Source organism: Schistocerca serialis, chromosome 6 (assembly GCF_023864345.2).
Source record: "Schistocerca serialis cubense isolate TAMUIC-IGC-003099 chromosome 6, iqSchSeri2.2, whole genome shotgun sequence".
NCBI classification, from domain to species: Eukaryota; Metazoa; Arthropoda; class Insecta; order Orthoptera; family Acrididae; genus Schistocerca; species Schistocerca serialis.
Genome location: NC_064643.1, coordinates 547,958,988 through 548,247,345, shown reverse-complemented (window position 1 = coordinate 548,247,345; position 288,358 = coordinate 547,958,988). Strand labels below are relative to the sequence as shown.

At 43.0% G+C, this 288,358-nt stretch overlaps 1 protein-coding gene and 1 non-coding gene across 2 annotated transcripts; one reads left to right on the top strand and one right to left on the bottom strand.

Annotated features, from left to right (window-relative positions):
- Positions 1-60,808: 60,808 nt before the first annotated feature.
- Positions 60,809-225,386, bottom strand: LOC126484975 (aminopeptidase N-like). Its single transcript, XM_050108579.1, has 16 exons — positions 225,204-225,386; positions 216,714-217,054; positions 205,187-205,342; positions 185,635-185,821; positions 182,645-182,763; positions 173,768-173,951; positions 161,507-161,672; positions 152,388-152,469; positions 142,211-142,394; positions 128,977-129,160; positions 120,044-120,318; positions 107,673-107,863; positions 87,487-87,654; positions 78,809-78,943; positions 72,462-72,525; positions 60,809-61,054 (listed from the first exon to the last, which is right to left on the bottom strand). The coding sequence occupies exons 1-16, from the start codon at positions 225,384-225,386 to the stop codon at positions 60,809-60,811; spliced, it is 2,865 nt and encodes a 954-aa protein (XP_049964536.1).
- Trnat-ugu (transfer RNA threonine (anticodon UGU)) lies at positions 141,226-141,299 on the top strand. The gene has a single exon. It is a non-coding gene; the product is annotated as a tRNA-Thr (tRNA).
- Positions 225,387-288,358: the final 62,972 nt, after the last annotated feature.

Genomic DNA, 288,358 nt, shown 5'->3' with positions numbered 1-288,358 from the left:
AACCTAACTAACCTAAGGGCATCACACACATCTATGCCCTAGGCAAGATTCGAAATTACGGCCGTAGCGGTCTCTCGGTTCCAGACTGAAGCGCCTAGAACCGCTAGGCCACACCGACCGGCTATAATTTTGCATGTTCATTCAATAGTGCGCGTGGATATTGCTTGTAAAATGTGTTGTGAATAAAGTTGGTGGTAAAAAAGAAGTAATAAATTAAAATCTCATGCCTGGTGCTGAAATTTTACTGCATGGACAATGAAAATGTACAATGATAAACTTTTTGCTTTCATCTTTCTTCAAGAGCGGGGAGGGGGGCGAGGAGGGCGAGGGGTCGTCAGTGGTTTGAAATTATGTCCAAAGTTTGTTAGAAGTCACTAAGTGATCTCATTCTCTGACACTGCTTGTACGATAAATATTCCTGCCATCTCTTGCAAAATATATCCACGCCGGCAGCGAGAAATATTATGAGTCTGAAATGTGGTGGTACTAGACAGATTCCAGATCTAAAAAAACTGAAATATCTGCTTGCCATGTCTGGTAATACTAGAGAAATTTCAGACAGCAAGTTTGCATGCCTCATAGTGTGCGAATTACCCGTTCTATACACAGGGTGAGTCACTCACTATTGCCACCAAGAATAAATCCTCAAGTGTGATAAGAGCTGAAACGTTTGTGGGGCAAAAGTTGCATGGGACAACGGGGGCCGTAATTTGACGTTGGTTTTTTGTTGCTAGGTGGAGTTGCATCAGAGATATGAAGGTAATTTCTTTTATGGGATGCTATAGCGTGGTATTTATTTTCTGATAGCGGCTATTGAGATAAATCCAGTCATGTGTAGCGGTAAGGTCTTTGAAGGTCTCAGAGGTGGCATGAACGTCCGGTTACAGAAGGAGTCCGAAGTGATAACCATTGGTATCAATGTAGTGCTGCTATCTTCTTCTCATGGATTGAATGGTATTCCTTATCACATCAGCACTTATCGAAGCACATGCTCTGACAATTCTCTCTCGCATTCAGGTGTAGTTTGAACGTCTTTATAAAAGATGTCTTTGATGTGTCCCCATAAGTAAAAATCCAGAGGCGTCAAGTCTGGCGAACGAGCCGGCCACGACACATCTCCGCGTCCAATCCAACTATTTGGGAATTGTCTCTGCAACTGATTTCCACCAATCAGTGTAAAATGTGCCGGAGACCCATCTCGTGTTGATACCACATTCTGTTCCTTGTTCCAAAAGGTATTTCTTCCAATAACAGATCTAATGTCCTTATAACAGACCTAATGTTTCTAGCAGGAATGTGGTGTACTTCCTCGCATTAAGATTTCCTTTGATGAAATAGGGCCTATAATTCGGTCCTCCAGAATCCCACGCCATACATTCACCGACCATGATTTTTGGTGCGCAACTTGCAACAGCTAACATGGATTTTCAGTTGCCCAATAATGCATGTTACGCAAATTAACATTTCCATGGTTCGTGATTGTAGCCTCGTCTGTAAATAAAATCAAATTAATAAATGTGTCATCCCTCTGAATCTGAAGTTGAGCCCATCGGCAGAACTGAATGCGACTCATACAATCCTTACCAGTTAATTCTTGGTAGAGACTGATATGGTAAGGATGATATTTGTGGCGATGCAGAACACGAACAACACTACTTTCGCTCATGCCAGATTCCCTTGCGATTTGAGGCGAATTAACACAAGGATCTCGAACCACAGTGGTAAGAGTACCAATTTCCGTTTCCTCGTTAGTAACTTTCCTTTGCCGGATATGTTTCCTACGCGTTAAAGATCCAATTGTTCTCAATTTATCACACACATATTTAAATGTACGACTTGTAGGGTGAGTACGTTGAGGATATCTTTCAGCGTATAAGTCTCTAGCTCTCACTGAATTTCGTTGGCATTCTCCGTAAATGAGAAGCATATCGACTTGTTCTTTGAAGGAAAACATAATTCACATTCGCTTGATTCGACGATACAAGTCTTACCCTGTTGCATTGCGAAACCGTCGAATGGTGTTTACATGTCGATGGCAGGTTAGATGGATACGCCATATTCGGCGAAAATTTACTATTTGCACGATATACGAGAGAGAACTGTCAGGGCATGTGGTTCGAAAAGGTGACAAAGTGATGAAGAATACCACTGAATCCATGACAAGAAGATTGCAATACTGCATTGATACAATGGTCATCACTTCGAACGCCTTCTGTGAACGGGCTTTGGTGCCACCTTCACTACCTTTGCTGACCTTCAAAGACCTTACTGTTACACATCATAGGATTCGTCTCGATAGCTGCTATCAGAAAATGAGTATCAAACCATAGCATCCCACTTAAAAAAACAAAGTTGACCTTCATATCTCTTTAGCGACATCACATTATGCCCCCCATTCTCCCATACAACTTTTGTCCCCTCATACTTTTCAGCTCCTATTATTCCTTTGAAGTTATTCCTGATGGCAATAGTTAGTGACGCACCCTGTATATACAACCTGTTACTGTATGTATACTCAGCAACTGACACTGTGCACTATGTGTCATGGAGCATACACTCAGTTAGCCACATGGTAATATATGTATAAATATCTTGTGAGTAATCCAAGAAGGATTTCAGTAAGGGAACAAAGCAGTTTCTGGCACAGTCTGCATTGTTGCCAGATCTCTCCCCTCCTTCCTCCCTCTTCCCTCCACTTCACTTCTAGGACAGTTGCCTTATGTATAAGTGCCTTATGTATGGGAAATTCAGTACGAGAGCTGATTAGGGGTACTGAGCCAGCTTGCATGGTTGCCAGTTTTCCTGTGGTTATTATCATCATGATTTATTACTCAAGATGTCCACTGCTATACTGATGATAGCTTTACCTTATCAGTATTATCCAATTAGCTTACCCTAGGTTCCTTATCACTATAATTTATTTTTCAATATGGCCACCAGATGTAACTCCATGATAGCCATATTTTAATTATTATAATTTGTGAATCAGTATGCCACCACAACCAAAACATGGTTGCCTGACATGTAAAAAAACACACTAATTGCTTCACGAGCACTATGCTAAGTGTAAAATGGCACGAAGGGCAAGGTACTTAAGAACGGCTGTCATATTACAACTTTTAGTACATGCATCAGCAAATTAAAAAAAAAAACGTAGTCACTTTAATGAGCTTGTGCATGCATTATCAGTACTACTTGCCTGCTTTATTTAATGTTTTAAAACATTAAGCAAACATCAGGTACTTCACACCACAGAGAGCTGGCATGGAACGCCAGGTGGTCCACAGGTGTTCGACACAGCCAATAGACACAGTGTGCCACAAGTGGCCTGCTGTCTTATGTGGCCCCCATTTTACAGTGTGTTGCACACTGCTGTTCACCCTACAAGTACATGAAGGGAATACGAACTACACCAGGCATATAGACACCCACTGCATTTTTCTGTCAGTTATTGCTTCCCTCTAACACATAACATGTGCACTTACCAAATGAAGCCAAGGTGTGCAGCAACCTGGCAGTGAATTCATTACACATCTCCTATGAATCCATGCTATTCAGAGAAATCTCATTCTCCATGCTGGCTGCCAGACAGCGGTGTGCATCTGATCTTATCTTAAATTACGTGCATAAGTATTTGGCTATGCATTATAAATACCCAATGCAGCAATTTCAGCCTGAACAATAACACATGGTAGTGAAATAAAGCACTTTCAGTTTGCTGCTTCAGTATACAGAGAGACCCCCTCAAATTAGTGTGCACCTGGATAAATACACAGTACAACGCCGCCAAACGGAGGGCGCATTCTGTATATTAATAGTGCCCTGGCAGACACACTGAAGACATTGGTAAATTTATAATATCTGAAGGCACATTTGACAGAGCATGTGAACACTGTAGAATGCTTCCAGACAGTTATCACATTCAGCACACTAAGAAACCGTTTTACAATCTGCTGGCAGTCATATTGAAAATGTAGGTAAATTTATAATGCCTGTTGCCACACACTACATGTTATGAGGACAGTACCTGTATGTATATGAACCACTTTATGTGTGTGTGTGTGTGTGTGTGTGTGTGTGAGAGTGTGTGTGTGTGTGTGAATAACGAATTCTTTATATTATACATGACAGCATGTTCTCACCACTTATGGGGAACAATATTTTAAACCTATATATAAATTTACTATGGTTATGTGAGATTTTGTTTTTTTCCCCAGGATTGTAGAATGACGACAGTCACTTAGAGAGACTTAGCCCATTATGGCCAATCCCAGACCACCGACTTGTGGCGGTTCCACATGCTTTTATTTATCGTCATTTGTTGATTGTTGTCCACACTGTCATCGTACTGCATCACTACACTGGCTGAAAATAGGTTGTGGATTCTGACACAGACTACTGTAAATCATGTAGCCAACAGGTGCACAGTTATATTTCATAGTACTTTAATTTTCACTTTGCAGAAGCCCCAATGTTACGCAGTTATACGACCAGTGCACTATTATGTAACCTTCGATAAGCCTCATTAATCATTGGCAGGCGAAACTCCACATTCTGCTACAATAGTTTCTTGTTGAACATTTATGAGCAGGAAAACCTAACCACATTGTTCACAGTTCTTGAAGAATAATCAGGAACGTATGGAGCAGACATTATCACTGTTTTTTCACACGACCTAATGGTTTAACACTTATTTCACAGTTAAATTGAAGCATTATTGTTGTTCTAACCAGCAAGGTTACTAGTCTGAAACTCGTCCGTGAACTGACTGTCTCATGACCAAAAATCGGCCCTCATATACCCGCACAATAATCGGTACTAATACTACACACTGTTGGAAGTTAAATTTACAGAAATTACAATTAAAACTCAACTCATTAAACTAACTGAATACATAAAAAATTGGTTCTTTTTAATAGTTTCTTCTACTACAGGGGTAAAGCCAAATTATTTGTTTAAATCATGTAATTGACAAATATAGTTAAACAAACAATACTTTTGACAAAACTGTTAATTACTTTGGAATTAATAAGGGCTGTCTTTGCTAACATATTTTTGAACAGATCTAAATACATACTTGTTTCGTCTCCCAAATGTTTATAATTAGTACAGAATTAAATTTGTCTATATGTCAACAATAGAATTTAAGTTATGGAACAATTACTGATTTCGCCCTATAATGAAAGATACTAACTACGAATAACGAAATAAAATTAGAAAATCAATGACATACATAAAATTAAGCATAAAATCAGACCTGGTGTTATGTTATTTAAAACGAAGGTCCAATCTTTCTCTTTTATGAAAATGCAGATTATATTCACGTATGCCAATGGTAAATAGTTAAAAGTAACAAAACGAATTTAAGGAGGCAGATGGCAAAACAAGAGGGGAATTAAAATTATCCCAGATTGCTTTGCCACATCACCCCTCCTTGGATTGACCAGATAGATATTGCTAACAGCTAAATGGGCAAGTCATTGAACACAAGTGATGCCAGAAATTGGGTTTAAACACACAAAAATATACCATAAGAAATACTATCAAAACTACAGTACATATGTCTTTTCAAATTCATACTTATATACACTGGCCATACGAAAATCTCCATACTAAATATTTACATACAGGTCACACAATATCTACAAGTTATACTTTTAACAAAATTTATGCATCTTCATCATAAGAGATGTCCTTTTTGTGTTAAACAAGGATTGCATTTTAGAACACATTCCACTTTGTACAAGTCCTGTCCTGCTGAACAAAATAAATCCTCATGGGTTGAAAAAAACTTAAATTGCACTGTGCATTGCAGTTCATGTACAGACAAAAATTTTCATTTGCTCAGTGTTTAGTATTTTTACCAATCATTTTCACTTTTTCAACAAGCTTTAACATATTTTCTCACCCAGCTGTCCACACCTTCAACAGGTCCAAGTGGCAGTTAGTTAGGAAAGGCACTCCAATCAGTCCCCTTGGAGGTACATGAACAAACGAGATAAAATGCCATACTTTAGTACACTTATACTTCTAACTTAAGTCTAAGAGTATGTTTCACTAATGGCAAATGATAGTCCTTACTTCATAAATACATATATTATACAGTTCTTATAACATTAGAATAATTAGCGCTAAAATTGACTGTAATACAAAAAGTGTGCACCAATAAAAATTTAAAATCAAGTGCACATTACACTACAAAACAATACTCTTAAGTCATAACTGTCTGAATCTGTTTAAACTGGAAACACTTTTCTTTCTTTCCCACTTGCAAAATATCACCTAAAATATGTACATTACCACTAGTAAAAACTCAAGGTCTGCAGTAGCATAGATTTACTAATCATTGTCACAAAAAAATTGTCAACATTAAAAACGTAATTACTATTCAAATCAAAATTAAGGGGATGGAAGTAGTATGAAATCATCGCCATATTTCTTTACTCTGAGTACACTCGCATTCAAGCAGAAAATTAAATCCTCCCAAAGTCACAGAATGTTACCAAATAGTTGAGTTGTCAGAAATATTTACACCACTCTAGCACCATATTTATCAGTTAATCAGCAAAATTACTGCTCTTCGTTCCAGTATTACGATTTTAAGCTTATAATCGAAGTTTTCACATAGCCTATAGGTCCAATGATGCAGCATTATTTTACTTCTAAATATTGCTCAAGAGGATGTCGTTATCAGGAGAAAGAAAACTGGTGTTCTACGGATCGTAGCGTGGAATGTCAGATCCCCTAATCGGGCAGGTAGGTTAGAAAATTTAAAAAGGGAAATGGATAGGTTAAATTTAGATATAGTGGGAATTAGTGAAGTTCGGTGGCAGGAGGAACAAGACTTCTGGTCAGGTGACAACAGGGTTATAAACACCAAATCAAATAGGGGTAATGCAGGAGTAGGTTTAATAATGAATAGGAAAATAGGAATGTGGGTAAGCTACTACAAACAGCATAGTAAACGCATTATTGTGGCCAAGATAGATACGAAGCCCACACCTACTACAGTAGTACAAGTTTATATGCCAACTAGCTCTGCAGATGACGAAGAAATTGAAGAAATGTATGATGAAATAAAAGAAATTATTCAGATAGTGAAGGGAGACGAAAATTTAATAGTCATGGGTGACTTGAATTCGAGTGTAGGAAAGGGGAGAGAAGGAAACGTAGTAGGTGAATATGGATTGGGGCTAAGAAATGAAAGAGGAAACCGCCTGGTAGAATTTTGCACAGAGCACAACTTAATCATAGCTAACACTTGGTTTAAGAATCATGAAAGAAGGTTGTATACATGGAAGAACCCTGGAGATACTAAAAGGTATCAGATAGATTATGTAATGGTAAGACAGAGATTTAGGAACCAGGTTTTAAATTGTAAGACATTTCCAGGGGCAGATGTGGACTCTGACCACAATCTATTGGTTATGACCTGTAGATTAAAACTGAAGAAACTGCAAAGGGTGCAAATTTAAGGAGATGGGACCTGGATAAACTGAAAGAACCAGAGGTTGTACAGAATTTCAGGGAGAGCATAAGGGAACAATTGACAGGAATGGGGGAAAGAAATACAGTAGAAGAAGAATGGGTAGCTTTGAGGGATGAAGTAGTAAAGGCAGCAGAGGATCAAGTAGGTAAAAAGACGAGGGCTAGTAGAAATCCGTGGGTAACAGAAGAAATATTGACTTTAATTGATGAAAGGAGAAAATATAAAAACACAGTAAATGAAGCAGGCAAAAAGGAATACAAACGTCTCAAAAATGAGATCGACAGGAAGTGCAAAATGGCTAAGCAGGGATGGCTAGAGGACAAATGTAAGGATGTAGAGGCTTATCTCACTAGGGGTAAGATAGATACTGCCTACAGAAAAATTAAAGAGACCTTTGGAGATAAGAGAACGACTTGTATGAATATCAAGAGCTCAGATGGAAACCCAGTTCTAAGCAAAGAAGGGAAAACAGAAAGGTGAAAGGCGTATATAGAGGGTCTATACAAGGGCGATGTACTTGAGGACAATATTATGGAAATGGAAGAGGATGTAGATGAAGAGGAAATGGGAGATACGATACTGCGTGAAAAGTTTGACAGAGCACTGAAAGACCTGAGTCGAAACAAGGCCCCCGGAGTAGACAACATTCCATTGGAACTACTGACGGCCTTGGGAGAGCCAGTCCTGACAAAACTCTACCATCTGGTGAGCAAGATGTATGAAACAGGCGAAATACCCTCAGACTAAAGCAGGTGTTGACAGATGTGAAAATTACCGAACAATCAGTTTCATAAGCCACAGCTGCAAAATACTAACACGAAATCTTTACAGACGAATTCAAAAACTAGTAGAAGCCGACCTCGGGGAAGATCAGTTTGGATTCTGTAGAAACACTGGAACACGTGAGGCAATACTGACCTTACGACTTATCTTAGAAGAAAGATTAAGGAAAGGCAAACCTACGTTTCTAGCATTTGTAGACTTAGAGAAAGCTTTTGACAATGTTGACTGGAATACTCTCTTTCAAATTCTAAAGGTGGCAGGGCTAAAATATAGGGAGCGAAAGGCTATTTATAATTTGTACAGAAACCAGATGGCAGTTATAAGAGTCGAGGGACATGAAAGGGAAGCAGTGGCTGGGAAGGGAGTAAGACAGGGTTGTAGCCTCTCCCCGATATTATTCAATCTGTATATTGAGCAAGCAGTAAAGGAAACAAAAGAAAAATTCGGAGTAGGTATTAAAATCCATGGAGAAGAAATAAAAACCTTAAGGTTCGCCGATGACATTGTAATTCTGTCAGAGACAGCAAAGGACTTGGAAGAGCTGTTGAATGGAATGGACAGTGTCTTGAAAGGAGGATATAAGATGAACATGAACAAAAGCAAAACGAGGATAATGGAATGTAGTCGAATTAAGTCGGGTGATGCTGAGGGAATTAGATTAGGAAATGAGACACTTAAAGTAGTAAAGGAGTTTTGCTATTTGGGGAGCAAAATAACTGATGATGGTCGAAGTAGAGAGGATATAAAATGTAGACTGGCAATGGCAAGGAAAGCGTTTCTGAGGAAGAGAAATTTGTTAACATCGAGTATAGATGTAAGTGTCAGGAAGTCATTTATGAAAGTATTTGTAGGGAGTGTAGCCATGTATGGAAGTGGAACGTGGACGATAAATAGTTTAGACAAGAAGAGAATAGAAGCTTTCGAAATGTGGTGCTACAGAAGAATGCTGAAGATTTGATCGGTAGATCACATAACTAATGAGGAAGTATTGAATAGGATTGGGGAGAAGAGAATTTTGTGGCACAACTTGACCAGAAGAAGGGATCGGTTGGTAGGACATGTTCTGAGGCATCAAGGGATCACCAATTTAGTATTGGAGGGCAGCGTGGAGGGTAAAAACCGTAGAGGGAGACATAGAGATGAACACTAAGCAGATTCAGAAGGATGTAGGTTGCAGCAGGTACTGGGAGATGAAGAGGTTTGCACAGGATAGAGTAGCATGGAGAGCTGCATCAAACCAGTGTCAGGACTGAAGACCTACAACAACAACAACACAAATATTGCTCTTTTTGTTAATCTCTCACTCCAGCTGCAGTGTCATGAATTGCATAATATAAACTGTATTGAATGTTGCCTAGCTCATAATTTTTTCTCCCAATACCGTTACACCACATTTGCTTGTACACAGTTATCTTTTTCATTAATCATGTCTGTCAGCTCCATTATTTTACTTATACATCTTACCTTGTTAGCAAATGGCGTGCATTCTAATAAAAAGTATCCCTACTACAGAGACAGGCTCCCTAACCATTAAGACCCTAACATTGTTGCTTGTTTTATTATTTCATTATTGTTTCATTATCCAATAAATAAACACCTGCTCTGCTTAACTAATGCAAAATTGACTCTAATGGAAATCACTCCACTGTAACAGATCCTTATGTTACGGTAGACTTAACTCTCTGTACTGATCATACCAACTATTATTTCACTGTATTCCATCAAATTGCTTAATATTTTAGCCTGAAGGGCGATATGCATACAAATCTTGCTAATACATTCCACGCACATTACTGTAGGCAATTATGTTTAAAGTTATAGTTCCTTAACGTTAGAAAAGGCTGTACTGTGATGCAGAAATAAAGTTATCTTCATACAGTGATTGCGCTGAACACAAAAATTTCTGTTATACTCCAATTAATATTAATACTTGGTATCCAAGAGGAGTTATAATGCGTATTTTCTCTGCTGCTTTACCAAATTATACTAATTTCACACACGACTCATTACTTCAGAAGTTCATTATCCTCTACATTTGCTGAAACCTTTCATTTTCAGTTTACCTTAACCTCTTTTATTTACAAATATTATTTAATCCTCTTACTATTCTATTACTTATAGCTAACTCAAAATAATCTATATATACACATGGATAACACTAGAGAAACCTTTTCTACCATATTTATATACTAAAGTGCCCTACTGTACAAAATTACATGAAAGTCGAATATAGTGTTCCTGATTTACTTATAACCTACAGGTAAGGTAGGAGAAGAACTTGACTGTCGCAGGAAACATGAAAAATGAGACAGACAGCTGGGGTAAGCGTTACTGCCACATAATGAATTTAACACAGAATGTTGAACCCCTACTTGCTAACTGCACAAGAAATCAGTCCTGAATGTTACATCACTACTGAGATTTTGAATTACCAAGGGACTGCACTCGAACAGCTGTTCTGCTAGTTTCAAAGTTAATATTACCACTTGTTTCTCACTCTTTAATAACTTACCAGCAGCACCAACTATTTTTATTCCCAAAACATACATCACTTCTACACCTTCTGTGAATTTAATAGACTCAAAAAATGCCTGGGGAATACCATTCAGATCACTACCACAGTCCAGTAAGCACTTAATATGCATACCTTGTACAATTACTGTTATTACAGGGTAGAACACTTCCTTTTTACTTAGCATATGATCTTGTTCATACAACAAATCCTCATTAATCCTTTCCCTGGAAAAACTATCATCTTGTTTACCAAAATGATTATCAGACACAGTCAAATAAAAAGATAGCAGGGTCCTCTTCCTCATTACCCCTCTCAAACTCTAACTCTTGCTTAGGCCTAATATTATCCTCCTTTAGTCCCTCTTTACTTAAAGCATTGCCATCATATCACTACTGAATTGGTCGTTGCTACGAACGTTACATCTACAATCACTCTCAGACACACTTTAACTTTTGCTATGCTCTAAATTTGGTACCTCTTCCACTTTTTTCTCTATTTCAATCAATTTTGAATCTACATTTTCATTTAATTTTTCCAGTTTTACCTCTACCACTACTGCACACTTGGTATCTACCTCCGTTTCTGAATCATTTTAAAGTGATCTATTCGGTTCTCAAGTTTAAACCTGTTTTCATCCTGTTTTTCAGAAGCCTCCACCTTCCTACTATTGTCATCACAACGTTTATCTCTCTCTCTTCTAACATTTACTCCTTGAAGTTAATTTCTCATTTGTACTAGGTACTAATTTCTTTGTACTATTTTGAATCTTCCTAATGATTTCTTTCCAACTATCTTCAAACCTATTCATGTCTTGTTTCAAACTATTAATGGCTTCTTCCATACTCATTTTACTCCACATACTCATAATTTTCACTAACATTGATCCAAAATTTTCGTTTGCACTATTGTCCTGCGACTCGGTCCCCATTAAGTCTTTCTGTTTATTTAGAAACTTAACCTCTACTACTTTGTCCTCAGTCACACTGGCTTGTTCGTTGAGGTCACTCATTATGTATCACTTAATACAAAACAGCGATAGCAAAGAATAACCTTGTTTTTAATCACTCGTCTGCTGCTGCTGTTCTGTTGCTGTGGTTGTACTGGTCTGACCAGAGGTCCTGTTTTTCGTGCCACGACACTTCACTGCTTGCCACTATATCTTACTTCAGCCTATTCATTTCCATTTTTAAATTCTCTGACCCACCTACGTGGTTAAGAGACAGAACATTCCACATTCTTACCCACAAAATATCAGTTTTTTCCCTCCTTTCTATTACATCCTCCTTAGTAATCCTCATATGGATATCCAAATTGGGGAATATTTACCTCTAGAACATTTAATCCAAGAATACGGCATCAACAACAATTAATACAGTATATCTGCCCTTGGAAAGTATAATGTCTATCGTTCTCTCTTGTTTTCAGCTATTCACAGTAAGACCATGTTGGCTAAAGTAATAAAGTGAGATTAGTCAGTTACTGACTGTTGCCTCTGAAAAGGCTGTGAGCTAATGCCAGTTTGTTGAGCTTTCAGCAGGTATGTTCTGTGATGTGTGGGGTGATCTGGCTGGTGGCAGGGCAGACACTGAGCTGGTGAGTGTGCCAGAAGCTACATGTCTGTTGGATTTCTTCGAGTACTGGTGTAGGGTGTTAGATGGTTGGAGAGACGCCAAAGGGTGAGTGCTTCGAAAGTCGCTGATTTCACAATATGCCACATAATGACAAGAACAGAATACTTTGCAGTTACTTTATCAATCGTAGAAACCTCACATCAGAACTCCAAGTACACGATGGTGATTACAGCAGTGAGGCTCATGCATTGCACTTTAATGATAATTATATTGTTAAAGTTATGTTTGCTCTGTATATACACAATATCATTTAAACCCTTGAAAATTAATAACTCATAAACACTTTGGTGATTATAATGACAGATAAGAGATGAAGATGTCAGCTATAATCGCTGTCACTGAATGTCATACATCACTGATTTTTATACATCTTGAATTGTATCATATTTTAATTATTGTAAATTACGTAAATATGTTAGAAAGACAATTCATGCATACATACACTCATGATTGCAGCAAGTTGTACCTAGAATGACACCCTATTTTTCAGTTTATTACATGTGTAGGTTTTCGATTGATTTATTGCTTAAAATATATATTTATTTTGCTGTTAATGTAGTAAGACATATGAAAGTGATACTACTTGTGTAAATTCTAATACCACCACTAAATAGACCTTGAAAAGACACTTCTTATGAATAGTCCGTACTTATAATTGTCTATTTGGGAGAGTTTCTTTGTTATAAATGTTAAGCACTTTTAGCATAATTTATGTTAAATAAGCTCTGAGGAAATTATTATACTTAAAACATAATGTATAATCTAAGAAGGACTGGCAGAGAAAGGCACTCCTCCAAACATGTAAATATTATTTGATTTGAATATATTTAGACTGGTAGTCCGATTATTTGTGTAATTTGACGAACTTTAAAAAAACGACGAAAGAGGTCGCTGGGCCAAGCTGTTGCTCAATCTCTTCTGAGCCAGGGAGGAGGTAACTTGTGCATGAGTATCTGTTTGGGTTGATTAGAGGTAGTGAACTGATAGAAACTGGTCGGTAAGGGGCAGCTTGGTAGTTCATCTTTTGCGGGGACGTAGAATTTGGCAGCCAGTCCAACCGCTAACATATGTCTGTGATAATATGGAGTAAAAAACTTTAAATTATCATTTGTGCTGTTTTTGAGTACTGATTAGCCGGAACGACCATATAAATGTTTGCAGGAATTTAAAGGTACTTAACATACTACTGAACTCTAAAGGTGTGTGTGGGTTAGCTTTTTATTGATTTATGAACAGCTAATGCACAATGGAACTTTATAATATTCGCATTTGAGATGATTAGTTGACTTGAGTGCATATACTTGTACTTGTATTGAATTAATGCAAACTTAAATGTACATTTTCTGCCATTTTTTTATTTTCTGTACTATTTGCAAACTTTTGTAGTGCCACCATTCCATTTTATCTTATGTTTATTGGATAACTAAATTCTAAATTCCTCAAAACTTAAATCTTTGGTGTAACCCACTAGTATTCATCCTATTCATCATTTATTTAAGAACAATCCTGTCTTATTTATGTTTAATTCACAAGTCTTGCCCATCTAAGAATAATTTCGACTGCAGGATCGCTTGTGAAATCAATTTATTTCATCGAGTTTAGAGCTGGGCTTAGTTTGATGGTATGCATCCCGTTCCTACAACATGTAACGGGCTACTCTTAGAAACGAGTCTTGTATTTGCTATCCCTCTGCATGTTGGAATTCAGTCCCTTTATCGTCCATAGGGTCGAGGTAAAGCATTAGCTGATATGTACGTCTACGTGACTACTCAACAGTTAAGAGCCTGGATGAGCACAGTTTTACACAATTTCTCTACTGTTCCAGTCTCTAACAGCGCATGGGAGAAATGAACACTTAAATCTTTATGTACGAGCTCTGATTTATCTTTATTTTATTAAGATGGTCAATTCTCCCTATGTAGGTGTGTGACAATAAAATATTTTCATATTCAGAGGAGAAGTTTGATGACCGAAAATTCGTGAAAAGATCTCACCGAAACGAAAAACGCTTTTGTTTTAATGATTATCACTCCAATTCTTGTATCATATTCGTGACACTGTCTCCCCTATTTCGCGATACTACGAAATGAGCAGCTCTTCTTTGGACTTTTTCGATGTCCTCTGTCTATCCTATCTGATAAAGATTGTGTCTTGTCGCTGGTGTACTTTATATTCCACCAGGATCTCTTTGAATTTTCTGTCAGATTTCGAGAAATAGTTTCGTTGTGGAAGCTAAGTTCGCGCTAACTTCCTAGCCTCAGTAAAACATTACCGATCTTGGAGATTTTGTGTTCTCGTTAAGTCGGCACGCTTTTTTCGTTGCTGCTGTAACAATGTAGTGACATTTTTTGTGTACCATAGCGATCAGTACCATCTTTTATTAATTTATTCAGTGTACATCTCTCAATTCCTTCAGAAACTATTTCTTTGAATCGAAGCCACATCTAGTCTACACTCACGTAGTTAACTGAGAAGGGGTAGAGATTGTCTCTTAGGAAGGTGTCAGCCGGGTTTTTATTTCCTTTTTTTTAAATAGATATATTTTTGGGCTTATTTTTGGTGGGTCTGGACGGTTTGGTCGTCAGTCTCTCTATAACGACCTTTTGGTCACTAATCCCTGTATCCGTCATGCTGGAAAAAATTTGGAGATTTGTGGTAAGGTCTTACGGGACCAAACTGTTAAGGTCAACGGCCCCTAAACTTACGCACCACTTAACCTAACTTAAAATAAACTACGCTAAGGACGACACTCACACCCATGCCCGAGAGAGGAGGGAGGACTCGAACCCCCGACGGGGGGAGCCCCGCGGACTGTGAGAAGACCCCTAGGCCGCGCGGCTACCCCGCGCGACTTCGTCATGCTGAACGTGCTTGCCTTGGCACAGGGTACGCTCACAAGGATAATGCCCTTCTTCACAAACAACATGTTTTTCTGGCCTCTCCTCTTACATCCCTCCGCTGCGATTGCACGAACTATACGTCTGCCTGTGTCATAGAAGTAGGCAACCCCATCCACCTCAGTAACGTCCACGGTTCGCAGAGTTAGTTATAGACCATAAGATAGCAACTAGAAGAAGAATTCTTACATTCCAGAAAACACAAGCCATAACTTTCCCTGCAAATGATATCAAATTTGTTTTATTTGGCTCTGAAGCACCATGTTTTCATGTCAAGTGGTGGGCTCACATCCCATTGGCAATAACAATTCAGCACCTACCTACAGGATTCGTTTTAAATCTGCCCAATTACAGGCTGCCGGAGTGGCCGAACGGTTCTAGGCGCTACAGTCTGCAACCGCGTGACCGCTACGGTCGCAGGTTCGAATCCTGCCTCGGGCATGAATGTGTGTGATGTCCTTAGGTTAGTTAGGCTTAAGTAGTTCTAAGTTCTAGGCGTTCTAGGGGACTGACGACCTCAGCAGTTAACTCCCACAGTGCTCAGAGCCATTTGAACCATTTGAACAATCACACACACCCATGCCCGAGGGAGAGCTCGAACCTCCGCCGGGACCAGCCACACAGTCCATGACTAGCCTCTTATAAACAGTGTGTAAAAATCTCAGTTTCTTACAACATTTTCAGGAAGTGTCCGTTAGGTTCATCATGCATTACTTCCAAATGAGTATCAGTGCTTTCAACAGTGTTCGCAACTGTTAGACCGCCAAAACGTTCTGCCTGTTTGACCTTACGTAAATTTTCGGGCAGTTTCTTCACTTTATTTTATATACACCCGCTGCCGTGAGTTTTGAGGCTTTTTTTTCCCACAGTGCCTCAGTCTGAAGCGAATGATGTCACTAGCTTTTAAACCCTACACGCGTATTGGTACTGCGAAATTGTCAAGCAAATATTTTTGAAACTCGTCCTTTGGAAATCAGGAGCACGTACACGATTTCTTGTATTCCTGTTCACGTCTTAGCATACTGTCATGGACTTTATGTTGTCTTTGACTTTCAGTTTTCTGCAATAGTTTTGTTACTGTTGAAACGGCTCACTGAAACTTGTTTAATGATAACAATTTCTTTGTTCCTCTCTTGCTAGATTAATAGCAGTTTTACTAATCTATTAAGCACAGATCAGAAATACGTCATCATTATTTTAACAGGGTGCCAAGACTTTGAAGTAATAATGTAAGCACAGTTAGGTTTTCTTTACAGTCTTTGCCCCCCTCTTTTGTAACCGTAACATCGAGATAATTCATGGCTCCATTATTTTCGTGCTCAACTGCAAACCTAATTTTTGGATGAAAGCACTCATTCTCTCCGCTGTATCATTAACATCGCTTTGATCTCGTACAACTAACGAAATGGCATCACCGACGTAGCGGTAATAGTAGAGAACTCAACTGGCTGCTGCAGCGCTGTTAGTAAAAAACCGGAATTCCAAATGATTGAGGAAAATCTCAGCCACAATGCCAGTCAGAGAATTTATCGTGGCTGCCCTTCAGGTTGGTGGGATATCTTTCCGGTAACGTTGAAATATTATAGCATAAGGTCACTTCCACAAGTTACATTAATTCAATTACATATTTCTCCCTTAGCCATTTTTTATGTTTTATAAAGTTTTTCTCAATAATTTCTAAAGCCTCATGGACAGGGAATTTATTGCACAAATTTACCGCATCTAAGGATGCAAAGATAGAATGAACTGGTACAACAGTATTCCTGTCTTTGTCTGGAAAGTCATAGTATTTTTTAAACTATACTACTCGTGAAAAGTGTATAGAGTTTCTAACCTTCCTGCTAGTATAGTATTTATCGGAGCGTTAGTCTCAAGCTTTACCCGTATGCACGGGTCTGGCATTTGTAGACCCAGAGAGATCGAGACACGTTGCGTATTAAAAAATTTGCAACTGAGAGTGAAAAATAAACGATAATTGTATTAATAAATACATTGGAAGCAATAAATTTATAGGTTAATCAGCTTTTTATGAATACCTTTTTAAGGTGAATAATATTTTATTTAGCCATGGGTTCCAAAACCACTAATCAGTGACGCAAATGCACGTAACAAGAAAACGCAGTGATGAGGTAGTTAAACCTGGACAGTGAAGCAATGGAAGGAAGTCGTTTGGTCGGATGAGTCTTGTTTCACACTGTTTCCAGCTTCTGGCCGATGTTACGTCCCAGGCGTGAAACGTGGCCCAAGAGTGAAACATAACTGGGGGTGCGCCCAAGAGTGAAACATGACGGGTATGCTCATGAATATGCTCATGAATATTAGGGATTTCTACGTCACTCCTTTGGAACTGTTCAACTTCTGGATTCTGCGATAGTGCAGTTTCGGCGTTGTCAGTTGTACACAGTTTAACAAACAGGAGATAACACCATTCACTTGAGTATTCAGACAAGTGTTGCCGATAGCATCATGTGCCTCATACTGTCTTATCGCACGAGCGTGGCCTCGTGTGTCGTAAACACTTATTGCTCAGTGCTTTACAAGTATCAATTGAGATACCCACACAGTGCTTATGTCTAAATATGTGGTGAATATTTTCTTTCTTTACGCTGAAATCATTTCTATATTAACCTTTCTCTGTTCCCTCCGTCTACGGTTCGTTCTTATTACACACGTGTGCAAAACATCAACGTATTCATCTGGATTCGTATTTTTCTTCTGACAAAGGAAACGGCTGAACAGATACCTCTTAGCGAATGATGCTGTAGTGTCTAGGAAGCCTGCATACTCGGTTCGCTAGACAAACAATCAAACAATTCGTATTAATGAGTTTTTGTAATAAGAAAATTACGGTACTCAACTTTGGCAACTACACAGATTTGTCGCAAGCAAACGGTGGCATACGAAATAATCAGTGTTCTTCAGAATAAACAACCCCAAGTCTGTGCTGCATACAGAGGACAGGCAAAGTGACTAGCGTTGGCGCTGCTATCGATTTCGCTAATCTTGAAGCTGCTATTGAGCTGGGCCGTCACATAGGGGCCCCTGCTGTCGCGTTGTCGTCCTGGAAGGGAGGTCCAGCCAGCGTGCCATTGGCTGACCTCTTTTCACAGCCTTCTCTTCCCTGTCGTTCCCGACTGGCGTGCCGACGCTTGACTTTACGCCGTAACAGATGCAATATTTTTTTCATTTACAGTGGAATTTATTCTGCAAATGACAGTCTCATTCTTAAAGAGTTCTACTGACCACGAAGTACTGACCAGATGGTGTTTCAAATATTCTGCCCATAGGTTTCTCCACATGTTAAGTGTATGGACTGATCTTCAAACTTCCTTGGCATAAAGTATAAGGTACTGCAAAACATTCATCGCGATTCACAACACTATACCTCCTACAATTATGAAGATGTAAACTAGAGGTAAAATTTTTACACACGTGTCGACTTTCACCGTTTACCTTGGCGCTTAATGAAATTACTTACAATACTTTAGTTCGTACAGTCTTACTGTTCGTCTGTATGGGACACTTACCAGTTGGGTCTGATTCAAGAGACTGAGAAGGTCCAAAGAAGAGCGGCAATATTCGTAACTGGTACATTTAGCCATCGCGAGAGCGATACAAATCTCATAGAAAGTTTGAAGTGGGACACACTTGGAGATAGACGATGCGCTAAACGGAAGGGGCTGCTCACTAAATTCCAAAATCCGATGTTCGCCGAGAATGTAGTGCATCTATTATTACCACCAACTTTCATATCGCACAATGATCACCATTCAAAGATAAGGGAAATTAGAGCGCGTACTGAGGCTCAGACAGTCGTTTTCCCTCTCGCGATCCGCGAATGGAACGTTGGCGGGGGGGGGGGGGGGGTTTATGACTTTGGCGCGAATAGTGCCCTTCGCCGCACACCGCTTGGTGGCTAGCGGAGTATATATGTAGATCTAGATGTGTGTCTGGCGTATTTTGCGGCGACGTTTGCGTTTCAGACCCTACAGATTCAGCTGCTGCAAGCCCTCATAATAACGATAAACAGCAAGGTCTAGGGTTTTTTATTATTGCGTAGGCTTCCTCAGCCAGAGTCAGAAAAGTTTTCTTGGTATGGTGCCAGGTCATACCGATAAGAATCAACACTGGTGAAACCATCATTTTGGCCACTGTTACAATGGCCTTCTTCTGAGTCTTCCGGTGCTTTTTTTTATCCAGAGTCCATCACATCTTTCCAAGACTGGTGTACTCAGCATGACATTACGTCACAAATTTAACGGTGAACTTGTGAGGTACTTACACTGGGACATAGATTGTGAGACGAGGTCTAACAGACTAGTTTGCGGTATTTTTTCCTCAGATTTGTAGAAACCTCAAATCTTGTATTCTCACTGTGCAGAATAGTGTTTAGTGACTAACTACAGCTAATAAAACAAACGTTTACGAGACTCTGTATGTATGCTTTATACAACTAGGTTTAATTCAACTTAAAAAATTAAGAGAAATTTACTCATGTTGATTCCAACCTCTGCATTAAGTGTATTAGTAAAAATATTTAGTAACTAATTACGTAGACTATTTAGAAATGGATGGGTGCAACTGAACCATTAAAAATTGGGTATATGATAAGGTATTCTGTTTTTTTTTCTTTTTCCATTTTTGTAATATTGCTAAACATCAATGTTTTGTAAAGGAGTGTACGTGCTCGACCCCTTACACCTAGCAGTTGAAGAGCAACATTGTGTTTTTGCGACCTGCCTCTTGTGATTAAGTGTTCACTAGCCCACTTGAACCATACTATTAATAAAACTTTATTATGAATAAACCTTACAATGAATATTGCTTACTGCAGCGTCTTCCCTTTCATCGCAAGAAATTTCAGCATCTGAATTATCATCACGCTCATAAAAATCACTTGCGTCATTTAGACATGATTGTATTGCAGAACAGAAGTCTGATATCACCTGGACGAACGCCGCTACACGTGGGCTTACTTCCACCCGACATAACGTAGCTTGTGAGGTGCGTCGCTCAGACTGCACGTGCAATAATAACGCTGTAGTTCTCCCTCGGTAACAGCGGGGGATACACTGAAACCTCAACAATGTTCAAAGGCGTTAGTGCACATGTTAGACAGAAGCGGGGTGCAGCAAACGCAAAACAAGGTACCAACACAAGACTTTACAACTATCGATCGGAATGGAAGACTGCACCTCAGAAGTTAAGCACTAAAAACATTGATGTTATTAGTATCCTCTGGCGGAAGGAGAGAGAAACTTTGTTGTAATTGGTTTCTCGTAATGGGAATCTATTGTCTCTTACAATGTGTGCCGTGAACGGGTAGTCGCTGGGGAATGGCGTATGATCCTTGCTTCCCTCATGCTGGGTGAAGACCTCACGGTGGCAGTTACTATTGTTCGGTGAATTTATTTCTGTTCACGTTTAGTGTTCACCGACGAAGCCGCGTACCATTTAGGTGGAAAATGAACTGCCTCAATATAAAAATGTGGAGAACCACATGCAATAGTCGAGCACGAGATATGCGATGTCATCTCACTCTTATATTTTAGCATAATCTTATTTGTCAGCTTGAGGTTACATCATTTATTCGACTCATGTACTATGTAATTTGATGTATGTTTAAGTTAGAATGTTTCTCTTTCTACACGTCCCTCTACGAACTTCTAGGACTTGTAGAGTGGAGTGAGTAGATAATGTTTTGAATTGGAACCCATGTCCGAAAACGTACCGTTTCCGTATTACAACCATTTGAAAACATGTTGGTAACGCGACCACTTGTACAAGTAACTGATTACGCATCACTCAGTACATCACTAGTTTTGCAGTTCCGCTCGTTAATAGTATAACATCCACGATATACAATAATTTTTTACTTATAATGTGACGAGTGGAATATGAACGTGTGGAAAATTACATAACTCAATAATATTCATTCAATTATGTAATAATTTCTTAAAAAGATGATAATTATGTAAAACAAAGACAATATTTGTCTCACATTCTTTGTTAATCTATGTCATTCTTTTCTTTTGTTTTGTACCCTTTTGTCGTCTTCTTCTGATGTACGTCGCCGACGCAAGACGCGAATCGATTTGAGCTGCAAGAAGCGCAGCCACTGTCAGTTGCGATTATATAGCAACCTCGTCTGTACTTCTGGTCGAAATATCAAGTGTATGTGTTAAACTGATTTGCAAAACAGTAGTAATATTTTTTTTGGTGGCATCAATTTAAATGATTAATTATTTATTGAGCAAAGGAAAATCTAAATTAAAAAAGAAATCCTCTAGCTTTTGTTTGGGCCTCCATCTTAATTTTTATCTCAGCGGCAAATTTAAATTACTTGAAACTGCAAACAGTATTCCGATGTGTAAGAAATAAATGTGCATCGGTGGTACTGAACTCTATTTATATATTAAAAAAAATTAATCGAATCAGACTGCATTTTCTAAGAAGAGTACTGATGGTATTTATTGGTGAACAAGATTTCATTGCTGATGTATGAGGCCAAAATTAAACTACGCACGAAACTCGGAGAAAAATATTTCTGGTAGCATACGTCAGTGTTGTGTGCGGGTGGTATTCTGTGGTTCCTTTTCATGATCAATTTGCTAAGAATAACTAAGTTCATCGAAGACAAAAATTATAAATCTCTGATGTACGATCTGTAATCTTAGTGATATCAACACAACTTATCGTCAACATTATTACACTACGTCACGTGGAATTCTTGTGCAATTTGAACAAAATAATTATCTGGGAGAAGTTGTAGTATGAATATTGCATTATACATCTGTATAATATTGTCAGTATCATTTACAAAATGAAATAAATGCAACTGCTAAATATCAGAGTGAATTCAAACCGCAGAATACCATATAGTACCATATCATCCATATTCATTGCATTTGTCCATGTTGATGATACAAAAAACCGCCACAATAGCCAAACAAATTGCTCGTTGACGGGTTCTATTCAACGTGATGCAGTACTGTCTCTTCCAATTCGGCTCTGTGTCATCGCGTTGTAGCACCACAGTCACACTTGCCGACGCCAGAGGCACCCTTTCTCGAAGGCGTTGCACAACTGTGCGAAAAAAGGTATACAGGGAAGTCGGACATTGATAAAGGCGAGGAGCAGTTCTTCCATTACCATCAGCTTCTCCGTACAGAACGATCATATAGGTGTATTCTGCAAACGTGTACTCAAACATATTGCTCTAACACCCACAGACACGTGAATGAGGCTCGAACCATGTCAGAGAGGTAGGACAGATGTCAAATGACATAAGCCAATCAGACATAACCACCCCTCACCATGACTACCCTGTAGCACACTTACCTAGAAAATTTGTTTTCAAACTGCTGTAACATGGAAAGAGTATGTTCCTATTCAAAATATTATGTTACGTTGTAAGATGGCGAGAACTATGCCCATTACATAAAGTCATTAAAGATCACCGAACTCACGTTGAGCGAACAGCAGAGCTGAACAAAAATGACTGACAAGGCACAATGCATCTTGTAGACGTTATAGTATGGACGTATTGGAATAATTAATGTTGGGTAATGGTTTTAAAGTAATTCACGCGACATGAAAACTTTGTGGAAATGCGTCGATTTACTGGAGGCTAGTTTATCCCAGGGAAGTATTCAGAGTTGACCGCGGGAGCATGCGGCTGGGGAGTGGCGAAGGGAAGTGACAATAGGCAGCTTAGGGCAGCTCAAACTCTGAGAAAGCGGTAACGGGGCGCGGCCTCCAGTGATGGGTGGGGTGTTACAATGTACTCACTTCCCTCTACAAGTACTAGAAGTTTTAACGGGAATTTCCAAACACCCTGTATATAGTACTTCCTCTAAAGCGAGAACTGTAAACGATTCTCCCACATGGTTGTAGACAATGAATTGTATAATCGTTACATCATGCAGGGTTTGTATGGTGACTGAAACATATATTCACCGGTCTGTACATCCTGCTGCTGTGTCAAGTCATTACTGGTCGGCCCTTTCCGATATGCTTCAATTGGATGTGAATGGTGTACTATTCTCATGTCACAAAGCATTTATTAACAGACGATACCGAACTGCACAGTACGGGCCTAAATGTCTTATCAGTAATACTCTGTAAGGAATAAAATAGTGCTTCTCAGCCCTGTGGAAAACTGGTTACATTAACAAGTGGTAGTATTACGGAGACTTTTGTCTGACGCTTCTACGTTTAGACACTCAAATCGTGATTGTTTTATATCGGCCAATTTGTTTGAAGGAAGCATTAAGTTCATGACGTACTAATATAAAGAGACGACCTAGGTACTATCTGTCTCGATGTAGAACGTTTAGAATGTTGATGTGCGCTGCCTTACTTTAACAAGATAAAATAAAAAATATAAAAGTCGCATAATACAGGTTTTTTTGCTTACTCCATCATAGAGCCTGAGAGTGTATATCTCAAATGCAATGTGAACTATCCAGAATTTGGAAAACATCTACTTATCGTCTATGTCTGTAATAGACTCTCTGTTTGCAGTGGGCTTAAGACAGAGAGAAGCTAAAAAAACAAAAGAGGATCACCAAGCTGAGTGAAGGGCAGACCTAATCCTCATTTACTTCTTAATAGTTTCAAACTAGCGACTTCTTTAGACTATTAGAAAATTCGTATGAGAATTATAAAATTGTAATTATTAGAACACTTTACTACTTCAAGTAGCACTCCATTACGAGTTAAGTGTGACCCGAAAAGCGCCTGCCTTGTGTATATTGTCAAGTGTTGGGCCAGTTTGCAATCAGTGCTGAATGAAAACATGCACAAAGCCCTTAACTGTTATCGGGAATAGCTGTTCTTAACTGCATGTTCCCCTTTCAATAAACAATAAAATAACATAGGGCTGATTCTGCTAAATACTCAGTGTCAGCAATTCCTTAAACAAGAATATGTGAGTGTTAGCTGCACATGAATGGAAACGGGGTGTTAGGCAGAAGCATGGAGAGCACCACGCTTTTTATGACCTTTCTGACAGGGCCTACGACAACAAACTGGTGTCGATAAATTCCGCAGAATTCTAAAATGTTTAGGTTATGAAAACCGATGGCCAGCTGGTGCAGGATTTGGATACCAAAAGGAATGTATAGCATTTAGAGACTGACTCAGGCATTTTTATTTCTGCTAGAATGGCTCTGAGCACTATGCGACTTAACCTCTGAGGTCATCAGCCGCCTAGAACTTAGAACTAATTAAACCTAACTAACCTAAGGACATCACACACATCCATGCCTGAGGCAGGATTCGAACCTGCGACCGTAGCGGTCGCTCGGTACCAGACTGCAGCGCCTAGAACCGCACAGCCACTTTTCTGCTAGAGCAGCTGAAACTGTCAACACCACAGAATATGTTTGACAAATCTGCAAGTTTCATCTTACTTCCTCTAGTGGCACAGAATCAACCTGTTAATTTCACATGATATTTTCTTATCATTTCAGTGAAATATTCTGAAACATCTTTACATAAGATGTGACAAAGAGTTAAAAGTTCTAATTTTTTTGTGCAACAATATAATTTTGCATGTAAATTACAATCACCCTTACCGCTCACTATGTGAGCTATCTTTGTTTCTTTTTGACTTAACTGCTACAGTAATGAAAGCGTGTCCGCCTCAACGCTGTCTCGCTAGACATGTGCCATGTCACTCGTTTCGTGAAGTTAACGCAGTACAGATGCAGGTTCGAAAATCACTGAAGCGCTGGTGCACTTCATGACACCAGTTTGCTTCCTTCTCTAATTCAACTGAAAACGTCCACAACGAAATTCAATAACAAAATCTTAATACTCTCTGAGTTCGTGCTGCATCTGATGTAGAACAAACAAGTAGCATATGATAATAATCAGCCCTCTGATGGAATGGCACAACTTCCAATAATTATTACTATATCTGTATTATTCATTTGAGCCTCTCTGTCACTCATGGTGAAAGTAGAACAACGGGAGCATTGAATGTTCGCCACACAGAATATTTGACGAGACGAGCTTCTTCTTACTCGTCTTCGCATAGACCACAGCATGGTTTTTTGCTTCCAATGTGTGCTGCATGTGGTATCCAGAACACTGTGCTCTACATTTTATTAAATAGTGCTTTATTTTGACACCAGAGGGTAGGGGCAGTATTGCCTGTTTTATGTGACTTTCCAACGAATGTGTCATAGTTTTAATTTTGTGAATTGCTCAACATTTTTCTCTAGATTTTAGGGAGATGGTCCAAGTGTGGTGCCAGGTTGACTGGCTTGCCCATGTCTCTTGTAGGTGGCCAGCTGGTCACACTTGTCTGTGACGTCGTTTTAGCTCACCCTTTCTCCCTTATCTTCAGGTGTGTGAGATAGAGTGACTGTTTGAGTGAATGCGAGGGAGGAGGGAGTTAATGCATGAGCCTTGTTTTGTAGGTATCATCCTCACTATATGCAACAATTTTTACAATTTTATCCACATTCGTTCCTTTTAAAATGAATCAGGGTGCTGATAATCTCGCTATTTAGCGCTTGTAAAGTCGAAACACACACACACACACACACACACACACACACACACACACACGCACACACACACGCGCGCGCGCACGCATGCACAGAATACAGACATCTGGGGTTCGCAAATACTACAAGAACTCCATTTTCTGTGCGTGAATGTGGAGTTATATCAGCAGTTTTCTACCTAGTGATGCGAGTTTTGTTTTGTAATTAGGCATAAATCAGCATGATTTTACGATGGCATCTACTGATATCAATAGCTGATCAGTACCTGTGGTTCGCAAAGGAGACTGCCGACATTTGGAAGAAGATGGTGCTAATATTCGAAGACAAAGTGGTCGAGAAAACAGGTAGTGTTGCAAGGTATTGCTCAAATAAGTGGACTTGGCGAGACTTGTTAAAGTGAGATCAAACCATATTGCTTCTACGAAAACTGGCATGTTTCATTTCCTGTGATTTGTGTACTACTCTTTTCACTCTTTTTCGCAGTCTTTCTAACCTATATCTTTGCTGAAATATCTGATGAAACTCCAGGGTACTAGCTGGGGGTCATGTGGTGACTAGCAGCGCTACATGGTTCTGTTTCAATAGCACGAACTCAGAACTTATCTGAAGGCAATCCGTCTGCTACACAGTAGATGTCACTATAGAACTGACGGCTTATTTATGCTCGCCCCGTAGGTCAAGGCAAGACTGGGAGCCTTATCTAAACTATTTCGTTAATACCAGAGCGAAAGTGTCTATTAATAACTATTCCCAAAATGGCATAATTGAGTCGCATAGTGACATCTGATGTCGCATCATCTCGGGATTGTGGTGAAGGTAGTAACGGATGGTCAACATTCACACCAAAATTTTGAATTGCCGAAGTAAGTGTCTGAAACTAGTCAAAATGAACTTTAATGCCACGTGTTTGACGTTTATTCGCCGTATAGTGGTGATTTCAACACGAAGAGACTTACGGATCCAATGGATTAGATTTGACCGTGAAGTATTTGACATTCAGAAACTAAACTACGAGCAATATGTCCCAACTGCGATGAACTGCACAGAAATTTTGTACCAAGCTCACCTCTATGAACTACTTACTGTTACCTTGGTTTCCCCGTGTCTCTAGCGTTCTGGAAACTTGAATGTTTTTTCATCAGGCACTTTTCGCTTTTTGTTGACGGAGCATCACCAGTAGCTATATTGATATCATTACGAATACATTATACTTTTCTTATTTATGGTTTTTATGGACTCAGTGACAGTTTTGTTTAAGCATATCATAATCGAGGCATTGCTGCCAGTGTTTTGTGTTCCTTTTCCCACATTCTGACCAAAAGTGCTTCTCCTTTTATGTTATCAGAAGCTGGAATGGAACCTGCGCTGTGCTCATTCACTTGTTTAGTTTTCTTCGCGGCTTTTTGTGTCCGATTTAAAGACTGCTGCATAAGATGGTATTGCTCAGTTTACCTTGTTCTGTTCTAGATTTTGTGTTATTCCCACTTTATGAAATTTCTTTATGGATGTTTACGTTCTGCTGTCAGTGTTGTACTGTCTTTTCATTTGTGTCATTATGTCTAAGAGGTGGGCCAATGCAAGCATATATAAAGAAACCTGCTTCAAGAGTACATTATTTTTTTAAAAAATTATTGACTCGCAATGTTAGTAGCGTTTCGTGACATTAAAAAGTGAATGAGGTTCTTAACCTGCAGCACGCTTAAAACAGAGAAACAAAAACTGCTACGACAGATACCGAAGAGGAGGTCAGCTCAAATAATTATTTATTTACGATTCTCAGATTCTAATCGGTGCATCTGGATATTATTCGCAACAACGCTTTGGATGGAATTCATAGTTACAGAAATGGGGACAAAACGCGTTGGCCTACACTGTAGGTACTCGTATTTTAGCCCCCAGGCAATGCGGTGGCAACCAGCACTGCTACATCATCAAAGCGTCCGAATAACATCAAGAAACACATCGGCTGTGGAAAGATGTTCTTCCTGAAACGTCTAATGAAGAATTGCCAACACTGTAGATCATGTTTGGCAACTACGTGGCCGTCGTTTTATGTCCTGGAGTGGTTCACAATGATCTTTCAAAATTAACTTGATATTTCGTCTTCTTCTTCTGCCAATCCAGGATTAGCCTTATGACCTGTCCCTGTCCATCTCCTCCTCGCCCTTCCCACACTCCTTCTTTCGATAGGATTGTGCTGCATTGCTTATCGAGGGGTTCTCTGAGATGACATACGCAATACTTGCTTTTTCCAATCCTGCTTTCGCTGGATTACTTTTTCAGTTAATGGGTGCACTCTTAGTTTCCTTATCGTCTCATTCTTTCTTATCTTCCGTAGCTGATCTAAGGAACTTCATTTCTGATTTTTCAAGTTGTCTTAGGTCTTTTTATCTGAATGTCCAACTTTCTGCTCCCTAGTATACTGTGGGTACAGCCATGACTTAACAAAATTTCATTTGGGTTGCTCTTCTGCTTTTACCCTTCAATGGTCTCCTTATTTTGCCACATATGTGTTGATAGGGGCTGATTTTCTTATTTACGTCTTCCTCGCATTCAAAAGTTATGTCACATGCTATGTACAGGAAATGGGAAACCTGCTCTATTATTATATTACTGATGACTATCTTAGTCCTTACGGAGTATTTTCCTGAAAACCTCGTGGTTTTGTTGTTGTTGTTGACATCTTTAGACTGTAACTTTTTGTATTGTTTAATCTATGTACGGCCACTTAAAATTTATTTTCACTGTTTTGTATGGTTATCTGCTCATCGACAAAAAGCATTCTGTTTATAAATTTGTTTGGTCCAATTGTGTCCATCATCCGTTCCCTGACGAGGATGTCGATGAAGATGTTGAACAGTGTTGGTGACATACTACAGCCTTGCCTCAGTCCTTGTTTTGTCTACACTTCTTGTATCAGCTCATTCCCAGTGTCTATTCATATTCTGGTGTTTTTATATAAATCTTAACATAATATTACCAGAGTTCTGGGGAACCCTCTTATCTCCATTATCGACAAGAGTTTCTTTCTGTGGCTATGGTCAAATGCCTTCTCAAAGTTGATAGACGATGGATGTGTCTCCAAACTGAATTCTTGTCTTTTTTGCATATTTCATTTCGGAGTGAAAACATTGTCGGCAGATCTTCCTAATACGGAAGCCTGCTTGCTGTCCTAATAAAAATGAATCAGAGATGTATCTTAGCCTTTTATTAATTATTTTGCTGCAGATTTTATAAGAATCGTTCAAAAGACTGATTCACCTGTAATTAGCTGTGTTACTACGTTTCCTTTTTTAAACAGTGAAATAACTTTTCGCGCTTCCACTAGTCTGGTATTTCATCTACCTCTAAGAATTCCCTGTACGCTTTATTTTTATTCTCTGTGGCTTCTATCTCTTCGGTACAAATCTTACGTCATGTTTTTCCATTTTTTCTGGTTTTTCGCCTAGTATTTCTTTACCGTACTGTATTACAGTATTTTTTATATTTGACCTGTCTTCAGTTACATGTTCGTCTGAAAGCATTTTTGGAGTAGCTTAATTAGCTTTCATTGATATAGATTCCTTAAACTCTAACTTGAAGCAGGGGTACGTTAAAAGTTTTCTTTTAGTTTTCCTCTTGTTCAGTTTCTTCCATCTTTCCCACAGCTGAATGTTTGATTTAATAAGATTGTGGTTGGTTGGTTGGGTTGTTTGTGGGAGGAGACCAAACAGCGAGGTCATCGGTCTCGGGAAGGATGGGAAAGGAAGTCGGCCGTGCCCTTTCGAAGGAACCAACCCGGCATTTGTCTGGAGCGATTTAGGGAACTCACGGAAAACCTAAATCAGGATGGCCGGACGCGGGATTGAACCGTCGTCCTCCCGAATGCGAGTCCAGTGTGCTAACCACTGCGCCACCTCACTCGGTAATAAGATTGTGGTCCGTACTCGTGTTTCTCCCCCTACATACTTGTACAATATGCGATCATAAGTATCCGGACAGTCTTCAGAAACATAGGTTTTTCATATTAGGTGCATTGTGCTACCACCTTCTGCCAGGTACTTCATATCAGCGATCTCAGTAGTCATTAGAAGTCGTGAGAGAACAGAATGGGGCACTTCGCGGAACTCACGGACTTTGAACACAGTCAGGTTACTGGGTGTCACTTGTGTCATACGTCTGTACGCTAGATTCCCACACTCCTAAACATCCCTAGTTCCACTGTTTCCGACGTAATAGTTAAGTGGAAGCATGAACGATCACGTACAGCATTAAAGCGTACAGGCCGACCTCGTCTGTTGACTGACAGAGACCACCAACAGTTGAAGAGGCTCGTAATGTGTAATAGGCAGACATCTATCCAGACCATCACCCAGGAATTTCAAACGGCATCTGGATCCACTGCAAGTATTATGACAGTTAGGCCCGAGGTTAGAAAACTTGGATTTCATGGTCGAGCGGCTGCTCATAAGCCACACATCACGCCGGTGAATACCAAACGACGCCCCGCTTGGGGTAAGGAGCATAAACATTGGACGATTGAACAGTGTAAAAACGTTGTGTAGAGTCACGAATCACAGTACACAACGTGGCAATCCGATGGCAGGGTGTGGGTACGGCGAATGCCGGGTGAACGTCATCTGCCATAGTGTGCAGTAAAATTCGGAGGCGGTGGTGTTATGGTGTGGTCGTGTTTTTCATAAAGGGGGCTTACACCCCTTGTTGTTTTGCGTGGCACTATCACAGCACAGGCCTACACTGACGTTTTAAACACCCTCTTGCTTCCCGCTGTTAAAGAGCAATTTGGGGAGGGTGATTGTATCTTTCATCACTGCCGGCCGGTGTGGCCGTGCGGTTCTAAGCGCTTCAGTTTGGAACCGCGTGACCGCTACGGCCGCAGGTTCGAATCCTGCCTCGGGCATGGATGTGTGTGATGTCCTTAGGTTAGTTAGGTTTAAGTAGTTCTAAGTTCTAGGGGACTGATGACCTCAGAAGTTAAGTCCCATAGTGCTCAGAGCCATTTGAACCTTTCATCACTATCGAGCAACAGTTCATAGTGCACGGCCTGTGGCAGGGTGGTTACACGACAATAACATCCCTGTAATGGACTGGCCTGCACAGAGTTCTGACCTGAATGCTATAGAACGCCTTTGGCATGTTTTGGAACGCCGAATTCGTGCCAGACCTCAGCGACCGACATCGATACCTCTCCTCAGTGCAGCATTCTTTGCAGTATGGGTTGCCCAAGAAACCTGACTGAACGTATGCCTGCGGGCGAGGAAGCTGTCATCAAGGCTAAGGGTGGGCCAACACCATATTAAATTCCAGTATTACCGATGGACGGCTCCACGAACTTGTAAGTCATTTTCAGTCAGGTGTCCGGATACTTTTGATCGCATAGTGTATGTCTGTCACCCTACAGGCTAGATTTTTATTTAATATTGTGTGATAGAAAAGAGATCTATGCCGTCATACAGACCGTGTGCATTTATATATGTCTCTCGTCTTAAAAAAAAAATTGTTGTTTACTTTCAGTTCATTAAAGGCGGCAAACTGTCTCAATTCTATTCCTTTGTTATTATGGTATCTGCTCCATTGTTGTCTTTCATTTGGTGAATGGGTTGTTTATCTGATCTTGTATTTAGTCTTCCGCCAAGATGACATGGTCAGTGTTTATTTCATTTAGGTGTTTCTGTAATCTTCGTAGTACAGATCCGTGTATTCTACCTTTCCTTCCGCTGGTGCATAGGTTCCTATAACTGTTAGATGTCCTATATCAAATTTCACACTAAGTGTGGTAATAGATGCATTTATTAGTGCCTACTGCCGTATATCATCTTCCCACATTCTGTCTATCAGTACTGGCGTTCCACTACATGCCCTTTGCTCACTGCTATTCTACCGTATAAGATAAGGTAATCTTCTAAATACTTGCTACATTTAACTTCTTTTTCGTTTCTATAATGACTGCTACACTGATATTATAATCTTCGAGTAGTTTACTAAGCTCGGTCTCAAGTGTGCCCAGACTCTATATGTCCCATGTGGCAACATTGAGCAATTCTTTTATTCCATAATCCTTGACCTTTTCCTTGCCTGTTCGTCATCCATGATTTCCGGTTTTTATCCGAGGTTTACTTGGAGCCTTGTGAGCGTGGAAATTTTTACAGGGATAGGTTACCAGCCTTACAGTATAACATGTAACTTGGAGGAGCAGGGTTTGCCTTAAGGGTTTGTTCCCCTAGGAAAGCGGGCTTCACCAAGCCTGTGGAGGCCTTCCTTCACCGTGTATGATGAGATTAGACAATGAAAATGAAGGGCGTCTTCGGGCCTCACAGCCTAATACCGTAGGGGTCGAAAAAAAAAAAAAAAGAACAAGAACTGGCCAAGAGAGGTCGACAAAAAAAAAGACAGAAGTCTGACACAATTAAGTAGAAGCCAAGTCAGACTTATCTAACGGGCCATGCTGTTCCCGGCTAAATATTCCCAAGAATGGCATCACCTAGGTCCACTACACTTTGTCTGATGTTTCTTCTAATTTCTATTAATTACAATGAATGATTCTCACTTATAGTGTAACTTTGTGTTACCAAATTTATAATTTGATTCCAACACAGAAATTGCAACTAAACTAATATTTTACGTTGCGAATCAACTGCTTTAACAGTCACTACGGCAATGAGAGTGTACCTTAAGGCAGCACTAGACTGCTAGCGATGTTGTGACATGGCCACATTGTCAATTGGAAGATGCATTGACTCTTTGTTCCAATCTCACTGGAGATCTAGACTCTTTGGTAGCTTTGTGCCACTTCTCCTACCTAGCTGCAAGCTTCCAGATCGAAAATAGATAAGTAAATCTCAACTTCGTCATCTTAAGTCGCCTCGCAACCTTGAATTAGTGCCCCATTGATCTAACGCTGTAAAAACTAAGAAATTTCGACATTTCGTCCTTGTGAAAACTGTTATTTTCTTCTCACACCGATTGAAGATATGTGGTATTAAATAATGTGTTAAATGGGTTTCTTTTAGAGTTTACTCTCACTGTAAAATTTATATACTTTCGCGATAGTCCTCGAATACTTATAGGGTATGAAGCAGGAATTCGCACGGCCATAGATCAATGTCGAAAAAGCGCAGTATCTTACTAAAGAGTGAAGTTGGGCAGGCTCGTATAATGGATACTTCTGTTTCAGTGTAAGGTTATCATGGCAAGTGGTAATTCATTTGTAACAGAACAGTGTACGTGTCTATAGCTTTGTCACTGGTTTATCGAATAACACAGGAAAACATGAGATAAATCGTCAAAAATCTTGTCTGTCACACTTTACACACACTGACAAAGCTCAGGAAATTGTTGGATTTCACAGAAGTCTGTAGGTTGGCGGTAAACACGCATTCACTTCAAGATGAAGCGCATTTTCGTCTAGAAAGAAACTTTCTTCATTGTCATCCGAGCAGGGGTGAAAAAGGTAAGTTTTTTTTAGAGCGCAATGCCAAAATGAAAGGTGTAGTGACGAGTTTTCTCCAAACCAAACTGCTGGAGAGTTATTTTTATCATGTCAGCAGTGCAGCGCATAATGCTTTTCTCTTGGTCAATTTTCTTACCTAAAGCTTTCTAGGATGTTGGCAAAAGTACCGGTGTAAAACATTATCTTTTGTTTTCGCACACTACCCTTTGCTTTAGGAGATGTTTGGCATTAGGACTCACCCATTAATATCTTTGTATGTATTTGACATAAAGGCACCCATCACGTCAGCTATGGCTGTACTGGATAGGAATCCTTGGTGAACAACTAAGGACATTGAAGCAAATATGTAGACCTGGCCATCCCCTTTAATTTTTGTTCCTTTGAATTACAGCATGTAGTATTCATACGCCCAACTTCCTGGCCACCCCTTTCATTTCCTTGCTTTAAATTAAGAGTATATAGTATCCCCACATCCAAATTTCAAACCTTGTTCGTTGAATGAAAATTCTGCATAATAGTTAAATGTTCATAGTCCACATATTTCGGGATTATCGATTTCTCTGACGTAGATCATGGTACTAACTACAAGCACATTCTTTATTAAAGCCCAAAGCCCTTCGTCTTCCTAAACGTCGAATACTTCACGTCAAAATGATCCTATCTCAAACGAGAAAACCATTTGGTGAGATGATTTCGCCGATGGCGCTTGCTCCATACACGGAACAAATGTTCCGAGCTGTTCCACTGCCTTCTCGTACGCTACAGATTGTAGGTGCAAAATTCGATGCATTGTAGGCGCCCGGCCTGCCCCTGGCCAATGTCAGGAGTTCCGGTGTGCGCTACCACGCATCTGCCGCGCCGGTCTGAAATTGACCTGCTTTGACCATGAGATCTTTCACGGAAATCTTTTTGGCTGTTTTGCTATTATTGGCGGGCTACAACGTGAAATGAATTTCCTTTGAGCTTCCATCAGAGTGATAGTTTTAGTAGACGGAAGAAATGCGGTTTAAAAGATGGAGGAATTAGTGATATCGAACTGTCATCCCTGCATTTACATTGTACGATGTATACCATTAGACCTTAACAAGTGCATCACCGGAACAGCTCAGATGGATGGCAACACTTCCTGTAGAAATTTCCACATCCTATAGCGTTGCTAATTTGTGTAGATGGCCGTTTTGTGAATTTATTTCTGTGTTTCATAATCAAGTCGAAAGTGCGCACTGGGTAGCCGAAGTAGCTGGTGAATTGCAATGTGGTCGAACAAGGAAATTAATGCATTGAACAGGTTGTAATCCACGTCTACGTACTCCGAATTTTCATTCAGTGTAGCTCATCTCCTTTTACAACAAAATCATGGTTTAGCAATTTATTGGAGGTAGGTGATATGCTGGAATGATTCTACCTTAGGATGCTTAACCCCAGCAATACCAACGCGTTTTCTAGGACGTGCGGTTGACTCATATAACAACATATTTTTAAAGAGGTACTGATGCGTAAATAGGTGCCAGAACCTGAAAATAACATTTAGCATACGCTTAGCAGTATTAGAGCACTTTCAAAGCGTGTGCTACCAACTGTACTATGTCCATCATAACAAAATTTTAAAACGAGAATTCCGTTGTTATGTGTAACTTTTACTCAAAATATACATTTTAAAGAAATACTGATGTGTACGTAATGTCCTGAAACTGAACATTTCTGGAATCTGGTAGAAAAAATCATTAAAAACAATAAACATTGTTTTCAAAATTTGAAAATGTAAAGAAACTAGCACTTAGCAGCGATCTTACGCCGATATACGTCCTCGTAAAAGTAGGAAACCTTCAGCGTCCATGGACCACGGTTGCGGTATGTGAGCTGTCCGGGGAGTGTGACCGAGCAGACATATGCTAAATGGTCGGTGAAAGCTGTGGGCCACAGTTCCGCGTCACCTGTCGCGGTGCAGAGTCCGCGGGAGACGTATATCCGGTCGAGGCGACTGGCAGAGTGGTCGGCGAAATATGTGTAGCCACGGCGGTCCCCGTGTAGGAGACGCCACGTGTCATGTAGCGCCAGATCTCGCACGAGTGCCCGTAGTGTCGGGTATGTGGTGTAGTGCGGTGTCTGGTCTGCTGGATCCAAGACGCTATTAAAATCGCCGCCTACGATGTAGTGTTCCGTATTCCCATTCATGAGTGGAGCAATTTCGTCGGACTAAAAGGTGACCCTTTCACTGCGACCAGATGACCCGGAGGGCGCGTAAACATTGACAATGCGGACTGCTCACACCTTGATGGCAGATACGTGACTTCCGATGCCTCGATGACGTCGGGTAATAGGATGGCGGTTGAGCCACCACCGTCGCTTGATGGGATGCTGTGGACCGTGTATCCATAAATGTTCAACTGCAGGTCTGGATGGCTTCTTGGAGGAGGATGATATCCAGCTCTGCAGCTCGAAGCATATCATGGGACATGCGCGTTTTTGTGAGAAATCGTCTGCCATTAACGTTGACTGTGCTCACACAGTAGGATTGAGACATCTTAATGCGGAGTGTGTAGATGCAAATGGCGGTGATAAAGGGGCTGCTTGGCTACTGTGACGTCCCCCCCTCTGCCGCGTGCTGGTGTTGTCGACGCCGTGGAGCTGTTACTGCTACAGCTCGGTCGGTGGAGTCGAGACGCGATGCGCGATGATGGATGTCTCCGTCCGTTAACGAGAGACAAGATCTGAAAAAGGTCTTAAGAAATCGTTCCTCGCGTAATGATTAAAGTCTGATTGCGATTCCGCACAGTTTCCTTATTAATGCGAACTGCGCACTCTGATTGTCTCTTACGGTTTGAAGTTGAACTATTATATGCCCGGTTAGCACTTTAGTGCAGTAATTGATGAATCTTCCCTCATGTGCATCGTCCACATCAGCGAAAGCCAGGAAAAAGTTCAATTGCAGATCGTATTGGTCGTTGTTTATTCGTTGCTAAATAAAATGGTTCGCTCTATATGACGCGCGATCCACAGATACCCCTTAACAATGTCTCAATTATCTTGCGTCGCAATATTATGTATGTCCAAACCTTCCTTGTCAGAACTAACAGTCCACGAATTTACTTCCAAGTTAAATAGTCACTGTTCATTAACTTTTGATGAGCAATTACCAAATATTCATAGAATAATGGAGGCGACACGTTTAGTTTCCACTTTTGATGAACAATTTTATTGATGTTTTGATCTTCTGATGACTTTATTAGTCGATAGACGACAGCGTCATCTGCAAACAACCGAAGACGGCTGCCCAGATTGTCTCCCAAATCTTTTATAGAGATAAGAAACAGCAAAGGGCCTATAACACTACCTTGGAGAACACCAGAGATCAGTTCTGTTTTACTCGATGACTTTCCGTCAATTATTACGAACTGTGACCTCTCTGACAGGAAATCACAAATCCAGTCACATAACTGAGACGATATTCCATAAGCACGCAATTTCACTACAAGCCGCTTGTGTGGTACAGTGTCAAAAGCCTTCCGTAAATCCAGAAATACGGAATCGATCTGAAATCCCTTGTCAATAGCTTTCAACACTTCATGTAAATAAAGAGGTAATTGTGTTTCACAGGAACGATATTTTCTAAACCCATGTTGAGTATGTGTTTTCTTCGAGGAAATTCATAAGGTTTGAACACAATATGTGTTCCAAAATACTGCTGCATATCGGCGTTGACTGACGGAACTAATTACACAGCCGCCATCACGTGAGCGGCAGACAGCAGTTAATCGTCTCAAAGCTCGCCTACTCCGTCCCACCGCGGAACAGCTTGACGGGCGTGTCCAGGCGAGGGTGGAGGATACCATCCCCACCGAAATGGCATCAGTATATCACGTTATTAGAGAGAGACACCACCGCAAGCCCCACCTTGTAATATCAGTAGAGACAGCAGGGGATGGAATCGTCGACTCGCCGTGTGCTATCGCTGCGGCATTCGTCCAGCATTTTTTTCTTTTTGGTCATCAGTCTACTGACTGGTTTGATGCGGCCCGCCACGAATTCCTTTCCTGTGCTAACCTCTTCATCTCAGAGTAGCACTTGCAACCTACGTCCTCAATTATCTGCTTGACGTATTCCAATCTCTGTCTTCCTCTATAGTTTTTGACCTCTACAGCTCCCTCTAGTACCATGGAAGTCACTCCCTCATGTCTTAGCAGATGTCTTATCATCCTGTCCCTTCTTCTTATCAGTGTTTTCCACATATTCCTTTCCTCTCCGATTCTGCGTAGAACCTCCTCATTCCTTACCTTATCAGTCCACCTAATTTTCAACATTCGTCTATACTCAAATGCTTCGATTCTCTTCTGTTCCGGTTTTCCCACAGTCCATGTTTCACTACCATACAATGCTGTACTCCAGACGTACACCCTCAGAAATTTCTTCCTCAAATTAAGGCCGATATTTGATATTAGTAGACTTCTCTTGGCCAGAAATGCCTTTTTTGCCATAGCGAGTCTGCTTTTGATGTCCTCCTTGCTCCGTCCGTCATTGGTTATTTTACTGCCTAGGTAGCAGAATTCCTTAACTTCATTGACTTCGTGACCATCAATCTTGATGTTCAAAAATGGTTCAAATGGCTCTGAGCACTATGGGACTTAACATCTATGGTCATCAGTCCCCTAGAACTTAGAACTACTTAAACCTAACTAACCTAAGGACGTCAGACAACACCCAGTCATCACGAGGCAGAGAAAATCCCTGACCCCGCCGGGAATCGAACCCGGGAACCCGGGCGTGGGAAGCTAGAACGCTACCGCACGACCACGAGCTGCGGAAGAATCCTGTTGTTAAGTTTCTCGCTGTTCTCATTTCTACTACTTCTCATTACCTTCGTCTTTCTCCGATTTACTCTCAAACCATACTGTGTACTCATTAGACTGTTCATTCCGTTCAGCAGATCATTTAATTCTTCTTCACTTTCACTCAGGATAGCAATGTCATCAGCGAATCGTATCATTGGTACCCTTTCACCTTCTATTTTAATTCCACTCCTGAACCTTTCTTTTATTTCCATCATTGCTTCCTCGATGTACAGATTGAAGAGTAGGGGCGAAAGGCTACAGCCTTGTCTTACACCCTTCTTAATACGAGCACTTCGTTCTTGATCGTCCACTCTTATTATTCCCTCTTGGTTGTTGTACATATTGTATATGACCCGTCTCTCCCTATAGCTTACCCCTACTTTTTTCAGAATCTCGATCAGCTTGCACTATTTTATATTGTCGAAAGCTTTTTCCAGGTCGACAAATCCTATGAAAGTGTCTTGATTTTTCTTTAGCCTTGCTTCCATTATTAGCCGTAACGTCAGAATTGCCTCTCTCGTCCCTTTACTTTCCATAAAGCTATACTGATCGTCTCCTAGCGCATTCTCAATTTTCTTTTCCATTCTTCTGTATATTATTCTTGTAAGCAGCTTCGATGCATGAGCTGTTAAGCTGATTGTGCGATAATTCTCGCACTTGTCAGCTCTTGCCGTCTTCGGAATTGTGTGGATGATGCTTTTCCGAAAGTCAGATGGTATATCGCCAGACTCATATATTCTACACACCAACGTGAATAGTCGTTTTGTTGCCACTTCCCCAACCATTTTAGAAATTGTGATGGAACGTTATCTATCCCTTCTGCCTTATTTGACCGTAAGTCCTCCAAAGCTCTTTTAAATTCCGATTCTAATACTGGATCCCCTATCTCTTCTAAATCGACTCCTGTTTCTTCTTCTATCACATCAGACAAATCTTCACCCTCATAGAGGCTTTCAATTTATTCTTTCCACCTACCTGCTCTCTCCTCTGCATTTAACAGTGGAATTCCCGTTGCACTCTTAATGTTACCTCCGTTGCTTTTAATGTCACCAAAGGCTGTTTTGTCTTTTCTGTATGCTGAGTCTGTCCTTCCGACAATCATATCTTTTTCGATGTCTTCACATTTTTCCTGCAGCCATTTCATCTTAGCTTCCCTGCACTTCCTATTTATTTCATTCCTCAGCGACTTGTATTTCTGTATTCCTGATTTTCCCGGAACATGTTTGTACTTCCTCCTTTCATCAATCAACTGAAGTATATCTTCTGTTACCCATGGTTTCTTCGCAGCTACCTTCTTTGTACCTATGTTTTCCTTCCCAACTTCTGTGATGGCCCTTTTTAGAGATGTCCATTCCTCTTCAACTGTACTGCCTACTGCGCTATTCCTTATTGCTGTATCTATAGCGTTAGAGAACTTCAAACGTATCTCGTCATTCCTTAGTACTTCCGTATCCCACTTCTTTGCGTATTGATTCTTCCTGACTAATGTCTTGAACTTCAGCCTACTCTTCATCACTACTGTATTGTGATCTGAGTCTATATCTGCTCCTGGGTACGCCTTACAATCCAGTATCTGATTTCGGAATCTCTGTCTGACCATTATGTAATCCAATTGAAATCTTCCCGTATCTCCCGGCCTTTTCCAAGTATACCTCCTCCTCTTGTGTTTCTTGAACAGGGTATTCGCTATTACTAGCTGAAACTTGTTACAGAACTCAATTAGTCTTTCTCCTCTTTCATTCCTCGTCCCAAGCCCATATTCTCCTGTAACCTTTTCTTCTACTCCTTCCCCTACAACTGCGTTCCAGTCGCCCATGACTATTAGATTTTCGTCCCTCTTTACATACTGCATTACCCTTTCAATATCCTCATACACTTTCTCTATCTGTTCATCTTCAGTTTGCGACGTCGGCATGTATACCTGAACTATCGTTGTCGGTGTTGGTCTGCTGTCGATTCTGATTAGAACAACCCGGTCACTGAACTGTTCACAGAAAGACACCCTCTGCCCTACCTTCCTATTCATAACGAATCTTACACCTGTTATACCATTTTCTGCTGCTGTAGATATTACCCGATACTCATCTGACCAGAAATCCTTGTCTTCCTTCCACTTCACTTCACTGACCCCTACTATATCTAGATTGAGCCTTTGCATTTCCCTTTTCAGATTTTCTATTTTCCCTACCACGTTCAAGCTTCTGACATTCCACGCCCCGATTCGTAGAAAGTTATCCTTTCGTTGATTATTCAATCTTTTTCTCATGGTAACCTCCCCCTTGGCAGCCCCCTCCCGGAGATCCGAATGGGGGACTATTCCGGAATCTTTTGCCAATGGAGAGATTATCATGACACTTCTTTCATTACAGGCCACATGTCCTGTGGATACACGTTACGTGTCTTTAATGCAGTGGTTTCCATTGCCTTCTGCATCCTCATGTCGTTGATTATTGCTGATTCTTCCACCTTTAGGGGCAATTTCCCACCCCTAGGACAAGAGAGTGCCCTGAACCTCTATCCGCTTCTCCGCCCTCTTTGACAAGGCCGTTGGCAGAATGAGGCTGACTTCTTATGCCGGAAATCTTCGGCCGCCAATGCTGATGATTTATCAAAATTTAGGCAGTGGCGGGGATCGAACCCGGGACCGAAGACGTTTTGATTATGAATCAAAGACGCTACCCCTAGACCACGGGTAAACCAGCATTAGAGGACGTTTTATACCGAGGGCCCACAGACTGTGCTAAGACATCCCGTGCAATCTGCCCGACCCCAGACTACTGGCCAAAGAAGACGCCTTGCTGGCTCCCATAACTGCAAAAGACTTAACAGCGGCCTTGGCAAGCGGTGCCCTGAACAAGTCACCGGGCCCAGACAGCTTATCGAAAGAATTCTACCACCCGTTCTACCTCCTGATAGGCGCTGAGTGGATTCAGGTGTTTCAAGACCTCCTCCATGACGATGTTACCGCTCCCACAGATTTACTCGTTCGCAACCGAGCGGTTCTCACCGTTGTCCCGTCTATCGTCCTCTTACGCTCCTGAACGCGGATTATAAACTTTTCGCCCATTTCCTCCACAGACGTCTTCAGACGGACACATGGTTTTCCCTAGACAGACATGTTTAGGCGGTGACAACATCTACAGGGCTCTTCACGCCTACCGCTAGCAGCGGCATGCCGCCTCTGAGGCGCCCTTGTCACCGTCGATTTTGAGTATGCCATTGATCGTATCGACCACAGTTTCCTTCGCGCCGTGCTCGAACGCATGGGCCTCTCACAGGCATCAGCAAGTGTGATCCTACATTTAAACCAAGGAGCGCGCTCCCGGATTATGGTCAACGGCTGCCAGACTAAACACGTCACTCTCGGATGGGCAGTGCGACAGGGATGTCCTTTATCAAGGAGTCTTATTCGCGGCGACCCTCGAACCGGCGCGGCACGGCCTTCGCCAGCGACTGGAAGGCATTTGCATTCGAGACGTGACCTTCCGATGTGGTGCCTTTGCTGACGATGTGGTGCTCTTGGCGCGCTCGGGCGACGAACTCCAAACGACGCTTCAGTGGTTGTGTCGCTACGGCGCGGTATAGGGCAGTGTCGTCAGCATGGGCAAGACGATGTACATGGATGTTGGGAGAGGCCTTCTCCACCTGACAGCGATCCCCTTCCAATAGGTTCCCTCACTGAACGCATTAGGGGTACATTTCTCCAGTACAGTTTGCCGAACTGCGACAGCCATATAGCGCCAGCTACGACAAAAGACACAGACTCTGCTCTGTGACAGCACATTCCGCAATATGGATATGATTCTCCGTACGCGTTACTTCAACACTTACCTAGCGCCCAAACTTAATTATTTTGCGCACATTCTCGTGCTAACAGTCACCATGGCTCACAGTTTCCAGGCGGCGTACGGACAATTTGTGAGTGCTGATCACATATTCAAAGTTCGCTACACTACTTTAACGAGGCCTCCACTAGCAGGGGGCCTGAGGTTGACTAACGTCCACAAGCGCGCGAGCATTATATCTATGCGGATCGCATGGACTGCGGCCAACACTAGCTTGACGGGGACGCTGCTACAGATCGTCGCCCCGCGAGATCTTCGTCCACCGGTCGCCGTGGGCCACACAGTCCGGTCTTTTGTCCACATCCATGATTTCCTGGTCGAACTGAGCTACATGACCGAGGATCTACCGGCGACGAGGGCGCCGAGCACGAGATATTACTGCCATATCTATCAGGCACGACAACCTCGTAACAACATCGAACAACAACACCCAACCATCCGCTGGACCAGGGTGTGGCGAGCCGTCCACACCCCATGCCTGCCCACGTACGCTCGTTCCTTGTGGTATGTGCTGGTGAACAGCAAATTAGCCACACGCCAGCGACTCCATTCCATCCATCTCTCTGACGACCCTTCGTGCCCCCACTGCACAGTCGTCGATTCGGACGCGCAACGCTTGACATGTGCTGTGATGGGCAGCTGCTGGGATCTTGTACAACGTATGCTGGCGCTCCTGTAACGGCGACAGCCAGAGTCTATCACGCCGGACGAACTCCTACACCCAGATACCGTTTACTTTCTCCCTACCAGAACGAACGCCGTTAATTAGCTGAAGGGCACTGTGCTGTATTACGTTTTACAACCCGCGCCCCAAATCGCTTTGGACTTGTGGGTCCACGTGACGACGACTCATGAGGTGTTCCGCCACCATGCATTGTACCGAACTCCAACTATCGAACTATTTAGGTGCATTATTCGAGGATCATCCTGCTCATTGGGGTGTTCCGAGTACTAGAAGGCACACTTGAAAATGATTCACGGCGCACGATTGATCCTCTGAGAAAACGGTTTAGAGGGAGTTCCCCTTACATTTATTACGCGAAGACAGTTCGGAAGCTTCTGGTGGCGGTTGTAGGATTTAGGGCACTCTGGGATGGCTGGAGTGGGACACCGAGGCCAGGCCTCGGAAGACGACCCCTGCCCTCTTTACGCCCTACCCTTCTCTCGGCACCCATACAGCGGGCTCGGATTCGATTCCCGTCTGGGTTGGAGATTTAATCCGCTTGTGGACTGGGTGTTGTGTTGTCCTCATCATAATTTCATCCTCATCACCAGCACACAAGTCGTAGACTTAAATAAGACTTGCGCTCTGCGACCGAACTTCCCTGGATGGGGCCTCCCGGCCAACAGTGCCATGCGAATATTTCGTTTTCTTATATTACGTTGTCAGTGCACCAAAAATAATTACATAATAATGAAAAATGTGTTATGTTTGTGACCAATGTTGTTGAGAAATGCGAAAAGAGCAACTGCACTGCCATTTACATGCGGCGCATTTGCAGTTTTCCTTACTTCTCCCTATTCGCGCTCAGACAACATGCAGTGGCGGTAGGGGAAATATGAGGCGAGGCAAAACGCTTTGGCACTCACACCCAAGCATGTCCCACGAGCGGCAATCTTGGATGCCCCTGTCTTACAGTAACCATTTTATACATGGTGAAAAGCATTTAAACCGACAAACTCTGATGTCATTTTTTCCTATTAGAATTATTTAAACCGGTGGAGCCCGTATTACGCTCTTCAGTTGTTGTTGTTGTTGTTGTTGTTGTTGTGGTCTTCAGTCCTGAGACTGGTTTGATGCAGCTCTCCATGCTACTCTATCCTGTGCAAGCTTCGTCATCTCCCAATACGTACTGCAGCCTACATCCTTCTGAATCCGTTTAGTGTATTCATCTCTTGGTCTCCCTCTACGATTTTTACCCTCCACGCTGCCCTCCAATACTAAATTTCTGCCGCGCGACTACTACGATCGCAGGTTCGAATCCTGCCTCGGGCATGGATGTGTGTGATGTCCTTAGGTTAGTTAGGTTTAAGTAGTTCTAAGTTCTAGGGGACTGATGACCACAGATGTTAAGTCCCATAATGCTCAGCGCCATTTGAACTAAATTTCTGATCCCTTGACGCCTCAGAACATGTCCTACCAACCGATCCCTTCTTCTTGTCAAGTTGTGCCACAAACTCCTCTTCTCCCCAATCCTATTCAATACCTCATTAGTTACATGATCTACCCATCTAATCTTCAGCGTTCTTCTGTAGCACCACATTTCGAAAGCTTCTATTCTTCTCTTGTCCAAACTATTTATCGTCCATGTTTCACTTCCATACATGGCTACACTCCATACAAATACTTTCAGAATCGACTTCCTGACATTTAAATCTATACTCGATGTTAACAAATTTCTCTTCTTCAGAAACGCTTTCCTTGCCATTGCGAGTCTACATTTTATATCCTCTCTACTTCGACCACCATCAGTTACTTTGCTCCCCAAATAGCAAAACTCCTTTACTACTTTAAGTGTCTCATTTCCTAATCTAATTCCCTCAGCATCGCCCTACTTAATTCGACTACATTCCATTATCCTGGTTTTGCGTTTGTTGATGTTCATCTTATATCCTCCCTTCAAGACACTGTCCATTCCGTTCAACTGCTCTTCCAAGTCCTTTGCTGTCTCTGACAGAATTACAATGTCATCGGCGATCCTCGAAGTTTTTATTTCTTCTCCATGGATTTTAATACCCACACCGAATTTTTCTTTTGTTTCCTTTACTGCTTGCTCAATATACGGATTGAATAACATCGGGGAGAGACTACAACCCTGTCTCACTCCCTTCCCAACCACTGCTTCCCTTTCATACCCACCGACTCTTATAACTTCCATCTGCTTTCTGTACAAATTGTAAATAGCTTTTCGCTCCCTGTATTTTACCCCTGCCACCTTCAGAATTTGAAAGAGATTATTCCAGTCAACATTGTCAAAAGCTTTCTCCAAGTCTACAAATGGTAGAAACGTAGGTTTGCCTTTTCTTAATCTAGTTTGTAAGGTAAGTCGTAGAGTCAATATTGCCTCACGTGTTCCCATATTTCTACGGAATCCAAACTGATCTTCCCCGAGGTCGGCTTCTACCAGTTTTTCCATTCGTCTGTACAGAATTCGGGTTAGTATTTTGCAGCCGTGACTTATTAAACTGATAGTTCGGTAATTTTCACATCTGTCAACGCCTGCTTTCTTTGGGATTGGAATTGTGATATTCTTCTTGAAGTCTGAGGGTATTTCGCCTGTCTCATACATTTTGCTCACCAGATGGTAGAGTTTTGTCAGGATTGGCTCTCCCAAGGCTGTCAGTAGTTCTAATGGAATGTTGTCTACTCCCGGGTCCTTGTTTCGACTCAGGTCTTTCAGTGCTCTATCAAATTCTTCACGCAGTATCATATCTCCCATTTCATCTTCATCTACATCCTCTTCCATTTCCATAATATTGTCCTCAAGTACATCGCCCTTGTATAGTCCCTCTATATACTCTTTCCACCTTTCTGCTTTCCCTTCTTTGCTTGGAACTGGGTTTCCATCAAAGCCCTTGATACTCATGCAAGTGGTTCTCTTTTCTCCAAAGGTCTCTTTAATTTTCCTGTAGGCAGTATCTATCTTACCCCTAGTGAGAGAAGCCTCTACATCCTTACATTTGTCCTCTAGCCATGCCTGCTTAGCCATTTTGCACTTCCTGTCGATCTCATTTTTGAGACGTTTGAGTTCCTTTTTGCCTGCTTCATTTACTGCATTTTTATATTTTCTCCTTTCATCAATTAAATTCAGTATTTCTTCTGTCACCCAAGGATTTCTACTAGCCCTCGTCTTTTTAGCTACTTGATCCTCTGCTTCCTTCATTACTTCATCCCTCAGAGTTATCCATTCTTGTTCTAATGTATTTCTTCCCCCCTTCCGTGACAACTGTTCCCTTATGCTCTCCCTGAAACTCTGTACAACCACTGGTTTAGTCAGTTTATCCAGGTCCCATCTCCTTAAATTTCCATAACATATAGAGACCAGAATATACCACGTTCCATCGTTGCTGCTCTAGAGGTAAGACAATTTAATTTATTTTTTATGTGCACAGGGACCAAACTTATAAGTTTTGAACAGGGCCTTAGAATTCAGTCCATTGTACTCCTTGTTTGTGTTTTTCTGTTCCCACATGGAGCTGAACGTTAAATGACATCTGCGTAGTTACTGTTAAGTCGTACAGTTTCCAGTATAGTTTTTACCGTCAGTCGAAAGTACTTGCTCATCATATTGAGACACGAACTGCTGTAATTTTATTTGCATGCTTTGCTCCATTTCTGTCAGTTTTTCTGAACTATATTGCACACTCTTCTGGCTTCGACAAGCTTGGGTAACACAAGGACACGCTTTTCTACAGTCCAAGGTCCAGAATGGCTTAATTTGCTACCTAACTACTGAGTCACAATAGGCTACAAGGGTGACGTCTATATTGTAAATACAAACGGAACAGGGGAGGAAGAGAGATAGTTGCCATTTTCATGAAACAAAGTGAGAGGCGTAATGCTGAGAAATGTAACACGAAAGAAAGAAACTGCGTGAGAACAGTTTTTTCTTATTGAAAGAGCCAGAATACAGCGTGTATTGCCATTTACTCACAACACTGAAGAGCCAAAGAAACTGGTACACCTCCCTAATATCGTGTAGAGCCCCCAAGAGCACGCAAAAGTGCCGCAACACGACGTGGCACGGACTCGACTAACGTCTGAAGTAGTGCTGGAGAGACGAGAAATCTTGCAGCGCTGTCCATAAATCCGTAAGAGTACGAAGGAGTGGAGATCTCTTCTGAACAACACGTTGCAAGGCATCCGAGATGTGCTCAATAATGTTCATGTCTAGGGAGTTTGGTGGCCAGAGGAAGTGTTTAAACTCAGAAGAGTGCTCCTGGAGCACTCTGTAGCAATTCTGGACCTGGCGTATCGCATTGTCCTGCTGGAATTGCCCAAGCGTTGGAATGCACATGGATGCAGGTGATGAGACAGGATGCTCACGTACGTGTCACCTGTCAGAGTCGTATCTAGACGTATCAGGGGTCCCGTATCACTCCAACTGCACACGGCCGGACCCTTACAGATCCTCCACTAGCTTGAACAGTCCCCTGCTGACATGCAGGGTCCATGGATTCGTGAAATTGTCTCCATACCCGTTTACCTCCATCCGCCCGATACAATTTGAAACGAGTTTCGTCCGACAGGGCAACATGTTTCTAGTCATCAACAGTGCAATGTTGGTGTTGAAGGGCCGAGGCAGGCTTAAAGTTTTGTGTCGTGCAGTCATCGAGGGTACACAAGTGGACCTTCGGCTCCGAAGGCCTGAATCGATGATGTTTCGTTAAATGGTTCGCACGCTGACACTTTTTGATGGCTCCGCATTCAAATCTGCAGCAACCTGCGGAAGGGTTGCACTTCCGTCACGCTGAAAGATTCTCTTCAGTCGTCGTTGGTCCCGTTCTTGCAGGATCTTTTTCCGGCCGAGGCGATTTCGTAGGTTTGATGTTTTACGGGATTCCTGATGAAACTTCCTGTCGGGTGAAAACTGTTTGCCGGACCGAGACTCGACCTCGCGACCATCGCCTTTCGCGGGCAAGTGCTCTACTAACTGAGCTACCCAAGCAGGACTCAAGCCCTGTCCTCACAGCTTAACTTCTGCCAGTACTTCTTCTCCTATCTTTCAAACTTTACAGAAGGTCTCCTGCGAACCTTGCAGAACTAGCACTCTTGTTAGAAAGGATATTGCGGGGACATGGCTTAGCCACAGCCTGGGGGATGTTTCCAGATTACTGATTTTCACGGAACACTCGTAAAATGGTCGTACAGGAATATCCCCACTTCAGCGCTGCCTCGGAGATGCTGTGTCCCATCGCTCGTGCGCCAACTATAATACCCGACTCTTGTTGTCTTATAGAGGCATCGCCGATCGCAGCACCGTATTCTGCATATTTACGTATCTCTGTATTTGAATACGCATGTCTGTACCAGTTCCCTAGGCGCTTCAGTGTAAAATGTACTCTTTCAGAGAGAAATTGCTATATATGCATAAATAAAGCTTAAAAAATTACAGTGCTTCACTTATTTTCTCGTAACAAGCGTTTATATGTATTTAATGAATATGGATGTCTTACCGAAAAGTAGTCCTACTAATAAACGTAAGTTTATGCGTTGTGTAGCGATTGTACACTTGTATCATAATATCACTACGGCGATTATTACGTACCAGTTGCCAAAATGTGTGATATATTGAATACAACATGTTTTTGGACTACACTGCCTCACAATACATTTGTATAAAAGAAGGAAAATCATGTTATTACAACGCATTACTTCACATATGAACGTACACTATCTAATCAAAAGTATTCAGACACCTATCAGTAGACACTAGTATGGTGTGTGTGTCCACCATTTACCTCCAGGCGGCTTCAACTCCGCTTAGGAAGCTGCCAATAGGATGGCTGAAAGTCTGTGTAGGCACAGCAGCTTATTCTTCCTCAAGAGCCGAAAGCAGATAAGTTATTGATGTTGGACACTAGGTTTGGAGCGAAGTCGACGTTCTGACTCATCGGAAAAGTGTTCTATTGGGTCGACAAACCATTGCCCCACAGATGAGATTTTCGGACAGGGCGCTTTGTCATGATCATAGAAACACCGACTCCGAACTGTTCCTCTGGCATATGCAGTACACAATTCTGCAAAATTTGTTCATAGTACTCCTCATTTAGCGTTTTATTAAGCGCAATACGGGGTTCACACCTTAACCAAGAAAAACACCCCCATATCGCAACACCACGTCCTCCGTTCTTCATTGTTGGCGCTACGCATTATGGCAGGTAACGTTCATTACATATCTGCCAAACCCAAACCCTTCCGTAGATTTACCAGAGGATACAATGTGACTCATCACCCCAAATCGGTCTTCTCCAATAGTCCATTGTTCAGCTGTATCGCTCTAAGCACCACCCCAAGAGCTTCTGAGCACTGGCTAAAGAAATGTGTGCCTGATGAGAAGCTACTAGGACACTGTACTCCAGTCAATGTGCTAGATGGAGAGCCGGCAGCACTTTGGTACTTGATTCCCTTAGCTGATTTCATGCGATTTTTTACAACCACCCTCCTCAATAAACTTCCTGGCAGATTAAAACTGTGTGCCGCACCGAGACTCAAACTCGGGACTTTGCCTTTCGCGGGCAAGTACTCTACCAACTGAGCTACCCAAGCACGACTCACGCGTCCCGTCCTCACAGCTTTACTTCTGCCAGTGCCTCGTCTCCTACCTTCCAAACTTTACAGAAGCTCTCCTGCGAACCCAGCAGAACTAGCACTCCTGAAAGAAAGGATGTTGCGGAGACATGGCTTAGCCACAGCCTAGGGGATGTTTCCACAATGTGGACGGGGTTTGAGTCGTGCTTGGGTAGCTCACTTGCTAGAGAAGCTCTCCTGCGAACCCAGCAGAACTAGCACTCCTGAAAGAAAGGATGTTGCGGAGACATGGCTTAGCCACAGCCTAGGGGATGTTTCCACAATGTGGACGGGGTTTGAGTCGTGCTTGGGTAGCTCACTTGCTAGAGCACTTGCCCGCGAAAGGCAGAGGTCCCGAGTTAGAGTCTCGGTCCGGCACACAGTTTTAATTTGCCAGGAAGTTTCATATCAGCGCACACTCCGCAACAAAGTGAAAATCTCATTCCACCGTCCTCAATGTTCGACAGTCCCTCTCCATTAGTACATGAGGTCTGCCTGGTCTGGGTAGAGTTGTGATTATTTTTTCGCGTGTCCGCTTCACAGTCACTTCACTGGCAGTCACCTTGGAAGGGTTGAAATATCCTGATGTATTTGTTACAGAGGTGACATCCAATGAGAAGGCCACGTTCGATGTCATCTCTCCTGACCGATCCATTTGGCTGTTACTGCTTCTCTACTGACACTACGATACTCTCGGCCTGCTTTCCTTTTATACTGGTGTGTTTGTCTCTTGTGATATCTTCCGCATTACGTAGGGTATCTGGATACTTCTGATCGGACGGCTTAATGCAAGTCTTTCTATATTGCATTTTAGTATATCTACCTCTACATCTATACCTACATCTAAATCTACATGGATACTCTGCAAATCACATTTATGTGCCTGGAAGAGGGTTCATCGAACCACCTTCACAATTCTCTATTATTCCAATCTTGTACAGCGCGCGGGAAGAATGAACACCTATATCTTTCCGTATGAGCTCTGATTCCCCTTATTTTATCTTTGTGATAAAATGTAAGTCGGTGTCAACAAAATATTTTCGCATTCGTAGGAGAAAGTTGGTGATTGGAATTTCGGGAGAAGATGCCGTCGCAACGAAAAACGCTTTTCTTTTAATGATGTCCATCCCAAATTCTGTATCATTTCTGTGATACTCTCTCCCACATTGCGCGATAATACAAAACGTGCTGCCTTTCTTTAAACTTTTTCGATGTACTCAGTCAGTCCTGTCTGGTAAGGATCCCACACCGCGCAACAGTATTCTAAAAGAGGACGGACAAGCATAGTGTAAGCAGACTCCTTAGTGGGTCTGTTACATTTTCTAACTGTCCTGCCATTGAAAAGCAGTCTTTGGTTAGCCTTCCCCACAACATTTTCTATGTGTTCCTTCCAATTTAAGTTGTTCGTAATTGTAATACTTAGGTATTTAGTTGAATTTACGGCTTTTAGATTAGACTGATTTATCGTGTAATCGAAGTTTAACGCGTTCCTTTTAGCACTCATGTGGATGACCTCACAATTTTCCTTATTTAGGGTCAACTGCCGCTTTTCGCACCATTCCGATATTTCTTCTAAATCGTTTTGCAGTTGGTTTTGATCTTCTGATGACATTTTTAGTCGATAAACGACAGCGTCATCTGCAAATAATCTAAGACGGCTGGTCAAATTGTCTCCCAAATCGTTTATATAGATAAGGAACAGCAAAGGGCCTATAACACTACCTTGGGGAACACCAGAAATCACTTCTGTTTTACTCGATGACTTTCCGTCAGTTACAACGAACTGTGACCTCTCTGACAGGAATTCACAGATCCAGTCACATAACTGAGACGATATTCCATAAGCACGCAATTTCACTACGAGCCGCTTGTGAGGTACAGTGTCAAAAGCCTTCCGGAAATCCAGAAATACGGAATCGATCTGAAATCCCTTGTCAATAGCACTCAGCACTTCATGTGAATAAAGAGCTAGTTGAGTTTCACAAGAACGATGTTTTCTAAATCTATGTTGACTGTGTGTCAATAGACCGTTTTCTTCGAGGTAATTCATTGCGTTCGAACACAATATATGTTCTAAAATCCTGCTGCATATCGACGTTAACGATATGGGCCCATAATTTAGAGGATTACTCCTACTATCTTTCTAGAAAATTGGTGTGACCTGTGCAACTTTTCAGTCTTTGGCTACGGATCTTTCGTCGAGAGAACGGTTGTATACGATTGTTAAGTATGGAGATAATGCATCAGCATACTCCGAAAGGAACCTAACTGGTATACAGTCTGGACCAGAAGACTTACTTTTATTAAGTGATTTAAGTTGCTTCACTACTCCGAGGATATTTACTTCTACGTCAGTTACCTTAAAATTAATATGCCGTTAGAGGTAGTAAAAATATTAAACAAGGCTCAAACGTACATTTTCGAGCGTATACGACTGTTCCTTATGCATAATATGATACAACAGTCTTAATTACCGGCGCCGAATAACGGTCTCACAGAGCTCTGTTTACTAATGAAAAACAACTGCCAATCACATATCAAACATAGTACTATCCCGCTTCTTTCAGAGCCACCAACGCTGCTCCTGTTGGTACTAAAATCTTTGAACATTTAGATGTCATGGCAGCAGCAAAAGTCACGGATGCAAAATACAACCGCGAATTCTTTACAGTCGGATGGAAAAACTGGTAGAAGCCGACCTCGGGGAAGATAAGTTTGGATTCCGTAGAAATATTGGAACACGTGAGGCAATACTGACCCTACGACTTATCTTAGAAGAAAGATTAAGGAAAGGCAAACCTACGTTTCTAGCATTTCTAGACTTAGAGAAAGCTTTTGGCAATGTTGACTGGAATACTCTCAAATTCTAAAGGTGGCAGGGGTAAAATACAGGGAGCGAAAGGCTATTTACAATTTGTACAGAAACCAGATGGCAGTTATTAGAGTCGAGGGACATGAAAGGAAAGCAGTGGTTGGGAAGGGAGTGAGACAGGGTTGTAGTCTCTCCCCGATGTTATTCAATCTGTATATTGAGCAAGCAGTGAAGGAAACAAAAGAAAAATTCGGAGTAGGTATTAAAATCCATGGAGAAGAAATAAAACTTCGAGGTTCGCCGATGACATTGTAATTCTGTCAGAGACAGCAAAGGACTTGGAAGAGCAGTTGAACGGAATGGACAGTGTCTTGAAAGAAGGATATAAGATGAACATCAACAAAAGCAAAACGAGGTTAATGGAATGTAGTCTACTGAAGTCGGGTGATGCTGAGGGAATTAGATTAGGAAATGAGACACTTAAAGTAGTAATGGAGTTTTGCTGTTTGGGGAGTAAAATAACTGATGATGGTCGAAGTAGAGAGGATGTAAAATGTAGACTGGCAATGGCAAGGAAAGCGTTTCTGAAGAAGAGAAATTTGTTAACATCGAGTATAGATTTAAGTGTCAGGAAGTCGTTTCTGAAAGTATTTTTATGAAGTGTAGCTATGCATGGAAGTGAAACGTGGACGATAAATAGTTTAGACAAGAAGAGAATAGAAGCTTTTGAATGTGGTGCTACAGGAGAATGCTGAAATTAGATAGGTAGATCACGTAACTAATGAGGAAGTATTGAATAGAATTGGGGAGAAGATGAGTTTGTCGCACAACTTGACTAGAAGAAGGGATCGGTTGGTAGGACATGTTCTGAGGCATCAAGGGATCACCAGTTTAGTATTGGAGGGCAGCGTGGAGGTTAAAAATCGTAGAGGGAGACCAAGAGATGAATGCACTAAACAGATACAGAAGGATGTACGTTGCAGTAGGTACTGGGAGATGAAGAAGCTTGCACAGGATAGAGTAGCATGGAGAGCTGCATCAAACCAGTCTCAGGACTGAAGACCACAACAACAACAACAATTATGGCAGATCCTAAAACCTATATTCAGTGTTACAATGTTTCCGTCTACTGAGAATCGAGAGAATATGATATTCACTTATATACGAGTACCTTCCGAAAAATGCACCTATTAGGAACCAAATGAAACTCACCACTAACCCTTGATCGACATTCGAAAATATCCTCGCCACGCTCATTAAAAATTACAAACAGGAAACATTAAAACTTCATGTCTACTAAACAGACTAGGTTTATATTTGCTTTTCACCTGAACTTAGCTAAAATAGGCACTGAAATGCTCCAGATCCACTTCTGTCGTTGAGGATGGTCTTCACTAGTTGCCCGACTTTATGTACCTTTATCCTATTTTTCATGCATGGAGGTTCTATGAGGTTTTCTATTTCTTTTTGAGTAAATAAAAATTGAAGTTCTTTTAATTTTTTTCTTTTAGCTTGAAGAGATGAAAGTGCCAAAATGTTAAACGAAAAGACAGAAACTTCCATTGGGCATTTAAGGGCACACTGTAGCTCTGTTGTTGTGAAAAGCGGCTACCAACCTAATCTTCTTAGTAGTCACTAATTTGTAATATTTCCTGTTTGTAACTTATAATGTATTTATTGAGTATGTTTTGAAATGTGAATCAAGAAATAATCATGAGATTCATTTGGTTGCCAAGAGTTGCAAACGTGAGAATATTTAGTGGTGAATATTTTGATTTCCTTCTTTGCACATAGTAAGTGATATGTTCCTAGTTTTGTTGAAGTAGATCTAGGAGTTTTGGAAGAGATGTGGACCTTTCATACAATCAACGACTTTTTTAGTAATGCAGAGGATAGTAAATTGCTTTATTTTTTTCTCTACTACTGATCTTCATATTTCACATTTTTTATTTGTTGGTTTGTTTAGTATTTATGCATAGCACAATGCATAGAAAAGACATTCAAGTTGGCATACATATGGTACAGATATCGCATAATGGCGAATTTTTGATGGGCGCTTTGTATCAATCTGAACTAACTTTTACATTTTTTAATCCGGTTTCACAAAATGATCAAACGGAGTCATACTACAGTTGTCGTTTAAAATGTCGCTTCTAAGCGTATTTGCGATTATAGGCAGTTCACTGAGAAGACGGTGGTCTACATATGTACTGACTCATTGTTGGACAATTCGAAATATATCGGAATGTCGCGAAATACCTTCACGCTTTTCGTTGTAATGAATCCAACTTCCTTAAATGCTAGTGCGATCTTTAGTGAAGGAAACAATTGTTAATATAAGAGTGCACAATTAAATAGGGTTTTTCTCACTTATGTAAGTAACTCCTGCAGCAAACTCCATTTCAAAACTTCAGGGTCTGGGGTAATCTACGTGCAAACATAAAGGTCACAGTACAACCAGTTTGACCTGCAATACAACGATCGCAATAAGCTGCTGAGCGGAATTTAACAGACGTAACATCGCTGCAGCTCATCTAGTATAATATGAAGCTCAGAGTTCGTAATTCATCCGAAGCACCCACCACGTATCACCACCAACCAACAGTGAAAAAGGTAAAGACCATGGCGGAAGCCTGTTGCCGGAATTCGACCTGGCTGCAGGTGCGATTCAACCCTTTTTTCCACTACGGCACTAGGAGCACATTTTGTTCATCGGCTAAGCAAAATTCATACTGGCTGTCCTGACAAAGGCCATATCGCTAATTTTGCACACTGCTGCTAACTTGAAAGACAGGAAGATCATCAACGGTCGGTCAAAAATGGTAATCGGATGCTTTAGCAGATCGCCTGGACCAGGAGCTATAGTGGTAGAACGCTTCAGAGAGAACTTCTAGAGCATCATTAACAATTTTCGTGATCGTATTGTTGTACTGGGGGGCGGGGGATGATTTCAACTTTCCAGGTATACACAGTCAGAGTAAAGCTGTTAATACTGGTGCCAGAGACAAACAATCGTGTGACATTGTTCTGAATATATTGTCCGAAAAATACTTGAGCCAGATAGAGTACCAACTCGTGAAGGTACCGACTTACTCCCCCTAGCAACAAACAGACCGGAACTTATCGAACAAAAGACGTAGATGAGGGTATCAGTAATCACATTACTGTGATAGCATCTATGAATGCAGATATCACAAGGTATGCCTAGAAAGTTACGAAAATATTTCTGCTTACGAAGAGTGACAGGATACAAATCCCATTGTATCTGAGTAGTGAACATCAGATATTCAGCACCGGGTGAAGATGTGAACAGAAATGGATAAAATACAAAAGAATGGTACAGTATGCTTTAGACAAATATGTTTCGAGGATGGTTTCAGGGGTAGGAAAGACCACCACGGTTTAATAGCCGTGTTAGAAAACTGCCCCGTAAAGAAAGAGACCTTCCTAACAGATTCAAAACAAGTCAAAATCTAGGCGACAAATAAAAGTTTAACAAAGCGAGAATGAGCGCAAGGAGTACAATGACACAAGCATTCAATTACTCTGAAAGTAAAATTTTTTCTATCGATCTGAGTAAAAACCCTAAGAGGCTTTCCGTCTTACGTTAAATCAGTAAGCGGTTCGAAAAACTCTATTCACTCACTCAGAAAAAAATCAATAAAGAGCTCAATACTGGGCACCGAATTAAGATTAAAATACCTGAGTCGCAATGCCTTACTAAATACTAGCAGGTAGATTAAATTAATGTTCAGCTGGAATACGTAAAAGTTTTTGAAAGTCGCTTATATGCGGTAGCAAAAGCTGCGCCAATAATCGAATGCCAGAGGAATGAACAACTTATTATTCCGGTAACAACTCGTCATGAAAAGTTGGAAGAACAGTTACAACGGATCTATGGTGTTAAATACTTAACATTGATAGATGTGAGAGCTTGATGCTGATAGGTTCGGTTAGGTGAATACTGAAGAAAAATATATGGCTTTTATGTTTGCTGGCGGTAGTTACCAATGTAGGTAGTATTAATAGATCGCTTGCTAGGTCCAAACTTACAAAACAGAATCACATTGTATGTGGACGACTTGTTAATTGCCACCCAAACTTGGCAGGAACATGTTGAATTACTAAGAAAAGTTAAGACAAATTTCACCATTGTGGTGTGACTGTTAATTTACAAAAGTCTAAGTTCCAAGAGAGATAAGTAAATTCTTGGGACGTACTATTACAGCCCAAGGAATCTTACCTAATGAAAACAAGATACAAGCCATAAAACACTTTTCTGTGCAGTGAATGAAGAAAAAGCTGAAAGCGTTTCTGGTTTCATTATAATCTGTCGTCGTTTTGCGCCAGATCAGACTCTTAAATGTCGAACTACTTCTGAACTTGCTAGAAAGCAAGGAACATGGATTTGGTCAGTAGGGTGTCAGTCAGCGTTTTGAAAAAAAAATGAAGGATGCTCTGGTCAATTCACAATTATTGTATCATCTAGGCATATTACAAGACTTTTGCTTGCCTACGGTGAAGACTTATCCTTTTTCAGGCTAGAGAAATTGGTAAGAAACTTACTGTTTGTACTCTCAAAGGCTTTTTGATGAAAGCAAACAGATCTTTCAAGTGAGATGAGTCAGTTTAAACTAATTAAAGTAGAATGTATATTATTCTTGTTTTTATTCAATACTTATACATTACATCATATTAGCTATAAAAACTGTACATTAACAATTTACACAAATAAGTTTAAATAATATTATAACTAAATCAATACTGTTTAAGGTTTATAATATGCTTGTTATGTAATATGTGGCTCAGAAAACATCGTTTTATTTGAGGAGGAAGAAAGCAGTACAGAACAAAGCAGTTCTTACTTAATTCCAGAGCGCTATTAATGAAAAACTTGCTTTCTTGTGATATATACAATGTGTTGTCTAAACTCTGCTAAAATGTGAAAGACAGAGTTTTGAGTGTGGGTAGATGATGTGGGTAATTTTTCCTGAGCTACACTTCCAACTTTCTGAATGTACGTTTCTCCCCTGTGGCGATATTCAGTTCTACACCTCTTGTTTCTCCCGAGCATTACTTCTCCCCGCACGTATGACCAATTAAGAAAGTCTTTACAGTTTCAAAGTTCTCTCCATATTTTCAAGGAAGCTCGTACTTGATCTCCGGGTATGCATATGTAACATGACGCTGATGTAGTTTGTGCTCATAATTAACTGTTAGCCTTTAGTTGAAAATAAATTTAAGATTAATGCCACGTAGGTAGTGTCTCATAAGACGGCGCATATTTATTCTAGCGAAGCTCAAGATCACGACTGTACGACAGGAAACTACGTGTTACATCTCTTGATGATTCTGTGGATAGTGGGTGATACTTGGACTATATGTGCATGCGACCCTGTTACGAATACGAGAAGGTAACAAAAATGAAGCAATATTGTCGGAGAAGGTGACATGGGCCCTGCAGACCTCGACGAATAGGACGTTTACCAGACGATTATGTACACTCATGAGGAGGCGGTAGTTAATTACTGGAGTCAGCCCAAACAAGGTGTCAAAGAGGAGCTACAGCCAAAATTCGACGCTAAGACGCAAATAGTTGGGCTACGGCCTGAAGTACCTGTTATTGCATGTTTTCAAAATATTGATGGTTAAAGTTAGGGAATCTACAGATCGCATTATCATTTACGAGATACGAGTCATTCGATGTTTCTGAAGTTTCTCAGTCTTTTATCTAATTAATGTGTAAGCTGGCAAACACAGTTCTTGTGCAGTGGTTTTGGTTTACCGTTTGCAATGTCCCTCACTATTGCTATTGATATTTCCACAGCTGCAATTTTCTACCTGCGACATATCTTGGTTCCCTACATCTTACTCTTCCGTTCATTGCTGTATGACAGTGCGGAATGAGGACCAGCGTGCGTTCTGTTCATATTGGATTGTACTGCCATCTCGAGAAAGCATTTCTGTGAAGTAATGCTTGTTATCTCTCTGCTGATGTGATAGGGAAATTAATTTAAAAATACAACATGAACAACTTTGCAGCCATTAACAATATTCCTCATTTTTATGAAGTTATTCTCAGGAAACTCTACCTTTAGCAACATGCTCATCTGGTAAAGACCGAACCACTAATGGCGCCACAACAATGTGGTAATGGACAGTCCTTTTGTATGGAAATGTCGAAGTTATGGACGCAAAGAAAAAGACTTAATAATGCAATGAAGCAAATAATTATGGGAGCACACATTTCGTATCTGAAAATACAAAAAGAGGTAACACACATTGTAACTTCTAATTTTTAATATCGGGAGGTGGACAGTGTCGTTTTGTTACCCATATAAAGTTAATATTGTGTTCAAGTTTACAAAATTTAAGGAGTCGGACGTAACAGGCACTAGCTTTCGTTGATTAGTGCATGGGAACAGAGGTGGTTTGTCCATAGGCCAAGAGACACTTTGTCAGATGCGCCGCAGTCAACCTGCTATTCTTTTTCCAGGAAAGATTAACCTTTATCAGTCTTGAACAGAAAATATTAACGCTGTTTAGGAATATGTACACATGATTTTGCAATATTTCTAAAGCACTGTAAATAATAGACGCGTCCATGGTGATCTGGCAGATAAAACACTAGACACGAATCATGGAGGTCCTGTTTTTATCCTGGATAGGGGCAGGCATTTTTCGAATCCCTTCAGGACAGTTCCAGATCTACAGGGTCTCCTTTCAAGAAGTAAAATATGGCTGTGACGATGGGCCTACCATCCTTCCCTTCTTAGTAATGTAGTGAAGAAAGGCAGTGCTCTACCTGCAGTCACGCCTATAGCCCTATCACAGGCTCGCAACACAGACTTTCTTTGTTAGGAACAGATCACTGGCGTGAGACTGTGTCCTTTTCCGAATGTCTGATGAATGCACTTTAGGTAATTCTATTTTATTAAGCCATCAAAGCTCAGCTAACATGGTTTTTTTAATATATATACTCGTAAAAATCAACCTGGACCACTCAGCGAAATCGTCGCAAACCAGAATATTCCCAATCCGTGACTGCTGCTCATCTGAATTGAAGTTCTGATAATCTAGTTCATTTAGTACCGTTTTTGTCGTCTTGTTACATCTTCCTTTCACTTGTTTGAGTTCAGGTACAGTCTGTGTTAGCAGTATGTTTCTGATAAATTTTCGTGCATACTTTAATGAGTAAGATATTCTAATGCGCCCATGTGCCTTCAGAATCTCGTAGTATTAGGGTTCCAGCTTCCACTGCTAAGTAGGACTCCATTAGGCTTTCCCAACTGGTATGCTGTGACATTTAACTGTGTGAGGCACAGAAAAGTGGTGTGAGTCGTGGAATTTTATACCACATAGAGGTGTAAGCTTTGTGTTACCTGTTACAGACAGTATAAATGTGTGTACGTCCAGATTCTCCTCCAACATCCCTGTATTAATTTGAACCAAATTTGGCATAGAAACAACACGCCTCATGGGTGTCACTAGTATGCATTTAAAACATCCTAGATGCAACAGGGGTGGAGATATAGGCAAAAACGTGCTTTTTCCAGCCCCAGGGATAGTAAGTTGCCATGTAGGACAGACATTTTGTTTGGGAACGGTATCAGCCTGCCGAATCAGCGTGCTTTGCAGGGTAACCTACACATCAGGGGCAAGAAACAGTTTTACAGGCCCTGACACGCTGGCTGCCCTGTATGACAGGCATGTTTTGGGAATAGTGTTGGCATACTTCATTGAACTATTTTGCAGGGGCTACATGTGCCATTGAGTATAGCCGGGGACAGGCTGACATGAATAGAGGAGGAGATGAGTGACAGGGAGTAGGGTACAGACAGAGAGAGGGGATAAGGGGGAGGTGTATGAGGCAAATGGAAGATGTAGAAGAGTAGTGGGAAGGTGGAAAAGGAAGACTGCGAGGCAGACATAGAAGCGAAAGGGAGATATGGTCAAAGAAGAGAGGGAGGAGGAAGATATAGACAGATAGGGGGGGTGGGGCAAATTGAGGAAGAGACGGGAAGAGGAGATGAAGATGCAGAGAATGGGGAGCAGAAAATAGATAAAGATGGATGAGGTAGACAGACAGAGGGATGAGGAAGATGAAGCGTCTTATTCTTAACGCGAACTACAATAATATATAATCATTTTCGAGACTGTTTGCATAACTGAAAGGACGCAATGGCGGGTGACTGTCAGTTCTGCATGCCGATAATTCGAGCGATTGTAAAAACCTGTAGGAACACTCTGGTCATTTGCTCAGATTCTATGTTACAGGACCTGAGTACGTAATGGTCCAAAAGTTTTATTTCAGTTTCATGATGGAGAAACAACACTTCTCCTCGCTATGTGGACGGACCTAAGAAGAGTCAACTGCCATGGGTAACCCTAATGTAATGTTAACTGTATTGCCAAGACAGTGGTTCAAATACAAAGGTGCACAGCATGTGTTAAAGCTTAAATTAGGTGTCTAAAAGGTTATTGCATTTTAACTCGACGTATTACGTGGAAGTAAATTAGTACATTAAGAGCAAACGTATTCAAATCGGTGAACAGGTTCCCTGGACTTTATCAGTGCAGCATGGGCCCTGTGTGTGCTTGCGTGAGTCAAACATGCAGTCAGCTCTGAAGCGATCGGGAGGTAGGCCGAAGGGAGAGTAGTTGGAATGTCGTGAATTGTTGATGACGTAGCTGCAAAGACAGCTTGTGAACTGTGGTGATCGACCAGTTGACGGGCTGAAGAGGCCTAGGCGGCGAACAGGGACAACAGCAAGAGCGACAGCAGCAGCGCCGCGGCAGAACCCGTGGCAACTACTGGTGTGGCGCCACTGCCGGGGTCAGCGGTGGTGGTGGGCGTTTCCACGCGGGCCGCCAGCCACGCACCGACGACCGCCTCGTAGCGCTGGTTCCACTGCACGTGCTCTGCCGTCGACTGCTCCAGGCTCGCGATGGCTGATTCGCTGAGTTCCGCTGCCGTCGCCACCTCCACCAGCTGCGAACACCACAGGAACGTTCATCATACCATACAACGGCAAATGGAAGAGCATAAAACGTGTTTGCTTTTGTTATTGAGTCATTAGAATACAGCCTGACTTGAAGTGTTTATCATTCTTTTCCCGTTCCGAAGCAAATTCTTCTCCTATCCTGTCTCCTCTCTTGTCACGGCTTTATCAACGATATGGTTACATCTCAGGGTGTGCCTGATTAAGACTATTTAATATTTTACCTTAATCTGTGTTTTCCACAGACATTTAAAACTTACGCATTCTCGACTGAGAATGCTCTTTATACACTACTGGCCATTAAAATTGCTACACGAAGAAGAAATGCAGATGATAAACGGGTATTCATTGGACAAATATAAAATACTACAACTGACATGTGATTACATTTTCACGCAATTTGGGTGCATAGATCCTGAGAAACCAGTACCCAGAACAACCACCTCTGGCCGTAAATACCGGCCTTGATACGCTTGGGCACTGAGTTAAACAGAGCTTGGATGGCGGTGTCCAGGTACAGCTGCCCATGCAGCCTCAACACGATACCACAGTTACATCAAGAGTAGTGACTGGCGGATTGTGACACGCCAGTTGCTCGGCCACCATTGACCAGACGTTTTCAGTTGGTGAGAGATTTGGAGAATGTGCTGGTCAGGGCAGCAGTCGAACATTTTCTGTATCCTGAAAGGCCCGTACAGGACCTGCAATATGCGGTCGTGCATTATCCTGCTGAAACGTAGGGTTTCGCAGGGATCGAATGAAGGGTAGAGCCACGGGTCGTAACACATCTGAAATATAACGTCCACTGTTCAAAGTGCCGTCAATGCGAACAAGAGGTGACCGAGAGGTGTGAACAATGGCACCCCATACCGTCACGCCGGGTGATACGCCAGTACGGCGATGACGAATACACGCTTCCAATGTGCGTTCACCGCGATGTCGCCAAACACGGATGCGACCATCATGATGCTGTAAACAGAACCTGGATTCATCTGAAAAAATGATGTTTTGCCATTCGTGCACACAGGTTCGTCGTTGAGTACACCATCGCAGGAGCTCCTGTCTGTGATGCAGCGTCAAGGATAACCGCAGCCATGGTCTCCGAGCTTGCAGTCCATGCTGCTGCAGACTTAGTCGAACTGTTCGTGCAGATGGTTGTTGTCTTGCAAACGTCCCCATCTGTTGACTCAGGGATCGAGACATGGCTGCACGATCCGTTACAACCATGCGGATAAGATGCCTGTCATCTCGACTGCTAGTGATACGAGGCCGTTGGGATCCAGCTCGGCGTTCCGTATTACTCTCCTGAACCCACCGATTCTAAATTCTGCTAACAGTCATTGGATCTCGACCAACGCGAGCACAATGTCGCGATAAGATAAACCGCAATCGCTATAGGCTACAATCCGACCTTTATCAGAGTCGGAAACGTGATGGTACGCATTTCTCTTCCTTACACGAGGCATCACAACAACGTTTCACCAGGCAACGCCGGTTCGCTGCTGTTTGTGTATGAGAAATCGGTTGGAAACTTTCCTCATGCCAGCACGTTGTAGACGTCGCCACCGGCGCCAACCTTGTGTGAATGCTCTGAAAAGCTAATCATTTGCATATCACAGCATCTTCTTCCTGTCGGTTAAATTTCGCGTCTGTAGCACGTCATCTTCGTGGTGTAGCAATTATAATGACCAGTAGAGTACATTCCATCATCAAGGAGTACAAGCCTTAAATAATGATTTATCGCCAGTTCGTATTTCTGTGAATTTTCCGTCCTTTGATTGTGCAAATTATGTTATTCTCTTAGAAAAGCTTACGTTTTATGGAATTGATGGCTTTACAGGCAGCTGGTTTGAATTACACTTAACAAAAAGAATACATAAGGTTGTGCAGAATAATCAGATAACGTCGGGAAGGTAGAAAATTTCTGTGACTGGTGAAGGAAAAAAAAAAAAAGAAAAAAGAAAATCACGTACGGAGTCCAGAAGGGGTCCATTTTGGGTACACTCCTATTCCTTATGTACGTAAATTATCTTCTACTTAACACTGAACTAGCAAAACAGCTACTTTTTGCAGATGATACTAGTACTACAATAAATCCCATTAGAGAGAAATCAACAGAGAAGTTAGTCAATGATATTCTTCAAAGAATTAATAAGTGATTCTCTGAAGACAAACTCTCAATAAACTTTGGAGAAACACACTACGTTCATTTCTGTACAGCGAATTCAGTCATACTAGCAATTGATGTAGCATATGAGCAAAAGTCAGTGAATTTGGAAGAATGCTCCAAATTTTTGGGTGTACGTGTTGAAAACTTGAACAGGATGAAGCTATTCAGACAATTAAGTTCACCTAGTTTTGCTCTTCGTATAATTGCTAATCGTGGAACATAATCGTTTCATCCACCTAACCTTCTGACATATTTTGTTTGTTGTTGTTCTGGTCTTCAGTCCTGAGACTGGTTTGATGCATCTCTCCATTCTACTCTATCCTCTGCAAGCTTATTCATCTCCCAGTACCTACTGCAACTTACATCCTTCTGAATCTGCTTAGTGTATTCATCTCTTGGTCTCCCTCTACGATTTTTACCCTTCACGCTGCCTTCCAATACTAAATTGGTGATCCCTTGATGCCTCAGAACATGTTCTACCAACCGATTCCTTCTTCTAGTCAAGTTGTGCCACAAACTCCTCTTCTCCCCAATTCTATTCAATACCTCCTCATTAGTTATGTGATCTACCCATCTAATCTTCAGCATTCTTCTGTAGCACCACATTTAGAAAGCTTCTATTCTCTTCTTGTCCACACTATTTATCGTCCATGTTCCACTTCCATACATGGCTTCACTCCATACAAATTCTTTTAGAAACGACTTCCTGACACTTAAATCTGTACTCTATGTTAACAAATTTCTCTTCTTCAGAAACAATTTCCTTGCCATTGCCAGTCTACATTTTACATCCCCTCTACTTCGACCATCATCAGTTATTTGGCCCCTCCAAATAGCAAAACTCCTTTACTACTTTAAGTGTCTCATTTCCTAATCTAATAACCTCAGCGTCACCCGACTTATTTCGACTACATTCCATTATCCTGGTTTTGCTTTTTTTGATGTTCATCTTTTATCTTTCTTTCAAGAAACTGTCCATTCCGTTCAACTGCTCTTCCAAGTCCTTTGCTGTCTCTGACAGAATATTTTGCTTATTGCCACCGAATAATGTTTTACGGAATAATTTTATGGGGTATCAATCATTTAGCAAGAAAGTATTAATTGCATAAAATCGAGCAATAATAATAATATTTGGAGTTCACACACAGATGTCATTTAGGTACCGCTTCAAGAAGCTAGGCATTATAGTTACGCCATCACAATACATATGTTTGCTAACGAAATTCTTCATAAATAACTCATTAAAATTTGAGAAGAACTGTGATATCCATACCTACAACACTAGAGGGAAGAATGACCGTTATTACCCAATGTTAAGACTGTCAGTGCCTCAGAAATGAGTTCAATATGCAGCAACAAAAATTCTTGATCGTTTGTTCAATAACATAAAATGTCTGACAGGGAGCTAGGCACGTTTTAAGTCTAATGTAAAATAATTTCTCCTGGACAACTTCTTCTATTCCATGGACAAATTTCTGCTTGAAAATTGGTAGCCAGTGAAAAATAAGTGTAGCTGCATGAGTAGGACTAAAAACAATGATGTGTTTGCTAATTTTAACACTAATCATGCATACACATCCTGTAAAGTGACTCGTTCCATATCATTACGATAAAAGATTCTTTCAAATTATCTATGGAACATATAACTAAATAACTTTACCCCTCACTCGTGCCAACAGCCTTGTCTGTGGAAACATCCTACTGCCATTTCAGTAGGAAAACTTAAAAGCTGTTAACTCTATTGGTATCATTTCTTTTCCTACCTTCACTCAACAGCTTCAATAACTGGCGCCAGGTGAAAATGTCATTCTGTTTTTGTTCGTCCGATTAACACTGTTGACATGAAGATGAGCATGCACTTGCGGGAGTCCCGACTATTTTCTATAGTACACTTACGACACCGCCTTCCTTTCCCCTCCCTCTGACCAACTCAACGGTCCATCCGGATCCATTTCAAAGGGCTTAACTCCTAGGGCAACTTCTGATACCTCAAAACCAGTCTTGTGAAAAACCCAGGCAATAGTGTTAATATGTACTTCTTTCCCAAGGTTCCACCTCGCCATCCATCAGCTTGTCATCTGTCTAGTGAGCAAACAAAAATACACCGCCTGAGAGAAAAGTGAAGCACCCAGCTCACAGGATAAGGAACTGAAATGAAGCTTCACGATTTGAGAAGGCGTGTGAGTCAAATTCAGAAAGAACTTAGTAGTAAAACTCCATTTATCAGTATGTCGTTGCACCTATTCTGGTCTGCATGCATGTACTCATAGGTTCGGGAAAGTGCCATAAAGTCAGTATATGCTCGCCCGCCTGGCTAGCCGCGCGGTCTAACGCCCTGATTCCCGAGTGGGAAGGCGTGCCGGTCGCTGGCACGAATCCGCCCGGCGGATTAGTGTCGAGGTCCGGTGTGCCGGCCAGTCTGTGGATGGTTTTTAAGTCGGTTTTCCATCTGCCTCGGCGAATGCGGGCTTGTTCTCCTTACTCTCCCTCCGCTATACTATGTCGGCGATTGGTGCGCAAATACTGTCTCCATGTACTGGGTGATCAAAAAGTCAGTATAAATTTGAAAACTTAATAAACCACGGAATAATGTAGATAGAGAGGTAAAAATTGACACACATGCTTGGAATGACATGGGTTTTTATTAGAACAAAAAAAAAAACCAAGTTCACAAAATGTCCGACAGATTGCGCTGGACAGCAAAACTGCTACTGTGACGGGTGAGAGGTACGCCGATATGTTACAGAATCGCATCGTCCCCAGCCTGGCTGATAAACACCTGCTGGAACGTACGATGTTTATGCAGGATGGCGCTCCACCCCATATGGCTAGACGCATGAATGATCTCTTGCGCGCGTCGTTTGGTGATGATCTTGTGCTTAGCCGCCGCTTGCGTCATGCTTGGCCTCCCAGGTCCCCAGACCTCAGTCCGTGCAATTATTGGCTTTGGGGTTACCTGAAGTCGCAAGTGTATCGTGATCGACCGACATCTCTAGGGATGCTGAAAGACAACATCCGACGCCAATGCCTCACTCACCATAACTCCGGACATGCTTTACAGTGCTGTTCACAGCATTATTCCTCGACAACAGCTATTGTTGAGGAATGATGGAGGACATATTGAGCATTTCCTATAAAGAACATCATCTTTGCTTTGTCTTACTTTGTTATGCTAATTATTGCTATTGCTATTCTGATGAGATGAAGCGCTATCTGTCGGACATTTTTTGAACGACTTTTTGGTTCTAATAAAACCCCATGTCATTCCAAGCATGTGTGTCAATTTGTACCTCTCTATCTACATTATTCCGTTTTCAAATTTATACTGACCTTTTGATCACCCGGTACTTGTATACCATAATTACTCTACCACGCAAAAATTCAGGGTTACACCAGTCTGGTATGAGACGTTCCTGGGGGGGGGGGGGATCGAACCGCACAACAACCTTGGGTTCGGTGTGGTGTGACGATGGGGCAGGTGGACTGCTGTGGTCTGTTGTGGGGTTGTGAACCACTTGAGGGCTACGGCGGGACGAAGCCTCTTTGTCGTTTCAAGGCCCCCAGTTCAATACACAATACACACACTGTATGCTCTCCTGAGACAAAGCGGCTCACAAGTGGTCCTTCCTGTCATGGACACTGGCACTGTGATGGGGTTGACATCAGAGATGGTATCACACACTTTCTATCTGGGACTGATTTGGGATACTTCCTGGTCACGGTAGTACCTCAGCATCACGGAGACAGTTGATATACACGTTCCGTGTGTGTCTGAGCATTGTCCTGCCAAATGCCGGCCGGGGTGGCCGAGCGGTTCTAGGCGCTACAGTCTGGAACCGTGCGACCGCTACGGTCTCAGGTTCGAATCCTGCCTCGGGCATGGATGTGTGTGATGTCCTTAGGTTAGTTAGGTTTAAGTAGTTCTAAGTTCTGGGGGACTGATAGTGCTCAGAGCCATTTGAACCATTTTTTTTTGTCTTGCCAATAATGGTACCATGATAATGTAGCATGAGAGGTAATACATCGGGAAGACAGATGTCTGTCACGTGTCGTTCTGCCATGTCCCTACTACCCGTAACCTGAAGTCATACCCGATACCTCTAACCACCATGACGTCATGAGTAACACCGCTGTGCCTCTCCAAAACACTGAAAGGATGGGACCTCTTCCCAGATCACCGTCATACTCGGCGACTGTGGACATCAAGGGTAGTGCAGAAATGCGCTTCATCGCTGCACTTCATCAAAGCTGAGGAATTTACAGGTCTTAGTATTTTCAGCGGTGTTTCCTGCTTGGTTCAGCTTTCATTACGGCGTTAAGTATCAATTTTCATGTGTTTTCAAGTCAGTAATGGCATATATTTTCTTGGTTAAGTAGTATCAATGCCGTGTGAAGCTGTTACAGTAGATGCACTGATCAGCCAAAACGTGTATGTCCACTGCCCACCGCGACCTTGGATACCGCTTGGTGGCGCTGCGGGCACGTGACGCGGTAATAAAAGTATATAAGCGGAACAGACACGGACGGGGGATCAACCTAGCAAAGGCACGAGCCGCAAAAGGGGGAAATTCATTAAGACAGCGTTTTTGACGAAGGGTAAGTTATCGTTACGTAGAGCCTGTGAACGAGTATCTCTAAAACGGCAAAAGTGGTCGGACGTTGACGTGCATCTACGGAAAGAGGTAGAAGGATGGTGAAACTACCAAAAGGCGCTAAGTTGTTGGAGGTCCATGACTCTTCACAGAACGTGGCGTTAGCAGTCTTCTTTGCTCTGTAAAATAGGATAGAGCGTCACCTGTGGTATCTCTGCAGAAAGAACACAATGCTGGTGCATACACAAGCGTTTCGGAACACACCGTTCGTAGTACGGTGTTGAACATGGAGCTCCGCAGCAGACTACCCAACGTTGACCCAACGGCATCGTCAATTACGATTTCAGTGGGCACGGGACCACCGGGAGTATGCGTGCGGAACGATTTGAAGTGGAATGATCATATAAAATTAATTGTTGGTAAGGCGGGTACCAGGTTGAGATTCATTGGGAGAGTGCTTAGAAAATGTAGTCCATCAACAAAGGAGGTGGCTTACAAGACTCTCGTTCGACCTATACTTGAGTATTGCTCATCAGTGTGGGATCCGTACCAGATCGGTCTGACGGAGGAGATAGAGAAGATCCAAAGAAGAGCGGTGCGTTTCGTCACAGGGTTATTTGGTAACCGTGATAGCGTTACGGAGATGTTTAATAAACTCAATGGCAGACTTTGCAAGAGAGGCGCTCTGCATCGCGGTGTAGATTGCTCGCCAGGTTTCGAGAGGGTGCGTTTCTGGATGAGGTATCGAATATATTGCTTCCCCCTACTTATACCTCCCGAGGAGATCACGAATGTAAAATTAGAGAGATTAGAGCGCGCACGGAGGCTTTCAGACAGTCGTTCTTCCCGCGAACCATACGCGACTGGAACAGGAAAGGGAGGTAATGACAGTGGCACGTAAAGTGCCCTCCGCCACACACCGTTGGGTGGCGTGTGGAGTATAAATGTAGATGTAGATGTAGATTCGACCGTCGATCAATGGAAACTTGTCGGCAATTTTGGTGAAACCCATTTTTGCTCCACAAACATCGAGGTGAACGGCGGCTCTAAACGTGCTGCGCGCCACGGAAGCAAGCTGGTGGGAGCAGCATTATGATATGGGATAAATTCTCCTGCGTTTTCGTGGGACCTGTGACAGTAATCGAAGACATGCTGACAGCTGCGAACCACCTACATCACTTCACGCTTGATGTCTTCCTCGACCCCGATGTCATCTTTCAGCATTATAATTGTCCGTGTCTCTGAGCCAGAACCGTGCTACAGTGTTTGAGCAGCAATATAGTGAACTAACGTTGGTGTGTTGGCGAGCAAATTCGTCTGATGTAAACCCTATGGCACCCATCTGTGTCGCTATTGATCGCCATCACCGCGTACGTAAATCAGTGACCAGTTATTTGCGCGAGTTTCATGTCCTGTGCGTACACATCTAATGCCACATACCTCCACAAAGCTACCAACAAACTCTCGGATCCCTGATACGCAGAATCACTGATGTATTTCGTTCCAAAGGCAAATAAAAAAATATTAAGCAGGTGGTTATAATGTTTTGGCTCATAAGTGTATTTTTCCACTGTGTAGATGATCCAAGATCGCAAACAGTAGTGAATAAATGTAAGACAGCACAGTGTTTATCAAGCATTTCTCCAAGTATATCTATGAAGCCGACAGTTGGCTGAAACTTTTTTGAAAAGTCAGAGCGACATTTTAATGGAAAAGTTGAAGCATTTTACCTAGAAAGTAAAATTACGCAGGCTGGTTGAAGCAATGAGGATATTAGATATTAGCACACGTGAAGACGGCATTCTTCAATAGAGACAGAGGTACTGGTATCAGATATTGACATGAAACTGAGGAAGACGTGCTTAAAAGTGTAAGTCTGGAGCTCACCACTGTGAGGAAATGATATGTGAATCCTCGAAAGTTTGAGGGAACATCTGAATAGTGTTGCTGTTCAAGAATATTAAAAGTTAACTAGACAAGTAAGATATGAAATGAAGTACTGAAAGAATAGGCGAGGAAATGACTCTATGGAAGATGCTTATCAGAAAAAGGGTCAGACTAGTGAGACATCCGGTACGCTATCCGGGAATAGCTAATTCCATACTGCAATGAACAGTAGAAGGAAAGGTAGTAGGAACAACACAAGACTATAATAACCGAAAACAGGCGGAAAAAGGTGTTGGCTATAGATGCAGATTAGTTTCTATAACTAAAGATTGAGGACAGGCTCTAACCACTATTGTTGTGTCACCTGTTGTCAGCTTGTTGAGTGAGGACCTCACCAGATGGCCCCTAAGAGAGCCAATTAAAAATTTCTGGATTTCTTTCACGCCTCAAGGTGGCCATGTGACGTTTTCAAATAGAAAATGTCTTGCTAATGCTGACTGAAATTTGCAGAAATGTGGATTAACCGAAATGCAGAACCATTTGACGGGTGGACCTGTATCGATTCCCAGAAGACAGAAAGTGTTATATTTTTAAATGAAGGTGCTCTCCTTTTCTCTGACGACATTTCTACACGTCGATTGCTGTTTATTACCCTCACTTACGGAATCGGCAGTCGAAAAATACAAATCATCTGCAATCATTGAACTACTACAAGCTGCACAGGCTTTTCAATGTCCGTCTGCTGCCTGTGGTTAACGACGGCGCCCTTTGTGTATCAGAAGTCTTGGACTAGAGCCGCTATCTTAATTAACTCATTAAAGAACTGACCTCCTCAATATAAAGAGTTGAGCGCGCAAACATCAACGCACCACAACTTCATTGTTCGTCCACATGGCCTGTGTCATGTTCTATGTAGCCACTCTTCATGATTATACGATCTAGGTGCTGACGGGAGACGCCAGCGGATTTTTGTGAATGAATTAAAACGATACAAAAGGTCTATGTTCTGTGAGACATGAGCAAAAATTCATTTTCAGAATAATTGACTAAAGAGAAGAAGTATTGGTAAACATTTGTGACGTTATACCTGGCGGCACACTTTTTGATACTGTATCTGAAATCTGATTTCTGACGAGATGCGAATGTGATATATACACTCCTGGAAATGGAAAAAAGAACACATTGACACCGGTGTGTCAGACCCACCATACTTGCTCCGGACACTGCGAGAGGGCTGTACAAGCAATGATCACACGCACGGCACAGCGGACACACCAGGAACCGCGGTGTTGGCCGTCGAATGGCGCTACCTGCGCAGCATTTGTGCACCGCCGCCGTCAGTGTCAGCCAGTTTGCCGTGGCATACGGAGCTCCATCGCAGTATTTAACACTGGTAGCATGCCGCGACAGCGTGGACGTGAACCGTATGTGCAGTTGACGGACTTTGAGCGAGGGCGTATAGTGGGCATGCGGGAGGCCGGGTGGACGTACCGCCGAATTGCTCAACACGTGGGACGTGAGGTCTCCACAGTACATCGATGTTGTCGCCAGTGGTCGGCGGAAGGTGCACGTGCCCGTCTACCTGGGACCGGACCGCAGCGACGCACGGATGCACGCCAAGACCGTAGGATCCTACGCAGTGCCGTAGGGGACCGCACCGCCACTTCCCAGCAAATTAGGGACACTGTTGCTCCTGGGGTATCGGCGAGGACCATTCGCAACCGTCTCCATGAAGCTGGGCTACGGTCCCGCACACCGTTAGGCCGTCTTCCGCTCACGCCCCAACATCGTGCAGCCCGCCTCCAGTGGTGTCGCGACAGGCGTGAATGGAGGGACGAATGGAGACGTGTCGTCTTCAGCGATGAGAGTCGCTTCTGCGTTGGTGCCAATGATGGTCGTATGCGTGTTTGGCGCCGTGCAGGTGAGCGCCACAATCAGGACTGCATACGACCGAGGCACACAGGGCCAACACCCGGCATCATGGCGTGGGGAGCGATCTCCTACACTGGCCGTACACCACTGGTGATCGTCGAGGGGACACTGAATAGTGCACGGTACATCCAAACCGTCATCGAACCCATCGTTCTACCATTCCTAGACCGGCAAGGGAACTTGCTGTTCCAACAGGACAATGCACGTCCGCATGTATCCCGTGCCACCCAACGTGCTCTAGAAGGTGTAAGTCAACTACCCTGGCCAGCAAGATCTCCGGATCTGTCCCCCATTGAGCATGTTTGGGACTGGATGAAGCGTCGTCTCACGCGGTCTGCACGTCCAGCACGAACGCTGGTCCAACTGAGGCGCCAGGTGGAAATGGCATGGCAAGCCGTTCCACAGGACTACATCCAGCATCTCTACGATCGCCTCCATGGGAGAATAGCAGCCTGCATTGCTGCGAAAGGTGGATATACACTGTACTAGTGCCGACATTGTGCATGCTCTGTTGCCTGTGTCTATGTGCCTGTGGTTCTGTCAGTGTGATCATGTGATGTATCTGACCGCAGGAATGTGTCAATAAAGTTTCCCCTTCCTGGGACAATGAATTCACGGTGTTCTTATTTCAATTTCCAGGAGTGTAAATGCACATTTTTATCAAATATGATTGTGCAGTGGAACACTAGCACAGTGACAATACCTTACGAATAGCAGTTCGTTCTGTGCTTTTGACCAAAGTTTTTCTAATGATTTAATACAAAGAAAAATGATGTTGCAGTTGTGAATGAGCTGCACGCAGTACACACTACTTACCTTTTGCACGTGGTCTTGGGAAGTCACCTTTGACGCGAGCCCAGCCAGGATTGTAGACGCACCACTGAAAAATAGATTCTGACATCAACGCCATGAATGCATCATTATAGATTTACTTAAAATATCCTTGATATATCTTCCAATCGGTTTCATCTACTGTAGTCTTTGTTATTTCACATAGCTAGGAGGGATGGAATACCAAATGAACGATTTCTCAGAGAATACTTCGTTACAAGCGGAAACATGAAGAAATTTATTGATGAATCTGTAGAAAGGGGCCATCTCCGTGAGATGGGAGAAGGCAGATGCAGCTCGCTAAACAGTAACGCTATGCCAGTTTTCCACAAGGCAGGTGTAGGTGCAGGTCTGAAAGATTTAATTCAAGGTTTCTTGTTTTTCACGCAGACGCTGGTAGGTGGTCTAGGGGTAGCGCCCTTCATAATCAAAACATCTTAGGTTCTAGGTTAGAATCCGGGTCCTGCTTAAATTTTGAAATCAAAAATCATCATCAATGGTGGCCGAAAGTTATAGCATAAGAAGTCAGCCTCGCTCTGCCTTCTCAAAGAGGGAGGAGAAGCGGATAGCGGTTCAGGGCATTTTCTTTGCCCTTGGTGTGAAAAACTGCCCATAAAAAGGCGGAAGGATCAGGAAAGATCAAGCCCTAAGGATGCAGAAGGCAATGGAAACCACTACGTTAGAGACACATAATCTATATCCACAGGACATGCGGCCTGTATTTGAAGTGTGTCGTCATGAGCTTTCCATTGGCAAAATATTCCGGATTATTGATGAAGATTTCTCGGGTCTCCAGCCGGGTGACCACCCGGATGGAGACCCGAGAAATCTTCATCAATAGTTTACGCCCGGAAAGCCTACAGTCACATATATTCCGGATTAGTCCCCCATTGGGGTATCCGGGAGATAACTGCCAATGGGGAGGCGAATATGAAAAAATATTGGATGAACAAACGAAGGGATAACATTCTACGAGTCGGAGTATGCAATGTCAGAAGATTAAACGTAGTGGGAAAGCTAGGAAACCTGAAATCGGAAATGCAGAAACTCATTCATAGTGGGGGCTAATGAAGTGACATGGAAATAAGACACGGATTTCTGGTTAGACGCACATTCAGTAGAGTACTATCAACAGCAGCAACAAATTGTATAACAGGGGTAGGATTCGTTATGAATATGAAGGTAAGGCGTAGAGTGTGCTACTGTGAACAATTCAGTGATAGGCTTGTTCTTATCAGATTTGACATCACACCAACACTGACGGTAGTTTAGGAATACATACCGACTTCACAAGCCGAAGATGAAGAGATAGAGACAGTATATGAGGATACTGAACGAGTAATTAAGTATGTAAAGGGAGATGATAATCTTATAATGACGGAGGACTGGAATGCTGTTGTTGGGGAAGGAATAGAACAAATGGTTACGGAAGAATATGGGATAAGCCGTAGGAATGAGAGAGGAGACACAATGAGTTCTGCAATAAATATCAGATGGTGATAGGGAATTCTCTGTTCAAGAATCACAAGAGGAGGAGCTGTACCTGGAAAACAGTCGGAAAGATATGAATGTTCTACCTGCGTTACATCATGGTCAGACAGTGTTTCCGAAATCTGATATTGGATTGTAAGGCGTACCCAGGAGCGGGTATAAACTCAGATCATAATTTAGTGATGATGAAGAGGAGACTGAAGTTTAAGAGAATCGTACGGAAGAATCAGTGTGGCAGGAAGTGGCACACTGAAGTACTGAGGAAGGATGAAACACGTTTGAAATTCGCTAAGGATGTGGATACTGCGATAAGGAATATCACAGTAGGCAGTTCAGTTGAACAAGAGATGACATCAACAAGAAAGGGAATCACAAATGATGGGCAGTCAGACATAGGTACAAGGAATGTAACTCTGAAGAAACCTCGGGTACCAAGAAATACTTCAGTTGATCGACGAAAGGAAGAAGTACAAAACTTTTCAGGGGAAGACCAGAATACAGTGATATAAACCAATTAGGAATGAAATAAAGAGGAAGTGCAGGGCAGTCAAGGCAAAATAGGTGCAGCAAAATTTGAAGAAGTCGATAAAGAATGGATTTTGGGAAAGATTGACTCAGAATATAGAAAATTTAAGATAACCTTCGGTGAAATTGACCGGTAGTTTGCTAACAGTAAGAGTGCAATGGGAATTCCACTGTTACACGCAGAGGACAGAGCGGATACGTGGAAAGAGACACTGAAGGCCTCTATGACAGGGAAGACTTGTTTGATGATGTAATAGAAGAAGAAAGTGGAGTTGATATGAAGCTATTTCGGACTCAGTATTAGAGTCAGAATTTAAAAGAGCTCTGGAAGGCCTGAGGTCAAATAAAGCAGAATGGATGTATAGCAATACACTGGAATTTCTAAACTCATTGGAGGAAATGGGAACCAAGAGACTGTTCAAATTGATGTGTAAAATCTATGAGACTAACGTCGTACCATTAGACTTTAGAAAAAACATCATCCACACATTTCCGAGGATAGCAAGTGCAAAAAGGTCCGAAAACTTATCCACAATCAGCTTAACATGTAATGCATCCAGGGGGCTAACAAGGATAGTATACAGATGAACAGAAAAGAAAATTCAGGATGTATTATATGATGTTTAGTTTGGCTTTAGCAAAGTTAAAGGCACCATAGAGACAGTTCGGATTTTGCGATTGATAGTGGAAGCAAGAGTCAGAAAAAAATCAAGATACGCTCATAGGATTCGTCGATCTAGAAAAAGCGCTTCACAATGTGAAATGGTGCAGGATGTTCTAAGTTCTGCGAAAAATAGGAATAAGCTACAGAGAAAGACGGGCGATATACTATACGATTATAAAGGGTGTAAGACAGGGCGGCAGTCTTTTGCCCCTACTGTTCAATCTACACATCGAAGAAGCGATGACGGAAACAAAATTAAGATTCAAGAGAGAAATTAGAATTTGGGGTGGAAGGATATCAATGATACGATTTACCGATGATGTAGAAATCCTCAGTGGAATTGAAGAAGACCTACGGGATCTGTTGAATAGAATGAACATTCTAATGAGTACAGAATATGGATTGAGAATAAACTGGAAAAAGGATGAAAGTGATGAGCAGTATCAGAAACGAAAATGGCGACAAACTTAACATCAAAATTGTTGGTTAAGAAGTAGACGAAATTAAGGAATTCTGCTACGTTGGGAGCAAAATAACCCATGACGGCGAAGTAAGGACATCAAAAGAAGACTAGCGTATGCAAAGATAACATTTCTGGCCAAGAAAAGTCTACTGGTATCAAACATAGACCTTAATTTGAGGAAGAAATTTCTGAGAATGTTCGTTTGGAGCACAGCATTGTAAAGCAGTGAATCATGGACAGTAGAAGAACCTGTGCAAAAGAGAATGGAAGAATTTGAGATGTGGCGGTACAGAAGAATGTTGACAGTCAGGTGACATAACAGGGTAAGAAATGAGGAGACAAAAAAGAAAAAAATGTAGGAGATAATGCACTACAGAGGAGCCTAAGAACACAATGATTTAAGATATAACTGGACCCGGAGTTCTCTGGATATCAACAAACTATACATTATTGTTTATCCATCTTTGGACAGTACTACAGCACTGCTGCTCCGCAATGGTTTACTGATTTGAAGATTAACAGCTTCATTTGCTAATAAGTTTTTAACAACATGTGTGAGTTATATATTCTTAATTTTGTTGCAGGAGCGGTTTCGGATTTTATATCGAAGTCATTTTCTAGTGGAATGTGAAAAATCTGCTAGGCTGAAGCGAAGTCAGTATTCACTCGGAAACTGGCGGAGACGGACCTGCATTCACAGACAGCAGCAATTCTTGTCGGCTCTGTATTTATCTTTGGCAAAGCGTGACACTCGTCTCCAGTTCCAGCTAGTTAGGATATCTTCACGACTTCTGTTCTCAGGCATGTTGAAAGGCAGAGACATTCATATAGCTCCACTAGAATACGCTAAAAGTAAGGCACTGTGCGTCACAGTATAGTTTACTCTTAAAATTCCGAGAGTGTATGTTCTTAGATAAGTCAGTCTATATATTGCTGCCTCCAACAAATATCTCATGAAAAGCCCGCGAAAGTAAAAAACAGAGAAATTCGACCTCACATCGCAGCTTACCAACATCAGTTCTTCCCGCTCACTATTCACGACAGGAATATGAAGTGACAGAAGTACACGAGGTATCTTCCGTCACACACCTTGAAGTGGTTGCGGAATACAGACGTAGATATACACTCATGCTCATAAATTAAGGATAATGCTGATACATGGTGAAACAACACTCTGGTGGGCTGTTTGCGGGTTTAAATCACCTCGGGGTATGACCATGCGTTGCATTTGACCTGTGGCCGTCACACGGTGGTGCTGGCAGCAGTCCACATATGCAGAGGTGTGTTGATGCATGTCAGAGTACGGTGCAGCGAGTAAGTGCGCAGACGCTTTCAGACGTTCTAATGGTGAATGTGTGTTGAAAATGGCTCAAAGAACACATATTGATGACATTATGAAGAGTAGAATACTAGGCCGACTAGAGGCTGGTCAAACACAGCAGGTCGTAGTACGGGCCCTCCATGTGCCACAAAGTGTGATCTCAAGATTATGGCAACGATTCCAACAGACAGGAAACGTGTCCAGGCGCTACAGTACGGGACGTCCACAGTATAAAACACTACAAGAAGACCGATATCTCACCATCAGTGCCCGCAGACGGCCACGGAGTACTGCAGGTAGCCTTGCTCTGGACCTTACCGCAGCCACTGGAACAGTTGTCTCCAGACACACAGTCTACAGACGACTGAACGGACATGGTGTATTCGCCCGGAGACCTGCAAGGTGCATCCCACTGACCACTGGTCACAAGAGAGCCCGTAAAGCCTGGTGTCAAGAACACAGCACATGGTCATTGGAACATTGGTCCCAGGTTATGCTCACAGACGAGTCCAGGAATAGTATGAACAGTGACTGTCGCCGGGTTTTCATCTGGCGTGAACCAGGAACCAGATATCACCCCTGATGTCCTTGAAAGGGACCTGTATGGAGGTCGTGGTTTGCTGATGTGGGGTGGGATAATGATTGGTGCACGTACACCCCTACATGTCCTTGGCAGAGGAACTGTAACAGGTCAGGTGTATCGGGGCGTCATTTTGCACCAGTATGTCCGCCTTTTCAGGAGTGCGGTAGTTCGCACCTTCCTCCTGATGGATGATAACGCTTGCCCCCACCAAGCTGCCATTGTGGAGGAGTACCTTGAAACAGAAGACATCAGGCGAATGGAGTGGCCTGCCTGTTCTTCCGACCTAAACCCCATCGAGCATGTCTGGGATGCTCTCAGTCGACGTATCGCTGCACGTCGTCAAACCCCTAGGACACTTCAGGAGCTCCGACAGGCACTGGTGCAAGAATGGGTGGCTATACCCCAGCAGCTGCTCTACCACCTGATACAGAGTATGCTAACCCGTTGTACGGCGTTTGTACGTGTGCATGGTGATCATATCCCAGTCCGCAGCTCGTGGTCGTGCGGTAGCGTTCTCGATTCCCACGCCCGGGATCCCGGGTTCGATTCCCGGCGGGGTCAGGGATTTTCTCTGCCTCGTGATGACTGGGTGTTGTGTGATGTCCTTAGGTTAGTTAGGTTTAAGTAGTTCTAAGTTCTAGGGGACTGATGACCATAGATGTTAAGTCACATAGTGCTCAGAGCAATTTTGATCATATCCCATATTGATGTCAGGGTACATGCGCAGGAAACAGTGGCGTTTTGTAGCACATGTGATCTGGGACGGTTTTCTCGCTTATCACCAGTACCGTTGACATACAGATCTGTGTCGTGTGTGTTCCCTATGTGCCTATGCTATTAGCGCCAGTTTTACGTAGTGCCACGTTGTGTGGCACCACATTCTGCAGTTATCCTTAGTTTATGAGCATGAGTGTAGATGAAGATTGTCTGGCTCTGTTTATCCACCGTGTACATTGTTCAAATGGCTCTGAGCAGTATGAGACTTAACTTCTGAGGTCATCAGTCCCCTAGAACTTAGAACTACTTAAACCTAACTAACCTAAGGACATCACACACATCCATGCCCGAGGCAGGATTCGAACCTGCGACCGTAGCGGTGGCGCGGTTCCAGACTGTAGCGCCTAGAACCGCTCGGCCACATCGGTCGGGCCGTGTACATGGTATGGACAGCATGAAGGTTATTTCGAGTGTTGGAACAGATACGGGATTTCACATCTACAAACAAGTGAGATCGCAAGCTTTCTGTTAGCAAATGAAGAGTATAAAAGTTGATGTCTGTGCGCACCTGACTCCTTTGTTGTTGGTGACGTAGTTGATGGCGGCCTGGTAGCCGGTGGGGTTGCTGTACACGGCTGAGTACACCGCCGAGAAGTCTTGGCTCCTGATGTCCATGCTACCATCAGACGTCGTCGCCAGGTACCTGCAGAGTCAAATACCATGACACTGAAAGCTCTAATTAAAGTGTGTGTTAAAAGCTACATGTAATGTTTAATTTTTTTCGATATTGGTACTTCATTCACTCTCCCGCGTAGCAAATCATTTCATTTCGAGCAGCTACCCTGACGGAATATGATAGAAAACAACAGCGGAATTAAGACTTAATTTCTGATGATAACTGTCATCTCCGTATACAGTTTGTCTGTGAAATTCATTCTGATTGGTTTTTGTTAAAATACTAGAATACAGTGCTTTCTTTCTTTCTTGCTGAGCATCGCTACTAGATGACTGTGTTATTACTGTATCTTTAATCATGTTGTTAAATTATAATGCTATGTGAATCATTTCATCTATAATTTGTAGTCTAGGTCGTAACCCTGCCTTCCTGTAATAGTGAAGATTTTTCATACTTTTTTGGGCCATTTACTTAATTGGAAATAGGGAGTTTGGTGACGTGACAACCGCGCGCTCCAAGCCCTCTAACGTCGACTCATTTCTATATTTGTAAGTCGAATCTGCAATTTATGTTTTTAAACGAAGTCCGTTTATTATTATGCAAACGATTTATTTACATTCACAATTAACAACAACACGGTTTCTAGCCACTAGTCTCGGTGCATTCCAATGAAGACTTCCTGGCCTGCAGCTAATTGTTCCATGACAAGTCAAACACTCATAAAGTAAAATGTGATAACATATTTTCTTTTCTTGCTGGCATTGTAGTGGACCATTTCTTTCGATAACGTTTAACTATCACAAGTAAATTTAAAATAGCTTCCCATACTGCAGAGACAAACGGTACATGACATTGGCGATTGTGTCAGGACGATTTTATAAATATGCTATGGATGAAATTTTATTGTCATTATGTCATTACAAATTGTTTTTCTCCATTTCACGTACTGAACGGAAAGTGTAAAATACTGAAAACAATGGACTGAAGAAAAGCGAGCCATATCGAGGGAAGCAATACTAGGAAAAGGAATTTAAAGCCGCTAGTGAAACGAAGAGAAGAAACAGAATAACTTTTTTTGGAAATTAATATTAATGATTTCCACTATCAAGCAAAATGTAAGGTAAGGACAACATTACTTATTTACGTTGCCTACGGATATCATAATGTATCGGCCAAGGTGATCTTTCATGGCCCTACTTTCTTTCACTTACGCCATAGTCCCGCAGCGATCGCAGGGTCGGCGTGGTTACAACGGATTTGCCAGTGTTAGTGTTAGGGATGGCCGGATGCCCTTTCTGCCGCCACCCCGTACCCCCCAGGACGGAATCAGTGTACCCCAGCTGTCTGCGTCTAGTGTAAATCGTGAAATAGTGAGAACGTGTTTCAAATGTCTGCGACGCATGTAACTGAGGCGGAACGTAGGGACCAGCCCAGTATTCACCTAGCGGGATGTGGAAAACTGCCTAAAAATCATATCCAGGCTGGCCGGCACACCCGCCCTCGTCGTTAATCCGCCGGGCGGATTCGATCCAGCTCCGTCGCGCCTACCAAAGTCCACAAAGCAGCGCGTTAGTGCGCCCGGCTACCCTGGCGGGTCCGTTCATGGCCCTTCTATTATTCATAATCTGATAACTTAAATTTTTGGTGATTAATTGCAATAATCACGAACAAATTTAAAATAACCACCTATACTGGGGAGAAAATGAGCACGCTACTCTCGACCAGACAAGGAGTGGCTGGCAGAAATATATTGTCGCTCTGCAGCCGAGAGCATACATAAAGACAGGGTCTGAACAAATAAAAATATGTATGATTTTAAAATTATTGTTGATACCTTGAGGAATTTAAGAAAAACATGGCTGCATTTTTAAAAATACGGTCAACTGATGACAGTCTTTACAAAAACGGACTAAACTGGAACCTCGTTTGTCCAGAAGTAAGTAATCCGACAACAAAGACATCATGCCACCACCTACCACTAACATTGCCAGATCCAGATTAATATGTCGACCCTGTGGTAGCAGCATGCACCAGTATGTTAATTTGAACATTATCGGTGTTGCCTTTTCTTCTACATTTTCGTGAGGAATATCCAGTGGAAACTCTTGCCATCCAAGATGTTAACAGCCATGTTCACAGGGTTGCACCCATACATCGCTGGTTTCACAAACAGTTAGGCACCCTGTCGCATCTAGCCCAGTCTGCTAATTCACCCGATTTTAATCGCAAATAAAATGTCTGTCACTATTTGTATGGTATCACACATCGTTACCCTCCTACCAACATATCACAGTTGGCAACGGAGTTGCAAGTCTCCGTCCATTGCCGACAATAGTCGTGTGGGATCCGGCCGACCTACTGGAGCACTCCCGCTGCGGCCTCTAACGCCATGTCTGGCGGCAACGACATAGCCCACTCGCGCTTGGAACTACTTCGATACAGGACACGCTACATAGCAGCCACCTAGTCACTGCTCCGACTCGACTGCTGTTATTGTTGTGATAGCTGAACTCTGTTTCTTCCTACTTCATTGTAATAAGTCTTCCTACACTTGTGGTGTGTTAACTCGTTCACTTATCACTTCTGCTCCTGTCCATCTTTCCTACAACAACAGTTGCTGCTCTACCCTGTAGCCCACCACTCCTTACTGTTGTGTACGAAGTAGTACAGAACGGTCTGAAGCAACTGTTGAAACTTAACAATCGACATCTCCACAGTTAAGTACGTAGCTTATGGGATCTAACCACCAATGAGAGGCTTCAGCTGGATATGACATAACTGTAGAATATTGTGCAATGTCTAGTTCACCAGATTCGAGGTGAAAGGCTGTGCTGCATGGCATTAGAACGATTTCTGCTGGAGATGACCTTGAAAGGCCTCCACATGAGCCTCTTCATGTTTTGCTTCACATTTAACTTAAAGTCCCCACCTCTGGCACCTCAATTCTGAGCGAAAACTATAAATTATCTTAAAAAAAAAAAAGACTGAACAGCTGAGTGTGTCTGTAGAGGCCACAAAGTATGTTATTTTTATTTCACTTTCCACTAAGATTTTCGGTGATTATCGGAGCCCCAAATGTATATTCAGTACATTTATGGGCAGTGTATCTACATCTACATCTACATTTATACTCCGCAAGCCACCCAACGGTGTGTGGCGGAGGGCACTTTACGTGCCACTGTCATTACCTCCCTTTCCTGTTCCAGTCGCGTATGGTTCGGGGGAAGAACGACTGTCTGAAAGCCTCCGTGCGCGCTCTAATCTCTCTAATTTTACATTCGTGATCTCCTCGGGAGGTATAAGTAGGGGGAAGCAATATATTCGATACCTCATCCAGAAACGCACCCTCTCGAAACCTGGACAGCAAGCTACACCGCGATGCAGAGCGCCTCTCTTGCAGAGTCTGCCACTTGAGTTTATTAAACATCTCCGTAACGCTATCACGGTTACCAAATAACCCTGCGACGAAACGCGCCGCTCTTCTTTGGATCTTCTCTATCTCCTCCGTCAGACCGATCTGGTACGGATCCCACACTGATGAGCAACACTCAAGTATAGGTCGAACGAGCGTTTTGCAAGCCACCTCCTTTGTTGATGGACTACATTTTCCAAGCACTCTCCCAATGAATCTCAACGTGGTACCCGCCTTACCAACAACTAATCTTATATGATCATTCCACTTCAAATCGTTCCGCACGCATACTCCCAGATATTTTACAGAAGTAACTGCTACCAGTGTTTGTTCCGCTATCATATACTCATACAATAAAGGATCCTTCTTTCTATGTATTCGCAATACATTACATTTGTGTATGTTAAGGGTCAGTTGCCACTCCCTGCACCAAGTGCCTATCCGCTGCAGATCTTCCTGCATTTCGCTACAATTTTCTAATGCTGCAACTTCTCTGTATACTACAGCATCATCCGCGAAAAGCCGCATGGAACTTCCGACACTATCTACTAGGTCATTTATATATATTGTGAAAAGCAATGGTCCCATAACACTCCCCTGTGGCACGCCAGAGGTTACTTTAACGTCTGTAGACGTCTCTCCATTGATAACAACATGCTGTGTTCTGTTTGCTAAAAACTCTTCAATCCAGCCACACAGCTGGTCTGATATTCAACGTATGTACATCCTTTCCTCCTCTCACCTGATTAATGAAGAGCAGGGATGAGAGTGTACAAGATAAAATTCAGTACGTAGATCTGTGAGAGTAAAAGTAGCCTGCTATTGCGGCAGAATAGCCAACCCTATAAAGCACGCACCAAGTACCAAAGAGGTTTCTCTTCGCCTTACACGAAAATCTTGTATATTTGCACCACACAACAGAGAGCTCTCTAGACACTTCAGGAGGAACGGGACCCGTGGGTTCCACAAGAGTTCGCTCAGCAGAGTGACGGGCGACACCGACTAAGTGTGAGTGTGCCTTTTCATAGTCAATTCAATATCTTATTTTTGTAGATTTCAGCTCCAGTCAAAATTAACGTCTTGCTTTCATCGCTCATTCCTCGTTGAGCGGTATACGGAATTTTTCTTGCTAATTTCGGAACATTATAAACCGTTGCACTTAGCCACACATGCAAGCTATTGTTCTGTTCCACATTTGTTCAAATATGTGGACGCTTGATGTATCTTCTCAGTTCAATGTGATTTAGTTCATTGGTGATCTCACGAGTATAGTATAATTGAAAAGATTTCTGAAACTTCGCTAATTTCGATTTCAGTTCATAACCTAATTTCCACATATCTTTGTTATCTCAGCACATGCTAAGACGGATCTGAGAGCCTTAAGTTCGCAGATCGTACCTCATAGTAAAGTATTTTGTCCAATTTGTTTAGTTATTCTGAATTGAACCACTTATTTTATGCACAATTTTTGCTTGTCACGACCACGTGTTCGTGGATTGTGAGGATCCTTACATGTCACAGTTAGTGATTCTCGGGGTAGAACTTCCAAATTAGTTTTAGAGTTTCGTCTATGGTGCAATTATTAACGGTTTACTTTTATCGATGACTCGTTGTTCAGTTGCTCCGTATACTCAAGACAAGGGAACGGCCATTTGTTAACCACGTACATACTGGTGAACTTTTCCTTTATTCATTTATCTCTCCTGAATCCCTATAACATGTTTATATGTGCGTGAATGTCGCCACTGAAAGATTCCCCTGACCATTCCATGACTAATGATCAGTCCTGCTGCGGTCTCCAAGACGCAGATGTAAATGTAATTTTGTAACTCAGCCGAGAGTGTTACGAAGAATAACAACGATCAGCCATTTGTTAGTTGTTTAGTTTATTAGTTTGATCACTTATGTCTTGAATAAATATGATATTTTTACCGGAGCACGTGCTTGCGTATTCTCTCGCAAATTTGCATTTTTTACGTCCTACTGGTATCCGTTGTGCAACAGATGAATATGGCCAAGTTATTTATTTAATACGACGGTTGCCCAGAAAGTAATGCACTGCATTGTTTTCTTCAACAATTCTGTATTGAACATAAAGAGAATTACACGCACGAAAGAATCGTATTTAATCTACGAACCCTATTTTTCCACGTAATCTCCATCCCGTTATATGGCCTTCTTCCAGAGCGAAACAGGGGCTTGCACGCCCTGTCGGTACCTATCCTTGTCCTGGTGGCGGAGCCAGTGCATCACTGCTTGAATCACCTCCACATCGTTTTCAAAATGTCTTCCACGAATGACATCCTCTAATGGCCCGAACACACGGAAGTCCGAGGGGGGTAGGTCACGGCTGTAGGGTAGATGGGGTAACACTGTCCAACCGTGTTTTGCGATGTGTTCAGCAGTCCTCAGATTCGTGTAGGGCCGGTTTGCTGTGGCACCGATGTCGCCGGAAGCGCGTCGTGAGTTTTGTTAATGTGTTGACATATGCTTCTGAATTAATGGTACCGCCTCTTGGCATCACATCAATGAGAATCACACCCTCACGGTCCCAGAACATGGTGATCATGACCTTACCGGTGGAAGCAGTTGCTTTTGATTTTTTCTTCTTTGGGGAGTGGGAGTGGCGCCATTCCAACGGCTGTTCTTGTTTCGGGCTCAAAATAGTGAAACCACGTTTTATCACCTGTCAGAATCCGGGACAAGGCCTCCCCCTCATCTTCAAAACGTTGCGCAACAAATCAAGCCAAATTTTTTTCTGTGCGATTTGTGATCCACCCTTAGACACTGCGGGACCCATCTTTCACACACTTTTGAATATCCAAGAACGAGGATAATTGCAACCCCACTTCCTTCGCTTATTGACAGATCCAGCGCCAACTGCTGAGTCGCACTGCGTCTGTCCTCGCGAATGACAACATAAGCTCGCTGCGACATGTCATGTGTGACAGCCGTGGGTGATCTAGCCGACCGCTGCAAATCGTGGAGCTCCGCCGGACGCATTCTGATGACCTCACCCTCTGTGCTCAGCGACTAACTGTGCTTCTGTTGACAGCAGATGGTATATAAACTATGCACAAACATTTGTGAATATTTCCCACAGTTTCTTTCCCTGCAGTGAGAAATTAAATGACGGCACGTTGCTTGTAAGGTACATCATCTACAGACGCCATTTTGAAACTGTCCTGCAGATACGCTACCTATCGGAAGTGACGGAAACTTGGCGCGCTCGCTCAGCAGACGTAGCGTTTCGCACTCGTAATATTGAGCATTGTTTTCGGCTGAGGAAAAAAAAAATGCGCTGCATTACTTTCTGGGCAGCCCTCGTATGTACTCAACGATCATAAAATGTGCAGATCCAGCGACTCAGTTCATTTAAACATCAAAGGTTTTTCTTTCATGTATATGCACATGTCATCTTCCTACTTTCCATGTTAACAGATACAGCATTTTTCACCTTCACCACGAGCACTGATGCCTATCTTTTATCCCACTGCTGGCATCCTCCAGGGCTCTGTCCTCTCCCCTCTTCTTTATCTCTTTTATACGGCTGATATGCCGAAGCCACCCCCACCTGCCCACCTTCTCCAGTATGCTGATGACACCGCCTTCCTGGCTCTCTATCCTACTCTTCAATGATCCCAACACACCCTCCAAAGCCACCTTAACCAGTTCACCACTTGGTGTAACCAGTGGTTCCTCTGTCCCAACCCCTCCAAAACCCAGGCAATCGTCATAGGCCGCACCACCCACTCCTTCCGTCTCCATGATTTCTACCTCACTCTTTATGGTTGTCCCATCCAGCTCACACCCACCCTGAGATACCTTGACCTCACCCTCGACCGTCACCTCACCTGGACCCCTCACCTCCTGACCATCCAGCAGAAAGCCCATTCCCGCCTCCGCCACCTGAAACTCCTGTCTGGCCGGACATGGGGATTGCATCCTTCCACCATCCTCCACCCCTACAAATCCCTCATCCGTCCTATCCTCTGTTATGCCAGCCTTGCTTGGATCTCTGCCCCACCTGCTTTTATGAGGCCCTCCAAATCCTCGAACACCATGTGCTCCGCCTTGCCTTCCGTATCCGCCTTGCTTCCCCCACATGGCTCCTGTATGAACTCATCGCCTTCCCCCACTTCCTCTTGTTCCTCCAACATCTCCACATCCTTTATTGTCCGCAGGCTTGATCTCCCCCACCCCCTGGTTTCCTCCTTACTCTCCACCCCCCCGCCCATTGCCGCGCAACTATCGCTGTATCCCTCCCTCTCTCCACCTCCACACCCTCCATCTCCTTCATCAGGGCAATTTCCAGCGCCTCCCCCTCCCGGACGATGAACTTCGCCATGACATATACCCTTCCTTCCAAGTATAATCTGGCCTTGTTCCCCCCTCCCCAGGTTCCCCGTTTCCTCTCCCCTCCTTCTGCCAAAGCTGATTTTCCTCCTCCCCTCCCCCCCCCCCCGAGACCCTACACTCCATCCTCACCTCTTTCCCTCCCACGTCCCTCCCTTCCTGGCCCTCTTCGGCGCGCCCCCTGCCTATCTCCCCCCTTCTTCCCCTCTGTCCCTTCTTCCCTTCTCCCTCATCTCCTTCCGCCTGGCAGATCCTCCATTTTGATGATCGTCAGTATGCCACGTCAGTGTTGTGTTTAGTGCTGTTCTCCTGTGCATCGAGAGGTGTGATTTTAATTGTGTGTTGCCCTTGTACTTAGTGTTACTGTCAGTGATTGTTATGTCCTACGCCATCCGTCGATACCTTTATGCTCCAGACATATTGCGCCTTGTGTTCTTTTAATTTTCCCAGTGTGTGGTTTTTTGTGTCCGCTAATTTTTTGCAGTATTTATCTCCCTTTTACAGTCGCCCCTTTTTTGTCTATTGTCTTCCACGATGTTCCCCCTTTTTTTATATCTATGTACACCATGTTTTCTCCTTTATGTTATTGTTTGTTCTATGTCTTTCGGCTGAAGAGCAGCGCATATGCTGCTGCCAGCCCACCCCGATGGGCAACTGAAATATAATAAAGAAAGTAAAAAAAAAAAACACTGATGACCAACCGGATCCTTTACATATAGATACCCTTCAACACTTTTTATTGTGCGGTGTGCTCATCCGAGCAAGGCGAATCGCTGCCAATACTCTGCACTATGCTACTCACTCCTCGAGGACCGTGACGTTGCTGGAGCAGCCGAGTGCGGCGATGACTACGGTCTTCTCGGAGGCGACGTTGGTGGCGAGGTAGTGCTCCCACAGCCTCTGCCAGTCGTCTGCGCTGCCGCGCCGTACGCCGTTGCAGTAGACCACGCTGCGCACGTCGGCAGCGACGCTACAACATCGACAAGGAACGCTCCACTACACTACACTGCCAGTAGACTGTCAGGTGTGGCATTTACAAAAAAATGATTCAAATGGCTCTAAGCGCTGTTGGACTTAACATCTGAGGTCATCAGTCCCCTAGACTTAGAACTACTTAAACCTAACTAATCTAAGGACATCACACACGTCCATGCCCGAGGCAGGATTCGAACCTGCCACCGTAGCAGCAGCGCGGTGCCGAACTGAAACGTCTAGAACCGTTCGAACACAGCGGCCGGCGTGGCATTTACACTGAAGCGCCAAAGAAACTGGCATAGGCATCCGTATTCAAATACAGAGATATGTAAACAGAGAGAATACGGCACTGCGGTCGGCAACGCCTATATAAGACAACAAGTGTCTGGTGCAGTTGTTATATCAGTTAGTGCTGCTACAATGGCAGGTTATCATGATTTAAGTGAACGTGGTGTTACTGCTAGAAGGGGACCACTGACGACTGAAGAGAATCGTTGAACGTGACACAAATGCATCCCTTCCGAAAATTGCTGCAGATTTCAATGCTGGGCTATCAACAAGTGTCAGCGTGCGATCAATTTAACGAAACATCAACGATATGGGCTTTCGGAGCCGAAGGTCCACTCGTGTACCCTTGATGACTGTACGCCGGCCGGAGTGGCCGTGCGGTTCTAGGCGCTACAGTCTGGAGCCGAGCGAACGCTACGGTCGCAGGTTCGACTCCTGCCACGGGCATGGATGTGTCTGCTGTCCTAAGGTTAGTTAGGTTTAATTAGTTCTAAGTTCTAGGGGACTGGTGACCTCAGAAGTTAAGTCGCATACTGCTCAGAGCCATTTTTGATGACTGTACGAAACAAAGCTTTTCGACTGGCTTGGGCCCGTCAACACCGACATTGGATGCTTGATGACTGAAAAAATGTTGCCCGGACGGACGAGTCCCGTTTCAAATTGTATCAAGCGAATGGACGTGTACAGGTATGGAGACGACCTCATGAATCCATGGACCCTGCAGGTCACCAGGAGACTGTTCAAATTGATGGAGGCTCTGTAATGTTGTGAGGTGTTTGCAATTGGAGTAATGTGGGACACCTGATACGTCTAGATACGACTCTGACAGGTGACACGTATGTAAGCATCCTGTCTCATCACCTGCATCCATTTATGTCCATTGTGCGTCCCGACACTTGGGCAATTCCAGCAGGACAATGCGACACCCCACGTCCAGAACTGCTGCGGAGTGGCTCAAGGAACACTCTTCTGAGTTTAAACACTTCCGCTGCCCACCAATCTCCCCGGACATGAAGAATATTGAGCATATGTGGGATGCCTTGCAACGTGCTGTTCAGAAAGATCTCCATCGCCACATACTCTTACGGATTTATGGAAGCTCGGGAGGATTCATGCTGTAAATTCTCTCCATCACTACTTCAGATATTAGTCGAGTTCATGCCACGTCGTGTTGCGGCACTTCTGTGGGATCGCGGGAGCCCTACACGATATTAGGCAGGTGTACCGGTTTCTTTATCTCTTCAATGTAAAACACTTAGACAGAATGTGAAATTTACATATTCGTGAGGTAGGCCGTTTCATTGTTTTATCACCTCTGCGGCAAGGAAGGAACAACACAAGGCCTTAACCCCCAATCTACCATAAGGTCATTAGAGGTTGTAATGGAATTGAGCTGTAAAAATATCACATTTTTAAACGTGTCCGACAGAAGAAACCGTAAATAAATCTTCAATATATAAAGTATGCAGCCAACTGGTTGCATAAGTTCTTTGTGGAAAACTTGACCACGTTTCAATACCACCGAGGGTATCTTAGAAGAAGAGACACTCTCCCCATTTACAAGGGGCTTCCAAAACTGGATTTCGTAAACCGATTTTCCAATACCGCTTGTGACTGGTCATGTAAACACTTCAAAATCGATTCTGGAAATCCGCTTCTAGTTACTGTTTTACCAGTTCCGCAATCGATTTTCGCTCCCATGTAATTGCAGCCTGTTTTAACACGTGCTTGGGTGTTTAAAGATTTAATGCAAATATGGACGGAGTGGTTTCTTGTACACCGAAGGATAAGTAGAAATATTAGACTGAAGCTGTTTACACGTCGTCTACCTGAAGAGAAGCAGCGATTGTGCTGACTAAATCATGAACTGTAACACCTGTCTCTTTACCGTACCACCCTCGTATGGCGCGCGGGAAAAACGAGCACTTAAATTTTTCTGCGCCTGCCCTGATTTGTCTTATTTTATCGTGATGATCATTTCTCCCTATGTAGATGGATGCCAACAGAATGTTTTCGCAGTCGGAGAAGAAAATTGGTAATTAAAATTTCATGAGAAGATCCCGTCGCAACCAAAAACGTCTTTGTTTTAATGATTGCCACTCCAATTCACATATAATGTCTGTGGCACTATCTCCCCTGTTTCGCGATAATACAGAATTAGTTGTCCTTCTTCGAACTTTTTCGATGTCATCCGTCAGTTCCACTTGATGCGAATCCCACACCGCACAACATTAGTCCAGAATAGGGCGGACAAGCGTGGTGTAAGCAGTCTCTTTAATAGACCTGTTGCACCTTCTAACAAGGGAACCTCCCCATCGCACCCCCCTCAGATTTAGTTATAAGTTGGCACAGTGGATAGGCCTTGAAAAACTGAACACAGATCAATTGAGAAAACAGGAAGAAATTGTGTGGAGCTGTGAAAAAATAAGCAAAATATACAAACTGAATAGTTCATGGGCAGATAAGCAACATCAAGGACACTGGTTACAAAGGAGCGCCGTGGTCTCGTGGTAGCGTGAGCAGCTGCGGAGCAAAAGGGCATTGGTTCAAATCTTCCCTCGAGATAAAAGTTTAATTTTTTTATTTTCAGTTTATGTGACAAACTCTTATGTTTTCATCATTTTTTTGGGAGTGATTATCAGATCCACAAGAAAACCTAAATCGGGCAAGGTACAAGAATCTTTTTACCCATTCGCCAAGTGTACAAGGTAGGTGGGTCGACAACATGTTCATGTCATGTGACGCACATGCCGTCACCAGTGTCGTATAGAATATATCAGATGTGTTTTCCTGTGGAGGAATCGGTTGACCTATGACCTGGTGATCAAATGTTTTCGGTTCCCATTGGAGAGGCATGTCCTTTCGTCTACTAATCGCACGGTTTTGCGATGCGGTCGCAAAACACAGACACTAAACTTATACAGTGAACAGAGACGTCAATGAACGAACGCACAGATAATAACTACGCAAAAATAAAGAAAGTAAAATTTTCACTCGAGGGAAACTTTAACCAAGGACCTCTCGTTCGGCAGCTCCTCACGCTACCACGGGCCCACGGCGCCCCTTAGCTCACATTCTCCAAAATGTGGACTATGTACCATGGACTACTCAGTTTGTATATTTTGCTTATTTTTTCACAGTTCCACACAACTTCTTCCTGCTTTCTCAATTGATCTGTGTTCAGTTTATCAAGGCCTATCCACTGTGCCAATTTATAACTAAATCTGAGGTGGGTGCGATGGGGAGGTTCCCTTGTAAGTGTTCTGCCAATGAATCGCAGTCCTTGATTTGTTCTACGCACAGCATTATCTATGTGATAGTTCCAATTTAGGTTATTTGTAATTGTTATTACTAAGTATTTAGTTGAATTTACAGCCTTCAGATCTCTGTGGCTTATCGCGTAATCGAAATTTAGGGGATTTCTTTTACTACCCATGTGAATAACTTCGCACTTTTCTTAATTCATTGTCAATTGTCACTTTTTGCACCATGCAAATACCGTATCTAAATCGTTTTGCACCTCGTTTTGGTCAGCTGATGACTTTACAAGACGGTAAATATTAGCATCATCTGCAAACAATCTAAGAAAGCAGCTCAGATTGTCACCTGTGTCGTTAATATACAACAGGAACAACAGAAGGCCTATAACGCTTCCTTGGGGAACGCCACTCGACGACTTCCTGTCTATTACTACGAACTGTGACCTTTCTGACAGGAAATCACGATCCTGTCGCACAACTGAGGCGATATTCCATAGGCATGCAGTTTGGTTAGGAGGCGCTTGTGAAGAACGGTGTCGAAAGTCTTATGGAAATCTAAAAATATGGAATCAATTTTACATCCCCTGCCGATAGCATCCATAACTTCATGTGTATAAAGAGCTACTTGTGTTTCACAAGAACGATATTTTCTGAATCCGTGCTGACTATGTGCCAATAAATCGTTTTCGTTGAGGTAATTTATAATGTTCGAACGCAGTATATGTTCCAAAACCCTACTGCAAATCGACGTTAGTGATATGGGCCTGTAATTCAGCGGAATGCTCGTATTTCCCTTTTCGGGTACTGGTGTGACATGAGCAATATTCCAGTCCTTAGGTACTGATCTTCCTATGAGCAAGCGGTTGTATATAATTGCTAAATACGGAGCTATTGTATCAGCATACTCTGAGAGGAACATGACTGGTATACAATCTGGACAGGAGCCCTTGCCTTAGTTAAGTGATTTAAGCTCGTTGTGATACACTGAGGATATCTACTTCTATGGTTCTCATCTTGGCAATTGTTCTTGATTGGAATTCAGGAATATTTACTTCGTCTTCTTTGGTGAAGGAGTTTCAGAAAACCGTGTTACTTTAACTAACTTATGCTAAGAACAACATACACACAACCATGCCCAAAGGAGGACTCGAACTTCCGGCGGGAGGGGCCGCGCAGTCCGTGACGTGACGCCTCAATCCGCGCGGCCACTCCGCGCGACCGTGAAGGTATTGATTGCGTCTTGGCACTCATTGCTTTATGTATGACACGAATCACTTTGGGTTTTCTGCGAGATTCCGAGATAGTTTCGTTGTGTGGAATTATTAAAAAGGATCTCGCACTGAAGTACGCGCTATATTTCGAACTTCTGCAAAACTTTGCCAATCTTGGGGATTTTGCGTTTTTTTAAATTTGGCATGCTTGAAGGCATGTAGTTTGTAAATGTGTCCGCGATGATCACAATTACCGGTTCGGTTTAGTCGTAAACGGTAACTGTCAGTTGTAAAATTTGTGCGATGAGAACGGACCTTTACAAATAAAGGGAGCGGTCTAAGGCGCTGCAGTCATGGACTGTGCGGATGGTCCCGGCGGAGGTTCGAGTCCTCCCTCGGGCATGGGTGTGTTTGTTTGTCCTTAGGATAATTTAGGTTAAGTAGTGTGTAAGCTTAGAGACTTATGTCCTTAGCACTTAAGTCCCATACGATTTCACACAAATTTGAACATTTGTACAAATAAACCAACTATCTAAACTGAAATCACCAGAACTTGTGATACAAGTTTATTTGCAAATGGCGCTTTGTATTCAAGACGCGCTTGCTATTCTAAAATGATCAACCTTGGGCAACAATGTTTCCAGTCTAATTGAAATAACTTTACTGTTGTTGGCCGGCCGAAGTGGCTGTGCGGTTAAAGGTGCTGCAGTCTGGAATCGCAAGACCGTTACGGTCGCAGGTTCGAATCCTCCCTCGGGCATGGATGTTTGTGATGTCCTTAGGTTGGTTAGGTTTAACTAGTTCTAAGTTCTAGCGGACTAATGAGTCAGCAGTTGAGTCCCATAGTGCTCAGAGCCATTTTTTTTACTAATGTTGTTGTTGTTGTTGTTGTTGTGGTCTTCAGTCCTGAGACTGGATTGATGCAGCTCTCCATGCTACTCTATCCTGTGCAAGCTTCTTCATCTCCCAGTACCTACTGCAGCCTACATCCTTTTGAATCTGCTTAGTGTATTCATCTCTTGGTCTCCCTCTACGATTTTTACCCTCCACACTGCCCTCCAGTACCAAATTGGTGATCCCTTGATGCCTCAGAACATGTCCTACCAACAGATCCCTTCTTCTAGTCAAGTTCTGCCACAAACTCATCTTCTCCCCAATTCTATTCAATACCTCCTCATTAGTTATGTGACCCACCCATCTAATCTTCAGCATTCTTCCGTAGCACCACATTTCGAAAGCTTCTATTCTCTTCTTGTCTAAACTATTCATCGTCCACGTTTCACTTCCATACATGGCTACACTCCATACGAATACTTTCAGAAACGACTTCCTGACACTTAAATCAATACTTGATGTTAACAAATTTCTCTTCTTCAGAAACAATTTCCTTGCCATTGCCAGTCTACATTTTATATCCTCTCTACTTCGACAATCATCAGTTATTTTGCTCCTCAAATAGCAAAACTCCTTTACTACTTTAAGTGTCTCATTTCCTAATCTAATTCCCTCAGCATCACCCGATTTAATTCGAGTACATTCCATTATCCTCGTTTTGCTTTTGTTGATGTTCATCTTATACCCTCCTTTCAAGACACTGTCCTTTCCGTTCAACTGCTCTTCCAAGTCCTTTGCTGTCTCTGACAGAATTACAATGTCATCGGCAAACCTCAAAGTTTTTATTATCTCATCAAAAGAATCCGGTCATCTACTAGAACATTCAAATGTGGTGTGTCAACCCTTCGCCTTTATGAAGGTTTGAAATCTTCTGGGGACACTTTCAATGAGGTGCCTAAATGTGGAGGAATGGCAGCCCGTTCCTTCTCAAGACCCAAACCCAGAGAAGGTAGTGAAGTTGGACGCTGGGGTCTGGAACAAAGTCGACATTCTAACCCATCCCAAGGGGTTGCGTTTGGTTAGCTCTGCACCCTCGGCAGGAGAATCCACTTTAGAAATTTTATTGTCCACAATGCATTGCCTCTCAGATGCTGCTGTACGAAAGGTACATTGTCTTGTCTCCCAACTGCTCCTCTACTGTACGCAGACCACAGTACTATAAAATGTGTTCAGGTCCTCCAGGATTTAGCTTTTTGTCAAACACCATAACCAGGAAAAATACCCCCACATCGCAACACCTCTTCTTCTGTACTTAACTGTTAGCACTACACACGTATGTTCTCCAGGCATTCGACAAACCCAAATCCTTCCACCGGATGGTCACAGGCTATAGCGTGATACATCACTCCAAATCACTCGTTTCCAGTCATCCACAGTCCAACTGCGTGTTCTTTATAACACCTCAAGCGTAGTGATTACAGAAATGAGTGTCTTATGAAGAGATGTTCAGCCGTTGCACTCCATTATTTTTAACCCTCTATGCACAGTCATTGTGCTGGATGGACTGCTGGTAGCACTTTGGACCTCTCGTGGGATTCCTTACGCTTACTTAATGCTAGTTTTTATAACCACCATCCGGAATGCTCGACGATCTTCGTCTGTGCGTACGTTGGGTGTTTCTGGTCTTGGTTTATCTGCGGTTGTTACTTCTGTAACTGTCACGCCATTAACAGTCGAGCGGCTTTAGAAGGTTGAAATGTCTCTAAGGGATTTGTTACTCAGATGGCATCCAATCACTAGTCAGCAGATACAGGCTTCCAAGTAGATGCTATTTTTCTTGACTTCCGGATGGCGTTCGATACAGTTCCGCACTGTCGCCTGATAAACAAAGTAAGAACCTACGGAATATCAGACCAGCTGTGTGGCTGGATTGAAGAGTTTTTAGCAAACAGAACACATCATGTTGTTATCAATGGAGAGACGTCTACAGACGTTAAAGTAACCTCTGGCGTGCCACAGGGGAGTGTTATGGGACCATTGCTTTTCACAATATATATAAATGACCTAGTAGATAGTGTCGGAAGTTCCATGCGGCTTTTCGCGGATGATGCTGTAGTATACAGAGAAGTTGCAGCATTAGAAAATTGTAGCGAAATGCAGGAAGATCTGCAGCGGATAGGCACTTGGTGCAGGGAGTGGCAACTGACCCTTAACATACACAAATGTAATGTATTGCGAATACATAGAAACAAGGATCCTTTATTGTATGATTATATGATAGCGGAACAAACACTGGTAGCAGTTACTTCTGTAAAATATCTGGGAGTATGCGTGCGGAACGATTTGAAGTGGAATGATTATATAAAATTAATTGTTGGTAAGGCGGGTACCAGGTTAAGATTCATTGGGAGAGTCCTTAGAAATTGTAGTCCATCAACAAAGGAGGTGGCTTACAAAACACTCGTTCGACCTATACTTGAGTATTCTCATCAGTGTGGGATCCGTACCAGATCGGGTTGACGGAGGAGATAGAGAAGATCCAAAGAAGAGCGGCGCGTTTCGTCACAGGGTTATTTGGTAACCGTGATAGCGTTACGGAGATGTTTAACAAACTCAAGTGGCAGACTCTGCAAGAGATGCGCTCTGCATCGTGGTGTAGCTTGCTCGCCAGGTTTCGAGAGGGTGCGTTTCTGGATGAGGTATCGAATATATTGCTTCCCCCTACTTATACCTCCCGTGGAGATCACGAATATAAAATTAGAGAGATTCGAGCGCGCACGGAGGCTTTCAGACAGTCGTTCTTCCCGCGAACCATACGCGACTGGAACAGGAAAGGGAGGTAATGACAGTGGCACGTAAAGTGCCTTCCGCCACACACCGTTGGGTGGCTTGAGGAGTATAAATGTAGATGTAGATGTAGATGTAGCATTCGAAGTCACTAATGTCTCCTGACGGGTCTATTCTGCTGTTTCAGGTTCTCTACGGACAACGCAATACTCGACTTTTTGCTGGCGGATCTGTCTCTTTTGACATCCAGTGCTCGATTCCGCATTTCACAGGGTGTCCGGATACTTAGGCTCAGGTGGTGTAGGGTAAGTCAGGGTGATATGGTGAATCGGGTGGAATGGTGAATTGCTTTAGTTCTTTACTGGTTAAACAAATGTCTCTGTATGTCTGCATGCCAACAGTCTCTGATCATCTGTGCATTGTGCACATGTTGAAAACCGGCTCCGTTTTAAAAACCGTAAATACATTGTACAAATATGTTTTCCATGCTAAATAATTTTTATATGCTGCATGCATTTGTAGATTTTACTTCAAGTAGCGTAGTAAGCGGGGTATTTTTTGATATATTCTGCCTTCTTATACTGCTTATGTATTACATAACCGAGAAATCGTTGCGTCAAGTGTTTTGAACTTCTTGCCGCACTATTCACCGTTCCACCCATAGCAAATATGGGAGAAATGGTGAACGCGGGCAGGGGTGATACCGTGAAGGACTTTTCTTATGTGTAAAGTGTAAAGCTTTTATTTAGGTACATCCCAACCAGGGTTTTTTGCAAGTCATGAAATGTTAGCGTTTCCTATCCCATGCGAGAGTTATATTCTGTTTTATCCAACGTCTCAATACAACCGTTAATTTAAAAATTAGTTTTATATATATTTTTTTGCGAGTACAGTTTGGTTGGTCAGTGATTAAAAAAGTAAATGCTATAACTACCACCATTGTTCCAGGCAAAGATGCTTACATTTTACAATATACAAAAAGGATCCAGCCGTGCTGATTAGACAGAGGAGAAACTTAACGATGCCGTAAAAGCGGTGCAAAATGGAATGAGCCTGAATAAAGCCTCAAAGGAGTTTCACGTTCCATGGTCAATGCTGAAGAGACGATTAGCAAAAGGGTGCTTTACGAAAAAACCTTTGGGTGGGCCACCAGTACTAACACAAGAATGCGAGAAAAAGTTGGTGAAACATATCATAAAATTACAAAACTTCGAATTTGCACCGACAAAGACAGAAGTACGTACCATGGCGTATAAATTAGCTGAGAAATATAACCAACATCACAAATTTAACCTAGAAAAGGAAACTGCTGGAATGGACTGACTACATTTTTTTCTTAAAGAGAAATCCGGAACTCTCAATCCGCAAATCGGTAGGAGTTTCACAAGCACGGTCAAGGGGTTTAAATACGAAAAACCTTTCAGACTATTTTTCATTGCTGCAGAACATCTTGGCAGAGCATAACCTCCTTGATAAGCCGGGAAATACATTCAACGTAGATGAGTCCGGACTTCAGCTGAATAATAGACCAGGTTACGTGTTGGCAGCAAAAGGGTCTAAGAGCGTTACAGCAATAACATACTGTGAAAAGGTGAAACCATATCTGTAATCGCTTGCTGCAATGGATAGGGCGTGTTTTTACCCCCAGCTTGTGTTTTGAAGGGAAAAAAATGAAAAGGCCGAGTACAAGGACGGTACGCCGCCGGGTTCCACGATTTTCGTGTCACAAAAGGCGGCGTACGTAACAACTGATATTTTTCTTTTGTGGCTAAGGAACCATTTTGCACCGAGAAAGCCTGAGGGAACAGTCGTGCTTATTTTGGATGGACATAGCTCTCATTGCAGCAGCGTGGATACATTAGAATTTGCAGAAGAAAAAAAACATAATTTTGCTCTGTCTACCCAGCCACACAACACACTATCTGCAGCCGCTAGACAGAGCATTTTTAAAGCTCTGAAATCCTATTATTACAATGCTTCCAATTCGTACATTAAAATGAATCCAAATAGAAAAATTTCCAGACTAGTGTTCGGAGGACTGCTTACAATGGCATGGGTACAAACAGCTACGACAGAGAATGCAATATCGGGGTTCAGAAGCACAGGAATCATCCCATTTAATCCTGATGTCATCCTCGAATACGCGTTTTTAACATCAGCTTCAGATCAACATCAGGAAAACAACGAACGACATGAAAACAGACCTACTCCAGTTGTTCGCACTGGTAGGAGATACCTAATCCCTCGGAAGAAGCAACTGCAGACGTAGATAACGATCAGGAGCTTGAACACACACAAGCCTCACCTCAACGGGGCTGTTCGCAACGGGATGAAAATCCACAGGAAAACATGCAGTCTTCATCAGAAGCATCAGATATGACCTCGACATTGGCAACAGAAGAATCTCAAATAACCTATGGCACACTCTTGAACCATATTTCGCCGATCCCTATCCTAGATAAAGTTACATCTGCAAGGAAGAAGTCCAGAGCGTTAGTTGAGGTTTTGACTTCTCCAGAAAACATCGACAACCTGCGAAACAGAAAACGACAAATCAGTGAAGAGTAGAGCAAATGCTAAAAAGAGGACCAAAGGGGAAACCGTAACCAAAGGAAAACCGTAACCAAAGAGACTACCAAAGAAATTATCAAAAAGAAGCAGTCTAAGAAACGAAAAGTGTCTACCACTGACACCGAATCCGACTCGTCTCTGGATATCTAATTGCAAGACGATGATGACGCCGCGGATGATGAAGATTGTTGTTGTGTAGGGTGTGGTGAACTGTACGGTTGCAGTAAAAAGGATGTGGATTCGATCAAATGTATTTGCTGCCAACGTTGGCTGCATGAAGACTGTTCAAAATATGAAACTGTGTGTGATGTATGTGGCAAAAAGCAGGGGAAATAAGTTCACCATTTCACCCAAAGAGCATTCTCCATTTCACCCATATACATGGGAAATTGATAAAAATAGGTATTTTTTTAAAACTTTTGTAGTGCCTTAAAGAGGATGTGGTACTGTTAATGTGTTACTTATGTATTTCGTGAAAGGAGAGTGTTTTTATTTTGTTTGAACAAACAATTTCGTGTCTTCTACGAGGCCCAAATTTTTTGTTCACCGTATCACCCTGATTTACCCTATATACACTGACGCGCCAAAGATACTGGTATAGGCAAATACAGAGATATGTAAACAGGTACGGCGGGGTCAGGAATTTTCTCTACCTCGTGATGACTGGGTGTTATGTGATGTCCTTAGGTTAGTTAGGTTTAAGTAGTTCTAAGTTCTAGGGGACTGATGACCATAGATGTTAAGTCCCATAGTGCTCAGAGCCATTTGAACCATTTTTTTTGCAAACAGGTAGAATACCGCGCTGCGGTCTTCAACGCCTGTATTAGACAACAGTGTCTAGCGCAGTTGTTAGATCGGTTACTGCTGCTACAGTGGCTTGGTATCAAGACTGAGTTTGAACGTTGTGTTATAGTCAGCTCACGATCGATGAGACTCAGCATTTCCGAGGTAGCGATGAAATGCGGATTTTCCCCGTACGACCATTTCACGAGTGTACCGTGAATATCAGGGGTCTGGAGGAAAAAAAAAAAAAACTTCCTACATCGCTGCGTCCGGAAAAAGATCCTGCAAGAACGGGACCAACGACGGCCGAAGAGAATCGTTCCGTTCAACGTGACAGAAGTGCAACCCTTCCGCAAATTGCTGCAGTTTTCAATGCTGCGCTATCAAAAAGTGTCAGCGTGCGAACTATTCAACGAAACGTCGTCGATACGGGCGCCGAAGGCCCACTGGTGTACCCTTGATGACTGCACGACACAGAGCTTTACGCCTTGCCTTGGCCCGTCAACACGGACATTGGACTGTCGATGCCTGGTCAGACGAGTCTCGTTCCAAATTACGTATATCGAGCGGATGTACGTATATGAATATGGGGACAACCTCATGAATCCATGGACGCTGCATGTCAGCAGGGGACTGTTCAAGCTGGTGGAGGACCTGTAGTGGTGCGGGCGTTTGCGGTTGGAGTGATACGGGACCCCTGATACGTCTATATACGACTGTGACAGGTGACACGTACGTAAGCGTCCTGCCTTGTCACCTGTATCCATTCATGTTCGTTGTGCATTCCGTCGGACTTGGGCAATTGCAGCAGGTTAACGCGATACCTCACATGCCCAGAATTGCTATAGAGTGGCTCCAGGAACACTCCTCTGAGTTTAAACACTTCGGCTGGCCACCAAACTCCACAGACGTGATCAGTGTTGAGCATATCTGGAATGCCTTGCAACGTGCTGTGTCAGGTGAGATGTCCACCACATAGTTCTCTTACGGATTTATGGACAACTCTGCAGGATTCATGGTGTCAGTTCCCTGCAGCACTACTTCAGACATTAGTCGAGTTCATATCACGTCGCGCTGCGGCACCTCTGCGTGCTCGCGGGGATCCTACACTATATTAGGCAGGTTTACCAGTTTCTTTGGCTCTTCAGTACATAATTTAGAAATATAACTGAAACTTAAATCTGTTGGTGGTATGGAATAGAATTTCACAACATGATTAAGAGCACGATAATAGTTTTCGTCGTGAGATGACAGTTTGAATTTTATCTGCGAAGAGTGCTGTGGAACAGTGGACAGAAGACTTTGTGTACATCGAAAGCTTTCTCATGTCCCTATGCTCGACAGTGGCGACGGTCGCTGTTGCCCAACACAAAGAGTTCAGGTAGCTCATTGCTATGGTAACAAATCTGCGTTCCTAGAGCTGGGCGCGAATCCTGATGGAGGGCGCCTGCATTAGTGGCAGAAACATTGGTTTATCATTTCTCTGTGCGACGCGATCTGCAAGACAGAAGAATTTAATGGGAACTCACTAAGGCAGCGAAAGCCTACTGCATAAATATGTATGCTATATTCTCATTGATGTTGTCAATGACCTCTTTTATACAGTCGAATTTACGAAAGCTGCTGGTTCATTTATACACTGTCTGATCAGGAATATCTGGGCACAAGAGGTGGACCCATCATACTATCTGATAAGAAATATGTGGACAAAAGAGGCAGACCCAGAAATGTAGATGGAGGTGGGGAGTAAATTGCTGTCAGCAGAGATGCTGTAACAGCAGAATGGGTCTGTCAGGAGAACTTACTGACTTCCAATCTGGACAATAGTGCGATTAAAATTACTTGACAGGCGACGTCTGACACTGGCCGCTACGGTTTTGCCACATCGGCTGCCGGCTACCGCTCGGTTATAGGTTACCCACAAACAGGGCGAGTCACTTCACAAATGCTGTTAATGTCTAAAGCGCTGCAATGGAGTACCCGCTGCGAGGTATATTAGAAATGCGAGACGCTCTGTCGACGGTTGATTTCAAGTGACCAACGACTGAACTGCGGCAGACGACCCGTTTTATAGCCAGGATTTAAATTCACGTCCTAACCTAACCACAGCCTCACGAAGTGCAATTTATCCGATGAAACGGCTGTCAACAGTCTGCGACAGAAGTACTTTACTTGCCATTAAAATTGCTACACCAAGAAGAAATGTAGATGATAAACGGGTAGTCATTGGACAAATATATTATACTAGAACTGATATGTGATTACATTTTCACGCATTTTGGGTGCATAGATCCTGAGAAACCAGTACCCAGAACAACCACCTATGGCCGTAATAACTACCTTGATACGCCTGGGCATTGAGTCAAACAGAGCTACAGAGGTAAGCGTAGGCTTCCGCGGCCGTTGTCTTCTTCAATAAAATTCTTCAGGGTATCAGACCGCATCGTCAGGTGGAGAGGTCAATTTTATGAACAAACTGACGGTGTAGCTATGGGCTCACCCCTATCGCCTATCGCAGCAGAAATTTTCATGGAGGCATTTGAGGAAACAGCCCTCCAGTCCGCACCATTACGTCCAAATTGTTGGCTTCGCTATGTCGATGATACTTTCGTCATCTGGCCCCACGGAGAAGAGGAGTTACAGAACTTCCACAAGCACCTTAACCAACAGCATAGGAAAATCCAGTTTACAATGGAAACAGAGAAGAATGGGGTGCTGCCTTTTCTCGACGTGGAAGTTTATCGAAAACCTGATGGTAAACTTGGCCACAAAGTGTACAGGAAACCAACCAATACGGACAGGTACCTTCACGCCTCCTCCCACCATCACCCCACGCAGAAGAAGTCCGCCCTGCACACGCTAACGAAGAGAGCGTACAGGATAAGCGACGAAGAACATCTGAAGACAGAACTTGAACACCTCAGGTCCATCTTCGGAACTAATGGCTATGGGAAGCAGATGATAGACAGCACCATGTCGACAAGGGAGAAGACTAATAGGGAAGAGGAGAAGGAGGCACAGAGCATTGCTGTGTTACCATATGTACAAGGGGTCACCGAACGTATTGGCAAAATCCTACGAAAAGCCGACATCAAACCAATTTTCCGAAGCAGACACAAAATATCAGACATGCTCGGTTCTACCAAGGATGCAGTTGACAAACTACACACAGCTGGCGTGTATGAAATTGGTTGTGCGTGTGGATTAGTTTACATAGGTGAGACGGGACGTCCGATCAGCACTAGGCTCTCGGAACATGAAAGATATATCCGCCTGAAACAACACACTAAGTCAGCAGTGGCGGAACACCGAGACGAGTGCGGGAAACCAATATTTTTTCAAGAAGCCCGCGTCCTGGCGAAACAGCCTCTCACTTTCAAAAGAAAGATTAGAGAGGCGATAGAAATAGCCAAAAGACCCGCCAACATGAATAGAGAGGACGGGTACAAGCTTCCGAGGTCTTGGCTGCCTGCAATAGCAGGGCTACGGAGCGGCGGCAGAGCCGTGGCGGCCCATGCGGACACGCGGAGAGCCACAGTAGTGGTCGCGAGCACACAAAGCAATGGCACGCCGCAGCCGGCTTCTGGACAGCATGGAAACAGTGTGACGTCACAGCCATCACCTGTTCGCTATTCGTCCGTCTCCTCCAATGGGGTGGATTAATATAAAGACCAATAGAAAACAGCTATTTCAGCCAATGACAGATAATAAAGGAAACACCAATAAAGCATACCTTTCACCCCTCCTCCTCCTCCTAGTACACCCAATCAAGTAACGACACGGTTTTCTCGTGCAGCTATTTAAGGAATCCAAGTGTGTTCATTTAGCAGTTAACGTAAGGCCCTGATGAAGGCTAGCTGCAACGCTGGCCGAAACGTTGGCACATTTTAAAATTATGACGATGCGGTCTGATACCCTGAAGAATTTTATTGAAGAAGAGCTACAGAGGTACAGCTGCCCATGCAGCTTGAACACGATACCACAGTTCATCAAGAGTAGTGAATGGCGTACTGTGACGAGCCAGTTGCTCGGCCACCATTGACCAGACGTTTTCTGTTGGTGAGAGATCTGGAGAATGTGCTGGCCAGGGCAGCAGTAGAACATTTTCTGTATCCAGAAAGGCCCGTACAGGACCTGCAACATGCTGTCATGCATTATCCTGCTGAAATGTAGGGTTTCGCAGGGATCGAATGAAGGGTAGAGCTACGGATCGTAACACATCTGAAATGTAACGTCCACTGTTCAAAAAGCCGTCAATGCGAAAAAGAGGTGACCGAGACCTGAAACCAATGGCACCCCATAATATCACGCTGGGTGATACGCCAGTATGGCGATGACGAATACACGCTTCCAATGTGCGTTCACCGCGGTGTCGCCAAACACGGATGCGACCATGATGATGCTGTAAACAGAACCTGGATTCATCCGAAAAAATGACGTTTTGCCATTCGTGCACCCAGGTTCGTCGTTGAGTACACAATCGCAGGCGCTCCTGTCTGTGATGCACCGCCAAGGGTAACCGCAGCCATGGTCTCCGAGCTGATACCCCATGCTGCTGGAAACGTCGTCGAACTGTTCTTGCCGGCCGGTGTGGCCGTGCGGTTCTAAGCGCGTCAGTTTGGAATCGCGTGACCGCTACGGTCGCAGGTTCGAATACTGCCTCGGGCATGGATGTGTGTGATGTCCTTAGGTTAGTTAGGTTTAAGTAGTTCTAAGTTCTAGGGGACTGATGACCTCAGTAGTTAAGTCCCATAGTGCTCAGAGCCATATTTTGAACTGTTCGTGCAGATGGTTGTTGTCTTGCAAACGTCCCCATCTGTTAACTCAGGGATCGAGACGTTACAGCCATGCGGATAAGATGCCTGTCATCTCGAGTGCTAGTGATACGAGGCCGTTGGGATCCAGCACGGTGTTCCGTATTACTCTCCTGGACCCACCGTTTCCATATTCTGCTAACAGTCATTGGATCTCGACCAACGCGATCAGCAATGTCGCGATAGGCTACAACCCGACCTTTATCAAAGTCGGAAACGTGATGGTACGCATTTCTCCTCCTTACACGAGGCATCACAACATCGTTTCACCGGACAACGCTGGTTAACTGCTGTTTGTGTATGAGAAATCGGTTAGAAACTTTCCTCATGTCAGCATGTTGTAGGTGTCGCCACCGGCGCCAACCTTGTGTGAACGCTCTAAAAAGCTAATCATTTGCATATCACAGCATCTTCTTCCAGTCGGTTAAATTTCGCGTCTGTAGCACGTCATCTTCGTGGTGTAGCAATTTTAATGGCCAGTAGTGTAAAATCACGATCGCTTTGTTCACGGCGATTAATGTTAAGGTCAAAGAGCAAAGTGAAGACAGAAAAAATTCAATTTCAGCGCTAAAGGCGGACCGTAATTTCTCATTGGTTACTTGAAATTATCACTGAGCGAGGTCGCGCAGTCGTAAGCACACTGCACTCACATTCGAGAGGACGGCGGCCATGCAGCGTCCTGATTTAGGTTTTCCGTGATTTCTCTAAATCGCTTCAAGCAAATGCCAGGTTGTTTTCTCTGAAAGAGCGCGGCCGACTTCCTTCCCTGTCCTTCCCTAATTCGATGAGACCAACTAACCAACGTGAAATTATCTTCACATTGACTTCAGGAGCTGCAGTATTACCACCCGATGAGCTCTCCTGATTGACATTTGGTTGCAGATTATGGGTAACGGAGGCCGGTTCCGAACGCAAAAAGCATGACAGGAAAAAAAAGGGCAAATAAAAAAGCCAATACGATGGTTCAATGACGCGGTAAAGTATTAGAAATAAATTATTACGTTTGAGCCAATAAATGAATAATAGTAAAATTCAAAAGCTTTTAGAAATCAAGCTCTTTTGGAAATTAAAAATAAAATCGCACTGTATTTGCTGAGTTACGAACCTAACCCCTTTGCACTTCAGGTTTATAGATTGCTCATTGCGCTATGCTACAATGTTAGATTAAGCGCTTATGTTTATAACTGTGGTCCCAGTCACGACGGTGAATTACAGCCTTCAAAAATTCTGTTTCATCCAATATTGTGGGAAGTTAATCTAATGTAAGTCGATCTCTCTGATTACGATAACTGTATCTGTGACGCTGAACCGTATCTTGCGCGGAACTATCCGGTAGTGTCTGGTTAGTGCTGCGTATGAAGCGTGTTTATTGCATTGGCGTCGTTGTGTGTGTGTTCTTGTTTGTGTGTGTGTGTGTTTTGTTTGATGTGATTATCAAGTGTGTTGAAATACGAAAAAAAAACAGACCTGTGATTCGAGATACACACACCTCAGGAAAGAATGCTGATAAGGAACTGGAAGTGAAATGACCAATTGTTGTGCCAGTCTGGCAACTTGGTAACAGCGACCAGTTCGGGCGTGACACTGAGCGCTCTATTTTGAGGGAGGAAACCAGCTCCAACGCGCGAAGTGTCAACTATCAAGTAGTTTTAATCGGACCATAGTCACTGGATGTCACATGAGTGACAAATCTATCAGGTACATTTCAACCTTCTAAGGCTGCACAAGTGAAATGGAAACGCGAAGGAACAACGACAGCTAAATAAGTACCACGCAGGGATCGTCGAGCTTTGCAGAATGTGATTGTAAAAAGCCGCATGAAAAGGACTCACGTGGGAGTTCCGAAGTGCTGCGAGCAGTCCGGCTAGCATAATGACTATGCGTAGAGTGTTAAAAAGAATGTGTTTCAACGATCAAGCAGCTCCTCATACGGCGCATGTTTCTGTAGTCAGTGCTTGTGGACGCATGAGGTGGTCAAAACACGAGGCCATTCGACGGTGGACGACTACAAACGATTGAAACATCTGTACCCAGTGGCAATCCGGTGGAAGTGTTTGGGTTGGGCGAATGCCTGGGGAATGCTGCCTGCCATCATATGTAATGCCGACAGTTAAGTACAGAGTAGGTGGTGTTACTGTACTGGCATGTTCTACGTGGTTAGGATGCGGTTCCCTAGTTGTGGTTAAGAAAGGATGTGAACACATTCTGTAGTATCATGAACAGCAGAAGAACAGTTCAGTGAAGTTGGCTGTTTGTATCAGCATGACACGCCGTTATGGAACACCATCTTTGAGACATTGGTTTGTCGTTAACAACATTCCTGAAATGGATTTCCCGCCCAGAGTCCCAACCCGAACCCAACAGAACACCTTCGGCATGAGTTTACAACGTCGACTTGGCTGCTCACCCCAGCGTGTAACATCAATAGCTTGTCTGATTTCGTAACGAGGAAGAATGGGCTGCCATTTCTCAAAAGATGCTCATACCCTGTAAGTAGGCTGTTTAGGTTTTTATGTTGGTAACGTCACGTAGGGCTCTGTATGAAAATCACTGACTGTGCTGTGTGCAGTCTGTGGCTGGTTTGCATTGCTGGAATATTCTAGTGTTGGGCAGTTGGATGTGAACAGCGCGTAGCGTTGCGCAGTTGGAGGTGAGCCGCCAGCAGTGTTGGATGTGGGGAGAGAGATGGCGGAGTTTTGAGAGCGGATGATCTGGACGTGTGTCCATCAAAAAGAGTAAATTTGTAAGACTGGATGTCATGAACTGATATATACATATTGATTTTTGAACACTATTAACGTAAATACATTGTTTGTTCTCTATCAAAATCTTTCATTTGCTAAGTATGCCTATCAGTAGTTAGTGCCTTCAGCAGTTAGAATCTTTTATTTAGCTGGCAGTATTGGCGCTCGCTGTATTGCAGTAGTTAGAGTAACGAAGATTTTTGTGAGGTAAGTGATTCATGAAAGGTATAGGTTATTGTTAGTCAGGGCCATTCTTTTGTAGGGATTATTGAAAGTCAGATTGCGTTGCGCTAAAAATATTGTGTGTCAGTTTAGAGAATGTCTGAGTACGTTCAGTTTTGCTCAGCTGTTTGAAAATCAAATAACGTAGAGGTTTTCCAGCACTGTCATTTATAAAATTTTTCTAAGGGGGATGTTTCAACACCTCACAGTTAAGTAGAGAGTAGGTGGTGTTATGGTACTGGGATGTTCTTCATGGTTAGGAGTTCAAGCTCCACAAAGGCGACAGAGATAGGGCAAAGCCACTTAACTGCCACACGACAGCCAACAGAATAGCTATCACTTTATCTATCGTCTGAGAATATACCATCTTTCGCTTATGGATCACGCAGCAAATGTATGATTGCCTTATTCCTCAAGATAAAAAGTTGCATGCCACTTTTATATCGTGGGGAGCTACCCCGAGGAAAACTTCTGCGCATGTGACTTGAAATCAACTCACCTGCTGCTCCCGTCTCCTGTGATGTCGCCAAAGATCTCGGCAGCCTTTTCCTGGCATGAGGTGTCCCCTAGTTCGCAGACCCACGTAAGCACTTTCTCCATCAGCAGACGATCCGTGTGCGACAGTTCTGAGCTTACTTCGAAATTCTTGAACTTCTCGTACAGCGGGCTCAACAACTCCAACATGTAAGTCTGAAACAGTAAAAGCGTCAAGTAATCACAAATAACTTTATTTACTGTAGCTGCTGCTGGCCGATATTCCCACATCATGTAAGAGTAAGTTAACTCTGTAAGTGCCTCATTCATGTGCTACTATTAGCTTTTGTGACGTGAGGCGGCTGCACAATTACTGAGCTGACGAGTTAGTTCCGTATGAGGAGAAGTATCTTTGTTTTTGGAAAATTGTGTGTACAGATTCGTATTACTTCGATGTCTTAAACAGATCAAAGAATGGATTTTTATCAATCCAGAACCGGTCATAATTTTCTTAAAAAAGGGTTCTTAGGCTGTGACGTAAAAAACTTTTTGATCCGAGAGATTTTGTTGCACATAGTCTGTAAAGAAAAATTTGCTGCAGACGTTACGTTACGATTGAATACTTCTCAAATCTTTCAAAGCTTTTTTTCTGTACAATGCTAGCGTGGGCATTAATAAGGTTAAAGAATAGGATGATCAATCCAATTGTAACACCACAGCTCTTATGCTGTATGGATTTTTTTCTTTTTTTGCTTTTGCTTTATTTAATGTCACATTGTTGATCTTTTGTAAATATGTTTGAATCGATAACATAAAATTGTGTACTCTTTTCTTTGTCAAACCTTTGATGTCGTGATTTGATTCTATGCAAAGTAATGTATCTGTAATTTAAATTCTTTGTCCCATTTGGAGGGAACAAAACTTACTGTATATGATTGTAATTTTGTGTGAATAATTTTTGTAGAAGTGTCAATATGTGAAAATGTTCTGTATTATTTAATATATTTGTTTGCTGTTATGTAAATTGCTGATCCTCACTTAGGGCTCTTAGTTATTCTGTATGTAAAACGTGTAGTGGTTTCCCTCGGGAACGGAACTGGGTAGCGCGCCCAAATTGTGGTTGGCCTAGGTGGAAAAGGTGGAACTGATAGTCAGTCGGGGACGAGCCAGCAGTCGAATACGAGCTACGAGTCGGGGACTGTCAAGCAACCGATGCATATTATGATGGTTCCGAGGGAGGCTTTTCCTGCTACTTTCCAATGCCTCGGATGGATGGATAAATAGCTGGAACTATTCTGTAATTTGTATTTATCATCGCCACCAAGAAATGACAGAGTCCAGCAATTCTACCTGCAATTCCACCTACCAACATGCAGTTGCCACCACATTGCGCAATCATTGTATCGGAATACTACATTGATGTACAGTGAAGGATCAGCCTAATGGATGTGTTAGTGTGCTCAAATAGAAGGTAATTTATATCTGAATTTATGTACCAACCTTGATTTTTCTCCTCATCATAACACCTCTCAGGTTCCTTTCCGTTTGAACTAAAGTAATTACCGAGTGTCCCTATTGAAAGAACTTTTATGACCAATGTTATGCTAATTAATGTCTCTTGAATTTAGTAAAAAGAAAGTTAAAGTTAATGTGGCAAGGAAGTGGGTTAAAGTAAATGTTCGATGAAAATAATCTTCCTATTGATACTGCTTATTAAAGTGCTGTTGCCAACTGCAAAATTAAAAGTTCTTAAGACTGAGGTTTCTAAAGTTTTGCTTAGCTAATGATCACTTTGAAATCTGTAGTAAATTCTAAAAGGTGAGCCAGTTTCTTGCAATTTTGTTAGCATTGTGTTTCGATGTAGTAAAAGTGAGAAAGCTGCAGTGGTGAAACGTTATACACTCTTGTTTGCTAAGTGTTTGTCTCTCTTGTGTATTAGAAGGGCATATTAATAGTAATGTTACAAAGACCATTCACTTTGTGTAAGCCCTGAAAGTAAAAGTGTGTTTCGCTATCTCTTATAATTTTGCAAATAGTTGGTGCTGCTCTAACTGTTAGCTTCAATCTTAAAACATGTGTGTGTGAGAGTTCATTGCACTTGCGTGTGGCTAAGTCTAGGTTGTGTTTGTCCGTTACAGTTACTTATACCTACTTTCTTAAACGAGAACGTTAATCTTTCTCTTGCCTAATTAGGCTGTCGACCGTTTCCCTTATTCTATAAACAGTATAGCTAGGCAAAATTTTGTTTGTTACTATTCAAATATTTACGTAATTCTGACTTTCATTTCCGATAAGCCACCTCCGTTAGGAACAACACTGTCAACATAGCAAAATTCCTCTCAGAGGGTAACACTGCTCTGTTGCTTTATACCATTATTAATCCAACAACATAATTCTGTTTTGCAAATTGCCTACAGTTTTGAGGTTATGGTACAATAGTAGCAGAGTGGAAGTGTTATACAGTAAGCAATCTTAGTAAGAATGAATGGTAAGGCCGTCCGCACGCGGATCAACTAAAAGGGGACGCAACTGTCAGGGAACCTACATCAGCAACTGGTTGCCGACCAGCTGGCAACGCAGTTCCGCAGATAAGGCAACTCAGAAATGAGTAACCGCAATTTCTGTGTGCGATCGTGAAGGAGAGGGAGTTCTACTTGTCGCAATCGAGCATCTTTCTGTTAGACACGGCATGTGAAGGACAGATTTTTGCTCAGAGGAAGGTGTGGTTCTCTGTTAATATTGCTACTGAATAAGAAAACGCAGAAAATCCCGGATTCTTACGCACATCCAAAGAAATATAAACTGCAGACTGTGTATAGTAGCCAAGAAGCTTTAAAGGACAGATTCGAAATTCATAGCTCTTTACAGAACGACTAATCAGTACTACAGTGTTTTGGCGCGGTTAATTTCTTACTCCATTACCCATCGTTACTTTTATTTTGAAAACTTAAATATCTTCAGATTTATATACGCAGAAATATGGCGTTGAAGACTTGTGCTCGTTAAATCATTTGCATGAGAACACCACTGTGTTTACACGTATCAGAGGTCTGTGGCTTTCTCACTGTTCGTTTTCACTTGACAGTGTAATTTTACAGAATGTCAAAGGCTGCTAGTCATACAAAAGAATATTATCAGTATAATTTGCTATCTCTTGTAGATTTGCTTCCTCTGACGAACCGTTAACTTTACTATAAACAATAGATGTACAGTACATTGCACATGTAATATGAAATTCTCGTCCCATTTCACACCCTGCTTTCTCTGTTAAATCTCTCCTGCAGTAACCTGGGAGCTTTTCGTTCCATAAAATGGGATGTTTTTCGACTTCCTATATGAAGATGGTGTTCACAACCAGCTCGTTCACCTTCAAAATAAACCAGTACAAAGCTGTGATCGAGGACACGACGTAATTTTCAGAACGCTTGGCAATGCGGGCGCCAAGACACTGGCAACTTGTTAGCCAAGCTTTGCAAGCGATTTACTGGGGACTTCATCTGCTGTCGCGTCGTCTGCGGAGCCCTGTTTAAGGGGAGCCGGAACGATCCATCTCCTCCATGTTAATTTTAGCAAACAGAATGAACATTTTTTCTAAAACCATTAATCATATTGCTCTGAAATTTGGACTACATGTTCAGTGAATATTTCTCTACAAAACTATAATGCCATGTTAAGAAATATTTATTGGTTTGTGTTTTAAATTTTTTTAAACAGATCCTTATTTTTTTCACTAAAATTTTGCCCTTTTTCTTCTATAGCTTTTGAATTATACATTTTTTTACGATTTGTTATAAAAATGAATGAAAAGAAGTAAACAATATTCTGTATAAATTTCAGGTTTTGAGAAAATGTTCCTCAAAGATGAAAATTTTAAAGTTATGGGAAATGGCTTCCGAAGTTTTTTAATACATTCCTGCCCCACGTGATGGATTATCAGCAGTCTCTACTTTTTCCAGTTTAGTTTCCTTTTCACTGGTCTCTTCTTCCTTTTTGCTGCATGTTGTAGGCTTTTGTCTCTTCTTCCTACACTTCTTAGTCTTTCTTCACCAATTGGGGGCATTGTGGAAATGGTGTTGCGTCCTGGTTGGAAACCTAAACGTTTCAGCACATCACGTTTGTTAATGTTTCCTTCAATGTGTGTTGCCACTGCTTCGTACACTCCAAAATGCAATGTTTTATCTGTACAAACACTTTTTTGGGAGTGCTAATCCAAGTTAAATTATTTACACTTTCATCTGGCTTTTGTGTTTTCCCATGTAAACACTTTGCCAATAAACTTGGCTGTGATAAATCTCTGAATATGGGCTTGATTACACTAATTACAGCATTTGGCATACTGTTTTTATGGGCGTATTCCTTTCCTGATTGGTACTTACAACATGAGTCATCACCTGTGTGGCACAGTGCAGTTGTGGGTGCTCATTTGTTGATGCAGTATGACGAAATAATGCCTATACTGCTCTCCTCATATGCTCAATGCTTCTTGTATTTTGTCTAATTGCACACCCATAATACCTCTGAAATCTGTCAATTGCTTCATCTGTCAATCTTCCTCTTCCTCCAAGGGTTTTACCATCACTAAGCTTCTGGAACCCTAGTTTGCGCAAGCGAACCCCCATGTGCTTCTGCACGTGTCCAATGCACTCCTTTTTTTTAATGTGAATTTCATTGCCATAAGGTTTGAGTTAATTTACAGCTTTATATCCCTTAGGATCACCATGTCCTAGATAGTAAGTGCATCATACATTATACCACTCGTGTGGTGTGGAAAAAATGGGTTTCACTCTCTCTACTTCTATTGCTCCACTCGTGCCGTGAAAATTTGCTTCACAACTTTCACTATGTTCGTCCTTGGTATTATTCTTACATCTACAATATTTTCAGAGAATGTTGTTGTTGTTGTTGTGGTCTTCAGTCCTGAGACTGGTTTGATGCAGCTCTCCATGCTACTCTATCCTGTGCAAGCCTCTTCATCTCCCAGTACCTGCTGCAACCTACATCTTTCTGAATCTGCTTAGTGTTCATCTCTATGTCTCCCTCTACGGTTTTTACCCTCCACGCTGCCCTCCAATACTAAATTGGTGATCCCTTGATGCCTCAGAACATGTCCTACCAACCGATCCCTTCTTCTGGTCAAGTTGTGCCACAAACTTCTCTTCTCCCAAATCCTATTCAATACTACCTCATTAGTTATGTGATCTACCCATCTAATCTTCAGCATTCTTCTGTAGCACCACATTTCGAAAGCTTCTATTCTCTTCTTGTCCAAACTATTTACCGTCCACGTTTCACTTCCATACATGGCTACACTCCATACAAATACTTTCAGAAATGACTTCCTGACACTTAAATCTATACTCGATGTTAACAAATTTCTCTTCTTCAGAAACGCTTTTCTTGCCATTGCCAGTCTACATTTTATATCCTCTCTGCTTCGACCATCATCAGTTATTTTGCTCTCCAAATAGCAAAACTCCTTTACTACTTTAAGTGTCTCATTTCCTAATCTAATACCCTCAACATCACCCGACTTAATTCGACTACATTCCATCATCATCGTTTTGCTTTTGTTGATGTTCATCTTATATCCTCCCTTCAAGACACCATCCATTCCGTTCAACTGCTCTTCCAAGTCCTTTGCTGTCTCTGACAGAATTACAATGTCATCGCCGAACCTCAACGTTTTTATTTCTTCTCCATGGATTTTAATACCTACTCCGAATTTTTCTTTTGTTTCCTTTACTGCCTGCTCAATTTACAGATTGAATAACGTCGGGGAGAGGCTACAACCCTGTCTCACTCCTTTCCCAACCACTGCTTCCCTTTCATGTCGCTCGACTCTTATAACTGCCATCTGGTTTCTGTACGTATTGTAAATAGCCTTTCGCTCCCTGTATTTTACCCCTGCCACCTTTAGGATTTGAAAGAGAGTATTCCAGTCAACATTGTCAAAAGCTTTCTCTAAGTCTACAAATGCTAGAAACGTAGGTTTGCTTTCCTTGATCTTTCTTCTAAGATAAGTCGTAAGGTCAATATTGCCTCACGTGTTCCAGTATTTCTACGGAATCCAAACTGATCTTCCCCGAGGTCGGCTTCTACTAGTTTTTCCATTCGTCTGTAAAGAATTAGTGTTAGTATTTTGCAGCTGTGTCTTATTAAACTGATTGTTCGGTAATTTTCACATCTGTCAACACCTGCTTTCTTTGGGATTTTAATTATTATATTCTTCTTGAAGTCTGAGGGAATTTCGCCTGTTTCATACATCTTGCTCACCAGATGGTAGAGTTTTGTCAGGACTGGCTCTCCCAAGGCCGTCAGTAGTTCCAATGGAATATTGTCTACTCCGGGGGCCTTGTTTCGACTCAGGTCTTTCAGTGCTCTGTCAAACTCTTCACGCAGTATCGTATCTCCTATTTCATCTTCATCTACATCCTCTTCCATTTCCATGATATTGTCCTCAAGTGCATTGCCCTTGTATAGATCCTCTATATACTCCTTCCTCCTTTCTGCTTTCCCTTCTTTGCTTAGAACTGGGTTTCTATCTGAGCTCTTGATGTTCATACAAGTGGTTCTCTTATCTCCAAAGGTCTCTTTAATTTTCCTGTAGGCAGTATCTATCTTACCCCTAGTGAGATAAGCCTCTACATCCTTACATTTGTCCTCTAGCCATCCCTGCTTAGCCATTTTGCACTTCCTGTCGATCTCATTTTTGAGACGTTTGTATTCGTTTTTGCCTGCTTCATTTACTGCATTTTTATATTTTCTCCTTTTATCAATTAAATTCAATATTTCTTCTGTTACCCAAGGATTTCTACTAGCCCTCGTCTTTTTACCTACTTGATCCTCTGCTGCCTTCACTACTTCATCTCTCGAAGCTACCCATTCTTCTTCTACTGCAATTTGAGAGAATAGCAACATCAATTACTTTGCAATTGTCTCCACTGGTAGCTGTCACAACTCCGTTTAGAAATTTATGACCTCTCGTTGCCTTGGTCCATCTAAAGCAACAGTTAAATCTCTGCAATTCCCATTATCTGTCACAGCTTCTTCAGCTGCTTTCTTCATTCATTATAAAATCCAAACTTGATTGGTGGTTTTGGAAAGTTCGTAATTCCACATAACATTGTCCCTGCAGCACAGCCCTTGCCAGTGCAATGCAAGCCATACACTAGCCTAACATTTATATCATACACCTTCTTTCCACTATTACCACTATGAGGAATACTGTTAGAATTAGAAAACGAAACTTCTGCAGCACATTTGTTACACTTCAATAACATTTTACATTCCAAAACAATGTGTGAAGTTATTTTCAATTCCAGTCCTCTTTCTTTGCAAACTTGGCATAATACGATATATTTCAAAATATTAGAGCGCAAGGAAATGTTAATTATTTCATTCACATCATTACTGTCGCTTTCATAGTTTTCAAATTTTTCTTTCCTGCCACAAAGTTTCTTGCTGGACGTAGTTCTATCACATTCATTTGGAGTAGTCTGTGAATCAGTCTGAGCAGCATCTCCCTTCGAAACAACAAAAGATTTCTTCTTCCACTCATTGTGCCTTTTTTTAAACACTCGATTGGTGGAACGGGGCATATTGATATCCACAAACCAAATACGTAAAACAGGTACGAGCAAAAATCGTCAAATACGCAAAATTGAACAGCTAAACAATGCAAAGCAAACTCGACAAGTCAACACACACGGCATAGCGTTTATGTTCACCGATATGAACAATCACTTGTCACAGAGATAAAGCCATACAACGTTGAAAAACAAAACACTGTCTAATTCTCCAAAGATACCCTCCTTGCAGCCAGTGAGCGGCGCCGTTGCATTCCAGTTTTATTCGTAAAGTGAATGTGGCAGTGTGATGATAAACAGATAACAGTTATGCACATGTATAGAGATATTTATCTATGATTTTCGCTAGCCCATAACGCTATTGCATTAAAGTGGTGCTAATAATCGCCAAGATGGTTAATTCTGTTGAAACCAAGACTCTGCAGGAATTCGAACGCTTAAACATGCCTGGATAATGGGCCGTGTGCGGCTCGCGTTGATGCCGTTCATAGATTGTCATCTTGTAATAGCGATAGTGGCGTCTCGTTTTCTTAGTGTGTTCACTGACGCCACTACGTTTGCTCGCCTTGTCTGTCTGTGAGTAGCAGCAGCAGCGCTTATCGATAGCACGTAGTGTGGTACCATCTTTGAAGCGGCCTCTGCTATTTCCGCGTGGTCGTGTGTCGAAGGAGTGGAGTTGGAACGGAGCAGCAGTGAGGTCCGGACAGCCAGTACTCGCCCGACCGCTGGAGACACACATGCACTGTCCGACGGAAGGACGTGGTCGCGAGAATGCACGACCACGTCAAGGACTGAATTCAGCGAGTTTTAGTTGAATGGGCCGTGATATACGAACACTGCAATAATCACGGGTGTGTGTGTGTGTGTGTGTGTGTGTGTGTGTGTGTGTGTGTGTGTGTGTCCACCTGTCCGAGTGACCTCATGACAATAAGTTGTCAGTCGACGATTTATACTGGGATCTTTCCCGTGCCTGACTTGAGTGGGGACGACCGTTGGTTGGTCGTTCGGTCGGTCATCGCAGCGGGCGACGTGCATTTGGTCTTCCGACCGCTTCTGGCTTCTCTGTGTTTGTGACGACTTATAATTCGTCCGTGTTGTTTCACAGTGACTGGTTTTAGTATTGTGAGTTGTTGTGAAATTGTTTTCCCGGATCCGTGTCTATCTTCTCGTTTTGAATGAGCAGTTATTTTAATGCGGTCTGTGTACTGGATTTGGTGAGTTGCGAATGGACATCAGGTCGGTTGGGGGCGCAGCAGGTTTTCTGAAGACGTAGTGCTATCTCTCTCTTCGCCCTTGCCTAAAAATATTCCATCGTTATGCCGGTGATCGGACCTTAGGCGGATTTGTTAGTCGGTCTGTCGGCGCTTAAGCTGCTCCTAGTTTGAGTTGCCATCCTGTTACGTGAGTACAACTGTTGGCTGCCTGTCTCACCTTACCTTATGTTTGAGTTACCTTCCCAGGCCGATCCTAGGAACACTTGCTGAGAACCGCTTGAACTTATTCCTTAGATTGTGATATTTGTTTCAAGGATATTTGTAATTTTCTAATTATTCTTGGTGTGCCCTTCAGCCGAGCAGTAATTTCACTTCCTTGGTAATAAGGCCTTCAGCCGTGTTACTGTTCGTTTTAAAACGAAGTATTTATCTTAATGTGTGCTATTTGAAAGTGTTGTTCTGACTTTTAATTCAGGTCTTCAGCCGTTTGCTGTTCGAGGTTATTGTTGGTGGAATTGTGGAATTTTTCCTGTGATAAGACCTTCAGCTGTCACACAGTCAAATGTGTTTCTTTAAGAGATTGGTTTAAAATTTTAATTTCTTGAAATAAAGTTTACGTATTTATTGTGCAACCGAGAGAAACTGATTACGACACCATCCACAATCGTAACATTATCCTGCCCCATCCTGAGAAACCAGCTCTCAGATACACCTGCGAGACATGGTTGGCTGTTAGGTGTGCCGACTTAGCTACTACATACGGTGGTCCTTCCAGAACTGCTGCGGAATACACATTGATGTTAGCCGTTAAAGGTAGAGCTACTATTGTCTGTTGCCTATTTTCTTTGCGATATTAGATTTTAAACAGCACCCAGCGCAAGCAGTGAGTCTGTTTCACGACCACTGTGAGGAAGTCAACATGCATTTTTCGCGATAGATACACTGCCGAGTAGCATAAAATGTCTGACAAGTATGAAAACAAATTCAAAACTTGTAAATGAAAAGCACAATGTTTGAGATGTTCTACAGAACAATTTTTTTCAGCTAACCAGTTTTTAGCTTACAAGCCCATCATCAAATGATCCGAAATACAGTTAACCAAATAAATTAATCCTGTATAACACCCACATTACATGTTGTATCGAGAAGTAACGGAAGAATCAGTTAACTAGTTTAAATCTGATCTTAAATCATTTTTTTCTGGACATGCCTTTTATGCTATGGACGAATTTTTAATTTAAAAACCCTTAGCCCATAAAAAACTGCTTTTGAATGTAATTCCATGAGTATGATTGAAAAATAATATGTTCATTAATGTTAAATATAGGCTAGTGTGCCATTTAGGAACTTGTAAGGGGACAGCATGTAGCCATCTCCTAAAAGTAATCATGTAGGGTGGTCCATTGTTCGTGACCGGGCCAAAGATCTCACGAAATAAGCGTCAAACGAAAAAACTACAAAGAACGAAACTCGTCTAGCTTGAAGGGGGAAACCAGATGGCGCTATGGTTGGCCCGCTAGATGGCGCTGCTATAGGTCAAACGGATATCAACTGCGTTTTTCTAAATAGGAACCCCCATTTTTATTACGTGTTCGTGTAGTACGTAAAGAAATATGAATGTTTTAGTTGGATCCCTTTTTTCGCTTTGTGATAGATGGCGCTGTAATAGTCACAAACGTATAAGTACGTGGTATCGCGTAACATTCCGCCAGTGCGGACGGTATTTGCTTCGTGATACATTACCCGTGTTAAAATGGACCGTTTACCAATTTTGGAAAAGGTCGATATCGTGTTGATGTATGGCTATTGTGATCAAAATGTCCAACGGGCGTGTGCTATGTATGCTGCTCGGTATCCTGGACGACATCACCCAAGTGTCCGGATCGTTCGCCGGATAGTCACGTTATTTAAGGAAACAGTAAGTGTTCAGCCACATGTGGAACGCCAACCACGACCTGCAACAAATGATGATGCCCAAGTAGTTGTTTCAGCTGCTGTCGCGGCTAATCGGCACATCAGAAGCAGACAAACTGCGCGAGAATCGGGAATCTCAGAAACGTCGGTGTTGAGGATGCTACATCAACATCGATTGCACCCGTATCATATTTCGATGCACCAGGAATTGCATGGCGACGACTTTGAACGTCGTGTACAGTTCTGCCATTGGGCACAAGAGAAATTACGGGACGATGACAGATTTTTTGCACGCGTTCTATTTAGCGACGAAGCGTCATTCACCAACAGCGGTAACGTAAACCGCCATAATATGCAGTATTGGGCAACGGAAAACCCACGATGGCTGCGACAAGTTGAACATCAGCGACCTTGGCGGGTTAATGTACGGTGCGGCATTATGGGAGGAAGGATAAGTTGCACCCATTTTATCGATGGCAATCTAAATGGTGCAATGTATGCTGATTTCCTACGTAATGTTGTACCGATGTTACTACAAGATGTTTCACTGAATGACAGACTTGCGATGTTCTTCCAACATGATCGATGTGCGGCACATAGCTGGCGTGCGGTTGAAGCGGTATTGAATAGCATATTTCATAACAGGTGCATTGGTCATCGAAGCACCATACCATGGCCCGCACGTTCACTGGATCTGACGTCCCCGGATTTCTTTTTGTGGGGGAAGTTGAAGGATATTTGGTATCGTGATTCGTCGACAACGCCTGGCAGCATGCGTCAGCGCATTGTCAATGCATGCGCGAACATTACGGAAGGCGAACTACTCGCTGTTGAGAGGAATGTCGTTACACGTATTGCCAAATGCATTGAGGTTGACGGACATCATTTTGAGCATTTATTGCATTAATGTGGTATTCACAGGTAATCACGCTGTAACAGCATGCGTTCTCAGAAATGATAAGTTCACAAAGGTACATGTATCACACTGGAACAATGTTCAAACGTACCTACGTTCTGTATTTTAATTTAAAAAACTACCTGTTACCAACTGTTCGTCTAAAATTGTGAGCCATATGTTTGTGACTATTACAACACCATCTATAACAAAGCGAAAAAAGTGGTCCAACTAAAACATTCATATTTCTTTACGTACTATACGAATGTGTAATTAAAAATGGAGGTTCCTATTTTTAAAACGCAGTTGACATCCGATTGACCTATGGCAGCGCCATCTAAGGGGCCAACCATAGCACCATCTGGTTTCCCCCTTCAAGCTAGACGAGTTTCGTTCTTTGTAGCTTTTTCGATTAATGTTTATTTGGTGAGATATTTGGCCCGGTCACGATCAATAGACCACCCTGTATATTTGCTTCACACAGTCAAAGAGAAAGACTGGACGTGATAAAAGCTCAAAAAGTAGTAAGAGTCTTTCACACAGTGAAAGTAAAATTATGTTCTCTACAATTTCAAAATAACAACTTCAAATATTTATCGAAAATTGCGTAAAAATATAATATGAAGTAAATACATCGGCACTCTATATTGTCATTTGAGGATCGATTCATCGATTTCGAGTAGGGAAAGTTATCTCCGAATATAACAATACTTTTGGAAAAACGTCGACGTATCGATTTATCGATATTTATCATCAGTCCAAATACTGAGCTGCCTCTGGCACTCACCTTGAAGTTGCCGTAGTGGTCCCCGCCGTAGAGGCGGTCCTTCAGGTAGGAGAGCACGCCCAGCGCGGCCGACCACGGCACGTAGTCGTCCACCTGGGCGAGGTGCAGCGTCGTGTCCAGCGCGACGCCGTAGTCGAGCAGGCCGGCGCGCGCCAGCCAGAGGGCGTCGTCCACCAGCTGCGCCTGCGTCAGCACGGGCAGCGCCGACGCGTTCTGCTGCAGCGCCGACGACACCTGCGCCCACGCGTCCGCCTCGTACAGCACGCGGTAGAAACCTGCGGGCGAGCGTCGCGTCGGCTCCACAAGACTAACATCACATACACTGAGGTAACAAAAAATCACGGTATAGCGATATGCACAAATAGAGAAGGCGATAGTATCGCGTAAACAAGATATAAGAGGGCGATGCGTAGGCGGAGCTGTTATTTGTAATCAGGTGATTCATTTGCAAAGTGGAATCGTAGTTGGAATTAGACGCATAGTACATTCCATTTCGGAAATGGTCAAGGAATTCAATATTGAGACAAAATTGACCTGGTTTCGACGCTACTGTGAGCGTCGTCTTCAGAATCAGACTAACTGTTCTAAAACATATTAGTTACATAGTACATTAATAAAAGTAAAGTTTGTACTGACTGGAAATTTATTAATGTACTATATACCTAATATGTTTTAGAACAATTAGTCTAATTCTGAAGACGACGCTCATAGTAGCGTCGAAACCAGGTCAATTTTGACTTAATATATGTGACCGAGGGCTTATTTGTTCCAATATAATTCTGACACGCTCACTGAACCTTAGCAGCTATGTTCAAAGTTTTCAATATTGAGAGATCTACAGTGTCAAGAGTGTGCGGAGAATACCTCATTTCTGGCAGTACCTACACTCCAGACAACGCACTGACCGACGGCCTTCACTTAAGGACCGAGACCAGCGGCGTTTGCGCCGAGTTGTCAGTGTTAACATGAAACGGTACAGTAGTTTCTGCTCCATAAGCAGCAGGTTTCGCTGCACGCTCGCACGGGGAAATACAAACGGAGGCGGCTCCGCCGCCAATTGTTTTGCACGACACAGCCGGCCGCGGGTGCAACAGAACCCACGTGGACTTGTGGGAAGAAATGTGTCAGGCTTATATGAGTCGTGTATTATGCATTTCTTGTACGTGAATGTGAATTTGCGCATGAAGTTTCCTAATCCTCCTCACACCTTTCCATAAAGCGTGGCCAAATCTTAGTTGGGATCAAATGGTTCAAATGGCACTGAGCACTATGGTACTTAACTTCTGAGGTCATCAGTCCCCTAGAACTTAGAATTACTTAAACCTAACTAACCTAAGGACATCACACACGTCCATGCCCGATGCAGGATTCGAACCTGCAACCGTAGCGGTCGTGCGGTTCCAGACTGTAGCGCTTAGAACCGCTCGGCAACCCGGGCCGGCTCTTAGCTGGGAAGTAGTTCTGTAGTATAGTAGTGCCAACCGCACTCCTGGGTAGGGGATCAGAGAGACAGCACAGGCAGGTAAAAGTCAAAGACGTCCTAGTGTCACAAGATTTGGGGTGGAGAGGTTGGTCAAGGCCAAGTGGTTCGACCATCCCCTCCACCGGGGCCCAGGGTGCCCGCCATATTCCGGGAGTGTTACAGAAGACGGGAAGTGAGCAGACATGCCCTCAGTGCGTCTGTCTCGATCTTCACGCGTTGAAGAGAGGTATTTGAATATTTTCACTAATTCTTTTATTTCCAGCTTCGGATTGTGTAAGGAAATAAATGTTCTCGTTCAATTTCGTAAATTTGACCCCCTGTGTTAATGTATCTGGTCCCCAGTTTAACCCATTATCCTCCTCACATAGTGTATGCCACATGTAAAATATTGGGAGACTTTGGTGGTATACATTTGGCCAACGCAATTCCGTCTTGCCCGTAGAAATGTGTGTGCAGATTAGTATATAATATACCCGAGCTATAAGTTGTAAAATTGTAATATCTGTAAACTGGAACAATTGCTGCAATCGCTGTAAAGTCGAGTGATAATGTTCAAAATAAATAGATAATCAATTGTCATCAATCTTTAACATACCCTGAAAATCACAAAGGAGTCAAGTTAAAGTATTTCTTTAAAGTAAAAGATATAGAATGCAGGGACCCGCACATCAGCGTGTGAGCCCTCCAGCCCCTTGTCTAGTATCGTACAGAATAGGGCATGCGCTCTAGGTAGCGCTCTCAAGCTCCCCTCCCCAGTTATCTGTTGCGCAATTTTCATTCAGGGCTTGACGACATCAACTTTCATCTGGCGTCCCTAGGCAAGAATGTTTGACGGTAATCTTTCAAACAGACAAGCAACATTGCGCGAAATAACTGCAGAAATTAATGCGAGACGTACGGCGAATGTACCCGTTAGGTCACTGCGGCAAAATTTGGCGTTACTGGGCTACGGCAGCAGACGATCGACGCGAGTGCCTTTGTTAACAGCACGATATCGCCTGCAGCAGCTCTCCTGAGTTCATGACCGTATCGGTAGGACGCTAGAGAACTTGAATGCCGTGGCCTGGACAGATGAGTCCCGACTGAAGTTGGTGAAAGCTGACGGTAGCGTTCGAGTGTGTCGCAGACCACACGAAGCCATGGACCCAGTTGTTCACAAACCTCCGTGCAGGCTGGTGGTGGCTCCAAAATGGTATGGGATATGTTTACACGGAATGGATCTTAGTTGACTGGAAATGGGTATTTTCGAATACTTGGAGACCATTTGCAGAATTCATGGACTTCATGGTTCCAAACAATGATGGAATTTTTAAGGAGAACAATGCGCTATGTCACTCGGCCACAATTGTTCACGATTGGTTTGAAGAACATTCTGGACAATTCGAGCGAATGATTCAGTCACTCACTTTGCCGAACATGAATCCTATCGAACATGTATGGAACCTAATCGACAGGTCAGTTCGTGCACCGCCAATACTTTCGGAAATGGACAGCTATAGTGGTAGCACAGCTCAATATTTCTGTAGGAGATTTCCAATGACTTGCTGAGTCCATGCCACGTCGAGTTACTGCGCTACCCCAGGCAAAAGGAGGTCAGACACGTTGTTAGGAGGCATCCCATGACTTCCGTCACGTCAGTGTTAACAATGTACTGTCAAGTGAAGAGTTGGCGTGTAGTTCGAGGATCACGTTTACACGGCAGAGCTGCACAGAAGCGAGAGGCTGATAACCAATCCGCATAGGTTTACTACTGAAATTTCTAGAGGATTCTTTCATCGAACGTATTGCTCCCTCCCACGCCTCTTGAGATGATCAAGATGAAAAAATTCGAGGAATTCGAGGTGAAACAGGGGCTCAGTGACAACCACTTTTCCCTCGCGCCATTCGCGAGTGGAGCAGGTAAGGGGGGATCAGTTAGTGGTACCAGAAGTACCCTCCGCCACAAACCGTCAGGGGGCTTGCGGAGAATTGATGTAGACGTAGAAATTATGTGCAGTGAGGGCTCAGACAAAGGGAGGGCTCTGTTAGCACTGCCTACACGGGTGGCGTTCTATGGCTGCTGGGTACATGCACTCAGGCCAGCATGTGTAGCTGACAGCGCATTGTAACATTTCTACCAGAATTACAGCATTGTCTTTCGAAGCATATGACGTGTTGTAGCAGGGAGCTGCTGTCACAAGAAAGTACTAATCGGTGTATGCGACTAAGTAATGTTGCGAAGTGTCGGTTTGCACCCCCAGCACGGTTTGGTGGACTCCTTCATTTAGGTTGCGTGAAACTGCCGAGGAAAGCATACGCCTTGATTGGCTACAATCGGGATGTGCTCCTTAAAAGTAGAATATTTTTGTAAAAAAGCCTGACATTTTATTTTAGAATGAATAAATTGTTTATATTTTACATGCCCTAATTTCAATATGAGCAGAAAATAATACATCGAAAATCTGCTATGGTATTAATTATATAATGGTATTCAGTTGTTACAGATACAATTCAATTACCTTGAAGTAATTTTAGTGTTTTCCAGTGGTGTTTCCCTTAAAAGTGTATTTTGTCTGTTTCCTTGCATTGCCTTTTGCGGCTGTCAGTACTATTTCCATGAGAAGATATACTTTTACTTTTAAGTAGTAGCGAGCAATCGTATGCAACGACGGTTCTTCACTAAAGCTTTCAATGAATCAGCACTTTTAAACACGATGACATACAAAAACTTCAGCTACAGATGATTGACTAACAAGTTTTCGTTTAAGAGTGTTAAAATATCGAGACAATGATACACAAACTACAATACCTCTCATCGAGATTTCGTATAAGCCAGCTACGAACGCAACGCTTCTCCAAACAAATACAGCACTAGTAGTGAACGTCATAAAAGTATATAGTCAAGTGCGTGAAGTTTATAATCCAGTCGCATTATGCTGCAGGAATTTCGCTAGACGATGAAATGCAACTTCCCTACAAAAAGCCTTGAGCTCTCTTAGAAAAAGCTGGACACGTCTGAGAAAAGCCGGACGGTTGGTAACCCTAACTGGGGTACGACATGTGCTCCAAAACTTGTTACTTCCATATTTTTCCTTAGTTAGATAAGAAGTCAGATATCAGTTTTCATAGGGGTAAAGAATCTGTCATCTATGCACACATTAAAACATACTTATAAAAATAATCTGGCTATAACACTTGAAAAATGAGAATTTATGGTAGCCCGAATCACTTTGTACATTCTCAAGTTTCATGAACAAGGCCACCAGTAGATGATCTGCATTGGTGGAATTACAATGCTCAATTTGCCAGCAGGCAGTGAAGCTGTGTGTTGGTGAGATACGTGTTAAATTTTGAGACTTGCCAGCAGCTAGTAAAAATGTATTTAGTGACGCGATACTGCGATAAATTCTAACCAATTACATATTAGGAAGGTTATTTGCTGTTCACCAATTCAATAAAACAGCGAAGTAATGTAACATGGGAACCTTATCTGAAAAATCGAAGAGAGTGGTAATATCAAAAACTTCTGTAAGATGTAAAATAGATGAAGGTGTGTCATTTGAATGATGCGTCGCTTTATGAAATATGCAATAGAAACTAGAACGGAAAAAATGAAAGAGAAGTTAACTGCAGTGAAAATGAAGGTGCTAAGGCAGATCCAATGAGTAATAATGTGGGAAAAGGGAAGAAACTTATCGATAAGGGATCGTGTGGAACGCAAGATATAAATAAATCGTCAAGAAAAAGAAGTTGGAAGAATTATATGGAAAGAACAGACCCAAAAGGACTAAACAAAATTCGTAAATACCGACGACAACAACAACGGAAACGACTGCCCGGACTACCACCCAAGATATGGGACAACGGCTAGTCCGGAACATCCATGAACGAGACCGACGAACAGGGGAAACCCTAGTCAGCATCAGAAGAAGAGGAGGCAGGAAGAGGAGGAGGAGGAGGAGGAGGTGGAGAAAAAGCAGGTTGGTTGGTTTGGTGAGAAAGGGACCAAACTACAGGGTTGAAAAAGAAGAATAACAATATTTATTATTCATTGTTCTTTTATGCATGAAAAGTATATTTGTAACATACTCGTACGTGGATTAGCTTGCTTGTAGATTGAAGATCATATATTAACGTGAGAACATGAGTTTGTGATGCCTGTGCTCTTCTTATTTCGATCTGCGGTAACGTCGTCACTAAAATAACTGGCATCCCTTGTGAAATTTCAACTGTATCACTTAGTAGTCCGCCAAACACGAATATCCGAGTGACGTACAGCAGCAGTATTTCAGCCAACAATACATCGATCACGATCTAAGGCCTTGTCTCACACTGCATTGGTACAGCTACTTCGAGTGAAGACGCCACGTCAGTAGAGTTTGCAGAACTTCGCTATCTCTTCCGATACCTTAAGATGCAACTGTGACCTCAGGTGTCCATAAAAATATCGATGTGTAAAGCATACAACTTCCACTGTCATACCTTAGCAAAAGATCTGTGAAAGATACCGAGAAAATTGTGGGCGTTGTAGAATCGCTAAGCCATTTGAAGGCTTTTATTCAGTCACACGTCGACCAACCTGGTGTGACAATGTGGCAATACAAGGCACAAAACAAAGCTGATGTTTATAAATCCCGCTTTTAAGAAAGTCATTCACGCAGGAGGATCGCACAGACGTACGTTTATTTTACCGTTTCATAGAAATCTATATGGAACACACAGAAAAAGGCATTCCTTGGCGCTGAGAAATATATGAAAGATCTAAAAACGAATAAATCACTAGATCGAAATGGAATCCAATTTTGGCTTTACAGAGAGTACTCTTCGATAATGGCGCTTTACATGCAGTATCTCGCCCAGTGCAAAGTCTCATGCGACTTAAAATAATTTTAAAAAGCCGTTGTTATCTCCTTCATATGTGGAGGGAAAAAGAACCGCCCCGAAAAATTACAAACCAATATCCTTAACACAAATTTGCTGTCGAATTCTTGAACATATTGTGAGTTCGAATATAATAAATTTCCTTGAGAAGAAATGCTTGTGTCCACTAGAAGCTTTCTTAAATAACAGAATCTGGTACGTTGTTCTGGGCGGAGAACGTTCGCGACACGAGTATCGTCAGGAGCGCCCTAGCGAAGCGTGACAGTACCGCTGTTGTTCTCTGAATACATAAAGAATCCGACGGACTGAGAGGGCAGTAGTTTGCAACAGTCTGCCGATGACGCTCAGTATTTGGTAAAGTGTTGTCGTAGAGAGACTGGAAGGAGATACAAGACAACAGTGATGAAATTTCTGGTTGGACAAACAGTCCCTTAATCTTCGAATGTCGTATTAGTGGTGCGCTGCTTGACATATGTCAATTAAACATCTAGGAGTAACTCTGAAGTACACGCCAGGTTAGCCGAGAGCGCTAATGCGCTGCTTGCTGGCCTCGGGTAGGCGCGCCGGCCCCGGATCGAATCCGCCTGGCGGATTAACGACGTCAGCCGATGTGTCGACCAGCCTGGATGTGGTGTTAGGCAGTTATCCATATCCCGCTAGGTGAATACCGGGCTGGTCCCCACGTTCCACCTCAGTTACACGACTCGCAGACATCTGAACACTTTCACACTATTCCATGGATTACACTAGACGCAGATAGTTGGGGTACACTTGGGGTACACTCCAGCCACCCCTTAAAATTAACCTTGCCAAATCTGTCCTAACCATGCCGACCCTGCGAAACCGCGGGACCAAGCACCAGCAAAAGAAGAAGTAACTCTATGAAAAGCTGTGAAATGGAACGAGCACATTAGATTGGTTGTACGAAAAGCGAATAGTAAACTCCGGGGTATTGGGACGATTCTGTGAAAGTTTAACTCGTCTATAACGGATAGCGCATATAGAACGCTTATGGGACCCATTTTTGAATACTGCTGGAGTGTTTGGGATCCCCACCAGGTCAGTGAACTAATACATCGAAGCAGTTCAGAGGCGTCCTGCTAGATTTGTCACTGGTAGGTTTTATCAGCACGCGAGTATTACAGAGATGTTCTGTGAACCTAAATGGGCATTGCTGGAGAGAAACGTTACTGGGAAAGTGTATAGAACTAAACAGAGAACGATCCTACTGACACCAACGTACGTAAAGTGAAGCCAAGACAAGAAAAATTGGGGCTCTTACCGAAGTATATACGAGTCGTTTTCCCCTGGCTCCATTTGCGAGTCAAACAGGAAAAGGAAAGATCCCCTTCACCAAGCACCATACGTTGGTCATATAATGAAGGCTTTCACGGCCGGATGACATAGCTGCTGGTAAACCTTTCGGAATATGAGGTCGTGGTCCAAGAAACTCTTCTGTCCCTGATGTTTCGTACAGGATTGCAAGACTCAGCGGAGGAGCGCCTCTGAAGATGTCCAGCGCAGTCCTGGACGAAACGTCAGGGACAGAAGACTTTCTTGGACCACGACCTCACATACCGAAAGGTTTACCAGCAGCTATGCCATACGTTGGCTTGCGAATTATGTACGTAAATGTAGATAGATGTTCTGTATTTTGCCTTTCGATGTATTTTCACAGGTTTAACAACTCCACTGTTAAAGAAACGTATCACAGATCGCTGTTCCAATGCGGTGAAAGTCCCAAATGGTGTCGCCATCTATGTAATGACACAGGTTCATTTTCTGTGATGCAACAGGCTGCCAACTATACGTTATTCGTCGAAAAAAGAGATAATAACTTTTGACAACTGCAAAATCGATGGTACAACTTTCAGGAATTTTATTGGACTTTTAAGTTTTTCATTTGAATTATCCTAGTGCTATAGCTGTTACTACTTTCCATTATTTATGTAGTATTTATTTCAAAGCGTTGCACCCATGTTAAATCTAAGTCTTTGTATAACATGTGTCGTTATGTGAACATAACTTAAAACTTGTAGAAAGCCCGGTAAGACATACGAGAGGGAGTGGAATGAAAACCTTAAAAATGTATCGCGCCATTGCTCTGTAAGTTCGCAGTACTATTACCAATGATGTAATGAACGCCATACAGGCGGCAGAATACTAAATACAAACGAAACACGTCCACAATACCAGTTCAAAGATCTATCCCAATAAAGAACAGCGTTCTGTCATACGTTTTCTGAACAGTAAAGGTACGAAAATCGGCGAATAAGGGTCCAGTATGGTACTACATGTCTGTCACTGCAGCAAGTGTATGAGTGGAGTAGAAAGTTCGGAAATGGGGAGACTACTGTGAAAGATGCTGAGTGCCCAGGTCAGGTACACCGCGTTGTGAAACGTATCTACTGCAGCAGTTCAGGCCACTGTGATGGAAAATCGCTGGGTAATAGTGGACGAAATAGTCGTAAATGGTTTGAGAACATATGGTGCAGGTGCTACTGTGATACGAAAGGAGTTGCACTCGATAGGGCCGCATAAAACCAGCTACAAAACATACACGCGACACACAATGAGACAGCTGGCTCACCTGTGCGCTGGTTGTTGAGCAGCAGCCAGCCGTCACCCGGGACGTCTTGCAGGGTAACGGTGGCGCCTGCCGCCAGCCACTGCTGCGGGCTAGTGTTCTCCAGCTGCTCCACGGTCATCGCCCAAGTCAGCGGCACGATCCACTGCGGGGTGTCCGTCGTCTCCTCAGTCAGCAGGAAGCGGGACTGCAACGGCAAACACACACTCACTTGTGATGTTTACATGCAGACTGGAGTGAGCAATCAAAATTCGTACCGAGGCCCGGATTCGAACTCAGGTCTCCTGTTCTCAAAGCAGATGCGCCAACCACTATGCCACGCTGACACAGTGGCTTTGCACAACGGCACGGTTTCCTCTAGCACCCTTGCCTAGTCGAACCAAATTCCCATTCACACCTCAGCCCACTTGATATGTCTCCTCAGAGTCTTTTGTGGCTGCATGACTGGATAAAAATCTTCTCGGTTTTCAAGCCGTGTCAGTTCTCGAGCTTCCAATGGCTAGCTCCACCATTGTCGTCAGAAGTAAAACCACTGCCTGCCAGGACTCCTTGGGAGAGCCAGTCATGACAAAACTCTACCATCTGGTGAGCAAGATGTATGAGACAGGCGAAATACCCTCAGACTTCAAGAAGAATATAATAATTCCAATCCCAAAGAAAGCAGGTGTTGATAGATGTGAAAATTACCGAACTATCAGTTTAATAAGTCACGACTGCAGAATACTAACGCGAATTCTTTACAGATGTATGGAAAAACTGGTAGAAGCCGAGCTCGGGGAAGATCAGTTTGGATTCCATAAAAATGATGGAACAGGTGAGGCAATACTGACCCTACGACTTATCTTAGAAGCTAGATTAAGGAAAGGCAAACCTACGTTTCTACCATTTGTAGACTTAGAGAAAGCTTTTGACAATGTTGACTGGAATACTCTCTTTCAAATTCTGAGGGTGGCAGGGATAAAATACACGGAGCGAAAGGCTATTTACAATTTGTACAGAAACCAGATGGCAGTTATAAGAGTCGAGCGACATGAAAGGGAAGCAGTGGTTGGGAAGGGGGTGAGACAGGGTTGTAGCCTCTCCCCGATGTTATTCAGTCTGTATATTGAGCAAGCAGTAAAGGAAACAAAAGAAAAATTCGGAGTAGGTACTAAAATCCATGGAGAAGAAATAAAAACTTTGAGGTTGGTCGATGACATTGTAATTCTGTAAGAGACAGCAAAGGATCTGGAAGAGCAGCTGAACGGAATGGACAGTGTCTTGAAAGGAGGATATAAGATGAACATCAACAACAGCAAAACGAGGATAATGGAATGTTGTCGAATTAAACCGTTTGGAACTGCCGCTCCCGCCTCCCTACAAGCTTCAAGCGTCCACCGTTGCTTGCTTTCGACATCCTATCGGCACTGGAATTGATGCGGCTTGAAAACCGAGAAGAGTTCATCCTCAAACAGCATTGCCGAGGCTTTCCAGCGGTATTGGACTTGTAACTCGGCATCGAACGAAACGAGGGATTCTGCCTGAAACGCAGTCGTAGATGCTTCAATCAAATGAAACTATAAACCATACAGTTTCGTATGATTAAAGCCTTAGAGGACTTCACTTTATCACTGATGAAGCAGTGGAAGCAGAGATGAGATTGTGGCTCCGTAAACGAAGTCAGAGATTCTGCAGTGACAGTATCGACAAACTGTTCTCTCGTTGGGAGAAATATCTTCGTCGCCAGGGTGATTCTGTTCAGAAACAAATATGTAGACATCATGAATAAAGATGTAGAATGTAAATAAAGCTTTTTTTGCTTAATAAGCTTTAAGAATTTTAACTTAAAAATTTTCGGAGACGTTAGTTTTCAGGACTCCCTCAGATATTATTACTCTTTATCGACCACAGTGGGACACCCGTCATTTATACCAAACTACATATAAAATACCCCTGAAGAGAGTAATAAAACTTGTCTGTGAACTTCAGGTGCAAGCTTTAGATATCTACTATTTCAGTAGACACTGATTCCATCTGTTTAGGTACTTTTAAGAATTTCTTCAAGACAAATGGACTTATTTAGAACATAATTTCTCAGTTGGAAAATTAAGCTATGTCTGCATAAGAAGTGTCAATATCACAATGGATAATGTATATAATCAAATATGTGCCCTTACCTTGAAGCTTGTTTCCGAGAAATAAACAACAGCTTGTGGAAGACAATCTGACTCAGGCAATAGTCAGCTGCACTCAGCAACAACAAATTCATTTCTGCTCAGTCTAGTATGTGTCCTGTATCCTCCGCTTATAAGCATTTCTTACTGCCTGGGACTCGCCTTGATCTGAGCTGCCTGTCACCGCTAGAGAAGGAGGGATTCCCTTATAATTGCGTGATAACCGGTTCCTTGGTAGGCTAACTTGGAGCAGGATACGTTTCTTCAAAAACACTGTTGCATTAAGTTATTAACGCCTTCCTCTACCAAACATTTGTAGTGTCTTGGACTAGTAAAGAGAACGTTCTGTGTTCGAATACAGCCACTGCATAAATTTTAAGAAGAAAATCGTCACTAGTGATGGCCGAAGACTTCCGGTATAAAGATTCATCCCTGTTCTGCCAATAGCCTTGTCAAAGAGGGCTGAAGATGGATATAGCTACAGGGCAACCTATTTCCCTATGAGTGGGAAACTGCCCCTAAAAGGCAGAAGAATCAGCCATGATCAACGGCATGAACATGTAGAAGGCAATAGAAACAACTGCATTAAAAGCACACAGTGTGTACCCACAGGACACGTGGTCTCTAACGGAAAAAGAATTACGATGATCTCTCCAATGCCAAAAGATTCCTGATTAGTAGTTCCACATTTGAATCTACTGGAGGGGACTTTCAGAGAGCATGTAACCACGAGAAAAAGACTGAATAAGAAACGAAAGCGTAACACTGTATGACCTAAAACACGCAACGTCAGAAGTCTCCACGTGATAGGGAAACTAGAAAATCTGAAAAGTGAAATATAAAGGATTATGAATAGGGAGGTAGGGTGGAGAGTTAGTTAACTGTGAGCAGTTTAGTGATTGTGCTGTTCTCATAAGAATCGACAGGAAACCAACTCCAACAGCAATAGCACATGCCACACGCCGACGTCGGAACCAGAAGATGAAGAGGTCATCGTTTCAAATGGCTCTGAGCACTATGAGACTTAACATCTATGGTCATCAGTCCCCTAGAACTACTTAAACCTAACTAACCTAAGGACATCACACAACACCTAGTCATCACGAGGCAGAGAAGTCATAGTTTCGAAGAATCGTTAGATTCTGACTATCTGGAGATATGTGATACCAGCTGTCAACGCACAGATCACACGATTTCCATAAATTTCAGGCCGGTGATTCGTTGGCACCCAGCTGGCGGTCAATAGCGTACCAGATGGATTCCAATGGGTTCAGATTGGCGAATCTGATGGCCAAGATATCAACATGGATTGGACTGTCATGTTCCTCGAAGGACTGTAGCATGATCCTATACCTGCGACACAGACAGTTACCCTGCTGGAATAAGCCATGACAGTTAATGGGAAAGGTGATCCGCAGTAATGTTCCTGGAATCCAAAGCTGTTGTGGTGCCTTCGATTACTACCCACACGTCCCATGAAAGCCCATATGAGCCTCCCCCACAGCATAATACCACCCCATCGGCCTGTGTGTGTAGTGAAGTCCATATTTGAAGTAGCATGGGATGACAGCGTATTTGGGCATGACCATCGACCTTGTATAACAAGAAACATGATTAATATGACCAGGTAACATGATTCCATTCATCCACTATCCAATATAGATGATCCTGTGCCCAATGAAATTGTAATACACGGTGTTTTTGGATCAACATGAAAATACCTAGAGGTCGTCTGCTGCAGAGCATGAAAGTGTGCTCATCATTGTGAGAACTGAAGACGAACGATTCCAGTTCTGCTCGCAGATAGCACCCTGACGTTTAAACGGCACTGTATCAACACAGAAGCGAAGGTCTATGCCAGGAACATCGTTATCAGGTCGCTGACGAGGAGGTCATGAATTGTCGATCCACCACTGTTGTGGACGTCAGTGTGTGTTACTTACTGGCTACACTGCTCGTCCTACCTCGACCTACCACGTGAAGCGAAAACAAGCCCACAAAGGAAACATATTGAAAATAAATAAAAATCCCCAAAATATTACTGAAAATGAAAGAGAAAATTAAAACACATTTAATGAGTGGATTTCCGTTAAGCGGAGAGCAATAATAATGACCGTGAGCTTAAGGCCCATGGTGCTGGCGTGACCAAAGTCCAAACGTGAAGTTCAACTGAAATGTGAATAAATTGTGAAAGTAAACTCCCTTATGGGGGTTTAGTGGTTATCTTGCATCTGATTTGAACAACTGAACTTCATTACTGAACAGATTCCACACGATCTAATACCTTCGTTACTTTACCAAATCGAGAGCTGGGTCTCCACGTCTGTTCACTGCCGGGTCCCAGGAGCAAGGGAAGACCGGGCACGTCGTCTAACCGAACTTCGTTCAAAAGGTGGTGGGGGGAATATTCGCCAACCTAACAGAGCCGAACCGCGAGACCTCGAGAGCTCTTTGACCTGACTTTTCCACCATCTTTGATAAATTTGCTCACGTTTATGGGGTTGGAACTATCCTACCACACAACCATTCTACGCATGTACAGCTACGACCTTTGAACAAGCTTTCTGCTACATCATTAACTATCTCAATCACACAAACCAGGTCGCATAAAGGTATGGCAACTAGGAAATGTGGCACGCATAAAATGAATGACTGAATAAATAAATAAATAAACACTTGGTCCATTCTCTTCTGTATGTTACCCTAGTAATTATTTATGCTGAACAAAAAGCACTCGCAATAGTTCTCATGTGCCAGGGTTTAGTCAAGAAAATATGGAACGGGACAACAAGTTCCGTTTCACAACATTGCGCTACTGCCACATCCGGATGCTTCACAAATCTCGATACTGCACGTTTCGACCAGCCAACCAAACAGAGATCCACAACGAAGCCCCTTTCGAACTCTGTTATGTGCTGCTATCGCTGTCTCACACGATTATACAGCATCTCCGTGTCCTTCACAGTGATCACTTTGATCACTTAACATCTGGCGCTGTTCACGCCCCTTGTATACCCTGGAAACAACACTAAACACAAACAAAACTAATGCACTCTGGTTGTCGTTCCACCAGTCACAGAGAATTGCAACTCTAACCATTTTCACTATCATCGATGGTGTGTACGGAGTTACATTGACATCCCATCGAATCTTCTGGGTTCTTCACCTTTTTTGTCAGGCAGTGTAGATAATAAATAAATATGTCTGGAAGCAACCAGTAACTGTGGGATAGGCATTTAGATGGCCAAAGGAGAAACAGACAATAAAAAGTTGTAGCCATGTTACTGAATCTGTACTAAGAAGAAGCAATACAGGAAACAAAGGAAGTATTTAGAAAGGTAATTAGAGTTCAGCGCGAAAAAGTAATTACTTTGATCCCAGAATGAGATTTTCGCTCTGCAGGGGAGTGTGCGCTGATATGAAACTTCCTGGCAGATTAAAACTGTGTACCCGACCGAGACTCGAACTCGGGACCTTTGCCTTTCGCGGGCAACTGCTCTACCACTGAGCTACCGAAGCACGACTCAGGCCCGGTACCCACAGCTTTACTTCTGCCAGTATCTCGTCTCCTACCTTCCAAACTTTACAGAAGTTCTCCTGCGAACCTTGCAGAACTAGCACTCCTGAAAGAAAGGATATTGCGGAGACATGGCTTAGCCACAGCCTGGGGGATGTTTCCATCATTTCCAGAATGATGGAAACATCCCCCAGGCTGTGGCTAAGCCATGTCTCCGCAATATCCTTTCTTTCAGGAGTGCTAGTTCTGCAAGGTTCGCAGGAGAGCTTCTGTAAAGTTTGGAAGGTAGGAGACGAGATACTGGCAGAAGTAAAGCTGTGGGTACCGGGCCTGAGCCGTGCTTCGGTAGCTCAGTGGTAGAGCATTTGCCCGCGAAAGGCAAAGGTCCCGAGTTCGAGTCTCGGTCGGGTACACAGTTTTAATCTGTTGAGATCACCGAAGTTAAGCACTGTCGGGCGTGGCGGGCGCTTGGATGGGTGACCATCCAGCCGCCATGCGCTGTTGCCATTTAAAAAAATAAAAAAAAAATAAAAAAAATCAGTCTGCTTTCGGCCGGTGAGCGGCGAGGACGTCTTGTTTACGTCCCGTCCGCAGAGTCGCAGTCCCGTCCGCAGAGTCGCGAGCGGGCGTAGTTTGTTTACTTCCTCGCCGCAGCTAATACTCGCGTCCGTTAACACTGCGTCGCCATGGCTCATTCGTACAGAAAATCTACCATCAAGATCAGCTTCCAGCCCGACTACGCACGATCACGAGCCTTTGAAGTCGAACGATTTATCCGTGACGAAGTTCAAATACCAACACAGCACATCATCGGTATCCACCTATCCATCACAAGCAGCGTCGTTTGCGTCAAGATGGTCGATGACGAGTTATGTCACGCAGTTGTGAACATATGCGCGAACACTCTCAAGTTCAAGCACTCTGATGGTCACATCGGAGAGGTTACTGTTGACCATGCTGGACTAGGATTACGCACACTAAGAGTCTTCGAACTCCCTTTCGAAGTGCCACCGGACGTCGTTACCTCAGCTTTCCGCCCTTATGGAACGGTAATTAGCCACGTGGCCGAAAAATGGAACACCTTCGAGACGTACCAAGTCCTCAACGGCGTCCGACAAGTGAAAATTGAATTAAAGAAACATGTGCCGTCCTACTTAGTCATAGGTGGCTGTCGAGCAATAATAATGTACGACGGCCAACCTCGTACTTGTTCTGGTTGCGGCCAGGAGGGTCATGTGCGCTCGGCGTGTATTCAACGTCGGGTTACACAACTTCCATTGCATGACACGACACCACCTCCTACACTCACGGCCCTCCCCCTCAATTACGCAGAGGTAACACGATCGACCGTCATGACAGACGACAACCCCCCCGGAAGACAGGAAGCGTTAGAATGCGCACCTGTCGCCGGTCCTGGATTGACCAACACCATTACGGTGTCTGCAGGGGTTGAAGAACGCCGCCCATCGACTCCACATGAAGATTCGGACGAGAGAATGGAACTCGACGCTAGGGTTGTACCGACCTCTGCCTTTCTCCCTGAGGGGGATGCTATACGGGAACCACAAACTCTTTCGGACTCAGAAACCCACGTCCGCAAACAAAGGTCACCGAGAAAACATAAAAAGCGACGTCGCACACCCTCAGACGATTGCCTCCAGCGGACGTCTTCTCCAGTTGACGACCGGACGGCCGACGAAACGACGAGGAGAATGGATGACACGAGATCGCCCTCACCTGTCACTTTGTCTGATTTTGACAAATCCGATTCCGCTCCCTCGGACAAACGGATGGCCAGCACAGCGCCCGCCGTTGGTACACAACCGGAAACAACTGCGGATTTACCCTTAGTCACTCAGCCCACAAGTGTTCTACCGCAGCCACAGTTAACTTGCGGACCTTGGGCGGATGACCTTGAAGACAATTCTACGGCCGCTGTGGTGGATGAGGAGAGGGGTCTCTCCTCCCACACCTCGGCCCCTCCCGAGTAGCAACAGATGACGGCGCGGACGCGGCCAGCAGATCACAGGCCCCACCTTTTACGGCGACATTGACGGCAGCCCCCACCGCAGGAGACGATCTACAAACCTATCGCTTAACGACCATCAACATTAACACCATTCGGACACGTACGAAGTTGTCGCTGCTCCAAGACATGCTCAATGCAGCACACGTTGACATTGTCTTTCTCCAAGAAGTCTTCGTCGACGATTTCCCGGGTATGTATGGTTATACGGCTCATGTGTCCCACGCCTCGCCAACTAACAGTGGAGTCGCCATTCTCCTCAGAGAGGGCCTCGAGGCGGACGAAGTCCGATATCTCCCCGACGCTAGAGGAATGGCCGTAACGGTGCAAGGCGTCCGGTTTATCAATGTGTACGCCCCTTCCGGAACGAATCGCCGTCGTGACCGATCGCTCTTCTTCGCAGAAGGAATAGCACCGCTTTTTCAGGGCAGGCACGATGACTTGATATTAGGGGGCGATTTCAATTGCACCCAAGCACCTAAAGATCAGCTGCCACGCCATTCACCGTGCCCCGAACTTGGGACACTCATCGGCGATCTCCAGCTTGTAGATACATGGGAACATGTCCGAGGAAATAGACCGGGATACACCCATTTCACGAGTCACTAGTCTAGTCGCATCGATAGGATTTACGTCTCCCGTTCTCTCGCGGCAACGGTGAGTGACGCGGAGGTGTGGCCAGTAGCCTTTTCTGATCACGAGGCCTATATATGTGTCGTCACCCTTCGTCGCCAACGGGTGTGGCGCAGTCGACATCCCTGGAAATTAAACCTTGCTCATCTCGCTTCTCCGGACTGTCGACGCGCCATCGAAGACACGTGTAGTTTGTGCGTCCGCCGCCTCCCAACGTATCCTACGTCGATTAGTTGGTGGTTAACCTGCGCCAAGCCGGCCCTACGGCGAACCTTTATTACGTATGGTCGTGAGATTGCTGCTTGGAGGCGGCAGACCCTTGATTTTTATTTCACCGTCCTTCGCGAATGCGCCTCCTTGCCACCCACACCGAAACGACAACTGACAGTTCAGCGTGCGAAAGCACAGATCGTAGCACATATGCGCCGACACCTCGAAGGGACAATCGTCCGAGCGCGGACACACGACAGACTCGCAACGGAACGACCCAACATGTACCACGTCATCCGAGAACGTACACTGCGAAGACGGGCGCTGATACATGCCATCACCACTGAGGACGGCCTTCATCACACCACACAACGCGATATTGCTGCAGCCTTCTTCGACCATTACGCGCGACTTTATTCTGCTCAATGTTCCGACCCGACGACGGTGACAGCAGTCTCACAACTGGTTTACGGCATTGTCCCACAGGATTTACAAACTGAATTATTGAACGACATTACGGAAGGCGAAGTTATCGACGCCATCGGTAAAGGAGCGGCGAATAAGTCTCCTGGCCCCGACGGGCTCCCTGTGGAGTTTTATAGAACTTTCCAGTATTTACTGGCTCCCAAGTTAACAGACATCTGTCGGGAGCTTATGTCCCCCGCGGTGCCGCTCCCTGCGACCTTCGTAGAAGGAATAATTATACCGGTTCACAAACCTAAAGGTGGGGCTCGAATACAAGATTACCGCCCGCTAACACTCGTCAACTGCGACATGAAGATATTCACCAGACTATTAGCAAACCGTCTACGACCGACCCTACCTTACGTCATCTCGCCAGATCAGACTTCCCTAGGGGGTATCAACAACATCCACACAGCACTGTGTCGATACCGTGACTTAATAGCCCTAGCCAGGGCACGCCCCATCCCGGGAGCGCTGGCATCACTAGATTTTAGCCAAGCGTTTGATCGAGTGGATCACGCGTACCTAACGTCCGTTCTCCAGCACATGCAGTACCCACAGCAATTCACAGCCGTCGTGATGCGCCTACTCCGAGGGGCGACTTCCAAAGTGCTCGTTAACGGGCGTCTCTCGCAGTCCCTCCCGATTTTCCGCTCCGTCCGTCAAGGCTGCCCCTTGTCGACGTTACTATATGCTCTGGCACTGGAACCGCTCCTCTGTGGTCCCCGTCAACGCCTCACCGGTCTTACCCTACGTGACGTCACATTTCGCTGTACAGCATATGCAGACGACCTGGTTCTCGTGTTCCGCAATCGCGACGATGTCAACAGAGCACTGGAATGGATTACCACGTACGGTGTGGCTTCCGGCAGCTGTCTCAACGTCGCCAAATCGGTCGCCATGGCCATAGGAGACGGGTTGACCCCAGCGTGTGTCGAACCCCTACAGCTTCGTGGCACTATCAAATGTCTCGGAATAGAGTTTCACGACGACATACGGCGCACCGCGGCTCTTAACTACCGCCGCTTATTACAACAAATTCGGGTCCAGATCTTCAACCTTCGTCTGCGGACCCTCGACATTCTCCAAAGGACACACTTCGTTAATGTTTACCTCGCATCGCGCCTTCCACACATAGCGCGTGTTCTCCCAATACCGTTACTGATGGCTCGACGACTATTAGCGGCATTCGGAGCCTACGTCAGTACAGGCATGCTCTTCAAAGTCAGTTATGAGTCACTGACCCTTCCCCCAGAAAGGGGAGGTCTTGGCCTAATCCATGTCCACGACAGAGCAGTGGCCCTGTATGTCAGCTCACACATCAAGCTGTGGCGCCACCACCCGGAAAGTTTGACAGGTTTGCTGTTGGAGTCCTTAGCTCCGCCGTCCATTATGCCCCACTGACGACGCAAGACATACCCTCACCCGTCTACTACTTCGGGAACTTTTACATTGACCACAGCTATTTCCGTATCGCAGTACCACCGACGAAACAGGCGTCGGCGCGGGATATATATCATGTCCTACAGCAGAGGCGCCCACCAAACATCGTGGAGACCAAAAGCCCTCAGGTTAATTGGAAGGTGGTGTGGAAGACGATTCACGCGATTCCACTGGACACAGCCGTCCGATCCACATGGTACATCACAGTCAATGGTAAACAGATCACCCGATCACGCCTCCACAAGATAAACATGGCGGAATCGCCTCTCTGCGTAGACTGCGGGATACCAGACACGGACGAACACCGTCTCACATGTGGCGCGGCAGACGACGTATGGCGCTTGGTGCGACAAATTTTGTCGTATTTTCTACGAGTGACTCCGGAACACATTACACCTCGGTTTCTACTATTTCCGGATCAACAGTATTTCCCGCGCGCCAAGACCAACGCTGTCACGTGGATCCGTGCGCATGCGGTACACTACTTATTTCACGATGGACCTAAAGATGTATTAGACTTTTGGAACTACCTACAAGAACGTCGTTGCAAGATCGTACGGAACCCAAAATACAGACAGTATTTTTCTAATTACTTAGGGAGTGCCCTACGCGACCCTCCACGCAGTTGGATCATCAACAGGTAGGAGAAGATACCCATTGAGTGAGCTGACATGACTAAGTTCGATTCTCGGTGGAACAACATGATATACGTGAAGACGTACCTGGATGATGAAGCGTAAGGAGAGTAGCGACACACCCTTCTGCATCCTGTATGAAGCACTTTTTTTTCGTTTTCCCCATATACATTACCTCGGTATAGGAACGTGCCGAGACATTGTTTTCTTTTTCTCAGAGCACGATGCGGTGCTAGATACATTTATTTTTGTTGTGGTATAAAGTAAAACCACATTAAGAATGTATTAAAAACAGTAAATAAAAATAAATAAATAAATAATAATTCCCACAAAAGATTTCCCCTTCCCATCCCTGATTCCTTGACGGACGAGGGGGACACTGCGACCAGGCCTCGAGTTACGACCCCTGATTGCTCTGCCTTCCGCGCCCTCCCTCACCTTCTAAAAAAAAAAAAGAAAAAAAAATCTGTCAGGAAGTTTCCATTACTTTGATGTTTGCCAATGGCACTATATGACCCTAATTCTGTCTGCGATATCGAAGTACTTGGAAGATCAGCTCAGAGGTACAGACAGTGTCTTAGAAACAAGATATAAGAAAAATCAGTAAAAGTATAAAAAATGATGTTATTTAAATAAACACGTATGGTACTGCGGGATTTAGATAAGGAAATTAGATATTGACAGTAGTAGAAAAATTTTATTGTTTGGAAAGCTAAATAATTGACGATGGCCAAAGTAAAGGGAAAATAAAATTATGAACACTAAACTAATATATATATATATATATATATATATATATATATATATATATATATATATATATATATACTAAGACCATGCAGCTCGTTAGAATGAAATTATAATGAAATGAACACCCTTAGCTGCTTAAAGGCGTGACATACGTCAACGGGGCTAGATGAAAATGTCCGAAAGAACAGATACCATCTTAGTATATATATAGTTAAGGCTCACCGGCCACTTGACCACCTTCTTCTTCACTGCGAATGCACAAACAGTGGCCGAACTCTTACGGGAATCGGCAACGCACCGCGAGTAATGAGTATAATGGGCGGGGGCACTACGAACGTACTGCGGGACAATAGCTTGAGAATGTGGGTTTCGCGGGAGGCGTGCCAGAGATAAATCCCTGCAGTCACGCTCTCCTGTGTGTCCTCGGTGGCTCAGCTGGGTAGAGCGTCTGCCATGTAAACAGGAGATCCCGGGTTCGAGTCCCGGTCGGGGCACACATTTTGATCTGTCCACGTTGACGTATGTCAACGCCTGTAAGCAGCTAAGGGTGTTCATTTCATCGTAATTAAAAATAATATTCTTAAATCCAGTGTTTGTTTCGAGTACCCTCTGTGGTGCGTTTACCTTTAGATACATTACGGAGCTATAACCAGAGAGTTAGCCACACACCCGGCAATCTCCAGTATTGTGCCACAAAGTAACAATCCGTCGCCACACAGATCGCGCATGTAACAGCAACTGCCTTATGCTTCTTCCCTACGACTTCAAAATTTTCTATCAATGCGTCGATAGTGTCGTCTGACGTCACAGATAGTGCTGACAGCAGCGCTGCCTCCTGCTTCTTCCTGACACCAGACAAATAGTTCGCAGATGAAAATATTTCGTGGGTCGCAGATTTAAGTTGCCGCACATGTTCACTCGGCCGTTTGTCGCAGATCGAGCCGTCTCATTTCCGGTCATTGCACCAGTTAAGCAGCAGTCGCTAAACAGCTGTTAACGGGTGATCGTCAACTATTCAATGACGTATGTCGAGGTGTTTATTCACTGAGAGGCTGAACTTATAACTGTCGTCGACGGTAGTCCATACTGAGTTAGATTACTTAGTCATCTCTGTCAGGTTAGACCAGCGTTCAGAACTTTTACTTCAACGGGACGCCTTTATCGTCATACTAAAACAGAGTTACATTGCCCTGTCACGAGGCAGTCGCAGCGTGTCAGCAGGCCACCTTATCACAGTAACTGATTCTGTGGTAGCTGGTTCGCTTCTGCTACTTTGGTGAATACAGCACTCTGTCACATCCAATGCAAACTTCTAGGCTAAAATCAGACTGATGAGGAGGGAACTGAATAGGGAGTCCATTGTGGCTTCTTTATAGATTCGCACTCGTAGAGAATTTGGTGGTACCTGTGTGACGGTGGCGGTGTTGGCCTCGCGGTCCCGCGTGACTCTGAGCACAGGGTAGCCGGCGTTGTTGGTCCATGAGTGGAGAATGTCGAGAAGGTTGTTGCCCCCGAAGCTGAGATTCGCGTCAGTCGCTGCCTCCACTAGAGAGGTGAGCAGGTCGTCCTGCATGGCCGCTTCGAACTTCCTGCAAAATAGAAACAGACCACATCAACTAAAACTGTGTACTGTGAACATAAACAGATAGTGGTTGACTTGTGACAGTACTTACTTGTACCCCGTACTGATGCCTCTGACGAAGAAAGAAAAAGTTATATGCTCACTGTTAAAATGCTCACAAAAGCGTTAACACAAAGTTTTAAGGAGCCTAAACCTCAAAAACATTCCCCGCAAGATGACAGTACTGGAATCTCTTCCTTTTTTACAAATCAAGCACTGCAACTAAAATAACGTCTGATTATCTACTTAAAATGTGAACTGTTTCCTTTACACTCAAAGCTTTTACGCTGAAGCACCAAAGAAACTGGTATAGGCATGGGTATTGAAATACAGAAATATGTAAATCGGCAGAATACGGCAGTGCGATCGGCAACGCTTATATGACACAAGTGTCTGGCGCAGTTGTTATATCGGTTACTGCTGCTACAATGGCAGGCTATCAAGATATAAGTGAGACTGAACGTGGTGTTATAGTCGGGGCACGAGCGATGGGACAGCGTCTTCGAAGTAGTGATGCAGTGGGGATTTTCCTGTACGACAATTTCACGAGTGTACCGTGAATATCAGGAATTCGGTAAGACATCAAATCTCCGACATCGCTGCGGTCTGGAAAAGATCCTGCAAGAACGGAACGAACGACGATTGAAGAGAATCGTTCAACGTGACAGTAGTGCAACCCTTCCGCAGATTGCTGCAGATTTCAATGCTGGGTCGTCAACAAGTGTCAGCAACGAAACTACATCGATTTGGGCTTTCGGAGCTGTAGGTCCACTCGTCGTGTTAAGGTTATTGTGTGATGCACACCTGGATAAATTCATACAAGCACAATGGTCCTTTTAGTCACATCAAAATTTATTTAAATGCAATGCTGAATATGTCATTGCCCATTTCATTAGTCAGCATTAGCTTTAAGCTCCTTGTTGTGACCATCAGACACTTTGAGTGCTGACTGTGAATTAGGCTACGTAGTTGAGCCATGGGCACTCTTAATTTTCAGTATATCTATGAAATGATAACAAAGAAAATTTTAAATCTAAAGTGCCACACTTAGTGTTTCAGAAGGACCTGCTATGGAATCAATATCTCTCCTCTCAGCACATCTCCTATGATTTTGAGTTTTAGTATTTCCCAGATTTGGCATACAGGGTTTGTAGCATATAGTAAGTTACTTCATAGTGTGGCAGCATCACTGTGGGCACGCGAGAAGCATAGAAAAGCAAGACTGTTTCTCAAGTATGTGCTTTCCTTTCCCTTTGCGCAGACAGGCTTACAGTCGCAAGGAGCCACTCTGAAACATAGGTGACCGGCTTTCAGTGTCTTTTGTTAGTCTTTGTATCTTATCGTATCTATTGAAACTGAATTTCTCCGCAATCAATGTAACATTCTATATATTTATATGGGTATGGTGTCTGTTCTTTCGGACCTGCAGCGGTCTAGAACGCAATTAGAATTATATTAATACCTTCCGCTGCTGATGGGCTTTAATGTATATAAACAGGTACAGATGAAAATGTGTGCCCCTCTGGGTCTCGAACCCAGGATCTCCTGCTTACATGGCAGATGCTCTATACATCTGAGCCACCTAGGGCACAGTCGCACTATCCTCATTTTTCCCAGTCATTAATTAATTTTTTTGATAGTGCTGTTGTGGTGATTATAATGATTATTGGAATAATAGATCTAATGAAGACTCTTGTAGATAGGACTAGGATAGTTTTTCTTGATTTATTCCAGTCTTTCTGACTGGAAGTAAAATGTACTATTTATACCAGAAAAACAATTATCTATGTCATCAAAAAGTTGAGATATATAGGAAGAGTCATACTACATCCACGAAGTGTCAATATCATGTTGCTGCTTCAAATCCAAAGTGATGTCATGGTGAGAATTGATTTATTGAGTGTCGAAGTAAGTATGTTGTCAAAAAGATTGTCCCAATAATTACATGGAGTCCATGGAATCCTGTTGCAACAAAGAATGTTGATCCATGTACTGTGTCTGCGATAGTAAAAGGTGCTTCTCAATACTCATATGCTTGAAGTATTGTGAAATACAATCTTAACAGTACTATGAAGAATAAGCATTGTAGTGCTTGAGTGTGGTGAGATTCTATAAGACCTTGGTGTGCTCAGGTTACAGTTGGCCCCAAGGCTAAAAGAATAGCTATATTAAGTAATGGACTTTGTATAGGGCTAATAGGGTTAAAAGGTTGAATTCCTATTGGAGGCCATAGATACCTAGTTCAATTGTTGGTGCTAGTCTTCTACCAAAGAAGGCTCAGAAGAATGATACAAAGAATAAGACTTCTGACACAAGAAATAAAATTATTCCTCATTGTAATCCAATTGAAACAAATCATGTATGCAATCCTTGATATGTTCCTTCCTGGACTACATCTCATCATCTTTGAATTATAGTAAATAAATTAATTCAAAATCCATAATATTAAATAGGTGGTATCATTTTGCTTATCCTGATACTGGAACTATTGCTCAAATTCCTCCTTTTAATGGTCAAGGCTCTTGTTACTACTCGTGCTTCTGTATTTATAGGTAGAATTGTCGAATTATCTACACCTAGAAATCGAAGTCCATCGTTTTGTAGATCCTGCTATGGTGTTATATAAGTGTCAAATTCTACATCTAGTTAGTCTGAATATTCATATCTTCAGTATCATTGTTGACCAATTGTTTTAATTGTGATTATTGCATCTACTGAATCATAAAGTAAATTTAACAGTCATAGTGAGGGATGTGCAACAAAAATTAGGGTGACTGCTGGTATTGCTGTCAGATAGTTTCAATTAGATGTCCATGAGGTATATTCGGTTTGTATAAGCAATAAAATGTATGTATGTAAGGCTGTAGCCTACAATTACTGTAATTAGTAATAATAAAACCATAGTATGGTCGTGGAAGAATGATAATTGCTCCATTAATGGTGAGGCTCCATCTTGAAGTGATAAATTTGATCATGTTGACCTTATGATTTCTAATATAAGGTCAAACCTTTATTTGTAGAGCTTAAATCTGCTGCACTAATCGGCCATATTAGGCTCTAGAAATTAATGATGATTCTGAGTAACTATGTTCTGCAGACAGATTATTTTGTAACCATTCTGTTGATCTACTTATATTAGCTCTAAATATGATTGTTCGGTTTGTAGCTATTCTTTCTCATATGATTACAATAAATATAATGACTCCTGCAATAGAAATTGTAGTCCTAATTCTTGAAACTACATTTCATGATGCATATGCATCCAGGTAGTCTGAGTATTGCCATGGTATTCCTGCTAATACTAAGAAGTGTTGAGGGAAGAATGTCAATTTTACTCCAATGAATATAACTGTGAACCGAATTTTTAACTATGTATTGTTTATGGTTAGCCCTGTAAACAGTGGTTATCATTGAATAACACCCCCTATAATTGCAAATACTGCTCCTATAGATAATATATAGTGGAAGTGGGCTACTACATTATATGTATCATGCAATACAATGTGAAGGGGTGAATTTGCTAATACTAATCCTGTTAATCCACCAATTGTAAATAGGAAAATAAACCCTAGAGCTCATAATAATGGTGGGTTAAACTTGAATTTAGTTCCATACAATGTAGATAATCATCTGAATACCTTAATTCCTGTAGGTACAGTAATAATTATTGTTGCTGATGTGAAGTATGCTCATGTATCAACATCAATTCCTACTGTAAATATATGATAAATCATATTAATCCACTTGACAGTATGGCATAAATTATACTTAGTGTTCCAAATGATTAAATTTTCCCCCTTTCTTGGCATACAATGTGTGAAGTAATACCAAATCCTGATGAAATAAAAATGTAATCTTATGGGTGTCCAAAGAATCAAAATAAATGTTGATATAGTATTGGATCTCTCCCTCCTGTAGGGTCAAAGACTGATGTGTTTAGGTTTCCATCTGTTAGTATTATGGTAATACCCCTGCTAAAACAGGAAGTGAAAGAAGAAGCAGAAGGGCTGTGAGCTGAAAATGTAATTCATACATAATAATAAAGTATAATTATAGTTAGTACAACTATGATTGCTATGTTGTTTACTATAAGTGATTGTATAACAATCCATTTTGGCAGGAACCCCAGGAATGGTGGTAAACCTCCTATGGATAAGAGTGATAAGAATATTATAAATTTAATTTCAGTTTTTATGTTTCTGGCTGAGTAAATTTGGTTTATAAAGAATAAATTTATTTGCTTAGATAGTAAAACTATAATTAGTCTTAGTAAAGAATAAATATTAAAATATAATTCCCAGGTGTTTTCTCTAATGGTCAGAGATCTGATTATTCAGCCTAAATGTCTAATTGAGGAGTATGCTAGAAGTTGTCAAAGAGATATTTGATTTAAGCCTCCTATTGCTCCAATGATAATTCTTAAAATGATAATGGTTCAAATAAATGTTCTTAGTTGAGTACAATACGATAGTACTATTATTAGGGCAATTTTTGTCATGTTATTAATGTTAAGCAGTTTTTTCAGCTTGAACCACCTATGACGTCTGGGAATCAAGAATGGAAAGGCTCAGCCCCAATCTCTAATACTAATCTGGATCTGATTATTATTGAGATAATAAATTCTCTTTCTCATCCTATTGGATATTTTATTTGAATCAGCAGAATTGAAAATAATAGTATTGTTGATGTTATTTCTTGGACAATAAAATATTTAATTGATGATTCACTTATCATTATGTTCTTATTTCTTGTTAAAAGTGGAATAAATGAAAATAAGTTGATCTCTAGTCCTGTTCAAATCCCAAACCAGGAATTTGATGAAATGGACAGGATCGTTCCTATAATTTATGTTGATAGGAAGAGAAGTTTTGTAAAGTTGTCAGTCATTAAAAAGAAGGGGAATGGTATCTCTATACATGGGATATGAACCGATTAGCTTGAATAGCTTACCATTTTGCATTAAGATGTGTGATGCACATTAGTTTTTGATACTAAGGAGAGTAGTTTAATTCTATCTTATGTTATATGTCTAATGAAGGTAATTTTATTTGCTTGATTGATCCTATCAAGGTAAGCCTTTAATCACACACACCATTTGTTTTTGTATTTAACAAATAAATTAAAAATTTTTTAAAAATTAATTTGTGTATAATTTTGTTTATCTTGTATTAAACTGTTGTAGATTTTGGCAATTTTCGTTTTATTTATATACATATACAATAAATAATTTATATTAAAATAACACATTTAATTACATACATACTTATAAGTTTTTTATTAATATTAAATGATTATTTTAATACATACATGAGGGCTATCCACAAAGTACATTACGTTTTGGAATTAAAAATAAAGTATTGGAAATTTTTTTTATTATACACAGATGAAAGCCACACTTAAATACTACTTTTCTACATAGTTGCCATCTAAATTATGGCACTTATAGTAGCGATGGACGAGCTTGGAAATTCTTTCGTCGTAAAATTCGGCCGCCTGCGCCTTCAACCACGTGGTTACCTCTTCTTGAAGCTGTGCATCATCATCAAAATGCTGCATAGCCAACCACTTCCTCATTGCTGGAAATAAGTGGAAGTCGTTTGCTGCCAGGCCGGGACTGTACGGCGGATGAGGAAACAACTCCCACTTAAAAGATGCGAGAACTTCACGAGTGGCATTTGCCGTGTGGGCCCAGGCGTTGTCGTGAATCAGCATGATCTTTGAGCCCAACTTTCCCCTGTGCTTGTTTTGTATTGCTCTTCTGAGGTTGTGCAGAGTTTGGCAATACCTTTGAGAGTTTATTGTAGTGCCTCTTTCCATGAAATCCACAAATATCGTATTTCTACCGGGTTACTTATTAACCACGTGGTTGAAGGCGCAAGTGACCGAATTTTACAACGAAGGAATTTCCAAGCTCGTCCATCGTTACGATAAGTGCCTTAATTTAAATGGCAACTACGTAGAAAAGTAGTATTTAAGTCTGGCTTTCATCTGTGTATAACAAAAAATTTTCCAATACTTTATTTATTTTTTATTCCAAAACGTAATGTACTTTGTGGATAGCCCTCGTATTTGCCTAGGACTATTGCTACTAATGTTTTTAGCTTAAAATAGGTTTTAGTATTATAAATTACATAACCAATTGTAATTAATACTTTATATTATTATAACTGGATATAATAAATAAGATTAACTTTATTTCATGTAAATTATTGTTTTAATAATAAACAATTGTTTAAATTATAATATTATAATTATTTAAATATCAATGAATGGATTATTAAATTTAAGTTAATTTAATATAAAGGTAATTTTTTGTGAATAACATATTGTAATAAATTACATATTTGTATCAGATATATTTATTATATTATTTAATCTTTCTTTATTATTAGTAAAAAGAAAGATGAAATAGAAAGATGTAATATAAAAATTTATTGGTATACAGGTTCCATATTTATCTTTCCTTATATACAAAGGACAAGTTGTTATGGTCATGAATGGGGTGTGGTTTTGTTCCTATTTTTCCCTTTTTTATATTCTTTAAATATTAGTATTTCTTCTTTTATCTCATGTTGTTTAATTTTTTATTTCTGTTGTTTATTCCTTAAAGTTTTATTCTTGCTTGTTTATTCACTTTTCATTTGTATTATAGATAAGTTTCGTTAAACTAAATGTTCGTTTTGCAGTAATTTGATTTTTATTATCAAGTGATCTTGGATTTAGTATTGGAATAATTCCTGCCAGCAGCCATGGTTATACGATTGATACAAGTAAATATTATTTGTTAAATCAGTTGTTTATATTATTTGGGCTAAAATATAAATTTTTAAGGTGAAATCTTAAAATTTATTTATAGCTCTTTTTATGAATCTGTGAAATTTAAATAATAAACTGGGATTAGGTACTCTGTTATTTTCAATGTTAACTATACTTACCAGGGTAATATTAGTTAAGGACTTTAAACCCAAAGAATTTGGCAGTAACTCATTCCATTAAGAGGAAACACCCCTGTGATTGATAATACACGATTTACTCTACTTAATTTACTTGTTTGTATCTCTCCTTTATGAGAAAATCTTTTTAAAGCTATAATTATCAGGATTTATATTTATAAAATATTTCAGATCAAGATACAGCTTATAGATAAAAGGAGGAGGGTTACACTAGATTTTTGTCTATAATGGATTTGATGGTGGAATGCTGTTGATGAAGGTAGATTTTGTAGTAATATGATTTATTTAATTGAACTGATATTGGCTCTGAGGTGTGTACACTTTTGTCTGTCACTCTCATTATTGATTACTCTATTTGAATTATTTTAAGGTACCTTCAATTTAGATGAGATAAGTTGTAACATAGCAGATGTACTGAGAAGTGTATCTAGGAAGAAGTTCAAGATATAACTTATTATTAAAGTATTTCACTTATACTGAAATGTTTTCTGTGCAAATCATGATGTTTTGATTATTTATTTTATTATATTGATTTTTCGTTTATTTAATTATATAATATAAATAATTTTGTTGTTTTATTTCTTCATTTATTTTACAGAACTGATTTTTTAAATTATAGTATATTGGTAGTGTAAGTGTTTCATGAAATTTATTAGAGTAGATTTTATTTGTTGTACCTTTTGTGTCAGGCTTTATCAAAATTTTAGTATTTATATTACTTGTTTCAATTCATGTTGATTTATAAATAATTTATAGTTAATGTGTCATAATCATTGTTAAATTATTTATGGAAATGAGATGTTAATCATTTCCTAAGGTATCTAGTTTCTTAAGAAAAAATTTAATTTTTTAAAGCTGATTGTGTTTATTTAATTTTTCGAATATAAATAGTAACTTATTTATTCTTTAAGGGATAAGCTTTAAAGTTATTAACCTATAATTTGCTTTTTTAAATATAATAGTAGACTTTAAACCAGGTACCTTTAAGATTACATTTTAGTTGATTATTTTAAGTTTTGATTTTATAATTACTTTAGATTTTGTATTAAGATTCTTAATTTAATTTATTAATCTTTATAGTAATGATAGAATGAGTATATTTATTTGTATAAAAATTTTACCCTTTAAAGCCGCACAGGATTAACCAAGCGGTCTCAGGTGCTGCAGTCATAGACTGTGTGGCTAGTCCTGGCAGAGGTTAGAGTCATCCCTTGGGCATGGGTGTGTGTGTTTATCTTTAGGATGATTTTGGTTAAGTAGTGTGTAAGCTTAGGGACTTATGACCTTAGCAGTTAAGTCCCATAAGATGCCACACACATTTGAACATTGTTTTTACCGTTTAAACTTATTATAAGGAACTAGGCAAAATTGATTTTCGCTTGGTTATCAAAAACATATCCTCCTGAAAATATTTTGAGGCCTGGCCTGCTCACTGAGCGAATTTTTAAAGAGCCACAGTATTTTGGTCATGCAAAGGTAGCATAATCATTAGTATCTTAATTAGTAGCTGGAATGAATGGCTTGGCAAGAAATCAACTGTCTCCTAATAAATTTTTGAATTTATTTATGAAATCAAAAGGCTTAAATATATCTTTAGGATGAGAAGACCCTATAGAGCTTAACATTTTACTTTTATATAGTTTTTTATTGGTCTTTCTATATTTAATAATAATGTTTTGTTGGAGTGACATAAAGAATAAATAAACTCTGCATTATTGTATCATTGATTTATGTTTGTTGTTTTGATCCATAATTTATGATCATAAGATCAAGTTACCTTAGGGATATCAGCATAATTGTTTTTGAGAACTGATATTGACAAAACAGAATGAAACCTCGATCTTGGATTAGGAAAAAATTTCGGTGCAGGAGCCCAATCATTGGGTCTGTTTGACCTTTAAATTCTTACAAGTTCTGAGTTCAGACTGGCATGAGCTGGTCGATTTCTATCCTAAGATTATTAACCCATATTACTACAAAAGGACCATATTGTTAAAAAATTTTAATGTTATTAATTAATATTAATTGGGTTACTATTTTGACAGATTAATGTGTTGAATTTAGTATTCATTTATGTAGAGTTTTTCTACAAATAGTACTGATACTTTATGATTTGTTTATCTTTATTCTGAAATTTATTTTGCTGGTTATTTGTGATATATACTCTATCGTAGTGTTGAAGTATAGCTCTACGCATAAAATTTTTGTAAATATCGTCAAATGCCATAATTTCAGTTTTCATTTATATCTCTCTTTTGAAGAATCGAAACATGTGCTCAAATCTAGAGATTCTGCAAATGTTAGTGCACTACTACTATGGAATGCAGGCAATTCACAAATGCAAGGTTTTGTCGTCATTTTATGAACTTACACAAAATTTATATTGTCCTTGGCTTCCTTGCTGTTGGCCATATCAGTATAAACATCTTCAGTACGTTCGAAATGTCAGTTTTTGATTATTTTTGTATGTCTTTCCAACCTTCATGCAGTTCGACTGAAGTAGTACTGCACGTAGGCTCTTGCTCCTGCATTTCGCTCAGTACCAAACACACATCATTGTACTGTTCCATGGAAAACTGACATGACAGGTGAATGCATGATATAGCACAGAAATACAGGACATTCAGCTGGCGCTGACCAGTGTACATGAGGCAACAAAGCTATGAGGCAGGTGAATCACAGCACTTAGCAGGTAGCATATGTGACCTCAAAGTGTCTACTTTTATGACGGCCACTCTTCTAACAGACTGGATCCTACCGTGTAACTTTACCCAACTCTGATTTTAAAAATATCCATGTTACAGCCAAGAAACATGTATTTTTGTTCTTTGATTATGCAACAGTGAACAATGAGAATGTCGATTGTGAAGAAAAAATCCAGAATAGATATCTTTTCAATTAACTCATCTCTCACAGCATATTTATTGTTATACTACATCACCTAGATGTTATGACAAAAAAATTCTGTTGTTTTCGATCTTATTTTATTTTCATGGCGACATACTTACATTTTCGTCAGGTACTTGTTGAGGCCTTTCTTCCACACTTCAGTTCCAAGAATGTGTTCTATCATCCTTAGTACTGAGCCAGCTGTGGAATAAAAGATTTTCAGTGAGATTTTGGAATTAGTAATCGAGTAAAACTATTTGTAAGTACTATTAGCTTCAACACAGAATCATCTAAACAATTAAGTTCAAAATAATATTTTTCTATATTTCTCTCTGGTAAATCATTTCATGCATATGCACAGACACATAACATCCATGATTACATAGGTAGCTACTGATTGTGCTATCACATTAAATGAGAAATAAGATGACAGGGGTCGTACTACACAGCTGTTAATAACTTTCAGTGTTCCCATCTCAATGGGACATGTCAGAACAATACTTGAGCTCTATACCTGAGGTGTTATTTAAGTTGAGAATGATTTAGAAAATAGTAGATTATGCAGTCTTGTTTCTGTACAAAAGAAAAGGTACAATAATGTCAAGAAAAGAATTATCCTTACATCATAACAAACTTAAAATCAGTTAGTGGAATGGGGAGAGGAACTAAATAACACCAAATTGGGAATGGTAGGGTTATTACAAGTACTATGGAATATTGAAGAAACAGAGTTTTATTACATAGGAAAAGAAGAACAGAAAATTTTAACGTGAATGTATGACAAAAGCTGAAGAATGATTTTTCATTGCAAAGTTTCAATTAATAATGTATCAGACACCTCAAAAATTAATGGATTTTTCCATAAAGAACATGCTAATCTCTAAATTGTCTTAATTATATAATTTGTATAATAACGTATAAATGTATAACATGGATTTGATGTGGACTGAATCCAACTAAAATGAAAGTAATTGCATTGTATAAAAAAAGAAACTTTAATAATAATTTCAATAATTTAATAATAATTTCAGTTAATTATAGAATATTAAATATAAAGCAAGAAATAAACAACTTACAAGAGAAATCAAGAGTTTCATGCCAATGATAACAAGAATATTACAGAACACACTGAATCAAATAAAACTATTTGCTTATGATCTTGATAGGATGACAGAAAGTAGAAAGGAAATTTGATTAGGGACACATCTGAAACCAGTAAGACTGGGAAGAAAACCAAATAGTATCTTACTTTGAAGAGACATATCATTTAATAAGTTCAGAGGGTCGGAGGCACAATGAAGAACAACAGAGAGACAACTGTATAGCCAATCGAAGCTATACTTAAAAGGCTGCATAGTTGAAGAGATGGATAAGAAATTTATATATTTAATAATGAAAATCATGACAATATATGTATTAATTCCTACAACAAAACTGCTTATTTAAAAATGTTAAAATAAAGTGCTACCACATAATAGTGAAAGTGCGATGCATAAATTGCAAAAATGTTTGGCATTGAATTACAAAAATGGAAAATTAGAACTATAACAAAAAGGATAAATAAGGAAAACGTTAGGTCCACTAACACGTCGTAATTTTGGAATTAAGAAGTAACAATCAAAAAATGAAAAAATTGCTATTCTATGGACAGATTTACGTAATGGATGACAAGGATCTTCAAATATCTTTGATAAAAAGTAAACAACTGTCTGGATTCATGATGTCAAAAAAAAATGTTTTGGTAAGAAACAGCATTAGACAAGAAGAAGTGAAGGAAAGAGAAATGTTTAGGAGGAGTGTTTTCAAGGGATGGAACATTTCCAAGGGGGTAATGGAAAGAGAACACACTGGAAGCGGCCTGAAGAAAGGAAGGAAACCACAGTATAACAGCCAAGGAATACTAAAAGAAAATGAAGGAGCAATGAAAGATGAATTACAATTTGCAATGCATTCCCTAGAGGGCTGTAACGTTGAGAGCAAAGATTGTCATTCTGGAAGTTATGACATGTGAGGTACGCAAAACTGTTCAAGATATATGAAAAGGAAAGGAGGCAAAAGATATTAAATTGTTAATGACGAAGAGTTGTAAAATTATTTACAAATATCTGAGGATGAAGAGAATTTATTGAAATGGGAACAACTGTGTACTTCGTATAATACACAGGAGAAAACAGAAAGCTGTAGACGTAACAGCCACTCACCGTTACGTACAAGATATTCACAAAAATATCACATACCACATAAAACAACACCATGTTTGGAACGCAAAGGAACAAGCTCTCTTTAGAAGCGTATACAACACCATAATCTGCAAGTCTTGAAACAAATTAAGTGATAGAACAATGAATATGTATTTGAGATTTATAGCCATAATCTTCATGTCTTGAAACAAATCATGTGATGGAACAATGAGTATGTATTTGAGATTTATAGATTCTGAGAATGTTTTCCACTCGGCTTCAACGAGATCTGTAGTGACAGCCCTTAAGAAATGAAACACTGACGCAAATTATGTTAATGTACTGAAGAGCATATACATGTCACTTCTGCTTATGTGTCAGACTTCATCTAGACAACGAGGAATTCTCATCCGGAATGTGAAAACATAAAGAGATCTCATATCATAAGAAAAGTTCTCAGAAGTTCTAGATACATTTTTCAGATATTTAAAAGGGGGGAAACAAATATGGAATACGCATTAATGGAACACTACTTCTTCTCCTTCTTCCTCCCATTTCTCTAGAGATTATATGCAGGATTTCCCAGAAATATTTCAACAAACATCGAGAGATAACGTTATAGGAAGGGCAACCAGTGTCTTGTTGTCATCTTGGGTAATAATAAAATGCTTCAAATGTATTTAGTCGTTTGATGTTGGACCACTACCGGTTTTGTAGCACTAAAAGCCGCATCTTCAGGTGAACATCTGCGTAACGATGGAGCCACAAGGAATAACAACCCTGAGATATACAATGGCATGGTAAATTATTTTAAGATTTTTTTTTTAAATATTAAAAACTTTTACACGAGGATATCGAAATGTTAGTACTCACATAAATAAGACATTAAAGCGGAACAGCTCGGAACCTTTTCACCCAAGATTCGTTGTCCGTCAGAACGAAATACCGCTAAAAGACGGTATGTCATAGAATAAAACAGCCAAATTCCAATATAACGGATGGCCCTAAACAAATCATACAATGGTGATCCATTACTAAGGAGAAAATAAGTGAAACTATTAAGACCTAATTTTGGGCCAGAGTGAAAAACCAGTAAGTGGTTGCTACAAAATGGAGGGGTGTTCTACCTGTACCAAATCCGTCAAGTACATAGCTATTGACGGAAAAACGGAACTTGAAAACCGCACTTACAACTTTTCCGATCTTTACGAAATCGCGAACAGCGTATGCGGCCACGTGCTCTGTCATACTGAAAGCAGCAAAATAACACTTTGTCTGTGGACGGCTCGCTCATGCGCTGATGATGCGCGGGCTCGACCGAGGGATACACGAATGGTGAATGAGAACAAGGAATATTGGGACAAATAGTTTTTACGTTTTGTTGTTGTTTTGGGGAGGAGACCAGACAGCGAGGTCATTAGTCTCATCAGATTAGGGAAGGACGGGGAAGGAAGTCGGCCGTGCCCTTTCAGAGGAACGTCCTGGCATTTACCTGGAGCGATTTAGGGAAATCACGGAAAACTTAAATCAGGATGGCTGGACGCTTGATTGAACCATCGTCCTCCCGAATGCGAGTCCAGTATGCTAGCCGCTGCGCTACCTCACTCGGTGGATAAATAGTACAAAAATTTTTTTTCGAAAAACAGTCTGTGGAATAAGAATGTAATAGTGACAGCTGACATACTTTTCGTTAATAACGCCAGTAAGTTTTGCTAAAGCTAGAGAGTGAAAGAGGAACATCATATGCATATATTACGGCAACGAAACAGATCTGCCGGCAGTGTCCACTGAACAAGCTTTTAAAAAAACTGTAAGAAATTTAAAATTCTAAAAAATATTGTTTCATAAAAATGTTTAGAAGAGTTTTTGTACTTTTTATCCCAATATTCCATGTTCTAAGCGGCCGGGGTGGCCGAGTGGTTCTAGGCGCTACAGTCTGGAACCGCGCGACTGCTGTGGTCGCAGGTTCGAATCTTGCCTCGGGTGTGGATGTGTGTGATGTCCTTAGGTCAGTACGGTTTAAGTAGTTCTAAGTTCTAGAGGACTGATGACCTCAGAAGTTAAGTCCCATAGTGCTCAGAGCCATTTGAAACATTTGAACCTTGTTCTAATTCACCATTCGTGTATCCACCAAAAGACCGCCTATCATCGCGCATCATCAGTACATGAACGAGCATTCCACAGGCAAGCTGTTTACTTTCCTGCGGTCAGTAAGACAGAACACACGGGTGCGTCCCCTTTTCGCGATTCCGTATAAATCAGAGAAGCAGTAAGTGCGGTTTTCAGGTTCTGCTTTTCCGTCAGTAGCTATTTACTTGATAGATTTGGTCCAGGTAGAACATCCCTCTAATTCGTGGCAACCACTTATTGGTTTTTCACTGTGGCTCAAAATTAGTTCGTAACAGTTTCATTTATTTTCTCCTTAATTGTGGATCACTGTGGTATGATTTGCTTAGGCCCATCCACTACATTGGAATCCGGCTGTTTTATTCAATTACATACAGTCTTTTTTAGCGGTGTTTTGTTCTGACAGACAACGAATGTTGGGTAAAAAGATTCCGAGTTTCTACGCTCTAATTTCTTAGTTATGTGAGTAATAATATTTTGATGTTCTCGATTACAAGTTTTTGATATTTAAAAGAATTTTAATCTAAAATAATATGCCATACCAGTGGAAATCGTAGGATTATTATTCCTTCCGCATTTATTGTTATATAGACGTTCACTTGAAGACGTGGCTCTTAGTGCCACGAAACCGGTAGTGATCCAACGATAAAGGACTAAATACAGCTGAAGTGGTTTATTAATACCCAAGATGTAAACTTCGAAAGGTTGTAGAGAGTGTTTTGAGACACAATCGAGGGTAGAAACCCGTGTCCGGAGACGTCACTCAAGCAGTTATAGCGACTGACTGTCACGATTGCCAGAGGAGAAGATGGAGCTAGCTACTGCGCAAGAAGACTTTGTCTCCTACGAATGCGATGCTCTACGAGGGCTATTCGGAAAGTAAGGAACGATAGGTCGCGAAATGGAAACCACAGTGAAAATCAAAACTGTTTTATTTGCAACAGTTAGCTACAATACCCAGCTACTTATCTCCATTGTCGGCGATCGGACTTAGAGGTTTTTCGTAGCGTTGTACCAAATTTCCAATACCCTCGATATAGAAGGCAGCTGACAGTGCTTTCCGCCAATTCTGCGCTGGCCTACAGCTCGTTGTCTGTGCCAAAATGTTGTCTTCATAGCCAGTGGCTCATGTGAGCAGAGATGAAACTCAGAGGGAGACAATTACAGGCTGTATTATGGGTAATCAAACGTTTCCAATTGAAAACGTTGCAGGAGCATCTTCATTGCCCCTGCAGAATGCGACTGGGAATTGTCTTGAAGAAGAAAACGCACGACAGTTATGTAATGTTGGCTGCATAGCTTCAGGGGAAATTTCTTACCAGGCCCTCGTACTTGGTGGGAGACACTATTGTTCTATGTATCTTTATGTGTTCCCAGAACTAAAATAAAGGACGTAACGCTATCGACGGGCGTACTAGAGACACTGCCCAATACACCTGTGCAAAACTTCATCGGATTTTCACTGTGCTTTCCATTTCGCGACCGATCGTTCCTTACTTTCCGAATAACCCCAGTATTACCTCGGTGGACGACGGTATCGGACACGGATTCCCATCTGCAATTTATTGTTCTCCTGGAACTCTCTAAAATCTCCAAGGTTTCCGGTATACCTCGATGTGAGTTACGAGAATTGCTGATACGTCTCGCGTGAAAGTGTCTTCATTAGTAAACAGTATTAACGGGATTACTTGGCGGTTTGCAATTAGCCAGCGAGAAAATTACAATCGTCTACCTTTGTCGCCTTTTGGAAATATTGATTCTGCGGTGGATAATGAGGATAGAGGCCCTGAACACCTAATGTCCGAGACAGTCTTGTATGTGGACCATCGGCACATTTTGAAATTCTGTGTGTGTGTTTGTTGAAGAATAATGTCTTTTGATTCGTCCAAACTGTATTCAGTTGCACGTTGGGATGACGCATGTCTGTTGGGGACTGCAACCGTCTCGCGCTGTTCAGTGAAAACACGAGTACTTACTCTTGAGTCTGGTATTCTGGGGTTAGGATATCGGCTGCTGTATTTCGTACAAGCAGCTGCGTTTCCGTTGCAAAATTTGCACAATAACATCACATTGCCACACTCATCGTTTGTAAACACGAGCAGAATGCTGTAACGATACAGTAGAATTTGGGAACAAGTCACATTCACCGTTGAAAAATTCAGTTACGTAAACTCAAGAAGAACTTCACAGCTTGATCTTCGGAACAAAAATGACAGTCGGTATATGCGAGGGTGGGTCAATAATAAGTCCAAACTGGGATAGAGAGACCAAAGTCGCGTGTACAATATATCTTCCTCGTAAATTTAAACACTTATCCATCTTTCGTCAAGGTGTTGAAAGCCTGTAGCATAGAACTCTTACGCCAGCGTTCGCATGGAACGAATGATCTCTTGGGGATATAACAAGTTTACTCGGTTTCTTACATTTCTGCAACCCACAAGACCGATATGTCATGGGGGTAGCGAAATACCCCTAGAAAGGGAAACAATATGCCAAGATACACAGGAATTAAAGATAATAGCTGTCTGTGGCATTGATTTACGTCAATGGGGCTAACTTAAAATCTGTGCGAGGTAGGGATTCGAAGCAGGATCTCTGGCTTACTAGGCAGAAGCCCTGACTGCTACGCTATTCGGACACAGTGATCACCACAATCGCACCACATATACAATTAAGGCGATCGCGGCCAATGATGCATATGCACACCAAGTTCGAAATGTTACGGGACTCGTCCAGATGCCGCGTGTAATGAGGCTAATGAGCAGGGGCACTACATCAGTAGTGTGTGGTATACGAGGGGCGTTTGAAATGTTCGTGCAAATATAAAAACTACTTACGTGTCTGGGGTAAACCTTATTTATTTTTCGACATAGTCTCCTTTCAGACTTATACACTTCCTCCAACGCTGTTCTAATTTGTTGATCCCTTCCGAATCATAGGAATTGTCCAACTTTGCAAAATAGCTATTAGTTGTTGCAATCACCTCATCGTTTGAGTAAAATCTTTGTCCCGCCAGCCATTTCTTCAAATTGGGGAGCAAATAGTAGTACGAGGGAGCCAAGTCTGGAGGCCACAACTGCTGAGGTGTGTGCTGGTGCATTGTCGTGATGGAAAAGGACTTTTTCGCGGCCAAATCGGCGGCGTTTTTCTTGCAGCTCGGATTTAAAACGCTCCAGTAACGATGAATAATATGCACCTGTAATAGTTTTGCCATTTTCCAGATAGTCGATGAGGATTATCCCTTGCGAATCCCAAAATACAGTCACCATAACCCTTCCTGCCGAAGGAATGGTATTCGCCTTTTTTGGTACAGATTCTCCCTTGGTAACCCATTCTTTAGATTGTTCTTTGGTCTCAGGAGTATAGCAATGTATCCATGTTTCATCCACAGTGACGAAACGACGCTTTAAGTCCTGCGGATTCTTCCTGAACAGCTGCAAACCATCCTTGCAACACTTCGCACGATTCCGTTTTTGGTCATGCGTGAGCAATCGCGGAACCCATCTTGCGGATAGTTTTCTCATGTCCAAATGTTTATGCAAAATATTACGTACCCGTTAATTCGAGATGCCCACAGCAATAGCAATCTGACGCACCTTAACTCTTCTGTTATCCATCACCATATCATAGATTTTATCGATGATTTCTGGAGTCGTAACCTCCACAGGGCGTCCAGAACGTTCAGCATCACTTGTGCCCATATGGCCACTCCGAAAATTTTGAAACCACTTATAAACTGTTCTAATCGAAGGTGCAGTGTCACCGTAATGTTTATCAAGCTTCTCTTTAATCTCCTGAGGCGTTTTGCCTTTCATAAAGTAATGTTTAATCACCACACGAAATTCTTTTTCGTCCATTTTTTGACAATCACTCGACTTCCTTGATTCACACGAATGCCAAACATAAAGGAATAGACCAATAAGGCTGAAACGTGGTGTGCGTTCTTTCCAAAGATGCTACTAACTAAACATGACCTCGATACACGCCGGTGCTGCCATTTCTTGGACTTTGCACGGACTTTTCAAACGCCCCTCGTAAGTTGATAATTCGACTCTGACAGGAGAAATACTAGGGTAGCCTGTGCAGGTGCAGGGACCACTGTGTCCGAATGGTGTAGTGGTCAGTACATCTTCCTGGTAAGCAGCAGATACGGTTCCAGAACCCAGTCTGCCACACATTTTAAATTTACCCCATTGATATAAATCAGTGCCCAGTGGCAGCTAATGTCATTAACTCTTTTTGTGTCTTGATACATAGTGACTGCAGGATCAAAACTGTCTCTGTTCTTTCGGACTTACCGAAAGAACGGACACCACATATCAAAATAATGTGCCCTGTTTTGTGTTTTGTTGAATTCATGTATCCAGCCTATACAAATACTTCCATGAAACATAATTTTAACCATATATAGGATGAATTTCGCTATGGACATGCTTTATGACACTCTTTCGGCTGAAGTCGGGTACACACACTTGCCATCTTGGTCTGACAGCATATCATTAATCATTGGCCGCCGAATACTGACTATCGGCTACCTTCCACGCAACATGTGCTGCCACCTTTCAGAAACTTGTAGCCGAGAAATTTAAAAAGATGTCGGTATTCCGGAATTTTATTTATTGACCCACAATTGTACTCAAAAATGGTTCAAATGGCTCTGAGCACTATGGGACTTAACATCTGAGGTCATCAGTGCCCTAGAACTTAGAACTACTCAAACCTAACTAACCTAAGGACATCACACACATCCATGCCCGAGGCAGGATTCGAACCTGCGACCGTAGCGGTCGCACGGTTCCAGACTGTAGCGCCTAGAACCGCTCGGCCACACCGGCTGGCACAATTGTACTATTGGTCCTCAAACAGCGTTACTGAAGCTGTTGGAGCAGCACATCATGTGACCACGGTACAGGAGAGCGCGGAGGCGTTACCTTTGGCGTAAGCGATGTTGTCGAACTGGTCCGAGATCTGGGCCTGCGTGAGCACGTCGTCCTCTTGCGGCGTCATGGCGCGAGTGCTGAGGCGGCAGTCAGCAGACAGGCCCAGCTGCAACTCATCCAGCACAAATTGCTCGTCCAGACGCCACTCCGTCTCCACCTGTCAAAACACAAAGTGGAACATACCGAAACAGCACCAAAGTAGAAGCGCTGTGATCGTCAACCCTAAGGTTTGATACAATTGCGTAAGCTCCCACGATCTGCTTCAGTTCGAATAAAATCCTTTTGGGCCTGAGATGACGTCAGTTTGAAACCAAAAACAGATTTTAAACCGATCTTTCGCCCCTCTTTGAAGTGGTACTCTTCACAGCCACTAAACTGTTGGATTCGAGAAATGGTCTATCGTTCTATTTCGGCTGCCGGCTGTCTTAGTCCAATGGGCTTCGTGTGTTCGCCAGTCAGAAGCTCCTCAAGGTACGACTTTATTTTGTTTTCTGGGTCATCAGTCTTCTGACTGTTTTGATGCAGTCCTCTGTGAGTTCCTCTCCTGTGACAAGCTTTCCATGTCAAGGTAGGACTTGTAGCCTACGTCCTCACTATCTACTGGATGTATTCCAACCTCTGTTTTCCTCTACAGTTTTTACCCTCTACAGCTCCCTCTAGTTCCATGGAAGTTATTCCCTAACGTTCTATCGGATGTCCCTCCATCCTGTCACTTCTTCTTGCCGGTATTTTCCATATATTCCTTTCCTCGCCAATTCTACAAAGAACTCCCTCATTCCCTATCTTACAAGTCCCCTTAATTTTCAACGTTCTTCTGTAGCACCACATCTCAAAAGCTTCGATTCTCTTCTGTTTCGGTTTTCTCTACTACATACTGATGTGCTCCAAACGTACATTCTCAGAAATTTCTTTCTCAAATTAAGACCTATGTTTGATAATAGTAGACTTCTCGTGGCCAGGATTGCCCTTTTTTACCAGCGCTAACTATCTTTTTATATCCTCCTTGCTTCGTTCGCCATGAGTTACTTTGCTGCTTAGATAGCAGAATTCCTTAACTTCATGTACATTGTGAACACCAGTTCTGATGTAAAGTTTCTTGCTGTTCTCATTTCATCTACTTCTTATTACTTTCGTATTTATTTGGTTTACTCCCGTTCCATATTCTGTACTCATTACCATTCAAACCATTCAGCAGATCATGTAATTCTTCTTCACTTTCACTGACTACAGCTATGTAATCAGCGAATCTTATCATTAATATCCTTTCACCCTGAATTTTAATCCCTCTCTTGAAGCTTTCTTTTATTTCCGTCACTGCTTCTCCGATGTGTAGGTCGAACACCAGAGGCGAAAGATTACATCCCTGTCTTACACCCTTTCTAATCCTACCACTTCGTTCTTGGTCTTTCACTCGTATTGTTCCCTCTTCGTTCTTGTCCATCCTGTATACTGCCGTCTTTCCCTACATTTTATCCTTATTTTTCTCAAAATTTCGAGCATCTTGCACCGTTTTTCACTGTCGAAAGCTTTTTCCAGATTGACAGATCGTATGAACGTCTCATGATTTTTCCTGGGTCTTGCTTCCATTATCAACCGCATCGTGAGAACTGTCTCCCTGGTGCCTTTACCTTTCCTAAAGCCAAACTGATCGTCATCTAACAGATCCTCAATTTTCTTTTCCATTCTTTTTTATATTATTCTTGTCAGCAACTTGGGTTGATGAGCTGTTAAGCTGATTGTGTATTCTCACACTTGTCTCTCTGCGCTATCTCTGAGATTTTTTGGATGAGCTTTTTCTGAAAGTCTGATGTACATCGGCAGTCTTACACACTCCACTCACCATCATGGATGGTCATTTTGTCGCTACTTACTCCAATTACTTTACAAATTCCAGTGGAATTGACTACCCCTTCTGCCTTATCTGATCTTAAGCTGGCATTTAAATTCTTATTCTAATGCTGGATCCCCTTCCTCTTCCCTGTAAAACGGTATAAACAAGCGGCGACAGAAAAATTGTCTTGCAGTATCGATGTCTTGCTACAGGTAAACGCAAGCCCGCGTAGAAGGCAACGATTCGTTGTTGCGAGAGTAGAAGAGACCCTCTGTGTAACTACCAATGACGTCAGGTTGTTAGCTTGTTAAAAAAAACTTAACTGACGCTTTTTAGACATGCTCTTAGGCAGAAAAATAGAAAAAATGGTATAAAATTTCGTGTGAACTGGTAGTGCTACAGACTTCGGTACTACAGTTACCACTTGACACGATACTTTTTATGAGGTTTGTTTGCACCATACCCGAAAAGCACCAATGAGGTATTCACACTCCCTGACAAAAGAAGCAAACCATCTAGAAGGAAAGTATACTTGACAGGTCAGAGGGTATGTGATGTTATATTATTGATTACAAAGTAGAGTCAAATTTTCAAAAATCTTCGTACTACAGGCTCTCTTCTCAGTATGACGTTATACCATCTCCGACGTGCATGCATGCACTGATTTGATTGGGCAGGGTGTCATAAAGTCTTTGTATCTTGTCACGAGTCAGACTGTCCCAAACTTGATACATTATCTGATCGAAAGTATCCAGACACCTGGCTGAGCCGGCCGGAGTGGCCGTGCGGTTCTAGCCGCTACAGTCTGGAGCCGAGCGACCGATACGGTCGCAGGTTCGAATCCTGCCTCGGGCATGGATGAGTGTGATGTACTTAGGTTAGTTAGGTTTAATTAGTTCTAAGTTCTAGGCGACTGATGACCCCAGAAGTTAAGTCGCATAGTGCTCAGAGCCATTTGAACACCTGGCTGAAAATGACTTACAAGTTCGTGTCGCCCTCCATCGCTAATGCTGGAATTCAGTATGGTGTTGGCCCACCCATAACTTTGATGACAGTTTCGACTCTCGCAAGCATACGTACAATCAGATGCTGGAAAGTTTCTTTGAGAATGGCAGCCCATTCTTCACGGATTGCTGCACTGAGGAGAGGTGTCGATGTCGGTCGGTGAGGCAGGCACGAAGTTGGCGTTCCAAAACATCCCAAATGTGTTCTATAGGATTCAGGTGAGGACTCTATGCAGGCCACTCCATTACAGGGATGTAATCCTCATGTAACCATTCCGTCACAGGCCGTGCATTATGAACAGGTGCTCGATCGTGTTGAAAGATGCAATCGCCATCCTCGAATTCCTCTTCAACAGTGGGAAGCAAGAAGGTGCTTAAAACATCAATGTAGGCATGTGCTGTGAAAGTGACACGCAAAACAACAAGGGGTGCAAGCCCCCTCCATGAAAAACACGACCATACCATAATACCACCACCTCCGAATTTTACTGCTGGTGCTACACACGCTGGCAGATGACGTTCACTGGGCATTCGCCATACCCACACCCTGGGATCGGATCTCCACATTGTGTACCGTGATTCTTCACTCCACACAACGTTTTTCCATTGTTCAATCGTCCAATGTTTACGCTCCTTACACCAAGCGAGGCGTCGTTTTAGATTTACCAGCGTGATGTGTGGCTCATGATCAGCGCTCGATCATGAAATCCAAGTTTTCTCACCTCCCGCCTACCTGTCATAGTACTTGCAGCGGATACTGATGCAGTTTGGAATTCCTGTGTGATGGTCTGTATGGATGTCTGTCTATTACAGATTACGACCCTCTTCAAGTGTCGGTGGTCCCTGTCAGTCAACAGACGAGATCCGCCGGTAGGCTTTTGTTCTCTATTTGCCCATTAACGTTTCCTCTTCACTATCACAGCGGAAGCAGTGGACCAAAGGAAATTTAGGAGTGTGGGAATCTCGCCTGCAGACTTGTGACACAAATGAAACCGAATCACCTGACAACATTCGAAGTCCGTGAATTCCACAGAGCGACCCATTGTGCTCTCTCACGATGTCTAGTGACTAATGAAGTCGCTGATATGGAGTATCTGGCAGCAGGTGGCAGCTCAGTGCACCTAATCTGAAAAACATATGCTTTTGGAGGTGTCGGATAGTTTTGTTCACATAGTGTATCTTGTATACTCGTTCTGGGATAGAATTGACGTCCGATCTAGTACCACACATGTTCTATTTGGGACAGATCTAGGGGTTCTTGCTGACCACAGAAGCACATGAATATCACGCATGCGGCTCATACAGTCGCTTTCCATATCTGTATGGGCATTATCCTGTTGGAAGATGGCGCGACGATACTGCCGCGCGAGAGATAAGTCAAAGTTTCCTCAATCATTACCATTCGGGACCTGAAATGATACCCAATGGCTATCCACTCCATGACGGCAGGAATAACACCACTGCGCCTCTCCAAAACATTTGGTGAATGGGACCTCCTGCAGGTCGCCGCCATACTCACAAGTGCTGGTCCTCCACTATAGTGCAGAACCGCGATTCTGAGCACAACGGGAAGCCATTCATCAGCAGTCTATGTCTCCCGACCAAACGCAGGCGCTTGTGGTGTTAACGGCAGCCCACAGATGGGACGTTGGCCTCCTGATCCAGCTACTGCTGGTCTCTGACCGATGGTGCAAGATGGCACATTATGTTGCAGAGGGTTCAGTACTCGTTGCCAGCTGGCAGGACCAAACGATATGGGTCAGTGGTTAGCAGACTGGACACTCATGCGGTTGACTGCAGTACAAACCCCTGCCTGGCCATCCAGATTTGCATCTTCCGTGATTTCTCTAAATATTTGCTACCATCCGCCTGGGAGCTTCCTTCGATAAGGGCACAGCTGATTTCTCTTCCCCATCCTTTCTTAGTCTGAACTTGTGCTCCGTCTCTAATGACCGCGCTGCCGACGGGGCGTTACACTCTAATCTTCCTTCCTTCTTTCCTTCCTTCCTGTGGCAGGTGCAGATGTGAAAGAGGTACGATGTACTTGGTGCTCAATGCGGCGACACGCCCTTGTGGTGATCAGACGTGGTCGACCGGAACCTTGACGAGGAGTATGCCTGCCCTCTCGTGCAGACCAACATCGGACTACTGTCACATCCGAATACCCCAAAAGTTTGGATATTGTACGTTTTGACCAGCCTGCCGAATGGAGACCCGTAATGAGCCCCTCTCAGACTCTTTCACTTGCTGATAGTGCTGTCTCAGACGAGTACACTGCATGTCCGTGCCCCCTACAGTGATCACACAACATATGACGTAGTTCACGCATCTTACACGGTCCAGTCACTTAATGCGACCACCGCCTAAGTTCTACGTCAACATGCAACAGCCATTCACAGACGGCAGGTCGCAGCATTACATAAAGCGTGTCTGGGGGACGCGGGAGACAGTGTAGTCGTTGTCGTAATATGGAAATGGGGCGATTTATCTCACCTCCTAAAGGGCACAAACATTGGGATTCGGACCAAGTTTGGAAGCATTTTCGAAACGGCTAAGTTTGTAAACCGTTGGCATGCCGCCGGCCGAAGTGGCTGAGCGGTTCTAGGCGCTACAGTCTGGAGCCGCGCGACCGCTATGGTCGCAGGTTCGAATCCTGCTTGGGGCAGGATGTCCTTAGGTTAGTTAGGTTTAAGTAGTTCTCAGTTCTAGGGGACTAATGACCTCAGAAGTTAAGTCCCATAGTGCTCAGAGCCATTTGAACCATTTGTTCGCATACCACCGAGATTAAAGTACACTGAGATGACAAAAATCTTGGGATACCTCATAATATCGTGTCGGACTTCTTTTTTCCCGGCGTAGTGCAGCAACTCGGCGTGACATGGGCTCAACAAGTAGTTGGAAGTGTCCTCCAGGTGCCATGCTGCCTCTATAGCCGTCCACAGTTGCAAAAGTGTTTCAGTGCAGGATTCTGTGCACGAACTGATCTCTCCCATACACTGATACGCCAAAATACTATAACCACTGCCCACCGCAACGTTGGATGAAACTTGGTGACGTTGCGGGCATGTGACACGCTAACAGAAGTACACTCCTGGAAATTGAAATAAGAACACCGTGAATTCATTGTCCCAGGAAGGGGAAACTTTATTGACACATTCCTGGGGTCAGATACATCACATGATCACACTGACAGAACCACAGGCACATAGACACAGGCAACAGAGCATGCACAATGTCGGCACTAGTACAGTATATATCCACCTTTCGCAGCAATGCAGGCTGCTATTCTCCCATGGAGACGATCGTAGAGATGCTGGATATAGTCCTGTGGAACGGCTTGCCATGCCATTTCCACCTGGCGCCTCAGTTGGACCAGCGTTCGTGCTGGACGTGCAGACCGCGTGAGACGACGCTTCATCCAGTCCCAAACATGCGCAATGGGGGACAGATCCGGAGATCTTGCTGGCCAGGGTAGTTGACTTACACCTTCTAGAGCACGTTGGGTGGCACGGGGTACATGCGGACGTGCATTGTCCTGTTGGAACAGCAAGTTCCCTTGCCGGTCTAGGAATGGTAGAACGATGGGTTCGATGACGGTTTGGATGTACCGCGCACTATTCAGTGTCCCCTCGACGATCACCAGTGGTGTACGGCCAGTGTAGGAGATCGCTCCCCACACCATGTTGCCAGGTGTTGGCCCTGTGTGCCTCGGTCGTATGCAGTCCTGATTGTGGCGCTCACCTGCACGGCGCCAAACACGCATACGACCATCATTGGCACCAAGGCAGAAGCGACTCTCATCGCTGAAGACGACACGTCTCCATTCGTCCCTCCATTCACGCCTGTCGCGACACCACTGGAGGCGGGCTGCACGATGTTGGGGCGTGAGCGGAAGACGGCCTAACGGTGTGCGGGACCGTAGCCCAGCTTCATGGAGACGGTTGCGAATGGTCCTCGCCGATACCCCAGGAGCAACAGTGTCCCTAATTTGCTGGGAAGTGGCGGTGCGGTCCCCTACGGCACTGCGTAGGATCCTACGGTCTTGGCGTGCATCCGTGCGTCGCTGCTGTCCGGTCCCAGGTCGACGGGCACGTGCACCTTCCGCCGACCACTGGCGACAACATCGATGTATTGTGGAGATCTCACGCCCCACGTGTTGAGCAATTCGGCGGTACGTCCACCCGGCCTCCCGCATGCCCACTATACGCCCTCGCTCAAAGTCCGTCAACTGCACATACGGTTCACGTCCACGCTGTCGCGGCATGCTACCAGTGTTAAAGACTGCGATGGAGCTCCGTATGCCACGGCAAACTGGCTGACACTGACGGCGGCGGTGCACAAATGCTGCGCAGCTAGCGCCATTCGACGGCCAACACCGCGGTTCCTGGTGTGTCCGCTGTGCCGTGCGTGTGATCATTGCTTGTACAGCCCTCTCGCAGTGTCCGGAGCAAGTATGGTGGGTCTGACACACCGGTGTGTCAATGTGTTCTTTTTTCCATTTCCAGGAGTGTATATAAGAGGAGCAGACGGCGACGGGGTTCACCTTAGTTTAGATATGGGCTGCAAAAGGTGAAATCCATTGAGATAATCGACGCTGACAAACGGTAGGTTATTATTAAGCAGGGACTGCGAACGAATATCTCGAAAATAGCAAAGTTGGTCGAATGTTCACGTGCTACTGTCTCGAGCGTCTACTGGAAGAGGTAGAAGGACAGTGACACTACTACTAGGCGCTAAATGGTTGGACGTCCACGACTCTTCACAGAACTTGGGGTTCGGAGGCTTGTCTGCTCTATGGCATATCCGCCGAAAGAGCAAAAAAAAAAAAAAAAAAAAAAACGCTCTGAGCACTATGGCACTCAACTGCTTAGGTCATCAGTTCATCAGTCCCCTAGAACATAGAACTACTTAAACCTAACATCACACACATCCATGCCCGAGGCAGGATTATAACCTGCGACCGTAGCGGTCTCGCGGTTCCAGACTGTAGCGTCTAGAACCGCATGGCCACTCCGGCCGGCCGCCGAAAGAGCACAGTGATGGTGCACGAACGAGTGTTTTTCGGAACACATCGCCCATCGTTCAGTTTTGAACGTCGAGATCCTCAGCAGACCACCCCTATGTGTTCACAAGTTGACCTAACGACATCGTCATTTACCACTATTAGCCATAAAAATTGCTACACCACAAGATGACGTGCTACAGACGCGAAATTTAACCGTGTAAGGGGGAGAAATGCGTAACATCACGTTTCCGACTTTGATAAAGGTCGGATTGTAGCCTATCGCGATTGCGGTTTATCGTATCGCGACATTGCTGCTCGTGTTGGTCGAGATCCAATGACTGTTAGCAGAATATGGAATCTGTGGGTTAAGGAGGGTAATACGGAACGCCGTGCTGGATGCCTATGGCTTCGTATCCCTAGCAGTCAAGATGACAGGCATCTTATCCACATGGCTGTAACGGATCGTGCTGCCACGTATTCGTCATCGCCATACTGGCGTATCACCCGGCGTGATGGTATGGGGTGCCATTGGTTACACGTCTCAGTCACGTCTTGTTCGCACTGACGGCACTTTGAACAGTGGACGATACATTTCAGATGTGTTACGACCTGTAGCTCTACCCTTCATTCGATTCCTGCTAAACCCTACATTTCAGCAGACTCGTCACAATACGCCAGTCAATGCTGTTGATGAACTGTGGTATCGTATTGAACCTGCATGGGCAGCTGTACCTGTACACGCCATCGAAGCTCTGTTTGACTCAATGCCAAGGCGTATCAAGTCCGTTTTTATGGGTACTGATTGCTCAGGATCTATGCACCCAATTTGCCTGTAGCAATTTTAATGGGCAGTAGTGTACGATTGCAGTAGACACGGGCTATCGGGATTCGTTCCCTCGATCAATGGAAACGTGTCGGCTCTTCGGGTGAATCTCATTTTTGATACACTAGGTCGATGGTCGTCCCCACAAACGCCGTCGTCGAGGTGAACGGCAACTCGAAATGTGCAGCGCGCCACGGATGCACGCTGGTGAGAGCAGTCTTATGCTATGGGAGACATTCTCCTACGTCTACATGGGAATGTGGAGTTCATAAATAGCTGCAAATAGTCTCCAAGCTGCCGAACATAATTATTCACAGCCAATGGTTGGTTTAGAGGATCCAGTCCACTTCATGTAAACACAGTCCACGCCACTATGGAGCCACCACCAACTCGCACAGCGTCCATGGCTTCGTGGTGTCGGCGCGACGCTGTAACCCTACCGTGAGCTCTTAGGAACTGAAATCGTGACATACCATACCAGCCCATGGCCTTCCAGTCGTCTAGGGTCCACGCTACTGCTCTCGATCGTTAAGGGGCTCCGGAAAGGCTCAAAATCATGAAAAGTTCAATTTTTACTTTTTTTGCGTTTTCTGAATCTGCAGACTATTACCTTTTAATAGATATATAATTTATTCAATTCCGAAGACTACAACTATTTTTAAATTTTTTTCGAAATGTGTTCTACATGGGCGTGACCCACTGTGGCTCTGTTAAACTGCTGTCAAATGGTGTTATTATTAACGTCCGTGTTCATCAGGTACATTTTAGTGATGTGAGATAAAGTATGTTGTGGCTAACCTGTGATGGTTCAATATATATCGCTGGTGTGATTGTCGATTGTTTCATATTTATTTACTCTGTCATTATCTCGAAAATATTCGTAATTAAATCTGTTTCTTGAGTCTCTGTTTTGTTGAAGTATAATAATGAATAAAAGTAAAGTTATTAGAAATCCTCTGAAGGCTTTTAAGAAAAGGAGAAATGTTGGAAAGCCAAAGGTATGTGTTATTACTGTAAACAATAAAGACGATAACCAAGTGAGTGAACCTAACCTCTCAAGTACACCTGCCCATAGCAGTCAAAGTGGGAAAGAAAATACTTCACAGAAGAAGCTTGGTTCAATGAGTGAAAACTATGAATGTTTTATGGGCGAATCGGATGTGAATGAAATATTTGATATGTCGGTTCTCAAAGGAATTTTTTCAAACTGTGTAAGATGTATTCATTGTAGTGAAGTTGGTCTGGAACTCTTCATAATAAAGCACGTAGGACTTGCTAGTGAAATACAACTGAAATGTGATAAGTGTTCATACATGACCACCTTTTGGAACAGTGTTGCAGTAACTGCAACTGAAGAAAATGGTAGCAAAATCTACGAACACAACAACGAGCGATGCTTGCTTTCGACAAGGAACGCCTTCGGGCTGCAGACAGGGCTGTAAAGAGTCTACAAATACAAGCAAGAGTAAACAGGAGGAGGAACAAGAGGAAGCTGGAGGAGGAGTTTGCAGAGGATGAAGATAATCCATCCTATGGACCTGGAATGCACTAAAAAGTTAGTCCAATCTTTGTCGCTCGATTCCCAAAACTTTTATTTTCTCATACTAATTACATGTTTTCTAAGGATCTTCCAAATATACACTCCTGGAAATTGAAATAAGAACACCGTGAATTCATTGTCCCAGGAAGGTGAAACTTTATTGACACATTCCTGGGGTCAGATACATCACATGATCACACTGACAGAACCACAGGCACATAGACACAGGCAACAGAGCATGCACAATGTCGGCACTAGTACAGTGTATATCCACCTTTCGCAGCAATGCAGGCTGCTATTCTCCCATGGAGACGATCGTAGGGATGCTGGATGTAGTCCTGTGGAACGGCTTGCCATGCCATTTCCACCTGGCGCCTCAGTTGGACCTGCGTTCGTGCTGGACGTGCAGACCGCGTGAGACGACGCTTCATCCAGTCCCAAACATGCTCAATGGGGGACAGATCCGGAGATCTTGCTGGCCAGGGTAGTTGACTTACACCTTCTAGAGCACGTTGGATGGCACGGGATACATGCGGACGTGCATTGTCCTGTTGGAACAGCAAGTTCCCTTGCCGGTCTAGGAATGGTAGAACGATGGGTTCGATGACGGTTTGGATGTACCGTGCACTATTCAGTGTCCCCTCGACGATCACCAGTGGTGTACGGCCAGTGTAGGAGATCGCTCCCCACACCATGATGCCGGGTGTTGGCCCTGTGTGCCTCGGTCGTATGCAGTCCTGATTGTGGCGCTCACCTGCTCGGCGCCAAACACGCATACGACCATCATTGGCACCAAGGCAGAAGCGACTCTCATCGCTGAAGACGACACGTCTCCATTCGTCCCTCCATTCACGCCTGTCGCGACATCACTGGAGGCGGGCTGCACGATGTTGGGGCGTGAGCGGAAGACGGCCTAACGGTGTGCGGGACCGTAGCCCAGCTTCATGGAGACGGTTGCGAATGGTCCTCGCCGATACCCCAGGAGCAACAGTGTCCCCTACGGCACTGCGTAGGATCCTACGGTCTTGGCGTGCATCCGTGCGTCGCTGCAACACTGCAAGTATAGGGCTTTCCGGAGCCCCTTAACTGAATTCGCCGGCTACGGCACTGATCGTGGTGATAGGTAATGCCTGAAATTGTGGTATTCTCAGCATACTCTTGACATTTGCGAAATGGAATGTACGTCTCGTGATTCTAGTTCCAACTGCCATTCCGTGTTCAAAATTTGTTGATTCCCATCGTGCGGCCACAATCACGTCGGGGAGCTTTTCACATGAATCACCTGAGTACAAATGACACCTTCGCCAGTGCGCTACGCTTTTATACCTTGTGTACCCGATACTACCGCCATCTGTACACGTGCATATCGCTGTCCCAAGAATTTTGTCACCTGAGTGTATCCTTTCCTTACAACTAAACTTTTTAATGGTGAGTCAGACTATTATCGCTTCGCAGCAGCTTCAATGAACTGCACGCACGTACTTTTACGCCCATATTTACGTTCGTTGCGTCAGAAACGGTGCACATGTAGAGCATGTTCTCTAACCAGTGACTGGTGTCTATTTTCTGTAGTTCTTGTAGGTTTTGCACAGCTGTGTTTTGAAGCCTCGGAGGTACTGAAGAATAAAAATAAAGCAGTCATTAATCTTTAGACTGTTTTAAACATCACAGTGCTTTCCTAGGCACGGTCCGGCTGAAGGTGGTGTGCCGTTGTCTTCCTCCAGCCTTTGAACACCGAGCAAGTTACAGGGGGAGCTACAGTTTAAGCTGGATTCCGAACTACTGCGCAACTCGCCGTTTTTCACATCATCAGACATTGCCAGAAGCGCAAGAAGTGATACATGACAGATCAAAATCATAGGACTAACCAGGGACTGAATACGAGATCTTTTGATTAGCAGTCTAGCACCTCACCAATGAACCAGCGAGCCACATTATTAGTGAATAGCCCTGTATAATATGTGTTCGTTCAGAATACTTTCAGCCTCTATGAAATAGGTATTGGTGGGAGCGTGAAACTTGTTGGAATATCAGACGAGAGGAACTCACGGCGTGCGTGTTGAAGTACTCGAAGAAGGTGGCGAAGCCCTCGTTGAGCCAGAGTACGCTCCACCAGGAAGGCCCCACCAGGTCGCCGAACCACTGGTGCGCGTACTCGTGAGAGATGACGTTCGCCACACTCTTCCGGTACGACGTGGGCGTCTCTCGCTCATCCACCAGAATGCGGCGCTCCCTGCAATACACAAGTCAAGTTCTGGTTTTTACAGCACCAAGCCAGGAGAGCACTAGACCCCTTCGGGCTTTCGCGAGGCGCTAAAGTGGATATACTCCAAAAGAAATGCATACTATTTTTTAAAAAAATCCATTTTTTATTCTACATGTTTGAAAGTTTTAAGATACATCTTTTAGGAACAATATTTTCATTTCTCCACATAATTTCCATCCCTCTCAACTGCCTTACGCCACCTTGGGACCAGCGCCTGTATACCCACATGGCAAAATTCTGGACCAACCCATTGGAGCCACTGTTTGGCAGCGTGCACAAGGGAGTCATCATCTTCAAACCTTGTTCCACGAAGAGAGTCTTTCAGTTTACCAAAGAGATGATAGTCACATGGAGCCAGGTCAGGACTGTAAGGCGGGTTCAAAAAATGGTTCAAATGGCTCTGAGCACTATGGGACTCAACTGCTGAGGTCATTAGTCCCCTAGAACGTAGAACTAGTTAAACCTAACTAACCTAAGGACATCACAAACATCCATGCCCGAGGCAGGATTCGAACCTGCGACCGTAGCGGTCTTGCGGTTCCAGATTGCAGCGCCTTTAACCGCTGTAAGGCGGGTGTTTCAGTGTTGTCCATCCGAGTTTTGTGATCGCTTCCATGGTTTATGACTGACATGTGTCCGTGCATTGTCGTGAAACAGCAAAACATCCTGCTTTTGCCGATGTGGTCGAACACGACTCAGTCGAGATTGAAGTTTCTTCAGTGTCGCCACATACGCATCAGAATTTAGGGTAGTTCCACTTGGCATGATGTTCACAAGCAAGAGTCCTTCGGAATCGAAAAACACCGTAGCGATCACTTTTCCAGCAGAAGGTGTGGTTTTGATTTTTTTTTTCTTGGGTGAATTTGCATGATGCCACTCCATTGATTGCCTCTTCGTCTCTGGTGAATGATGGAGCCATGTTTCATCACCTATCACAATTCTTCCAAGAAATTCATCTCTACCATTCTCGTACTGTTCCAAAATTTCGCTGTATACAGTTTTACTTGTTTCTTTGTGAGGCACTGTCAACATCCTGGGAACCTACCTGGCACAAACGTTTTTTAACGCCAACACTTTCAGTATTCTGCAAACACTTCCTTCCCCTATCCCAACGGTCTAAGGCGCTGCAGTCATGGACTGTGCGGCTGGTCCCGGCGAAGGTTGGAGTCCTCCCTCGGGCATGGGTGTGTGTGTTTGTCCGTAGGATAATTTAGGTTAAGTAGCTTAGGGACTGATGACCTTAGCAGTTAAGTCTCATAAGATTTCACACACATTTGAACCAATTCGTTAACTCTCTGCACATCGTCTGGAGCGTGTGCACTGCGAGGCCTGCCGCTGAGAGGACACATGGTTCAAATGGCTCTGAGCACTACGGGAGATAACTTCTAAGGTCATTAGTCCCCTAGAACTGAGAACTTGCATTTCTTTTGGAGTGACCCTCGTATTATTGTTAAAAGTCATGATGAAACCTTCAGCTGTCATTTACAGGGTTATTCTAAATGATGGATCCATTTTCAAAAATACGTATTTATTCAAGTACAAACCCAAAATGAACAAGGTTTATACCAATGAAAAGAGGTCGTTTCAAAGTTTTTGGCGGTCGGCGGCGGAGGGGCGGTGATGGTTTCAGAAGCGGCCGATAGAGTTCGTGCGGCGATAGGACCGTCATTCCACTTGACCGTCAGTTGTGAGTGAGATGGCAACTGTGGAGCACAAGGTTTTCTGCGTTCTTGAGTTCGCGAAACGTGAGTCGCAAATTGCAGTACAGGGGCATTTCGTACCAAATTCGGTATTCAACCACCAACTCGCAAAAGCGTTAGCCGTTGGTTTAAGCAATTTAAACACACTGGGAGTGTGTGCAAAGGAGAAAGTACAGGCCGATCGCGTGTGTCAGAGGATGATGTCCGACGGATTCAAGAAAGTTTTGTGTCCAGTCCCAGTAAGTCTACCAATAGAGCCAGTCGAGAACTTGGAATACTCCAACCAACTGTATGAAAAGTTCTGAGACGGTTTTTGCTGTACAAGCCCTTCCGATTACAAACTGTGTTGGCTCTCAACCCCAATGACAAAGAGAAGCGTCTCGGATTTTGCTAGCAAAGATGGGGATGACGCATTTCTAAAGTGTGTAATTTTTAGCGATGAAGCGTTGTTCCACCTTAGTGGAAAATTCAATAGAAACAATGTTCGCATAAGGGATTTGAAAAATCCACATTCACCATTGCAACACGAAAGAGACTCATCGAAGATCTACTTGTTCTGTGTCGTATCCTGTACAAAGGTTTATGGACCATTTCTCTTTGGGAAAGAACTATGATGGGAATCACGCACCTGGACGTGTTGGAACAATGGCTGTTGCCTCAAGTTATGGAAGTTTCCCAGGACTTCATTTTCCAACAGGATGGAGTTCCGCCCCATTGGCACCGGGATGTACTTTTGAATGACTTCCTTTCTCAGCGCTGGATCGATGGCAGGGGACTTGAGGAACTGACTCCGCACTTCTGACCACCGAGATCTCCTGATCTCACACCCTGTGACTATTTCTTATGGGGTTATGTGAAGGAAGCTGCTTACGTCCGGCCTCTACCAACCACTCTGAACGATCTGCAGAACCGGATCACTGCTGCCGTGCAGTCAGTAGCAGCAGATACGCTTTCGCGTGTGTGGGACGAGTTTGGCTACCGCGTCGATGTTTACCGTGCAGCCCACGGTGGCTACATTGAACATTTATAACATTTATCACATTTCTAATTATTAAATAATTACTAAAAATTAATTATTTACAAATTATTAAATTTATTAAATTGATATTAAAAAATTAAAAAAGTCTTTGAAACTTCCTCTTTTCGTTGGTATAAAGATTGTTGGTTTTGGATTTGTACTAGAACAAATACGAAGTTTTGAAAATGGGTTCATCATTTAGAACAACCCTGTGTTTTTCACAGTTCGCTATTAGTTTCGGTCAATGATCATTATCAAGCTTAGCTGGCGTAAACGGCAGAAAAGTTCTACCACAATTTGAACAAAAATAATTAGGTCCTTTAAGCCCGCCATAATACGTAAAATATTTCTCGCAATAATAACTGTGTACGAGGATTTTCGTCAAGAAGTAAGTCCACATTGACACCTAGTAACACACTGACTTAAGAAAAGCCTATATCACATACATACTATACTGGGATGGAAAAAAACCGGCGACTGGGATGTGAATGTCAGCTCTTGCACCCCTCACTCATCTTCCAGTGAAAGACCTTCTGGTCAGACCGACTTGGTTTGTAACACCAAGCGTACGCTGTAACCACAGTATAATTTCTGCGACACTGCCTTCCATATAGCATCATAACAACGACTATCATGTTTATAAACACAACGCAGCAAAACTACAAATGGCCTGCAGTAATAGAGAAGTTAAGACTAACCCCTAGTATGTAAAAAAATTATTTTCTTTGGCAAATACACTACTGGCCATTAAAATTGCTACACCACGAAGATGACGTGCTACAGACGCGAAATTTAACCGACTGGAAGGAGATGCTGTGATATGCAAATGATTAGCTTTTCAGAGCGTTCATACAAGGCTGACGCCGCTGGCAACATGAGGAAAGTTTCCAACCGATTTATCATACACAAACAGCAGTTGACCGGCGTTGCCTGGTGAAACGTTGTTGTCATGCCTCCTGTAAGGAGGAGAAATGCGTACCATTACGTTTCCGACTTTGATAAAGGTCGGATTGTAGCCTATCGCGATTGCGGTTTATCGTACCGCGACATTGCTGTTCGCGTTGGTCGAGATCCAATGACTGTTAGCAGAATATGGAATCGATGGGTTAAGGAGGGTAATATGGAACGCCGTGCTGGATCCCGACGGCCTCGTATGAGTAGCAGTCGAGATGACAGGCATCTTATCAGCATGGCTGTAACGGATCGTGCAGCCACGTCTCGATCCCTGAGTCAACAGATGGGGACGTTTGCAAGACAACAACCATCTGTACGAACAGTTCGACGACGCTTGCAGCAGCATGGAATATCAGCTCGGAGACCATGGCTGCAGTTACCCTTGACGCTGCATGACAGACAGGAGCGCCTGCGATGGTGTACTCAACGCCGAACCTGGGTGCACGAATGGCAAAACGTCATTTTTTCGGATGAATCCAGGTTCTGTTTACAGCATCATGACTGCCGCATCCGTATTTGTCGACATCGCCGTGACGCACTAATCACCGGAGTCAACGGATCGTTTATACTGAAATAATCAGAAAATATTCCTGAAAAACTTCGGGAACTTTGTCGGGGTTTTGATTCAGCTTGTGCTAGCGGAAAAATATTCCTTTCGGAGCACAAAAAAGGTGAATCTGCTCCTTTTTGAGAGACTGAGACTGAGAAGTCGGGTATCAGCTGCCTCATTAGACCTTCTTCAGCACATGTGAACATATAAGCACTCTTTGTAACATTCAGCTAACCTCTCGCTGCCGCAAGCTCCCCTAACTGTAACTCACTCACACACACCCGTCCATCGCTGTAAGTCGCTCATTGCCCTCCACTCCCAGTTGCCCATACTTCCTCATTCATTATCCCTTTGTGACTGTCTGTCACTGTCCCCTGTCTCATAGCCACAGTCTTCTTCGTTCTGTTCTACTCTACAGCCTCCTATAGCTACAGTCTTCTTCGTTCTGTTCTACTCCTACAGCCTCCTCTCAATGTCACTAGTTCCCTCTTTCTCTATCTTACTGCTGTCCCTTTCATTTCTTCCCAATGCTGCCCCCTCTTCTCACTCTCTTCCTCACTGTCATTGTCATTGTCATAGACTCTGACTATATTTATCATTGGCTCTCACCCACTTGCACTTTCTCCTCCTTATTCTTCTCCCAGTTGCACTGTCTCCTTCACTCTCTTCCTAGCACTGTTCTGTCATTCTCAACTATAATGCCACTGTGTCCTCTCTTTCTCTCACACTGTCTCTGTCTGTTCCACAATTTCCGTACGACAACCACAGTCTACTATCTCTCAGTATTTATTAATTTTCCGTCTCTTTCCCGCTGCTACTGTCTCCTTGTTTCTCAGCATCAAAAAGCGTGAAAATGTTCTCATGCCAAAATATTTGCGAAAACTTTAAATGTGTTGAAGGATGTAGAATGAGGCAGTAGGCACCCCACTTTTCAGTCAGCCTTTCAAATAAAAGGTATTCATCCTGTGCTCCGATAGGTGCATTTTCCCATTGGTTCTCTTATTTTCCTGAAACAGGGAAGCAAGTCACTCGTATGAAAAGAACTTTATGGGTCAGTAAAATTTTGACGCTCTACATACGTAAAATCGAAATAAGGCAAAGCTAATTTTAAACCTCAGACCGGATTTTACATGCACAAAAATTTTGCATTTGGTTCAGTACTACAACCTGGGATTCACAGCACCCTTCTAATTATCATGGAAGCACTTTACAATAAAATTCTCCGTACTACGTTAGTTTATAAACTACGTTTCCACCTCACACCGGATTTTACGTCCATATTTTACATGAATAGGTAGCATAATTTTTAACATTTGTATCTCGTAAACGGATAAAGATATCAAGTAATTTTTCAAAGTTATTCGCGTGTGAGATCTTAGGAACGTATCGTAAAAATTTCAGCTATTTGCTGTGGGCAGCCGTCTTGGAATCCGCTGATCGGTTTTGGCACCAAAAAATTAAGTTCTTTGGGTGTTTCTCGATAATGGATAAATATTTTTGAAAACGAAAAGATGATACTTCTAGATAAATTTCTAGAGAACATACCGTTAAAATATAGGCAATTTCCTGCGTTTAGGTATTTGGGTACCCGCTGCTGACTGCGAAAAAAATGGTGAAAAATGCTTTTCTCGCGTTTTCTCAGGAACTGCCGAAGAGATAAATGGTGCTCCCTTAAGCACATTATGGCACAGCGTAGATCACATTTAAAGCATAAAGAATAACCGATTTGCTTCATTTGCCTAAGCTGAGAGAAGTGTGTAGTATTCGAACTTTGACCCTGCATTGCAGAATAATTCCAATAAGGTGGACCTTACTCTGCTTATACATATGGCCCCTAGCCCATGGGCTGTCGAAAACACTTAGTCCTCCTTTCTATTACCAATAGGTATGAGCTCCGAAAAATGTCTGGTTTTATATGTGGCGTTTGCTGTCGCATGCCTACCTAAAAATCAAATAAGATATCTGATGATGAGCGTAAGCTCGTGGCGAAAGCCTTTGGAACGGATCCGGACAATATGATTATTGCGGCTTTTGATACTGGATTATTGCAGAAAGGATCCACCTACGAGGGCCATTCAATAAGTAATGCCCCACCTTTTTTTAAAAAAGCCATTCATATACATAGACACGTCCTTGTTGGTGCTTCACATTTGTGTTTGTTCTTTGCGCCGGTGATGTTTCGAACCGTTCTGGCAGATGGCAGAGCCGTAGTACAGCGTACAAATGGCGTCTACATACGACTCACGTCACAAGCAGCGTGCTGTTATGGAAAGAAACGTCGGCGAACATCCATAACCGTTTGCGTGCAGTGTGTGTCGATGCTGTAGTTGAAAGGAGTACAGTTGGGCGAATGGTTAAAGGAAGTTACAGCCTCAGCAGATGCAGAAACAGAGTTACATGATCAGCTTTGCTCGGTACGTCCTGTCACAGCCACTGGTCCAAACATGCTGAATCGTGCGGATGCCATTATTCGTGCCGACCAAAGCATCACAACTCGACAATTGGCTCACAGTTGTCGGTCAGCATTGAAAGTGCCTCTGCAATGACAGAGCCTCTCGGAGACTCAAAGAGTTGCTCACGATGGGTTCCACGAATGCTCACAGTAGACCGACCACAAGAGTCAAAGAAAGACCATTTCATCTGAATTGTTGGAGAGTTTTGAGACACACTTTGAAGATGAGGAGAGTGTCAGTCATCCAGTGAAAATATGGCTACGCCTACAGGACAACAGCTTTTACCAGCTGGGAATACATTGTAAGTAGGCCGTATAGGTTTTTTTTATTGGTAACGCCACGTAGCGCTCTGTATTAAAATCACGGGCTGTGCTGTGTGCAGTCGGTGGCTGGTTTGCATTATTGTTGGCTATTGTAGTGTTGGGCAGTTGGCTGTTAACAGCGCGTAGCGTTGCGCAGTTGGAGGTGAGCCGCCAGCAGTGGTGGATGTGGGGAGAGAAATGGCGGAGTTTTGAGAGCGGATGATCTGGACGTGTGTCCATCATAGAAGGTAAATTTGTAAGACTGGATGTCAGGAACTGATATATATATTATGACTTTTGAACACTATTAAGGTAAATACATTGTTTGTTCTCTATCAAAATGTTTCATTTGCTAACTATGCCTATCACTAGTTAGTGCCTTCAGCAGTTTGAATCTTTTATTTTGCTGGCAGTAGTGGCGCTCTCTGTATTGCAGTAGTTCGAGTAACGAAGATTTTTGTGAGGTAAGTGATTCATGAAAGGTATAGGTTATTGTTAGTCAGGGCCATTCTATTGTAGGGATTATTGAAAGTCAGATTGCGTTGCGCTAAAAATTATTGTGTGTCACTTTAGTGAATGTCTGAGTACGTTCAGTTTTGCTCGGCTGTTTGAAAATCAAATAACATAAGATGTTTATCAGAGCAGTTTTGCTCGGCTGTTTGAAAATCAAATAACATAAGATGTTTATCAGAGCAATCATTCAATATATATTTTTTGAGAAAAAAAAAGTGGTGCATTACTTACTGTACGACCCTCATTGCATGTCTACATGGTGCCCTTGTTAGGCGTGTATAACTTTCCAGTCTGCTGTTTTTTATACTTCAAAGAATCTCCACATTTGCACGTCGTGACCAATAAGAGAAGAACACATGACAACACAGCAACTTCTGTTTCGGGAAATACAGTTCGGTAACAGATACGTTAACATATATTATTTGAAGAAAATGTTTAGTTTTTCGCCAAATAGTGCCTCATTTATAACTCTTGTGATCTGCTTGTGCATATGCAGCCTTCAAAAACTGATAGTACATAAATACAGAGTTTTACAGATTTCGTTAGGTAGTAGATGAGACACACCTTCCTACTTTAAAATCAGTTTTACTCTCGTTAGAACTAGAGCAACTTTCCTAGAAGCAGTTCTCAAACAGAGCATTTAGCTGTTGTTTTGCGGGATATCTTGCCACGGTTACCTGTTACAAAACTGTAATAATTCCAATCTACTGTTGGTAAGTAGTCCCCGTGTAGGAAATCGACGGTCTAGTTGAAATTCCTTAAAAATGGATAAAAAACAGTCTCGATAGCAATAAAATGTTAAGTTGAAATGGTAACCGGTTTCGACCAGAATGTGACCATCTTCAGGACATTTACACCACGGTGGTAGGCGGTGGCGGTGAACGAACCAGTTGTCGTGGCTCCACGAACGTCAACTACTGGAGCAGTTTCAATTTCCATTTACGACAGAGTATTTCCGCAAACCCTGTGACAGAACAACTGGTTGTAGTGTTCGGAGCAATGAGAGGGAAGTTTTAGTGATATTGGAAATTTGGGGCAGACCTGCTTTGATGGTCTACAATAACTCGCGATAAGCAGTAGGCCCTCGTTTGGACCCCTGTACGGCACTTATTTACATTTTTCACGATATATTCAGATATTCAGTGATGTATGCAGCTGCAGCGAAGTTACCTGTAGGTGACGAGGCCCCAGTTCTCCATGGCGCCGGCAGAGAAGTCAGGGATGGACAGCTGGTCCATCTTGGTAATAGTAGACTCGTTGTAATTGATGCCAGTGTAGTTTTCCATAGCCTGTGGAAACACACACAGAGACATCAATCTCTGACACTGACAACTGCAGAAAAGCCTTTGCTGAGACTAAGCAGTGAGCTCACCGTTCAAATTGATCACAGGATATGTCGAAGTCGATAGTAATTTCAGATGGCTCCAGATCACGTGAAACGATCTGTAGCAGAGGAAGCTGCCTGGAATGATCACCTGTTTCCCGTATCCTGATATTTGTGGTCTGATACTTCCTCATTTATTCAATGTACTTCCATGTAGTTTTAGTAGATATACAAGGGGCGTTCAACAAGTAATGCAACGCAATGATCTTTGAAAGCAGGTTGCCTTAGGGTTGGGTTGTTTTGGGGAAGGAGTCCAGACAGCGAGGTCATCGGTCTCATCGGATTAGGGAAGGACGGGGAAGAAAGTCGGCCGTGCCCTTTGAAAGGAACCATCCCGGCATTTGCCTGGAGCGATTTAGGGAAATCACGGAAAACCTAAATCAGGATGGCCGGACGCGGCAGGTTGTCTTATCCAGTATTCCAACGCACCATACTATTCCCCACTCTTCTGGCTGCAAAACACTATTTTCCGATATAACCATTGTTCATTGCAATGGCCTTACTCCATCTTACTGGGAGGGCCTGAATGCATGCATGGTACCAGTCTGCTGGCGATGAACCTATGTTCGACATAAAATTGTCACGATCATCTTCGTAACGTTTCGGCAGAGATGGTTCTTCGTTACTTTTCACGGTCTTCTGTTGGCGATGAGGAACCCAGCGGGTACATACATTAAGAATTCCCCAGTTGTTTGGCCAGTGTATCAGCACTACTAGCAGAGACGCCCAGTTGTGCAGCGAGGTATTTAACTGAAAACCGTCGATCACCTCGAGTGAGAGTGTCCGCACGTTCCAGCACTGCAGGCGTCACAGCTGTGTGCGGCCGACCAGCACGCGGGAGACCGAACAGATTTGCGGGTCCTTGTTGGGATAATCACAGACGCTTTGCCCAGCTGCGCACCTTGCTTTTATTCAGTGCCAGGTCTACGCAGACATTATGCAAGTGCCTTTGAATACCTGCGCTACTCTGGTTTTCCGCCAAAAGAAACACAACGACCCCTCTACGCTTGGAACGCACGTACGTTACAGATGCTACACTACTGGCCATTAAAATTGCTACACCACCAAGATGACGTGCTACAGACGCGAAATTTAATCGACAGGAAGAAGATACTGTGATATGCAAATGATTAGCTTTTCAGAGCATTCACACAAGGTTGGCGCCGGTGGCGACACATACAACGTGCTGACATGAAGAAAGTTTCCAACCGATTTCTGCTACACAAACAGCAGTTGACCGACGTTGCCTGGTGAAACGTTGTTGTCATGCCTCGTGTAAGGAGGAAAAATTCGTACCATCACGTTTCCGACTTTGATAAAGGTCGGATTGTAGCCTATCGCGATTGCGGTTTATCGTATCGCGACATTGCTGCTCGCGTTGGTCGAGATCCAATGACTGTTAGCAGAAAATGGAATCGGTGGGTTCAGGAGGGTAATACGGAACGCCGTGCTGGATCCCAACGGCCTCGTATCACTAGCAGTCGAGATGACAGGCATCTTATCCGCATGGCTGTAACGGATCGTGCAGCCACGTCTCGATCCGTGAGTCAACAGATGAGGACGTTTGCAAGACAACAACCATCTGCACGAACAGTTCGACGACGTTAGCTGCAGCATGGACTATCAGCTCGGAGACCATGGCTGCGGTTACCCTTGATGCTGCGTCACAGACAGGAGCGCCTGTGATGGTGTCCTCAATGCCGAACCTGGGTGCTCGAATGGCATAACCTCATTTTTTCGGATGAATCCAGGTTCTGCTTACAGAATCCTGATGGTCGCATCCGTATTTGGCGACATCGCGGTGAACGCACATTGGAAGCGTGTATTCGTCATCGCCATACTGGCGTTTCACCCGCCGTGATGGTATGAGGTGCCATTGGTTACACGTCTCGGTCACCTATTGTTTGCATTGACGGCAGTTTGAACAGTGGACGTTACATTTCAGATATGTTACGACCCGTGGCTCTACCCTTCATTCGATCCCTGTGAAACCCTACATTTCAGCAGGATAATACACGACCGCATGTTGCAGGTCCTTCACGGGCCTTTCTGGATACAGAAAATGTTCGACTGCTGCCCTGGCCATCACTTTCTCCAGATCTCTCACCAACTGAAAACGTCTGGTGAATGGTGGCCGAGCAACTGGCTCGTCACAATACGCCAGTCACTACTCTTGATGAACTGTGATATCGTGTAGAAGCTGCATGGGCAGCTTTACCTGTACACGCCATCCAAGCTCTGTTTGACTCAATGCCCAGGCGCATCAAGGTCGTTATTACGGCCAGAGGTGGTTGTTCTGGGTACTGATTTCTCAGGATCTATGCACCTAAATTGCGTGAAAATGTAATCACATGTCAGTTCTAGTACAATCTATTTGTCCAATGAATACCCGTTTATCATCTGCATTTCTTCTTGGTGTAGCAAGTTTAATGGCCAGTAGTGTATTTTGCACGACACCTTCATGGTGTAGCGTTTTGATGAGCAGCAGTTAGTATCGAGCAGCAGTGTATTTCTTGAGAGAGAGAGAGAGATTGGGGACCAGCCCAACATTTGCCTAAACTATTGTGAAACACAACTTAGAAAACACACTCAGAGTGACCGGTTCACGAGATCAGCAGTCATTCAACAAGCGGAAACTGACTCACTTATTTGTCTCACAAGTTAGCCCGCTGCGCTTCACGCTATAGGGTCATCTCTTAGTGCGTTTGAGCTGTGATGTAATAAAAAGACACTTCCAGTGTCTGGGGTCTGTCACGTGGAGAACTGCTGGGAGTACCTGGAGTAGGGCGGGGCTGATGGACGCGGCGTAGTTGCGTTGCTCCGTGGCGCTGGGCCGCGACCACAAGTTGTGCGAGTCGTCGTTCGCCGACGTCGTCGCGTTGAACTTGGACACAAGCACGGCGAACAGGTAGGTCGACATCTTCGGCGTCTGCGCGAACGTGTACTGCGTGCTGCCGTCCGACCTGTGGGAGAACGCGTGTTAGCTAGGCCGCGGAACTATGGCGCACACTCCCCGGGATCCTTGAGTTATCGTGGCCAAATACACGAAAATAAAATATACAAGCTATACAAAAGCAGACTTCAACAAGAACATAATAATTCCAATCCCAAAGAAAGCAGGTGTTGACAGATGTGAAAATTACCGAACTATGAATTTAATAAGTCACGGCTGCAAAATACTACCGCGAATTCTTTACAGACGAATGGAAGAACAGGTAGAAGTCGACCTTGGGGAAGATCAGTTTGGATTCCGTAGAAATGTTGGAACACGTGAGGCAATACTGACATTACGACGTATCTTAGAAGAAAGATTAAGGAAAGGCTAACCTACGTTTCTAGCATTTGTAGACTTAGACAATGTTGACTGGAATACTTTCTTTCAAATTCTAAAGGTGGCAGGGGTTAAATACAGAGAGCGAAAGGCTATTTACAATTTGTACAGAAACCAGATGGCAGTTATAAGAGTCGAGGGGCATGAAAGGGAAGCAGTGGTTGGGAAGGGAGTGAGACAGGGTTGCAGCCTCTCCCTGATGTTATTCAATCTGTATATTAAGCAAGCGGTAAAGGAAACAAAAGACAAATTCGGAGTTTGTATTAAAATCCATGGTGAAGAAATAAAAACTTTGAGGTTCGCCGATGACGTAAATCTGTCAGAGACAGCCAAGGACGTGGAAGAGCAGTTGAACGGAATGGATCGTATCTTGAAAGGAGGACATAAGATCAACATCAACAAAACCAAAACGAGGATAATGGATGTAGTCGAATTAGATCGGGTGGTGCTGAGGGAATAAGATTTGGAAATGAGACACTTAAAGTAGTAAAGGAGTTTCGTTATTTGGGGAGCAAAATAACTGATGATGGTCGAAGTAGAGAGGATATAAAATGTAGACTGGCAATGGCAAGAAAGCGTTTCTGGAAAAGAGAAATTTGTTAACATCGAGTATAGATTTAAGTGTCAAGAAGTCATTTCTGAAAGTATTTGTATGGAGTGTAGCCATGAATGGAAGTGAAACATGGACGATAAATAGTTTGGACAGGAAGAGAATAGAAGCTTTCGAAATGTGGTGCTACAGAAGAATGCTGAAGATTAGATGGGTAGATCACATAACTAATGAGGAGGTATTGAATAGAATTGGGGAGAAGAGGAGTTTGTGGCACAACTTGACCAGAAGAAGGGACTGGTTGGTAGGAGATGTTCTGAGGCATCAAGGGATCACCAATTTAATATTGGAGGACAGCGTGGAGGGTAAAAATCTTAGAGGGAGACCAAGAGATGAATACACTAGGCAGATTCAGAAGGATGTAGGCTGCAGTAGGTACTGGGAGATGAAGAAGGATAGAGTAGCACGGAGAGCTGCATCAAACCAGTCTCAGGACTGAAGACCACAACAACAACAACATCGTTGAGGTCGATTGTGGTGGAGCTAAGCTTGCTTCGCTTTTCGCGTGTTTTATCTCCCGGGTTGGCTGGCGAAGCGCGTTGGTTGTTAGCCTTCGACGGGTAACCCTCGAGATATCGTCACATTCTCTGGGAGACGAGTGTCTACGGCTGCCGAACGAGCGTGATGACCGTTATATGTGGTGGAATGAAGTTGATCGGGCGTTTTGGCGACATGGGCAGCTTGGAGATGCAAGTTCTGTGACTTTGATGGGAACAAAATCTGAAGTGAGTCGATGAACCTGTGGAACCCGCTCCTTCGTATTGTGTGCGTGATATGAGTAAGTGCTCGTAATTGTGTTTTGTTGACCGACGCACAGTGGGGCATTTAAATTTTATTATTATTGTCAGACTTTCATAGTCGAACTTTAAGATGGTGTAGAGGAGTTCATTTGGCCTAGTTAAATGGTGGCCATTATTTGATGGCTTTCTCAGAAGTTTTACTAGTGCTCTGTGTTTCTTGTGTAACGTCCCCGTAGAAAAATTTCAAAATGACAGTGCTGGAAAACCTCTTACGTTATTTGATTATTAAACAGCTGAGCAAAATTGAACGTACTCAGACATTTCTCTCTGTTCTTATTCTGATCATCGCTAAACTGACACACAATATTTTTAGCGCAACGCAATCTGACTTCCAATAATCCCTACAAAAGAATGGCCCTGACTAACAATAACCTATACCTTTCATTAATCACTCACCTCACAAAAATCTTCGTTACTCGAACTACTGCAATACAGAGTGCGCCAATACTGCCAGCTAAATAAAAGATTCTAACTACTGAAATCACCGACTACTGATAGGCATAGTTAGCAAATGAAAGATTTTGATAAAGAACAAACAACGTAATTACCTTTATAATGTTCAAAAGTCGTGAGATATATATATATTTCCTTTTTCTGGCGGACACACGTCCAGATCGTCAGTTCTCAAAACTCTGGTATCTGTCTCCCCACATCCACCACTGTTGGCGGCTCACCTCCAACTGCGCAACGCTACGCGCTGTTCACATCCAACTGCCCAACAGTACACAAGCGAATATTACAACAGTGAGTCCAACCAGCCACAGACTGCACACAGCACAGTCAGTGATTTTCATACAGAGCGCTACGTGGCGTTGCCGACATAAATACCTAAACAGCCTACTTACACTTGTAATCAAATGATTTCATCTTGAAGTTTTCAAAGCCTGCACTCTATTAATACTGTTGTCCATGCCTAAAATGCTTAAGGTAGCAGTTGCGAATTGGTCAGTAGCGTAACGTGTTCATTTACACGTTTACCCATATATCGAGTCAAAAGTTCTGCCGAGTGTTTCTATGTTTCAGAGTTTTTGGAAAGACTGTGCCAGCGCCTTGACGGGGAGTGAAATGCCATCCGAGGTCGAGGACTGGCAGTGTTTAAGAAACTGGCCACTGCTGGGAATTGTTCACATAGCGCCTTCCCAAGTTTAGTATTTATCTCTCTTCCGCCAAGGCGGGTTAAGCTGGTAGATACATTTATATATATTGTATGTAACCTGTTCTTATACGAACCTGTTTTCTTAAATATTAGCGACTGGTAACTGGCTAACTTTTAAATTGCATAGCATCTGCTGAGTTACTTGCGCAGCTCTTTCTAGTAGTCTTTTATTAAAAAAGTCTGAGCACGTGAACATTCATTTTTAAACATCAGTGTTTCTGTTGTAGTTTTTTATGTAAGTGGTTGTGTTATGTTATGTAATTGGATCTTAGCTTCGGATTAGTGTTGAAATGTCATTAAGTCACCCTTTATTGGTAGCTGTTTTCATTATATGTAATTTGAGGGATATCCTGTATGGGAGTTTGACTTTCTGAAGTTTGTCAGTAATTCTGTTTTCTTAACAAGGGAAAATGAAGCGGGGGGTATTAGTGCCTGGCAACGTTAAATTTGTAATCGACCTTTTAACAAGTGCTTCTTTAACGGATTGAAATAGTAAGTTTATACGGGTATTTTAGTGTAGAATATTTTAAGAGTAGCCATCTTAACGTAATAACTGGTTTTAACGAGTTTATGAAGTCGCTGTGTGAAGTAATTGATAATTGCTATGCTTAAGGTTTTTATAAATGCCTGGCACATTAAGTTTTTCTTAACTTTCTCTTAAGGGACTGTTTATTTGAGTACTGAGTACGTTGGGTTTCTAACTGTATTCTCAAAGCTTTATCTAGTGGCTCGTCCACAATTTGTAATTGTCAAATTCCTTAAAAGGCATAATGTCAATAAACTGTCTTAATTATAAAACGTGACTACCAACCATGATTCCATCCCGCTTCCTCTCTTATGAACTTTTAACATTGCAGCGCGTCAGCATAAGTGAATAATTTAATGATTATAAAGAATCCGCCTCGATCGCAAATAGAAACCGGATGTTGACCTAGGTTTCGGTGCGGATAACCATGCCTTCTTCGGAACACACTAAAACTACAAACTGCCTAAAGAGGCATGGTCCATCATCAACACAGAAATCCCAGAAGAGCAAAAGACTCGCATAAGCTGTAAAGTAAACGGTATGTGTGTACCATGTCAATAGCTGTACTTAACACAAACGTCAGAAGCGTGCCTCCTCAGCCCAGCCAAAGTTTACCTGAGAGCCCGCGGCCCACCGAACGTTGGCTGGGGTGAGAAAGCACGCTTCTGACGTTTGAGCTAAGGACAGCTGTTGACACGTTACACACGTACCGTTTACTTTACATTTCATGCGAGTCTTTTACCCTTCTGGGCTTTCTGTATTAATGTTGGGCCATGCCTATTTCAAATTCTAAAGGTGGCAGGGGTAAAATACCGGGAGCGAAAGGCTATTTACAATTTGTACAGAAACCAGATGGCAGTTATAAGAGTCGAGGGGCATGAAAGAGAAGCAGTGGTTGGGAAGGGAGTAAGACAGGGTTGTAGCCTCTCCCCGATGTTATTCAATCTGTATATTGAGCAAGCAGTAAAGGAAACAAAACAAAAATTCGGAGTAGGTATTAAAATTCATGGAGAAGAAATAAAAACTTTGAGGTTCGCCGATGACATTGTAATTCTGTCAGAGACACCAAAGGACTTGGAAGAGCAGTTGAATGGAATGGACAGTGTCTTGAAAGGAGGATATAAGATGAACATCAACAAAAGCAAAACAAGGATAATGGAATGTAGTCTAATTAAGTCTGGTGATGCTGAGGGAATTAGATTAGGAAATGAGACACTTAAAGTAGTAAAGGAGTTTTGCTATTTGGGGAGAAAAATAACTGATGATGGTCGAAGTAGAGAGGATATAAAATGTAGACTGGCAATGGCAAGGAAAGCGTTTCTGAAGAAGAGAAATTTGTTAACATCGAGTATAGATTTAAGTGTCAGGAAGTCATTTTTGAAAGTATTTGTATGGACTGTAGCCATGTATAGAAGTGAAACATGGACGATAAATAGTTTGGACAAGAAGAGAATAGAAGCTTTCGAAATGTGGTGCTACAGAAGAATGCTGAAGATTAGATGGGTAGATCACATAACTAATGAGGAAGTATTGAACAGGATTGGGGAGAAGAAGTTTGTGGCACAACTTGACCAGAAGAAGGGATCGGTTGGTAGGACATGTTCTGAGGCATCAAGGGATCACCAATTTAGTATTGGAGGGCAGCGTGGAGGGTAAAAATCGTAGAGGGAGACCAAGAGATCAATACACTAAGCAGATTCAGAAGGATGTAGGTTGCAGTAGGTACTGGGAGATGAAAAATCTTGCACAGGATAGAGTAGCATGGAGAGCTGCATCAAACCAGTCTCAGGACTGAAGACCACAGCAACAACAACAACAACATGCCTATTTAGGCAGTTTGTAGTTTTAGTGTGTTCCAAAGAAGAAACAGTTACCCGCGCCGAAACCTAGGTCAACATCCGGTTTCTATTTTCAATCGAGGCGGATTCTTTATAATAATTATCTAAGATATGTTGGGTAAGTGTGGTACGAACAAGGGAATCCACGTACCACTAAGAAGGCAGTCAGACAGGGCTGTAGCATGTCCCGTACGGCATTCAGTTTCTAGGGGCGAGTACTGTGCTTGGAGGGTGGTGCACCTGGGAACCAATAGCCGATAACAGGATCCACTGAACGGACAAGTGGTACACAGCGCCATTAGCAGTTTTTTGGCATTTTCTACTGTCTTTGTTAACGTGGACACGATGTTGTGTTTTGTGCTGCGTTTATAAATATTACAAGTCCACATATTTAAGTGCTGTATTATAAAAAAGAAAGTGACGAACCACGAAGAAATTATACGAAGGGTCAGAAATTGGTAGATGTAATGTACATGTACAGACAAACAAATGATTACACTTCCAGAAAAATTGGATAATTTATTCAACAGGAAGGGATTCACAAACTGAGCAAGTCAATAACTTATTGGCCTGACTCAGGCCCTTATTTCTTTCTGTCTTTTTTTCTTTCGCTTACACGATAGTCCCGCAGCGATCGCAGGGTCGGTGTGGTTACAACGGATTTGGCAAGGTTAGTTTTAGGGGTGGCCGGATGCCCTTTCTGCCGCCACCCCGTAACCCCGGGGATGGAATCAGTTTACCCCAGATGTATGAATCTAGTGTAAATCGTGAAACAGTGAGAACATGTTTTCAAATGTTTGCAACAAGTGTAACTTAGGCGGAACGTGGGGAGCAGCCCGGTATTCTCCTAGCGGGATGTGGAAAACCGCCTAAAAACCGCACAAGGCTGGCCTGCACACCGGTCCTCGTCGTTAATCCGCCGGGCGGATTCGATCCGCGTCCGGCGCGTACCCGAGTCCAGGAAGCAGCGCGTTAGCGCGCTCAGCTACCCTGACGGGTCAACTCAGGCCCTTATGCTGTTCTTCAGCTTGGCATTGATTGGCAGAGCTGTTGGACGTCATTCTGAGGGATATCGTGCCAAATTCTGTGCAACTGACGCGATGTATCGTCAAAATATGAAGATTGTTGGAGCGTCCTGCCCTTAATTGGGGAGAGATCCGGCGACCATCCTGGCCAAGGTAGGATCTGGCAAGCACAAGTAGTAGAAAGTCTCGCCGTTTGCAGACTGGCATCCTCTTACTGAAGTACATGCCCAGTATGGATTGCCGTCGAGAATAACAAAACCGGGCATAGAATACTGTCGACAACCAAAGGGTTCCTGTTACGAAAAAGACTGGTACCCCGGACCATCAAGCGTGGTTGTTGGGCCATATGGCGGGCGACACGCAGGTTGCCACTCCACTGCTGTCAAGGTTATTTCCAGACAAGTTTTCGGCCAGGAATCACATTGGCTGCAGTGTAATTGACTTCCGTTATGATATCCGCTTCGACGTGACCCATGATAACCAGCGAAGACGTGTGTGGAGACGCCCCACACGGCGGTGGGGTATCAATCTGACTGTCGCCCGTTATGGAGCCGACAACCAAGAGTGACGATCTTTGGTGCCATTTCTTTTCGTGGCAGGATCCATTTGGTTGCATCTGCGAAAAACTTATAGAGTGATACTCTATGCCCCGTTTCGTTACGCTTCATGGCAAGCTATCCCGGGCTTACATTTCAGCAAGATAATGCCCACCCACACGCGGCAAGAATTTCCACTGCTTGTCTTCGTGCTTGCCAAACCCTACCTTGACCAGCAAAGACGTCGGATTTCTCCCCAGCGGAGAACGTTTCTATTACTGTAGGTACGACTCTCAGGCCGTCTCGGGATTCACACGATCTAACGCGCCAAGTGGACAGAATTTGGCACGATACCCCTGAAAAGCAGTCAAACAACTCTATCAATGCCAAGCCGAATAACTGCTTGCATAAGGGCCTGAGATGGACCAATGCGCTATTGACTTGCCCAATTTGTGAACCCCTTTCCCTTGAATAAATTACAAGTTATTCTGAAATTTTATTTGTTAGTCTCTACATATACATCACATCTACTGATTTTTGTCCGATTCTAATGATTACTACGTGGTGCGTTTATCCTCCTAGGGTGTATGTTGAAGTTCTTTTGCACTACTGTTAATTCTTCGATTACATCTTCTTATGGTGAATAAAATTCTATATATTTTTAAAACGAATTATATAACGTATGGTCGATCAATCAATAGTTCGTCAGTCGTGCAGCATCTTGAAATGGAAGGTCTTCTACCATGGAACTCGTGATAGTTGCAAATTAACTCTTTTTTATTGTCTTAACAAACCTTTGGGTTAGTTGTCAATAGCATCAGTTTCAAAATGTTTTTAACTTGTAACTAATTTTTTGTAACAAAAAATGGTTCAAATGGCTCTGAGCACTATGGGACTCAAATTCTGAGGTCATTAGTCCCCTAGAACTTAGAACTAGTTAAACCTAACTAACCTAAGGACATCACACACATCCATGCCCGAGGCAGGATTCGAACCTGCGACTGTAGCGGTCTCGCGGTTCCAGACTGCAGCGCCTAGAACCGCACGGCCACTTCGCCCAGCTTTTGATAACATTCCTGCTTGATTCGATTTCTCTTTCTGATTATTTATATTTAGCAGAGTAGTAACGCGATAAATAGACTATTAAATGCAGTAGTGACAGTATTTTCTCGATTGCAACACTATTAAATTTGAATAGAATATTTCCTCCTGGGTATATGTCCGTGTTATGTAACGGAACAGTTTTTCACATTTGGAAGAACATTATTTTTCCGGAAAATATTTGTAGTTTTAGAAAGCATACATGAAGTGAAAGCTGGCATTTCAATATGGAATAAGAAGATATAATGAACTTCTATTACAGGGCTGGCTAGAGGCGAAAGTTGAGATGTGTTGCAGGGCGCAACACTGTCTCCTGCAAGGCGCAAGCAGTAGATGAAGCAGCAAAAGTTGCTTGTTGTTTTCAGAGTGCTGGAAACTGGAGGCGCAACCTGTCAAATATAATGTTATGGAGAATAAAAGCTGTTCTTTCACCGTTTTTCCTCCACTCATCTGTGTTTATTGATTTTTATTTATTCGCTATCGGATTAGAGACAACTACTGTTCCATCTTCAGCCTCTTTAATACTCTGATCGAGGTGAGGCGATCATCACATCGATGACGGTGATAAAGTGGTTGACGATAGATCCGAAATTATGTCGAATTCTATGGAAAGTAAATAAAAATTCGCATATGAGTATTCAAATATGAAGAGAGAAAAAATAGTAGGAGAACAAAAATTTTCTCCAAATTTGAGAAAGAAAGTTCAAACCGAAAAAATAAAGACTTTAAAGGTTTCTCACGACATTGTAATGTTGTCAAACAAGGCAAGGATCCTGGAAGATCGTTTGAACGAAATAATCAGTGCGTTGAAAGCACTTGATAACACGCAGACACACGGAGGTGATAAAAGTCTTGAGATACCTCCAAATATCGTGTCGGACGTCCTTGTGCCCGGAATAGTGCAGCAACTTGACGTGGCATTGACACAACAAGTCGTTGGAAGTCCCCTGCAGAAACAGGGAGCCATGCTGACTCTATAGAGGTCCACAATTGCGAAAGTGTTGCCGGGGAGGATATTGTGCACGAAATAACATTCAGACTATGTCCTATAAATGTTCGGTGGGATTCATGTCGGGCAATCTGGGTGACCAAATCATACACTCGAGCTGTCCAGTTTTTCTTCCACTCAGTCGCGCCCGGTGGCATAGTGCAAAATTCATCCATAAAAATTCAATCGTTGTCTGGGAATATGAAGTCCATGTACGGCTGAAAATAGTCTCCATGTAGCCGAACATAGTCATATCCAGTGAATGATCCATGCAAACACAGCCCGCATCATTACGGAGTCGCCACCAGCTTGCACAGAGTCTTGTTGAAAACTTGGGTCAGCGGCTCCGTGAGGTCTACACCGCACTCGAATCCTACCATCGGATCCACCAACTGTTATCGGGATTGATCTGATCAGGTCACGTCTTTCCAGTCACCTAGGGTCCAACCGATCAGGAGAGGCGCTACAGACGGTGTCGTGCTGTTAGCAAAGGCACTCGCGTCACACGTCTGCTGTCATAGCAAAAAGTTCAAATATGTGTGAGTTCTTAAGGGACCAAACAGCACAGGTCGTCGGTCCCTAGACTTACACACTACTTAAACTAACTTATGCTAAGAACAACACACACACCCATGCCCGAGGGAGGACTCGAACATCCGGCGGGAGAGGCAGCGCAATCCGTCACATGGCGCCTCTAACCGCGCGGCCACTCCGCGCTGCTGCTGCTATAGCCCATTAAGGCCAAATTTCACAGTACTATTCTAACGAATACACTCGTCGCACGTCCCCCATTGATTTCTGCAGTTACTTCCCTCTGTGCTGCTTGTCTGTTAGCACTAACAATGCTACGAAACGCCGCTGCTCTCGGTCGTCAAGTGAAGACCGTCAGCCACTGTGTTGGCCGTACTGAGAGATAACGCCTGAAATTTAGTATTCTCGGCACATTCTTGACACTGTGGATCTCGAAATATTGAATTCCCTAACGATTTCCGAAATGGAAAGTCCCATGCGTCTAGCTCCATTCCGCGTTCAAAGTCTATTAATTACCGACGTGCGTTCATAATCACGTCGGGAACCTTTTCACATGAATCACCTGCGTACAAATGACTGCTCCGCCAATGCAGTATCCTTTTATACCTTGTGTATCGATATTACCGCCAACTGTATATGCATATATCGCTATTCCATGAGTTTTGTCACGTCACTGTATACCGTTACTGTTTGGGAAAGTTACCCAGTGTGACGATGTTGTATATACATTTCATGGAAGTTTGGAAATTTGTGGTAAGGTCTTATGAGACCAAACTGCAGAGGTCATCGGTCCCTAAGCTTACACACTACTTAATCTAACTTAAACTAACTTACACACACCCATGCCCACACATTTTATGTATTGCCCTTGGCTTCATAAACGACTTACATGGTATGTTTCCCTACGAATGGCTTACTGTTTTGAGTAATCATATTAATTTTATGTTAACTAACAGTGAATATTTGACCCGCCAGGGTAGCCGAGAGCGCTAATGCGCTGCTTCCTGGACTCGGGTAGGCGCGCCGGCCCCGGATCCAATCCGCCTGGCGGATTAACGACGAGGGCCGGAGTGCTGGCCAGCCTGGATGTGGTTTTTAGGCGGTTTTCCACATCCCACTAGGTGAATACCGGGCTAGTCCGCAAGTTCCGCCTCAGTTACACGACTCACAAAAAATGGTTCAAATGGCTCTGAACACTATGGGACTTAACTTCTGAGGTCATCAGTCCCCTAGAACTTAGAACTATTTAAACCTAACTAACCTAAGGACATCACACACATCCATTCCCGAGGCAGGATTCGAACCTGTGACCGTAGCGGTCGCGCGGTTCCAGACGGAAGCGGCTAGAACTGCTCGGCCACACCGGCCGGCACACGACTCACAGACATTTGAAAACATTCGCACTATTTCATGACTTGCACCAGACGCAGACAGCTGGGGTATGGGGTACACTACTTCCGTCCCAGGGGGTTTGGGGTGGCGTCAGGAAGGGCATCCGGCCACCCTCTGCAATTAACACTGCCAAATCCGTACTAACAAAGCCAACCCCGCGTTGGAGCGGGACAAAGACCCGAGAAAGGAAGAAAGAACTAACAGCGAACATTTGCTACTTTCTTCTTCGTTTTACAGGAAATTCTCTTCTTGCAGCTGCTGTGTATGATGAAAATATTTGTAAGGACCTTTCAATGTATAAACTTTTATGATGCTTTACAGGCTCTTTGTTTCAATTGCTGTCACAGATAGAGTGGTACGTTCAACTACCCAGTCTTTCTTCTACATAATTATTTCTTATTTGTTTGCTGTTATATAACACATTGGCTCTTGCATTCGTTTTAGTATGTACATAACAGATTTCATTTGAAGATTTAAAAATGAGAATGCTATGGATGATACAACGGTGTTGTGTACTGCTAGTACATTTATAATATTACGTATGGGTGGTTAATTCCCTGCAAGTTTTTGAAAGTAAGCCAATAGCAATATTTACATAACTTTGTTACTTAAGGCAGTTCTTCTTTTGATTTGTCTGTCCTCAGACCTGAAGATGGTTGATACTGGCAGCCATTTGCAAAAAGAAGTCTTTTTGCCTTTTTATGATAAATACGACTGAGACCGTATATGATATAATTTTTACAATTTTACATTTGATTATAATCTAACACATTCTTCGTCCTTCACTTTTCAGCTTCCATAAACAATCAATTCAAATACGGCATGGTATCACCACGCGGCGAAGGGCAAATAGATCTAAATTAGATCTCGTAGAAACATTTTTCAAAGCAGTATCACATAGTTCATTACACAAATTTGTGAAATGGAGGCTTCATCTTCCATTGTTTGAAGATGACATTTTTTCCTGGAATTTGAGTACAGCTTTCCCTGCTTTAAATGCAACAGCAGGCGATCAATTCAGGTGAGGCAATTTTACGAAATATGCATGTTTATCTCCATCTTCTGAACCGTTATGTAATCAGGGAGTTCAGACCGCGGCATTCTCACGGGCCAAGTACCACGAACACAATTAATAAATGTTGAAGGAATCTGAAGCCTATGAAAACAACGCAGTTAGCGAATGCGCCTCACTCATTCGTTTTGACGCGAAGACATCTATCTCTGATTCCTTATCGCATATCAGAGGAGATTAGAAGCGAAGATTAAAAGTGATAAAGGTAGGAGTTTTGTAACGCATGGGACCGTCTTATCTCTTTGTGGAGAGGGGATTAGAGATCGGGCCAAGAACATCGTTTCAAATCCGTAAGACTCGGCTTAATAACATTCTATATTTGGGTAATCGATCATTAAACAGTCCTATTAACACTGACGTACAAATCCTCTTATCACTCTCTGTTAAGAAATTGTCCCTGCGGTCGTGTTCTTGCCTCAAGAAATCATGCTTGGCCGAGAAGTTAAGTACTTCAGACTCCGACTATTGTGCTGCGCACCACGATTCATCAGTCTAAATATTAAAGATTATTGAAATTTAATATTTACGTATTTACAGTGTGATTCTGTAATGATGCTACAAACTATCAGGGATGCTAGACAAAAGTAAATGTATCAATTTGAGGTAAGGGACCCTGATCCGGAAACGACCAAGTTATAAGCGAAAATCTTTCTGAGAGTGGGCCTCTTTTACTACAATCACTTTGCTTTCCCTATTTTTGGAGGAGGTCGTGTCGATCAAAACAAGAATTAAATGTTCAGTAAACATCGGCTCTAAAGTGCACACCTAGAGACTATGAGACTTGTTCGTCTTTTTTTACAGTGAAACACACCTCTTCTACGGAACAAGTGCTCGTAACTCTTAAGATATGCACTTTAGAGTCTTTGTTTACAAGACTTTTTTTTTGTTTGAGTCGGTATTACCTCCTCCCAACATAAAGGAAGCATAGAGCTTGCAGTAGAACAGATCCACTGTCTGAGTCATTAGTACGATTTCCGCTCGCAGCATTAGATTGGTCGTTTCTGGACCAGGGCTCCTTAATTAAAATTGATTCGTTAACCCTTTTCCATCATTCCTGAAAGCTTTTAATACCATCACGGGATCACCTTAGATGCTGTACCACTGTACAGTGCACGGCGGAGAGTAATTCGCAGCAGTTTTAGCTATTTTTTTTTCTTATTCGAATTCAGTATTAAAAAAAAAGGAAGGATGGATGATTAGAATTTAATGTCCCACTGACAATGAGGTCATTAGAGACGGAGCACAATTTGATAAAGGATGAGGGAGTAAATCGGCAGTTTTCTTTCATAAAAATCATCACCTTAAACGATTTAGGGAAATCGCGGCTATTATAAATCTGGATGGCCAGACGTGCATTTTAATCGCCGTCTTTCCGGATGCGAGTCAAGTAGGCTAACCATGGCGTCACATCGCTCTGTTTGCGTGGTGAGTGAAAGAAAAGTGACTTATGCCTCAGTAATCACCCTTTTCTCTTAGTGTGAGGCATACTATGGTGCCAGAACGGCTTCCGTATACTTATCCTTCAATACCGGTCATTATAATTATCCTACAGAGTATCGACAGAACCGCATCGTCTCTTTCCTCCGGATATTTCTATTACGTATGCCGAGCGTCTTACATCTTCTGAATGGCAAAAGTCGTGCATGTACACTACTGACCATTAAAATTGCTGCACCACGAATATGACGTGCTACAGAGGCGTAATTTAACCAACAGCAAGAAGATGCTGTGATATACAAATGATTAGCTTCTCAGAGCATTAACACAAGGTTGGCGCCGGTGGTGTCACCTACAACGTGCTGACGTGAGGAAAGCTTCCAACCGATTTCTCATACACAAACAGCAGTTGACCGGCGTTGCCTGGTCAAACGTTATTGTCGTGCCTCGTGTAAGGAGGAGAAATGCGTACCATCACGTTTCAGACTTTGATAAAGGTCGGATTCTAGCCTATCGCGATTGCGGTTTATCGTATCGCGGCATTGCTGCTTGCGTTGTTCTAGATCAAATGACTGTTAGCAGTATATGGAATCGGTGGGATCAGGAGGGTAATACGGAACGCCGTGCTGGATCCCAACGGCCTCGTATCACTAGCAGTCGAGATACAGGCATCTTATCCGCATGGCTGTAACGGATCGTGCAGCCACGTCTCGATCCCTGAGTCAACAGATGGGGACGTTTGCAAGACAACAACCGTCTGCACGACCATTTCGACGACGTTTGCAGCAGCATGGACTATCAGCTCGGAGACCATGGCTGCGGTTACCCTTGATGCTGCGTCACAGACAGGAGCGCCTGCGATGGTGTACTCAATGCCGAACCTGGGTGCACAAATGGCAAAAGTTCATTTTTCGGATGAATCCAGGTTCTGTTTACAGCATCATGATGGTCGCATCCGTGTTTGGCGACATCGCGGTGAACGCACATTGGAAGCGTGTATTCGTCATCGCCATACCGGCGTTCACCCGGCGTGATGGTATGGGGTGCCATTGGTTACACGTCTCGGTCACCTCTTGTTCGCATTGACGGCACTTTGAACAGTGGACGTTACATTTCAGATGTGTTACGACCCGTGGCTCTACCCTTCATTCGATCCCTGCGAAATCCTACTTTTCAGCAGGATAATGCACGACCGCATGTTGCATTTCCTGTACGGGCCTTTCTGGATACAGAAAATGTTCGACAGCTGCCTTGGCCAGCACATTCTCCAGATCTCTCACCAATTGAAAACGTCTGGTCAATGGTGGCCGAGCGACTGGCTCGTCACAATACGCCAGTCACTACTCTTGATGAACTGTGGAATCGTGTTGAAGTTGCATAGGCAGCTGTACCTGTACACGCCATCCAAGATCGGTTTGTCTCAATGCCCAGGCCTATCAAGGCCGTTATTACGGCCAGAGGTGGTTTTTCTGGGTAGTGATTTCTCAGGATCAATGCACCCAAATTGCGTGAAAATGTAATCACATGTCAGTTCTAGTATATTTGTCCAATGAATACTCGTTTATCATCTGCATTTCTTCTCGGTGTAGCAATTTTAATGACCAGTAGTGTAGTAAGACACTACGCACAATTCGAAACGTTTGCGATGAAAATAGGGGACGCTATGATTTTGCGTTTGGTGCTCATTATACCATATGTTGCTGATAATGAAATTTAGGTAACATGTTGAATTTTTATGTAGACTTGGGACGAGATCCCTATCTGTCACTGACCTCGAGAAAGTAGATCCAATGTAGTGCGCTCACTCCCGATCTCACGCCCGCGAAAATGAAATATTCATAATATCCCTCATATGTCCTAAACCTCTCGAGACATCGAAACGAGATTATGGGAAGTGATAGCACACAGGGAGGAGAGTATTTTGCCAATTCGTAAACGCATGGAACTTTCTTATCTTTTTTTATATTTTTCACTCCAAGGACTGTAAATTTTTAGAGTTAGCGACAGCCAGTGAAACAAAGGTATCCTAGTATGAAAATAAACATGAAATTTATTCTCTTACGTTACTACAAACCGAAGCAATTATGTTTCTCCTAAGCAGTTCAGCTTTCTGGTTGCCAATTACTTGTTTAATCAGGCACTATTATGAGTGGAGTGTTGGGTTTAGGGATTCGATCGATTTGCGAAGATATTGTGGGTGTTTGAGGAGATAGGATACTTTATTAACTGGAATAGACTGTTTGGGGGAGTGGGACGGGGAAGAGGGTAGATATGTACGGAAAGGGACTTACGGGATTTGGAGGGAGTGGCCAAGGGAGGAGGACTTAAGAGACGGGTAGGACTGCTGTTACACGGGGTAGGGAGGATTTGAGGCATTCATTTGGAATGGAAGAAGTAGGGTAGGTCGCGTTGAAAGGATTTCAGGAATGATTTTATGGTTCGGGAGGGTAAAGTAGTTGAAAATATCCTGCGGTGTGTAGAAGTGTAAGGAAGGTGAGATGTTTTGATAGAGGTGTGGCAGCAGGTAAGCGATCTCAAGGATGGGGAATAATGGTGGGGTCTTGTAGATTGGTGAAGGTATTTCATGTGAATTCGGCAGTGTGGCCGGCCTGTGTGGCCGAGCGGTTCTAGGCGCTTCAGTCTGGAACCGCGCGATCGCTACGGTCGCAGGTTCGAATCCTGCATCGGGCATGGACGTGTGTGATGTCCTTAGGTTAGTTAGGTTTAAGTAGTTCTAAGTTCTAGGGCACTGATGACCTCAGATGTTAAAATCCATAGTGCTCAGAGCCATTTGAACCATTTGTTTTTTCGGAAGTGTGGGGAACTTATTAAGTGGTTCAGGAAACAGGTTGTGTATGGTAGACGGATACCAGAAGCATTGCTGCGAGCATGACACTCCAGCACGTACTTTGCTAACTGTCTAACCCGGTGCACGGTGCACGGTGCGCGGTCCTAGTTGTACGTCGCCTAAGTAGCGTCTTACTGGGACAACAAAAAAATTATTTTCAGTACTTCATGCAATTATTGACCGAATTTAAAAATTTAAAATGCTTTTATGTTCTACTCATTAACAGTCAAAATTTTATGACAAAAGTTTAACACAGGAAGGCAAGTAATACAGTTAGAAACTGTATGTATATCTTGAGGCAGCTTGTAACACCTCCGATTTTTATCCCGACCTGATCTGATCGAATAGCAGCCTAATATTTATTATTAACATGGCCGTGAACCTAATGAGGCTGGTAATCGGAATTGACTGCTACGGAAGTTGTTACTTTCCAGTTCGTTCTTTTCAATACTATAATCCTGAATGTCTGGTAAAAAGGAACACCAACACAGTTTTACTAATTACGAACTTATATTCTTCTCGAAACACAAAAAAGGAGATAGCCACTGCCTTCGTCATACATATCTAACTACGGCTAATCTCAGCACCGGCTTTCTTCATTTTCCATTATCGTCACACGCTAATCCATCACTGCATCCAACACTGCAATCCAAGGTTAGGCCGGCGCGGTAGACGCGAAACCAAATATTGGCGCTAGTAACGTCACTGATCACTTTTGTAATGATACTTCTTCACTTTCCCGGTTTTAATCTATTACATAGGGGTCTAACCACGGCGATGGCGACACCCTTCTCCGTTAAAGACCTTATTTCAACAATGGTCTTCACATACATACTACTCCCGCCAACCACACTGGCGCATCTCCATACTCCATCTCGCAACGCGTCACAATCGATTGTTCGCCCTATCGACCTGTGCCGAGTGCAAAGTTATAGTAAGGGCCTACGAACCCCTTACAAGCTTAAATCACGGCGCACGAATTACCGGGATCATATACGTCCACTATTTGAGAAAGAGAGCACTTGGCGTCTTCCAACAAGCCTTACACACTGTCTCATACTTTAAAGTAACTTTTTCTCGCTGACACTCTCCACAAAGTGACAAAAGGAGGAAGAAATATTGCTTACTACGTTTTCCCTATTGGTGTGGTAAAACTTTAGCATCAGGTGCAATGTTTTAATTTATTGCTTGTTTACAACTAAATCTGTTTGCAGCACATTTTGCATTCTGTATCCACGTATATCACTGAGTGTGGTAATCCTGCATTTTATTTTCATTGTCACAGCTTCGCAATCTCGAAGGCAACAATAATTTTATATAAGTATGTCCTTCGACTGTATTTCATTAGCTACTTGTTTTAAATACAAATGCTGGTGCCTCAGCATCGTCTTCTACTCCCTTGCTTGTCAGCGTTGCTCTTGATCTAATGCACTATGAAAGGTTGTCATTTTATGATGTAATAATTGACTTAAATTAAAACGTTACGAATGTTTAATTATTTTTCATTTGGTTCATTTAATGTCCTAATCTGATTTTTAAATACTTTTCGGGAAATTATTAGGAGCAATTTTCTGCATCGGTCACCTTTATACAATGATGCAACTGATCGGCTGCCACTGTAGCGACTTGAAGTGGACATTGCAAGATCGGTGCTAGAACCCATCTCCACCCAGAAGTTCCACACGAAGTCCGATTCCTTTTTAGCTCGTTATTTTATTACAAGCCGAATACAAAAAAGCTTTAACTATGTTTTCACGGTCACTCATCAACGTGTTAACGAGTTCACCGATTTTAATTGCTCCCATCGAAATTATAATTACCCTTTCTCACCTTCGGATTATTTTAGAACGAATGTTGTTGTTGTTGTTCTGGTCTTCAGTCCAGAGACTGGTTTCATGCAGCTCTCTATGCTACTCTATCCTGTGCAAGCTTCTTCATCTCCCAGTACCTACTGCAACCTACATCCTTCTGAATCTGTTTAGTGTATTTCTCTCTTGGTCTCCCTCTACGGTTTTTACCCTCCACGCTGCCCTCCAGTACTAAATTGATGATCCCTTGATGCCTCAGAATATGCCCTACCAACCGATCCCTTCTTCTAGTCAAGTTGTGCCACAAACTCCTCTTGTCCCCAATTCTATTCAATTCCTCCTCATTAGTTATGTGATCTACCCATCTAATCTTCAGCGTTCTTCTGTAGCACCACATTTCGAAAGCTTCTATTCTCTTCTTGTCTAAACTATTTATCGTCCATTTTTCGTTTCCATACATGGCTACACTCCATACAAATACTTTCAGAAACGACTTCCAGACACTGTACTCGATGTTAACAAATTTATTTTCTTCAGAAACGCTTTCCTTGCCATTGCCAGTCTACATTTTATATCCTCTCTACTTCGACCATCATCAGTTATTTTGCTCCCCGAATAGGAAAACTCATTTACTACTTTAAGCATCTTGTTTACTAATCTAATTCCCGCAGCATTATCCGATTTAATTCGACTACATTCCAATATTCTCGTTTTTCTTTTGTTGATGTTCATCTTATATCCTTCTTTCAAGACCCTGTCCATTTCCTTTACTGCTTGCTCAATATACATCGGCGATAGGCTACAACCCTGTCTTACTCCCTTCCCAACCACTGCTTCCCTTTCGTGCCCCTCGACTATTATAACTGCCACTTGGTTTCTGTACAAATTGTAAATAGTCTTTCGCTCCCTGTATTTTACCCCTGCCACCTTCAGAATTTGAAAGAGAGTATTTTTTTTCAGAACGAATATTTAAAAAAATAAATACAGAGGAAGAGCGATTATAGTGTACCTGCAAAATTATATCACTGTACGATGCATAGTTCGGGAGATATGACGTTTTATACATGGGAGTTCGATTTATTAAAGTCAGGAATGGGCGTTTTAGTAGTTTGGAACAATCGGAAAAACGTGGCAGGGCTTTATGCAGTGAAGGGCCTAATTTATATTATCAGTATTGAGTAGTTGTCATGTAGTAGGGCAGTGGAAAACGATAAAGTATCAACTTAACAGACAATTCTTTAAAGTGAAGTGCACTGGGATGTGGATGTTGTGGCTACATTACAACCTGAAAGGCGACTCAGAGCGCCGATAAGACAGTGAGATACTTACATGGGGGCTGTGCTCGTCGCTTCGGTGTTGGCGCGCGCCGTGTAGCCCTGAGGAGCGATCACCGTCGTCTGGAAGGTGGCCCGCATTCCAGGCTCGTCGAAGCAGGGGAAGGCGCGCCTAGCTGCCGTGGGCTCCATGTGCGTCGTCGCCAGCCACCTGCAGGCATTAACAGCGTCACTGCTAGTTGCCAGATTCCATATGTCATCAACTATGTACATCAGGACTCGTTGAAAACTTACATCAGATTGGTTGTTGCCGAAAATATCAAATATTCTGAATGGACAAAATATTAGTAACCGCCTTAAAACAGAAAATTGGTCGCTTTGGATCAGCGCAGATAGTTTCTAAATGGTTCCAGGTGATCATGTGAACGTCTACCACTGACATAAAAATTGGAGTTTGTGTTAGTTGTGCACTACATAGAGGCATTCGCCCTCACTACCAGCAACCCTTCCCACTCCCGCGTCATACGTGTGGCCTAAACCTGTGAAGCCACAGGGGTCATAACGACAGACTGTAGACAGAAGACCACGCACGTTCAGCGGGCTGGCAGGTGGCGGCTTGAGTGCCACCAACGGTCTCTGGCCCTACGAACCTGCTTCGTTCTGCGTGTTATGTGGCCGCAAATTCATCCAGCTGTATCACTGGCGCCGCTCGTGTACACTGCTGGCCATTAAAATTGCTACACCACGAAGATGACGCGCTGCAGACGCGAAATTTAACCGACAGGAAGAAGATGCTGCGATATACAAATGATTAGCTTTTCAGAGCATTTACACAAGAGTGGCGCCGGTAGTGACACCTACAACGTGCTGACATGATGAAAGTTTCCAACCGATTTCTCATACACAAACAGCAGTTGACCGGCGTTGCCTGGTGAAACGTCACAACAACGTGTAAGGAGGAGAAATGCGTACCATCACGTTTCCGACTTTGATAAAGGTCGGATTGTAGCCTATCGCGATTGCGGTTTACCGTATCGCGACATTACTGCTCGCGTTGGTCGATATCCAATGACTGTTAGCAGTATATGGAATCGGTGGGTTCAGGAGAGTAATACGGAACGCCGTGCTGGATCCCAACGGCCTCGTATCTCTAGCAGTCGAGATGACAGGCATCTTATCCTCATGGCTGTAACGGATCGTGCAGCCACGTCTCGATCCCTGAGTCAACAGATGGGGACGTTTGCAAGACAACAACCATCTACACGAACAGTTCGACGACGTTTCCAGCAGCATGGACTATCAACTCGGAGACCATGGCTGCGGTTACCCTTGACGCTGCATCACAGACAGGAGTGCCTGCGATGGTGTACTCTACGACGAACCTGGGTGCACGAATGGCAAAACGTCATTTTTTCGGATGAATCCAGGTTCTGTTTACAGCATCATGATGGTCGCATCTGTGTTTGGCGACATCGCGGTGAACGCACATTGGAAGCGTGTATTCGTCATCGCCATACTGGCGTATCACCCGGCGTGATGATACGGGGTGCCACTGGTTACACGTCTCGGTCAGCTCCTGTTCGCATTGACGGTACTTTGAACAGTGGACGTTACATTTCAGATGTGTTACGACCCGTGGCTCTACCTTCCATTCGATCCCTGCATTTCAATAGGATAATACACGACCGCATTTTTCAGGTCCTGCACGGGCCTTTCTGGATACAGAAAATGTTCGGCTGCTGCCCTGGCCAGCACATTCTCCAGATCTCTCTCACCAATGGAAAAAGTCTGGTCAATGGTGGCCGAGGAACTGGCTCGTCACAATACGCCAGTCACTTCTCTTGATGAACTGTGGTATCGTGTTGAAGCTGCATGGGTAACTGTACCTGTACACGTCATCCAAGCTTTGTTTGACTCAATGTCCAGGCATATCAAGGCCGTTATTACGGCCAGGGGTAGTTATTATGGGTACTGATTTCTCAGGATCTATACACCCAAATTGCATGAAAATGTAATGACTTGTCAGTTCTAGTATAAGATATTTGTCCAATGAATAGCCATTTATCATCTACGTTTCGTCTTGGTGCACCAATTTTAATGGCCAGTAGCGTATTTAGGCTTTCGCCGAGCCTCTCTAGGCTAGTCTTTTCCTTCAAGCCCACTGGTCAAGGTGTCGATCACATGAGCGGTTTATTAATCAGAACTCACGCTAAGGGAACATAGGAACCAGGGACACCGTACCGCATCTAGTCACCGCTTCCTGTGGAATCGCCAGAAAGTAACCAATACGGCGGGAGCTGCTAAAGGACTTTGGTATTGAAACTTAATTTCATTCTGACTTTGGTATTGGCTGTTGCCATTATCTCACATTGTTACTGTTCTGCTAAAGAGTGGACTGTGACATTGAATTCATCCATTATTGCAGCACTCTGCCAATTTACGTAATTGTGTAAATTCAGTGATTACCACGAACTAATGCAAACAGTTCCTGTTATCAGCTTACTACAGGAAGGAGATATTGTTTACGTGCTTGTTCAACATTGTTTACCTGGACTGCGCTCTGACTGTGCTTAAACCAGTGCAGGACATATCAAGTTTGTTGTATGGAATCAATGGAGTGATGGATCTACACAGAGACATGAAGAATTTCAGAAATGAGTTATCGTATTTGGAAGTAACCATTACAACACCGTGAATGAAGTTCCCCGATTTGTTGGTGTATCAGTGCAGACTCCCCAATGCGTCTACGACACGGGTGGCCAACATTTCGGCTTTTGGGCCATGCCCGCTCATAAGTGCTAAAGGGCTCAGCCTCGGTGTACATTTCGTCCATCGCCACGTCGCGCTGTCTGAGCGTCAGGAGGGAGAAGAAGGGAAAACTGCGGATGTACCGCATTTAAATGACAGTGCAGTCGTCTTGGTTTTATATTTCACATTTCTCAGTAGAATACACCACAAACAAAATAAATTTTTGGTTTTATTTATTTTGTAGCGCACTGAAAACACACTTTTCGTGTGGTACAATCCGTCGGCTTGCACACAGACGCAGACAGTTTCACAGAGTTTCACATTCAAGTTGCCACGTAATCGTGACTTACTTAGTTTCATAATCGAATAAATGTCATTCACAAAAACAAGTCGATCAAAATATTGTAACACTTACGCAACCTCATTATGGAGAGCTGGAAGCGTAACCTGAGGAAAGCATTTTAGATGTCCTGGGCGCTTTAATGTAAAACGATTTGTCATTAAAACTGGAATTATCTTGCAGGAAAGTCAGTTAAATATGTACACGTACAGGAACGCATGCAACTAAAACGACAAAGATCTCGAGAACACCTCGAAAATGGATGTAACCTTTAGAAAACTATCCTCTTAATCCTTTCAAGGCCACAATGAATTTCTCAAAGCTCACGTTTTCTTGAACGACAGTGAGCTTAGAGAAATGGATTGTATTTTGTCAGAACGTGTCCCTTCTACAACGCAATATTCTTTTTAAACACTTCCCCATCAAATCAGAAGAAGTTACTTTTTAGTGTCTTACTGTGGGAAGTGTGCAGTCAAGTCTACTTAAAATGCGAAGTCTGCATTCTGGATGTTCTACCCAGAGGTTGAAAATACCGCTACAGTTGTAAAGTTCTCTTATTATCACACGACCGGTTTCTGGTTCTAATACGCCCATCTTCAGGTGTCTTAACTTCGTGCAGTGACCCCCGAGCGCCGCAGTGGACGTGTACGAGGCGCGGTGTGCTACCTACGAGCTCAGTAACTGTTCCTCCTCGACCTTCGGTTCAGAACACGACGTGCACGCAAAGCGTTATGTGCTGGACATCCATCGTGTTGATCCCACATAAGCACTCTGGTTCTTAACGGCACTTCATGCAGAAGAGGAGGAAGAATTCGTCTGAGGATGTTGGCATACTCTGTATCGTTTAGACTACCATTGATGAAATAAGGGCCAATAATTGTAGTACCAAGTATCCCACACCAGACGTTAACTCTCCATTGACGCTGAAGTTCCACCTGTCTAAGCCATGGTGGGTTGTCACTGGACCAATAATACATGTTCCTTGTATTTACCTGTCATTTGTTTGAGAAGGAACATTCATGGCGAACAAGTTCGGGTTGGCGAGGATTTGCTGCTGTACCCACTGACAGAACTGTATACGATTCTGGAAATCATTCCCATGCAATTCTTGATATAGGTGTACATGGTAAGGATAAAACCGGTGACGTGCAGGAATACAATGTACACTGGTTTTAGGAATGCTAATCTCGTGTTCAAGCTATCGTGTGCTCACATGTGGATTCATAGCAACGCAAGCGAGAACAGTAACTTCGGCAGCTTCGTCTGTGCGAGTGCTACGACGATTGCGTTGTCGTTCGTTGAAACTTTCCGTTTCCTGAAGCGTCGCAACAAGACGAGAAAACATCCTTCGGGAAGGTGGGTTCATGTCAGGATATCGCTCTCTGTACTTCGCCTACCTTCAACAACAACTACAATAAAAGAAACGTTATGTCGATACAGTTTGTAGGAAGTACAGCCTTTACTGTATGCCTACTCTACACAACAGTATTTTAAAGGACTAAACTACTGTACTAAATGTACCTGTACATAAGAAAACAGTATTGCAATTACTGTTCTGCTAACTTACATTCCCTATAGATGAGTAGCATTTCTACCTTCTCTTCGTTGGTGTACATTCTACTCAGACAACTCTTTAACTGACGATGGTTGACGGAATGATGGGCGTGCATTCTACTTATGTTATGTCCTCTGTCAACGACAGCACGTGGATGTGTTCCATTAACCCGAGTACCTGCACTAAGCGCTGGGAGCGTCAACGTCAAAGTTGTGTTGTGTTATTAATAACGTTGTGTTTCAGTGAATGGTACACCGTGATACATTTTTGAATAGGTCTTTAGGAGAGGAAATGAATTACCTAATAAAAAATACAGGGTACTATTTAAAAAAGTCAAACCAATGTTTATATCTTTGTAAAAAAAACAAAGATACAACGAAAGCAGTCATGCTGATTGATGTCCCCCCGACGGCTAAAGAACATTTTCTTAAAACATTTTGTGATTTGTATCTGGACAAATAGTTATTTAGGGTGGTCAAGATAAATGGGACACCCACTATATATTCAGGGTGGTCCATTGATAATGACCGGGCCAAATAACTCACGAAATAAGCGTCAAACGTAAAAACTACAAAGACCGAAACTTGTCTAGCTTGAAGGACGAAACCAGATGGCGCTATGGTTGGCACGCTAGAGGGCGCTGCATAGGTCAAACGGATATCAACTGAGTTTTTTAAAATAGGAACCCCATTTTTATTACGTATTCGTGTAGTACGTAAAGAAATATGGATGTTTTAGTTGGACCACTTTATTCGCTTTGATAGATAGCGCTGTAATAGTCACAAACATATGGCTCACAATTTTAGACGAACAGTTGGTAACAGATATGTTTTTTTTAAATGAAAATACAAAACGTAGTTACGTTTGAAAGTTTAAATTCGGTTGTTCCAATGCGATACATGTACCTTTGTGAACTTATAATTTCTGAGAACGCAAGCTGTTACAGTGGGATTACCTGTAACTACCACTTTAATGCAATAAATGCTCAAAATGATGTCCGTCAATCCCAACGCATTTGGCAATACGTGTAACAGAGAGTGAGCAGCAATTTACGGATGTTCGTCGATGATACTGTGGTGTACGCGAAGGTGTCATCGTTGAGTGACTGTAGAAACATACAAAATGACGTGGACAAAATTTCTAATTGGTGTGATGAATGGCAGCTTGCTCTAAATGTGGAAAAATGTAAGTTAATGAGTAGGAAAAACAGGGCTGCAGTGTTCGGATATAGTATTAGTGGGGTGCTGCTTCTCACTTCGATTAAATATATAGGCGTGACGTTGCATAAAGACATGATGCGGAATGATCACGTCAATTTGATGGTAGGGAAGGCGAATACTCGACTTCGTTTTATTGGGAGAATTTTGGGAAAGTGTAGCTCATCCATAAGAGGAAACGGCGAATAAAACGCTAGTGCTTTCCATTCTTCGGTATTGTTCGAGTGTTTCGGATCTGCGCTAGGTCGGATTAAAGGAAAACTTTGAAGCAATTCAGAGGCGTGCTCCTAGATTTGTTACCGGTAGGTTCCATCAGCACACAAGTATCACGTAGATGCTTCCTGAACTCAAGTCAGAACCCCGGGGAGTGGGGGGGGGGGGGGGGGGGGGGGGGGGGGGAGGGGGGGAGAATGCTCTTTTTTTCGTAAGGCAGTATTGTGCAAATGTAGAGAACCGGCATCTGAGGCCGACAGCAGAACGATTCTACTTCCGCCAACATACATTTCGCTTAAGGATCATGAGGATTGTGGAATATATATGCAGATGTACAAGTACACTCATGCTCATAAATTAAGGATAATGGTGATACATGGTGAAACAACGCTCTGGTGGACGGTTTGGGGGTTTAAAGCACCTCGGGGTATGACCATGCTGTGCATTTTTACTGCGGTCGTCGCACGGTGGCGCTGGCAGCAGTCCACATACGCAGAGGTGTGTTGGTGCATGTCAGAGTACGGTGCAGCGATTACGTGTGCAGACGTTTTCAGGCGTGATAACTGTGACTGTGTGCTGAAAATGGCTCAAAGAACACATATTGATGACGTTATGAGGAGTAGAATACTATAGCGACTGGAGGCTTGTCAAACACAGTAGGTCGTAGCACGGGCCTTCCGTCTGCCACAAATTGTGATCTCAAGATTATGGCATCGATTCCAGCAGGCAGGAAACGTGTCCAGGCGCTTCAGTACGGGACGTCCACAGTGTACAACACCACAAGATGACCGATATCTCACCATCAGTGCCAGCGGACGGCCACGGAGTACTGCAGGTAGTCTTGCTCGGGGCCTTACTGCAGCCACTGGAACAGTTGTCTCCAGACGCACAGTCTACCCGTTTTCACCCGAACCCACACGATCGTGCGGGTTCGGTTTTTATTTTTTACGACAAACTGAATCTCTTGCCTTGCTTCCAACCGACCTGCAACGATCGTGCAGGTTGCGCGCTAGGCGTTTCTCATGTTTATGTTGCCATTCGGCGCCAACAGATTGCAGCACATGTTGTTTAAGTTGATCGAGAAGTGAGCATTATGCCGGCGCCTGGTTAGTAGCTCATAATTAAGTTAAATGGAATTGTTTCGGCGATTAGCTGGATCTGGTTATTTGTTATAGTGTGTACAACGTTGTGATATTGATAATTACTGGTAACTTCATATCTTTGCACAGTAATTGTGCGTTAAATTTGTACTAGCATGATTGTGCGGGTTAGGTGTTGACTGTGTAACTTCATCCTCGAACGGGTGTTGTTGATTGTGTCATTGGCCACGCTATAGTACTGCTTTTCATACAGTTTTGAATGGGAAAGTTTTTATGCACATTCCCGTTATTGTATGCAGGTTTATCAGACAGTTAAATCCGTTCTCTATTAGAGGATTCGGATTTGAGTGGCATTTCGTCAGATGAAGAAGACGAGTTTGTTCCTTCTCCTTCAAATATTCAGCAGGCAGACGACTTGTCTGATGATGATTTGAGTGCCGAAGAAGTTCCTGAAGAGCGCAGGAGTTCACACAGTGTCACAGAAGGTGTCAGACCACTGCTTTTTCGGAGATCAAATTTTGTTCAGATGTTTCATCCACCAAACATTAATTACAGTGCTGCTGAGGTCAGTCACAAAGAGGTGCGATCTGAGTTACCTATTTCGTGTATCATTCCCACTTTCGTACTAAAATATCTTCTTTTTAATTCTAGAGTCCTTCACCAATTGGAACTCCTGCTGAATATTTCTGTGAATATTTCAATGAAAAGTTTTTTGAAAAGGCAGCGAAATATACAAATATGAATAGTGTTGCAAAGACAGGGAAATTGCAAAGACAGGGAAATCCCTAGGGACTACAGCTCATAAACTGAAGGTGTTTTTGGGATAAATTTAATGATAGGGTGCATAAGGTATCCTAGGCTATCCATGTACTGGAAGAAATCTATTTCTTTATCAGCTATTGGTGACACTATGTCTAGAGACCGGTTCCTTGCACTCAGGAATAATGTGCACTTTGTTGATAGTATAAAACCACCTGAAGAGGCTAAAACTAATAGACTGTGGAAAGTTCAGCCAGTGATCGACACAGCAAGAACATGTCACAGTTTGACTTGCAGCTTTAAAGACTACAGTATTGATGAGCAAATGATCCCTTTTACTGGGCGTTGCAAACTGAAGCAATATGTTAAAGGAAAACCAAGGCCTGTAGGTCTTAAAAACTTTATCATGGCCTCAGCATCAGGTATAGTGTTGGATTTTGAAATTTATCAGGGGCTACTACACCTTTGGGTGGTAAGTCACTAGGATTAGGCCCTTCTGTTATTTTACGACTAACACAGACTCTCCCACAATGAAGTTTTGTTTATTTTGATAGGTACTTTACCACAATTCCTCTCTTAGCAAAGCCTAAGGAGAAAGGAATTGAGGCTAATGGCACAATGATGGTAAACAAAATTAAGAATGTTAATTTGAAAGAGGGAAGAATGAAAAGAGGAGAGTGTCATTCTTATGTTAGAGCAAATGACGCTGTAGTAATTACTGAGTGGCAGGACAGTCAGAGGGTCGTGATAGCATCCACTTGTGCTGGCACTGAGCCAAAATGTAAAGTTCAAAGGTGGTGTAAGCAGGAGGTCACTATCTTGGTGTCGATTGCCCTTTTGTAATTCAGCAGTACAATGCCAATATGGGTGGCGTAGACATTCATGACCAGCAGGTTGAGTGTTACCGAACGTGGTTCAGAACCAGAAAATGGACGCTCAAGTGCTTGCTGCATTTCATAGACCTTTCAGAGGTCAACTGCTGGTTTCTCTACAGAGAGCACTGTCGTGAAAACCAGACTGCCAAAAAGAACATTATGGATCTGTTGAAATTTAGAATGTCTCTAGCTGAGGCTCTTCTGTCATGTCCATACAGAAAGAGGGGAGCTGAAGACTTTGAAACACCGTTAGATGATACATTAAGTATCTCCACAAAGGCAAAAGTTTACAAACCCCATCCGAAACCAGGTTTGGCCGACAGTGGATGACATTTTGTCATCAACGAACATGTCAGTATGAGCGCTGCAGTTCCAGAACAAAGACAAAGTGCATAAAATGCAATCAGTACTTACGTTTGCAAAAGGAAAGGGTTGTTTCAAATTATTTCACGAAAAGTGAAGCAGTCTGAACCATGACTTTGTGTTACAAAATAAATAACTAAAATTTTATTTTTAATTTTTTTGCCACAGAATATGATTTGCAATCTACGTAACATTTTTTATAATAACTAATAGCCGGCCGGTGTGGTCGAGCGGTTCTAGGCGCCTCAGTCTGGAACCGCGCGACCGCTACGATCGCAGGTTCGAATCCTGCCTCGGGCATGGATGTGTGTGATGTCCTTAGGTTAGTTAGGTTTAAGTAGTTCTAAGTTCTAGGGGACGGATGACCTCAGATGTTAAGTCCCATAGTGCTCAGGGCCATTTGAACCAATAACTAATAAATAAAAGTAATAAAAGAATATTTTTTTATTCATAACTGTTCCTCAGGTAACTTATAATATCAAACAAATAGCAGGAAGTCAGAGAATAATTTTGGTGAAATAAAACCTGACCCTCACGATTGTGCTAGTTGTTTTCCCGCGACGTTTCTTATGGAAGAGTTTTTTTCTTATTTTTCCCAGTGTCTCCTATGCCCAAGTATACAGAGAATTCAACTTTATTCATCATTTTCCAAAAAAAGGTGTTCAGGGTGGAAAGGCTACAGACGACTGAACAGACATGGTTTTAATCGCCCCGAGATCTGCAAGGTGCGTTCCACTGTCTCCTGATTACAGGAGAGCCCGTAGAGCCTGATGTCAAGAACACAGTACATGGTCATTGGAACAGAGGTCCCAGGTTATGCTCACGAATGAGTCCAAGTATAGTCTGAAAAGTGGTTCTCGCCGGGTTTTATATGGCGTGAACCAGGAACCAGATACCAACCGCCGGCCGGAGTAGCCGAGCGTTTCTAGACGCTACAGTCTGAAACCGCGCGACCGCTACGATCGCAGGCTCGAATCCTGCCTCGGGCATGAATGTGTGTGATGTCCTTAGGTCGGTTAGGTTTAAATAGTTCTCAGTTCTAGGGGAGTGATAACCTCAGTAGTTAAGTCCCATAGTGCTCAGAGCCAGCCAGATACAAACCATTTAATGTCATTGAAAGGGACATGTATGGAGGTCATGGTTTGATGGTGTGAGGCGGGATTATGATTGGTGCACGTACACCCCTGCATGCCTTTGGCAAAGGAACTGTAACAGGTCAGGTGTATCGGGACGTCATTTTACACCAGTATGTTCGCCTTTTCATGGGTGCAGCGAGTCCCATCTTCCTCCTGATGGATGATAACGCACGGCCCCATCGAGCTGCCATCGTGGAGGAATACCTTGAAACAGAATATATCAGGCGAATGGAGTGGCCTGCCTGTTCTCCAGACCTAAACCCCATCGAGCGCGTCTGGGATGCTCTCGGTGGACGTATAGCTGCTCGTCTTCAAACCCCTAGGACACTTCAGGAGCTCCGACAGGCACTGGTGCAAGAATGGGAGGCTATACCCCAGCAGCTGCTCGACCACCTGATCCAGAGTATACCAACCCGTTATGCGGCCTGTGTACGTGTGCATGGTGATCATATCCCATATTGATGTCGGGGTACATACGCAGGAAACAGTGGCGTTTTGTAGCACATGTGTTTCGGGACGGTTTTCTCAACTTATCACCAATACCGAGGACTTGCAGATCTGTATAATGTGTGTTACCTATGTGCCTATGCTATTAGGGCCAGTTTTCTGTAGTGCCACGTTGTATGGCACCACATTCTGCAGTTATCCTTAATTCATGAGCATGAGATTGGGAGACTAATTTGTTAATTGTTGATGGAAATGTGAATGCTAGCAAGAATGGTACACCTTGTTGTCATATCCTTCATGAGCAGGGTACCAAACATTATATCCCATAAGGATAATGACAGACCACACACAGTAGTTCACAGTTCTAACGACTTGAGTAGTATACGGATCCCTGACTGGCTTGTGTGGGCCCGTAAAATCCCATCTGTAAACCACGTACAGGATGCGATGGCAATCATATACTGTCATACTAGCCTCCAGTCAGCAATCTAAAGAACTGACACTTCGCGTGTTTTTGGTACGGCGAGAAGTTCCTCAAGATGACATTCGGAACCAGCTGGCTTCCATAACACATCGAATACAAAATACCTTCGTACCCGTGACGATCAGACATCATACTGATGCTGTTGGTAGGTTTCAGTTCAGAATGGACTGACGGTTTAATTATTTAATGCTTTTTATGTGATGAACGTCTCCTCAAAATTTGGCACGTAACTGTGATACTCACTTTGATTTATCCATTGTGTTGTCCTGTAATGCGTTCATTGCTATTCACTATCACAAAACATTGATGTAGAAAAAATGGAGAAACTATGTAGTGTATACTTACGTCACGACGCCACTTTCGTTGTACCAACTCCTGTAGAAACCACGCATATCATCATTGAGAATACCGGTGTAGTCAATTTCGATGACTAATAGGTTAGTGGGGTCCACCCCTTCTTGGGATGTGATGGCAGTGCCCAGCGTAATGGTGTAGATCTCACTGTCACCCACGGCTTCTGTCTGAGGAGTTGCTGTGAGGCTGCCTATGCCGTACTTAACTGTGACGCCTGTCACTGTGATGTCTTTGTGAAGGTGTAATTTCAGCTCCTTTATTTCCGCATTGACTGTGAAATTAGGAGTTGCTGTGATAACGACTTCGCCATCGAAGGTAAATGCATTATCACCCTGAAATGAAAGAGAAAGTACTGAATTAGTGGATAACCATTGAAGAATAAAACACAAAATAAAGATTCGATTGATTCTTGAAAATCGCTCATTGCGCAAATTGAGGATTTCTTTCTGTTCTTTACTTTTCTTTCCTTACATGAGAACCTAAAAGTTTTACTGTGGGCGGTTTGATATTTGAGTCTGCCACAGAGCTCGGATCGTTTCAAACAATTTGGGGGTGGGTTCCATTTTTCCATTTGGGAATGTAGCAAGCTCCTTTATGCGGACCTGAGACTGCTACTCACTGTAGTCACAAAACTTGCTGCGTGTCACATTTTAAAGCCCACAGCATTAATTACCAGTGGGTACGACTGGCTGCGCATGTATGCAGATAACCACATCCCGTGACGCGCTCACAACGTGTACACCTAGCACACGATCCACACCGGTTGAGCGCGTAGTGGGGACTGTCAGTGTGAGTGAAGCTGTGCAAAGGGGACGATGGTACTCACAAGGGGGTAGCGAGTGTTCGTTGTAGAAAGTCACGTGACAACGAAGTCGTGGAAATAATGAGATCAGTTTGCTGAAACTTTTAATGGTGTCGAAGTGCCAGCAAATAGTGCAATGTAAAGCTAAGTCGGAGAACGGTATCAGACAGGATCTGTTTTGAACAAGTCAGAAAACTTTCCGAAATGTGGCCGCAAATCAGAAAATGTGGCTGCAGTTCACCAGAAAATGCTTCAGGGTCCTAGCAAATCAACCCGGTGCCTGTCGCAAGAGACCGGCATATTATGTCGATCATACGGACGAATGCTCCACCTGGACCCGTAGTCTGGTTGCGGTGCTAGCTTGCCACTCAGGTCACTTGAATTGTCAGTGTGCGATTACATTGTGTGGGGAGCCCTGATGTTAATGTGTATCGAGACACTCATCACAGTCTTTAAGAACTGCAACAGAACATTTCAGATGAGACTGCAGCAGTTCCAATAGTCCAGCTTCGATCTGCCTCCAGCACCTTGCTGACCAGGCACCAAAATTGCCAAGAATGATGGTCACTTTCAGCATCTGCTATACTTCGGTAAGTAAGTAGTCACAATCAAGCTACAGTAGCCCATTACAAACAGTATTGAAAGGTGCTTAAAAATGTTATTGGCAAGGCAAAGAGTATGTGGTATGCAAATAGAATAGATAATTCACAGGATAAAATTAAAACCATATGGCCAGTTGTGAAGGAAGTGTCTGGTCAGCAGCACAAGGTCGACGATATAAAGTCAGTTCGCAGTAAAAATATTTCTGTTACTAATAAATCAGATATGTGTACAGTATTTAACAATCATTTTCTGAACATTGCTGGTGAATTAAATAAAAATTTAGTTTCTACAGGAAATCATATAACTTTCTTGGCAAATGCCTTTCCGAGATTGATGTCTGAAATACTCCTCTATGATACAGACAAGAGGGAGGTTGAGTCAATAATTAAATCACTGAAGACCAAGGACTCTCATGGCTACGATGGAGTGTCTAGCAGAATATTAAAGTACTGTGCTGCGCATGTTAGCCCTGTATTTAGCCATATTTGTAATTTTTCCTTTAGGAATGGTCAATTTCCTGAGTGATTAAAGTACTCAGTAGTAAAGAGGCTTTATAAAAAGGGAGAAAAGGATAATGTAGATAATTTTAGACCTATTTCTATGCCATCAGTGTTTGCTAAAGGTATTGAAAAGGCTGTGTATGTAAGGATAATTGATCATTTTATATCATACGATTTGCTATTACATGTAAAGTTCGGCTTTATAAGTCGTTTAACAACTGAAAATGCTATATTCTATTTTCTCTGTGAGGCACTGGATGGGCTAAACAAAAAGTTTCGAACGCTTGGCGTATTTTTTGATTTAACTAAGGCATTTGATTGTGCTGATCACAAAATATTGCTCCAGAAGTTGGACCATTACGGAATATGGGGAGTAGCTCACAATTGGTTCACCTCTTACTTTAGCGACAGACAGCAAAAGGTCATTATTCACAATGTTGATAACAGCGGTGATGTGGGATCTGAGAGGGGTACCGTGAAGAGAGGGGTGCCCCAGGGATTGGGGCCACTCCTGTTCCGTATTTATATAAATGATGTGCCCTCTGGTATTATGGGTAACTCTAAAATATTTCTGTTTGCTGATGACACTATCTTGGTAGTAAAGGATGTTGTGTGCAACATTGGCTCGGTTTCAAATAGTGCAGTACTTGACCTCAGTTCATGGCTTGTCGAAAATAAACTAACATTAAATCACAGTAAGACTCAGTTTTTACAGTTTCTAACACAGAATTCAACAAAACCTGACGTTTTCATTTCACAGAACGGGCATATGATTAGTGAAACTGAACAGTTCAAATTTCTAGGTGTTCAGACAGATAGTAAGCTGTCGTGGAAAGCCCACGTTCAGGATCTTGTTCAAAGACTTAATACTGCCATTTTTACTATACGAGCGGTATTAGAAGTGAGTGATATTTCGACACGAAAATTAGTCTACTTTGCTTATTTTCATTCGATTATGTCGTATGGTATTATATTTTGGGGTAACTCTTCCCATTCTAGAAGGATATTTTTGGCTCAGAAACGGGCCGTTCGGGCAATAAGTGGTGTGAGTTTACGAACCTCTTGTCCACCTCTGTTCACGAGTCTGGGTATTTTGGCATTGGCCTCTCAATATGTATATTCCTCATTGTCGTTTCTTGTTACCAATATTAGTTTATTTCCAAGAGTAAGCAGCTTTCACTCGGTTAATACTCGGCAGAAATCAAACTTGCATTTGGATCGGACTTCCTTAACTCTTGTGCAAAAGGGTGTGCAGTATGCTGGTGCATCCATTTTCAATAAGCTGCCACTCGAATTCAAAAATCTTAGCAGTAATCCACACGCCTTCAAATCGAAACCGAAGAGTTTCCTCATGGGTCTCTCCTTCTATTCTGTCGAGGAGTTCCTTGAAAAATGAAGCTGATTCTTATTGTATTGCTGATAGCGTTTACTTAAACTTGTGGACTGACTTTTTTCAGGTTCATGAACATTTATGTTTATCTGTTATTACTTTTATGTTGTAATTTCATGTACTGACACGTTCCATGACCTTGGAGATTTGCTCCTCAATTTGGTCCAACGGAACTTGACGTGTAAATAAAATAAATAAATCGGTATATTTCCTTTCCTCTGCTGTGTTTCTTTGTACCCTGGAACACTGTTCTCTAGGCCACCTTTATTTGCCCCACTCTGTATAATGCACTTGAGCGTGGGTGTACTTTTCTCCTTACATACAGGGTGACCCATAAGTCTGCAACCACACTACGAGACTAAAAACAGATCCAAACAAAAATTTTAATTAAAGCAGTATGAGATGGAACTGTGAGGCCATGTTACCAAAGCGACGGCCATTTTGGAAGGTGTCATCCTGAATGCAACAAGTAATTTTCGAACGGAAAGGGTCATGTGACGTATCAAACAGATAGATAGTGCCTTTCATTTGAGTAGAGGTTTATCAATCTCGAGTTAAGTCGCATTTTCTACAGAACAAGGCAAATACTGGAGATAACACATGAAGTCTACAGTACGCGGTTAAACTGTTGTCCAGCACTTTGTAAGGTTGTTGTTATCCGCTTCACTCATTCATCATGGACGTTAACCAACACGTGAACAGGCATCACAGACCGCTCCCTGAGCTAAGCAGGGTTTCTTATCTTCAGCGCCATTGCTTTCACATGTGTCGATAGATTGAAATGTAATGGGCTTAAATCGGGGTTGTTGTATATCCAGGTAATACCGAACACCTAATCCGTAATGATCTGGGACATCATTGTCCTGAAAGGAAATTCCGAACGTTCCGTCTTCTTCTAACAACTGCGGTTACTGTTACTCCAACCTGAATGAAGAAGAGCCGAACAATACTAGAACAACATATTTGCCACCAAACATTCACTTCTGACCACCACTTAACTTCGATAGATCCATCCAGTGGGGGTTGACATCAGTATCTCTGATTCTGTTTATTTACCTCTCCGTTCACACGCAAATGGCTTCATCCGCAAGCGGTGATTCACAGGGAAAGCGGCGGTTTTTGTCTGGCTTGTGTGCTCCCCATTCTGATGTTTTAGCATTTAGATTCTATAAGGGTGCGGCTTACGGGTGTCTAAATGCTCATTATTGATGTAAGGCTGACCCCGGTTCCATTCGAAATGTGGCGAATACTGCGCTTTGGACTCTTACTGAACGATGCGATGCCAGAACGGCTCTTGATGTCGCTTCATCTGTAGCCGTTTTTCCAGCTTTCGATTTTTCAGTAATGTAGCTAGTTCCACGGAATTTCATGAGGAGGTTCACCACAGTACTGTAGGTAATGGGCGGTCTGCCCAGGAAACATTGGTTAAAAGCTTTCGCGATCACGCAGATGCTTCACTCTCCCCGTACCAGGATGATCTAAATGAGTTCCTGGTGTGTAACGTCATCGTCTTTGGTGCCACATATAAGGACACAACACTAGTCATAGCTCGAGACTGAAAGACATAATTGTTTTTCTGGTTTAATTCTCAGAAATAAAACAAGATAATTCCAAGTTTATTGTTTTTCACTCATGTTCTTGTTGTTGTGGTCTTCAGGCCAGAGACTGGTTTGATGCAGCTCTCCATGCTACCCTATCCTGTGCAAGCTTCTTCAAATCCCAGTAGCTACTGCAACCTACATCCTTCTGATTCTGTTTAGTGTATCCATCTCTAGGTCTCCCTCTACGACTTTTACCCTCCACGCTACCCTCCAATACTAAATTGGTCATCCCTTGATGCCTCAGAATTTGCCCTACCAACCGATCGCTTTTTCTAGTCAAGTTGTTCCACAAATTTCTCTTCTATTCAATACCTCCTCATTAGTTATGTAATCTACCCATCTAATCTTCAGCATTTTTCTGTAGCACCACATTTCGAAAACTTCTATTCTCTTCTTGTCTAAACTATTTATCGTCCACGTTTCACTTCCATACATGGCTACACTCCATACAAGTACTTTCAGAAACGACTTCCTGACACTTAAATGTATACTTGATGTTAACAAATTTCTCTTCTTCAGAAACGGTTTTCTTGGCATTGCCAGTCTACATTTTATATCCTCCCTACTTCTACCATCATCAGTTATTTTGCTCCCCAAATAGCAAAACTCATTTACTACTTTAAGCGTCTCATTTCCTAATCTAATTCCCGCAGAATCACTCGATTTAATTCGGCTACATTCCATTATCCTCGTTTTGGTTTTGTTTATGTTCATCTTATATACTCCTTTCAAGACACTGTCCATTCCGTTCAGCTGCTCTTCCAGTTCTTTTGCTTTCTCTGACAGAATTACAATGTCATAGGCGAACCTCAACGTTTTTATTTCTTCTCCATGGATTTTAATTCCCACTCCGAATTTTTCTTTTGTTTCCTTTACTGCTTGATCGTTGTGCAGACTGAATAACATCGGGGACAGGCTACAACCTTGTCTCACTCCCTTCCCAACCACTGCTTCCCTGTCATGTCCCTCGACTCTTATAACTGCCATCTGGTTTTCGTGCAAATTGTAAATAGCTTTTCACTCCTTGTATTTTACCTCTGCCACCTGCAGGATTTGAAAGAGAGTATTCCAGTCAATTTTCACTTGTAACCCTTGCAAATAAGCCCAAACATACGAGAAGCGTTCAATAAGTAATGCACCATTCTTTTCTCAAAGTGGATCGGTTTTATTCGCGATTCAAATACACCATACTATTGCCCACCCTTCTGACTACAAAACCCTATATTCCTTTTAATAAGACTGACTTACGCCATCTTATGGTAGTACTCTATCGGCCGACGTAGGAGCTAACGACTTGCTCCCTCTATAAACTCCCCATCATCCACGTACTGTTTCCCACGGGGTGCCAGACAGATGGAAGTAAAAAAGTGCGAGATCCAGGCTGCAGAGGGGATGAGCAAGATCAGTTTGTGAGCTCCTTGTGGGGATGCGGGCTTGTATGAGGCCTAGCATTGTCATAGGGAGGTCAGAGATGATAGCTGCACCATGAAGGGGAACATAAAAAAAAATAACCTGTTCAAAGTCCCAGAAGACCGGCACCATGACTTCGCCATCTGAGGTCGCAGCTTTGAACTTTATCCTCAGAGGAGAAGTGGTGAGACACCGCTTCATGAATTTCCGTTTTGTTCCCAGTTCGAACTGACGAACCCATGTTTCATAGCCTGTGACGATGATCGACAAAAAATGACGTAATCAACCTCGAAACGCGCAAACACTGATGAGCCAAAACATTACGACCACCCGCTTAATAGCTACACTACTGGGCATTAAAATTGCTACACCAAGAGGAAATGCAGATGATAAACGGGTTTCATTGGACAAATATATTATACTAGAACTGAACACGCAATTTGGGTGCAGAGATTCTGAGAAATCAGTACCCAGAACAACCACATCTGGCCGTAATAACGGCCTTGATACGTCTGGGCATTGTGTCAAACAGTGCTTGGATGGCGTGTACAGGTACAGCTGTCCATGCAGCTTCAACACGATACCACAGTTCATCAAGAGTAGTGACTGGCGTACTGCGACGGGCCAGTTGCTCGGCCACCAATGAGAGATCTGGAGAATGTGTTGGCCAGGGCAGCAGTCGAACATTTTCTGTATCCAGAAAGGCCCGTACAGGACCTGCAACATGCGGTCGTGCATTATCCAGCTGAAATGTAGGGTTTCGCAGGGATCGAATGAAGGGTAGAGTCACGGGTCTAACACATCTGAAATGTAACGTCCACTGTTCAAAGTGTCGTCAATGCGAACAAGAGGTATCCGAGATGTGTAACCAATGGCACCCCATACCATCACGCCGGGTGATACGCCAGTGTGGCGACGGCAAATACACACTTCCAATGTGCGTTCACCGCCATGTCGCCAAACACGGATGCGACCATCATGATGCTGTAAACAAAACCTGGATTCATCCGAAAAAATGACGTTTTGCCATTCGAGCACCCAGGTTCGTCGCTGAGTACACCATCGCAGGTGCTCCTGTCTATGATGCAGCGTCAAGGGTAACCGCAGCCATGGTCTCCGAGCTGATTGTCCAAGCTGCTGCAAACGTCTTCGAACTGTTCGTGCAGATGGTTGTTGTCTTGCAAACGTCCCCATCTGTTGACTCAGGGATCGAGACGTAGCTGCACGATCCGTTACAGCCATGCGACTAAGATGCCTGTCATCTCGACTGCTAGTGATACGAGGCCGTTGGGATCCAGCATGGCGTTCCGTATTACCCTCCTGAACCCACCGATTCCATATTCTGCGAACAGTCTTTGGCTATCGACCAACGCGAGCAGCAGTGTCGCGATACGATAAACAGCAATCACGATAGGCTACAATCCGACCTTTATCAAAGTCGGAAACGTGATGATAGACATTTCTCCTCCTTACACGACGCATCACAAAAACGTTTCACCAGGCAACGCCGGTCAACTGCTGTTTGTGTATGAGAAATCGGTTGGAAACTTTCCTCATGTCAGCACGTTGTAGGTGTCGCCACCGTTGCCAATCTCGTGTGTGTGCTTTAAAAAGCTAGTTATTTGCATATCACAGCATCTTCTTCCTGTCGGTTAAATTTCGCGTCTGTAGCACGTCATCTTCGTGGTGCAGCAGTTTTAATGGCCAGTAGTGTACATCACTGATCCTGCGTATCAGGCATCCGACAGTCTGTTGTAGAGGTATGTGGAATTAGATGTCTACGCACAGGTCACGTAATTCGTGTAAATAACGGGCCGCTGATTTGCATACTCGATGATGGCGCCCGATATGGCACTTCCTGAAGCATCAAGGAAAAGGTAATACGGCTATAGCTGGGATTTTGAAAAGGTGACCTGCGTTGTACAAGGAAGCCAAGGCTTCAGTACCACAAGCAGGTTGAAATGACTGTGGAGCGCAGTACTTTTGCACATGTGAGAATACTTGCATATGACAGCATAGAGATGGGCATCAAAACAGTCTTCGGAGTAAGGACTGCAATAACGATAATTGGAATCCCGTATCGATTGTTCGATCTGGAAGGCTGTTGTTAGGTTACTGGACACATAACAGAATCTGAGGTAGAGCCGGAAACGGTTTGCTACGCGGCAGACTTACCTCGAAGTAGGGCTGAAGCGTGACCTTGTAGTTGCTGGGGATGACGTCACCGGGCAGCCGGTAATCGGCCCTCTCTGCCCTTACTGCGGCGTCCGACCGAAGCTCCGTCTGCTGGGTGAGTGGGATGCCCACCACCAGGCACGGCGCCGCCAGCAACCTGTCGCCAAATATCCACGTGCTCATTGCAGCGTAGTCGTTGAACAGTGGGGGAGATATTCAGCTTGACGTGATTTTTCTGAGTAATGTATTCCAGATTACAACTTTATTATGTTTTCGATGACCGGTTCGGATCAGTATAGTTCATCTGCAGACGTAAAACTTAGTTGTAGCATCTGTTGCACAGTTGCAGCGGCGAGTTTTTGAAACTGAAGATGGACTATACTGGCCGAAACCGCTCATGGAAAATATAATAAAAATTTTAATTTATACCATATTCTTCATAAAATTATATTATACTGATTAATGTGGTGTGTCTACGACTGCGTAATATCGTATTTTAGTTGTGGTGATTTTCTTCAGGAAATCTCACTACTTGTTTCCATATTTGCTTCACCAATAAATAAAAAGCGATACACTGCTGGGCAAAACTTAAGAATGAAAGTAACTTTCGCATGATGTGTCACTGGCACGTAACATAGCTTGATGAAACTTGGACCATGCACAGAAAGAACTTCTACAGAATGATACAAAAGATAACTAGAGAAATACATAATGTTACGCACAGAAATGATCTTTTACTCAAAGACAATAATTACACTGTAGCTGTGACGCCGTCTAGAGATCGCAATGCCACATCAAAACACTGGCAACGTGAATCTATCGCTACAATTCGCAACGATGCATGGGTGGTGACGGGGGCTCCAGAAAACTACATCTTCCTCTTCCTCTCAGCACAACAGCGCCCTCACACTGAGGTCAATATAGTATCGAGCATGCAAGTGCTCAGTACATTTCGAGGCCTCACCAACAGCAATCATTGTCTAGGATCACTGAGTAGTTAAAGTTTCAGATAAGCTAGTAGTGTTGTTAATGTTGAATACTGTATCCTAAGAGAACAGTATGTTACTGCATCAAGTGATGCTTTGCTAGTCCATGGCAGTTATAAATTATCTGGTGTTCCTGTGGCAAAGAAGTTTGTTAAATTTAAGTAAATATTTTATTCATTGAAGTAATAAATGGAGCTAATATTTCCTGTGTTCTAGTTTGATGATCCTTCTCCCAGGCCAATCAAAGAATCCACAGTTGTGGACAAAGTAGTCGGACACCTAGCTACAAAAGTAGTCACCACGGGTCATTATGGATCCCTTGGGAAACGGCGGGACATGGTTCTTAATAGGGATTATGGTAACCATGGACTCAAGCTCTGAAACGTGCTCCGATGTGGCTAGAGAGTTTTTGTGGTAGCTCCACCAGCGCGATTGACAAATGCTGTATGTCCACTGGTGCATGTGGTCGTGTGCTACAACACGTCTCCCCAACGCATCTCACATGTGTTCGACGTTATTTAAGTCGGGAACAGGGGCAGGTCAGTCCATTCGCCGAATATCCTCCCATTCCAAGAGCCCCTCAACCTTGTGTCCGATGCGATAGCGCATTGTCAACCGTAAAAACAAATAATCAAAATGGGAACGCTCACATAGATACTGTTGTGGCTAGAGCAAACCAAAGACTGCTATTCATTGGCAGAGCGCTAAGAAGGTGCCACAGGTCTACTAAAGAAACTGCTTCACCACGCGTGTCCGCCCTATTCTGGAGTATTGTTGTGCGGTGTGGTATCCGCGTCAGCTGGGAGGGATACATGACATCGAAAAAGTTCAAAGAAGAGCAGCTCATTTTGTACTATCGCAAAATAGGGGACATGGTCCCACAGACATGATAATTGGAGTGGCAATCATTAAAACAAAGGCGTTTTTGATAATATCCTTCTCGGGTGTGCAGCCGGATCATAACGTGATCTTGACACAATATTTCGGCGGTCCAACTGGCCGCCATCTTCAGGTGAGAGTGCTGGTACACGAACTGACTTCTCAGCGCAAGCGGCGGCCCCTACATAGGCCGCAGAAGGCCCACAACGCGTGCGCGAGAAGGTGCCGTAACTGCCCTCTAACGGAAGTAAACATACCGAGCCACCAGTGGTGGAAACCAGTGGAATGAATGCAAAGGAGATGATAGTATCATTGTCTCCCACCCCCGTTTTCTGTGTTTCTTCTTGCTGTAGTTAAATTGTGCTCTGTTACATTCTCACCAAATTCTTACTTAAATATTTCTAGTCAGGCACCAGTTACGTGTAGTTAGGATGTGCAACCAAATACTTAGATACAATAAATAACCTACGTGAAAGATAAAATCTGTGGTGTTGATCTTATGCACTTACTCCGATATCCAATCCTGAATTAATCAAGTTGCTTCATGCACGACAGGGAGTACTATTTATCTGGATACTTAAAGAAATTTGCATACTTGTAATTAAATTGTTAAAGTAATGAAACTAATAATTTCCTAGCTCCGTTTTTTTCTAAATGGTTAGGAAGGGTTTGGGCTAGAAATGCGAGATAACGTATATGGCTAAATGAGAAACGTCGTAAAGATAGCAATACGTTACACTGTCTTTCAATAAAAGTGTCATTTCTGTTCGGCTCATTGTGTATTTCTTTCAGTTACCTTCTGTACTACGCTATAGCGGGTCTTTGTATGTTCCAAGTTTCATCGAGCTATTTAATTGGAAGTGATATATCAAGCGAAAGAACTTGCTACCCTCCTAGCGGAAGCTGATCGCAGAACGCTGGAGCAACGAAGTGTACGTAAAGACTGGTCATTCCCGTTTTCAAGAAGGGCTCTAGTGCAGATGCTCAGAATTATAGAGCTATATCGCTAACGTCAGTCCGTTGTAGAATTATCGAACATGTTTTATGCTAAAGAATAATGGTGTTTTAAGAGAAAATCACGGATTACACAAACAGAGATCTTGAGAGCATCGGACCATATCTGCGACTGGATTCGAGACTTCCCTGCATATAGAACTCAACACATTGCTCTTAACGGAAAAAAATCGACAAATGTAAAGGCAATTTTCGGTGTACCCCAAGTAAGTGTGATAGGACCGTTAATGTTTATAATATACAGATAAATGATGTAAAAGAGAGCGTCGGATGCTCTCTAAGGCTATTCACAGATGATGCGGTTGGCTATAACAAAGTAGCAACGCCAGAAGACAATGCAGAGTTTTGGAATGACCTGCAGAAGATTGATGGATGGTGCAGACTTTGGCAGTTGACCCCGAACATAAGTAGATGTAACATATTGCGCATACACAGGAAAAGAAATCCACTATTGTGTAGCTACATTACTGATGACAAACCGCTGGAAACAGTATCTGCCGTAAAACATCTAGGAGTAACTACCCAGAGCCACCTTAAGTGGAATGATCACACAACACAAATAGTGCGAAAAGCGAATGCCAGGCTCAGATTCATAGGAAGAGTCTTGAGGGAATGTAACTCATCCACGAAGGAAGAGGCTTCCAAGGCGCTTGTTCCACTGACTCTTGAGTAAAGTTTATCAAGATGGAATCGTTACTAGGAAGGACTGACAGAAAAGATAGAGAGATCCAACGAAGGACGCGTTTCGTTACGGGATCGTTTAGTCAGCGAGAGATGCTCAGCAGACTGTATTGGCAGATGTTGTAAGACAGATGTGGTGCGTCACGGAGAGGTTTACTATTGAAATTTCGAGAGAGCACACTGAGGGAAGAGTCGGAGAACATTTTACCTCTTCCCATATACATCTCGCGTAGTGACCACGACGAGAAAATTCGAGAAATTCGAACAACTACAGAGGCTTACCGGCTATCATTCGTCCCACGCGCCATTCGCGAGCGGAGAAGGGTAGGAGGGATCAGTTACTGGTATCAGAAATACCCTTCCCCACACGCCATTAGGTGGCTTGCGGAATGTGATGTAGATGCAGATATAGTTACTTTTGTCCTTAAATTTTGCACTTCATTGTATGTTCTTGCACCACCATGATGATTTGATTACTTTGTTCTTTCTCTTTACGTGGAATATTTTCTCTCAATACTGCGCTGACCATAGACATCGCTATGCAGCCGCCTGGAGGTGAAGGAATACCTACGGTGCTGTTGGGCAGAGCGTTCTGTGCATCGAATCGCGAACAGGGCAACGAGGATTGTGTACAGTGTACCGTCTGCCAAATTACGGCTACTCTCATTTCTAGATTAGACCGTGGGTGCATTGTCACTTTACGACAAGAAGGCATGACACAGGAACTGGTGGAAATCAATCTGTTGGGGGTGTTTGGAAAAAAAAAAAATGGTTCAAATGGCTCTAAGCACTATGGGACTTAACATCTGAGGTCATAAGTCGCCTACACTTAGAACTACTTAAACCTAACTAACCTAAGGACATCACACACATCCATGCCTGAGGCAGCATTCGAACCTGAGACCGTAGCAGCAGCGCGGTTCCGAACTGAAGCGCCTAGAACCGCACGGCCACAACGGCCGGCCGCGGTCTGAAAAGCTCTGTCGATCGACAAGGTCCCATGGTGGAATACCAGTCAGGCACACTGTTTTAGTCAACCAGGAATTTTAAAATCAGCGTAACTCCACTGCGGCGTGAAAAATTTATCCACTGCAGAATGAAAATTTATCCACTGCAGAGTGAAAATTTATTCTGTACATAGATCGCGAATTTCTGTTTTCAATAAGCGTCATATAAAGCATGTGCAGGAAATAGTTTTTGTTTCATTTATTTATTTATCACTTCATCCATGTCGTAAACTAGCTGTGTATGAGAACTGCGCCTCATTTTTACAGACGAAAGATCAATTGGTTGAATTAAGTTTTAATGAAGGAGCTTATAGTGCCTACATAAATAAGAGATACGGCGACTTATTATACTGTTATCAGTAGCTCCGTCAATTGTCGATGATTAATGGCGGTTTACGCTATAATCCTGTGGCAGAAGTGACAGCGATAAGAGCTGGATATTGAGACGCAATTTAATATCGTTTAGTGGAATATAAGAGGTCTGATAAAAAGGCAACTATATTCCTGCTGCTAGGCAGCTATTTGTCGCGATGCAATAGTACAAATTTCTCCTGTCTATGAATCAACGTAGATTTCTCAAGCAATGAATGTGTGAAATCCAGCCCAGTCTGTCGCCCGCGAGACACAGAAAGCAATATAGACACCCGCGCTTAGCTTCATGCCGTGTTCCTTGACTCGCGGATGGCGTCCCATGCAACTCCGAACTACCGCTTAATGTATAAAACACGGGCGCACGGAATATCAGACCAGCTGTGTGATTAGATTGGAGAGTTTATGAAAAGTAGAACACACCGTGTCATTCTTAAAGGAGAGAACAGGGAAGGGGCTGAAATATGGGTTGAAAAGTAATTTGAAAATATGTCTCTGTTAAGGCAATTTTCAAGCTAGAAATACGAAAATTGATATTTGGTTTCTCGGTCAAAAATAAAAAAGTAAAGCCTTCAGAATTTTTGGAAATTCTATCGTTAAGGGTGTGAAATAGTGCGCGAAAATTTATTTTCATTGGTTGGTTCGTTGATGGGTGGAAGAGACCAAACAGCGAGGTCATCGGTCCCATCGGTTTAGGGAAGGAAGTCGGCCGTGCCCTTTCATAGGAACCATCCAGGTATTTGTCTGAAGCGATTTTGGGAAATCATGGAAAACCTAGATCAGGATGGCCGGACGCGGGTTTGAACCGTCGACCTTCCGAACGCGAGTCCAGTGTGTTAACCACTGCACCACCTCGCTTGGTATCTTGGAGATAAATCGTTATTAAAATACTATCAAGGCATTTTTCAAGTTACATTTATCAGAATGGGTGATTTCTCGATTGGAAACAAAAAGAAATACTAGTTCCATTGTTTTTGGGAACTCAACTCCTAATGGTTAAAATATGGGATGACAGTTTTACGGAAATATTTCATTACGAAAGCATTTTTGAAATTAAATCTCTAAAAACTTCCTGTTGGCTTTTCGGTTAGAAATAAAAAAGTGCTTCAGAGTTTTTGGAAATTCAACCCCTAAGGGGATGAAGAAGGGGATGATAACTTTTATGATAATATATTTTATATTAAAACACGTTTAAAGTTAAATATAAGAAAACTGGTATTTGACTTCAGGAGAAATATGTCTTAGAGGATAAAAGTTTTTGTGGTAATATGACCACAAGAACTCCAAAGGCATGATTAACAAAAACCTCAGACTCCAGCTACCATAATCGTTTTATGGTCAGAGGTAAATTGGGAAAAGACCATGCTTCTATGGCCTTAACTAGCGTGAAAAGTTTATAAGATGTCGCAATTCGTGAACAACATGCAAATTCGATTAAAGAAGAAAAGGAAACCAAAAACAAAAACAAAAAAAAGTCTGTGCAGGCTAACCGTCCATGCGAGCGAATCAGCGGGCGCTCTAAACTAGCGTGTAACTAAATGACTTAAGTGCATAACTTCGGAAGCTTTTCGCAAGTGATATTGTACACAGAGAAGTTGCAACTCCAGAAAACTGTAGCAAAATGCAGGAGGACCAGCAGAAGGTAAATTAGTAGAAAGACCCGTTACTGTAACACTAGACTATTGTAGAACAATCACTGGAAGCAGTAAGACCTATAAAATATCAAAGAGTGTGAGCAATGAGCGATCTTAAGTAGAATGACAACATAAAACTAATCGCAGATGGGGCAGATGCCTGACTGTGGTTCATTGAAAAAATCCACAGGAATAGTCAGTCTACGAGCAAGGCAGCTCCCGAAACCCTCGTCCGAGCAATAGCTTAATATTGTTCGTCAGTCTGGGTCTCTTACCAGATATGACTGATAACTGAAATAGAGAAGATTTAAAGAGGAGGAGCGCATATCTTCACAACAGGTTTACTTAGTAAAGACGAAAGCGAGGCGGATATACAGATCCAAATCCAGCAGCAGATCCTACAACAAAGCCGCCGTGCAGCGCGGTGAGATTTACTGCTGAAGTTCCGAAAGCTTACATTCGCAGAAGATTCATCCGATATATTGATTCGCCCTAAGTATGCACAGTGAGAAGTTCATGCATGCAAAATTAGAGAGATTCCAACACACATGGAGGATTACCAACAATAATTCTTCCCGCGGATTGTTTGTCTCTGGAACCCGCACACTATAAAGCCTCCTGAGGAGTGTAGATGTTGACACAGAAAATCGACTGACACAGTGCCAATGTGGAGCAGTTTACTACAGATTCTGCACTAGAAAATGTAGTGTACCAGACTTGCCACAAATGAAACGATGCCGTTGCTACAGATTTGTGCACGTGCCAAATACGATCAGTTTGTGGCGGTCGTCTTGAAGATATGAACTACCATACATGAATTCACACACGCCTGCATATGCTCCATGCGCTATCCAAAACACTTCTGAGCGTCGTTTTGCCGAAGCTACGCTGGAGTTCCCAGGTTTTTGCTTTCCGAGCCAGCACAAGTAATGGCAAGAAGCCCATCACGCAACGTCTACATCTATACTCCGCAACCCAGCTTGCGATGTGCTGTGGAGGGCACTTTGAGTAGCACTATCACTGCGCCCCTTTCCTGTTTCAGTCGCGTAGGGTTTGCGGGAAGATGCGAGGGTCACTTCAAAAGAAATGCACACTATTTTTGTAAAAATACAGTTTTCATTCTGCAAGTGTGAAAGTTTTACAGTGTGTAGATACATCCTTCCCGCTTGTTTTCAAACTTAGTTCAACCTGTTACCGAGAGTGGTGCCGTCACAGCATGTCTTCAAGATGGCTGCTACACTTGACGTTCTTCAGAAGCAACGTGCTGTCATAGAATTCCTGTGCTGTGAAAACGAGACAGTGGCAAACATCCACAAGAGGTTGAAAAGGTGTATGGAGATGCTGTTGTCGATCGCAGTACAGTTAGTCGGTGGGCAAGCAGTTTACATGATGAAAGCGGACACGGCAATATTGAGGATTGTCCTCGCAGTGGCAGGCCTCGTAGTGTACACACTCCAGACAATGTGCAGAGAATTAGCGAACTGGTGACTGCTGACAGACGCATTATAGTGAATGAATTGTCACGCTACGTTGGGATAGGGGAAGGAAGTGTTTGCAGAATACTGAAAGTGTTGGCGTTAAAAAAGGTTTGTGTCACGTGGATTCCCAGGATGTTGACAGTGGCTCACAAAGAAACAAGAAAAACGGTATGCAGCGAACTTTTGGAACAGTAAGAGAACGGTTCAAATGGCTCTGAGCACTATGGGACTTAACATCTGAGGTCATCAGTCCCCTAGAACTTAGAACTACTTAAACCTAACTAACCTAAGGACATCACACACATCCATTCCCGAGGCAGGATTCGAACCTGCGACCGTAGCGGTCGCGCTGTTCCAAACTGAATCGCCTAGAACCGCTCGGCCACACCGGCCGGCGAGAATGGCGTAGATGAATTTCTTGGAAGAATTGTGACAGGTGGTGAAACATGGCTCCATCATTTTTCAGCAGAGACGAAGAGGCAATCAATGGAGTGGCATCATGCAAATTCACCCAAGGGAAAAAAAAAATTCAAATCACACCTTCTGCTGGAAGAGTTTTTCGACGCTTGATTCCGAAGGACTCTTGCTTGTGAACATCATGTCAAGTGGAACCACCATAAATACTGGTGCATATGTGATGACACTGAAGAAACTTCAAGCTCGACTGAGTCGTGTTCGACCACATCGGAAAAATCAGGATGTTTTGCTGTTGCACGACAATGCACGGCCACATGTCGGTCAAAAAACCATGGAAGCGATCACAAAACTCTGATGGACAACACTGAAACACCCGCCTTACAGTCCTGACCTGGCTCCATGTGACTCTCTTCGTGGAACAAGGTTTGAGGATGATGACTCCCTTGTGCACGCTGCCAAACAGTGGCTCCAACAGGTTGGTCCAGAATTTTACCGTGCGGGTATACAAGCGCTGGTTCCAAGATGGCGTAAGGCAGTTGAGAGGGATGGAAATTATGTGGAGAAATGAAAATATTGTTCCTAAAGGATGTATCTACGCACTGTAAAACTTTCAAACATGTAGAATAAAAGATGGATTTAAAAAAAAATTGGTGTGAATTTCTTTTGGAGTGACCCTCGTAGATTGCCGATAAGCCTCCGTGTGGCCTCTAATCTCTCCAATTTTACCTTCATTGTCTTTTCGCGAGATATACGTAACTGGGAGCAATATATTTGTTGACTGTTCTTGGGATGTACCCTCTAGGAACCCAACAGAAAACCACACCGTGATGAAAACGCCATTCTTGTGACACCTATCACTGGAGTTGGTTTAATTATCAGCGTGACGCTTTCGTGCTTACTGAATAAACTTATAACTGCTGTTCTTCGTATCTTCTCTACTTCCTTTATCAATCCTATCAGGTACGGATCCAATGAATCTTAGTCTGGCATCTGCCTTTCCTGCGATTAGTTTCACGTAGTCCTTCCACTCTATCCCAGACATTTTATGGAAGAAGCTGGTTCCAGTGATTGCTCTGCAATCTCGTAATCATACAGCAATGGGTATTTCTACCTATTTATGCGTAATACTATTTGTTTGTTTATGTTGAGGGTCAACTGTCACTCCATGCATCAAGCGTCGATCCTCAACAGGTCTTCCTGTATTTGGATACAATTTTCTAGCGTTGTAATTTCCTTGTAAAAAAAAAATCGCGAAAAGCCTCGCGGAGCTTCGAATATTGTCTACTGTACTTATTTATATTGTGAAAAGTAATGTGCCTGTAATACTCCCTTGGGGTACGCCCGAAATTATTATTACTCTTGAAGACTTCTCTCCATTGAGAATGACATGATATGTTCTGTTTACTGGAAACTCTCCAATCCAACCAAACAGTTCGGCTGATATTCCGCTCTCTCGTATTTTGTTCATTAGGAGCCAGTGTGGAACTTATCGAGTGTCTGCTGGAATCCAGAAACACAGCGCGTACCTGGGCTCCGGTGTCTACCGCCTTCTGGGTCTCGTGGACGAACAGGCGAGCTGGGTTACACGGGACAGTTGTTTTTTGAACCCATGTTGATTCCTACACAGCAGACTTTCGTTTTCTAGAAATGTCATGATGCGCGAGCACAAAAAAAGAGCCAAAATTCTGCGACACATCTCCAACAGAGATATAGGCCTGTACTTCTGTGCGTCTGTTCAACGACCGTTCTTGAATAAGGGAATGACCTGTGCTTTTTTCCAGTCGTCTGGAACGTTTTGCTCCTCCAGAGACCTACGACAGATTGCTACTAGAAGAGGAGCTGGTTCTTTCGCCTGCTCTATGTAGAATCGTTTTAGTATCGCGGCAGGTCCAGTGGCCTTTCCTCTTTTGAGCGACTTCCGTTGCTTTTCGATTCCACGGTAGCTTATTTTGTCGATCTTGCGATGACTTAAAGGAGGAACTGCAGAGTGATCTTTCTCTATAAAACAGCTTTGGAAAAATACGTTTACTATTTCGACCTTTTCTGTGTCAACCTCCGTTTCACTGCCATTATGGTCATAGAGTATCTAGACATATCTGAACAGATAGCTATGACCCGTACATTAATTTAGCATAAGACTAAAACTTCCTAGGATTTTCTATTAAATCGGTTGACAAAAATTTATTTTCGAACTTGTTGAAGCATCACGCATGGCGCTTTGCAAGCTAATTCTGATTCTGGCTAATTTTTGTCTGTCCATCAGGCTTTGACAAAGTTTAATCTTGCTGTGAAGCTCTCTTTGCTTTCGTAATAGTTAACACAGGTGTCCAAACATAACCAGTCTTTTCCATTCAGCACAGCTTTGTTCGGGATGTACTGTCTAAAGCGTATGGTACAATCGTCTTGATCTTTGCCTACTCATGCTCAACGTTGTTAACGATGGAGGTGAAATTTTCTTGCTGACCTTTCAGGTAAACTGAAATCTGTTTCTAGTCGCTCTTGCTAAGCAGAAAAATCTTCCTGTTTCTTTGTACTCAGTGATGCTGCAGCGGCATTATGATACCTCATTCCTTATTCTACGCTGAGTCGAAAACTTCAGGTCAGTTTGAAACCAGTAGATCTAAGATTTTACCTTCACGAGTCGATTCTCTGATTAACAGTTGAAGGCAATTTTTGGATAAGGCATTAAGAAAAAATTCATAGGATTCTCTTTCGCCACTAACTGCCCTAATCACTTGAGCCTCCCACTCTATGGCTAATGTTACAGTACCTAATACTCCTACGACTACAAAATGACCGAGGAATTTACGCGAGATACTCTCCAACAGTGACCTCGAATGTTCCAGACAATTGCTCCTGAAGCAGGTCACCTGACCATGTTTGATTCATGTTTAACACTTGTCGTCGCCAAAATTATTTTGCATTCGGAATCTGTACTTATCTCACTAGATATTATCATATTTTTATTGCTATAAACACGCTTCCACTACCAGCTTTTAACGCATTTTTGCGATACACATTCCAGTCGGAGTTAAGAATTTCATTGCGTCATCATTGCCACAAGATTCAAAATGGTACACTGTACTAACATGGCATCAAGATTTAAGTCACTGCTTTTTGGAGTTACGTATCTTAGTATGGACTGAGAGAATATCAAAGAAAGACGAAAGTCCTGATAAGTAGCAGAAATGAGAACAGCAAAAAACTTGGCATCAGTCCAGGTTATCATGAAGCAGACTAAATGAAGGAGTTCTGCTAGGTAGCAAAATAACCCATGACGGACGGAGCAAGGAGGACATGAAAAGCAATCATTGTCAATAAGGGTATTCATGGTGAAGAGAAGTCTGTCAGTATCAAACATAGACCTTCATTTAAGGAAGAAATTTCTTAGAACGTACGTCTGGAGTAGAGCATTGTATGGCAGTGAAACACGGAGTGTGGGAAAACCAGAAGAGAAGAGAATCGAAGCATTTGACATGTAGTGCTACAAAAGAAGGTTGAAAATTAGATGGACTTATAAGGTAAGGGATGAGGAAATTCTCCACTGAAATATATGGAATGTATGGAAAGCACTGTCAAAAAGGTACAGAATGTTAAGACAACAGGGAATAACTTCCATGGTACTGGAGGGAGCAGTAGAGAGAAAAAACTATAGAGAAAAGGCAGAGATTGAAATACAGTCAGCAAATAACTGAGGGCGTAGGTTGCTATTGCTACTCTCAGATGAAAAGTTTGGCACAGGAGAGGAATTCGTGGCGGGCTGCATCAAACCGTCAGAAGACTGATGACAAAAAAAAAAAATTAAAAAGACCTCAATCGGTAAAAATGGAAACCTTATATAATCAGTTTCTTGTCCGTCTCTCTGTCTATCTGCCTTTCTGTTCGACTGTTCGGAACACTTTCTCTCACGAACGGGTAAGCTTATCCAGTTGAAATTTACGCCACATACCAAGGTCTATGGTTCTTTGGTGATGTAAAAAATTTGAGCTCGAACGTCAATGCAGCCAAAAGATATGGTCATTCATGTCACATGTTTTGATACTCGCAAACTCACTCATCAATACCTATAGGGCACTTCCCGTTGACGTAGGATCACAAAATTTGGCAGGGAGCTAGGTTCAACGGTACAAGTAAAGGAAAAATACCGAGAATTCTTAATTTGTAATTACAGATACGAAAAAAATATTTTTTGTCATTTATTATTGGTCTGTCTATTGTTCTCCTGTTAAGACCCCTAGACGTTACGTATTGAAATTTGTCACGTACTTAAGTGCCTGTTCCCTTCGTGGTGTAAAAAATATGAGATTCTACGTCAATACGACCGAAATAAATGGCCATTTATGCCACCTAATTTTTGATATCTTGCCAGTATCGATAGCGCTAAAGGGGAAAATTCTTCGACATTCTCTATTCCCGTAATGGATGAAGTGTCTATATACATAATAAAGTTTGTACGGAACCCTCGGTGCGTGAATCCTATTTACACTTACCCGGAATTAATTTACTTTGTTCAACGTTATTCAGTCTGTGCACCGAACACACTAAGAAAGACGTCAAGAGAAAACTGGGAAAGGAAATTAAAGTTCAATGAGAAGAAATAAAACCTTGGAGATCTGCTGGTTACACTGTGATTTTTATCAGAGACATCAAATAAATTGGAAAAGCAGTTGGAAGGAATATGTAGTGTCTTGAAAAGCTGTTATAAGATTAACTTCAATAAAAATTAAAAGAGCATAATGAAATGTAGTCGAATAAAATCAGGTGAAACTAAATGTAGCAGATGAGTTTTATTATTTACACAACAAGCTAACCAAAGACGGCTGAAGTAGAGAGAATATAAGCCGCAGATTGGCAGCAAAGAGAAAACTATTAACGGTAGGAGGAATTTGTAACACAGAATTTAAAATTAAATATTGTGAAGTCTATTGCGAAAGTGATTGCAAAGTAGCCATTCACGGAAGTGAAACGTGCTAAATAAGCAGTTCAGACAAGAAGAGATTAGACGCTATTGAAGTGAGTTGCCAGAAAATAAAGCAGAAGCTTAGATTCGTAGGTCGAACAACTAAATTTATTGCGCAACTTTACAGAAAGAAGATATTGGTTGATAGGCCACATTTTGAGAATTCAAGCAATAGTCAATATGGTAATGGGGAGATACGTTGGGGAAAAAATTGTAGGGGGTGAGCAAGACTCGAATACAATAGTCAGTTTCGACATCAAACTGTGTCATCTTTAGGCCTCAAGCGTTACCTACCATCCACAACAACAATGGGAAAGACCAACGAAGTCTTCGAATGGGAACAGTTATCAAGCATGTACGCCACCATTCGCAACGAACAGAGTCGTAATGTAGCAGGGTCAAAATTAGCTGGATTCCATGCCTGCGTAGCAGTAACAAGCCCAGCATGGTCAGAGGTCAGAATGGATGGGCTTTTTACTGATACGAAAGTACGCAATTGTCCCAGTAAACCGAAGTCGACCGTTCGCTTTCCCCACTTTCTTACGTGCTCGTTCCATTTCATATAGCTTTGCAATATTACGCCTGGGTATTTAATCGATATTACTGTGTCAAGTAGCACACTGCTAATACTGTGTTAGAACACTAAGGGAAGTTTTTAGCACTCATTTGAATTAACTGACACCATTTTTTTTTTTACATTTGTAACAAGCTGAAATTCATCACATCAATTAGAAAATTTGTCTAATTGATCTTGTGCCTTCCTACACTCACTCAACGATGGCTCCTTCCAGTACACCACGGCATTATCAGCATCCCGCCGCATGTTGCTGCTCACCCTGTCAGCCGAATCATTTACGAATATAGATAATAATAGCAGTCCTGTCACACTTTCCTGGGGCAGTCCTGACGATACTCTCGTCTCTGATGAACACTCCCTGACGACGAGAACGTACTGGATCCTATTACTTATAAACGTCTTCGAGCAACGGGCATGTCTGGGAACCTAGTGCGTATGCTCATATCTTCGTTAACAGTCTTCAGTGGAGCACCGTGTCAAACGCTTTCGGAAATCTAGAAATAAGCAATCAGCCTGTTGCCCTTCATCCGTAGTTCGCAGTATATCATGTGACAAAAGGGCAACATGAGTATATCAGGAGCGATGCATGTCTGGTACTATCAGGAGCTTTTGGCTTTTCTATTTAGAACGGCTATTTGGTTTCTTATTAGTCAAATTATTTAAGTTTGAAATTACTTCGACAGGAATCGTCACGCATATGAACATAGTTTTCTCCCCACATCCAGTATCGATTCCAAAAAGAATTTCATGTCAAAATGAAATACATATCGAAATGAAATACATATTTCAAAATTATATCAGGATGTGTTAAATTATTCCTCACACTACTTTTCCACAACAAATCAAATAAAAGTGTTTAGGAGACATAGTAATCAAATTAATAAAACACGTTCGTATTTGTAGAAAAAGGCGAAGTACCTACCATAAGAGGGGTAACAAAGCCATTGCAGCACTGTGGCGCTGGTCACCGGAACTTCATTATAAGTAAGCGGCACCCGGTCAGATAACGGGTTATCAGGGTGCGTCTGGCAGCCTGAGTGACGTAACTGTGGACCACTCTGTCAAGTTTGGAAGGACTCGCGTTATCTCCCGATGTTGGCAGATACTCTCCGAAAGAAATCCCAGCCGCCCTGTGGCGTGTTGTATCGAACAGGACACGGATAATCAATTAGAAGGCGTCACGCGTGCGGCGATGTTCTCGGTGCGCGTTAATTTATCAGTTACGGAACTGCACGACGCAAAACCTACAGGCAACGGAGTCCTTCCGAACCTGATAACTGTGATCATTATAAGAAACACATATTCATTATCACATATATGTTAAAAATTTTGCTTATTTTGTATGTCAACTTGCTGGACCTATGGATTCAGTAATTCTGGTTCAAAATGTCTCTGAGCACAATGGGACTTAACTTCTGAGGTCATCAGTCCCCTTGAAAAGTAGCGGTCGCGCGGTTCCAGACTGTAGCGCCTACAACCGCTCGGCCACTCCTTCCGACCAGTAATTCTGATTAAACATGCCGTTGAATATAGAAAGTCGCGTAGAATACGTTGGACACTGATGTGACAAAAATCATGCGACACACTCTAATGTCGTGTCGGACCTCATTCTGCCGGGCGTAGTACAACTCGACGTAACATGAACTCAGCAAGTCGTTGCAAATCACCTGCAGAAATATTGAACCATGCTGCCTCTATAACTTTAACTTTAATTCCTCCCGAACAGCTCATGAAGGCCCAACGGTATCGACCGGTCGCCGTGTCATCCGCAGCCTATAGGCGTCAATGGATGCGGATATGGAGGTGCATGCGGTCAGCACACCGCTCTCCCGGCCGTATGTCAGTTTCCGAGACAGGAACCGCTACTTCCCAATCAAGTAGATCCTCAGTTTGCCTCACAAGAACTGAGTGGACCCCGCTAGCCTACAGTGCTCAGCAGACGGATGGTCACCCATCCAAGTGCTAGCCCAGCCCGACAGCGCTCAGCTTCGGTGATCTGACGGGAACCGGTATTACCACTGCGGCAAGGCCGTTGACATGCTGCTTCTATAACCGTCCATAAATGTGAAACTGTTGCCGGTGCAGGATTTTGTGCACGACCTGACCTCTCGATTATGTCCCATAAATATTGGATGGAATTCATGTCGGGCGATCTGGGTAGCTAAATCGTTTGCTCGATCTGTCCAGAATAGTTTTCAAATCGGTGACACAACGCATTGTCGTCCATAAAAATTCCATCGTTATTTTGGGAATGGTCTCCAAGTAGCCAAACACTACCATTTCCAGTCAGTGATCGGTTCAGTTGGCCAGAAGACCCAATCCACTCCATGAAAATACAGCCCACATCATTCTTCTGTTACCACCAGCTTGCATAGTGCTTTGTTAACAACTTGGTTCCATGGCTAGGTGGCGTCTGCGCAACACTCGAACCATATCATCAAATCTTACCAACTGAAATTGGGGCTCATCTGACTAGAGCACGATTTCCAGTTGTCTAGCGTCCAAACGATATGCTCAGAAGCCCCGGAGAGGCGCTGCAGATGGTGTCGTCCTCTTCGAAAAGCCACTATCGTCGGTCGTCTGCCATATCCCATTAACACCAAATTTCGGCGCACTGTCCTAAAGGATATGTTTCTGGTACGTTCAACATTGGTTTCTGCGGTTATTTCATGCAGTGTATTTTGTCTGTTAGCACTGACTGATTTACGCAAATTCCGCTGCTCTTCGACCTTAAGTGAAAGCAGTCGGCCACTGCATCGTTCGTGGTGAGAGGTAATGCGTGAAATTTGCTATTCTCAGAACAGTCTTGACACTGTTTATCTTGGAATATTGAATTCCCTAACGATTTCAGAAATAGAATGTCCCATGCGTCAACTACCATTCCGCATTCAGTGTCTCTTAATTCCCGTAGTGTGGCCACAACCACGTCGTAAACCTTTTCACATACACTACTGGCCATTAAAATTGCTACACCAAGAAGAAATGCAGATGATAAACGGGTATTTATTGGACAAATATATTATACTAGAACTGACATGTGATTACATTTTCTCGCAGTTTGGGTGCATAGATCCTGAGAAATTAGTACCCAGAACAACCTTCTATGGCCGTAATAACGGTCTTGATACGCCTGGGCATTGAGTCAAACAGAGCTTGAATGGCGTGTACAGGTACAGCTTCCCACGCAGCTTCAACACGATACCACAGTTCATCAAGAGTAGTGACTGGCGTATTGTGGCAAGCCAGTTGCTCGGCCACCATTGACCAGACGTTTTCAGTTGGTGAGAGATCTGGAGAATGTGCTGGCCGGGGCCTTCTGTATCCAGAAAGGCCGTATCCTGCTGAAATGTAGGGTTTCGCAGGGATCGAATGAAAGATAGAGCCATGGGTCGTAATACATCTGAAATGTAACGTCCACTGTTCAAAGTGCCATCAACGCGAACAAGAGGTGACCGAGACGTGGAACCAATGGCACCCCGTACCATCACGCCGGGTGATACGCCAGTATGGCGATGACGAATACACGCTTCCAATGTGCGTCCACCGCGATGTCGCCAAACACGGATGCGACCATCATGATGCTGTAAACAGAACCTGGATTCATCCGAAAAAATTACGTTTTGCCATTCGTGCAGCCAGGTTCGTTGTCGAGGTCACCATCGCAGGCGCTCCTGTCTGTGATGCAGCGTCAAGGGTAACCGCAGCCATGGTCTCCGAGCTGATACTCCATGCTGCTGCAAGCGTCGCCGAACTGTTCGTGCAGATGGTTGTTGTCTTGCAAACGTCCCCATCTGTTGACTCAGGGATCGAGACGTGGTTGCACGATCCGTTACAGGCAAGCAGATAAGATGCCTGTCATCTCGACTGCTAGTGACACGAGGCCGTTGGTATCCAGCACGGCGTTCCGTATTACCCTCCTGAACCCACCGAGCCCATAATATGCTAATAGTCATTGGATCTACACCATTCTCGCCGGCCGATGTGGCCGAGCGGTTCTAGGCGCTTCAGTTTGGAACCGCGCGACTGCTACGGTCGCAGGTTCGAATCCTGCCTCGGGCATGGATGTGTGTGATGTCCTTAGGTTAGTTAGGTTTAAGTAGTTCTAAGTTCTAGGGGACTGATGACCACAGTAGTTAAGTCCCATAGTGCTCAGAGCCAGCCACGATCAATGCCTTCTTAGAAGGATGTTTGCGGAAGAGGTGTACATTTTTCCGTTTTAACCTGCCCACGTTTACCTCCTGTTAGCACGATAGGCAAGCTTCCCCACGTTGTAGCAAACGGTCGGCCTACTTTACTTCCAACCAAACCAAGCTATGACCAATGCAAGCAGGCTGAAGGAATATTGCATGCCTGTCCGGCTTGCCTTCGCCCTTTCACTGTAGTGTTATCAGTAGAGTTCTAAAGGTGACTAAAAGTCTTTTTTTTTTCAAGAAACACAAGGCGAGGCTCAGTGAAAGATATATTCAGTTGGGTCACTGTAGGCCATAAAATGGTGAAAATTTTATTTGTCCTTCTGTTCCTTTTCGGTGTATTTTTATTTCGATTTGAACGGTTTTCTGTGCAATTTCACCCTCTTCCGACTAGTATTGGCTGCTGTCAATTCGAACCATCATCAGGTTATCTGCAATACATGTTTTATGTAGTAAGCAGGACCATTTCTGAACGTCGCGATCCTTTTCACTTGAAAACATAAGTTCTACTGTTGTATTGTGTTGTATTTTATGGAACTGGTGACCTAGAAATGACGGAGAGGCTTCGTTGCCCGCATTGGTACACAACCCTACAACAGGCTACAGCAGTCCACTCACCCCATCGCCGCCCAACGCCGAACCCAAGGTTATTGTACGGTTCGACCCCCAGTGGACCCACCCGGGAGCGTCTCACACCAGACGAGTGTAACCCCATTGTTTGCGTGGTAGAGTATTCGTGGTGTACGTGTACGTGGAGAAAGTGTTTGCGCAGCAATCGCCAACATAGTGTAACTGTGGTGGAATAAGGGGAACAAGCCCGCATTCGTCGAGGCAGATGGAAAACCGCATGAAAAACCATCCACAAACTGGCCAGCACACCGGACCGTGACACCAATCCACCGGGGACCGGCACGCCTTCCCGCCCGGGAAGCAGTGCGTTAGATCGCACGTCTAACCGAGCGGGCAAAGTTCTACTAGACTGCAATAGCAAGTAAAACATTGTCAGTCTAGTTTCTGTACTCTTCGCGTGTTTCGACCAAATATGATCCAAGTTATACTAATTTTAATTAATTTTTCCATGATGTGTGTCGTAGGGTCGCTGAGTTCGTTCTAAACGGCCAAAATAATTCATTCTAAGTTCTCCAAATGCATTGTAGCAAACTCGAAGTTCGTTTTTCATATTATGTTAATCTACAAAGAACAAGTATGAAAGAAGAAGCTTTTCTTTCATACTAATCTTTCTTCACGCTACGTTACATACAACCAGAATATGATTTTTAATAACCACTGAAACATGTATTTTCCTACTTCAGTTAATGTTTGTCCTGAATTTAGAAAGCCTATATACTGCCGTATCGTCTCAAATCCTTATCACGTATTCCCAAACACGTGTCAACCACTAAGTCGTCCTCGTACAAAATATTTATGGAGTGAGGACACTGTTGGTCAAATTTCCAAACGTATCATAACATGTCGAATGAGCCTTTAGTAAGTTGTTAGTCAATTTGCACTGCGAGATACACATCGATTTATATGAAGCTGCCTCATATTTTACCTGAATCTTTTTCCTTGCTTGCCCTGGGTTCTGTTTCCTGACTGGTATGTATTTCCCAATTCTTAGTTTGTCCTCAGTCTCCTTTAAATTGTTTTTTTTTTCATTTCGCTGCTTCCACCATCATGATAAATGAGCTGTAGTGAAACTACATACCAAACATAAATTTGGCTAGTCACGCTGTACTGATACTGCAACCTGTTGTCAGGTGCAGCAGGCTGAATGGGTCCTGTGAAGGTTGCCGGGCTCGCAGAAACCAAAGCTGGCTTGCTTTAGCCACTGATCTGCAGTACACATGGACTCTTGTGTCTCCGTTGCAGCAGGTTGAGTTGCTTTAATGGTTGCTGTGAGACAGGGGCAGCCAGGTTGAAAGGAGAATTCGCACGCCCCTGGTTGGCGGTTATGTAAGGAACCATGATGGTACCTAGGCGTGCAACTCTTCGTCCGAAACAAATCGGCGGTCATAAATATCTTTCTTCGGAGCTCAAAATGTGTGGAAATTACAAGAGGAGGGGTCGGGTCCGTAGGGAGGATGTGTAAGGGCTTCGCAGCCTTGAGGCGGACATTGTTCTGCAACAGGACGATACCGCCCGTTAATATTCCTGGGCGTTTGGACTTGGCGCGCTTCAGTTTTTGCCAAGTGTCCACGTACCGCTGTTCTTTAGTTGTGGCGCTGTGTTCCAGAAAGTCAGTGAGCAGCGAGTCCTCGAAGTCGATGAAACAGGTCATCACAACTGAAATCCCTGGGCTAGCAGAACAGAGCGGATGCGGTTATATTTGTGGAAAGGGGTCCAAAATAAGTTACTGTCAGTTGCACTCAACATATTAACTTTATTTCTTAAAACACACAATCACACAAGCAAAAATCAGAACTCCCAAGGTTTTAACGAAAGACTTCCTTTGATTTAATTTAAATCGGCTGAAGGCCACATCGAAAATCCAAGGCACAAGGCCTAAGCAAGGAATAGAGGTACAGGAGTTCTTCTCGAGGTTTCACTTCTTTAGAAAAAATAAATAGGCTGAAAGCCTTAGCTTAAATTTTTCCCTTGGAACTCGGCTGAAGGGCTCACATTAATCAAGAACAGTGTTACGGCTTAAGTCTGAGACACAGATTTTCAAATTTTAATCTAAATAGGCAGAAAAGTCGGCTAAAGGCCTAGGAAGAAGAGCTTTCAATTTGAAAAGGCTGAAGGCCTTCGTGTAAAACTCGGATAGAGCCACATATCAACTTGAAACAAATTTATGGCTTAAGGCCTAGGCACAAGAAATGTTCAATATTAATTTTAAACGGCTGAAACTTGGCTGAAGACTACAAACCAAACAAGAAACTTTTTTTTTTTACTGCTTAAGGCCTAAGAAGAAAAGCCTTGCAATTTTAATAAGCTAAACTTGGCAGAAGGCCACACAGAGTACTTAAGATTAAAAAGGAAATCAGTATGTAAAACACAAGGAGCGGAGGTCTGAAGATTCCAAGGGTCGGCCTGGAAAGGTAACTCTAACGCACGTTTAGGTGAGACAGGTAGCCAGACCAACAACCTCTTAATCGGAAGGCAAACCAACCGAAAGCCAGCCGACAAACCAACCAACAAAATCAGTTCTGCTCCACCCGACCAGCAAAACGACAACAAGATGTCAATAGCACAACGTTCTGGATACTGGTGCCCATCCAGCCAAGTCATAAATAAACGCCCAAAACTACCAACAACACCTCACCTGCCGAACTACACGCCGTGCTGGACAGTATCAACACGACGAGGAAAATACACTGCCGAAAACTACGTCAACGACCAGGGCAGGTCACCGGAACGTCAACGGCCACAAGGCAGAAGATATCGCTGGTACATTTAATTAACGAAGGAATGAATTAAATTAAGTTAAACACCACACAGGAAGACAGCTGCAATTCTAGCCGACTTCAATGCACACACATTGTTGCTTGCGGGAATCTCCCAGGATCAAACGATTGCAGTTGAGGCATGATAGTAGGTTAAGTGAGCACTCAACTTTAGTGTCCAGGATCAGTGGGCAAGGAACTTCGTAACCCTCGTAAGAAGCGCCTCACAATAACAACCGCGCGGGATCGCCGCCAGCGGCTCCGGCCTGACGATGCCCCATGGAGACTTCTTCGCTGCTCTGCTCCAACCGACCGACTGCCACATGCCAGAAACGGTCAAAGAACCAAATACACGTTGGCCGATGAGACGACCGACCGAACGACCAACCAACGGTCGTGCCGCTCCATCTCCTTCCATCGGAGAGTTCATGTGTATCGCCAGCGGTCGGCGAGCACTGGCTGTCCGCACCTCACTGGCGCTCTGTCCCCGACTTCGCTGCCGCTGCGTCCCGGCTGAGCTCCCAACTGAACTCTGGGCACACGACGACCCGGGAATACCATCGGTCGCTCCAGAGATGGTACGACAGTGCACTTACCGATAAGCGCTGTTGCTGCTACTCACAGGCAGGTAGGGTAGGAAGTTAGTGACGCCAGTAAATGGTATAAGGAAACGAGGCGGCAGTACGGTAAGAGGAGATGACAAATAATAAATGGCATGAACACGAGCCGTGCATGGCTGAACAACATTCCCAGAGCTGGCGTGCCTGATCCTTCGCCTAGGCTGCAGAAGTTTCTCTGGGAAGCCCTTACACACTTCCCCTTGTCTCCTCAAGCCACTTCGATGTTTTTGGATCGATGAAGAAAGACATGCGTGGTCGTCGGTTTGCTTATGCCGAAGGGGTGCATGCCTGGGTACAATCATAGTTCCTTAGACAACCGCAGACATTTTTCCATGAAGGCATTGATCGTCTTGTCTCTCAGAGGGATACTAGTATTAACAGTTATGGCGATTACTTTTGAAATGATAAAAAATTTGTTTATTTTTTCCACCTGTCTCGTTTTCATTTTACTGCCCCGTATACATAACAAATATTTACTTATTGTACACATGTATTGTAGTGATTGAATACATAATTATGTTTGTGGCTGATTTTTGGAGTAAAAGGGGTACAGAATTATATACTCAAGGCTGGTACACCTGACGACAAAAAATATTCTGTCCTGGCAGGGTATCGAGTCGAACTGAGCTTCGATGACACACAGTGTTGGTTCAAATGGCTCTGAACACTATGAGGTCATCAGTCCCCTAGAACGTAGAACTACTAACTAAGCCAAGGACATCACACACATCCATGCCCGAGGCAGGATTGGAACCTGCGACCGTAGCGGTATCGCGGTTCCAAACTGAAGCACCTAGAACCGCTCGGCCACACCGACCGGCGACACACTGTGTACGTAATACCAAGCTATTACGGTTCTGTGACAGAAATTGTCACTCGCAGTGCCTGGAGAGCGGTGATGTGCCAGTCTCTGGGTAATCTGTGACCAGATGGTTTCAGTGGATGAGAGATCTGGAGAATATGCTGGCCAGATGAACAGTCTAACTTCCTCTGTATCGAGGGGCATGCCAAGTGGTAGGGAAAATGCGCTCTGAGACAAAAAAAGACTTATCACGAAGGAATTATCCAAATAGGACGGAAAGCGATAGATGTGAAGTACGTGAAGAGAAAATAATTACAATTCCATAAAAACTGGCTGATTTCTTCGAGAGACAGAGCTTCTTAAATTGAGCAAGTCAATAACAAGCTGTATTGCTTCTACCGTTATGCAAGCAGTTATTCGGTTTGGCATTGATTGACATGGTTCTTGACTGTCCTCCTGAGGGATAACTTCCCTAACTGTGTCCAATGCGGAAATTGGATAGATTTTGGCACGATATTCCTCAGGAAGGCGTCCAACAGCTTTATGAATCAGTGTCAAGCCGAATAACTACACTACTGGCCATTAACAATGTGGTGTCGCCGCCAGACACCACCTTTAAATCGGCCGCAGTCCATTAGTATACGTCGGACCCGCGTGTCGCCACTATCAGTGATTGCAGACCGAGCGCCGCCACACGGCAAGTCTAGTCTAGAGACACTCCGTAGCACTCGCCCAGTTGTACAGCCGACTTTGCTAGCGATGGTTCACTGACTACATACGCTCTCATTTGCAGAGACGACAGTTTAGCATAGCCTTCAGCTACGTCATTTGCTAAGACCTAGCAAGGCGCCATATTCAGTTACTATAACCTGAACAGATAATATTGTGAATCATGTACCGTCAAGAGCAACATTCATCATTAATGGATTAAAGTTAAGTATCAAACTAATTACGTCCGCTTTCTGAATTCTAATTCCTTGTCGTGTTCCAGACCTCACGTCAGTATAGTCCTTCCCTCCTCACGCCTGCCTGCGTGAGCTCAAACACGTGCATTTCGGCCTCCTCTAGTAACACGGTGTTGGCTCTTCTGCCAACACAACAAAAATTGCTACACCACGAAGATGACGTGCTATAGACGCGAAATTTAACCGACAGGAAGAAGATGCTGTGATATGCAAATGATGAGCTCTTCAGAGCATTCACACAAAGTTGGCGCCGGTGGCAACACCTACAACGTGCTGACATGAGGGAAAAAAATGGCTCTGAGCACTATGGGACTTAACATCTATGGTCTACAGTCCCCTAGAACTTAGAACTACTTAAACCTAACTAACCCAAGGACATCACACAACACCCAGTCATCACGAGGCAGAAAAATGACATGAGGAAAGTTTCCAACCGATTTCTCATACACAAATAGCAGTTGACCGGCGTTGCCTGGTGAAACGTTGTTGTGATACCTCGTGTAAGCAGGAGAAATGCGTACCATCACGTTTCCGACTTTGATAAAAGTCGGATGGTAGCCTGTCGCGATTGCGGTTCATCGTATCGTGACATAGCTGCTCGCGTTGATCGAGATCCAATGACTGTTAGCAGAATATGGAATAGGTGGGTTCAGGAGGGTAATACGGAAGGCCGTGCTGGATCCCAAAGGCCTCGTATCACTAGCAGTCGAGATGACAGGCATCTTATACGCATGGCTGTAACAGATGGTGCAGCCACGTCTCGATCCCTGAGTCAACAAATGGGGACGTTTGCAAGACAATAATCATCTGCACGTACAGTTCGACGAAGTTTGGAGCAGCATGGACTATCAGCTCGGAGACCATGTCTGCGGTTACCCTTCACGATGCATCACAGACAGGAGCGCCTGTGATGGTGTACGCAACAGCGAACCTGGGTGCACGAATGGCAAATCGTCATTTTTTCGGATGAATTCAGCTTCTGTTTACAGCATCATGATGGTCGCATCCGTGTTTGGTGACATCGCGGTGAACGCACATTGGAAGCGTGTATTCGTCATCGCCATACTGGCGTATCACCCGGCGTAATGGTATGGTGTGCCATTGGTTACATGTCTCGGTCACCTCTTATTCTCATTGAGGTACTTTGAACCGTGGACGTTACATTTCAGATGTGTTACGACCCGTGGCTCTACCCTTCATTCGATTCCTGCGAAACCCTACATTTCAGGTCCTTTCTAGATACAGAAAATGTTCGACTGCTGCCCTGTCCAGCACATTCTCCAGATCTCTCACCAATGAAAACGTCTGGTCAATGGTGGCCGAGCAACTGGCTCGTCACAATCACTCCAGTCACTACTCTTGATGAACTGTGGTATCGTGTTGAAGCTGCATGGGCAGCTGTACCTGTACACGCTATCGAAGCTCTGTTTGACTCAATGCCCAGGCGTATGAAGGCCGTTATTACGGCCAGAAGTGGTTGTTCTGGGTACTGATTTCTCAGGATCTATGCACCCAAATTAGGTGAAAATGTAATCACATGTTAGTTCTAGTATATTATATTTGTCCAATGAATACCCGTTTATCATCTGCATTTCTTCTTGGTGTAGCAGTTTTAATGGCAAGTAATGTACTTGCATAAGGAGCACAGCTTGACCATTGCATTAATGACTGGCTCAGTTTGTGACGCTCTTTCTCTCTAATAAATCATCATATTTTTCCAAATTTTTATTCACTTGTTTCTCTGTAGTTGTACAGTCGTGGACAAAACGAGCGAGGCCCCTCGCCTTTTCGTTGTACTGATCCGCACACCTTTAAAGTCTGCTACACAGTATAACAGGCAAGGCGAGGAAGTGCTACCAACATACTACACACAGGCGTGAAATTGACACACTATCCGCACTTTGTCAGACTGTTTTCAATCATGTGTAAGACTATACGAGAGTTGGATTTTAAATAGTGGCTACTATTTATTCACAGCCGATACAAAAGGGTTACATATTTGCACCTGTTACTGTCCTTCAAAGTAGTCACCAGCGTTGTGTAGAACCCCGTTGCCATCGATGTGGAAGGCGTAGTATACCGTTAGCAGATCCTGGTCTGATGATGGCGCGAATGGAGCGGTCTACTGCCTGTCGAATCTCTGGATCAGTTCTGAAGCCAAAGCCACGAAGTGGTTCCTTCATCTTCGCAGTCAAATCAAAGTCACAAGGACTCTGGATGGTACATTTCATCCCAGACCCATCGACCGAACAGAACAGCCACAGCTTGTGCTGTATGCGCCCGCTATGTCGTGGAAAATGATGGGTGGGTTGTGCAGAAAGTGTCACCGCATCTTTCGCAAAGCTGGTCTCAGGTGATGCTCCAAAAATGAACAGTAATACTGTGCATTGACTGTCTGGCGTGGAAGAACGTAATGCTTTAGGATTACACCATCACAGTTCTACACGAGAATCACCGTCACTTCAGACCGCTCCATTCGCACCATCAGCAGAACAGGCTCTGCTAACGGCATACTATGCCTTTCACATCGAGGGCAACGGGTTCTACACAACGCTGGTGACTACTTTGAAGGACAGTAACAGGTGCAAACATGTAACTCTTTTGTAACGGTTGTGTATAAATAGGGGCCACTATTTAAGTTCCAATCCTCGTGTTAATGCTGATTGGAGTGTTAAACACAACACGTAAACATAAGATATAAATGAAAGAAGAAACACTAATTAGTATGAACTGTACTAATAAAAACGAATTTCAGCTTATCGAGATAACGCAACTGTTCTAGTAAGACAAAGTACGAATTAGGAAAATATTATGCGCATTCGGCCGCGAAACTAATTGTGTCAAAGTTCACACCAGTCATAGTGGATTGCGGTTGCCGACCTACCATGAAAGTGTCCAAATTTAGCAATGCGTGAAGATTCATAACTAAATTCAGTTAAAAATTATTCAGTGCCACACGTAAGTCAATTCAATTATTGACAGAAGCGGAAAACGGAAGGCGGTAACAAGTATGAAATTCTACAAGAGTTTCGTATTGAAATCCACAGGGCGCCAGTACAGAATAAAGGTAGTAATAAAAGGTATTGGGGGCGCGATAATTTCTTAAAATTGATTTACTGATAGTCTATCTGCCTCCATCGAGATTAGAACTGAAAAGCCGGCCGCGGTGGTCTAGCGGTTCAGGCGCTCAGTCCCGAACCGCGGGACTGCTACGGTCGCAGGTTCGAATCCTGCCTCGGGCATGGATGTGTGTGATGTCCTTAGGTTAGTTAGGTTTAAGTAGTTCTAAGTTCTAGGGGACTGATGACCACAGATGTTAAGTCCCATAGTGCTCAGAGCCATTTGAACCATTAGAACTGAAAAACAAACCAGACCTCCCTTGCAGTAGCAATCACCTTTCACTACGCTAGCAGACAACCCAGGCAAACAGCCCTCCATTATTACCCCAGACATGAAAAAGCCGGCAATTTCGCAATGAAAATGGCAAAATGATCTGCAGTTTTTGTTGCATAGAGCTTTCTGTGGCTGTGATTTGACCTCGTTTTCATTGCAATCTATTTGTGCTGCAGGCCATTCGTTAAGACTGCTAGTTCCCCGGCGTCAGCGCGGTTATGGACCGTCGTCAGGACCGCTCATTGTGGGGCCGGTAGGATTCTACAAATATACCACCTGCTATGTGACCCGGTGCACAAGCCGTGGGCAGTGAACGCTCGTATTGCCTGCCGGCCGAAGCATTACTGCTTCCAAACACTGCTATGGGCCTTAACGCTGTTCTCTAAAGTAAGTGCAATTCGGGAATCATTCTGAGTCATTATGTCCGTTAATTCAGTGAGGCCACCTTGGCGTTTCTGTAAGTCATTTTATTGGTTGAGTTATTACTAGCCCTCCTTATTTAACACTTGTTAATCATTCGTGTATTTTTAATGAACGTGCAACTTATTATTCCTGTGTGCAAGTTTTGCAACCTTGGTTGGCCCACTTTGTATTTTTAGTATAAGCATGTTTCAAAAAACGGTTCAAATGGCTCTGAGCACCATGGGACTTAACTTCTGAGGTCATCAGTCCCCTAGAACTTAGAACTACATAAACCTAACTAAGCTAAGGACATCACACACATCCATGCCATAGGCAGGATTCGAACCTGCGACCGTAGCCGTCGCACGGTTCCAGACTGTAGCGCCTAGAACCGCTCGGCCATACTGGCCGGCAGCACGTTTCACTGTGGATCTTTATGTGGGCAGTTCAGTTTTATTAAGCTTTAAGATCTCTTTGTTCTTTATGAAGCTGTGATATTATGTGGCTGTGTAACTTTGGTTGGAAGTGTATAGCGTTATTAGTCTCTTGAGATATGGTTAAACAAGAACGATTGTTTGTGATTGATTATTCACTGTGCCTAATATCAATGATTTTGGTCGCGGGCACAAAATAATGATTCATATTCGGGTTTATGTAATTCAGTCGAAGTGAAAATTTGTATATTGCATCAGTAAGAGGGAAAACGCCCGAATTGAAGTTTATAATTGTCTGTTTTGAGTCAAATTAAAATTGTAAAACAATCACAAGCTTGTCCATCCCCAGTGATCCAGGGCTTCCCATTTCTTTTAAACAACTGTGGTGAGATTGAAGTTTTGATTTCTAAATAATTGGGTAGCAGGTGACATAAATTTCAAATTTATACGTCTACTCGTTCCCGAGAAAAACTGTTCTTGACGGTCTGCGATATAGACGGATAACAAGGCGATCCTACTGCTTCGTTTTTACCGACTGAGGTTCGGAATCCTAAGAACTAACTCCAGAAATTGATACAGCTCTTCTTCATTGACATACACTTTTATTTACAGCAAGAAAATCAGAAAACTCATTTTTGTCATGTATTGATAATCAGCCGCTGCGATGCGTATGTAGGACAGAGTAAACGCGTCGCACCAACTCGCGTGAAAGGGTCGCTTTCCCAAGTCAGGTGTCAGCTTCTCGGGTACCTAACAAGTAGACAGTTTGTGAAATTGAAGCACGATCGCGGACAGCGATGTATGCTGTGCCATCACTGAGGTTAAGGGTTGCTGCTATGTCAGCCATGGTTACTCTGTGGTTTTCCAACATGATGGCTGCAACGGCCGCACGTTTTTCCGCAGTCACAGTGCGATGTTCTTGACTCTAGGAAGGGAAACCGGACATGGACGTAATACCGTCTCCCAATTTACTACTCAGTTCTGTGACGTCACTGCCCTAACAATGCTCGTCGCTCGTCTGGAAGCACACGTGTGCTTTCGCGACAGGTCATTAATAAAGAAAACTAAAATAATTAAAAATCAGTACTTTTTATCGCAGATTCCGAACGCATTTAACGACTGACTCACTGCTGAACTTGTTATCACGTTATCAATTTTATTTCGAATTTCCCCAAACATTAAATGCTCATTTACCCCAGATTAAAATGTCTGTAAGAGGACAGGCCGCACCTGGTACATTTCTGACATACTGAAGAAAAGTATGCCCGAATGTACACTGTAATGCGATGATGATGAGACGTTTTGATTATTACATACAAAAAGAAAAAAGAACACTGTGTTTCAATGGTTGCAGATAATGCAGGATTGGGAATCTCTGAGAACGAAAGACTGTAGCATACAAGAAGAATAAAGAAACGGACCCGCAAAATTACAGACCAGTAGCCCTAACTTCCGTGTATTGCAGAATCCTTGAACATATTTAGAGATACCCCCCCCCCCCCCCCCCCATGAACCATGGACCTTGCCGTTGGTGGGGAGGCTTGCGTGCCTCAGCGATACAGATAGCCGTACCGTAGGTGCAACCACAACGGAGGGGTATCTGTTGAGAGGCCAGACAAACGTGTGGTTCCTGAAGAGGGGCAGCAGCCTTTTCAGTAGTTGCAAGGGCAACAGTCTGGATGATTGACTGATCTGGCCTTGTAACAATAACCAAAACGGCCTTGCTGTGCTGGTACTGCGAACGGCTGAAAGCAAGGGGAAACTACAGCCGTCATTTTTCCCGAGGGCATGCAGCTTTACTGTATGATTACATGATGATGGCGTCCTCTTGTGTAAAATATTCCGGAGGTAAAATAGTCCCCCATTCGGATCTCCGGGCGGGGACTACTCAAGAGGATGTCGTTATCAGGAGAAAGAAAACTGGCGTTCTACGGGTCGGAGCGTGGAATGTCAGATCCCTTAATCGGGCAGGTAGGTTAGAAAATTTAAAAAGGGAAATGGATAGGTTGAAGTTAGATATAGTGGGAATTAGTGAAGTTCGGTGGCAGGAGGAACAAGACTTCTGGTCAGGTGACTACAGGGTTATAAACACAAAATCAAATAGGGGTAATGCAGGAGTAGGTTTAATAATAAATAGGAAAATAGGAATGCGGGTAAGCTACAACAAACAGCATAGTGAACGCATTACTGTGGCCAAGATAGATACGAAGCCCACGCCTACTACAGTAGTGCAAGTTTATATGCCAACTAGCTCTGCAGATGACGAAGAAATTGAAGAAATGTATGATGAAATAAAAGAAATTATTCAGATTGTGAAGGGAGACGAAAATTTAATAGTCATGGGTGACTGGAATTCGAGTGTAGGAAAAGGGAGAGAAGGAAACATAGTAGGTGAATATGGATTGGGGGACAGAAATGAAAGAGGAAGCCGCCTGGTCGAATTTTGCACAGAGCACAACATAATCATAACTAACACTTGGTTTAAGAATCATGAAAGAAGGTTGTATACATGGAAGAACCCTGGAGATACTAAAAGGTATCAGATAGATTATATAATGGTAAGACAGAGATTTAGGAACCAGGTTTTAAATTGTAAGACATTTCCAGGGGCAGATGTGGACTCTGACCACAATCTATTGGTTATGACCTGTAGATTAAAACTGAAGAAACTGCAAAAAGGTGGGAATTTAAGGAGATGGGACCTGGATAAACTAAAAGAACCAGAGGTTGTACAGAGATTCAGGGAGAGCATAAGGGAGCAATTGACAGGAATGGGGGAAATAAATACAGTAGAAGAAGAATGGGTAGCTTTGAGGGATGAAGTAGTGAAGGCAGCAGAGGATCAAGTAGGTAAAAAGACAAGGGCTAGTAGAAATCCTTGGGTAACAGAAGAAATATTGAATTTAATTGATGAAAGGAGAAAATATAAAAATACAGTAAGTGAAACAGGCAAAAAGGAATACAAACGTCTCAGAAATGAGATTGACAGGAAGTGCAAAATGGCTAAGCAGGGATGGCTAGAGCACTGAAAGACCTGAGTCGAAACAGGGCCCCCGGAGTAGACAATATTCCATTGGAACTACTGACGGCCGTGGGAGAGCCAGTCCTGATAAAACTCTACCATCTGGTGAGCAAGATGTATGAAACAGGCGAAATACCCTCAGACTTCAAGAAGAATATAATAATTCCAATCCCGAAGAAAGCAGGTGTTGACAGATGTGAAAATTACCGAACTATCAGCTTAATAAGTCACAGCTGCAAAATACTAACACGAATTCTTTACAGACGAATGGAAAAACTAGTAGAAGCCAACCTCGGGGAAGAACAGTTTGGATTCCGTAAAAACACTGGAACACGTGAGGCAATACTGACCTTACGACTTATCTTAGAAGAAAGATTAAGGAAAGGCAAACCTACGTTTCTAGCATTTGTAGACTTAGAGAAAGCTTTTGACAATGTTGACTGGAATACTCTCTTTCAAATTCTAAAGGTGGTAGGGGTAAAATTCAGAGAGCGAAAGGCTATTTACAATTTGTACAGAAGCCAGATGGCAGTTGTAAGAGTCGAGGGACATGAAAGGGAGGCAGTGGTTGGGAAGGGAGTAAGACAGGGTTGTAGCCTCTCCCCGATGTTGTTCAATGTGTATATTGAGCAAGCAGTAAAGGAAACAAAAGAAAAATTCGGAGTAGGTATTAAAATTCATGGAGAAGAAATAAAAACTTTGAGGTTCGCCGATGACATTGTAATTCTGTCAGAGACAGCAAAGGACTTGGAAGAGCAGTTGAATGGAATGGACAGTGTCTTGAAAGGAGGATATAAGATGAACATCAACAAAAGCAAAACAAGGATAATGGAATGTAGTCTAATTAAGTCGGGTGATGCTGAGGGAATTAGATTAGGAAATGAGGCACTTAAAGTAGTAAAGGAGTTTTGCTATTTGGGGAGCAAAATAACTGATGATGGTCGAAGTAGAGAGGATATAAAATGTAGGCTGGCAATGGCAAGGAAAGCGTTTCTGAAGAAGAGAAATTTGTTAACATCCCGTATTGATTTAAGTGTCAGGAAGTCATTTCTGAAAGTATTCGTATGGAGTGTAGCCATGTATGGAAGTGAAACATGGACGATAAATAGTTTGGACAAGAAGAGAATAGAAGCTTTCGAAATGTGGTGCTACAGAAGAATTCTGAAGATTAGATGGGTAGATCACATAACTAATGAGGAAGTATTGAATAGGATTGGGGAGAAGAGAAGTTTGTGGCACAACTTGACCAGAAGAAGGGATCGGTTGGTGGGACATGTTCTGAGGCATCAAGGGATCACCAATTTAGTATTGGAGGGCAGCGTGGAGGGTAAAAATCGTAGAGGGAGACCAAGAGATGAATACACTAAGCAGATTCAGAAGGATGTAGGTTGCAGTAGGTACTGGGAGATGAAAAAGCTTGCACAGGATAGAGTAGCATGGAGAGCTGCATCAAACCAGTCTCAGGACTGAAGACCACAACAACAACAACATTTAGAGATAGAATATAATATATTTTTTGAGACTCAGAAGTTTGTGTCCGCGAAGCAGCATTGTTTTAGAAAGCATCGTTCGTGCGAAACTCAGCTTGCCCTTTTCTCACACGATATACTGCGACCTATGGATGAAGGGCAACAGTCAGATCTCGTATTTCTAGATTTCCGGGAACCATTTGACACGGTGTCCCATTGCACGCTGTTCGCGAAGGTACGAGCATATGGAACAATTTGGCAGATATGTTAGTGGCTCGAAGACCTCTTAAATAATATAACCCAGTATGTTATCCTCGACGGTGAGTGTTCATCAGAGGCAAGGGTATCGCCAGGAGTGCCCGAGGGATGTGTGACGGGACCGCTGTTGTCCTTTATACACATAAATGTGTAACGCCCCCTTTGGAAAATTATAAATTACTGTGCTGGTAAACCTCTTACGTTATTTGATTTTCAAACAGCTGAGCAAAACTGAACGTGCTCAGACATTTCTCTCTTTACTTATTCTGATCATCACTAAACTGACACGCAATATTTTTAGCGCAACGCAATCTGACTTTCAATAGTCCCTACAAAAGAATGACCCTGACTAAAAATAACCTATACCTTTCATTAATCACTTACCTCACAAAAATCTTCGTTACTCGAACTACTGCAATACAGCGAGCGCCAATACTGCCAGCTAAATAAAAGATTCTAACTACTGAAGGCACTAACTACTGATAGGCATAGTTAGCAAAGGAAAGATTTTGATAGAGAACAAACGATGTATTTACCTTAATAGTGCTCAAAAGTCATAATATATATATCAGTTCATGACATCCAGTCTTACAAATTTCCTTTTTCTGACGGACACACGTCCAGATCGTCCGCTCTCAAAATTCTGCCATCTGTCTCCCCACATCCACCACCTCTGGCGGCTCACCTCCAACTGCCCAACACTACAATAGTAAATATTCCAACAATGCAAACCAGCCACAGACTGCACACAGCACAGTCAGTGATTTTCATACAGAGCGCTACGTGGCGTTACCCACATAAAAACCTAAACCGCCTACTTACAAATGATATGGCGGACAGAGTGGGCAGCAACCTGCTTTTATTTGCTGATGATGTGTGGTGTACGATAAGGTGCAGAAGTTAAGTGACTGTAGAAAGATACAAGATGAAAAAATGGCTCTGAGCACTATGGGACTTCACATCTGAGGTCATCAGTCCCCTAGAACTTAGAACTAATCAAACCTAACTAACCTAAGGACATCACACACATCCATGCCCGAGGCAGGATTCGAACCTGCCACCGTAGCGGTCGCGCGGTTTTAGACTACAGCGCCTAGAATCTCTCGGCCACCCCGGCCGGCGACAACCAATCACCCGACCACGTTCGAAGTCCATGAGTTCCGCGCAGCGCCCGATTCTGCTCTCTCGCGATGTCTAATGACTACTGAGTTCGCCGATATGGAGTACCTGGCAGTAGGTGGCAGCACAATGCACATAATATTAAAAAGTTATGTTTTTTGGGTGTGTCCGGATACTTTTGATCACATTGTGTATCAAGGCAGTCTGTGGGTATCCATCAAAGAGACGGAGCCGGCTGCAGTGGCCTGAGACCTCGTTTGGAGCTATTTACGACCGGCTGCCTGGTGCTTAGGCTTCTTAGGCATACAGCAGATTCTTTGCAGCGGGAGGGGGGCGGGGGGGGGGGGGGGGAGGAGCGTGATCACACCTTCACAACACAGAAGTCGACTCAAAGCACTATAACACGTATATAGGATGTTCGGAAATTTCCGTTACAAACTTATAGGACTTGTAGAGGGGTGTGAGTACATAAGATTTTGAGTAGGAACCCATGGCCGTAAACGTACCGTTTCCGTTCTGCGATAGTTTCAATTCAGATACGTAACGTGTCTACGTCATTTTATGGTATAAATCCCTTTTCTCCCGAACTATATCCTGTACCTTTTCATTAATTATTTTGTCCTCCCAAACAATTTAGAACGTTCTTCTGCATAACCACTTTTCAAAAGTTTATATCCTGTTCGTGTCTGTATTGTTTACCGTCCAGTTTACTCTTCCACATAACGCTACACCCTAACCAAATAATTTCAAAAACGACTTCTTAACACTTAAATTTGTATTCAATATCAACAAATTTATTTTTTCCAAAAATTCTGATCTTCCTATTGCCTCTTACTTCAGCCATTGTCAATTATTTTGCTGCCCTAATAGACCAATTTTTTATACGACGGTAACGTATTGTTGTTTGAACGTGTAATTAAAATCTCCCCCTGTTTCCAATATTTTTGCTGGAGCAAAGAACATAGTTAAGTTTGTAAACTCCTAACTTACTTTTGGCAACATTATTAACAGTATGCAATTATTTTTTAAGTATCCCGAAGTTTGTCGAGAACATTAATTTCACATTAGTAATACGAAATATGTTTGCAACTTTAAATGCTAGGAAGCTTATGAAAGGCGTGCTGAAATAGTTAGATTTAATTTTGTGGGGAATGCTAGGGAAAAGCAGTTATAACCATGGTTGTACAGTTATTTTTGAGTTTATATGCTTTCACTTTAATGGAATTGTGTGGGGTTATCTATTAACGCAGATCGGTGGTCATTATTTTGTGCAATAGTTTTTATAAGGTGTAGCTCCTGCTGTTGTTCATTTTGAACTAGTGCTAGTTCACATCCTTTTTTAAGCATTGATCAGAAGTACGTTATTTTGTGTTACCTTGGTTAAGACAGAGAGGAACTCCTTGTTTCTGTCAGGTACATATTATTATTGCACATACACGAAATCTTGCAAACAATAGATGCAGGTGAACTGGCCGATTCAATCTAACTGCTGCTCGACAATTGCTGCGTCGTCGACCACTAATCAAGGTGACGATCAATCGATCTTTGCAAATATGTTATTGGTTCATCGATTTTAGGATTGACAGTACCCAGTGCGTTATACTGAATAGCGAACGTTCCGCAGAAACAAATGTAAGAGCGCATGTGCAACGTAATAGAATCTCTGATATGCTCAATATAGAGAGATGACTTATCAGATATGATGAGCAGTACTACAGGACTATTCGTTGACAGTGCAGTTGTTGTAAAGGAAGTGTCGTCATCTGACGATCGTAACGTATTGCAGAATGACAGGGACAAAATTTCCAGTGAATGTAATGAATGGCAGCTCTCTTTAAATACGGATAAATGTGAGCTAACGCTCCTAACAACGAGAAAAACCCTCTATTGTATCTGATGACAAGATTAGTGGTCAATATCTTGATCGTGATGCATTGTAAAAGTGGTGAAACAATGTGAAATGGGCCGATCTCGCTGAACAGCATTAGGTAAGGGGAATGGATGTTCTAGATTTGTTGGAACAGCTGTGGGGGAATGCAATTTACCTGTTAAGGAACTAGCTAGTGCAACAAATTCTAAAGTGCTGTTCCAGTGCTCGGAGTTCTTATCAATCACGCAGCAAAACGGACATTGAACGAACTGAGAGATGTACTGCTACGATTGTAACAGGGCGTTAAGTACAACAAAAATTCTCGGGTAGTTGAAATGGAAATGCTTGGAAGAAAGAGGCACTGCTGGGCGAATTTAGAGAACATGTGTTGGAAGAAGGCGGCGTGACCACAACGGACGTAAAAGAAAATCGCTTGTTCCTCTCTCGGCACGCAGACGGAAAAGGATAGAAAATCTGTCATAGTGATACCATTTACCCCCGGCACGCACTTCACTATGTATTTCAGAGTAAATATATAGATGAAAACGCGTATAAGAAACATTGTGTTTAGGATACAATCATCTTGATTTCGGTACTCACGCTTATGACAAGAATAAAGAACACGCAAGGGGAAGCCGCTGCTTATATCACGAAATTAAATGCACATCTTCCGTGTAACTAAACTTTTAGTTACCCTTCCACATACAACTCTGATATGTTATGCTATTTATTTTAGAATTGCACTAAATAACTTAACATTTTAATAGAAATGTCTTTTAAGTTTCAGAAATTTGTGCAAAAACACTAAGTGAAAAGTTCGAAGATTGTGCAGACCCACGTAGAACAAGCAGCTGAAAGTTCAGTCACCACTTAACCAAAAGTCTACTTCTTTCCTGAACTGATTTTAAGACAGTGCGACTATTACTGGACAAACGCAACGAGCACATGCAGCAGTGTATTAAGATGGAAGTACCGTACTTACAGTATGTTGACACTGGCAGCACTGGTTACAACTTTCTTCGCCGTCTTTCCTTTTACCTGTTGTTCTTTCCCGAATGAATATTTCGTTTAGTTAGTAGAAGAGCACTTGTATGTCAAACACATTCATGCAAAATGTAGAGAACTTATGCACCGTTCATGTTTCTTGGACAGTTGCTTACTACAGGATAACATTAATAAATCTAATTAAAGAAACAGTGCTGACATAGTAAATCAAAGAGATTGCTTATGAAGGGAAAGCTCGAAACATTCAATCAAAAAAGGGCAGGTTAATATGCATATACTTAGCTTGGAGTCTGCACGTGGACCTAATGTCAGTGGCGTATTATACACTTTAGCCGTTAGGAGGTGCATTCGGTAACAGCCAAACCCATTCCTTTCTTTTTTTGTTAACATAGTCAATTTCTCGCGATTGATACACCAGTTACTCAGTGCAAATATTATCTTCCCCTCGTAGCCGCTGTCAACTAATTTCGCTATACTTTCGTCCCAGGAGCCACCATTGGCGGCACTGCGTCCCCTACGTACCACAACATCTGCCTTGGACTGCCTCACTGGCTTACGGCCATTCCTCAACTGCTAACATCCACCTTGAACTGCCTTGCAGTTTGCCCGCCACTGGCTGACTGCCATTCCGCAACTGTCAACACCCACCTCAAGCTCACGCTCTTTCCACAGCTAACTCCAAAGTACAGTTTCATTGGATGTAGTCACCATTGCTCTCTTAACGGTTTACAATATTTAGAGAAAAATGGGACAAGATTGCCTGCTTAAGGTGTAAATAGCTAGGCATGGAAGGAAACTTGACGAATTACAGCAATATTTTAACTGGTACGAGGAATGTTTAGAGAATAAGTGTACTGTAACCATAAGAGGCTGTGATTTTTTTGTTTTTTGGCGTTTGGCAACGCTGAGAGAGATCCCTTGAGCACAGAGAGCAGCTCAGGAACACGGCAGTACGCAAACTGACGTTATAGTGTGCAGTTTCTTGAATGATGTCGGTAAGAAATCCCGCTAAGAGCGAGTCGCTTGCTGTGAACCGCTTCCTACACGCGGAAGGAATAACACCTACCGGAAGTTTTTCGCGAATCAAAACGGTTGACGGCAAAGGTGTTATGAACAGAACGAGTGTGTTTAAGTGGTGTAGGAAGTTTAGTGGCGGCGGAACAAATGTTAATGACGAGCAGGAAGACCTTCGATATTCAGTGATGAGTTGGTGCAAACAATCGTGGAAACTGTTCGTGAAGAATGCCGATTCACAGTGGATTAAATGTCTGCGATGTTTCCACAACTCTCTAGAATACTCTCAAACGAGGCACTCACAGAAACCCTGGGATACTGCGAAATATGTGCAAGATGCGTCCCAGAGCAGAGCAAGAAAAATCAAGTCAGTAGCGGCCGCGAGTTTCTTGAACGACTTGAATTGTAAGGTGAGGATTTTCTGAGTGCTGTTGTGACTGGAGATGAAATTTAGGTGACTCATCACACGCCTGAGGCTTAAAAACAGTCTTCACAGTGACCTGGCACCAATTCACAAAGTGTCAAAAAATTCAAACACACAATTTTGGGCAAAAAAGCCATGGGACGATTTTGGTCGAATTTTTGTCTCAGAAAGAGATCAACAACGAACAACGAATTGTGAAGCCCTAAAAAACTCAAAAGGAGTTTTCAGTACAATAGAAGGGAAATGCTGACTAGAGGAATGTGCTTGTTGCGCGACATCGGCCGTACCCACACCGCCTTGGCCACCGAGGCACTCTTGGACTCATTTGTCTGGGATATTCTGAATCACCTCTCATATTCCGCTGACTTGGCGCCCTCAGACTATCATCTGTTCACTTCCATGAAGGCAAACATGAGTGGGATTAAATTTTCAACCGACGACGAGATGCGGAAAGGGATTCTGAAGCGGAGGAAGGAGCTGGCGAGAAACGTTTCGAAGAGGGCTTGAAGAAACTTGTATCACGGCTCATCACATGCATTGAACAGGTTGGCGAACATGTGGAATATCAGTCAAAAATGTATCAACAATATCCTATAATTTTGTTTCAAATGCATTTTTCTGAAAGAATACAGAAATCTGCCCCCCCCCCCCCCCATGAACCATGGACCTTGCCGTTGGTGGGGAGGCTTGCGTGCCTCAGCCATACAGATAGCCGTACCGTAGGTGCAACCCCAACGGAGGGGTATCTGTTGAGAGGCCAGACAAACGTGTGGTTCCTGAAGAGGGGCAGCAGCCTTTTCAGTAGTTGCAAGGGCAACAGTCTGGATGATTGACTGATCTGGCCTTGTAACAATAACCAAAACGGCCTTGCTGTGCTGGTACTGCGAACGGCTGAAAGCAAGGGGAAACTACAGCCGTAATTTTTCCCGAGGGCATGGAGCTTTACTGTATGATTACATGATGATGACGTCCTCTTGGGTAAAATATTCCGGAGGTAAAATAGTCCCCCATTCGGATCTCCGGGCGGGGACTACTCAAGAGGATGTCGTTATCAGGAGAAAGAAAACTGGCGTTCTACGGATCGGAGCGTGGAATGTCAGATCCCTTAATCGGGCAGGTAGGTTAGAAAATTTAAAAAGGGAAATGGATAGGTTGAAGTTAGATATAGTGGGAATTAGTGAAGTTCGGTGGCAGGAGGAACAAGACTTCTGGTCAGGTGACTACAGGGTTATAAACACAAAATCAAATAGGGGTAATGCAGGAGTAGGTTTAATAATGAATAGGAAAATAGGAAAGCGGGTAAGCTACTACAAACAGCATAGTGAACGCATTATCGTGGCCAAGATAGATACGAAGCCCACACCTACTACAGTAGTACAAGTTTATATGCCAACTAGCTCTGCAGATGACGAAGAAATTGAAGAAATGTATGATGAAATAAAAGAAATTATTCAGATTGTGAAGGGAGACGAAAATTTAATAGTCATGGGTGACTGGAATTCGAGTGTAGGAAAAGGGAGAGAAGGAAACATAGTAGGTGAATATGGATTGGGGGACAGAAATGAAAGAGGAAGCCGCCTGGTCGAATTTTGCACAGAGCACAACATAATCATAACTAACACTTGGTTTAAGAATCATGAAAGAAGGTTGTATACATGGAAGAACCCTGGAGATACTAAAAGGTATCAGATAGATTATATAATGGTAAGACAGAGATTTAGGAACCAGGTTTTAAATTGTAAGACATTTCCAGGGGCAGATGTGGACTATGACCACAATCTATTGGTTATGACCTGTAGATTAAAACTGAAGAAACTGCAAAAAGGTGGGAATTTAAGGAGATGGGACCTGGATAAACTAAAAGAACCAGAGGTTGTACAGAGATTCAGGGAGAGCATAAGGGAGCAATTGACAGGAATGGGGGAAATAAATACAGTAGAAGAAGAATGGGTAGCTTTGAGGGATGAAGTAGTGAAGGCAGCAGAGGATCAAGTAAGTAAAAAGACGAGGGCTAGTAGAAATCCTTGGGTAACAGAAGAAATACTGAATTTAATTGATGAAAGGAGAAAATATAAAAATGCAGTAAGTGAAACAGGCAAAAAGGAATACAAACGTCTCAAAAATGAGATCGACAGGAAGTGCAAAATGGCTAAGCAGGGATGGCTAGAGGACAAATGTAAGGATGTAGAGGCCTATCTCACTAGGGGTAAGATAGATACCGCCTACAGGAAAATTAAAGAGACCTTTGGAGATAAGAGAACGACTTGTATGAATATCAAGAGCTCAGATGGAAACCCAGTTCTAAGCAAAGAAGGGAAAGCAGAAAGATGGAAGGAGTATATAGAGGGTCTATACAAGGGCGATGCACATGAGGACAATATTATGGAAATGGAAGAGGATGTAGATGAAGATGAAATGGGAGATATGATACTGCTTGAAGAGTTTGACAGAGCACTGAAAGACCTGAGTCGAAACAAGGCCCCCGGAGTAGACAATATTCCATTGGAACTACTGACGGCCGTGGGAGAGCCAGTCCTGACAAAACTCTACCATCTGGTGAGCAAGATGTATGAAACAGGCGAAATACCCTCAGACTTCAAGAAGAATATAATAATTCCAATCCCAAAGAAAGCAGGTGTTGACAGATGTGAAAATTACCGAACTATCAGCTTAATAAGTCACAGCTGCAAAATACTAACACGAATTCTTTACAGACGAATGGAAAAACTAGTAGAAGCCACCCTCGGGGAAGATCAGTTTGCATTCCGTAGAAACACTGGAACACGTGAGGCAATACTGACCTTAAGACTTATCTTAGAAGAAAGATTAAGGAAAGGCAAACCTACGTTTCTAGCATTTGTAGACTTAGAGAAAGCTTTTGACAATGTTGACTGGAATACTCTCTTTCAAATTCTAAAGGTGGCAGGGGTAAAATACAGGGAGCGAAAGGCTATTTACAATTTGTACAGAAACCAGATGGCAGTTATAAGAGTCGAGGGACATGAAAGGGAAGCAGTGGTTGGGAAGGGAGTAAGACAGGGTTGTAGCCTCTCCCCGATGTTCTTCAATCTGTATATTGAGCAAGCAGTAAAGGAAACAAAAGAACAATTAGGAGTAGGTATTAAAATTCATGGAGAAGAAATAAAAACTTTGAGGTTCGCCGATGACATTGTAATTCTGTCAGAGACAGCAAAGGACTTGGAAGAGCAGGTGAATGGAATGGACAGTGTCTTGAAAGGAGGATATAAGATGAACATCAACAAAAGCAAAACAAGGATAATGGAATGTAGTCTAATTAAGTCGGGTGATGCTGAGGAAATTAGATTAGGAAATGAGACACTTAAAGTAGTAAAGGAGTTTTGCTATTTGGGGAGCAAAATAACTGATGATGGTCGAAGTAGAGAGGATATAAAATGTAGGCTGGCTATGGCAAGGAAAGCGTTTCTGAAGAAGAGAAATTTGTTAACATCCAGTATTGATTTAAGTGTCAGGAAGTCATTTCTGAAAGTATTCGTATGGAGTGTAGCCATGTATGGAAGTGAAACATGGACGATAAATAGTTTGGACAAGATGAGAATAGAAGCTTTCGAAATGTGTTGCTACAGAAGAATGCTGAAGATTAGATGGGTAGATCACATAACTAATGAGGAAGTATTGAATAGGATTGGGGAGAAGAGAAGTTTGTGGCACAACTTGACCGGAAGAAGGGATCGGTTGGTAGGACATGTTCTGAGGCATCAAGGGATCACCAATTTAGTATTGGAGGGCAGCGTGGAGGGTAAAAATCGTAGAGGGAGACCAAGAGATGAATACACTAAGCAGATTCAGAAGGATGTAGGTTGCCGTAGGTACTGGGAGATGAAAAAGCTTGCACAGGATAGAGTAGCATGGAGAGCTGCATCAAACCAGTCTCAGGACTGAAGACCACAACAACAACAACAGAAATCTGCTCTGAAGAGCCAAAGAAACTGGTACATCTGTAGAGGCCCGCCAGAAAGCAGAAGTGCCGCAACACGACGTGGCATGGACTCGACTAGTGTCTGAAGTAGTGCTGGAGTGAATCCTGCGGGGCCGTCCATAAATCCGTAAGAGTACGAGGGGGTGGAGATCGCTTCTGAATAGACGTTGCGAGGGATCCCAGATATGCTAAATAATGTTAATGTCTGGGGAGTTTGGTGGCCAGCGGAAGTGTTTAAACTCAGAAGAGTGTTCCTAGAGTCACTCTGTAGCAATTCTGGATGTGTAGGGTGTCGCATTGCCCTGCTGGAGTTGCCCAAGTCCGTCGGAATGCACAATGGACAAGAATGAATGCAGGTGATCTGACAGGATGCTTACGTGCGTGTCACCTGTCAGAGTCGTATCAAGACGTATCAGGGGCCCCAGATCACTCCAGCTGCACACGCCCCACACCATTACAGAGTGTCCACCAGCTTTAACAGTCCACTGCTGACATGGAGGGTCCATGGATTCATGAGGTTGTCTCCATACCCGTATACGTCCACCCTCTAGAGATAATTTCAAACGAGACTCGTCCGAGCAGGCAACATGTTTCCAGTCATCAACAGTCCAGCATCGGTGTTGACGGGCCCAGACGAGGTGTAAAGCTTTGTGTCGTGTAGTCATCAAGGGTACACGAGGGGGCCTTCAACTCCGAAAGCCCATATAGACGATGTCTTGCTGAATGGTTCGCACGCCGACACTTGTTGATGGCGCAGCACGGAAATCTGCAGCAATTTACGGAAGGGTTGAACGATTCTCTTCAGTCGTCGTGGACCCCGTTATTGCAGGATCTTTTTTTCGGCCGCAGCGATGTCGTCGATTTGATGTTGTACTGGATTCCTGATATTCAGGATACACTCGTGAAATGGCCGTATGGGAAAATCCCCACTTCATCGTTACCTCGGAGACGCTGTATCCCATCGCTCGTGCGCCGACTATAACGTGGCGTTATAGTCAACTCACTTAAATCTTGATAACCTTCCATTGTAGCAGCAGTAAGCGATCTAACAACTGCGCCAGAGACCCGTTGTCTTATATAGGCGTTGTCGACCACAGTGCCGTGTTCTACCTGTTTACATATCTCTGTGTTTGAATATGTGCGCCTACACACGTTTCTTTGGCGCTTCAGTATAGTACAACTTCCTTTCTGAGCATTCTTCGTATTTCGTCCTACTTTTGGCTACTGCACAAGGTGTTTCGTAAAGAATGGTAGCCTCGCGGGATTAGCCGAGCGGTCTCAGGCGCTGCAGTCATGGACTGTGCGGCTGGTCCCGGCGGAGGTTCGAGTCCTCCCTCGGGTATGGGTGTGTGTGTTTGTCCTTAGGATAATTTAGGTTAAGTAGTGTATAAGCTTAGGGACTGACGACCTTAGCAGTTAAGTCCCATAAGCTTTCACACACATTTTTTTTTTTCAAATAATAGTGAATATTTTAGGAGCTGGTAGTATAGAGGATTGTTAATAAAACATTCAATATAACATGTGTTCAAATGTTATTGGTTACAGAGATACACCCGTTATTATGAAACCCAAAGACATACTTACAGAAGATATTAAAGAGAGATGAATGACTTCGTTCAAAGATGGTTTTCATAAATTCAATATTCACCTTCAATGCAGTTTAGAATTGTCTTGGCGTCACTATGTAGCTCTTGTGAGGTTGTCTTCGCATTCCTTTATGAGGGAAACGCTATCCAAAATGAGAACGATCAGTTCGTCACCTTTGTTTACTTTTTATTTGTAGACTTCGCCTTTCAATCATCCACAATGGCAAAAATCTAAAGCGGTAAGACCCGGGGGCAAAAAACGTAGTAGTTTCTCTAGAAGCTTCCACTTACTGATTTTGAATCTACATATTATATCACACCAAATCACAAAAGAGAAAAAGAAAATAATATTAAATACCTACATGCATAGTGCCCAATTTTGCTTTCCTAAATGGAGTAGTTCGAAGACTTCTTGAGTAATAGGATCCAGTATGTTATTCTTGACGACGAGGGTATCGTCAGGAGTGCCTCAGGGAAGTGTGACAGACCCGGTGGAAGACTGAGCAGCAACCTGCGGCTGTTTGCTGATGATATTCTGGTGTACTGCAAGGTGTCCTCGTAGAGTGATTGTACGACGTTACGAGACGACGTACACAAAATTTCTAATTGATGTGACGAGCGGCAACTAGCTCTAAATGTGGAAAAATATAAGTTAACACAGGTGAGTGGGAAAGAAATGCGAGATGCTTCTAATAGTTTCCACATCGAAATTTTATCTCGGAACGTGGCAGAAAATCCAAACAAATTCTGGTCGTATGTAAAATATGCTAGCGGCACGACACAGCTAATAGAAATAGTGATATAGCAATGGAAATGCCGTCGACGACAGTGCTGCGAAACCAGAACCGCGCGGTTTGAGGCGTCGTGTTACGGACTGCGCGGCCACTCTCACCGGAGGTTCGAGTCCTCCCTCGGGCATGGGTGTTTGCGTTGTTCTTAGTTTAAGTTAGTCTAAGTAGTGTGTAAGTCTAGGGACCGATAACCTAAGTAGTTTGGTCCCTTAGAAATTCACACACATTTGAACATTTTCTGCGAAAGCAGAGCTACTAAATACAGCCCTTCGAAATCCTTGACCAAAGAAGACGAAGTAAATATCCCAGAATACAAACTGGGAACAGCTTGTCAACATGAGTAACTTAGAAGTCGATATCCTGGGAGTGGTGAAGCAGCCCTCTAGTCTAGATTGTATACCAAATAGGTTCCTTTCAGAGTATGCTGGTGCAATAGCTCCATACTTAGCAATCATGTACAATCGCTCGCTCGACGAAAGACCCGTACCCAAAGACTGGAAAATTGCACTGGTGTCAGACCAATATTCAAGAAAGGTAGAAGAAGTACTCGACCAAATTACAGGCCTATATTATTAACGTCGACATGCAGCGAGATTTTGGAACATACTATGTGTTTGAACATTATGAATTACCTCGAAGAGAACGGTCTGCTGACACACAGTCAGCATTGATTTATAAACATCGTTCTTGTGAAACAAAACTAGCTCTTTACGCATACGAAGTGTTGAGTGCTATTGACAAGGGATTTCAAATTGATCCCGTTTTTCAAGATTTCCAAAATATTTTGACACCGTGCCGCACAAGCGGCTTGTAGTGAAATTCTTGTTTATGGAATATCGTCTCAGTTATGCTACTGTATTCATGATTTCCTGTCAGAGAGGTCACAATGTGTAGTAACTGACGGAAAGTCATCAAGTAAAACGCAAGTGATTTCTGGCGTTCCCTAAGGTAGTGGTAAAGGCGCTCTGCTGCTCCTCATCTATATAAACGACTTAAGAGACAATCTGAGCAGCCTTCTTAGGTTGTTTGCAGATGATGCTGTCGTTTATCGTCTAGGAAACTAATCAGAAGATCAAAACCAATTGCAGAATGATTTAGAAAAGATATCTGAATGGTGCCAAAATTAGCAATTGACCCCAAATAATGAAAAGTGTTGGGGCGTCCACATAAGTGCTAAAAGGAATCCGTTAAACTTCCGTTACACGATAAATTAGTCTGCTCTGAACGCCGTAAATTCGACTAAATACTTAGGAATTACAATTACGAACATTTTAAATTGGAAAAGACACATAGAATATGTTGGGGGGATGCCAAACCAAAGACTCCGTTTTATTGGCAAAGCGCTTAGAAAATGAATGTCCAAAGGAACATCGCATCGTACTTCAAATGGTTCAAATGGCTCTGAGCACTATGGGACTTAACATCTATGGTCATCAGTCCCCTAGAACTTAGAACTACTTAAACCTAACTAACCTAAGGACATCACACAACACCCAGTCATCACGAGGCAGAGAAAATCCCTGACCCCGCCGAGAATCGAACCCGGGAACCCGGGCGTGGGCATCGTACTTCTTAATAACACAGGAACTGGTATTTCGTACTTCAAAATTTTCGCAGAGAGATACAATCGGAGATAATAACTATCTATATAAAATGATTTAGAAGTCAGTTTCATTGGCGTTGTCACTTCTCCCGTTCGGACGCCATTCGTCATAATTGAGCCACACAAGACATTACCAGACTTACGGATATAACGAGAAACTACATCTATAGGCGAAAATACATTGTACAAACACAGATATACAAGTAAGGTGACAACAGTAACATAAATGATTTACCCTGCATCAGACGACTAAAAATCAGAAAAGTTTTTACTAAAAAATAACAGAACAAGCTTCCACTGTCAATATCAACAATGGCCACTTTTCCTGTCCTGGTGACTTAACCACAGCTTCTCCTACCGATCTTACTATTTATTGGTAACCTACATAAATTAGAAAGTTACATTTAATATTAACTGTAACTGAAGTATGATACAAGAGCACAGATGCTTCTGAATGTCATTTTTCGTCTTCTCATTGCAGGATACTATAACAGCTTTTATTTGATTTCATATTACTTGCTACGAACATGTACTAATGTACCACATTTGAAGATAAACGTCTCTATAAAGCGCATTCATGAAGCCATGTTACTTTCGTTTCACACTTATGCCATAGCAAGTGATCGGTGCGAGCCACATACGCACGTGAGTTATCAACATTGAAAGACAGACAATAAAATAATCGCCATACCACTTCTGTTAACCCCCACTGGCCGCGCTACAAGCAGCTTTGCCCCTCAGGTAAGCGGCAGACTTAACTTACGGCCGAATTCACCAACGTAAATTAAAATTAGGCACCTCTTAAAATATTGCTGAATCTTTAAGTACACTTGTTTGTTATTTGTCAAGGAAAATACACTCATAAGAAGCTGTTGACATTTCTTAACGTTCCAGGACTCTGCTGCGAAAAACGTATTACACTTAAGAGGTCCGCAGCTCGTGGTCGTGCGGTAGCGTTCTCGCTTCCCACGCCCGGGTTCGATTCCCGGCGGGGTCAGGGATTTTCTCTGCCTCGTGATGACTGGGTGTTGTGTGACGTCCTTAGGTTAGTTAGGTTTAAGTAGTTCTAAGTTCTAGGGGACTGATGACCAGAGATGTTAAGTCACATTGTGCTCAGAGCCATTTGAACCATTTGAACACTTAAGCGCCAAAAAAACTGGTATAGTTATGCGTATTCGAATACAGAGATATGCAAGCAGGCAAAGCCTATATAAGACAGCAAGTGTCTGGCGCAGTTTTTAGATGGCTTACTGCTGCTACAGTGGTAGGTTATCAAGATTTATGTGAGTTTGAACTCGCTGTTATAGTCCGCGCACGAGCGATTGGACACAGCATCTCCAAGCTAACACTGAAGTGGATATTTTACCGTAAGACCATTTCACGAGTATACTGTGAATATCAGGGATCCGGTGAAATATCAAATCTCCGACATCGATGCGGCGGGGAAAAGATCCTGCAAGAATAGGACCAACGACGACGCAAGAGAATCGTTCAAAGGAGCAGAAGTACAACCCTTCCGCAAATTGCTGCAGATTTCAATGCTGGCCCATCAACAAGTGTCTGCGTGCGAACTATACAACGAAACATCATCGCTATGGGCTTTCGGAGACGAGGGCCCGCTCGTGTATCCTTGATGATGGCACGACAGAAAGCTTCACGCCTCACCTGGGCCCGTCAACACCGACATTGGACTTTTGATGTCTGGAAACATTTCGCCTGGTCGGACGAGTCTCGTTTCAAATTGTATCGAAGGGAAGGACATGTACGGGTATGGAGACAACCTAATGAATCCATGCACCCTGCATGTCAGCAGGGGACTGTTGAAGTTGGTGGAGGCTCTGTAATGGTGTGGGCATGAGCAGCTGGAGTGATGTGGAACCACTGATACGCCCAGATAGTCTCTGACAGGTGACACATTCGTAAGTATCCTGTCTGATCAGCTGGATCCATTCATGTCCATTGTGTATTCCGCTGGACTTGGGCAATTCCAGCAGCACAATGCGACACCCTGCATATCCAGAATTGCTACAGAGTGACTCTACGAACACTCTTCTGACTTTAAACACTCCGCTGGACACCAAACTCCCCAGATATGAACGTTATTGAGCATATCTGGGATGCCTCGCAAAGTGTTATTCAGAAGAGATCTCCACCCCCTCGTACTCTTACGAATTTATGGACGGCCCTGCAGGATTCATCATGACAGTTCCCTCCAGCACTACTTCAGACATTAGTCGAGCCGATGCCACGTCTTGTTGCGGCACTAACGATTTTAGGCAGGTGTACCAGTTTCTTTGGCTCTTCAGTATATTATATAAAGTGGCTAAGAATCGCGAGTCGCACGAACATTTGAAGCGGCCGCATGAGACACGCTGGCCGCAGTTTCATGATTACTAGTCTAGATAAGGGGGGCTTCTAAACGATGCGATAATACATTAGGTCCAATCAACTGATTTTCATACTACACCATACAACACTTTTACATGGAAGCTATCTTGAAGTCATTTTTAGAGAAAAGTGGAAAATTGGGAATTTGTGGTAAGGACTATGGGGCCAAACTGCTGAGGTCATCGGTCCCTAGGCTTACGCACTACTTAGTTTAACTTAAACTAGCCTACGCTAAAGACATCACACACACCCATGCCCGAGGGAGGACTCAAACCTCCGACGGTGGAGGGGGGGTGGGGGAGCCGTGCGAACCGTGACAAGACGCCTGAGACCGCACGGCTACCCCGCGCGGGAGATAAAAGTTTTGTGGGCTTTTGTCGGATCACCGGCGTGAGTTACGTGTGTCACTGATATCCTCTCAAGCGAAAGTGGCTTCACCAGTAAACAGTATTACCTGGATTACTCGACGGTTTGCAATAGCCAGCGATATAATCTCAATCGCCTACCTTCGTCTCCGTATCTAAGATATTGGATCTGCTATAGCTGATAAGGATAGAGGCCGTGCATATCCGCCATGTTCTTGAATTTCCAACCCCGATACTTGTAGAAATTCTGCGTGTGCTTGTTCTTACCAACTGAGTAATGTCTCTTGCTTTATCCATTTGCACGTTCGGATAACATACAACTGCTTGGCACTGCGCCAGTCTCACGCAGTTTAGTGAAAACACGTGTAAACATTCTTCAGTCTTGATGTATATGTGCAGACTGAAGCGACGAACGAAAATTTGTACCAATGCAATGATTCCAACCTGGGTGGGCCTTTTCCTGACGAGTCAGACGCGGTAACCGCTACACCAGCATGGCAGAATGGCTTTGTTCTACTGCACGAAGAACTTCAGCACGCCTCCCTCTTCAGTCCAAATTCCTATTGACTCTTTAACCTTTTACTCTGCCGTTAGGAAATCGTATAATTCTCTACAAGCAGTAGCAGCGTTCCCATTCAAAACATGAACACAGATATCACATCAATATGCTCAACTTTTGTAAATACGTGCTGCATTCTTAAACAATACGATTCAATTGTCCAACAAATGAAATGTCACAGTTGAAAAATTCAATTATGTAGACTAAGGCACAACTTCAGAACTTGAACTTCAAAACAAACATGACAATCGATAAATAAACTGAAGCAACTGGAGTACCTAGGCGCGTAATGGAAACTCATGTATGTAACCGGCTATATTTCTGTAAGCAATAAAAACTGGACACATGTTATGTGGAAGGTTTTACTCGAATTAATCTACAGTGTCACTTCCTAAAATTCTTAGTGTCACCCCTCAAACTTCGTGTACAACCGTATTCAGTAGCGATATGTAACACTGAAACTGTAAAGCCCTGTTAGTAGGGGCGTATTTTCCATGAATTCACTGAATGGATTGCATGCTCTATTAAACATATGCGCCGTTAAAACACAAATATGCATTGTAAGTCCATTCGTAATAATTAAATCGTAATATAACATCTACTTCACAGTAAGTATTTTCTTTCCTTTGAGCAGACGGCTAGTCCCTGTACTGCACACAAGGTAGTGGAGCTTTATGAAAGTTTCCTTGTAATACTTCTTGCCGGCCGGAGTGGCCGAACGGTTCTAGGCGCTACAGTCTGGAACCGCGCGACCGCTACGGCCGCAGGTTCGAATCCTACCTCGGGCATGGATGTATGTGATGTCCTTAGGTTAGTTAGGTTTAAGTAGTTCTAAGTTCTAGGGGACTGATGACCTCAGAAGTTAAGTCGCATAGTGCTCAGAGCCATTTGAACCAATACTTCTTGGCACATACAGGCAAGGCGTTAAGGTAGTCCGACTTCCGGTTGGCCATTAGTGACGTCACACCAAGCTCCCGTGAAACATGGGTAGAGGCATGTAACAGGAAGATGAAGATTGCATTCAGCATATTTTCTCTTCTGCTACTCTGAATTCGGGAATTCGGGGTGCGTTAGTGAGTTTAGTGACGTATCAATGCATCGTGTCTAAGAATCTGAATGATATTTTATCCAGCAGTATGTCAAAATGTATGATTGGAATAGTGATCTTATAGTGAGTGTTTTTAATGAATCTTTCCATTCACGGCCATTCAATGAAAAGTTGGAACTTGTAAAGAATGGTAGACAAAACCTTCTGCTTCAGCAATTTAAAGACAGAACACAAATTCAGAAATATCATACGAGTATTCACTCCTGACATTTACAATAAAACAGTTTTGTTGTGCGGCAGTTAAACATTTTGTAAACTCTTCTCTTCGCCTCGTTTGTTTCTCGGAAAGGACAAATCTCCTTCGAACAGTATATGCCGTGGTTATTCGGACCTCAACAACCTGTACATTGGAGTTTCACTGTATGAAAAATCGGAATCTCATGTCCAAGCATGGATAGCACTGGGCAAATTTGGTACAAGTAGGATTGATTTGCAGTCAGGTGAACAGAAACGAGCAAGCATTTTAAAAGCACAATGAACGAGTGAAACAGAACCGGGCAATACTTAAAGAGATTGGCAGCAGCCACCTGGTTTTTAGGACAACAAGAATTATCATCTCAATGATACACAAAGGCTGCGGGTCTGAAAATCGAGGCCATAACTTTGCAAAATCAACAAAACTGGAACACATCAATGAAGCACTGTTATGTCTAATTGTGTTACGAGATATTCAGTTTAATTTTTTGTTTTTTTTTTGGTACTCGTTTGAAGAACTGTTTTCACTGACAGACAACATGTAACATTGTGGATTCGAAATCCTTAGAATTACATTTTGCGTCAAAGAAGTGGAAGACTTGAAAGCTGTACATTAAGAGATACAACGGCTTTGAGAAAATATGGTGCAAGGCTGAAAGCGTACCTGATACTTCAAGGAGGACAAGAAAGCAAAATATGCAAAGGATCGCTATAAGACGATATACCTTGAGATATTAGATACTATAATCATTCAGTTAAACGTCAGATTTCATTCGTTGCTGACTTAAAGTCTACTGAAATGTTTGAAACAAGTACTCTGGCTTTGCAGATATGCTTCTCAAGGAGTTGTTTGAAAAACTAAGGGCAGTATATGCGATATTTGATATTTTTGGGTTAATTCTGAAGTGACTACTATGTTCACGTCATAACATCTCGAAGTCAAATCTGTGAAGGAAATAAAAAATTCCCTGTAACAAAATGAACTTGATATAGGCCTTGCAGAACTCTATAAACACTGTGAGCTAATTTTAATGATACCGCCTACATCGTCATCAATTGAACGATCCTCTGCCGCACAGACAAGAGTATAGAACTGTGGTGTCACCGCCAGACACCACACTTGCTAGGTGGTAGCCTTTAAATCGGCCGCGGTCCGTTAGTATACGGCGGACCCGCGTGTCGCCACTGTCAGTGATAGCAGACCGAGCGCCACCACACGGCAGGTCTAGAGAGACGTACTGGCACTCGCCCCAGTTGTACAGCCAACTTTGCAAGGAACGGTTCACTGACAAATACGCTCTCATTTGCCGAGACGATAGTTAGCATAGCCTTCAGCTACATTTGCTACGACCTAGCAAGGCGCCGTATTCAATTGATAATTAATATGGTGAAGCATGTATCATCAAGAGCGATGTTCTACAAATGTGGATTAAAGTTAAGTATTCCAGAAGCTACGTACTTTTCTTTATAGCATTCATTACGTATCCTGTTCAGACCTCACGCCAGCCTGCGTGAGTTTAAGTGCGTGCCTTTCGGCTTCCTCTCATTGTGTATAGGCTGTCTTGTCTAGACACAACAAGAACTTCATTAGGAACGCGCAAGGACAGCCATCTGTCCGCGCTCATCATCATACCTACAGAAAAGGAGCTACTGCTACAGATGAAAATTCAAAATACATTTTTCGACGCCGTTAGTGAGGAGTTCTGTAAGAAGAACTGCAGAGCGGTGTTCCACTTTCAGATAAAACCATGGTGAGTGGGCAATCACGCATAAACATACAACTGATAAGTTTCATGTTGCGAGCCTGACCGTCATTTTCAGGATACGCCACCGTTGTTAGCAAAAAAAGTGATGCTAAGGCGCGGTTATGCCTGACGCGTGGTTAAGAGTGCGTTCCTAGTGGGGCAAGTTCATGTATTATTATAGAAATGAAAAAGACATACGCGCTGTTGATTTCTTATCGAAAATCTGTGCAGACTAATACCATTCGAAATCAGCACACAGGAATGAATATTATTAACAGTAAGACCCTTCTTTCGACTATTGTCCGGTTAATTTGAACAACATATCGGGACGTGACGCAGCTCGCAACAATACCGGGGTCTCTGCAGCGGCCATGCTGTTGCTTAGCAACAGTCTGAAACGAGACAAATGACGAGTAACGTGAATGTTGTCTCCAGTCAGAAAAAATCTTGAGAAAATCGTGAAATGCAGTGAAACCACGGAGCATCGATAGCAGTCATAAGGTAAGCAATCGACAAAAATCTTAGTGATGACAATCAGTGCCACCAGTGGCGACTCGTAGATATGCATTCCGGGTGTTCACAAATTTTTAAATTCAGATAAATATGAGATTGCGAAATTAGCAGCGTCTGCTGTGTAACAGTTATGCTCATCAACATATTTATACAACTTCAGCTGCTGTCAATAATAATAATAATAATAATAATATGCATAACTGGTTTGAAAAAGGGAAGAATTGTTTTTGTTGAATTTTGTTGTTTTGACATAATTAAGTACAGTTAATGGCAAGAACGAAATGATGTCTAAGCTTTCGGTATTCTCCCTTTCGCATTTTTGTGTACCTGGCAGTTTTCGTGGTTTTCCACTTCTTCGAACAAATGTAAAAGATCTCTAATTCGTGTATTAGTTAGCGAATTAACTTCTGGGCTGAAAATCAGGCATTCTTACGTTGCTCGCACATAACGACTTACGCTTATGTTACACTTCTTTGTTAAATGGCTCTGAGAACTATGGGACTTAACATCTGAGGTCATCAGTCCTCTAGAACTTAGAACTACTTAAACCTAACTAACCTAAGGACATCACACACGTCCATACCCGAGGCAGGATTCGAACCTGCGACCGTAGGGGTCGCGCGGCTCCAGACTGAAGCGCAGCTGTAGCGGTTATAAGCTAAGTACTGACAAACGTATTTGTGCTCTGTGATACAGTAATCAAATTTAATAGATTTCAGCGGTGTTGCGTGCCGTTTGTGGCGAAATAACGACTTAATAAACTTTCTGTAATCTTTCGCTTGCTGTGTTTTTTAGAGTTTTCAGTGTGTTGAAGTCGTTTAGTAAATTTCGGGCTTTAGTTTTCAACTGACGTTTATTATTCTTTCTAGTGAAATATTTCATTAAAATTTTCATTCAGTGTTTAAAATTTGCTTAGTTTTACAGTGGTCGGTTTAATTTTTTGGTTTTAGCTAATAATTTTGTGAAGTTTTGCTGGTATTGATATTGGCAGTGTTGTAGTAGTATTAATACAAGTAGCTGCTTTCTTAGTAGGCAGAGAATTTGGAGACTATTATTGTTAGTTCTTAAATAGTTCTACTGGTGTAACTGAACTTTGGTAACGTAGATGTATAGTTTTTTTCAGTAACTGTAAAATTTTACCATGAGTGAAAAGTGTGGGCTCTGTCGTAGGTTTGTGAGTAGTGGATTACGGTGTGGGATTTGTTCAAAGTATTTTCATTGGGGGCAATGCAATGGGATAGCCAGTGGTCATTTTAGGGAGATCCTCTTCTGGGAATGTAGAATCTGTAGTAGAAACAAGTTAACAGAGGAGCAGGAGCGTAAGATCTGTGCCCTTCAGGTGCAGTTACAATGCGCAAAGGAGGAACTAGGTAGGTTGAGGAGGGTGAAGGGTGGTGGGGAATGGGAACTGGCAGTTGGCAAGAAGGTAGCTAGGAAGAGGAAGTATTCAGACAGTTTTACTTTGCATACGTGCAATAGATACGACCAACTGTCAGAGTTGAGTGGAGAGGAGCCTCGTGTAGCCGTAGATGTAGGTAACTTGCAGCAGTCCTCAGCAGTTAGGAGGCCTAGGTTAGTTGCAAAGTCTAGCAGAAAGAAGGTTCTGCTGCTAGGTAGTTCCCACGGTAGAGGTGTGGGCCAGCAGTTGCAGGAAGTGTTGGGGAGTGAGTACCAGGTCACCAGCATTGTGAAGCCTAGTGCAGGGTTGGCTCAGGTTACTGAAAGCATAGGGGAGAATTTTACGGAGGAGGATCAGGTAGTGATAGTGGGTGGAGCAGGGAACAGTCTCGATAGGGATGGGGAATATGATGTCAGTGGCGACTTGGTTAAGATAGCTACTCAAACTGGTGGCACTAATGTGCATTTCGTGCAACTTTTTCAGCGTCATGATAGGCCTCACCTTAATGCGGCTATTAGGCGCGTTAATGTGGGGCTGGGGAGGGCACTGATGGCGCAGGGCATGGATCACATCTCAGTTGTGCCAGTTGGGTCTAACAGTAGATAGGGTTTCACTAGGCATGACCTGCACCTAAATAGGTATGGGAAGGGGAGGCTGGCTAAGCTTATAGGTGACAGTGTAGTGGGCGGTGGTTGTGGTGTCACTCATGGAAAAATTCCTGTAGTAGTTGGTGTTAGAGCTGCACCTTCTTTAGACTGAAGTCAGTTGATAGGTATACCTGCTTAAAGGAAGTCCCTCTAACTAAGGGTTCACCTTCAGAGGATCTAATGTCTCCAAGTAGAGAAGGAATTAGCATATTTCATCAAAGTATAATAGGTATTAGAGATAAAGTTAGTGAACTGGTAATAGAGGTTAACTCTGAAATAATTGGTATATCAGAGCACCACTTAAACAATTTGATAATTCAGAGGCTCCCTTCACCAGGCTACAGATTAGCTGGCTGTTTCCCAAGGAGTTCCTTGCGGGGTGGGGGAGTGGCTCTGTACTTAAAAAACAGTATTTCATTTGAGTCCATAGACGTATCACGACATCTACATCTACATCTACATCTACATGACTACTCTGCAATTCACATTTAAGTGCTTGGGTTCATCGAACCACAATCATACTATCTCTCTACCATTCCACTCCCGAACAGCGCGCGGGAAAAACGAACACCTAAACCTTTCTGTTCGAGCTCTGATTTCTCTTATTTTATTTTGATGATCATTCCTACCTATGTAGGTTGGGCTCAACAAAATATTTTCGCATTCGGAAGAGAAAGTTGGTGACTGAAATTTCGTAAATAGATCTCGCCGCGACGAAAAACCTCTTTGCTTTAATGACTTCCATCCCAACTCGCGTATCATATCTGCCACACTCTCTCCCCTATTACGTGATAATACAAAATGAGCTCCCCTTTTATGCACCCTTTCGATGTCCTCCGTCAATCCCACCTGGTAAGGATCCCAAGCCGAGCAGCAATATTCTAACAGAGGACGAACGAGTGTAGTGTAAGCTGTCTCCTTAGTGGACTTGTTGCATCTTCTAAGTGTCCTGCCAATGAAACGCAACCTTTGGCTCGCCTACCCCACAATATTATCTATGTGGTCTTTCCAACTGACGTAATTTTAACACCCAGGTACTTAGTTGAATTGACAGCCTTGAGAATTGTACTATTTATCGAGTAATCGAATTTCAACGGATTTCTTTTGGAACTCATGTGGATCACCTCACACTTTTCGTTATTTAGCGTCAACTGCCACCTGCCACACCATACAGCAATCTTTTCTAAATCACTTTGCAACTGATACTGGTCTTCGGATGACCTTACTAGACGGTAAATTACAGTATCATCTGCGAACAACCTAAGAGAACTGCTCAGATTGTCACCCAGGTCATTTACATAGATCAGGAACAGCAGAAGTCCCAGGACGCTTCCCTGGGGAACACCCGATATCACTTCAGTTTTACTCGATAATTTGCCATCTATTACTACGAACTGCGACCTTCCTGACAGGAAATCACGAATCCAGTCGCACAACTGAGACGATACCCCATAGGCCCGTAGCTTGATTAGAAGTCGCTTGTGAGGAACGGTGTCAAAAGCTTTCCGGAAATCCAGAAATACGGAATCAACCTGAGATCCCCTGTCGATAGCGGCCATTACTTCGTGCGAATAAAGAGCTAGCTGCGTTGCACAAGAACGAGGTTTTCTGAAACCATGCTGATTACGTGTCAATAGATCGTTCCCTTCGAGGTGATTCACAATGTTTAAATACAGTATATGCTCCAAAACCCTGCTGCAAACCGACATCAATGATATAGGTCTGTAGTTCGATGGATTGCTTCTACTACCCTTCTTAAAAACTGGTGCGAGCTGCGCAATTTTCCAGTCTGTAGGTACAGATCTATCGGTGAGCGAGCGGTTGTATATGATTGCTAAGTAGGGAGCTATTGTATCAACGTAATCTCAAAGGAACCTAATCGGTATACAATCTGGAACTGAAGACTTGCCTGTATCAAGCGATTTGAGTTGCTTTGCAACCCCTAAGGTATCTACTTCTAAGAAACTCGTGCTAGCAGCTATTCGTGTTTCAAATTCTGGAATATTCCATTCGTCTTCCTGCTGAAGGAATTTCGGAAAACTGCGTTCAATAACTCCGCTTTAGCGGCATAGTCGTCGGTAACAGTACCATCGGCACTGCGCAGCGAAGGTATTGACTGCGTCTTGCCGCTTGTGTACTTTACATACGACCAGAATTTCTTCGGATTTTCTAGCAAATTTCGAGACACTGTTTCGTTGTGGAACCTATTCAAGGCATCTCGCATTGAAGTCCGTGCCGAATTTCGCGCGTCTGTACATTTTAGCCAATCTGCGGGACTTTGCGTTCTTCTGAACTTCGCATGCTTTTTCCGTTGCCTCTGCAACAGCGTCCGGACCTGTTTTGTGTTCCATGGGGAATCAGTTCCATCTCTTACCAATTTATGAGGTATGAATCTCTCAATTGCTGTTGCTACTACATCTTTGAATTTGAGCCACATCTCGTCTACATTTGCATAGTCAGTTCGGAAGGAATGGAGATTGTCTCTTAGGAAGGCTTCTAGTGATACTTTATCCGCTTTTTTAAATAAAATTATTTTGCGTTTGTTTCTGGTGGATTTGGAAGAAACTGTATTGAGCCTAGCTACAACGACCTTGTGATCACTAATCCCTGTATCAGTCATGATGCTCTCTATTAGCTCTGGATTGTTTGTGGCTAAGAGGTCAAGTGTGTTTTCGCAACCATTTACAATTCGCGTGGGTTCGTGGACTAACTGCTCGAAATAATTTTCGGAGAAAGCATTTAAGACAATCTCGGAAGATGTTTTCTGCCTAACACCGGTTTTGAACAAGTATTTTTGCCAACATATCGAGGGAAGGTTGAAGTCCCCACCAACTATAACCGTATGAGTGGAGCATTTATTTGTTACGAGACTCAAATTTTCTCTGAACTGTTCAGCAACTATATCATCGGAGTCTGGGGGTCGGTAGAAGGAGCCAATTATTAACTTAGTTCATCTGTTAAGTATAACCTCCACCCATACCAAATCGTACGGAGTATCTACTTCGACTTCACTACAAGATAAACCACTACTGACAGACACAAACACTCCACCACCAATTCTGCCTAATCTATCTTTCCTGAACACCGTCTGAGACTTCGTAAAAATTTCTGCAGAACTTATTTCAGGCTTTAGCCAGCTTTCTGTACCTTTAAAGATTTCAGCTTCTGTGCTTTCTATTAGCGCTTGTAGCTCAGGGACTTTCCCAGTACAACTACAACAAGTTACAACTACAATTCCGACTGTTCCTTGATCCAAGCACGTCCTGTATTTGCCCTGCACCCTTTGAGACTGCAGCCCACCCCGTACTTTCCCGAGGCCTTCTAACCTAAAAAACCGCCCAGTCCACGCCACACAGCCTCCGCTACCCGTGTAGCCCCCAGCTGAGTGTAGTGAACTGCTGACCTGTTCAGCGGAACCCGAAACCCCACCACTCTATGGCGGAAGTCAAGGAATCTGCAGCCAACACTGTCGCAAAACCGTCTGAGCCTCTGATTCAGACCCTCCACCCGGCTCTGCACCAAGGGTCCGCAGTCGGTTCTGTCAACGATGCTGCAGATGGTGAGACCTGCCTTCATCTCGTAAGCAAGACTGGCAGCCTTCACCAAATCAGATGGCAGCTGGAATCCAGAGAGAATTTCCTCAGATCCAAAGCGACACACATCATTAGTGCCGACATGTGCCACCACCTGCAGCTGGCTGCACCCTGTGCTCTTCACGGCATCCGGAAGGACCCTTTCCACATCAGGAATGACTCGACCCGGAATGCACACGGAGTGCACACTGAATTTCTTCCCCTCCTTAGCCGCCATATCCCTAAGGGGCCTCATTACGCGCCTAACATTGGAGCTCCCAATGCTCCCAGTGCTTTGCACTGAACAGATATTTGAAAGTTGTGCAGCATTAGTTGAATTTAATGAAACTAAACTTCTAATTGTTGTTGTTTATAGGTCCCCTAACTCCGACTTCAGAGCATTTTTGCTTAAGCTAGAGAGGATTCTTGATTCACTTTGTAGGGAGTACCAGAAAGTAATTATATGGGGTGATTTCAGTATTAATTTTGTATATGATTGTGCAAGAAAAAGGATGTCGGTAGATCTCCTAAATTCATATGATCTGATGCAAACTGTGTTGTTTTTTTTTTCAGCTAGGGTGCAGGGGAACAGTAGCACAGTCACAGACAGTATTTTTTATTCATTCTTCATTACTAGATGGGCATTCTGTTAGTAAAAGGGTGAATGGCCTTTCAGACCATGCTGCATAAATTTTAACACTGAAAGACTTTTGTACTCAAACCAGTGTCCTATTTAATTACAAACTATGTAGGAAAGTTAATCCAACAGCAATAGAGAGTTTTTTAAAACTTGTCAAGGAACAAGAGAGGCAAGATGTTTATAGTGCTGGTAATATAGGTGATAAATGCAATGCTTTCCATAACATATTTCTCATGCTCTTTGAGAGTTGCTTTCCATTACAACATTCTAAACGGGGTACTAGCAGTAAGGGACAGCCCGGGTGGCTGACTAGTGGGATAAGGATATCATGTAGAACAAAGCGGGAATTATATCAAAATGTTAGAAGTAGTCACAATCAAGGTACTGTATCCCATTACAAACAGTATTGTAAGGTGCTTAAAAATGTTATTAGCAAGGCAAAGAGTATGTGGGATGCAAATAGAACAGCTAATTCACAGGATAAAATTAAAGCCATATGGTCAGTTGTGAAGGAAGTGTCTGGTCAGCAGCACAAGGTCGATGATATAAAGTCAGAGCGCAGTAATAATATTTCTGTTACTGACAAATCAGATATATGTACAGTATTTAACAATCATTTTCTGAGCATTGCTGGTGAATTGAATAAAAATTTAGTTTCTACAGGAAATCATATAAATTTCTTACCAAATGCTTTTCCGAGATTGATGTCTGAAATACTCCTGTGTGATACAGACAAGAGGGAGATTGAGTCAATAATTAAATCACTGAAGACTAAGGCCTCTCATGGTTATGATGGAGTGTCTAGCAGAATATTAAAGTACTGTGCTGCACATGTTAGCCCTGTATTTAGCCATATTTGTAATCTTTGGTTAGGAATGGTCAGTTTCCTGAGCGATTAAAGTACTCAGTAGTAAAGCCGCTTTATAAAAAGGGAGAAAAGGATAATGTAGATAATTTTAGACCTATTTCTATGCCATCAGTGTTTGGAAAAGTTAGCGAAAAGACAGTGTATGTAAGGTTAATTGATCATTACATATCACACGATTTGCTATCAAATGTACAGTTCGGCTTTAGAAGTCGTTTAACAACTGAAAATGCTATATTCTCTTTTCTCTGTGAGGTACTGGATGGGCTAAACAAAAAGTTTCGAACGCTTGGCGTATTTTTTGATTTAACTAAGGCATTTGACTGTGTTGATCACAAAATATTGCTCCAGAAGTTGGACCATTACGGAATATGGGGAGTAGCTCACAATTGGTTCACCTCTTACTTTAGCAACAGGCAGCAAAAGGTCATTATTCACAATGTTGATAACAACTGTGATGTGGGATCTGAGTGGGGTACTGTAAGGTGGGGGATGCCACAGGGATCTGTGTTCGGACCGTTCCTGTTCCTTATTTATATAAATGATATGCCCTCTAGTATTATGGGTAACTCTAAAATATTTCTGTTTGCTGATGACACTAGCTTGTTAGTAAAGGGTGTTGTGTGCAACATTGACTCGGTTTCAAATAGAGCAGTACATGATCTCAGTTCATGCCTTGTAGAAAATAAACTAACGTTAAATCACAGTAAGACTCAGTTTTTACAGTTTCTAACACAAAATTCAACAAAACCTGACGTTTTAATCTCACAGAACGGGCATATGATTAGTGAAATTGAACAGTTCAAATTTCTAGGTGTTCAGATAGATAGTAAGCTGTCGTGGAAAGCTCACGTTCAGGATCTTGTTCAGACTTCATACTGCCATTTTTACTATTCGAACGGTATCAAAAGTGAGTGATACTTCGACACGTAAATTACTCTGCTTTGCTTATTTTCATTCACTTATGTCGTATGGTATTATGTTTTGGGGTAACTCTTCCCATTCTAGAAGGATATTTTTGGCTCAGAAACGGGCGGTTCGGGCAATAAGTGGTGTGAGTTCACGAACCTCTTGTCGAACTCTGTTCACGAGTCTGGGTATTTTGACATTGGCCTCTCAATGTGTGTATTCCTTATTGTCGTTTCTTATTACCAATATTAGTTTATTCCCATGAATAAGCAGCTTTCACTCGGTTAATACTCGGCAGAAATCAAACCTCCATTTGGATCGGACTTCCTTAACCCTTGTGCAAAAAGGTGTGCAGTATACTGCTGCATCCATTTTCAATAAGCTGCCACTCGAATCCAAAAATCTTAGAAGTAATCCACGCGCTTTCAAATTGAAACTGAGGCGTTTCCTCATGGGTCACTCCTATTCTGGCGAGGAGATCCTTGAAAAATTAAACTGATTCTTATTGTATGGCTGATAGCGTTTACTTAAACTTATAGACTGCCTTTTTTCAGGTTCATGAACATTTTTTTATCTGTTTATTACTTTTACGTTGTAAGTTCATTTATTGACACGTTCCATGACTGGAGATTTGCTCCTCAATTTGGTCCTACGGAACTTGACGTGTAAATAAATAAATAAAAAATAAATAAACTCCACAGGAAAGCCAATTCCTGCACAGTAGACAACCAACTTCAAACACAAACTGACGTTTTCGGAAATGATTAAATTAAAGTAGTACTATATACAAACAAGGTCACTCCACTGGAATACAAATGAGGCGCTGAGAGCCATAAGGGCCAAACTCACACCGTCCTCGAGCCCCCCCCCCCCCCCCATTATTTATGTAAATATTAGAGAAACAAGAGAGACAGTTTTTCGTGACTGTTCAAATGTATATAATTTCGGCCTACAGTAGAGAGAAACCATAAGATCAATAGATGTCTTTAGAAGCACAAATAAATGCTACAGTCTAACAGTCGATGATGATGTGCTTTATAGTTCGCAGCGCCTGAAATGGATTAGTCTATGACAAAATCCAAAACTCTATGTACCATATCTCATTTAGAATCCCACAAAATAGGTTTTCCTCTCAGCATAACTATAACATGTACTGACGTCCGATCTAATTTTAGCATACAGTGTGTGAATTCGCCTATTTGTGAGTGTGCTACCGCCTGGCAGGATTAATAGTGAATGTAGATAAAAGTCTGCTGTAGTATGCTACCACCTGGTGGAACTGACATAAACTAGTAGTTGAGTGGTAAGGGTTAGCAGTGCACGCCATGAACAGTGCACATTGCTTATCAAATCCGTATGTATTTGGCCCATAATGCAATTACGTCATGAGAGTAGCGCATGCGCACAAGCTCTTTAAAACGTGCTCAAGTGAAGGTGTTCTCGCGAATCTGATGCCAAGTTCACCGAGTCTAGTGGAGCAATGTGTAGCACTGCGCGGTAGATTTAGTGCCTCGTATTTCAACTTACTGCATCTACATTACGTTTAACAGTATTCAAAGTAAAATAGCCAATATATCAGAAAGGTGTCAAAAGTTAGGATATTCACCTGTTCTTGTGTTCTAACACAGTAGCCGCCACTGAGTAGCACTCGAAACGCAGGCGTTAGACGGATTACACCTTTCTGCGGAAGCGCAGCGTAAGTCCTCACATGCATATACAGAGTGATTCGAAAGTAACTGTACACACTTCATGGGTGTAATGTATGGATCAACATAAAATCGAAGTGTTAAATTAAGTTTTGTCTGAAACTGCTCTGTTTCCGAGTTATGACCCATAATGTCATTTGTGCTTGGCACTGCATCATGGGCCAGTACGGCTTTTGGAGTGTCGTGTTTGCCAACATATCGACTGCTGTTGCTTTGTCGACGGTACCCCTG

What these genes read in the sequence shown, in the direction of transcription:
- LOC126484975 (XM_050108579.1), bottom strand. Translation starts at nt 225,386, where the DNA reads ATGAGCACGTGGATATTTGGCGACAGGTTGCTGGCGGCGCCGTGCCTG. An exon ending in CGCTTCAGCCCTACTTCGAG is followed by an intron (nt 217,055 to 225,203) that starts GTAAGTCTGCCG and finishes CTTTCATTTCAG; the next exon opens with GGTGATAATGCATTTACCTT. An exon ending in TGGGGCCTCGTCACCTACAG is followed by an intron (nt 173,952 to 182,644) that starts GTAACTTCGCTG and finishes TGTGTATTGCAG; the next exon opens with GGAGCGCCGCATTCTGGTGG.